Source organism: Cupressus sempervirens, chromosome 8 (assembly GCF_028749045.1).
Source record: "Cupressus sempervirens isolate cs-2001-9-10 chromosome 8, ASM2874904v1, whole genome shotgun sequence".
Lineage (NCBI taxonomy): Eukaryota > Viridiplantae > Streptophyta > Pinopsida > Cupressales > Cupressaceae > Cupressus > Cupressus sempervirens.
This window is the reverse complement of record NC_143125.1, coordinates 25,353,285-25,631,035: the sequence shown is the minus strand read 5'-3', so window position 1 is coordinate 25,631,035 and position 277,751 is coordinate 25,353,285. Positions and strand designations below refer to the sequence as shown.

Below are 277,751 nucleotides of genomic sequence, written 5' to 3'. Positions count from 1 at the left end.
TATTGAGAAGAAGTGAAGGGTGATTGCTTGATGGATTGTCAAGAAAATCTGAAATTAAGATGACAATGGAGGCCAGACAGTGAATTGATATTAGGAGCTTAATGGAGATTTGTACATACAAAGTGAATTATACTTATTAGATCAAACCTATTATTAATTTTTAACCATTGTGAATAGTATTTCAAATCCTTTAATCAAGGTTGACCTAATAATCATAAGGACTTAACAATCTATGTAAATCCTTTAACTAGGTGAAATTGTAATGGAATGTTCTAAAGTCCTCTAAAAAGACCACTCCTAAGAGGGTAATTAAATCCTTCAACAATTTATATTGTAACCTTTAACATGATTAGCTCCTAATAGGGAACACTTTAGAAGAGTGAAAATTGGTGGCATGTTGCTAGTAGTTTTTGCCCATTTGGGTTTCCACATTAAATCTTAGTGTCAAACTTGTGAGGATGTTATTATGACACTTTACTAATTAAAGTTTACATTCTGCTAGTTTTTTATTTTAGAATGGTGAACAACTAGCTAATGTTGCAAATAATTTACAGTATAGATCGAGCAATGGAATTACAAGTCTTGAAATTGTTTAAGTGTTTTTTGTTCAATTGGTACATGTGGACCTTAGATAATTGAAATAAACTTTAGATTCGAGTGACTATATCTCTAAAATTATGAATAATTTAAAGATGACATAAACTAGTGATTTCTAGTACTCTATTCCTAATTTTAAACCATATTTTTTTATCTTTTTAAAAATTTATTTAAGGCAAATTTGTCTTCTCCCCTGAAAAATGGTACATATGAAAAATCAATATTTTTAAAGAGTGAGAGTCATTTTGACAAGCATAACTTTTTTTCTAGAAATGATAATGAGGTAATTCTTTCAATGTTGGATTTGTAACATCAATATCTAGAGGATACATTTGGTTTGATTCAATTTGGTTGAAATTGTATAGTTTATGAAGTTTTGAAGTGACATCAATCATAATTCAGACATACACTCATTTTGACAAGGATAACTTAAACTCAATTTATCATAAATCAAATTTTATTTTTTCAATAGAAACCTATCTCAGTAACCTATTTCCTAGATATTTTTTCAAATTTTTTTGACCTAATTTACAATTTTCCCAAAGTGACGAAGTCAATTGATGTTCAATCGTTAATCAACCTATATGAGTTAAACTCATATTTGAAAATCTTAATGAATATAATATGTATTAAAATTATAGTCATTGGAAAGCTTGCTCTGAGTAGCACAAATTGGAATTTTTCGATTTGTAGTAGGAGACCATTTGATCTCAATTTTGAGGATCAAAACAACATTTTAAAAAAAAAATCTAAGAAAACTACAAAAAAAATTATGAAGTCATGTGTTCACGTAAACATATTAATCATATTCGTGCAAACTCATGTTTGCAAAAGAAAAGAAGCTAGAACAATCCGATGATTGAAAAATTGTTTTAATGTATTCATGTGAACCTGTAAAAACTTATGTTCAGGAAAACACATTTAAAAATATGTGATGATGTCATTTATGCATTGAGGAAAAATGTTTAAAAGTGAAGCCGAATTTTATATAGTAAATGTGAATTTTTTAAGGCAACGAAAAGTTTTTAATATTTTTAATTTTTTGATGGAAAACATGAAAGGAAGACAAAACAAACATGGAAGGAAGAGATCTCATGAAGAAAAACAAATAAATATTTAGAAAACTTTGGCATGTTATCATCAAAATAAACAAGGTATGTAATTATATATATATATATATATATATATATATATATATATATATATATATATATATATATATATATATATATATATATATATATATATATATATATATATATATATATATATATATATATATATATGGTCTTGAATTTAATTATGTATCAATCTTATTTTTTATCTAATTTCATTCATTTATAACTGTATTGCAGATAATCAACAAGGTGAAGATGAAGAAAATTTTGAAGGAGGCTCAATAGAAGTAGAAGAAGTGCATATGGGAGAAGGGTCAAGATCACTCCCTACTAAATCTCAAAAAATTAATGTTGATGAAGCTTCAAGATCACTCCCTACAAAAGTTCAAGTAATAGAAATTAGAGAAGGGTTAGAATCTTTCCCTACAGAATCTCAAACAATCAATGTTAGAGAAGGCTCAAGATTGTTCCTCATAGAAATTCAAGTAACAAAAGTCAGAGAAGGGTCAAGATCAAGTGCAAGAACTGGTATAGAGGAACTCATAAATATTTCCCAATCTATAAAGAATGTAATTTCTCATAAAAATTTAGATCATTTATTTAAAATGGATGTCGATCAAATAAGAACACTTGTTGCTACTATTCAACCCTTAAGTTTGTCTAAAAAAAAGGTCAATGTATAAGACAATAAGAGAAGTAATGACTAAATTTGATAATATTGAAATACTTGAACAAGCTAAGTTGCTTTTCTCTTTTTCTTACACAAAAGAAGTTGCAAAAGGCATTGAAATTTTTAGGTGTACACACAACATTAAATAAGAGAATATTTTCTAACATGCAAACTGATGTGATTGAAAATGTTAAACAAGGTTTGAGAAACATAGGAAAGCATTCTCGAACTAAAGATAAGTCCATGACAAGAAAAGTAATGTTGATGCCTGTTGTAAATAAGAATATAACCCAAAATATACAAATATCTTAAATTTCATCTGAAATGGGTTTTAGTAGGAAAAAAATAAGGGAATATGTTAAGAGAAGATTAATTCTGGATTACAATACTATAGAAGGCAATTGGGAAATCATGTAGAGAACCTCGTTCTGATAGAATTGATGAGGGATTTAAAAAAAAATTCATATCATTTTGGATTGATAACATTTATCCTTCATTAAATAGTGGAGATGTTATCAAGAATAGGATTGATTCTGGTCAATATGAACATCATACAAAATATTGGTTGGACACAACACATGAGTTATATGTGTCATTCTGTAGTGAACATCCTAATGTAAAAATTGGTCAAACTTTGTTTGAAAGATTGATGCCATAATTTTTGAGGTCAAAGAAAGTGTTTGAAACATGTTGTTGTGATCATATTGAGTTTGATCTCCACTATCAGGTATTTCAAAACTTTGTAGAAGATACATATGGTTTTCACGCTACTCCTCCTAGTAGGTAAAGTGACTTTATATCATCCATTTTATGTGACAAAAATAGATGATCTAGTTGGTCAAATAAATTGCATCAAAGGAATATGTGAAGCATGTGGTGAATTGGCTCTATATCCTTTGAAAATTAAAAATATTGATGTAACAAAAAGGGTAAATTGCAAAAGTTACAAGTATGTGAAGAATGAAACAAAGTTGGGGAAAGAGACAAAAAGGTTGGAATATGTTGAAGAGGAGTTACATATTGTAATATTTATGGATAGATTTAAGAATTTGATTCAACCTTATATTCGTCACACATTTTTTGCAAAGCGGCAAGCACAATAGTTTCAAACTTTGAGAGATAATTTCCCACTTGAAATGATTGTATTAGTCATTGATCTTGTAGAGAACTATTCTTTTGTTTATCAGAAAAAAATTCAATCAAATTATTTATTTTTTATGTAGGTCACTATTATGGTACATGTTTTTTATAGACATGCACTGTTAGATTTGGATGGTGTTTAGAGTACACTTGAAGTATGAGTCATTAAAAAGAAATATCACTTTTATATAAGTGATGATAAAGAAAATGACATTCACTATGTGTAACATTGCTTCAATATTTTTTAAAAAAAATTTGAAAGAAAGAGACATAAATGTTGATAAACATTATGTTTGGTCTAATGGATGTGTTGCACAATTCAAATCATCTAGACCATATTATGAATTATGTAGATATCATCATAATGAGAATATAAAACACATACGAAGTTTCTTTGAGAGTGTGCATGGAAAACGTGAACATGATGGTGTTGGAGCTTGCATCAAATGTGCTCTATGAAAGTATCAAATGAATTATAAGAAAGCTCATATAAATAATGCACATAATATTTTTGAATGGGGTAAGACATATTTTTCATCAAATGAGGTTGGGACATCATCAAGAATGAGTTGATAGGTACCATATAGTATATTTTGGGAGATATCATGTTTGGATGTTGTACATCTATTTAAATTTTATGCAATTAAGTTTTAAATTTTCTTTTTTAAGTTTTATCTTAATTTTTTGAAGTTTAAATTTAATTTGTCCATATTTTTGTAATGAACTTTTTGGTGTTAATAAAAAAAGCATGCATGGTTGCAAGAGGATATAAAATACACATTGCTACATTCGGTCATGAGTATGGATAATCGCAATTGGACATTGAAAACAAGAGAATAGTCATGTTTTTGTGACAGTTGCATTGATGAAGACTATCAAGAATGTATCAATCAAATATATGGATATACAGGTGCATAGATTTAGGTATCACTTGATGTTATCGATACATTTGATAAAGATGATGAAATTTTTTATGACAGTCCATTGATTTCTGTTGATTATAATCATATCTCTAGATTGGTAAAAGTGGGTAAGTATCATAAAAATTAATCACAACTTGTTATTGAATTAACAATGAATTGTCTTATATAATGTACATGTATCTATACTTGTTCTACAAGAGATGTCTTTGTAGTGATTTCTAAGACTAGAAATCATAAAGGTGTCAGTTATTATTTATTACGATGTACTACAGAGAGGACAAAGGTATACGATCCTAAAGAAAGTGATGAAATGTTGTTCCCCATAGGTATTATACATACATGTGCACGTACATCTATATATATATATATATATATATATATATATATATATATATATATATATATATATATATATATATATATATATATATATATATATATATATATATATATATATATATATATATATATATATATATATATATATATATATATATATATATATATATATATATATATATATATATATATATATATATATATATATATATATATATATATATATATATATATATATATATATATATATATATATATATATATATATATATATATATATATATATAATTTATATTTGTGATGCAGGTTATGTTGTGATTCTAGGAACATATTTGAAGCAAGACAAAATAGTCCAACATGGAATACACTTTGTTGATTATCAACCTGACAACAAGGTTTTACAATACAACCACCTGGTTGTTGCCACAAGGTTTTATCTACATCCAATCAAATTTAAATGTGTGCGTCACAAGTGGAGACTAGATAGTGAAGATCATAAGAAGATATTACATATTATATGTGTACGTTATGGTTGAATTGGAATTTGAGATGGTCTAATTTAATTTAAATCAAAATTTAGGAGTTAGATTAGGGTTAGAGTTAGGGTTAGGGTTAGGGTTTGAGTTTGAGTTCTAGAGCTACTGTTAGATTTAAGGTTTGGCTTAGGGTTAGGGTTAAGAATTAGAATTATAGTTCTAGGGTTAAAAATTGGGGTATAGTTAAAGTGTGGGTTAGAAAATTAGAGTTAGTGTTATTTAATTAGGGTTATAATTAGGGTTTGAGTTAGAGTTAGAGCTAGTTAGGGTTCAAGCTATCTAGTTAGAGTTAGAGTTATAAACATAATATTATAGTTAGGGCTACAAAAGTAGGGTTATATATAGCCCATTAGGGTTAGGATTAGGGATGGAATTAGAGTTAGGGTTAGGATTAGAGATAGAGTTAGGAAATTAGGATTAGGGTTAGGGTTACATTAGGGTTAGAGTTAGGGTTTGAGTTTGAGTTTGAGCTAGTTAGAGTTATGGTTTGGCTTAGGGTTAGGGTTAAGAATTAGAATTAGAGCTCTAGGATTTAAAATAGGGGTATAGTTAAAATTTGGGTTAGCAAATTAGGGTCAGTGTTATGTAGTTAGAGCTATAATTAGGGTTCAAGTTAGAGTTAGAGCTAGTTAGGGTTCGAGCTAGAGTTATAGTTAGAATTAAGATTAGAATTAGGATTATATATAGCTCATTAAGGTTAGGGTTAGGGGTGGAATTAGAGTTAGGGTTAGGGTTAGAGATAGAGTTAGAGTTAGAGCTAGTTAGGGTTCAAGCTATCTAGTTAAAGTTAAAATTATAAAATTAAGATTATAGTTAGGGTTACAAAACTAGGGTTATATATTGCCTGTTAGGGTTATGGTTGGGGGAGGAATTAGAGTTAGGGATAGGGTTAGAGATAGAGTTTGGATTAGGGTTAGGGTTAGGGTTAAATTAGGATTAGAGTTAGGGTTTGAGTTTGAGTTCTAGAGCTAGAGTTAAAGTTAGGGTTTGGCTTAGGGTTAGGGTTAAGAATTAGAATTATAGTTAGATAGGGTTAGTTTAACAGTATATAATTAAAGTTTGGATTAGCAAATTAGGGTTAGTGTTATGTAATTAGAGTTATAATTAGGGTTTGAGTTAGAGTTAAAGCAAGTTAGGGTTCAACCTAGATTAGGGCTAGAGTTAGGGTTTGAGTTAAGGTTTGAGTTTGAGTTCTAGAGCTAGAGTTAGAGTTAGGAGTTGGATTAGGGTTAGGGTTAAGAATTAGAATTATAGTTCAAGGGTTAACAATAAGGGTATAGTTAAATTTTAGGTTAGCAAATTAGGGTTAGTGTTAAATGTAATTAGAGTTATAATCAGGGTTTGAGTTTGAGTTAGATTTAGTTAGGGTTCAAGCTAAAGTTAGAGTTAGAATTAAGATTAGAATTAAGGTTACAAAACTAGAGTTATATATAGCCTATTAGGGTTAGGGTTAGGGGTGGAATTAGAGTTAGAGTTATGGTTAGAGATAGAGTTAGGATTAGGGTTAGGGTTAGGGTTAGAGATAGGGTTTGAGTTAGAGTTAGATCTAGTTAGAGTTAGGGTTTGCCTTAGGGTTAGCATTAAGAATTAGAATTAGAGTTCTAGGGTTAATAATAGGGGCATAGTTAGCAAATTAGGGTTAGTGTTATGTAATCAAAGTTATAATTAGGGTTTGAGTTACAGTTAGGGTTAGGGTTAGAATTAGAGTTAGGGTTAGGCCATTGCTTAGTTAGGGTTACAATTAGAGTTAGGGTTAAAATATGAGTTAGGATTCAAGTTAGAGTTAGAGCTAGACTTAGGGTTAGGGTAAGAGATAGAGTTATGATTAGGGTTAGGGATAGGGTTAGAATTAGGATTTGAGTTTGAGTTAGAGTTAGGGTTTGGCTTAAAGTTAGGGTTAAGATTAGAACAAGGGTTATATATAGGGTAAGGGTTAGGGATAGGCTTTTTAACTTATTATTTTATGTTTTCTAATTTTAAATACTTTTTTTTTCTAAATTTGTTTCCTAGTATTAAATTAATATTTTTCTAATATTCTAGACTAATATTTTTAAAATATTTTTCTAATATTTTCTAATATTCTAGACTAATCTTCTTTTAATATTTTCTATTTTTTTTATTTTATTTTTAAATCTAATTTTTTTCTAATAACACTAATATTTTTCTAAATTTGTTTCATAATGTTATACGATTAATTTTCTAATGTTTTTCTAATATTTTCTAATATTCTATCATAATATTTTTAAAATATTTTTCTAATATTTTCTAGCATTTTTCTAATATTTTGTAATTTTTTTCTAATATTGTCTAATATTTTTCTAATAAAAGTAATATTTTTCTAAATTTGTTTCGTAATGTTGTACTAATATTTTTCTAATATTCTAGATTAACATTTTTTTCATATTTTCTAATATTCTAGACTATTTTTTTATAATATTTTCTAATGATTTTTAATATTTTATAATGTATTTCTAATATTTTCTAATGTAGGCAAGAGCCTACAACACAATGGTAACTTGTGAGCTCCTCATGTGTGAGGTCCTAGGTTCGATCCTACTTAAACTTAACACTTAATAATAATTAATTTCAACACATAATAATAATTAATCTTGGCTTCAACCTCTTTCCAATCAAAAAATAATAATTCTAATGTATTTTCTAATTTAACACTAATTTTTTTCTAAATTTGTTTCCTAATGTTAAATTAATAATTTTCTATTATTCTAAACTAATATTTTTTTGTTAATTTCTACTATATTCCTAATATTTTTCTAATATTTTCTAATGCATTTTCTAATTTTTTTTTAATGTTCTTCTAATATTTTCTAATATTTTTTCTATTAACACTAATATATAATTAACAAATAAAAAATATAAATGAAAAATTATTATAATTAACTAACATTAATAATTAATAAAAATATTAAATTAACATAAAAATATTCTTTGAAAATATAAAAAATATTCAAAAAATCACATATAAATATACCCGAAATAGCGCAACAACCAAAATTTGGAGGAAAATGATGTAGCTCACTTAGCACTTTGATATGTTTGCTCCAATGTCCAAAACAAATCTACCACATAAAAATGAATGGTAAAAATGGAAAACAAGGAATATAAACTGTAAATCATTGTTAATGTATGTTCTCGCAAACATATATTAAGATTATGTTCATGCTAATATAACCATTTTTGTTGACATATGTTCGTATGAACATATCAATCACATATGTTTGTGTGAACATAATAGCTATGTTTGTACGAACATAGGGAATTTGACACTTGCATTTTTTAAAACATTTATCAAATTTTTTCATGCCAAAAAAGTGGCACCCACTATTATGGGATCACCCCATGATAAGGTACAACATCTCATAAGATCTCAAAAATAAAAGTACAATAAATCAAAATATGGCCATAGAACATAATCACAAGGTCAAAGGAATAGAACAATTGCATAAGAACATCTGGCAATGACATCCAACTGTCAAATCTCAATGGTATAAGAAACACTACCACTCGAGCTCGTGAAACCTAGATGGTCCACTCCCTCTATGCTAAGGAGACAATCTCAAGTGCCAAATAGATAACAATCCAAAATCATAACAAGAATCTAGGCCAAGGAATCCTGATAGCAATCTATCTCAAACATACCAAGTACACAAGTAACATCTAATCTTAGAGTTGATAAAGACACATAGGAAAAAAATATGTATGTGGGAAAGTGTCATCACATGAGCCAAATCTAAGGTTATCCTAGAAGAATCTCTAGACTTTGGCCCTTTAGTGACTCTATGTGACATCACTATCCTTTCTTACAAACAAGGCATACTAAATAAGCCTGCAGCAAAGCATCCTCTCTACTCTCATCCTAGCCTATACTAGCACTTGAGGCATGGGTGAGATAAAACACTAACTCTTGTGAATTCATTTTAACCCATTTAATGAAATTTTATCAATTATTAATACAACTTATAATAGGTTATCCATGCAACCTCTTTAGGGCTCCAGCCAAGCCATTGCAAGACACTTCTCAACATACACATAGATAACCTACCATAAGCTCATAACATCAAAATATTCACCTCGGTCCTATACAAGCAATTGGAAAGTACCAAAAGATAACTAATTGAAACCTCATAGGTTACTAATGTGTAAACTCCTTTTTATAAATCACTTATAATTTTAAGATTCACTAGGATACAAATTTAATAAAGATTGTTATTGATGTTTCTTGTGAATTGAGTAAATAATACTTAGAAATCTTAAAAATAACTAAGTAGGCAGAAATATACATTAGAAAGTACAAGAGACAAAGGATTTGATTTCAGAGTACACTAGATTCTGGCTACATCTCCGAATCTGCAAACTTGCAAGATTGATGTCATTACTGTGATGCAAAACTCATACGTCACAATGGTCTTCCATGGAGTTACAATCTACTACTCGCTTCCACACTATGATGATAAGAACTTTCTAGCAACATGTTTGTGCCTAAAACTTTCTAAGCAATAAAACTCTACAACTCGTTCTCAATGGGCTTTAAGCCTTTACAATAATGACATAAGGTCATGAAAAAAATACTCACAAGAAAATTTACTAAGTTGTTATCTCACAGAATGAGACCAATTAATTTTATAGAACATTCTCTCCCAAAATCTCCTCTATGAGAATTACAAAGACTTATCAAATCTGCTTCTTCCCAAGGACTAATTACCTTTTTACAAAGGAATATCCCCTTTTTATACAAGATAATTTCCTTATTTGGTTCAAAACCAATTAACCAAATAATATATACAAAGCCTCCAAAAATAACTATTTAACAAATTTCATCCTCATACTTACCCTTTATCATTTTTGGTTACAATTTTATTCTAAAATTAGAGGCCTATTTTTAATAATAACCTTATTTAGTTAAGGTTGGGCGGGTTAGTCATGTTTAAATAAAAAAAATCCCAAAGATATCTCATAATTGATTAGTGGCACAATGGTTACCCACCATTTTAGGAGAGTGATGGTTGGGAGTTCAACTCCCACTTACCACCTTTTAATAGCATCAAGGCAGTTGCAATGTTTTAAAATGGCAAAGTCTTATTTTAAACAAAATTATAAACCATTGGTCTAGAGTCATTCAAAGTGACGAATTTGAGTTGTGAGTTCAAACCTCCTCAATTACATTTTTCTAACTAATTGGATGGATTCTATGTCAGCATGGTAACATCATGCTAATGTCATCAGGATTACCTTTTCCACCTCAAACTTCAAATGATGATAACATTCACCTATGAACTCAGATTTGATCTAATTCAAAATGAGTCAGAAAGCTCTTGATGCGATCTTGAATTTAAAGCCCATTATTGACCACTTTTGAGATGGTCAAGTTTCATCATTTTGGTCAACCCTTGGTTCACTAGTTTGACCTAAACTTTGACCAAGCATATCTTGAGCAAATAGACTCCTTTTGACACCCTTCAAGTTGTGTCAGGAACGTTTTGTTGTGCTCTATGTATTGATGCCAATCTTGGGAGATTATGAGTGGTTAAATTTTTAGGTCTTCAAGATCCACTTGGATCATTTCTCCCCACTAAAAAAAGTTCTTAATCAAACACTAAGAGAGAGAAACACTTTCCCACTTGTCTAGTATCTGACGTTGCACAAGGTAGGAGAAATCCCAAAGGAGATGTCCTAGCCCCTAGCTATACAACCAAACAATGGAAACACAACACCAAGAGACAACTATGCAAGATCTAATCTCAAATATTAACTCTTTATTCATAAAATATGTAACACCCCACCAAGGGATCCAAAGAATTAACCTAAAGTTTCACTAAGTTTGGTAGCATTTTTTTTTTTTTTTTGAGATATGAAAGTTAAACTATTCACATAGTAACGGAAACAATAACAACATTTAACTGAAAGTGTGCATAAACATACATAACAGGTTACATTCTTTAAGGATCCCTTAACGTTGAATCACAATTAAATCAACTAATATTAATTCTATCTAATTCCATCTAACATAAAATAATAATGAAAAGTCCAACATTCTTAAATTATATTTCTGATTGTTCGATCATCCACTGTACATGCCACAGGGTATGAAAGGCTTAAAACAATATACATATGTGAAAATAAAGTACATCATCATCCTATACTATTCCATGATGCAAGTGCAATAAGGTAAATGAAACCACATGTCATACATGATGCATCATCATAGAAGATATAAACATCCATCATAAAAGATATCCATACATCACCAACATAACTAACTAAGTGCACAGTTTCTCCCAACCGTAAATAGCATCATTAGACCATCATGGGCCCTAGCCATCACTCCATGCGTAACATCCCAAATCATCGAAGAGATCATCAGTATTATCATAGTAGGACTGTCACTCCTAAATCATACTACATCATATGCAGAAAGAAATCTAACATGCAAGATAAAGCATAAGATAACATCATCTAACAGATGCAAATCATCAATATAAGGATACGTGTCCAACATCATAATCAAAGAATGCATCAGCCACAATGTCTCAGACAGATCTCATATGGTAAGAGTGAAAAAGCACTACCACCCGACCGCATGGCACCTAAATGGTCCACTCCCACCACGTTGAGGAGATAATCTCAAGTCCCAAACAGGCTAACAATCACATAGCACAAATACTCTCTAAGTCCAGGAATCCTAAAAGTATACTAACTCAAAGGTTCCAACACAAACCGACATCTAATCCCAAAGGCACACAAAGACATGTAGGAAACCTACTATGCAAGCGAGAAAGTGTCATCGCATGGATCATGCTAGAGTTACCCTTGTAGTCTCTCAATAGACCCCAGCCCCCTAGTGATCCCTATGCGGCCACTAGTATCCTCTCGTATAGACAAGGCATACTACAGAATGCAAGGTCGCAACCAAGCATTCTCTCTACTCCCATCCTAGTCTGTACTAGCACTCAAGGCATGGGCAAGAACAAAATAATTATCTTATTTGGTTCATTTAAGTCAGTATTAGGTTTAATATTTTCACTTATTAAAACAACTTACAATGAGTTACCCTGGTAGCCTCTTAGGGCCCCGGCCCCCATTGTAAGCCACTTCTCAACACTACAAGTAGATAACCTACCCTAAGCTCATGGAATCATAAATCACAAAATCAGCACAATCCTATACAAGCAACTGGAAAAATATCAAAAGATAATCCACAATAAGAGCATCAAATCTCCATGAGCAACTGAAAAGCATCCATTGATAATCATGACCATAATAGTTCTCTATTGGCAACTGAAGGTATCACTGATAATCACAATATCCATTAGTTCTCAACAAGCAACCAAAAAGTATCTCAAAGTAATACTAATCGAAGACTCCAAAATGGTTGAGTCAAAACATGTCACAACATGACATCATCAAGATCAAATTAACAATTCAAACCCATCAAGTGATTGGAAAGTAATCAAATACAACTGATTGATAACTCATAAAAGGTTACATATAACACAGCTTGCACAAGAAGACTAGAAACAATATCAATCAGTTGTCCATCACATAACCATGGTTGAGTTTAAAAGATCGAGATGAAAAGATGACATCACAATCATAACCCCTGAGCCTCTGGTAGACGTCCTATATCTGGTCAACAAACTAGTCAACCCAAAAATCCAAAACAATAAGCATAGAGAAAACACAAAATGCAAGCACATGTTTTGGTTTGCGAAAATTGTGTGATTGAATTAAGTTGGGAGGTATCAGTTTTCGTTTCCAAATTTAGATATCGAGAGGAGAAATTTGTACATTTTTACCTAACCCATGTATTTGTTTTGATGGATTAAAGTTTTTCCCCATAGCTCTTAGACTCAATTTTCTAATGGACATATTGTTTATACAAGCGTTATTTGCGAATGACCCTCGTCGAGTTCCAATAGGACATATTGTAGATTTTTAACATGAGCAATTACCAATTATTTTCATTCATATCTTTCCTTCATAATTCAAGTCAATTAAATAATTAAATTAAATCTATATTGTTAAACTATAATATTACAAAATAATTAGTTATTAAGAGAAATAATCTATTGATATAATTCATTTTCCAAATATAATATTTATTAATTATTAATAACATATACACACACACACACACACACACACACACACATACATATATATATGTTTAACTATTAATATTTAATAATAATAATATTTAAAAACATTTTTTAAAAAATCAAAATGTAAAAATTCGATTTCACAACACATTTTTTAAACTGGCATCATATATATTAAAACTTGTGTATGCACCTATCGTCATTGTTTTAAGCGATAGCGCCATAATGTGGGGTGTCATGCGGGCCTGCTAACATAGGCCTGCGACAGTACACTATTGCAGAGCCTACTGTCAGCCACTACCATATATAAAAGAGGGGTGGGGGTACGGGTTCGTCCCTCCGCGCCCCATTAAAATTTGCGAATGTTTTTTAATAAAAATTTTCTAAAACGTTTCTCCCATATGCGATTCATTTTTTCTTATAATGTTTTCGGCTGTGTTTTAATGAACAACTTTTCAACCACAATGTGTGTGTATATATGTATATGTATATGTATATGTATATGTATATGTATATGTATATGTATATGTATATGTATATGTATATGTATATGTATATGTATATGTATATGTATATGTATATGTATATGTATATGTATATATGTATATATGTATATATGTATATATATATATATGTGTGTGTGTATGTGTGTGTATATATATATACACACACACACATAGATTAATACTAAGCATTACAACATTTTTATAATAAACATGTGTGTGTGTGTGTGTGTGTGTGTGTGTGTGTGTGTGTGTGTACGCAGATTTGCATAATTTAAAAAGAGAACATAAACAGGGCTTTGTAATTCTATAAGTTAAGAATTTCTTTTTAAAATAATTGTTCTCTAAATTTGCCCATTAATCCTTCTAATGGGTTTGTCCATACACATCTAAAAACCCTAGCCCCATAGATTCCTCAGATCTACGCATGTGGGATTTTCTCATATAGAAATTTAACTACCCATGACAAAAATGCATACAACCAAGATATTCAACATATGAAAATCCTCAAAAAGCATTCAAAATACACGAAGAAGACATGAAGTGCAAGAAGAAAAATATCATATGCCAAAATCACAAGTGTCTACCTAGACACTGATGCTAAATCGCTTCTCGTCAAAAACTACAGAGCAAGCTCCTTCCTTCTCTAACGTTCTTGGGTCCTCCAAACATGCTCCCTGAGCTTCTAGGAGTGCTTGAATATAAAGAACTCTCAGGAAGCACCTAGAATGTCTCTAGAAACAACCAGAAGGTGTTGACAACTAAGCACGAGTCTTTTCCAACCTTCTAGATGAGTCACAAGGTTGTAGACACCATGTGCTTAATTTGTGCGCTAACTCCTGTGTTGTTGACATATGTGCAATCCAGAGGCAAGTTTACTCCTAGGTAGACTTATAAGTTTTATTTTATTTCTTTTATCTTTTCTATTATTATTTTTTTTTAATTTATTATTATTATTATTATTTTTTGTTTCAATTTCTTTTATTTGATTCTTTTTCTCAATTAATTCCTATTTAATTAATTACAATCAAAATATCTAAAGATCATGATATTATATTAATTTTCTCCAAAATAATTAAATTATTAATTAAATCTTTTAATTTGAGACTTAATTAATAGAAAATTCACCATAGACTTCCAAAATAAAATATGAAAACCCATCAAAGAACAATTCACATAAAATTAGTCTAAAGGGTTAAAATCATGAATTTTGTCATCTGACACATTCGAAAGGTAAAATATCTCAGATACTTGTCCTACCTGTCTAGGAAAAATGGTTTAAGGGTTTAGGATTTGGACTTGAGAATTTATCTCCCCTCTCTTACCATTGAGATAGTGCGATAAGGTACGCTCATCCTGGCAATTCAGGGAAGTCGATACCCAGTACCTGCAACCTGCATAAAAACCATGCATGTACATACAATATGTATATATATATATATATATATGCTAAGAAAAACAAGCAATGGTAGGAAGTGGTGTATCGTGTAGATCTTGACTAGTAGGTGACTATGACTCCCTTCCTTAACCACATCAGAAATGCCATACAAATAAAACAACAAACACGCACACCATACACATGCAAGTATGGGGTAAGTATCCATAAGAAAACACATGTGATAATAAACCATCTAACTAATCATCATCAATAACTAGAAATAACATAATAATCATCATGCATACATGAAATGTAGAGTCTAAATAATCACATCATATATCAACTGAATCCATAGCACAATATCTGAAAGTCTCAAAAAAATGCTACTAACCATCAACATAAAACTAGTCTAAAAGAGTTTGACCATGATAGCAACAATGTATCTAGAAACATGTAAACGAGGGTAGGCACTACAAAATATAACTGATTACATGCAATGTGTCAAGCTATAAGGCCTTCCCAGTTACAGCCAAATACAAACAACAACTACAAAATTAGTTCTAGAAGATCTAACAAGATCCACTTACAAACCCAACCTCAGCTAGCCCAGATCTACAACTAGATAAGAACACCAAGAAGAATTCACACTTGTACCCTTAGGTCCACCAAGCAATCCTCTAGTTCTCAAGTCGCAACCCTAGCTCTTCAAAATTTTCATCTCTTCTTCATTCTATTCCCCCATCGAATGAATAATGCCTAAAAGACTCCACAAGACCCCTACTTATACCCAACTAAGCCACAAGTCAGCCCAGTTCATTACAAATTAAATTAAATTCTTTACATTTAATATAAGTTGAGCCACAAGTAGGCCACAACACAAATTAAATAACCCATACATAAATTAAATGTCTTAAGTTGGCTCATAGACAACTCAACACCAAATGAAACCAAGACCATGCCAAGTGTCAACAAAAAAAAGTTGAGCACCAATAAATCCCAAGCCATGATGAGCAACCAAGAACATGCCAAGCTCTAGACCATGTCAAGCTACTAGACCATGCCAAGCAACAAAGACCATGTCGAGCTCTAGACCATGCTGAGCTCTAGACCATGCCGAGCTACCAAAGCATGCTGAGCTCCTAGAGCATGATGAGCACCAAAAATTTCCAAGCTTCCACAATAATTAACCAAATCCCTCCAAACATGCAAGATTGCAAGAACACCCAAGATTCTCCTACATCAAACACCTTAGGTTCAAAAAGATGTTCTCAGTAGCTGAAAGAACATCTTTTGGGATTCAACACATAAATCTCAAATTGGTTCTTCACATACATATCCTCCAAGTCTTCAACTTGTACACTCTTTCCCTTATTCTTCTTCTGCTTCTTCACATCCATCTTAGGTGTGCTACAGGTCTGCTTTCCACATTGATCTCCAACCTTCTCAGAATCTACCAACTTAACTCAGCTACCAATACTCAGGTTCCTCCTATTGAGCTCTTCATTTTACAAAGGAATCAAGGAAAACTTCCTTCCACCTTTCTCAATAGTAAACACATTCTTGACAAAATCATGCATAGCCCTGCAATCATACTACCAAGGTCTACCAAGCAACACATGAAAACTGTTCATATCCACAATATCACACAGCACTTGATCCTTATACTGCCCAATATGGAAATCAACAAGGCATTGCTCCCTCACTTCCAAAGCATGTTCACCTTGCAACCAACCAACCCTATAAGAATAAGGATGTCTCATTCTCTTCAAATCAAGTTTCTGAACCATCTCTTCAACAACAAGGTTATCAGTACTACCACCATCCACAATCACTTTGCAAACTTTACCACTAGACTTGCAATGAGTTCTAAAAAAAATTAGTCCTTTGACAAGAATCTAATGTCCTCTCACCAACCAATACTCGTTGAGCCAACAAACTTTCTCCCTACTTAGGCTGACTATCTTGGACTTTGACCTCATTCACAAAAACAATTGTCCTACCAATTGGACATTCAAAAGATCTATGATCTTCCTTCCCACACTTGAAACAATTACCTCAGAACCAACTTCCACCTATTCTCTTTTTTTGATCAACAGGTTTTGATTCACTTTTTGCACTCAGTTTAGCTTGTGCTAAGCTATCCTGCTTCTTCTTCCCTCTAGCATTACCTTGACCTTTCCTCTTCAACTTATCCTCTACTCTCAAAGCATATTGATAAGCATCCTCTACTGAAGAAATATTCAACATACCAACCTCATCCTGAATATTTAATCTCAAACCATTAATGTATTGAGCTACCTTTTCCTTTGACAATTCTCTGTGACCAAACCGAATAGTCAATTTGTAGAACTCTCGATAAAATCTTTCACAGACATATCCTTCTTCTTTAGATTATGTAACCTTTTAAACAATTCAAGTTCATAATCAATAGGAATGAACTTAGCCTTCAACTTAGTCACCATCAATTTCCATCTAATGATCTTCATTTCACCTTCCTCTTCTCTATCTCTTTGCAATTCTTTCCACCAAAGAGCAACATGTCCTTTCAACTTATTTTGTGTGAACCTTACTCTGAGTGGATCCTCAATATCCTCAAGCTCAAAGTACTCTTCCAATTAACCAATCCAATTAATCAAGCCTTCAGGATTCAAAGTACCTAAGAAATTTGAAACCTCCATCTTATGCTTCAACTTTAATTGAGATTTAGGTCTAGCAAACTAACCAACCCTAGTTCCAATAGGTCTCTCCACATGATTAGTTCTAGTCTCACCACTTGATTCAGAAAATTCAAAGTCTTCAATAGCTTCATAACCATCTTCAGTACCCACATGCCTAGGTACACCACCTAAACCACTCACAATTTTAGCAATCAAGTCACTCTTCATCAATGCTATCTGAGATATGAATTCTACTCTAACCTTCTCCAAGATCCTTTCTTTCATAGCATCACTATGATCATCTATTTCCCTAGGGTCCAATCTTATTGGAGACATCTTCCAAAAATTAGCAAACCCTAAGCAATAGATCCACTAATCCAAAAGATCAATCAGCCACAAGATTAACCTTCTTCAACCAAGTCTTGGTGCAAACTACCTTAGCTTCAGTGATCTATCTACACATTCAAGAACAACCTTTTCTTTGATACCATCTGACGTAGTGTAAGGCAAGGGAAATCCCAAAGGAGATATCATAGCCCCTAGCTATACGACCACATAGTAGAAACACAACACCAAGAGACAACTATGCAAGATCTTATCTCAAATTTTAACTCTTTATTCATAAAATATAACTGATTACATGCAATGTGTCAGGCTATAAGGCCTTCCTCATTATAGCCAAATACAAAAAAAACTACAAAATCAGTTCCACAAGATCCAACAAGATCCACTTACAAACCCAACCTCAGCTAGCCTAGATCCACAACTAGATAAGAACACCAAGAAGAATCCACACTTGTACCCTTAGGTCCACCAAGCAATCCTCTGGTTCTCAAGCTGCAACCCTAGCTCTTCAAAATTTTCATCTTTTCTTCATTCCATTTCCCCATCAAATGAATAATGCCTAAAAGACTCCATAAGACCCCTACTTATACCCAACTAAGCCACAAGTTAGCCCAGTTCATTACAAACAAAATTAAATTCCTTACTTTTTCACAGACAACTTGGCACCAAAAGAAACCAAGACCATGTCAAGCATTAGTAAAACAAAGCCAAGCACCTGTAAATCCCAAGCCATGTCGAGCAACCAAGACTATGCTGAGCTCTAGACCATGCTGAGCTACTAGACCATGCCAAGCAACAAAGACCATGTCAAGCTCTAGACCATGCCTAGCTGCTAGACCATGCTGAGCAACAAAGACCATGCTGAGCTCCAGACTATGTCGAGCTCCCAAAGCATGCCAAGCACTAGAAACTACCAAGCTTCCACAACAATTAACCAAATCCCTCCAAACATGTAGGATTGCAAGAAAACCCAAGACACTCCTGCATCAATATCTTTCCACCTTATTTGTGCACCCGCTTTACCAAAAGGTTGTACTATAATGATGAAAATTGCAATCACTTTGATACCCATTTACATTTTCCCAGATCTTTATGTATTCATTACCCCAACTACTATCCATGTACAACATATTAGCAACACTAACAAATACAAAGATGATAATGACAATGAGCTAACAATACTCTTAATCCTAGTAATAGGTTTCCATGACAAATCCTCATGTTGTGGCATTAATGATCCCTTCAAAGCACATGATGGTTAGGAATAGAAGAAACTACATCATTTTCATGCTTTGAATCACCTCATTTTCACACCTTTGAAGACATATGTGAATAATTTTTTCTCACATACATGAGCCTCTTCATTTTCCTAGTGTTCACCAATGGAGAATCAATTGCAATCTTCATCTTGTCCCTCTTTGGATAAAGTTCTAGATGAAGCTTCCAACAATAAGCTTCTTGATGTCGACCTTTGTTGCAATAAGAGAAAGCTATTTTCAACATCCAACCTTCCTTTCCCTTCTCTTTCTTCTAATTTGGAGATGGGTCCTAATGCATTGTCTCTTTACTAGTTGACTTGACCTTCCTGTACAAAGCCATCCTTTTCCCACACTTGGCAACACTATAGTTATTCAACCCACAAATTGTGCATGGTTTTCTAAACAATAAACTTTCTACATTACCAACTTTCTTAAAATCAAAAGAAACATTGGATTCACTAGGCTTTTTATACCTTTCATGATCACCCTTGGTGCATGCATGCTAGGAAGAATCTATGTTTGTTCTTCTCTTGGACATCTTGCATGTGTCACCACTACCTGAGGATGATGCTTCATTTCCTCTCATAGATTATTCTTGAGATGGTTCTTCTTTAAGAGAATTATTTGCATCCACTACATGGGAGAATTCTCTTTCACCATACCCTAATCTTGCATAGACAAATCAATCTTTCTCCTTCACAAGTTCAACAATGCCTTGTTCATGAATTCCAAGGCCCTTTCCTTTGTTTCCCATCTTGGTTAACAACCTCAATCCACCATTTTGAGATTGTTTATTAGAATCACTAAGAGAACAAGGAAGAGAATAAGAAGAATTAGGAGATTTAGATGAGTCTACATCTTTAGCTTCCTTTAAGAAGCCTTCTTTTTTAGACTTCTATTCCTCGTACATCTCATCAACCTTGGCTTTCATCGCCATGAATGCCTTGTAAAATTTTACATTAGAAACAAAACAAAATTGATTTTTCCTTAAGTGAAGAAATCTTGCCTCACTTTACTTGAATTTTCTCCAAGTATCTCATAAACAACAACTTGTCAAACTAGCTCTGATACCAAACTTTATCTATAAACTCCTTGTTATGAATCACTTACAATTTTAAGATTTTCTAGAATACAGATTTAATAAAGATTGTTACCGATGTTTCTTGTGAACTGAGCAAATAATACTTAGAAATGTAGAAAATGACTAAGAAGGAAAAAGCATGCATCATAAAGAACAAGAGACAAAGGATTTGATTTCAGAGTTCACTAGATTCAAGCTACGTTTGTGAATCTGCAAACTTGCAAGATCAATTCCATTACTATGATGCAAAACTCATACATCACCATGGTCTTCCATGGAGTCACAATCTACTACTCGCTTCCACACTGCAATGATAGGAACTTTCTAGCAACATGTTCATGCCTATCTCCTTTTCCACTTTTTACAATGCTAAGCAATAAAACTTTAACTCTTTCTCAGTGGGCATTAAGCCTTTACAATAACACCATAAGGTCGTGAAAAAAATACTCTCAAGAAAATTTGCTAAGTTTTTATCTCATAGTATGAGACCACTTAATTTTATAGAGCATTCTCTCCCAAAATCTCATCTACAAGAATTATTTAAATACTTATCAAATCTCCTCCTCCCTAAGGGCTAATTGCCTTACTACAAAGGAATGTCCCCTTTTTATACAAGATAATTTCCTTATTTGGTTCAAATCCAATTAACCAAATAATATTTACAAAACCTCCAAAAATAACTATTTAACAAATTTCATCCTCATACTTACCCCTTTATCATTATTGGTCATGATATTATTCTTAAAATTAGAGGTGTATTTTTAATAATAACCTTATTTAGTTAAGGTTGGGTGTGTTAGTCATGTTTAAATGAAACAAATCCCTTAAACAAATCCCACAAGTTTATCATAATTGTTTAATGGCACAAAAGTTGCTCACTATTTTAGGAGAGCAATGGTTGGGACTTCAACTCCCACCGACCACCTTTTAATAGCATCAAGGCGGTTGCAATGGTTTAAAATGGTAAAGTCTATTTTTAAATGAAATAAACCATTAGTTTAGCGGCCAAGTCGTTCAAAGTGATGAATTTGAGTCATGAGTTCAAATATCCTCAATTATCTTGTTCCAACTGATTTGATGGATTCCATGTCAGCATTATCTACCATGTTAGTATGGTGACATCATGCTGATGTCATCAGGATTACCTTTTCCACCTCAAACTTCAAATGATGATAACTTTCACCTATGAACTCTAATTTGATCCATTTAAAATGTGTCAAAAATCTCTTGATGAGATCTTCAATTTGAAACCCATTATTGACCACTTTTGAGATGATCGAAAAAAAAAATCATGATTTTGGTCAACCCTTGGTTCACTAGTTTGACCCAAACTTTGACCAAGTATATCTTGAGCAAATATACTCCTTTTTACACCCTTCAAGTTGTGTTAGGAACATTTCGTTGTGCTCTATACATTGATGCCAATCTTGGGGTATTATGAGTGGGATAAAAAATTTATGTCTTCAAGATCCACTTGGATCAGTCACACCAAGAAAAAACACAACATTTACCTCAAGCCTATATAAGAAACTGGAAAGCACTAATAAACAACTGATAAAAAATATCATCATAGAAATATGTAAATGAATCACAATGGTTGGGAATAAAAGTTTGTGACCAAATAATATACATAACATCATCATAGATTAGACACCTCCCAAGCCTCTAGTATACATACCTAAATTAGTCATAACTAGTTTTAACCCAAACCTTGAAACTAAATAAAACACATCTCATCAAGTGGTTAAGCAAGTGTAGTTACATAGCTCATTTGGTTTATTAATATAACATCTTAAAAATTTGATTCACCATAAGGTTTTCAAATTTTCATTTTCAAAAGCAATCATAGTCGATAAAGGTTTCCAAGTACACAAATATTTCAAATGATCCAATAATCCATTAAAATTCACCTTAGTACTCAAAACCATTTTCATATAAAATGAAATACTTTTACAGAATACTCAGAATTTTATTGAAATTTCCCTTAATTAAAAATTGAAATTACAATTATCAATTTTTGAATATATACATTAATAATAAACTATATAACACAATTATTATTTAAATGTTATTAAAATTTAATAATAATTATTAAATTAGTAATAATTATTATTATTAAAATTTTAATAAAATAATATCTATTAATTTATTAATAATAAAAAGTATAATTTTTAAAAGAACATAATAATTTCAAAAATTAAAACTATTCAAAGGCCCAAAGGTCAGCTGCTCACTACATCCTTGGCTAGTGTGGCAGCTTGGACTACTAAGAGTAGCCGTGGTTGCCTTCATAGCCAAGCTACGTTGAGGCAGCAAGGGAGACAGGGGAGCTCATGGCCTCTGTCTCCCATTTTTTATTAATTTTTTAAATAAAAAACAAACCCCCTATTTAATACACAATAATTTATTACTGTGGCAAGTATATATTCTTCTTTTTAAAATGAAATCCAAACAATAATTTGATGGATAGAATATTATGAAACAATCAAAATTGTGAATTTAAATCTAATTTCTCTCATAGACATTATTTTGTAATGAAGAAAAGAAAAATTCCAAATAAGGGTTTCAATTTGAATGCGATTTTTGAAACAAGATCCATAAACAAACATGAAGAAGACAAAAGAAAATTGAAGGGAATTACTGTGAAAATATCAACCTACCTCGATCTGACACTAAACTAGATGAACACTTGGAGATTGCAAGAATTCCCGTCTCTCATAATTGTTTCCAAAATTTTCTCCTCCAAACATGTGTCTGGAGAAATGAGCTCTAATCTCCTAATAAAGAATTTTCTCCTCGTAGAGTTTTGGTTTTTACAAACATGCAAAAGCCTTTTCTTTTATTATTATAATTAATTTAATTCTTTGTGCATACTTTTTACATTTTAATTATAATAAAGTTTATATAAAGTATTCTCACTTGCATTTATTAAATAATAAGATGTAATTAGAAAGTATATTTGTTAATTGAACTAATAATAATATTTAGAGTTTATTATTAGAATAAAACTTCTAAATTAATTATTATTAAATTAAATAAATATAATTACACAAAATTTGGACTTTTTATTAAATCTTTAAATTTATTCCCTCTATTTAATTATTTTCACAATTAATTAAATATAATTAAAAGTTGATTTTTCTTTATAATTTTTTTTTTAAATTAAACCATTTAATAATGTCTTTATTGATTTAATTATAACTAAAAATCACAAGAGACCCACAAACTTAAGAAGAAAACTCATTCTAAAAGACAAAGTATAAATTTGAACTCAAGGGTCAAAATCTTGAATTCACATCACTTGATAAATTTGGAAGGATACATAGCTCATATACTTATCTTATATTCTAGAACAATTGTCTTAGAGTTAGGATTTGGACTCGAGAACTATCTCCCCTCTTCACCATTGAGATACTACGATAGGGTGTGCTCATCCTGGCAATTTAGGAAAGTTGATGCTTGGTACTTGCAATCTATATAAAAGTTGAACATCTACACACACACACACACACACACACACATATAAACAAACATGCAATGGTGGGGAGTGGTACATCATGTAGATCACATCTAGTAGGTGACTACAACTCCCTCCCTCAACCACATTAGAAACATCAAACATAAAGTAAAACATACATGTAAACCATACACATGCAAGTATGGGGTAATTAACCATGAAAAATATATATAAATCATCCATCTACTATCATCATGAAACAATTGAAATTACTAAATGAACATACAAAGCATCACCATCGAAAGAAAAAATACAAACACATGAAATAACCAAGTATCAAATCTAGCTCATCAAATATATAATATAAGTATGAAACCAAGTACAACTAAATCATAACACATAAATCTAAAAGCTAGCCTAAAAGGATTTGGAAATATAACATGCAAAGTAAACTAGGGGTAGGCATTACATAATCTCTTTTTCTATCTATATTTTCTAAACAATAAATTTAAAACAAAAGTCTAAATAAAAATTGAACATTTATATTTTTTTTTCTAAAGATATATTAAAACATTTTCATAAATTTCTATAATTCTATGAATTGAGTATTTATATATTTTTTCTAATGGTTTTTCCTTCACAATTATGTATGCAACAACCTATGCTAGCTACACCAAGGTTTCCCCTAGAAACTACATCAATGTTAAGTTTAAATATGCCATCTTAGTAGAGAGGATTTCCAAATGTAGTTCTATATTTTTTGGATAATCTCCTCTCTTTTCTCAAGATAGGAGGGGATTATTAAGCCACACCATTTATTCCTCATTTCCTCATCCTAGGGGGACATAGACTTATTGATTATATTATTCTTTAATACTTTACTATTAAGGGTTTTTATAATTAACATTTTTTTAGTTGCTCCCAACCCATCTTCATGTTTTTTTAAATCCTCTTGTTCCTTTCCTTCCAAACTTCTAAGATCACAATAGAAGGGGAGATAATCCAAAGGCCTCTAAAAATGCTTCTTGGTTTAAGGATTGTCCATGTTTGGAACATGTAAAGGATATAATTAGGTATTGCTAGCATAATACCCATCCTATTAAAAAGCCAAAGTCAACACTTATAAGCATAATTACAATTAAAAAGAGTATGATTAGCATCTTCTTTAGAGTTTTCACAAAGAAGGCATTGACTAGGCCCTTTACATCCCATCCTTTTAAACTTGTCAGTAGTTAAATTTAGTTCTAAAGGGATAAACATGAGAAAGTTCCATATTTGAGAATGCATAGGGGATCCCAACAAAGAGTCTTAAGGAATTATAACTTTGGGGTGGAACTTCCTACTATAGAGATAGTTATACTCATCCTTTGGGTTAGACTACCTAGATTTGGATCTCCCAAATGAACATATCTTCTTTATGCTAGAAGAATTTTATTTTTATCTAGGATATAGATTTATGGATAGAATGTATCTTTAAAGATTACCAATGCTATTTGTATAATTACTTCACTTGGTAAGCCAGTATTGAACTTGTCCTCATTTTGTGAAAATAATTTTGGCAATCATTTTCAATGTAGTTGATTAAAGAGGAAGGGTCCATGGAGTGGGATAGAGAATATTTTGTAGTTCAAAAACTAAAATAGAGAGCATTATTTTCTTCTCAAGAACCTATACATGATGGGATGTATCTTTAATCAAGAATCTTATTATTTATGTGTAACCCATACTATATTCAAGTAAAATGCATGCCAGAGGATTGGGCAAGAGAGTTTCAAAATTATTTTCAAATTAAATCATACCCATGACTATGACCACCAAAAAAAATGGAACTTAGTTTTGAGGGCCCCACACCAACCACTCTAATCGTCAATGCTTCAAGTGTTAAGCCTAGCAAGTTCAAATTAGAAACATCACCTAAATAATATATGATATTTGTCAATATTAAACTATTCTTCCTTTTAACACAATAATAAAGTATCTCATTTTTAGAATAATAAATTTATAATTCTAAAAGAAAAATCTTTATTCTCAAAAATATAAAATATGTTTCAAAATGGTATTCAAATAAGACCTCATCAATTTTTTAACTACAAAGCAAAATCCTTCAAGCTAAGTTTATTAAATGTAGATTAAGAAAAATCAACTTTAGTTTTAAAGCATGATTAAGAAAATCATACAAATTGTATTAATATCATCCTAGTCATTCATTGAAACCATAAATTAATTGCATAAATTAACATTAAATCACAAATAAAAATTCGTGCAAAATATTGAGTCCATAGATCCTTTTTTTTTTTGTGAAATTCAATGAAACTTTTTGCATTACAATTGCATCAATATGATAAAAAATAAGAATAAAATTGGGCATCATAACATTGAGGATACTAGAAAGGGAAAATGACCAATCTATAATGTCTAAATTTGAAAATAAAATGACTCAATCAAAAGGAAAAGAAAAAGAAAAGTGGGAAAAGTATATTCAAAGGTCAACAATAAAATTTAAATAATGAAAACAACTTACCTATTCCCTAAAAATACTAAAAGACATTTAAGTATTATAATATTTAAATGTGAGACAAAAAGATAAAGAAAATTCATTGATGTCTAAAGGGGACATGCGAAGACATGTAAGGATTAATTAAATGATAAACTCAGTAAGAATAAAGTAAAAAAATAAAATGCAATAAATGACAAGAGATAAATGAAAATATAACAATAATAAAGAATAAATAAAAATAACTCAAAATAATTTAAAATTAGAAGACATACACTAGTAGCACAAACAATGACCAAGATCGAAAGTTGCAAGCACTTCCCATTTTTAGTTGTTATCTAAGGGTCTCTCCAAGATACATTGGTCTTGTTCTATGCTTTTGAATTATTTTTTATTGTCTCTTTTTTCATTCCATTTTCATAATTATTTTAATTAGTCAGTCTTGTATATTAACATTATATTTTTTTAAATTTTTTTTGGTTGAAAAACTAGTCAATTAATTTCCTTACACTTTAGAAATATGCTACTAGGGTGGGTACACCAAGATGGTGTACAATTTAATGGACACAACAAAAAAAAACTAAATATGTGAATAACCTGATTGGGTTATTCATAACCCGATCGAGTTATATGAAATTTCAAAAAGTGGCTAGGATTGGTTACCAAGCCTAGGAAATATACATAAAAAACAAAACCTGATCGGGTTTTGAAACCCCATCAGGTTTGTAGGATGAAAAATATATTCAAAACCCAATCAGATTATTGAAAACTCAATCAAGTTTTCAAGAAATGGAAATAGGCTCCACTCCTGAAGCTATAACTTTCACATCCAGACTTTGATTGACTCCAATCAAAATCTGTTGGAAAGATATTAAAGAGATATACAACATAATGCAGCTAAAATAATAGTAGGAAATCAGGATTTTATTTTCCATCCATTATAATCAATCATGGTTTAAAATAAATAGTCATTATTTTCCAAACATGGAGTGAATAGGTAGGTAAGAGTATTATCATAGTTTTTATCTTTCGATCATCTCTCTCATTCCCTCTATCTCTTTATCACACAAAAACTCACTCACTCATTAACTCACTAACTCCTAATCTCTCTCTTACTAACTCTTAACCTCTCTCATTCTCTCATTCTCACACCAAAACCTCTCTCTCTCTCTCTCTCTCTCTCTCTCTCTCTCTCTCTCTACACACACACACACATATTTCTCACTCTCTTTGTCCATTTCCAATCCCCTCTCACTCTCTCCATCCTATCTCTCTCTCTCTCTCTCTCTCTCTCTCTCTCTCTCTCTCTCTCTCTCTCTCTCTCTCTCTCTCCATCTATCTCTCTTGCTCTCTCTTATCCTATCCCCTCTCTCTCTGGCCCCTAATCCCTAACCCCCTTCTCTCTTCCTGACCTCTAATCCTTCAAATGGGATCTTCATGTAGAGAGAGAGTAGGGGATAGGAAGAAGGAGATGGGATAGTATAAGAGAGAGTGGTTAAGAGAGAGGGGGGGAGGAGGATTAGGGATTACTCAGAGAGAGAAAAAATTGAAGGGTAATAAGTTAGACACAGAGAGAGAGGTTAGGAGTTAGTTAAAGAATGTGAGAGGTTAAGAGTTAGTAAGAGAGATATCTTAGGATTTATTTAGTTAGTTTGTGAGTGTGTTTATGTGTGTTTGAGAGGGAGAGAATTAAGAATATGTTAGCCTTTGTGTTTACCTATTGATTACACATTTGAAAAATAATGAAGTTACCTATTTTAGATTATACTTAATTAAAAATGATGTAAAATAAAATTTTGATGAAATAGGATTGATTTATCTACATGATGTTGTATATCTCTTTAATATCTTTCCAATGCATTTTGAATAGAGTCATTCAGACTCCATATGTGAAAGTTATGGCCTTCAGAGTAAAGCCTACTTTTAGTTCTTCAAAACCCAATTGGGTTTTGAATAACCTGATCAGGTTATTTGAATCCTAGAAACCCAATCAGTTTATGGCTTGGTGATAGCATAGGGAAACAACCCAAAGGCTTGGGAGATTGTTTTCCATCCAAATTTTTTTTTCCTTTAGACATTTTTTCATCTTCTAAGATGAATTATCATCTTTGCCTTCATCAATTTTGCTAATGGTAAAGTGGATATCTCTAAAATTATTACCATAATATTACATGTCTTCTTAGCTTTCTAACCATATAATTTTTTCTATTTTTAGACAATATTAACAATGCCAACTTTAATTACTTTTACCAATGCCTTGACATTCCTCACAGACATATGTCTACCAATTTTATAATAAATTTTCATATGTTCTTAACCAAATTCAAAATAAATTATATATTATTGTTGTACACTTGGTTCTATATACTTTTAAAATAAAATTCCACTTTCGATTGTCCTGGTGCAAGTTACACTCAGCACACAAACAGGTACCAAAATTTCAAGATGTAGTCATTTCAATAATTTATAAAAAAATAAAATACTCATTAGAAAATTACAAAAAAATACAAAACTTATAGATATGACTCTTAAATATCAACTTACCAAAGTTTTATTCAAAATACTAAATATAAATATGTTTTGTGTTGCACATGAAAACAACTATGTTATGTTTTCTAAAAAAATTAGGAACTATTTTTCATGTGCACAAGGTTTGACCTACCTAATCTTATCCATTTTGCACAAACTTTAGTATTTTATAAACTAGATTCAAATAAATATAATTTAAATATTTTACACATACTATCATTTTGAGTGGATGAACCTCAAATATCTCCTCCAAATTCAGATTTACCTATTTTCAGAAAAAAGAGAAAAAAAAAAAAAGGTGCCCACTTATAACCCCCTTTTTTGTTCACCATCTTGGTGCACTCACCCACTATAGAAATTTAATTCTTTTGGGAGGTTTCCATGAGTATTTCTAATGTTAATTCCTATAATTAAATAAGTAAAGAGGAGGTTTCACCTTTAGAAAGAGGAATTAAATCTCACAAGTGTAAGGAGTTGAGAAACATGATATAAGTAGGGGATTATGTGGATGATGAAGCAAGATTCAAAATAATAAAAACTTTAATTGCAACTTTGTCATGATCACTAGAGAGTATAGAAATCCTTTTGCAATCACTCTTGGAGAGATCAAATAGTGACAAGCTAGATTTATATAAAGAGAAAAAGCCTCTATAGGTTCATACATGCTTTTTATGTAAGCCTCAAATCAACTTGAAGTATATTTCAACAAAAAAAAAAATTCATAAACCAAAATAACTTAGTTAGTAGACTAAAGTTAGAAAAAACATTTTTTGACTTGATATGTTAGGCTTATATTTATGATCTTAATATGAAAATGACTTTTATATAGTTTTCAAGAAATAATTTTAATATCTAAATTTTGATTGATTCTATCAAAATGTTAAAAGAAATAGAAAAATAAATTCAATGACAATTTCATAAAAAAAAGTCAAATATACATCAATAAACTATTAAAATTTGTCCAAGATATAACATTGAACAAAGATGTATAAAAGAAAAATTAATGGAACACATAGAAGGTGTCTAAATTTTTTGCGTAAGCCTATATTACATCCTAAATCAATCAAGACACATAAGAGGTGGTCTCATGTCTACTCTCTTTGATATAAATAGTTTTTCTTCCTTTTCCAAGTATAATAGATTTAATGCTAATAAAAATTATAGGATAGATCCTAGAAACCCCAAGAAGAAATCATAGCATGCAAGATCTATAATTTCAACAATCTATGAGTATCCTAGCTCATCTTAATGCACATGAACTCTCTACATTCCATATAACACCAAATTCAACATACACAATCAAACTATCATGCTTTTAGTTTAGAAAATTTATACATAGTGTACTTGTTAAGAAAATAGAAGAGCAATTAAAAAAGATGAGGTAAAAATAAAGCATACCAAAAATTTACAATGTCAATAAGGAACAAACAACAACAATGTGAGATTACATTAAGCCCTTAGATCCTTCAAAGCATGTATTAGAACTATATAGAGTGATTGTTCACGAGAAAGGTAGAACGTGGTGTACTAGTTCATGATCTTAATGGTTTAATAGTTTCCTATATAATGAGCCACCAAGCTTCACCTTCACTACTGTAGTAGCAAGCCTGATGCTTGTGTATAGCTGGTACACTATTGTTGTTCACTACCTCTTTGATACAGACAAGGTTTCCTAGTGGTTTTCATTCCCACGTGGTAAAACTAAACAGTTACTCATTTCTAGTTATCTATTATTAGTCATTCATCAACAACACATGGTAGCTTCATTTTTTTTATTGCATTCTTAGAAATAATATATGAATGTATAAAATACAAGAGTAATAGATATAGGGCACAAAAATCCAATTTGAAAGTCTAAACTAGGTGCCAACATTTGGAAGCTTCATGAAATCAAACTTTGTAATAAATGCTTCAAATACTCATGCTCAACTCTTACATATGTGATTAAAATGATATTTATGACAAGGCTAACAAGAAGTTAATCAACTGGATGTATGATTTATGACTTCATTTTCTTCACACATACATTCTCCCACTTGAAGAAAATGAAGAAGCTCTCACTTGAAAAGTAATCACCAAAAGAGAGAAAATAAAACTCACAAATATATCCCAAACATCAAATTCATTGATCACATAAAACAAGTAGGGTATTGATAATATCTCAATAGTGCTAGGATTTTTTCCAACACCCTCCAAATGAGTGTTCTCCAAGTTCTATCAATCTAAATAAACTCTAATAGGGAAACATCTTCCCTAAAAACTTTTACTAGTACTAACTCACTCATTAATATAAAATTAGAAATATTAGTATTACTTTTTGCAAGTGTATAATACACTCCTTCATTCAGGAAACCCTTAAACTCATCAAAATCTTCACTAGCTATTGTGTTCCACTTCTCTATGGCCATGAACAATGTGTCTAGAAAGATGTCATGTTCACTAGCCACTAGAGGATCTACCTTATTTTGTAAAAGACCAACAAAGGTACTATTGATTGTAACCAAAACGTATGTTCACATTCTCCCAAACATCCTCACATACTCTTTCCCTAGGCCATGCATTGCATATCCTACTATCATTGTATTCCATAACACTACAATCCTTTTAGACATTTTATCAAATAGTACACATACCATGTTTCTACCCCCAGTTTTTTTTTCACATATTGAAAAAAAAAAATTCTACAAATTGATCAAATTAAAACAAGCATTTCACCATTTCATCATGTACACCCTTACCTTGTTCCAAAGTCCCCAAATCAACACATGTTGTAAGAATGGTCAAAAGATTTTTTACATTAGGCTTCACAATAGCATTAGAATCCATGTTTGATATCTCTTATTTGCCACGTTCATATTTTTCTTTGTTGCCTTTTGTAGGCTCGACAACAATTTTCATGGTCATTTATGTGATCTCCTTAGCCTCTTCCTTCACCTCTTCTCTATAATAGTGGAAAATTCTTTGGCCTTAACCTCCTGCACTTTATTTTCTAGATAGACATCCTCATTTTCAACAATGATATCATCTTTCAGATTAGCCATGTCTTCTAGCATGCTAACCAAAGTATCTCCTATGCCTTCATCTTCTACATCATGGGGTGATATATCCTCAAACAAGTACTCATCGAAGCCCTATTAATTCTTCTTTTGCAATCACTATCACATTCCAACTTGCCAATGAACTCCTCTATAATATAATTTGTTTCAGCATCTAAGTCATTTAAAATTTCCTCCTGATGAAGAAGTCACATGAAGGAAACTCTTTAGGGGGAGAAGCAACTCCCACTTCATCACCATAGCCATAAGAAAAATTCATGAGATATTAAGCCCAATCAATAAGATTTGATACATCAATCTTCTTGGAAATTATTCACAATTCTAGAATAGCTATTGCAACCATGTTCTATTACTTGAACTACTCTCTAGCAACACTCTAGGTTTTCTCACTCTATTATTGCAAGTTAAACATGACCGATTCGCCTTTTGCCTCTGTAGGAAAAGAACACAACTAGTTCTCCTTCCATCTATGTATGATACAATCATGACTTGTTTTCCTTAATTATTCAATCTCCTTTAGTTAGACCCAACCTTCTACTCTCCTCCCTTTCTTTACAACAAATTCTCATAGCTACAAAGTTTTGGCTTTTCTAGATCTTCAATTCTTTTGCTTTGATACTAGTTGTTAAGAAAATAGTAGAGCAATAAACAGAGACGGGGTAAAAATAAAGCATAGCAAGAACATACAACACTAATAAGGAAAAAACAACAACAATTTGAGAATACACAAAAACCTTGGAAGAAACTAGTTATCTTCTATTAGTCATTCACCAACAACAATACTCTATAGCTTCATATTTTATTACATTACATTCTTACAAATGATATATGAATGTATATATACAAGAGTAATAGAAGCATGGCATCAAAAAATAATTTGAAAGGCTAAATTGGGCACCAACATCTCGAAGCTTCATGCAATCAAGCTTTGTAATAAATACTTCAACTACTCGTTGGAAACTCTTACACGAGCGGTTAACATGACATTTCAGTAGGGATAACATGACATTAGCTGACAAGATGTACAAATTATAATTGCATTTTCTTCAGTCACATATAACAGTGTTGAATATGAAGATTTATCATAAAGAACCAAGGTTTGTGGTATAGTAAATAACTCCACTATCTACTTTTGTAATTAATGTCCATTGTTAGTAATGAATTTCAAAGGAATTTATAATTATTAGACTGAATAGATTCAAGGATCCTTGTGAGTGTGCACTATTAGATAAGTCTTGAGGTTTTCATTTAGGTAATACCCATGCAAGATATCAATTGAGTATGAGAACCTCATATTCGTGTGGTGTATGAGGCAAATATCTTCTGGTCTAGAACCCTACCTCCTATACACTCAATGCATGAACTCTTTTTTTATGGAATATATGAGTGCATGGTTAATTTCTAATTTGGTGTTGAGCATCTCTATTGTCATAAATGTGACAGAAGAGAGTCTTTTAGTGTTTCAATGGCTGATACATTTTTCGCCATTCTAGACTACCATTTCCCCATTATTTGGTTAGTTCAAAACCATTGCTGAAATTCCAAAGTCTCTCTATAGTTTGAAGCAATTAATTCAAAAAAATAAAACTGTTTTCTTTTAAATTGAATAAATTAACAACATATTTTTTACCCATTTGCTAACTGAATTTTTAATCTTTTAATAATGCAATTGTAAATTAAGTGAGCTAAATTAGTTATAATTAACACTTAAGTTGCAATTTAATAGAACTCTCAACATTCCATATGCAATCAATCATTGATTTTCATCAAATTTCAATTTTTTACTTTTCACATGAATGATATTCATTTTTAAAATAGTTTTAAATTTTCAAAATATTAAATTATTTTAAATATAATTTTATAAAATTAATAAATATTTATAAAAAAAAATTAAAATACTTTTTGAGATATATTAATGTTTTAAAATAATTTAGTTATTTCACATAGTTGAACATTATGCAGTATGATATTAGGATGGAGTACCTTTGTTTCCTTTCACCTCTTTAGATGGTTTTACTTCCACCACTGACACAATTTTTCGAAACCAATATACTGTCCAACCTGAAGTTCTTTCCTCTTTATGAAAATAATTTAGAATTTCACTTTCCAATATTGAAAAATAATAATGAAGGACAACTGCAATCGAGACCAAATAAATCAGAGTGACCGTACAATATCACACACAAAATAGTATTGTTATGTGATGCAAATTATAATGTTTGACAAATATATGATGAGTATTAGTTGTTACTAGCAAATACGTTTCCACAAATTACTTCACTAAATGGTTACTCTTCATAAGAAGAATATTTGCTTGGTCTTGAATAACTTTCCAAGCAGCGTTCACATGCCGTAGTTCTGTTAATGTTCCACCAACGTTGAAACGTAAAGTATACATTCCTGATAAAACCTGACGATCCAATGGAAACAATTTCGTAAGATTTCAAATACAAATATGTATTTCTAATGTAACTAGTGGCTCAAAAGTTTAGTTTCACAATTAATACGAATATAATGTTTCTTCCTTGATCACTATTTTGGGACTCTTTTATTTTAATTTCAATTTCAATTATAGGTAGTCTTTTCTTCCTCATGGAAGAACAGACAGAAATGATGAAAAATAGAAAAATATGCATGAGATAGATTTGACAAAAGGGAAAAATAAAACGTGAAATTGAATATCTAGAATCCATAGATGCCCAATGGAAATGTGCAAACATCATCAAACAATATCAAATAAGATATTAACAAATGGAAAAATAGTTATTACCGTATGTGACAAGAATAAATGCCCACTTCCATTTACAGCATCCAACAAGCTTGAATTTAGAGTGCGGCCATTATCTGGATCATTTGCTGGAGGTAACACTCGAAAACAAACTAATGCAAATGTACGAGGCGCCAGGATCTACTCAATGTTAACAGTGTCATACATTACTAATTAGTCATTCTAACAATTGGTTCTTCTAACCACACAAATAACATATTAAAAAAAGTGATAACTTTCATTCATGTGTGTCTAACTATTGCTTTAGAAAAAATCACCTCAAACTTTTTATCCCCGGTAACAAGATTTTCAAAATTTTGAGCAAGACTAATGTGATTTCTGATATAAGCTTGCAAATTTGAAATTCCATTTAGACGCAAGACCATCCACAACTTCAAAGATCTGCAGGAAATATGAGGAAGTACTAAAAAATTTTAAGACTAAAATGGAAATACCCAAATGTACAAAATTTCTAACCCTAACAGAAATACCTTTAACGTCAAACCAATCTAAAATCATATAAAATGGCAATAAAATTAAATCTTATTTTATAACACTTTCTCTAGTGTTATTTGGATATAACACTATCCAAATAGCTTGTTTCTGGATAGTTTAGTCATACAATGGGGAAAAAACAGTGACCTGAAACGACTCCCGAGTGGTATTTGCCAATCTTTGTAATCTATCACAAGCTGAGAGTCCGATGCCTGGAAACAATACGTCAATTTGATGTCATTTTCCAACATTTTAAATTTAAATTTAAATTTCTGTTTAACATGTATCAAATGGAATTATTGAAAAAAAATTGGATAAGACAAAAATTAAGATGCAAACAAAACAACTAAAGAAACTGGATCTTCAAGACAAGTACATTTCTTCCTCTATTTATTTTATTCTATCTCGTAGAATTAGTTTTATTTTAGAACTATGAAACCATTTATTACCAATATGTGATGGCTTAATCAGTTTAATACTATTGCTAGGCTTAAATGTAATGCACAAATATAGATAGGCTCTTATGCTTTTAAATTAGTTCAATTACATTTCAAATGAAAAAAATATGTTTTGGTTTAAGTGGTAGTTAAATATTAATTATTAGTGTACAAAAATACATTCATAATGAAATAATATGTTTTGGTTTAAGTCTTACTTAAATACTCATTATTAGTGTACAAAAACACATTTATAAAGGAGTTATATCATTTCATAATTTCAATTTCACATAGTAATTGACTAAAGCATACAACTCTTATAGATAGAGTGATTAGTGTTGATGTTTGGTAGCTTCTATCGAATAAACCTATGTGTGTCTGTGTGCATGTGCTTGCACATTATATTCGAGATATAAGTTTATTATTATATAAGAAAAATTAATATAATAATTATATTATGTGATACATCAAATTTCACCGTGGAAATAAAGGACAAATTGGCCAAGATAGATGAAGACTTGAAGAATAGTGCTAGTTAGTTGACACTTGACTCGATTACCAGCACCAATCATTTCATAAAAGTCAAATTTTTGACTTATTTACAACCTAAACTACTTAGGGAAGAAGCCAAGATTAGGGCAACATTAATAGATATTCAAAGGATGATGCTTCCTCACATGGATGTAATGCAGAAACATCTTGCACAATCAAAGACATTAGTACATGATACAAATTTCTTAGTTACAAATCTCATGATGGAGTTATCAGTTGAACTTCATATTAAACTGCACATTTTGAAGGTATTGAAAGAAAATTGAGATAAAACTATGTCTCTAGTTTTGAAAGTGCGTCATCATTTCCTCAATAGTTTTTGTATAACCTTGTAAAGATATGTTTATGACATTTGTAGCAAAAACAAGGGGGAATATGTAGAGGAATATGTATAGGGGGAAACATTTATGTCTATGTAGAGGAATATGTAGAAGGGGAAACACATATGTATATGTATATATAAAGCAAATGTACAGATGAATAAAAACATTTTGAAAAAACAAAATTCATTTAGTTGTGACCGAGCCATAGTTGTTCAATTCAAATAGAGTTGTAGACCCAAGCATATGGAAAGGGGGATTTTGAGTAAATTTTGTGATGAAGAGTTGTTGGATTGATGACATAACTGCACATGATAAGTGTTTTTGTTAGTAATGCCAAAAGGGGAGATCATTGACCCTATGGAAAACAAATATTGTCAATTAGTGACAAAACACTTAACTAGTCATTTAGGAAGGTTAGCTAATACTACAACTGAGCTTTTCTTTAGACTGCATGTTTCAGTGTAGCTCAAGCAACCAAGTATCCTAGTTCCTAGTACTAAGTGAGCACCATCATATGGGATAGGCATAATAGTGTAAACTGAGTCAGCAATATAAACTGAGCTAGCATTGTTTGCCAAGTTCTTAGTGTGAACCCAACATCCAATACAAGCAATGCATTACATTGTCACCCGAGTGTGTAATATCACTCGAGCATCTAGTGTTACCCAAGTCCCAGAGTAGCACTCGAGCTCACTGAATTTCCCCAGCATTAGCATAACACCTAAGTGCATAGTGTGACCCAAGCATTAGCATTCAACCAACCAAAAGATGTATTTTATTATTGTAAAGGCACCTCTTACTTGAAACTAACTTAGAATGAAAATATCGTTTGATGGATACATAAGAAAGGTAAATTGTTTTGTCTAAAATGAAGAATCAGAACATGAGAGATAAATGTAAGCAAGTGAAGCAAATGAATATGGAATACAAGAGAAAGATAGAGCAGATTAATTAGTAGGATACCAAGCAATATAAAGGGTAGAGGAAAGACACATCTATCATAGTCAGGTGATTACAATTTTCAAAGGATCTATATTAGCAAATCAAGTTACAAACAATGATCATCCTACTAATTACATCCTAATGATTGCATTAGGTAAATCCTCTAACAAGCCGGACCTAACAGTCCTTTGTAAGATCTCTTAATAGAGTATATACTTCATTGTATTGTAAAATCCTTTCACAAGGTGAACCTAATGATGCAGCACAACTCATAGAAAATTTAATAAATTCATAACAAACCCAATATCATTTCAAACTCTGAATTGTTCATTACTAAAAACTGCTTCTACATGGATCTCTAACTCCATTAAATAACAACTCACTCCAAAAAGAGAAATCAGGAAATTTCCAAATTTGGCAAATTCTGACAATTGAAAAATATACCATTTTTGGTAACTTCTAAAAAACCTCTGAAAGCAATTTTGATGCTTCCTATATCTACCGTTTAAACCATAAAGGCAAATTGCCAACTAATCTCTGGAATTTAGAAAGAAATTTCAAAGTTATTACAAAGAAAAAAAAATTTAAAAACACCTAAGATATTTTAAAACTAAAATTCAAAAGTCAAGATGGAATTTCTAGCTCTCGAATAATAAATCAAAATGGCCCCAATAGAGCCAGCTTAGTTGGAATCCACCTCAATTATGGATTTTGAAAAAAAAAACCAAAAAAATCTAAGAAAACCCAGATCCAAGTAAAAAGTTATGATTCTCTGAACTCCCTACATACCTAATAGTCATTCATACTCCTAAGAGAGTAGATCACCAGAAGTGATCAATTGTAAGCCCTAATAGGCCAACATTATTGTTGTAGTAGTGAAGCATTGTGGGTGTCATCCCCCACCCAAATTTTACCTTCTCATTGGAGTGTTTCTTGGTTACCAAATATTGGGTCAAAGTGTTATGGTATTAATTTCTTTATTGCTTTATGTTCCATGCATGATAGTAGATTAGAAAATCAAATAAAGTAAAGAAAAAGTATTATAAGTGAAAGGTTTTAAGTGGTTCTTGATTCACCCCCCTCTCAATCACTTGTATGTCATAACATTTCCAACAATTACTTTACATTAGTCACTTGATCACGTTCTATATACAGAGTCTTTATGAGATTAAGTATACGACTGATTTGTATAATTCTTTATACACTATACTAAATTGATTATTATGCTTTCAACAAATTATATATACTATTCTGATTATTATCTACTCTTAAGCTAACCCAACTAATCTATGATGCCTTATATGTGTGGATTTACTCTATCCGACGTGTTTTTAGGATGAGGGGAGGTAATTGTAGTCACTTCTTCAATAGATCTGTAACATGATGTCACACTCCTCCTTTCTTGCCTATCACTATATGTATGTATGTATGTATGTTGTCCTGCATTTTTTCACCACTAAATGTAGATAACAGTATGAAACTTTTCAACTTAATTTCGTACTTCTTTGAGTTTAGTTCATTATTTAATTGGTTAGTATTGATCAATTAATTGACCCCAATTGATATAATGATTCTTCTTACTAAAGGTTTTCATCAAGTCTTTTTATATTTTCTATTTGTTGAGCCTATATGCTTGATTTTTTAAGCCTTCAATGTCTTTTTTCTCATTTTTGAGCATGTGTTTGTTATCTTTTGGTCTTGTGTTTTTTTTCAAGTCATTTCTTTTGATTTTCCCTTTGATTCGATCTATCTTAGGGCTTAATTGGAGTTAGCAATAAAAATATGATCATTTTAGTGCCAAAAAAGTGGACTCTCTAGGTGCAACTGCATGAATTAAAATATCATGTTATATTTTCAAGTTGACATTCACTTTTTGAAAAATATAACATAATTCACTTTATGTTATGTTTTTAAGTTACTTCATCATTTTAATTTTTCACTTAAGTAACTATAGAGCACTTTATTTTATATTTTTAAGTTAAGTTTCTCTTTAATTTTTTACTAAAGTGAATATATTAACTATATAAATTGATTTAACTTTTGTTCAAAATATCTTAGTAAATATTACCTTTTGAATGATATTAACACATTATATAATAATATATATAGGGTAAATATTATTTATGACCCATTTAAATAATATTTCTTCAAGAATTAAATTGACATGTGCTTAATTCATCACTTAAGTTGTGCATAGCATGTCTATAAACCTATTTATAGGAAAATATGTTATTGCCTCTAGAGACCATGATTTTGAGTTAAAAGGCAATTTGAGAGCACATGAAACCTATAAATACATGTGTTTTTAAAATGTGCGAAGACTCTTCAAGACTGAGACTTGCATATTCAAGTGTTTAATACATGCAATGACCCCTAGAGAGTACAAATTTGCAATAAAAACATTTTTAAAATACTTATACAGGTAAATACATACATTTTAAAATACGCAATCACCCTCCTAGAGAGAGCAACACATATTTGTGTTTTTAAAATATGAAATGAGGCTTGGAGAGTGTGTTTTTGCACTACTTGCATTGTTTTGCAATTTTAAAGCATGCAATGCATCCCAAAAGTGCAATTTGCACTTTCAACCAATGGATTTTATATGTAAATCGCATTGGAGAATCTGATTTTGCATTCAAAACTCGTGCAATCACCCTTCAAGACCCTATTTTTGCACTCCAAATCCAAAAATGTCCAAACACATGGCATGTATTACATATTTTAAATATGTAATGAGGTCTTGAGAGTGCAATTTGCACTTTCAGACATCATATGAATACATTTTAAATATATAAATGCATCCATATATCCTAATTTTGCATTTCAACACATGCATTTACATTTGGAAACCATGATTTTGCATCTTGAAGCCAAAAATGACTCAACTAAATGCATTTTTAGGGCACATTTTTGTTTAAAACACCCAAAAAATTAGGTTTTTCATTCACTTTTTTGCATTTTGGAGCCACATTTTTTCTTTCAAAACCATATTATATCATTTGGGAAAGTTGTTTTTGCATTCACAAGTCAAAAAAGACCATTATATATGCATGTTTTTGCTATGTTTTTGGAACCCATATTTTTTCATGAAAATGACATTTTTAAATTAAAAACACTCAAGAATGGCATTTCTAGCACATAAGTTTGGATCAATAGGGGTCATTTTTTAATTCCTAGAGATTCCACATGTCCTAAGTGATTAGACATGTCTTTTAATTCCTCTATCATTTCAAAATATGTTGAATTCATTGGAAATGAGTTCTCTGCCTCTATCAGATCTCAAGCATTTTAGGCTCTTTCCTATCTCATTTTCAACACTAGTCAAATACCACTTAAATAATTGAAAAGCATTAGATTTTTCTTTACAAAACATAAAAGTCATCATTTTAGAGTAGTTTTCAACAAATAGAATGAAATATTTATCTCCACAATAGCTTTGACCACCAATATATCCACATAGGTTAGTATGAACCAATTCCAAAATATCATTAGATGAATATGTCTTTCTCTTGAAACTAGATATCTTCATGTCACTTTTGAATCTTCCTTGGTCATCTATGTACGACTAATATAACATTTTATTCTTCTTCCTTCACTACTACTTTAGGAAATTCCCAAAGTAGGACTATCTACATCAACTTGTAAGATATTTTGATCAACTCATTTGATGTAGAGCTCCATCTGAGCTTAAGAAGCATTGGCTAGGGGAATTACACCTAGTTTATCTCTTAGATATTCATGAGAATCCTTAGGTAAAGATTTATTAAAAATATTAGCTATTTGTTCCTTAGTATTCACATACTTCAATGTTACTTCTTTGTCTTGAAATAGCTCTCTCAATTAATGATACTTGATAGCAATATGCTTAGTGTATGTGTGCATTATAGGATTCTTTGAAATATTGATAGAACTAAAGTTAACACAATAAATAAAAAATAGATCAGTAATCTCTTCCTTCACACCTTTCAACAATTTCTTGATCCATATGATATTTGAATAATTCACTATTGCTCCCACATATTCAGCTTCAAGTGTTGACCGAGAAATGCAGTTTTGTTTCATGCTTGTTGATGAAACTAGTCTCTTTCCCAAAAAGAAAGCTCCCCTACTTGTGCTTTTCCTATCATCAAAATTTCCTACCCAATCTCAATCAATGAATGACTTTAGTTCAAACTTATCATTCTTCTTTTAATACAATCCATAGTGTTCTATTTCTTTTAGATATATCAATGCCCTTTTCACCACCATCATGTGATTCTCCTTAGGATTTGCAAAGAATCTTGCAATTATCCCAATTACAAATGCAATATTAGGTCTTCCATGAATAATATATTATAGTTTTTCAATCATTGATCTATACAATGCCTAGTGCATATCAGTAGAATAGTCATTCTTAGATAGCTTATGTCTTGTTGCTATAGGTGTACTAACTAATCTTGAATCTTCAATTCCAAATGCTTTAAATATCTCCCTAATGTATTTGGATTGAGCAATGAAGATCCCTTGCTTCATTTGATAGACTTGTAAACCAACAAAGAATTTGATCTATCTAAACATTAACATTCCAAATTCCTTCTTCATCTCATCTACAAATGCTTTACATAGTATTTTTTCCTTTCCTCCAAATATGATACAATCATCAAAGATTTCAGATAGTAATACATCATTATTTTTACTAGTCTTCAAATATAGATTGTTGTTATTATTTGTTCTTGCAAATCTAATCTTCACCACATAGTTATGGCATGTTTCATACCAAGCTCTAGGGGATCATTTCAATCCATATAGTGTCATGTGAAGTTTACACAATATATTCTTCTTGCTAGGATCTACAAATCCTTCTGGTTGTTCTATGTATACTTCTTCTTCAAGTATCCCATTTAGAAATGCAAATTTGACATCCATCTAATATATCTTAAATCCTATATAAGAAGTGTTCTCCCTCCTTCTAGTCTTGCAAAATGGGAAAATGTCTCCCCATAGTCAATTTATTCTTCTTGCACATATCCTTTGCATACCATTCTAGCTTTGTTTCTTGTGACTTTACATTTTTCATTCAACTTGTTTCTAAATACCCACTTTGTTCCAATAACATATTTGTCATTTGGTCTAGGCACCAATGTCCATGTTTTTTTCTTTTAAATCTATTCAATTTCTTCATTCATTTCTTATATCCAATCCTTATTCTCCAAATCATCTTTTATTAATTTGGGCTCAAACTCACAAAGAAAATATGTATCACTTCTGAGTCTTTTTCTTGTCCTAACACCATACTTGTTTTTTTATCTCCAATGACTTTCCCAAGTGCTTGATGTCTTCCCACATATTTTGCTAGTACAGGTTCTTCACTTCCTTCATTAGAATATTTAGAATAATTGGGGGTAGGTGAATTAGTTATCCAAGGTCCAAATCTATCAATTGAAAAATCAAACACTTAATCAACTTTAGATCTAATCATTCCACTACTTGGTGTCTACTATAAACTTTAGCAACACCAACTAACAGTTCACTATCCTAAATTATAGAATTCTAGAATGTAAACATTAATTGGTAAAATATCATAAATACTGCCCACACAAGTTTGACACAAGGATTTAATGTGGAAACCCAATTTGAAAATAATCATTAGCAATATGCCAACAATTTTTCACTCTTCTATAAGTGAGCTCTATTAGGAGCCAACCCTATTAAATCTTACAAAACACATTGCTAAATGTGACATGTTTAGAGGATTTAATCACCCTATTAGGAGTGGCCTTATTAGAGAACTTTAGAATATTATATTATAATGTACCCTGATTAAAGGATTTATATATGACTATTAGGTCAATCTTGATTAAATGATTTCCAATGCTATTTACAATGGTTAGAAAGTAACAATAGGGATTTGATTTATCAAGTACAAATCACTTTTTAAATTCTAATCTTTGTTTGGCTCTCATACACTTATTCAATTTTTGGCCTCTATTGTCAACTTTGTCTCTGATTCGCTTGGCAACCCTTCAAGAAATCAATCTTCTTAGCTCTTCTTAGCCCTCTTCTTAGATTTGTCAATCAATAAAATCAACAACTGTTCCAACCTTAAAAGTATCTACATTTAGGCACATATACATTTTAGGTTAGGCCTTGCACTTCCTTAAATTTATGTAATTTTGACATTTTTTCATTTAATCATCACTATTGATCTTAGGGTTTACGATTAAATTCACCACATATGATGAATTTGATTGCCATTTTTTTCATCTTATTCTATTCAAGAAACTTCTCGAGAAATCCATCCCTCGGGTTATTTACCTAATCCTCTCCAAAAATTAAGACAACACTAAGTTTTGACACTCATTCATCACTAGTTTGGTCATTACTAATTTTCTTTCTTGGGATATATGTTTGTATTCAATCGATATTGATGCTCATTCAACACTAATTCTTCTCAACTTGATTTGGCACTTGTTGACACTAGCATCACTCAACTTATACTTCAAGTTCCTTAATCTTTTGTTATGTTGCTTGGTCATGCCTATGCATTCGATCTATCTTTGATCACTTCTTCAAGACTTTAGCATTATTGTCGTCTCCACTTGTAACATGATTTAAATAATCATTTTGTCTTGTCAAATTCCAATTAATCAAGTGTCCATTGTAGTTTCCTCTTCATAAGACAACATTTCCTCTAGGTTATTTTGTTATGAACAACTTCTCAAATCCTCTTCATCAATCAAATAGATATGACACTTAGATCAAGTAAATTGTTTCAGCAATAGGTTTGACATCAATGACAACATAACAATTGTTCCAGTTGTAGTTTCCAATAGGTTCATCTTGGAAAATGATTTCAAGCTTTTTTTCCCTTTTTGGTTCAAGTTCAAGTTCATGTTCTACTTTCTTGGCATTATCTTCATGATGTTCGGCTCCTTCTACATGTTCCTTGGCATGTTGTTGCTTAGCACCCATAGTCTGCTACTTGGAAACTTGTTGTTGCAACCTAGTATTTTAATTTTTTTACTAATCTAAAGATTTTATCTCTTCTACAGGTAGGGTGTAAGGAGCATCTTCATTCACATATATGAATATATTGTAGTCTTTAGCTTCTATCTTACATTCTACTTCATTATTTTTTGCATATTCATCAACTTTCACATTTGTACTTTCCATGACTTTTTTAGTGTTAGAATTCAATCACTTATAAGCTTTCCTCTTATTTGAATAAATTAGGAAGAGGCCTTCATCAATTTTAGCATCAATTTTTTCATTTCTATTATCTTTTATAGTGTAGCATTTTCTTCCAAAAAAATTGAAATACTTTACATTGGGAGAATATCCATACCATTTTTCAAAAGGTGTAACATTCGTACCTTTATTGACTTGCACTCTGCTCAAAATATAAACAATTTTACTTACAACTTCTCTCTAATACTTTTGTGATACATTTTTCTCCATCGTCAGTGTTATAGCAAAGTTCATAATTGATTTATTTCTCTGTTTAGCTATTCCATTTTGAGGAGGGGTCCTAGGTGCTGACATCTATCTTTTAATTCCTTTATTATTGTAGAATATATTGAATTCATTGGAAATGAATTCTCCACCTCTATTAGATCTCAAGCATTTCAAAATCTTTCTTGTCTCCTTTTCAACTCTGGCCAAATACCACTTAAAAAACCTAAAGATCATCATATTTTTCTTTAAGAAACATCACTAATGTCATTCTAGAGTAGTCATCAACAAATAGAATGAAATATTTATCTCCAAAATAGATTTGAACACCAATAGGTCCACATAGGTTAGTATGAACTAATTCCAAAATATCATTAGATGAATATGTCTTTCTCTTGAAACTAGATTTTTTCATTTTTGCCAATTGACATTGTCTACACATAACATTGTCAAGTTTCTTTAGTTTTGCAATCCTCTTACTCTTTTCATCTTGCTAATACTAATCAAACTATGAAAGTTTATATGATACAACCTCATGTGTCATAACTATAGATCCTCATATTATGCAAACATACGTGTCTCATCAGATAAATCTAGGTAGAACAAATTACCTCTCATTTGATAACCACTTCCAATCAGTTCTCCATCAACATCAAATATCTTGGCTTTTCTATGATGGAATTCAAACTTATATCTTGATTTGTTCAACTATGAAACATTCAACATATTATAGTTAAGACCTTCAACCCAATAAACATTGTCACACTTGATCTTATCTTTTAATTATATTGATCCTTTACCTTTCACGAGACATGGAACATCAGTGCCAAACTTAACACAACTACCCTTGTACAGTCCAATATTCTCAAATTTACTTCTATCACCAGTCATGTGATTTCAAAAAACACTATCAATTATCCACCTATCACTTATGTTCAAATAAGAGATTAAAATAATTTTCTCATCTTCATCAGAATCTTCTTTCATAACAACATAAATAACTTCTTCATCATTACTTTTAGATTCAGTATCAATTTCTTCTTCAGCAATTTAACAAGATTTCTCATCTTTGTCTTTGTAGTCCTTGTTTCTCTTGTTGTCTTGGTCATCTTTTTTTCCTTTGTACTTTCTTTCCTTTCTTTCATCCATGTCTTCTCTATCAAGACATCTTGCAACAATATGACAAACTTTGTTATATAAAAATAGATTATAGGAAGTTTACATTTGTATTTTACTTTGTCTCTTGAAAATCTTCTAGCCATCAATGATTCAAGCTCATCAACTTCATCATCATAAGAGCCAATGTCACTTTTCACATATTTTTCTTTTCATTTCTTGCAAGGACCAATTGTGATTTGAAAGAAGATTCAATAGTAGTAGGAGTATAATTTTATCAAAATTAGACATTTCAAAGGCAATAAGCCCACCAATCACACCTTCTAGAGCCAATTCATTTCTTAGTGTATGTCTTAGTTCTTGTATTGTAGAAACCCTAATAGTATAAATGGAAGTTAAAATTTCTCAATACCTTATTTATCATAGTTTCATCATCAATCTTTCCATTGGCTCTTTTGATAGCATCGCCAACTTCTTTGATTCTTGTATAGTACTGAACTATATTCTCACCTTTTGTCATTCTCATTTCATCAAACTTTCTGATTTAGCTTTCAAGACATTATCGTCTCCACCATAGATGGTCTTTAGTTTATCCCACATTTTTTTTGCATTCTTGCAATCTTTTATATCATCAAACTCAGCATAGCTTAGGGCTGGTGCAATTTCCAATATTGTCTAATTGTGTTCTTGCTTCTCTTTTAGTTCCTAAGCACTCAAAGGGACTATTGTTATCTCTGCATATGCATTGTCCAAAAAAATTATCGCAACATCACTAATTCAAGCTATATGTAACCTCATCAATCTTTTCCATGCAGGGAAATTCTCCCTGTTCAATCTGGGTACCTCTTTTTTGTGCATCTTAATCTTTAGCTTTTAAGTACTTTTAAATTTTTCTTTACAAGCATCAATGCTCTGATACCAATAATTAGAACATTTAGAATAACTAAGAGGAGGTTGGATTAGTTATTCAAGGTCCATACCAATTGAACAAATAAACACTTAAACAACTTCATATCTCAACATCCACCAGCTTGGTTTCTATAGTAACTATTAGTAACATCAGCTAGCAGTCCACTATCCTAAATATAACATACTTGCAAAATGTAAACATTAATAGTAAATCATCACATATAACATCTGCAAGTGTTTAACACTAGGATTTAACATGGAAATCCAATTTGGGAAAATTGCTAGTAACATGTCACCAATATTTTCACTCTTCTAAAGTGAACTCTATTAGGAGCCAACCTTGTTAAAGGTTACACAACACACTATTAATGTGACCTTGATAAAGGATTTAATCACTCTATTAGGAGTGGCCTTGTTAGAAGACTTTAGAACATTACATTAGAATGTCACGTTGATTAAAGGATTTACTTATGCTTGTTATGTCAACCTTCATTAAAGGATTTCAAACTAATACACTGGTTAGAAAGTTACAGTAGGTATTGATCTGTCAAGTACAACTCATTTTACAAATTCTAATTTGTTTTCCAACCCCTCAAGCAATCACTCTCCCCCTCTTCTCAAATCTCCTTAGCCTTCTACTTAGGTTTGTCAATCAACAACATCAACAAGCTTTTCCACCCCTATTAGGTCTTCCCACACACACTCACACATTCAAACTTGGTCGTTTTACTAGGAATAACTTTAAGAAACCCCCCTTTAGAAAAAAGTACAAAATTTTGGTGAATCAAACATTAGTTCAAGGGAAAAAATTAATTTATATTGGCAAATTTTTACTTTTAAGTAGGAAATTTTTAAATTTTATTGGCGATTGTTTTTCGATCATTAAAAAACTCCATAAAATCCTGGTGAGTCTTTCACTATTGATAAAAACTATGGAAAAGAGTACACATACATAGAAAACAATTATTTTATTATTATTATTATATGGAGCCTAATTATTTATCAAACTTTAAGGATAAATTTAGCACACTTTTATCATTATATTTTCCCTCCAAATTATTGAATGGTGGTTTGGGGAAAGCACCCCTATTATTTTTAACCATTGGATGATCATAAATCAATGGCCTAAATCATATTTCAACCCAAACTTTTAAAAGGATACCAAGTTTAAAAGAAAGTTCCCAAAATAAAGACATGTATCTAGGCAATTAATCTATTTCATGGAAAAGTGAGAGAAGGATAAAAAGTTTCATGAAAAGTCTTCATAATAGAGACACATGTCAAAGCTACATATTTAATCTATAGTTTAACTTAGATTTTTAACAAGTATTGGTGAATATGACCATCAATTAAGGCAAGCCTTGGAAATTGTAGGCGAAAAAATATTTAATTTACTATGTAGAAGATAAGGTTCCATTGGCGAAGTCATCACTAAAACATAAATAGTTTTATATTATTTTGGCAATTAGCCTAAGCATGGGACCCAATTTTGGTAAAGTGTAGGCGACATGGAAACCACAAAAGTACAAAAAAAAAGCCAAATATGGGGTCCTCGATGAGTGAGATTAGCCAATTGGCAAATATTAGCCACTAAAGTTATCCTTGCCTTTTGCCTCCTTAAATAGGTAATTATAATCTTTTATTGTTTATTCATCGTCATAAATCTTAGGGTTTACGATATGATTCAACACATACAATGAATTTTACCACCTTCTTGTCCATCTCCTTTTTTTCTATAAACTTTGTTCAAGTTGATGAAAGATCAACCCCATAGCTCCCAAGAATCACCTGCATGCAAACATCTATCATAGAAAGAAAGAAGCAAAAGCTACGGAAGCTGGAATTCCCAAATCCAAAGATGAGACATTCTTAATGAGAAAAAAAGACTTTGCTATTATTAAAAGTGAGTTAATGTTACAAATAGAGATCATCCTTATAAAAGGAGATCGAAACCCTAAAAAGGTCTAACCTAGGTTACATCATAATAATTAATAGAAGAATTAATTATTAGATGCCTCAAATTTAGCTTAAGAAAACTAGAGTTAATAAATGACTTAATAATTAAATCAATATGGTTTAATTAATAAAAAATTACTTTATTACTCTAACAAACTTCTCTTGCAATCAAATCTTTTGATTGTTTACCTAACCCTTTTTTGGCATTAAATGACCTAGGTCATCCATCCTTATCTTCAACACACTCTACATATTCCAAGAAGTCAACTTAGTTGGTTGGAAATCATAGTTTCTCATAAAATGTTAAAATGTTCTTCCTCATCCAACACTATATTCTGTCACTTGGCCATCATTGGGTTACTCGATTGCTACCATAATTTTGGTTCAACATATATATTGTCACTCAATCAATATCGATGCTCATTTGACACTAATTTTTCTTTATTTGTAGTGGTGCTTGGTTGAGACTAACAACACTTGACATTCATTTCAAATTCCTTAATCTTTTGCTTTGTTACTCGATCAAGCCTATTAATTCGGTCTATCTTTGATCACTTCTTCAAATCTTTAGTAGAACTATCCTCTTCTCTTGTAATATGATTAAACAATTACTTTAGCTTATGACAATATAACTAATCAAATTTCAATTTTACTTTACTTCTCACAACTCAAACTTTTTTCTATGTGCTTTTGTCATGACCAACTTCTCAAATCCTCTTCATCAATCATCTAGATATGACACAGAAATTAGATAGCAAACTATCTCACCAATAAGGTTTGACATCAATGACAATATAACAATTGTTTCAATTGTAGTTTCCAGTGGTTTTTACATCTTTAAGCCAAAATTGACTCAAATACATGTATTTTTAGGGCACAATTTTTATTTAAATGCCCAAAAAATTGGGATTTTCATTCACTTTTTTGTATTTTGGAGCCACATTTTTTCTTTTGATCCATGTTTTATCATTTGAGGAAGTTTTTCTTGCATTCACATGTCAAAAATGACCAATATATATGCATTTTTTACCATGTATTTGCAACGACCCAAACTTTTGCATGAAAATGACATATTTTTGTTTAAAAACACTCAAAAATAGCATTTTCACGCCTACATTTGGATCAATAGGGGTCATTTTTGAGTTGTAATACATGTTATTACCTTTGGAGATCATGTTTTTTCATTCCCATGAAAATAATGACTCATGCAATGGCTTTCTATGGCCACATTTTTTTTAATATAAAAATGAGTTCTTTTTAAGCATTTTGCTAAAAACGACCCATGCATGGGTGATTAAAAACCACATTTTTGGGCATATCCATAAAAAATAACTCATTGAATTGATGTAGAAGCATCCTAGGTGTAAGAGAAATCTTGCATTAACCAAAAATATTTCATTTTAGTTTTTTGAATAAGGGTTGTCTTAATGCAGACTTGTTTTTTTGTGGAGGCTTGCTACTTAGTAAATTAGTCGTATGAGCTCAAAATGTACTAGTTTCAGAGGTGGATATTTATCTTGGATATATCAAACTACTAGTTGAGGCTCCATGCCATATCAAGAGTATTCATGGATTTATTGTGGATGTTTGGTGTGTAATTTTGATATAAGAACTTCTAGTTCACTCTTGAAGGCCTAAACATTCCTAGATGAGGCCTAAAAACTTGACGGATGGGCACATGCACAAATTTGAGCTATAGATTAGAAGTTGAGGATTCTAAAAAGTGGTTATAATAGCCAATCAAAGAAAAAAATTGAAATTTATGGCCTTCTAAAGTTGGGTCGACCAAAAATTCCAAAATAAATGACAAAAATGTATTTGGCCAACTCTATATGTATTGTTAGGGTATGTCAATCCTAGGAGTTAAGTTGAGTGTCTAGAACTTTCCCACTGGCATAAAATTTCCTATTTAAGAAATTATCGTACATTGTCTAGGACAACTATGGGAGATAGATCACAACTTTGTCTTGTAGATTACTATAATAAAAGCGCCCGTGTGGGTTAGCATATTGTAATTTTGAATTTTATAATTCTACATTTGTGGCAATAATAAGAAGTCCACATTTTGTTCTTGCAAATTGTTGTTTTTTTTTTTTATGTTATGTGTTTAAGGTATTAAGGGGTACACCCTTCATCAAGTGGTATTGAGTAAGAGTTCTTGAGTGTGTAACAAATTGCCAACTATGAGGCGGTTGCACCAGGACCATAGTTTGGGCTGATCATGTAGATAGATTATTGATTATGAGGTAGTTTGCAATAGGATTTAGCTGGAAGTGCAAAAAAATCTTCCATGAAGAGAGCATGGTGGAAGAGTCATAAGTGTTAGACCTAAGGGTTTTAGATCCCTCAAGAGGCAAATGCAAGCATTGCAAGAATAAATGCATAGAGTAACGAATCTTTCCGTAGGAGATGATGAAAGTGAGGATGGAAACGAAGAAGAAGAAGAAGAAGGAAATGTTGATCAAGCGGTAGTAGATGAAGTCTTAAACTAAAGGATGAAAATCTTTTTAAGGCCATTTCCAAGATTGGAAAAAGACCTAAGTTTGACATTCCCACATTTTTGGGAAATCTTAATAGAGGAATTGATCAATTGTATCAATAAATTGGAAGAGTACTTTGAATATGAAGATATTAAAGATCTGAATAGGGTAAAGTTTGCAAAGGAAAAACTAAAAGGTCATGCAAAGATCTAGTGGTAAGAGATCTAGTTGTGAAATAGAAGAGAGAAGGAAAAAATCACCAGATGGAATTGAATGATAACTAAAATAAAGTGACAGTTTATTCCCATGGATTATGAGCTTGATTTGTTGAAGATAATGCAAGGGTTGAAGCAAGTGAGAAGATTTGTTCAAGAGTATATTGAAGAGTTCTACCAAGTTCTCATTAGAACAGGCTATGCAGAAGATGATAAGGAGAAAGTTGCCCATTATCTTAAAGGATTAAGGCCAAGCATTCAAGATGAGCTGAGTCTAGTTCGAATCACTAGTATTAAGGGGACATACCAATTTTCCTTAAGAGTTGAGGAGAAGTTGAGAAAAAATTTTGATAACAAAAATAGTGGTAGAGGTCCCGGTGGAAGATCTAGTAGATGATATTATGGAGGTCAAAATGATGTTTAGAAGAATAAGGATGAGGTTTGAAGTAGTAGTTAGAACTAGAGGGGAAATAATTTCAATCATTTCCATGACTAAAGTAATAAAGATCAAAGAGGAAGAGGAAGAGGAAGAGGGAAGGATCTAGAAAAGGAGGTTTCCATGAAAAAAAATTTCACTATAGAGAAGAATGGCATAGAGCATTTGAATTCTCTCAACAACAAGGAAGGACTGATAGAAGAACTGAATGCTAGAATAGAGTTGTGGATATCAATGAACATACAAGATCATCACATTCTGAAGATGTTGAAAGAGGAGAAGTCCTAGTTAATAGAGGAGTCCTACTGAGTGGCAAGAATGAATTTGATCAAAGGAGTGCATTTTGCACAAGGTGCAAATGTAAACATAAGTGTTGTGATGTGATCATTAATTGTGGAAGTACTAACAATATGGTATAATAAATGGTGGTCACAAAGTTGAAGCTAAATATTTAGAAACACCTGTATCCACATTGTATTACCTAGGTGTAAGATGACCACAAGGTCATGGTAAGTGAGCAATGCTCAAGGAAGCTTAAGATTGGAAGCTACCAAGATGAGATGTTGTGTGATATCATACCTATGGACATATGTCATATGTTGTTGGGTAGGTTGTGGTAGTTTGATAGGCATATTGTAGATGATGGACATAGAAATACCTACACTCTGACAAAGGATAGAGTGAAACATATGTTGAAATCATTGAAGGGGAAAGAAGAAAAGATACATTGTACTTCCAGAATATATTTTATTTGATGGGAATGAGTTTCTCTACGGTATGAAGCATGAGCATATGTGTTTTCTTGTAATCCAAAAAGATGGTAAAGAAGAAGTAGAGGAGCTACTTGTAGTAGCTATAGATTTGTTGGGAGAGTTTCCTAATATTGTGTCAGATAATGTACCTAATGCATTACCTCCAATGAGGAAGATTAGTCACCAAATGGATTTGATTCCAGGAACCAATTTTTCAAACAAGTCAATGCATAGAATGAAACCAATAGAAAGAAAAGAGTTGGACACACAAGTTCATGAATTGTTACAGAAGAGGTTGATTCGAGAGAGTTTGATTCAATGTGGTGTATTAATAGTATTAGCACCAAAGAAGAATGGAGAATGAAGAATGTGCATAGATTTGTAGGATATAAACAAGATCACAATAAAGTATAGATTTCCATTGCTAAGGATGGATGATATTATGAACTATTTGAGTGGAGCTATGTATTTTGCAAAGATAGATATGAAGAGTAGATAACATTAGATTCACATCAGAGAAGGCAATGAGTGGAAGATTGTTTTCAAGTCAAGGGAAGGACTGTATGAGTGGTTAGTCACGCCTTTTGGGCTAACCAATGCAACAAGCACTTTCATATGGCTCATGAATGAGGCACTAAAGGAGTTTCTGGGTAAGTTTGTCATTGTTTATCTAGATGATATATTGATTTTAAGTAAGACATTGGAGGAGCATTGGATGCATATTTGAAAGGTGTTTGATAAGTTGAGGGAAGAAAAGTTGGTGATAACCCCGACGAAGTGTAATTTTTTGAAGGAGTTCATGTACCTAGGATTTTTAGTCTTAGTAAAAGATTTGAAAATGGACCCAAAGAAAGTGAAGGCTATCCTTGAATGGCCTACTCCAAAAAGTGCTATAGAGGTAAGCTCTTTTCATGGACTGGCAAGTTTTTGCAAAAAAGTTCATAAGAGGTTTTAGCATTATTTGTGGACCCTTGACTAAAATAATGAGAGGGGATAGGAAATAATTTAAGTGGACTATAGGAGAAGATAAGAGTTTCAATCTATTGAAATAGAAAGTTATAGAGAAGTCTATTTTAACACTTCCATATTTTAACAAGGTTTTTCAAGTAGACTATGATGCTAGTGGTATTACAATAGGAGTTGTTTTTAGCCAAGAAGGTAGACCTATTTCTTATTTTTGTGAGAAGTTGAATGATGCCAAAAGAAAATATTTTATTTATGATCAAGAATTTTATGCTATAGTTCAGGCATTGAAGAAGTGGAGACACTATCTTCTTCCTAAGGGGTTTGTTTTGTATACTGATCATCAAGCTTTACAATATTTGAATAGTCAAGGAAAATTAAACCAAAGATATTTGAAGTGGGTTGAGTTTTTGTAGAGGTATACATTTTTTTTGAAACATAGGAGTAGAAAGTCTAATAGAGTTGTAGATGCTCTTAGTAGAAGACACCTTTTGCTGATAGAAATACAAATTGAGGTGGTTGGATTCAAGGAACTTGATAATTTTTATCTAGAGGACCTTGATTTTGGTGAAGCATGGAAGGATAGTACAAAACGTGTTACACTCAACATCATGAAGTGTTTGGATTTCATAATCCAAGATACAAAGGAAGTCAAATGTGTATTCCAAGAAGTTCAATGAGAGAGAATCTCATCGAAGAGAAGCATAGTGGAGGATTGGCTAGATACTTTGGTAGAGATAAAACCATTGATTTGGTTGTTGAGAACTATTATTGGCCACAGTTGTAACAAGATACCAAGAATTGTGTACAAACTTCTAGAGTATGTCAAATGGCGAAAGGGGTGAAGCAGAACATGGGGGTATATCACCTATTACCTGTACCAGAGAATCCATGGGAGGATATCATCATGGATTTCATTCTTGGATTAACAAGGACTTAGCAAGGGCATGATTCTATTTTTTTCATGGCTGACAAATTTTTTAAGATGACACATTTCATTCCCTACAAGAAGACTAGTGAAGTTGTTCATGTAGTAGAGTTTTTTTCAGAGAAGTGGTGAGACTACATGGTTTGCCAAAGAGTATAGTTTTTTATCATGATACCAAGTTTTTGGGCTTTTTTTGCGTACATTATGGAAGAAACTAAAGATAGATTGGAAGTTAATTTCATCACATCATCCACAAACTGATAGATAGACAAAAGTTGTGAATCATAGTTTAAGAAACTTGTTGAGATGTTTGGTTGGAGACAAACCAAAAGAATGGGATCTAATTTACCATAGATTGAATTTGCATATAATAATTATGTCAATAGGACTATTGGTAAATCACCATTCTAGATTGTATTTGGGAGTAGTCCCAGAAATTCTTCTAACAAAGGCAATCAAATAAAGGAGAAACAAGTAGTGTTGAAGAAGAAGAATTTGTTGAACATTTGAGGAATATCCATGAGGAGGTGAGGAAGCATATTATTAAGATTAATACATAGTATAAAGATAAGGAAGATGTGAGGAGGTATAAGGAATTTCAAATTGGAGATAAAGTCATGGTTCATTTGGAAAAGGAGCATTTTCCACTGGGTACATATAATAAACTAAAAATGAAAAAGTTTGGACTGTGCAAGATAGTGAAAAGTCATGATTTTAGAAATTCCTATGAAGTTGAGTTGCTTGTTGAATTGAATATTTCACTAGTATTTAACATTTGAGATTTAACAGAGTATAATGAAGGAGGTAATGGAGATGAAGTTGCAAAAGTGCAATGGAGTATTCTAGCAGACAATTTGGCTACAAAGAAGAATGAGGAGATATTGGACAATCATGTTGGCCAAAGTACAAGGAATAAAACTTATGAAGAATACCTAGTCAAATGGAAAGGGAGGCTAGTAAAAGATTAACCATGGCTAGAAAGGGAAGAGGTTAATTATCTTATTTTTCCTCTGAATGACTAATACGTGATGGGGTCACTTCTCGAATTACCCTATGTTGGTTAACAGTTTTTCTTCCTTATCTTTTTGGTTTATACCTTCACTCTTAAACTACCCAATGGCTTATAGAAGGAAAAAGTTAAAAAAATAATGGGTCAATGTACTAATCTATCAAAGACCCCTAAATTGAAAGGTACAACTCCCTTTTACATGCAAGATTTGCAATGAATTATGTTTTTCAAGTTTTAGGAGTATGCTCTTAACTAGAGAGCAGAATATGAAAATACTAGATTGCTCAACACTTTAAACAACCTAGGAAAATGAAAGATGGGGAAAAGCTCACTAAATGCAACCTATTCTAAAATGAATGCAGGATATGTAAATAAGCTTGACTAACTATAACAACGAGAGAGAGAGAGAGAGAGAGAGAGAGAGAGAGAGAGAGAGAGAGAGAATAGGGGAAGATGGAAGAATGTGTAGTCCTCAGATTACTAAGTAACTGTTGTCTTGACAATACCTGAATTGTTTGTTTCTCAACTACTCCATTAACCAATCTCCAAACCTCTTATGCAACTAACTACATTGCACATATAAACAATGACATACAACAAAGAGAACAAAAGAGATACTTATGCTGAAGAAAGTAAGAAATATAATTTGTTGAATGAAGGAACCAAAACCAAGTTCATTTAGATTCATTCAATTCTGAACAATAGCACATTCATTCCATACACTATACTAAAACTAAATGAACAACATAATTAAAATTGGACTCAGAGTTAGACACAGTAGTCCTAGGTACAAGGGTTCACCCAAAAGTAATTTTAAAGATCTTATTAACTTCTCAAAAAATTACATATATAGGCCTTCTCAAAATGGCTGGTTACACTAGATGATTTCTACATAGAGCATCTCTGAACAGAATAAACTAAAAATAGGAAAATCTTGAATCATTAGTCATTATAGAGATTGACAAAATGCCATGAATGGTTACAAAAAGAGAAGAGGGAGAATGATAAATGTTTTCAATAGCATCAAAACATCATGTCTTCTTAGGAGTAATTACTTTGGCTCTATAAACTTTCATGGCTTTGGTTACTTTGTCCAAATCTTTGACATCTAGAATGATGATGTTGTTAGCTTGAACCATCTAGTAGTCATGCATCTTAATGAATTCATTTATTCTAGTGACTCGTGACTAGAACTTCTTTGATTCTCGCCTTATGATTACTTCTACTACTGAGAGTTCCTAGATCTTTGACTTTTGGAAATTGAGGGGATCTAGAACTTTTTCAACAAATGCCAAGAACTTTGACTTCATACTCTCAAAATCCACAAGCTTACCATTTACAGACACAAAGGATTTCGTGTGTAATATCTACATATATTAAAATAATTTCACAATGACCTTTTGCAAACCTCATAAAGCTTTATATAACAAACACTAAATATTTTTTCTAGTGAAGCAAAGACTCCTTTCCCATCTTGAGGATCCCATGAGTAGTAGAAACATTAGTCTTCATGTCAATAACTTCATGCAGAAGGGTCAATTGCTCTGTCAATTTGTCTATTTCCTTTTGTATGGTGGTCTAATGATTGGAAGCTCCCTCCCTGAGCTTATGAGCATCTAACACTAAACTTCCCAAGTTTTCAATTAATGGGGGACCTTGAGCTTTCATCTGGTCTACCCATGCTAGGCCAACCTACCGAAATTTCCTTTCTTGTTGTAGCTTTAGGAGTATATTTTTGTTCTCCTCTGCATTTGGGTCAAATTAACTTGATGAAGTGCTCTTGAGTGCATACCTTATGTATTCCATCAATTCCCTATTTGAGGCCTTCAGGATTTCCTTCTCTCCTCTAAGCTCTTCCAACTTATCTTCAACTTTCTTGTTGGTAGACTTCTACATGTTCACCATGGAATCATGAACAAGGATACCAAGATCCACTATTTTGATCTAGAAGTCATCTTTGGAAAGCTCATGGAATTTGGTTTCCTTTTTGGCTCAGTGATCTCTACTAGCATATGGCTAGTTGTTGCATTAGTAGCCAATGCAATCATTGTCTTATGCTTCTTTGTATATTTGGATGGCTAAGAAGAGGTGGCTTGCATGATCAAGTCCTTTGATTGAGCTGCATCTTTATATCTCCTCTTCTTCCTATCAATGGTCTCTTCGAGCAATGACTCTATAGAGTGCACATTGATAGCCGACTATAGGGCAGTAGGATCAAATAGCTTCCTTGGTATTAGGGGAGTTTTCCTTCTCTGTGAAGTAGCAAGAAAGGTAGAAACCTTAGTGACTAAGAAGGCCAAAGTATCCTATTGCTGAGATGCATCTTGGTTTTGGTCATCCATGGGGTTGGTGACTCCATCCAAATTGATGTTTTGGATAGGGGGAAATGGCTTAGACACTAATTTCTCTTGTTCTTTCCCTTTGTCCTTGTCTCCCTTCTTCTCCCCAACTATCTCAATTTCTAGAAGAGAGCCACCTCTGTAGGTAGAATTCATTGGTACATTCTTCTCTAGAGGCTGGTTTCTGCCTTGACCAATGGACTATAATGGGCATGCAGGTGTTGAAGTAGTAGTTGTGGTGGCCGTTGTTGTAGTTGATTGGGCAACCCCAAAAAATACTCCACCTGTAGAACCAGTGTTCCCAATCCTCTTCTTCCTTGCTTGGGTCCACTCTGTTGGTGCTCAAAGTTGCATTCCCATTTTGACTGCCCATTCCAAATTTTTAGTTGCTTTGAGCCCCTATGAATGCTTTTCATGCATATGTACCTGGCTGTAGACTTTAATGCCTAATGGTGTTTTATGTTTCTAACACCCTTCGTTCAGCCTATCCATATGTTCCATGATGATAGATTGACATGGCAAAGGGGGAATTGGAAAATAATATAAAAATCCAAATGTTTGCAATGCTCAAATTTTTGAAGTTGAAAATTTTAAATAAGTTTTAAAGTTTTATATAGTATAACTATATAAACTTTTTTTAAAAATTCAATTTTAGTTGTTCTGTTTAGTCATGGAGGCCAAATTTTTAGAAGGGTCTTGAGGGGGCATTTTTCATTTAAAAAATAGAGTGTAATATATCGTTGGAACCGGGAGAGAGTGAACTTTCTATTTTTGCAATCAGTTTTTGAGCAGGTGTTAACTGGAATCAGCTATAGGAGCTTTTCTAATTTCAAGATCTTCATGGTGAAAATGTGAAATTCAATGTTATAGATGAAATTGCAAAAAAATATAAAGATTTTTCATCATTTTATGACCTCTCCAGTAGGTTTCAAGTTTACTTGATTGCTTTTAAAGCAGTTGGAGCAGTTATTGTTTTCAACAACAGTAGCAAGTTGAGTTGCCCGACAAAGCAAGAAGTTACATATTGAAATCAGATTTTGGAACCTCAGTAGAGTTTGATGATCTCTAATATTTTCTCCATGAGATATTTGCTAATTGTTTAAGTGAGATATATCAGATATTTTGTGATCATTAATGGTTTTTCAAGTGCAGGTAGATGGAGGAAGTTTAGTTTCAGCAACTCCTAAAATGAAGACATTCTCAGTGGGACAAATGTCACGTACAGAATATAGACCCAAAAAGATCTTCTTTTCCTATATATCTCCCTCTTCTACTCTTTTTTTGGGTTCCAATTTTTTGAAGATTTTGGGTGGACTGTGAGACCACAAGTTTGGTTCCAATTTCCTGGGCTGTCTTACAAGTTGTGATACAAATTTTCCCATTGTTTTCTTGTTATGAACAACACGTTGTATTCCTTTTGAAGCATAGTTATATTACACAGTCATTCTCTTTTGTGCATTTTCTGAGTTTGATGTGCAGATGTTGTATTGGTTTTCAAGGAAATTAATACAAAGAACTTCATCCTTCTTAGTTTCATTCTGATTCTCATCTCCTGCTTCTATTATTTGCAATGTTTTGTGCTTAAGGACCAAGGTCTTGAACTCAGTTGCAATCTTTTAAGGTTGTATATCAGAATAGATTTTTTGTTTGAACAAAGGTCCAAGTAAATGTTTGTTTATGTTGATAGGGTTGTTGGTTTCATTAGAAGGATTTTCATAAGCATGAGAGTTTGATGAAGACTTATGTCTGTTTGAAAGTCAAATAGATAGATCATATGCTGGAATATGTGAGCATGTTTTAGGTATCCATCTGTATGTTGAAGTTTAGTTGATGCTCAATGGATAAGGGACTGGTCAGCTTGAAGGATGCATGATATTTGTTGTTGCATACCCTGGTTATGATAAGAAATCAAATAAAAAATGAATGTCAATTTCCCATTTTCTATTTTGAAGAACTAGAATTGGAGGTCATGGCTTATTTTGTGGTTACTTTCCTTGGTTATGATTAGCTATTGTGATCAAGAGATTTACCAACAAATTGAAGAAGAATATTGACCATTTCTTCTATAAAGGGCAGTCTTGTAGTGAAGTATCAAGATAAATTAGACAAATCCCTCAGGTTTTCCCACCTTGGCTTTGCAGAGCCTAAAGTGAAGTGAGTCCTGATATGACTTTGTTAATTGGCCCAGAACTTAGATAAAGTTTTACTGAATATAGGATTTAGCTCATCCTTAGGCTTGTCATTGGTCTTTGTTCTTGGTATCAGGTTTAAATCTACCTATTATGTTCTTTTCCCCAAAAGAACTCCAACAAAATGGCGACTCCACTGGGGAGCTTGTTGAAAGATTACTATCAAAAATTTTAACAAAGTGTCAAGGTTCCTGTGTTTTTTTTCTTCTTCTGTTCTTACTTCATATTTCTCATTTTTGGGTGGCGACTCAAGTCAAGGTTTTGCATCTAGTGCTAGAAGGTTTTGTGAAAAACCCCACAATCAATGGCTGAGAAGAGGAAGAATACACGTGCCTTTACTAAGAATCATCCTAAGATACCTTTGTCAGCTGGGTTACCCCATGAGGTAGAAAGAAATCAGAATAAGAAGAGATCTGATAGTTCTGCATGGGTCCCTAGAAGTAATCTATCACCCCAATCATTATGTCATCCTATTGAAGAAAGGGAGTTTTCTTCTAACAGTACTGAATCAGAAGGGGCTGCACTCTTGGGAGAAACTTTCTTAGCCCCACCTAAAAGTTTCCAAGACAAAGGTATGTCCCCTATGGTCAATTTTCCATATAGATCAAACATAGCAAATGAGGTGGACCACATTTGGGGTTATAGAGAAAACATGGAAAGGGGTTTTAATCCTAGACAAGAGCCATATGTAGCAAATCTTATGGATTTTGACCCAATTGACTCTGAGACTGCCACTATGGATCATGAAGAATTGATTCCATAGCTTGCCCTCCTCAAAAAGAAAGTTACAAATGAGGAAACTAGGCGTATGCATCTAGAAAAGGAGAAAGAGAAAATTATTGTGAATACTATTATTGAAAGAGATAACTTGCTTAGGAGAATGGCTTCATTACAGTAACAAAATAAAAAGTTGGAGAAGAGATCTTCTAGTTTACACTCTAATATCTTTGGAGATATGGGTGCTTTAAGAACTGATATTCAAAGACAAGTACAATTGCTCAAAGAAAATCAGGACCCTATTGTTGCACAAGTTCCACCTTACAAGCCTTTAGAGACTACAGTTGAGGAGTCCCAAAGGAGAGATTTGGAAAATGGAAAACAAAAGGCAGTTGGAGTACAAATCAATGAGCCACAGCCCCCTAGTAAGTCTACTCCTTGTTCCATAAAAAAGCTGGATTTAGAGCTAGAAAAATCAAGAAAAGAGAAGGAAGACTTGGCTAAGGAACTAGAGAAGGTGGAAAATGAAGCCCAAGTTGTAGAGGCTAGGAGAAAAATCATGTTTATCAAGTCTAACTCTTCTCTAACAGTTCAATCTAGTCAACCTCCACTTGTTTTACCTTCTGCTTCTGGTGTTGGTACTCTTACAATAGGTCAAAGTGCACCACTCTTTCCCCCTTTTACAACTCCTACTGTTACTAGTCAGTTTCCCCTTCTCCATCTCCCCCATCAAACTCAGGCCCCTTTTCAAAATTAGGCTATGGGAGCAAGTTCCTCAGCTATCCCAGCTTTCCAGAGAAAACCAATTTATATGGAGAGATATAAGCAGATATCCTTTATTAGTATTCCTAGTTTTCCTCATCCTATTCCAAATGACCTCAGGGATAAAGTTACCAAATTTGCTGGAAATAATGCTGTCACTAGTGAAGAACATCTCAGAAAATTCATTGATATGCTAAATGATTATGAGGTGGAACATGAAGATATAGTGATGAAGCTTTTTGTTCACTCACTAACTGAGGATGCCAGAGATTGGTTCAGAAGACTGCCTGATGATAGTATCAACTCATGGAGCGATCTTGAGACCCTATTTAAAGAGAAATATGGTGTCAGGACAAATGCTGGTTTTATGTTGAATGATTTCAACAATATCAAGAAAAGCCCCAATGAATCAGCCTTTGATTTCAATGTCAGATTCCAAAAAGGTATGTACAAACTTTTCCAAGTAATGAGATTGAATGAAGATGTGTGTCTTACTACTTATTTTAATGCCTTTGATAGTAAGATGGCTTATGTCCTTAGAGATAAGGAACCTAAAACATTAAGAGATGCATTCACAATGGTTGTCAATATTGAGAATAATAGAAGGGCTGCAGGAAAGCTTGGAAAAAGGGATGACCCCAAGTTATTCAATTCTAGGGGAAAGAGAGATAATGAAAAACCTGTTTTAGGAAAGAAATTTGAAGATGACCAAATGGGACAGGTTTTGAGCTTGTTAAAACAACTAAATTTCCTAGCTCCCTTAGCTAACAAACCAAATATCCCAGAGAGGGCTCCTTTTAATAATAATTTTAATAGGCAACCTAGAATGCAAAATTAACCCTACACTACTCAATGGAAAGATGGAAAGCCAATTCCTAATCCTGCACAAGGGAACATAGGTAAAGGGACACCAGATCCTCTACAAAGAAATTCAATAAATATGAATAATGACATCCCTTGGTGTCATGTTTGTCAATCACCACACTCTCCAGATTTTTGTGCTGTTGCTCAGTCTTTTTGTGATGGTCAACGATTGCAGAATAATGATGACATAAACAATAAGGATCAAGAAGATATCACTTGCAATATGATCCACCTTTGTGATGGTGATGGAGAGTCGGATGTTAATGAGTCTAACCATGATATTACAAATCAAAGAATGGTGTATCACACACAGCACCAACAAGTCTTTTCTGAAAATGAAGATCAAAATGAAAATGTTATATGTAACACTTTAGCTCCTACTAATCAAATTATTTTGAAGAAGCCTTCCATTCAGGAAATTGATAGAATTACTTCAGAGCTAGTGGCACAAGTCAAGAGCACTTACAATTTGAGAAACAGGGTTATAGAAGGTATCCCTCCAAAGTCATCTGGCATCTTCATCAAGGAAAATACAAAAAAGGTTGCTCATGACAATAAGAAGATTTTCCCTAAGGTCCCAAAGATTAAAGAAAACAAAGCTAAGAGATGGGAACCAAAGAAGAGGGTCCATTTTCAAAATGAAGAGGTTGGTAAGGTAAACAAATTGGAAAGGGAAGCAAGTTCTGATCTTGTGAAGCAAAAGGTTTCATCTACTATTCAAACTCCTTCCCCCTTAGATGTCAATATGAAAAATACTGCCTATGATCCAATTGATATGGTTTCAATGCTGTCACAAATCACTATTAAGGTCCCCTTAGCAGAAATGTTTAGGATAGAGGAACATAAAAGAAAGGCTTTGTATTGGTTGGGAGGAATACAAGATAATGAAGTAAGTACACAAGCACCAGCCAATACACTGTTGATCCCAGAGATTGATAAAGAAAACGAAGAGATTGGGGTCATGTCTCAGATACCCCAAATGTATCTAGACAATTCATCAATAGCATATTTGTAGGATATTGATCCTTTTTTCTTAAGCCTAATCATAAAGGGAAGAACTTTAAAAAATTGCATGATTGACTCAAGAGCTTCAAATAATATAATGCCTTTCAAAGTTATGCAAGCCCTTGGTCTAGGAGTTGATACCAGACAAGGCAAGTGTAGAGAAATGGATGCTAGAGACGTGCCTGTCATAGGAACTATAAATGCTCTACCTTTCAGACTTGCTGCACATCCTAATGAGGAGCTAACCATGTCAGTTTTAATAGTGGATATTCCCGCCCACTATGGGATGTTGCTTTCAAGAAAGTGGAGTGTTGCAATGGGAGGAAGTATGCAGTGTGATATGTCATATGCCTTCTTCAAGATAAAAGACAAGGCCATCAAGATCAATAGAGAACCTAGAGTGACTCATATCTTTGAGGAAAGTATTGACAATGATGCAACTTGTTTCATAGACATAGATGTAAATGCATTCAGAGCTGAACTAATTATCCAAGAAGTGGAAAATTTTCCTCCTTTAATTGGGCAAGAGGTCACATTTTGTTTGGACTCTCCAAATCTTTGGAGTATGTATTTTGATGGAGCAAGTTCGAAGGAGGAATCAGGGGCTGGAATTGTTTTTGCTTCTCCTAACAAGAATACATTCAGGTATTCTTTTTCTCGACCAATAATGTTGCAGAGTATGAGGCCCTATTGCTAGGATTGAAGGTTGCAACACATCATGGAATTAAGAATATATATGTTATTGGTGATTCTGAATTAATTATTTCTCAAGTAAAGAATGTTTATGTGTCAAAAAATAAAAGACTAAAGCACATGATTGAGTCTTTTGATGCCTTTGGGATAATGTGGAAAGATAGAAGTAACAATAAGATGGCAGACCTTTTGGCAAATGTGGCTATAAAACCTGATGACAAATCATTTACTGGCGTGTCCACCATAGAAGTACAGAATAGGCCTTCAGTTCTAGACAATGTCCATAGTTGGCAAGTTTTTGAGGATGACAAAGATATTCTAAATTTTCTACTCAACGAGGATAAATATCATGGAAAGGAACTTGATTGCAGTGCATGGGTAGAAATAGTTGATGGGAAAGAAACAATTCTTGGACAAGAGATTCTACAATTGAAAAATAACAAGGTACCAAAGGGATTGGTTGTATTGGAAAGTGCTTTTGATAATCAAGATAGAATAATTTCAAATGCAAAAGGTGACAAGCCACAAGAGTTAGAAGCGATTAACTTGGGTACAACTAATTCCCCAAAAAAGGTGTAGATTGGAAAAACTTTTAACCCTGATATTAGGAGATCTTTGATTAATATATTAAGAAGATTTAGACATGTGTTTGCATGGTCCTATGATGACCTCAAAGCTTATAGGCAAGATTTTTTCCAACATTTCATACCACTTAAAGAAGATGTGAAACCTTTTAGGCAGAAGCAAAGACTTGTGAACCCCACTTTGGCCCCAAAGATGCAGGAGGAATCATTAAAACTCAGAGATGGGGGAATAATTAAACCAATTAGGCATTCTTCTTGGGTGTCTAATCTTGTACCTGTTAGGAAAAAGAATGGTGAAATCAGGCTTTGTGTTGATTTTAGGAATCTAAACATTGCATGCTTAAAAGATAATTATGGACTACCCAATATGGAGGCTATGCTCCAACAAGTCACTGGTTCAGAGTTGATGTCCATGATGGATGGTTTTTCAAGTTATAACCAGGTCTTGGTTGATGAAAAAGAACAATTTAAGACAGCCTTAACCACCTCTTAGGGAACCTATGTATATGTGAGAATGCCTTTTGGTCTCATAAATGCAGGGGCAACTTTTCAAAGAGCTATGTATGTGGCTTTCAAAGATTACATTGACAAATTTATGGTAGTTTATCAAGATGATTTGACTACATATTCAAAGAAAGTTGAGGATCATTGCAGACATCTTTAGAATATTTTTCTCAAAGCCTTAGAATATGGAGTATCTTTGAACTTGAGGAAGTGTACTTTTGGGGTCACAGAAGGCAAACTGCTAGGCCATATAGTTTCAAAAGAAGGGGTTAAGATTGATCCTGAAAGGGTAGCAGCGATTGACAAGGTCCAAAAACCAAAAAATGTTAAAGGTATATAGTCTTTCTTTGGACAGGTCAATTTTCTAAGGAGATTTGTGACTAATTTTGCTGAAGTTAGTAGACTAATCTCAAAAATACTCAAGAAGGGTGCTATAATAAATTGGGAAGGTGAACCTTCTATTGCCTTTCAAGAAATAAAAAATGCTATTAAGAATGCTCCAGTACTTAGGACCCCTAATTATGGAAAGCTCATGCACATCTTTTCTTTTGCATCTTTTCATACTATTGCAGCAGTTCTACTTCAGAAGAATGAAAATGGACATGAGCAACCTATAGCATTTTTCAGTAAGTCCCTACAGCCTATAGAATTGAAATATGATATCAGTGAGAAACAAGCATATGCTCTAGTTAAAGTTGTTAAGGATTTCAAATGTTATCTTGTAGGGGTTGTTGTTATTGCTTTTGTACCAAGTACAGCAGTAAAAGATATTTTCTCTCAACAAGAGGTATCTAGAAGAAGGTGTAGATGGATTAACAAAATTCAGGAATTCAATATAGATATCCAAATTACTAAGCTAGTAAGAGGTCAGGGATTAGCTAAGCTCATGGCACAAGAAAATTTGGATGCTAATCAAATCAATGCTCAAGATTAGGGTCTTAGCCTTAGTACATCTGACATGGAAAACTGTGATTGGTACAAAGATATATATATTACCTGCAACACATGCAGTCACCACCTCACTTAACAGAGAATGAAAAAAGAACTATAAAATTGCATTCAATTAGATATATTATTGTGAATGGTGTCTTATGGTGGAGAAATTTTGAAGGTATATTATTAAAGTGCATTGATCAGCATAATTTTGAAAAAATATTAAGAGAAATGCATTCAGGTGTATGTGGAGGACATTATATGGCAGACTACAGCCCATAAGGTTATGAGGGCAGGTTTTTGGTGGCCTAATCTGTTTAGAGATGCTCAAGTTCTGGTGAGAAAGTGTGACTCTTGTCAAAGATTTGCAGGAAAGCTAAAAAATTTAGGTAATACTCCTTTAAAATTAGTGAAGGTTCAAGTACCTTTTTAGCAATGGGGTATGGACTTTATAGGTGAGATCTCTCCCAAATCTAGTAGTGGTTTTTCCTAGATACTAGTTGCCACTGATTACTTCACAAAGTGGGTAGAGGCTATCCCCACAAGAAATACAACAAGTAAAGTTGTGGATAATTTCCTACTGAATAATGTTATTTCAAGATTTGGATGCCTTGAAAGAATTGTGACTGATAATGCTATGTGCTTTAGGTATGATGAATTCATTAAATTCTGTGAAAAATATGGCATTACTAGGTCAGTTTCTTCACCTTATCATCCACAAGGGAATGGACAAGAAGAATCTACCAATAAGAGTTTATTGAAAATCATTAAGAGGACTTTGGATGACAACAAGAAGGCTTGGGATTCAAAGTTGTAGTTTTCTATTTGGGCTGATACAATGACAGTCAAGAAGGCAATTAGTGTATCACCTTTTGACCTTGTATATGGAATTCAGGCCAGAATGCCTCAAAATAATATGATAGGTTTATATAACTTTATTCAAGTCTATGATGATGAGATCATTGATGACATGCAGCAACGAATTAATGAATTGGCTAGATTAGTAGAAACAAGGAAAGATGCCTCTGCAAGAAATATGAAATTATAGTTGCAAACAAAACATTTATATGCTAGAAGGACAATGATTAGGAAGTTACAGCCTGAAGATCTTGTTCTAATGTGGAATGCCAGAATTGAAGATAAAGGAAAACATGGTAAGTTTGACCCAATTTGGCTTGGTCCTTATTTGATTGAAAACACATGGGGAGATGATTCATATATTACCAAAGATTTATTAGACAATATTCTTGAATTGCTAGTTCATGGATAGTTCTTGAAGAGGTATTTTTCTTGAAAAAATACTTATTTTCTCCATGAACAGTAGTTTTAGGTTGATCTTTTCCTTTGTACATTTTGTATATTCTGTAAATACTCTTGTTATGTGTTTTCCTTGTTGTGTTTTGTCCCTATGCCCTCTGAAGAAGTTGTCAAGTTGAATTTTGTATGTGGTCTGCTTTACCAGAGATCTGAAATCTTTCCATGCCCGCAAGGGGCATGCATCCCCAGACAGAGCCACTATTGGTGCTCAAAGTTGCATTCCCATTTTGACTGCCCATTCCAAATTTTGAGTTGCTTTGAGCCCCTATGAATGCTTTTCATGCATATGTACTCGGCTGTAGACTTTAATGCCTAATGGTGTTTTATGTTTCTAGCACCCTTCATTCAGCCTATTCATATGTTCCATGATGATAGATTGACATTTTGAACCATTCAACGAAGTCTTGTTTTGAGTTGTGTCAATTCTGCATTTTTTGCCTGTGTCAAATAGTGACAGAGAGCCCAGTTTGCATTTGAATATCTTGTGCCCAGTTATGTTTCATGATTCGCCACTTTGAGGATGTTTAGTATGCCTACCAGAGAACCTATGTGTCAAGTTTCAAGTGTTTTTGAATCTGTTTGACTAGGTTTCAAACCTCTTAAAGTTGGTCAGTTACCCTTGTTGTAAATTGGCAATTTGTTCATATTTCTGGGTAGCCCTGTTTGATAGACCAGAACTTTTGACCAGTTGACCCAAATGACAAAATTCCTTTTGCACCATATTCTAGGGGTCAGAGACTTTGTATCTTCCAGATTTGAGCTTATGAAGAATCCGTTTGATCAGTTTTCAAACGTGATTCCATTTGCAATTTTTAAGGTTTCACTGGTATTTAGAACTGCAAATTGATTGGGAGCCCTGTTCGAGATGTCATATCTTTGTGCCCATGATTGGTGGGACCAAATGGTTTGTTCCCTTGCATTCTATACTGAAAATACTTCAAGTGTGTCAGTTTTCAAGACTTGATGAATCCTTCTGCACACTTTTCCAAGGCCTTTTTGTTTGCAAAAAACACTATTTTACTGATGTCCCTTGTCCTGCAAATCCAAGTAGCCAACTTTAGACCTTCGCCAAATTTTCTCCTTTATTCGTTATGAGCCCAAATCATAGAATCATACTCTCCTCATAACAAAGTACAAGTGCCCCAGTTTTCAAATCCTCATGTGCTTGTTTGCCTATTTTTCGGAGCTCAAACAAAGTGCAATTTCCAGTTTTTTGACATGTTTATTACAGGTAAGTTTAACAAGGCAACTTTGGAGGTTAATATCTTTTGACCCGATGTTTTCATGCAACGAGACTTTGCAGGCTTGTTCAATTTGTCAAAGAGATGATATATCCAAAGTGTCAGAGCTTTGCCAGGTGTTTGAATCAGTTTTTATAGCCAGGCAACAGGCCTCCTGGCACAAATTTCATAGTGATGCAGAACAATTATAAAATGAGTTTTGAGTGATGATTCAGCGTTCAAATGGATTCCAGTTAGTTCAAGGTGATTGATGGATCAGTTTGCATATCAGTTGTCTGGAAACGAAAAAAAATTAGTCGGACCCGCTTAGGGGTCCGATTGATTCCATCAGGCTGATAAAGATTGTGTGCAAGTTGGAGTCTTTGAAAGGATATAAATTAATAATTGTAATCGTTACAATTTTTCATCAGATCTTATTTGTTATAGGCCATAACTTTATGATCAAAGAAAGAACTGTGAGGAATGATTATCCTGTGAAAATTGTATAAGCCTATGCAAAGAATCAATCACATATCTGGTGAGCTCAAGGTGAGGCATGGAAGCCATTCAAAAAATGTGGAGGGCCATAGCCTATAATAGTTTATCATCATAGCACCCCATGTCAAAGACAAAGAATGGCTGCAGCTCACGTTTGAAAAGGCAAGACCATTTATGGCGGAGTTGCAAGGAACAGGGCACACCATTAAAGAGTAGACAGGCTCCCACGATTTTGAAGACAGAAGACATCCATTTTCAGAGCAAAGACGCCAAACTGAGAGGAGATCTATGGCTTGAAATGAGCTTACATCCACATGTTGTGGGCAGATGCAAAGTTTTCTTTCCACTCACATGGATAAAGCTACAGGAAGCAAGGAACTTCCAGCTCCATGTTCCATGCAAGCATCAGTGGAGAAACTAGATTCATAGAAAATACAAATTCCACACTAAGAAAATACATAGCAAGCTATAACGTTTTATATTGCGATTTGCATAAAAAAGATCAGACCCTCCATGCAAGAATGGAGAATGGCATCCAAAATGAAGCCGTAGGAAAAAAGGGGGGTCGTTGCAGTCAATCCAGGCAGTTCACATAGAGGGAATCCACGACATGCAGGAGTAAGGAATGACCGCAGCATGAAATGGAGACCACTTATAGGTGCTCGCAACACCACATTCTATTTATCCCACATTGGGCAACTGGTGGTAAAAAATTATGTTTATAACCCCACGTGCACAATAAAGAACGAGCTTCAAAGGCACGTCCTGCCCGCGTGGAGGGGCACATCCATTCGCCAAATTTCGCAAACTTTAAAGGAAGAAAGCTGCCACGTGGTGAGTTATCATAAGGTCGAGGGCTTGAGTCCAAAGGCCTACGATATTACGAGCCCATCGTAATATCGTGAGGCATTTTCAAATGGCTCGCGATGCGATGATATCATCGAAGGATCAAGGGGCTCAATTTGGTGGCTTGCGATGTTACAACGAGATTAGAAGGCTCATATACGATGATATGCCAAGCCTAGTCAAGAGGTCGTAAAACAAATATTTTAGCCCTTCGATGCTACAAAAATTCTCTTGCCGTATGATCGGGGAAGCCAAAATTGAAGGCTAAGATGCTATGACATGGACATTGAGTTGGGTTTAAATAATTAATTAAAATGCTTGTCTTGTCACTTGATCAGGGATTCTTAGGATGAGAGCTACGATGATAGGAAATTTTGTAATATCGTAGACTCAAAATAGTCAAAATTTCATATTTTTCAAATGGAAAAATGCATGTGGGGCCCGCCCAAATGATAATTGGCAAATCAAAAGTGGACACTTGGCACATGGCAAAGGGAGAATTGGAAAATAATATAAAAATCCAAATATTTGCAATGCTCAAAATTTTGAAGTTGAAAATTTTAAATAAGTTTTGAAGTTTTATATAGTTTAACTATATAAGCTTTTTTAAAAATTTCAATTTTAGTTGTTCTATTCAGTCATGGAGGCCAAATTTTCAGAAGGGTCTTGAGGGGGCATTTTTCATCTGAAAAATAGAGTGTAATATACTGTTGGAACCAGGAGAGAGTGAAATTTCCATTTTTGCAATCAGTTTTTGAGCAGGTATTAACTGGAATCAGCTTTAGGAGCTTTTCTGATTTCAAGATCTTCATGGTGAAAATGTGAAATTCAGTGTTATAGATGAAATTGCAAACAAATATAAAGATTTTTCATCATTCTATGACTTCTCCAGCAGGTTTCAAGTTGATTTGATTGCTTTTAAAGCAGTTGGAGTAGTTATTGTTTTCAACAACAGCAGCAAGTTGAGTTGCCCGGCAAAGCAAGAAGTGACATATTGAAATCAGATTTTGGAACCTCAGTACAGTTTGATGATCTCTAATATTTTCTCCATGAGATATTTGCTAATTGTTTAAGTGAGATATATCAGATATTTTGTGATCACTAATGGTTTTTCAAGTGTAGGTAGATGGAGGAAGTTCAGTTTCAGTAACTCCAGAAATGAAGACATTCCAATGGGACAGATGTCACGTACAGAATATAGACCCAAAAAGATCTTCTTTTCCTATATATCTCCCTCTTCTACTCTTTGTCTGGGTTCCAATTTTTTGAAGATTTTGGGTGGATTGTGAGACCACAAGTTTGGTTCTAATTTCCTGGGCTTTCTTACAAGTTGTGATACCATTTTTCCCATTGTTTTCTTGTTATGAACAACATGTTGTATTCCTTTTGAAGCATAGTTATATTACACAGTCATTCTCTTTTGTGCATTTTCTGAGTTTGATGTGCAAATTTTGTATTGGTTTTCAAGGAAATTAATACAAAGAACTTCATCCTTCTTAGTTTCATTCTGATTCTCGTCTCCTGCTTCTATTATTTGCAATGTTTTGTGCTTAAGGACCAAGGTCTTGAACTCAGTTGCAATCTTTTAAGGTTGTATATTAGAATAGATTTGTTGTTGGAACAAAGGTCCAAGAAAATGCTTGTTTATGCTGATAGGGTTGCTGGTTTCATTAGAAAGATTTTCATAAGCATGAGAGTTTGATGAAGACTTATGTCTGTTTGAAAGTCAAATAGATAGATCATATGCATGAATATGTGAGCATGTTTTAGGTATCCATCTGTATGTTGAAGTTTAGTTGATGCACAATGGATAAGGGACTGGTCAGCTTGAAGGATGCATGATATTTGTTGTTGCATACCCTGGTTATGATAAGAAATCAAATAAAAAATAAATGTCAATTTCCCATTTTATATTTTGAACAACTAGAATTGGGGGTCATGGCTTATTTTGTGGTTACTTTGCTTGGTTATGATTAGCTACTGTGATCAGGAGATTTACCAGAAAATTGAGGAAGAATATTGACTATGTCTACTATAGAGGGCAGTCTTGTAGTGAAGTATCAAGATAAATTAGACAAATCCCTTAGGTTTTCCCACCTTGGCTTTGCAGAGCCTAAAATGAAGTGAGTCCTGATATGACTCTGTCAACTGGCCCAGAACTTAGATAAAGTCTTGCTGAATATAGGATTTAGCTCATCCTTAGGCTTGTCCTTGGTCTTTGTTCTTGGTATCAGGTTTAAATCTACCTGGTATGTTCTTTTCCCTGAAAGAACTCCAATGCACTCCACCCACTTATCTTTTTTTTTATTTTATTCCCTAAATAAGATCCTCCATAGTGTCTATGATAGGACCTACACATGGGGTAGACAAAATTTGGGTGCCTTTGTTCTTCTCATAGGATGTGGAATACATGTAGGCTCCATCATCTTCAAGGTAAGAAACATCAACAAAATTGTTACAGAATTTAATCTCATTAACTGTTAGCCCCGACCAAAACTTCTCTTGGGTTTGATATTTATTGAGACACCTAGCATAGTAGTCTTCTATATCTAGAACATGCTTGCATGCATATTCCAACTTCAAGTGATCCCTAACAAAGTTAATCAGATTACATTGAGGTTTGATTACCTTATAGTCTACCAATTTGATTTTTTTCTTGAAGCTCTTCACTAAATTTTGAGCATCATATCTCGAAGCACAAGAATAGTGTCCAACCACAATACAGAAGGGAATCTTGGCTATTTTCTTTACATTAGAACACAAGGTATTCACTTTGTGCTAAAATGTTGACATGCTTCTATGAGTCATTATATCCAAGATTGCTCAAGAATGAGATCTCGAATGGTGGGTCATAGCTCTCTATTCATGGAGAGCAAGGGTTTGTAATGGAGGCCCTTAGACCTAGTTTGTGCCAATGCAAGTACACCATAAAATAAGATATTCAAAGATCAAAATATGAATGCAAATAAAGATGATGACAATGCAAAGCAATGCAAGAAAGGAAATCTATTCTATGGAAGGAAATAACAATGCAATGTTAATCTATGAAAACAAATATGACTCTAAGATAATATGAAAATGCAAGGATGAAACCTCATTATGGAAGAATGGATACAAGAGAGAATAAGACAAGAAGAGAGAAGTTGCAATGAAGCTCCAATGTCCAAACCCTAAGGCTCAAACTCCTCCAAAACTTCTCTCTAAATCTATAGCATAACAATAAAATAGCAACAAACTATATTCTCTATATTTCTCTCTATATCTTTCTCTTTATTTCTCTATGTCTCTATCTATCTTTCTCTATATCTTTCTCTATATCCTTCTCTATATATTTCTCTATGTCTCTATATATATCAAAATGAGAAGAAGAGGGATCCTTATAAAGGGAAATCTGGAGGTGGGTGGCTTCTCACAACCAATATGGGATAATAGAGTTTGATCCATGTGAGACAAAATTCCACCAATGAGGAAAGAGGAGTGTTTGAGAAGAAAGTGGAAAGAGGAAAAAGAGGAATCTCACTTAGAAATATGTGCATTCAGTGTAGAGAAAAAGAATTTATTTATTTATTTTCTTTTTTCATCACAAAGAGATATTTAAGTGGGGATTTTATTTAATTAAAAAGGAGCAAGTTCTTCTAGTTAAATAGGAAATATTTAATTAAATTAAAAGAGGGGTTTTTCTCTTAATTAATTAAACGTGGATTAATTACTAAATTAAAAGAGAGGTTTTCTTTTAATAAATAAGACTTAGGATAAAATGATCAAACCTTAGGAAATATTGAAATAATTAAATTAATTACAATTTGATCAAAGAAATTGATTTGAATTGATTTATTAAAATATTGCAATGCATTGATTCACAAAATCTAATAAATTGAGTAATGGGGGCCCATAGTCTAGGTGACCATTTTAGGGTGCATACATTTGCCCCTCTTTGATTAATGTGTGATCAATTTGGGAACACATGTAGTCAAAGAATGCAGTTGAAGTGTGAGAACGATTTGGGATCACAAAACAACAGAGATGTGTGGTTGATTCAGGAACACATTAGGATAAAGAATACAAATAAATTTTGACTTAAAAAAGCCAAAGACAAAATTGATAAAATTGAATCAAGGATTGAAGTTGATAGATATTGTTCTCTTGTGATCAAAATCAAAATGAGATAGATCAAAATCAAAATGAGATAGAGGAAAAATAAAAAATTGATAAATTTGATCAAATTGAACAAAAGATAATGTTCTTGATGTAAGATGAAAAATATAAGGATCATAGAACCAAGGTAGATCATCAAGCATATTATGCCCCAAAGGTGAATTAGAAGAAAAGAAGTGGGGTGAAAGTGAATGGAAAGTAGAAATTTGGAAAATATGGGAAGAAATAGAAAGAAAAGAAAGTATTTCATAAGAAATAGAGTGCCCCAAAATTAATCAACTATTGAAGATAGAAATTTTGATTGAGATCACGAAAGAGATAAGGAAATGAAGATCAAAATATGACCATAGGTGATTAAAAGTCCACAAGAAAGATGAAGAGAAAACCTTCTCAAACTCATAATGCAACCTTAAAATGCAAACTAACATGAAGTCTAATAATGTAAGCTACATGAAAATGCAAACATGTACTTGCAATAGAGCAATTGTAACATAGGATTTTGTGCTCATCATTCATTAGAGGATGTAAAAGAACTTATTTTCATCATTGGTCCAATAGTACCCCACCCTCATAAATCATCGAGCCTCGGAAAGACCATTGGAATGTGCCCCATAGATGCCCTCATGGATGTCAACTAATGCTTGATCAGATTCTTCCTTTTCTAAGCATCTAAGAAGTGTTCCATCGAGACCCATCCTATACAAATCTCTAGAGATAAGGGAATGGCAAGAGGCATTTTGAATAAGGTTTTTACATTTAGATTGGTTAAAGGTTTCAGGTATAATGCCATCATGAAGGTATGAATAAATGGCACTATAATGAGATCACTCACAAACAACAAAGGTATAAATAACATGATGTTGGTCTCAAATCAGTTTTGACAAGTGAGTATCTACACACTTTAGTCATTTACTTAGTTCATGTTGAATAAGTAGTACATGTCAAGCACAATATGTATATAATAGAGTATGTCGAGTCCATAGTGAGTGTCGAGCCACTCATATGCCAAGTCACTCAAAGGCCGAGCAGATAGTATATGCCAAGTAATTTAGGAGCTAAGTAAGTAGTGCATGCCGAGTGATACAGATGTCGAGTCAGAGTATAAAGAATAGTATATGCCAAGCATCAGAGACTTCAGATGCTGGGTAAGATAAAAAATTTATAGTTTTTTGTAGTGGCACAAACAACTATGTAAACCATTTCTAAGATGACTTAAATATTGAATTACGATATTTGGAGATAAAGATGAATCTTAATTTGGATTCCCAATGCATTGCATGCAACCAATCATAAAAAGGGAAGGTTTAAGTAGAAAAATGGGTGAATCATAGCCATTTATTCATACCTAACCCTAAGTCACCTAAGTCTTCTTAAGGAGGAAAAACCCTAAACTATCTATGTATTGAAGAAAAGATTGGAAGGAGCAAAGAGAGAAGTATGTATGCAAAAACAAAGCATTCATGGTGGCTATGGAGTTATGGATTGAGGTTACATTCCAGAATCAATTAAAGGAGAACAAAGGAAAGAAATATTATATAGCAGCAAGACATTGGATCAAAAAGATCTAGAAGACATCAATATAGAGGTGATTTGTCATCAGGCAATCAAGTGTTAACTACAAGATCATTGTTGAATCATTCTAGTAGGTGAATCAGTAAAATCTTTGAACAAAGTAGTCCTAGTAGGTTGTATTGAAATCCTTTAACAAAGTACTTACTTAATTGTGAGTTGAAGTCCTTTAACAAGGCACAATTCTAACAGGGTGTTGAAATTCTTTAACAAGGTAAGACCTAATAGTCTTTGTAAGCCTTTAACAGGGTAGACTTTTCATAGGGTAGATCATGTCTCATGATCAAAACAGTGTAACCTTCATTGGATACACTTTATTACTGTAGTACTAAAGATTTGTGGGTATCATCCCCACCCCAATTTTACCTTCTCATTGGAGGGTTTTTGGGTAATCATATCTAGTGTCATATGTGTTTACTTATTTTCATGATTTAGATGTACATGCTTTACATGGTATTTTATATTACCTAGAGAATGTATGAGATGGATGTGTGGTGAGTGTTTTAAGGGTCCAAGTTTAAATTATCGATTCACACCCCCCCCCCCCAAGAAGTTTACCTTTGCTATTGTAATTCCAAAAATTGGTATTAGAGCCCAGTTATCAAGAAGAGAAGCTTTGCAGCTTTGAGGAAAGATCTTGAAAATATAAGTCTACAAGTTGGGAAAGATCATTGAAAATCAGGGAATTGAAATACAACTCATTCTACATCAACTGGAGGAAGCAAGAGAAGAACAAAAGAAATCTTTGAAGAGAAGGAAGGAAATTGCTATTGAGGAAAATGAGACACAATGTAGAGAGATAGACACTACTAAGTTATTTGCTAATAGAGATTCCAATGAATTTGATACAACAATTGTAGATCTAATGGAAAAGAATAGAGCCCAGGCTGAGGAAATCAAAAATCTCAAGTTAGAGCAAGAATCACAAGCCGTACTACTATTTGAGGTGACTGAATAGAAAAATAAAGCTATAGAAGACAAAGCCATGATTGAAGATGAGAAAAGAGTTTTGAGAAATAGACTGGAAGAGAAATCATCAAAGGTAACCAAAATTTCCAACATGCAATTGGATACTCTAAGTCAAATGATGAATGCCAACTATGAATTAAATGTCAAGGACATTGAGATAACAACATTGAAACTATAGAATGAGCCATTGAAGAGTGACCTAATAAGGTAAAAGGAATTTATTGAAAGTTTCAACAAATAAAATGAAGTCATCAAATACTTTGAGCAATTATTGAGATCTTCTAGATCCAATAATGATACATATGGACTAGGATACACAAGCACTAAGGAAGGAGAATCATCCAAAAGTGGTAAAGAAAGGAACAACAAAGGTAAGAACTCTAAACCTCCTTATCATAATTGTGGTATGAAAGGACATATTGCTAACATGTGCAGGAGAAAGACTGTAAATTATAATGTCAAGCATAAGAGTATGGTTCGCTACCATAAGTGCAACAAACAAGAACATCAAGAAAATGAATGAAAAACCAAGACCATGCACACACAAAGATTTGAAGGATATTGTTATAACTATTACAGGTATGGACATAGATCTTTTGAGTGCAAATCCAAACCCATGTGGTCATCAAACAAGCAAAAAAAGGTAAGGAACAATGGAAACTCTTATAACTAGGATTATAATACAAGATATAGCTATCATTATTGTCAAGAATATGGAAATGTTCCTAAGAATTGTATAAGGACACACTTCAAAAGTGACTACAAAAGATGGTTAAGCCAAATCACATGTTTTAGCTATTTGAAGATTGGTCACATCAATTGCTACTGTCCAACAAGGTCAAAGGCACCAACTTGTGAATTTGATAAAGGCAAAGACAAGGCAGATGTTGAAAATGTTAGAGATGAAATGAACAAGACATGGAAGAAAAAGGATGGTTGCATCACATCAAATGGAGAAGGGATCCAATGGGTCAGGTGATCACACCTCATCAAATTGAGCAATCAAGAGGTCTATAGGGCTGATATTTAAAGGTTATATCATACATCAATTCCAAAAGGACTTATTACTAAAAGGACTATATAAGCATGAATAAAGATGCAAAATGTTATTCATGTTACTGTCAAGCATGAAATATTTTCTATGATTGCTAAGTGGAATGCTAGAAGATGTTGAGCTAATGGACTAGCTAGTTGATGTTGAGTTTGTAATGGTTGTCAAACAAACAAAATGATAGCTGATGTTGAGTGAGCCTAAAATTGGTTTATGCCGAGCTTATAGTTGTGTAAGAACTCAACATTTATTGAAGAACTTCAAAGGGTATTTGATTGATTTTCAACTCATTTCACATCATTTCAAAATTGAGTCAGAGCAAGGAGAGAAAAAGATGATATGGAAATCTATCAAAAGTGATTGGAGAAGATTTTGTTTGAGATTCTACATCATTTTGTCAGATCTTGCAAGGTATTTATCAAGTATCGAGTTACACTGTTTATATTTTTGTAAACCCTAGTTTCACAAAATGGCACCTAGTTCAAAGAATGTAGAGGTAAAGGAAGTTTTGAATGTTCAACTAGTTAGTAATGAGGTCAAGAAACAAATATTCAAAGCCATACCAGACATTTCATACAAACAAAACCCTTCTGATGTGTTATCCATGATACCACCGAATGTCTTAATGGTGCAACATGTTAGGAAATGCTACAACTGTAAAATTTGAAGTATAGGTGATATGGAGATCAGGAAAGCATATGAAAAACTTTATAAGAATAGTGTGTTAAGGGAAGAATACAAAATTGTAGAAAAGAAAGGGTTAACTCGTGCCCTAAACTTCCCAAATGTGTTCAAAACTGAATGGATTAGGATTATGTTAAATGCAATTCATGACAATTCGCTATGGTTGGAAAATGGACCTATCAAAGTAACCAAAAGGATAATCCATAGGGTAACACAATATCCAATCCTAGATCGGCCTAAGACTCTAAGAAGTGACTCAAAAGAAGTTATTGAGAAAAACATTGGACTTGTATGGAATAAGAGAGGAATGATAATTGATACCATTACAGATCCTTCGATAGAATTTGCAGTAAGGATTATTTTACATAAGTTTTACAAATCTAGCAGATTAAATAGTGTGCCCTATATTGCAGTAGATGTCGGTTATAAAATTTTCAAGAAGATCACACATATGATTTTATAGAATTACAACTACAACAACTAGTTGAGAACCTAAAGCAATAAGGAAGACAAAGAGTGCACAATGCAAGTTTGGTTCAATTCTGATATGCATTTTCTTTTATGTTCAAAATACTTTTCCTATGTTTGGCATTGTTGTATTGAAAACCAACAGGTCAGTGGTAGTACAGATTGGTGAGTTTATTGAATAATTGGGAGAGAATTTTGAGTCAATTATGACTAGCTATTTTGAGTACTTTAAGCAATCAATTAAGAAAAGATTGAGAATACCAGTATCATTAGTGGAAAATTATTATGGTGATGTTTTCTTTCTAGTGGATGTTGATTATACTTTTTTTCAAGTAGCAACTCCAAGGGTAAGGTGGCTAAGACCAAATGCTAGGATATGAAATCAATGTAGATGAAGCCTCTGCAACTATAATAGGATTACTGGTAGTAGTTGTTAATAAAAATGCAAAAGTATTTGGAAACTATGAAATGGATAAATCTAAAAATCACTATGTAACTGAAGAGGAGGAAGAAGAAGAGGATGAAGAGGAAGAAGACATCCAAACACAAGCACCACTTGCATTGACTCAAGGAATGGGTAAAGATTAGCCAGAGGAGGAGATAGAAGTTGTCGAAGGTGCCAATGGAGAAGAATTTGAGGAAGCACCTACACCCACTGATCAAAAGAAGAAGAAGGCCAAGGCCCAAATAGTGACAAAAGCCAAGAAGGTCACCAGGCCAAGTTAACCCAAATTGTACATCACCTACTACAAGGGCTAGTGCACATGTCACTGCACTAAAGGAAAAAGAAAAGACAAAACCTACAAAATAGGGAGGTGAAGTGCAGAAAAGACCAAGGAGAAAGTACATTGCATAAGTTGAATCTGATGAGGAGAAAATAGAATCAGATGAGAATAGCCAATTCAAAGTGGTGAGTGGAAATCTTCTATCAAACTTAGAAAATCTATGTGAAAATGTCAAGAATATTGCAGATTTGATAGGATTTACTCATGTTGATTTTGATAATCTTGGTAAAGTTGAGAAAAATCAAGTGGAGGAAGCTATATGTGCCATGATGGAAAATTTTAAGAAAATCCCACTAGAAATTGCCAACTCAATGCCTAAAAGCTTATATGAGAGAGTTGAGTAGAAATGGCACTATTGCTTGAACTTGGAAAAACAAATAAGGGACACTTCACTTGCACAAGTGATGCCTAAAATCAAAGGCACAAATTGCCAAGGCTATGAATAAATATACAATTAGGTTTGTACCTGAATATAGAGTCTTTAGCATACTACAAAACAATATTGAAGATGTAGTTAAGAATTCTGATCAGATATGGAAGATAACTTATGGACTTGCTATAGTAAAGAAAGGTGAACAAGAGCCTATTGAGGTGAAGGATGATGAAGAAGAGAATGATAATGAAGAAACTATTAAGGGAGATATAGAAATGAAAGTAGATGACAAGACAACAACTAAGGCAAAACAACAAGAAGAAGATAGTGTACAAGATACACAATTTCCTAATGTTAGCCCTCAACATGTAACTAGTGTAAATATTGAAACAATAATAGTAAAGGATGTTTCTAATGTCATAGCTCAGAACATCAATCCCCTTACAGAGGAAGATCTGAAAAAGATACTTGATTAGTCTACACTACAAGCAAAACTATGTGATAATCCTATATTGGTGAGTGTGCATGAATTGCAGAAGACAGTGATTGGTACAACAATGGAAGAGGTGAAAACACAAGAATCGCCTCCTATCACCCGTCAAGTCACTAATGTACAACCTTTGGATAAAGTAACTAAAGTTGCATCTGAAAAGGTTGATACAATTGCAAAGGACACAATGGAAACTCAAGCCACTACTAAAGAGTAGAGTCAAACAGGTTAGATAATCTTATTTGTAGCTCTAGTACAAGTACAAGGTGCATCACAAGACACTATGGAAGTCAAGGACAACTCTGAAGAGACTAAGTTGACACCAAAGGTGAAGGAGAAAGTAGCAATTCAAGCCCTAATAACATTACCAGAATCTAGCACTCCTTCCAATCACACTCTTCAAAAGTTGAGCATAGATGCAACACTATTGCAAATCTCAATACAAAGTCCAAGCTCATCAAAGGATGAAGAAGTGATACAATATGGAGATGTGTGTAATGTCCCCTTTCTAGCATTCATAGCATGATGTTGTATTTAGCCTATTTCCCCACAGTCCTGTAGGCGAACTAGGACATTAAAGGGGTTGAGAGGCCATTTGGCCTAGACAGTTTCAGTTGCAGGTCTTTTTGAGGGGTTCTGAGGCAACTTTGGGCATACTTACTATTTATAGCAAGTCATCTTGGACATGGCTGGACATTCAGTCACAGTGGTATGTCGATGGTAATTGTTTAAAATCGACAGACAGACTTATTTATCATTGATAAGATTTGTTATGCATTGATAAAACCATTTTATAAAGTTAAATTTAAATATTTAACTTTATTAATGCATAGACTATAGTTTGTGGAAAATATTTAAATTAAAAGAGTTCCCTTTATTTTTATAACACATTGGAGACATAAGGTACATAAAGGGAGTTATGTTTTATCCCACATTGAGAAAACGAAGGATTGAGCTCTTGTGAGAACACTATAAAAGAAATGGAAGAGCTTTTTTTTTGTATGCTTGGATGAAGATTAATGTTATGTTGCTGGATATCTGATTATCGGGCTTGGAGGACGGAATCCCTCTTTGCTAGCATTCTCTTCGTTGTTGGAAGACACAGTCAGGAGGATCAAGGGTGTTTTCACTTCAGGAAACACATTGGGTTTCATCTGGGGCATTTGCATAAAGAAATTTACAAGGGTTTGAGTTGCAGATCTGAAGTTAGTTATTGCTATAGTGCCGCATGAACAATATTTTGCTACAGTCGACATGAACAGTATTTTGCTACAGTACGGCATGAATAGTGTTGGTATCAAGTTTACTTATTTTTCCGGCTAATTAGAAGTTTGGAGGGCTGGCTGACTACATCTGTAAAATACTACGGCAACTAATTCCAAGTTTCTTCTGTCAAATTTTGATATTTTGCATAATAATTGTTGAATACAAGTCTGAATAGTTGTTGCAGCCTTTAAGGCAGCTGTAAGTGCACATCTACATTTAAAAATCACCCTTTATTAGCAGATTGAAAGAGTTTCCAATTTTTCCATATACTATTGAATGTGTGCCAAGTGTTTGTGAAAATGTTATGATGTGTATTATGCATTTTAATGTCACTTCATAGTTGTTTGTAAATCTACTCATTGGAAAGAAATTTATTGAGGAAATCAGCTTTATGAGTTTGCATACAAAGTGTTTGACAATATTCCTTAAGTTAAATTTCTACAAGTCAAAGTTCAAATCAGGGGAGGATATTACAATGTGAACCTTGATAAAGAGATTATGTTACCAAAATATGACTTTGACACAATAACAATTGTGTAGATAGGCATACTCCAAGAAGCACTAGCCAAAAAGAAGCATTAGGAAATGCTTAGAAGGGAGCATAGGAAGAAGTAAGTATTGTAGGATATCAAAGACATCCTTTTAGATGTATTTAGTCTACTTACTCTAGATGAGACCAAGCCACTTATTGAACAATTGACAAACATAGTGGAGAATTTTAGTGATGCAAACCTAGAAACAAAAGAAAAATTATTAGAATGGTTAGAAAAGAAATTCTGAAGCAAAGTTAATGAGAAAATATCAGGTGACATAGCACTCACACAAGTTGCATTGGCAAAAAAGGTAGAAAGTGTGAAGAAGGTACTTGAGAATATCTTCTCATTGTACGCTAAATTATGCAATCCAACACTCTTTACACAAGAGATAGGAAAGCACATTTTGAGTTTGGAAAGTCAGATTAATGCATCAGATGCAAAATTGCCTATGACACCAGCTCAAAGTGAGAAGCACTTCAAAACTTTGTTACAAACTCGGAGTCAATTAACTGCATTGTCAATAGATAAAGCCAATATAAGGGCTAAACTAATTAGCATCCAAACAACATTGACCCCACACATGGAGATTTTGCACAAGGAATTAGGCTATGCTAAAACTGTTATGAAGAAAGACCCTAATCTTTCAATATAGTCCACCTTGCTGCTAAGCTAGCTACCCAAATCAAATCTTTGGATGTAGCATGTGAAAATTGGGATGCAGCTCTCAAAATTATCCTAGATGTCCATAAATTTTTCTTGGACAAGCACATAATTAGTAGATAAGCCCATTGACATAAGTGTTAAAAAGGGGGAGAAATAAAAGAGGGAGATAGAGAGCAAAGGGGGAGATGAGAAAAGGGGGAGAATAAGAAAAGGGGAGATATATAAAATTTTGGGGATATAAAAAGAAGAATAAGAATAAGAGCAAACAGTAAGAGAAGGGACAGAGAAAAGATAGAATAAGCTAAGGGTGAGCAAGCACAAAGAGCATCAGTTGAGGCACATTTACTTAGTAGGAGTACAAAATTTTGAATACAGAACAAACCTATCAACTCAAGGGGAGTTATTAGATTTTGAGGTACAAGTTGTTACAAAATTTTGAAATTTTGAAGTTTTGTATACAAACTGAATAAGAAATATATTATGCTTGTAAGAATAAGGATAGTAATGCATGACCAAATGTTTTTGACACTCATGTCAAAGGGGAGATTGTTGATCTCAGATCGGTTTTGACAAGTGAGTGTTTAAACACGTTAGTCATTTACTTAGTTCATGTTGAATATGTAGTACATGTTGAGTAAAACATGCATATAATAGAGCATGTCGAGTCCACAATGAGTGTCAAGCCACTCATGTGCTAAGTCACTCAAGTGTCGAGCAGACAATATATGCCGAGTAATTCAAGAGCTAAGTAAGAAGTACATGCCGAGTGATACAGATGTCAAGTCAGAGTATAGAGAATAGTGTATGTTGAGCATTAGAGACTTTAGATGTCAAGTAATATAGTTTTGTTATATATGTTTGTAATGGCACAAATAGCTATGTAAACCATTTTTTAGCCGACTTAAATATTGAATTATGATATTTGGAGATAATGAAAAATCTTAATTTGGATTCCCAATGCATTGCATACAACCAATTAGAGAAAGGGAAAGTTTAAGCAAAAAAATGGATGAATCATAGCTATTGATTTATACCTAACCCTAAGTCACCTAAGTCTTCTTAAGGAGGACAAACCTTAAACTATCTATGTAGTGAAGAAACTATTGGAAGGAGTGAAAAAAGAAGTTTGTATGTGAAAACAAAGCATTCATAGTGGCTAAGGAGTCATGGACTGAGATTACATTGCAAAATTAGTTAAAGGAGAACAGAGGAAAGAAATAGTGTACAGTAGTGAGACATCTGATCAAAAAGATTTAGAAGACATCAGTGTAGAGGTGATCTGTCATCAAGAAAAAAGTGCTAGCCACAGGACATTGTTGAATCATTCTAGCAGGTGAATTAGTTAAATCTCTTAACATAGTAGTCCTAATAGGCTGTATTGAAATCCTTTAAAAGGGTACTTACTTAATTGTGAGCTGAAGTCCTTTAATAAGGCACACTTCTAACAGGGTGTTGAAATCCTTTAATAGGGTAAGACCTAACAGTCTTTGTAAGCCTTTAACAGGGTAGACCTTTCACGTGGTAGATCATGTCTCATGATCAAAACATTGCAACCTTCATTGGATACACTTTATTACTATAGTAGTGAATATTTTTCAATATCATCCCCACCCTAATTTTACCTTCTCATTGGAGGGTTTTTGGGTAATCATATTTGGTGTCATATTTTTTTTTTTTTTCATGATTTAAATGTACATGCTTTACATGGTATTTCAATTTACTTAGAGAATGTATGAGATGGATGTGTGGTGAATGTTTTAAGGGTCAAAGTTTAAACTACTGCTTCACACCCCCCCTACCCCCCACCCTCTCAAAAGTTTAACCTTCCTATTGTAATTCTAACACATGACTTTTGTGGGAATCATAGATAGGATGATGTACTCTTCCACTAGGAATTCAAATCTTGATGTACTCTAGGGATTTGTTGAAATGAGACAAATGTGAAGTAGCATCTCAAGGAATCAACCATTTGCATGTAAGGTACCAATTTCTCATTTTTTGTTAAATAATTGTCATTGACTTAGTTAATTATCAATTGTGAATCCCCATAGATGTGTAACTATGTAATTCTCCATTCTATAGCCATCTTAAGTCCATTTGTTAAAGCTTCATACTTAGCAATGTTATTTGTACTTGGAAATAATAACTTGTAAGATTTAGGAATTTTGTACCCACAAGGAGAAACAAACAAAACACCAACTCCGAAACCATTTTTCATAAAAGATCCATCAAAGAACATCTTCCATGTTCTTTTAGTCATATACATGAGGTGCTCATGTAGGAAATCAACTTGAATAGGTGCATCATCTTGTAGTGGGAAATCAGCCAATTGATCTGCTATGGCTTGCCCTTTGATTGCTTTACGCTCAATGTACTTTATGTCAAACTCTAAAAGGATCGTCATCCATCAAACTATGAGGGAAGCCTTACCTAGTAAATACTTAAGTGGATCAATTTTTTCTATGAGGTACATAGTGTGCACAAGCATATAATGTCGCAATTTTTGGAAAGAAAACACAACTATGAGGCTAGCTTTCTCAATATTGATGTAATTAACCTCATATGAAATAAGAGTACAACTAATGTCGTATATTGCTCTTTCTTTCCCATGTTCACCCTATTGAGCTAATAATGTGCCCAAGGAAGACTATGTCGCTGACATGAATAGAATAAGTGGTTTCCTTGGGATAGGAGGCATTAAAATAGGAGGATTTTCCAAGTATTTCTTGATTTGATCTATGCTCCTTTGACACTCTTCATTCCATAGATATTTGAATCCTTTATGTAAGTTCTTGTTGAAAGGTTGATCTCTATCTGCCAATTGTGAAATAAACCTCCTTATAGATTGAAGATGCACTTGAAGACTCCTTATTTGACTAATGTTTTAGGAGGTGGCATACCCTTATTCCTTTTTTTGAAATAATGAATCCTAGTAATTTTCTAGAGGTGACTCCAAATGCACACTTTTTAGGATTTGACTTTAATTGAAATTATTCCATACGATCTAGAATGACTTCTAAATCATTTAAGTGTGTATCTCTTTTCTTAGACTTGGCCAAGGTGTCATCCACATAATCTTCCATGTTTTTATGCATCACATCATGAAAAATAGTTGTCATAGCTCGTTGATAAGTGGCTCCTTCATTTTTTAATCCAAAAGGCATAATGTTCCAACAATAGCTACCTCATGCACAAGTGAATGCAATTTTTTCTTGATCTTCAAGAGCTATCTTAATCTAATTATATCTAGAAAAACCATCCATTAAGGAATAAATCTCATAACCCACAGTCATATCCACTATCATGTCTATATTAGGAAGTGGAAAATCATCCTTTGGGCATGCTTTATTAACATCTCTAAAATCTGTGCAAACTTGAATGGTTTTGTCATGTTTTCAAACTAGTACAATGTTTGATATCCATTCAGCATAGTCAATAGCTCTTAGGAATTTTGCATCAAGGAGTTTCTCTAATTTTTCCTTGACTAGGAGAGCTATGTAAGGATGCATCTTTCTCAATTTATGCTTAACTAGTTTAACACCTAGAGCTATGGATTAGTGATGCATAATAAGATTAGTGTCCAACCTTGGCATATTTGAATAAGTCCATGCAAAATTGATCTTCTTTTCTTGTAAGAACTTAGTGTAAGATTATTTTTCTTGTGATGTCAAAGACTAAGCCAAATGTACCATTTGTAGAGCTTCATTCATACCCAAATTGATTGTTTGTGTTGTTTCAATAAGGACTAAAGATCTATCTTGAAAATAACTAGGGAGACAATCAAGTACCTCATCCTCAAGCACCTCAAAGAGGTTTTCACCCTTGAATACAACCTTTCTTTTTACTTTTTTGGTTTTGACACCACCACATAGTGGTTTTCATCATCAAAACTCCTATTCTTTTTATTTTTCTTTCTTTTTTTCTTGCAACTAAAGTACTTGATGTCTAGCTCTATCATGTTGGTAGCTAGTTCATTGGTTGAAGAGACTATGGGTTTAATGGCATTCAAATAATAGGCTATTCATAATCATTTTGAAACATTAAAAGCTCAAGTTCATGATTGTGTTGGGACCAATCAATCAAATCAAGATGAATGAGGGATAAATCAATGACTAGTTCAAGGTTATGAATATGAATGATATCTTTGGTGACCAAATATTTAGAGCCTATCAAGTAACTTCCTAAACTATCCAAATCAAGATTCATTCTAACAAGCAAAGAATTGTCCAATAAGGTAACATGTGAGTTCAAATCATCTGATCCTATACGTGAATTGTCAACTAACTCAGCTTGAGAACTATATGTATGAACAACATCAATATCCATATCAACTATAGAAGGCTCTGAGAAGGAGTCCCATTTGTACTCATTGGAATCAATTTTTGAATCTCAACTAGGATGCTTACACAATGAAGGCTTGGGACACCTGGATGTGGAAGCCTCAATATCAAGGGTCACACTCTCTTGTTCTAAATTTGCAACTGTCTCATGAGATACTAGACTATCTAAATCTCCCTAAAGGAGATTAGTAGAAGGGACCCAATATTCACACATATCTTGTTGATTTTCCAAATTAGGTATGTACTCTTGTTCTTCTTCACTATCTGACTTATCAAGGGTAGGAGAAACATTATTGTTATTTTCATATCCTAGGCCAATTAGCTTCTTAGATTTGTGTCTGAAAAGACCATGATCAAGGGGTTCAGCTTTAGCATCCAATCTATTACTAAGAGGGCCATGTCTAGGATAGACCATCTTCTTGACAAAAGTATACCCTCTTCCATAAGCTTTAGGAGAGGGAGTGAAGTTCTCATTGTGCATATACTTCTCTTCTCTATAAATCCAATCTCTAATAGCCACATCTTCTTCCTCATCTTGAATAGGCACTGACGACTATAAAAGTGTGTCGAATAATGTCATAGCTAAAGAGAAATTTTTCATCTCTTGTGAAGGTTTACCATAAGACCTAGGTGAAACTAGTAATTTTGCAAGGGAGTTGAGTTGATATCCCCCCATGCCAAGGTCTATGGATTTGAACTTATCTTTACATTCAACTAAAGTTGCATCAAAAGTATCTGCTTCTCTATTGAGGGGAACATGAGTACTTGCTGAATTGAGTTAATAAAAAAAGTATTATCCCCAAGTATACAAATCTTTGTTCCATTGTAAGGAAACTTAACACATTGATGATAGGTAGATGGCACTACTTGAATATCATAAATCAATGGTCTACCAAGTAAAATATTATATGCAAGGGGTCTAGCATCAACTATTTGGAATGAAATATCTTTTCAATAGGACCGATCCTAATGGGAAGGACGGGAAACCCCTTTGAAATTATCTTTGCCTCATCATAGGTTTTGATAATAATCTTCCTTCTGGTATCAATAACTTGTTCAGAATAACCTAATGTCTTTAAAAGACTCAAAGAACAAATATTAAGCCCAGCACCCCCATCTATCAACACATGCCTAATACAGGTTCTATGGATCATGACCTCAATATGAAGGGCAAGATTGTGCAAATGGCTCAAAGATTTATCATCTTCCTTTGAAAAGGAAAGGTAATGAGGGCTAGCAATATGATTAACCATGTTCTAGAATTGATTGACATCTAAATTTTTGGGGGCATTCGCCATGCGCAAAGCATCCTCAAGGACTTTCATGTGTCTCAGAGACAAATCTAAAAGCTCAAAGATTGAAATTTGAGTGAGGGTTCTTTGCAATTGATCAACAAGATTAGAATTTGACCTAGGATTAACCACTAGTTTTGAAGGAACATACTTGGATTGCACTTGTTTTGGCTTACTTGGTTGGCTTGAACTAGGTCCTTTGACAACAAGGGGACCTTGACTTTGCATAACAGCATTGAGACTTTGGGAAGACACTTTCTTAGGTTTACTTGACTAGTTTGAATTGGATCCTCTAATGACAAAGGGACCTTGAGATGACTCTCTAGAGTGAGCACCCCTTAGCACCAAAATACGTCTTTCACCAAGGATAGGAGAGCTCAAATTTAAATCATAAACACTGAGATCTTTATCTTCCATCATGTTGACACTTTCTTCTACAACCTCAAGCATATTGACAACATCTTCTACATTTGCATATGTGTAATTGATTGCAACCTTGCCATTCTTATGTTGGGAAGCTTCCCCTTCTCATATTTGGGCAAAGGCTCTTTGAATGTTGTGTGATCAACATTGGTATTTAATCCATCTATTTCAAATTTACCATTCTCAATAAGATCTTGAACAATATGCTTGAATCTCCCACAATTTTCAATATTGTGTCCAATGCCATTGTGAAGTTTGCAATAGGCCTTCTCATACCACCACCATGGCTTAACTTCAGGTATGCGAAAATTTGTAGCATCATAAGGGCGCACAAGATTAAAGAAAGGGGCTTTGTGAATATCTCTTCATATGACTCACCCAATTGTGTAAAGTCACATTTCTCTCCTTTAGGCCTTCCTTGATATCTTGGCTTGTTACTTTGTTGATTGGCACTAGCCAAATGGAGAATAGCTTGGTCTTTAGGCTTAGAGGAATCCATAATTCCATCATTAACCACTTGTTTGTTCTTATTCCAATATGTGTTCTTTCCTTTATCCTTGTTATTGTTGTTGTTATTCTAACCAGTGTTGTTGTTGTTTCCATTTTTTTCAAAATACCTTGCTCTCTCAAAACATCCTCAATTCTAAATGTGACTTCAACCATGATATCACAAGAATCAAAAACCATCTTCTTAACTCTATACTTATCTTAGGAACAATGTTAGTAATGAGGATTTCAATCTTTCCTTTCTTAGGAATAGTCCTAGAATAGGGAGAGCACTATTGTCTCTATCTTTGCAAGAAAGTAACAAAGGATTCTCCTTGATTTTTCTTTGTGTGACATAAGTCCAATAGCAAGACAAATCGTGAAAGATTGTATGCAAAGTGATAAGGAGATAATTTTCACAGTAAGTCAAATTGTGATATTGCTATTAGGATTTAATTGTGTGATTTTTGAGTCAAACTCATTGACCCATGTTTCATGATTAGTGATTCAACATGAACCCATCTCTCATGAGAATAAATGGAACACTTAGCACTCATTGGATCTAGGTGATGCTCACAAGGGTGAAGCACCAAGACTTCTCGAGAGGTCACCCATCTCAGTACTACTCTAGCCTGAGTGCGCTTAACTACAGAATTTCCTCTATGGTTAAACCCAAAGCTTGCAACCCCATTTGCAAAACCTTCACCAAGTGTTGTGCTTTATGAATCATTCATTAGAAAGCCCCTTAAGCTCATCAATTGATAAGGAGATAATTTTCACAACAAGTCAAATTGTGATATTGCTATCAAGATTTAACTGTGTGATTTTTGAGTCAAACTCATTGACCCATGTTTCATGAGTAGTGATTCAACATGAATCCATCGCTCATGAGAATAAATGGAACACTTAGCACTCATTGGATCTAGGTGATGCTCACAAGGGTGAAGCATCGAGACTTCTCAAGAGGTCACCCATCCCAATACCACTCCAACCCAAGCGCACTTAACTACAAAATTTCCTCTATGGTTAAACCTAAAGCTTGTAACCCCATTTCCAAAACCTTCACCAACTGTTGTGCCATATGAATCATTCATTAGAAAGTCCCTTAAGCTCATCAATTGATAAGAAGATAATTTCCACAGCAAGTCCAATTGTGATATTGCTATCAGGATTTAACTGTGTGATTTTTGAAACATGGGTTAATGAGTTTGACTCAAAAATCATGACTTCTCTAAAAAAATCGCTAATTTTCACCCTAAAATAATTTTTCATGAAAAATCAAGAAAAATTTATAAAAAATCAAAAATACCTTAGAAAAATCTAAAAATTTCATTGAAGCTTCTTTGATATGTCGCCAAGCTACAAAAAAAAAATTACACCAAAACACCAAGTTGTTTGGGAGATGAGATCAAATCTTTACTATTGAAGGTTTTTTGTCTCCAAATAAATCTGCATAAGGGGGTTAGTTCCAAAAATATCTAAAACCAGCAAGTAAAGGTGGGTTAACCCATAGTAGGTGCCATAAATGTTAGAATTTTGAATAATCATGTCTGCTAAAATGTTGACACACTTCCATAAGTCATTATATTCAAGATTGCTGAAGAATGAGATCTCGAAAGGCAACTCATAGCTCTCTATTCATGGAGTGTAAGGGTTTATAATGGAGGCCCTTTGTTTGACCTAGTTTGTACCCGTGCAAGTACACCATAAAATAAGAAATTCAAAGATCAAAATATGAATGCAAATGAAGATGATGACAATGCAAAGCAATGCAAGAAATGAAATCTAATCTATGAAAAAAAATAGCAATGCAATGTTAATCTATGAAAACAAATATGACTCTAAGATAATATGAAAATGCAAGAATAAGACTCCATGATGGAAGCCATGGATGCAAGAGAGAATAAGAAAAGAAGAGAGAAGTTGCAATGAAGCCCCAATGTCCAAACCCTAAGGCTCAAACTCCTCTAAAATCACTCTCTAAACCTGTAGCATAACAATAAAATAGCAATGAACTATTTTCTCTATATTTTTCTCTATGTCTCTATCTCTTTTTCTCTATATCCTTCTCTATATCTCTATATGTTTCTCTATGTCTCTATATATATCAAAATGAGAAGGAGAGGGCCCCTTTTAAAGGAAAATATGAAGGTGGGAGGCTTCTCACAACCAATATGGGATAATAGAGTTTGATCCATGCGAGACAAAATTTCACCAATGAAAAAAGATGAGTGTTTGAGAAGAGAGTGGAAAGAGGAAAAAGAGAAATCACACTTAGAGATATGTGCATTCAAGCGTAGAGAAAAAGGATATATTTATTTATTTTTATTTAATTTATTTCCTTTTTCATCACAAAGAGATATTTAAGTGGGGATTTTATTTAATTAAAAGGGAGAAAGTTCTTTTAATTAAATAGGAAACTTTTAATTAAATTAAAATAGAGTTTTTTCTCTTAATTAATTAAATATGAATTAATTACTTAATTAAAAAAGAGGTTTTCTTTTAATTAAATAAGACTTAGGATAAAATGATCAAAACTTAAGAAATATTGAAATAATTAAATTAATTACAAATTGATTGAAGAAATTGATTTCAATTGATTTAATAAAATATTTCAATGCACTGATTCCAACCATACCTAGATCACTTAAACTTCATGCACATCAGAAAATAGAAACCCCCCATAAAAGAAATAGGTATAGATAATGCAAGGGAGATCCAAAAAACAAAGAAAGTGAGGGACTTGGGGAAGATGAGAAGCAAGTAACCTAAAGGATCCTTAGACATCACACTGGACACAAACTCATTTAAATACCAATGACTTCAATCTTTTGGGTCAGTCAAGTTGTTGTTGAGTCATGCAAAAAGGAAGAACACCTATAAGATTCCTCACTAGGTACACCAACTCAATGGATGGCAGAGGGCCACAAGAAGCCAAAAGGAATAGTTTTTCTACTCTTGGGTGTAGGTAGAGGACTGCTTTGGGCAACCTCTCATATTTCCTTATCCAACCTTTATTATGATTGAACCCAAACAATAAATTAGATATGTTAAATGACTAAGCTGATTACGAATATATGTTCATTAATTTTAGTGATAATGGTTGATCTTACGAATTAGATCTTCAATATTTGTCTAACATGATTGTAGGATCTCAACAAGCATCTATCTTGCTTTCTTTGGATAAACTAATATCTCTAACTACATTATGTTCCCTCTTTGATTGAATTTTTGATGCTAGGGAAGCATAGAATCCAAAAAGGGAACATTATAGACCACTTCACATAGTCTAGCACTAGTTCTGAATTGTAATGAACATACTTTCAGTTGCCTTATTGACCTAATTGTTGTCATTCATTAAGATGAATTTTTTATTCTCTCTTTTTATCTCTAGAATAAATTTATTTCTATTACATATGTATTGATTTATTTCTATTGCTTGTTTAATTTCTGATTGAATCCACTATACCACAGAAGATTCTATAGCAGATAACAATAAGAAACAGCAAGATTATCTACTCTCTCTTTTTTCTTTGGCTTACATGATTCCACACAAACTTGCCAATTAATTGCAACTACAAACTGAGAATACAACCTCAAATATATAATTAACAATGCCACTTGAAGTCAAAAAATAGGTTATTTGTATCCAAATTGATATGTGTTGCTTCCCTGAAAATTATACATAATAACTGACCTTATTCCTTAAATATTCTGGATCGGTACACAAAGCTTGAACCAAAGCCTTTGAGTCCTGAAACAAAGAATACAACTCAAGGCTATAAAATTTCATTCAGATAGTTTTGAAAAACAGCTAACACGAGGCCAAGAAAACCAGATGCTTTAAACAAAGTCTGTGTTTTTCAGTTTAATAATGGACAAAACATGAATTTTTTGCAACAATAATACAGCTGTATATCTAAACACAAAATAATGACCAATGGAAAATTGGATTGAAAAATCAAACCATATAAAAGCTAAAAGCAGCAAAAGGCTAGCCTACAACGTGAAGGAACACACATATAGAAGCAGAAATCTGATTTACTGGTGATGCACTTTCATTTAGTTGTCAACCCAGAGGTGTAGATTAGACAAGGAATCAAACTATGGGTAGGATTAGTTACTTTTAGGTCAAGTGCTTAATGTTGTGTATAAGAAAACATGCTGAAAATTAAATTCACGCTTGCAGAAAGGAAATTAAGCATTTTTGGAAAGGAAATATACAGTATTGGAAAATTATATTTACTTGAAAACTTCACACGCAATGGAATTGCAAGGTATGCACTTGGAATTCAAATGAAGAAATACAATTAAAAAATTGAACATACATAATTAAATTTTCATAAATGAAATTAACTACAGAGAATGATTAAATGTAGACACATACAAAAGCAAAGCTAAACTGACAGATGCGGGTCATCAATACAAGAATTCACAAGAGAGCCTCATCTAAGATGACTTGAAGATCAAATCGCTTTCAGCTAAAATTAAATTGCACCAAAGGGATTTCAATCTAATTACATGGAACAAATTGCAGCTCTACAGTTGATTGCAAATTCAAATGATGGGTTACTGTCTCTATAGATTATTGATTCAAATCTACATATCTTTTTTATATAGAAGAGAGAACGGATTTTACTAAGCTGCTAATACCCAATGGTTACAACAAAAAAAATCTCCGAAGGAATAAGAATAGGAGAAGATACAACAATATCTCCTAATTAAAGAAAATGCAAATGAAGTTTAAAAATAGGAGAATACAAATTTGTCCTCTAAAAATAATTATTCAATCCAGCAAAACCGAAATTAAGGACCATATATTCTTGCATAATGTATTTCCTGAATATGAACGTGAGATAGTAAACTTTTTTTTTTTAAAGGGTGAACCCGTGAGGCTCTGCACCCTGACTTAAACCCTACTATTGTTGAGAAATCTGAGAAGTCATGAAGGGCTATGTTAAGAGCCCCTACTGTTTGTATCATCATCAACCCAGCGATTTTATATGCAAATGATACCTTATCTTAAAATTTGATGGTTATATATAACAACCGCTTGTCATTCTAAGTTTTTTCGATTTTTTATGTTTGACATTTTGTCAAACACATATATGGCATTAGAAATCTGGTATGTTACTTGTCATATAGAGGCACGAGCTCCAATGCTTAGCATTCAACTCCACTAAATAATTAATCTTTACATTTCAACATTTAGACAAACAGCTAGTAGGCAACTTGGAGTTCACTAGAACAACATGACTACACAACAAAATTTTGATAAATAAATTTGAATGAAAACTAGTAGCAAATGCGGTCCCTAGATGAGACATTATAACAAACATATAGCAGTCTATCCAATGAAGATTTCTACACTTATGTAACTGAAAAGTGATTTCTACACTTATGAAGCTGAAAGGTAAAATGAAAGACGAGTTGCTGCTGCAACTTAATATATCAGACAATTCATTTGAGAATGCAAACCCAATCCATGCTCAATCAATATCCAAAGCTATCGTCTTATCATATACTGCCGAAAATGATCTTAGAGGAGTCTTAGCGCTGGACCTGTGAATAATCAGACAAGTGCTTGACTTCCAGACTTGTCATTGAAGATGTTGCCTTAAGTCTGTAACATACAATCTCTTATTGGCTTGAATAGAGATCTCCTTGAACAAAAAACTTCAAATTGCGTGCATACAGTTTCAGAACATCGCCATTAAACACCAATCTGAAATCTGATTTGAATCCACCAATCTCGGAAGGTATGTGTTTCTATTCGGCCATCACTAATTACAAGGGTTTTTGTTTTTAACTTCTTAAAATATACAGTCATTTCAATATCCAATTCTCATAACATGCCTCAAGTGAAAGGATAACTGTTCTGATATAGTTTTTTATGATAAATAGGTTATCTCTATTAATGTATACTATAAGAGTACATATTCGAAAAAAAAGGCCAGCGATATGAGATCACCTTGTGAGAGTCACACTGTCATAGGACATAATCACAATACAAATCCACCATTCATAAAAAAACAAATGGGCACAACCCAAAGAAAGCCGCCTAGGAAGTCAAACAAGTGCCAATTGGGGGACCGGGGAGGGGCGGGGGGGGGGGGGGGGGGGGGGGGGTCTTGATCATCCTTGGTGCCCCATATATTATTTAATGTCTCCATTTTTAGCAGGTTCGTGTAGTTGGCTTGGTCAGTTCACCATCATAACCCTCGTGAGCTGATAGTAGGATTTGAGGATCTCAGTTATGTGGTTATAGGCTTTCTAGTAGCCTACGGTGTGTTTTGGCTCCATTTGAGTTATAGTAAGTCAATTTGTAAGTTTTGATAAGCTCAATTGAGTTAAAAGAGTTGTGTGATGCTCTCTATTTTTCATTTTGAGCTTCTAGTTTGGGCTCCAAGAATCTTGGAGGGAGCGTCTATTTATAGTAAGTCACACCATTAGGTTTATTCATCATCTTTAATCATTAGGATCACTTTGGTGTTGTCAAATTTTGATTTTGATGCCTCTTTAGTTGTTTTCACAAGACAGGTGAATTATTATTATTATTCATCTAAATCCACTGAGGTTGTTAATTTTGTTAGTGTTGTTGGTTGGTCACATTAGTATCATAGCTCGTTAGAACCGAGACAAAAAGTTTTAAATCATGAGAACAAGAAATAGTGGTCTTGCGTGTCAAAAAAATAAGTTATGGTGGAAAAGGTCATTTTTGGAGCCAAAAGCAATTAATAAATTATATTAATGGCACTTAATTATATTTTAATGTTGTATAAGTGGACTTCTTTTGGGAAACTGGTGCCATTTGGAGATTATAAATATGAGGACATTTGATGAGAAGAGCATCCAATTATTTCATTATCTTATCTTTCTTTGTTGTCTTTGTGACACTCCTGAAGTTCTGAAATTTTGTGCCTTTGCTGAAGTATAAGGGTTTGGGATCTACAGCTGAAGTAATGTAGATTCAATTCTAAGATTGCTTGCCAAATTGTGCAGAGGTATAGGATTTGTCATTTCTCCTACTATATTAGCTGTTGCTAAGGAGAAGTTTAATTTTTCTTGCTGTTGGAGGTTGTTCTGGAATTTGTGAAGGGATTCATTGGAATTGTTATATCAAATTGTGTGTTGGTTAATTTGGAGTTGGTTAAGCACTAATTTATATCTATTGTTGGGTGTTATTTTCTATTTGCATTTTGTGAGCAACATTTTTCAAATCTACAGTTGCATTTGTTTGTCAAAGAATTCTTTGTTGCTGCTAGTCTTCATTTTAGAGGGTTTCAAGACATGTCTCTGTTAGTGTAGTTTTTTATTTTTCGTATTTTGCTAGATTTTTTCGACACTTTTAATAATCTTGCTTAGGTTAATAAAGCATGTCTTATTAGGTGAATGGTTGTGAGGTGTCACCTTCCTACATGTGAGCATCCATTAGCTATCTTGGAAAGATACTTTGCTATCTTTAGTCTGATAGATGGTTGCTCCTCATTGGTTGGTGTTGCCACCTCCTCCCTCTTCCTAGCCTACATAAGCATGCTACCTGGCTTGTATTTGCATCTCTTGTTTTTGCGTCCTATTAATGCTATTTTGATTTTGTATCATTTGCATTCATAGTTTAGATATTTATTTTTTGCACTAGTTTTCTAGGTTATTAATCTTATCAGATTCTAACATGGTATCGGAGCTTTTCTATGTGCAAGAGTAGATTTTAGTTTCTTTATTTGAGAGATTCGAAGGGGGCTAATAAACTTTATTGTAGTTTTTTGAAAAACAAAGTATGCTCTTCTCTTGCATCTTTGGATGATCTTGAGAATAAAATTCTTTTTGACAAAAATAGTTTTTCTCTGGGGTTTCAATCTCAAATCTGACAACCAACTTGCATATTTGAAATTTTCAATCAGTTTTGTAGGTTCCAGCATGCCATTGATGGACTTAAGAAGCTGATCCAACATTTGTATGTCATATTCTGGTTGCTGGGGTCATTTTTTGATTTTTGGAGCCGTTTTTCACTATTAAAGGCGTCTGATTTACACTACAACAACATCTTTTGTATATCAGCAAGAAAAACCCTTTCTAGATTTTGTTTGTAGCCCCAAAAAACCATCTGGGTATCTTTTAGATTTTGCATGCAAGCTATATATTTTGCAGAATCGAGCATGAAAAGCTACAACCATACCCAGTTTTCAAATGTCTCGTTCTTGCTCATACGGACTTCGATTTTGATGATTCTTGTTATGAACTTGGCTATTTTTTTGTGCTCTATCCACTAGTGGAGTTGTTTTTTGATTTTCATGCATAAACTTTTCAAAAATTGCATATTCTTAGCCGTAACTGTGCACAGTTCTCGTTTTGAAAACTTCGAAGGATCATAACTTTCTCATACGACCTCGTATCGAGGCGATTCTTTTTTTGAAAGTGCATAATTTTTCGAGTAGATCACAATGGTGCTATTTGTTTTCTTGATTATTGTGCCTAAATTTCACTTTCATCATATGCTCTTCATGAGGGTTTGTAATGCATTGAAATCAATACCACTAAGTATTTCTTTCTAGTGGTAGTTGTAAATGCACTAAAATAAAGTGCCAAATCATATTTCTTTGGGGGGGTTCTTTGGTTGAGTAAAAAGGGAGGGGGGCATTGTCGTGGTTGGGTTCTCTTCTTTTTAGCATTTCTTCTCTACATTTCTTCATCATGGATCAAACAAATATGCCCATCCTAACTCCATACAATTACTTTGAGTGAAAATCATGCATGACAATTCACTTAAGGAAAGCTAGATTAAATAGGATAACTATGGGACTTGAAACTGAACTTGCTAAAGATGAAGATAAGCCTAAGTGGTTTAACAAATGTGATGAGGCATATGAAATATTATGTTTGTCTATTTCTCCTGACTTGTTATTTCACATTGAATCTTTGAATACACCAAATGAAATATGGCTAAAGCTAGAAACACTATTTGGTACACAAGATTCAATGAGGGGTCATATGTTGGAAAATGAACTAATTAGTTTAAGTTCAGGCAATTTCAACACAATCCAGGATTTCTTCACTAAATTGAAGTCACTAAGGTTGCAGTTAAAATAATGTGAAATTGAAAAGAAAGATGAACAGCTAATTCTTAGTATTCTCTCTAAGCTGAGTTCAGAATATTTTGTGTTTGTCTCTACCTTCTATGCTACTAAGGGTGCACTTGGTACTCAATTCACCATGCCATCTTTAGATGATTTTGCTATCAATCTCACTTGAGAACAGGACAAGCTAATCCAAATGGGCACTCTTAAGTCCTCTAAGTCACATGCCTTAGCAGCCAACCAAGACACAAAAGAACAAAAAGGACAAAGTAGTAACAACAATAGTAAGGATGAGAAACAAAATAATAGTGAGGAAAAGAAGGATCAGATACCAATTGCTTCAAAAGAAACTATTGATACCTCATCCTCCAAGGGCGATAAGCCTAAGAAAGAAAAGGTTAAATGTGCCTATTGTAAATGACCCAGTCATGATGAACATAAATGTTTGAAGAAACAAATTGATCACTCGACATACATTCTTGAGAAGAATAATATTAGTGTTCCTGAGTCTATCAAACAAAGTTCTAATGAAGATTCTAACAAGGCAAAAGAAAACAACAAAGGGAAAGGAAAGGGCAAGGCTCTTGTTGCAGTTGCTTCCTCACCATCCACTTGTGTTCTTGATTCGGGTGCTTCGCACCACATGGCTTCATCTAAGGAAGAACTTGCATCCTTGGAGCCATGTACTATGCCTTCTATTTTGATGGGTGATGACACTCCTATTGAGGTGTGTGGGAGACGGTCTATTGATGTGGGGGATGGCACATTCCATGATGTTCTTTGTGTACCTTCATTATCAACCAATCTTCTATCAATATACCAGATCACTCACATAGGTTTAGGCAAGCGGGTTGAGTTCACTCCTGATTTAGTGGAGATATGTGAGTTGCATAGTGATTCTGTAGCTATAGTTGGGAGAGCAGATCATCAGTCATGACTCTATTTGTTTTCTCACTTTGTTCCTGATTCTCCTTCATCTATTTTGCTCACTCACTCTAATGATGTGAGTAAATTATGGCATGAGCGGTTTGGCCATCTTAACTTTCACTATTTGCATCAACTCAACCAACAAAGCATGGTCATAGGGTTTCCTTTGGTTCAATTCTCAAGAGGTGTGTGCCAAGGTTGCATTCTTGGTAAGCATCCTAAGGAAAAGTTTGACAAAAGTAAGGCATGGAGAGCTTCACAGTTACTAGAGTTAGTTCACAGTGATTTGGCTGGTCCATTTCAACATCCTTCTTTCAGCAGGGCTCGATATGTCCTCACATTCATTGATGACCTTTCTCGATATACATGGGTGTACTTTCTCAAGCAGAAGTCAGAGGTATTTGATCATTTTTAAGACTTCAAAAATTTTGTAGAAAAGCAATCTGGGAAAGCCATCAAGGTTTTGCGCACAGACAATGGTGGTGAGTATGTCAACCATTAGTTTGAAAGATTTTACGCTTCAGAGGGGATTGATTTACAACATTCAGTTCCATACAATCCTCAACAAAATGGTGTTGCAGAATGGAAGAATAGATCCTTGAAAGAAATGGCAAACTGTATGATTCACTCTAGATCTCTTGCACCATAGTATTGGGCAAAAGCCATTAACTGTGCTTGTTATATCCAAAACCGTGTTCCTCACCGAACCTTGAAGGGAGTTACTCCTTTTGAATCTTGGAGTGGTCGGAAACCATCAGTTAAGCACTTTTGAATTTTTGGCTCCCCTGCATGGACCCACATTCCTACAGAGAAACGTAAGGCCTTGGATCCACAAAGTAGACCTTGCATATTTGTAGGTTATCCTGATGGTGTGAAGGGTTATCAATTACTCCACCCTACTACACATGAGTTATTCATTGAGAGGAGTGTTCAGTTTGAGGAGGGATCCTCAAGCTCACTTTCTATCACTTCTCCAACTCCTTCTACCTTGACATTAGAGTCACTTGGAATACATGAAAGATCTTCTGATGAGTCAGATTCACTTGAACAGTCTTTTACCTCTACTTCTGATGCAGAAAGTGATTCAGAGAACTCACCTCCTTCCTCTCCTAGTCATCATTCAGAGGTTATTGATTCCCCTCCAGATTCTTCATCTTCTTGTCCACTTTGGGCTAGACAAACCTTGTAGTCTGCAGGTGATTGGGTTGGGGATCCATCAGACACCAGGCGAACTCATTCACAATTCCAGGATGCTCCACATGTCTTCATTACTACTGCCTCAGATCCACAGTCCTTTCATGAGGCTTTTGGTATTCTTGAGTGGGATACAACTATGCAGGAAGAGTATAGTTCCTTGATGAGGAACCACACTTGGGATGTTGTCCCTCTTCCTAAAGGAAGAAAACTTGTTCGATGTAAGTGGATCTATCGGGCAAAATTTGCAGCAGATGGGTCAGTTGATAAACACAAGGCTCGCTTGATCGCCAAAGGATTCTCCCAGGTTCCTGAGATTGACTACTCTGAGACTTTTGTGCCAGTTACCCGAATGAATTCCATTCAAATTGTTCTTGCCATTGCTACAGCTAATCGTTGGGAAGTACATTAGATGGATGTGAAGAGTGTTTTTCTTCATGGTGACCTTCATGAGGAGATCTACATGGAGCAGCCATAGGGCTTCCTTCAAGATTCTTCACTTGTGTGCCATCTTCGAAAGTCTCTCTATGGCCTCAAACAAGGTCCTCGGGCTTGGTATGCCAAGATGGACTCCTTCCTTCTATCAATTGGGTTCACTCAGTGCCATTCTGATCCTAATGTCTACATTTTGCAATAGGGTGATTCACTTCTATTTTTGGTTTTGTATGTTGATGACTTGCTGATCACAGGAAGTTCTTCACCCACCATTAAGGCTGTCAAAGTGGCTCTTCAGGACAGTTTTTTGATGACTGACTTGGGCTTGTTGCATTACTTTCTCGAGATTGAGATCCTTCAGTCTCCTTCTAGGATCACCATCACACAGTCCAAGTATGCTCTAGATTTACTCTCAAGGTTTCATATGGCTGACTGTAAGCCTGCTTCGACTCCCTTCCTTTCTGGAGTCAAACTTGAGGCTCAATGTTCTTCTCCACTTGTTGATGGCACTTTGTAAAGCCAACTTGTTGGGAGTCTCATTTATCTAACTCATAGGAGACCTGACATCTCCTATGCTATAGGCACGGTCTCTTGATTCATGCAGGAGCCCCATGAGCTGCACTGGAAAGCAACCAAGCAGATCCTTCACTACATTCAGGGTTCTCATAATTGTGGGATTCACTACATAGCAGGTATTGAGCTTGATTTGGTGGGCTATACAGATTCAGATTGGGCAAGTGATTCTGAGGATCGCAAGTCTACTTTAGGGTATAGCTTTTCACTTGGGTCAAGTCCTGTTTGTTGGTTGAGAAAAAAGCAGTCTGCTATTGCTCTATCTTCTACTGAGGCTAAGTATTGGGGGGTTGTAAATGCCGTCATTGAGGCCATTTGGCTTCAACATCTTCTCATTGAGTTTGGTATCTAGATCAGATGGCCATCAGTCATATTTTGTGACAACTAGAGTGTCATTCAAATCTCACGAAATCTGGTTCATCATCAACGGACCAAACACATAGAGGTCCACATGCACTACATCCGGGAGCTCATCCATGGTCATGTCATTGACCTTCACTATTGTCCGACTTCTGAGCAAGTTGTTGATATCTTCACCAAACCTTTCACTGAGAGCAAGTTCCTTCATTTGCGAGCTTTATTGGGAGTGCGGGATGCTTCATCTTTTGGGGGGGGTTCTTCCTCTCACTCGGAGTCCTGAGTTTTTTTGGGGGGTCTCTTTTCTCTCTCTTTTGGGAAATCTTATGTACATGGGTACCTCATCAGGCTTGACTTGTTGGGACCCATTTCTACATCCACCTAAGCTTCGCTTATGGGGGGGTGTTAGTGTAGTTTTTTATTTTTTCTATTTTGCTAAGTTTTTTTGACACTTTTAATAATCTCGCTTAGGTTAATAAAGCATGTCTTATTAGGTGAATGGTTGTGAGATGTCACCTTCCTACATGTGAACATCCATTAGCTATCTTGGGAAGATACTTTGCTATCTTTAGTCCGATAGATGGTTGCTCCTCATTGGTTGGTGTTGCCACCTCCTCCCTCTTCCTAGCCTATATAAGCATGCTACCTGGCTTGTATTTGCATCCTCTTAATGCTATTTTTCTTCCAGCATTTGCATTACTCTCTTGGAGACTAACTCTATGATGCTATTTTGATTTTGTATCATTTTCATTCATAGTTTAGATATTTATTCTTTGCACTAGTTTTCTGGGTTATTAATCTTATCAGATTCTAACAGTCTCACCTGTAAGTTCATGGATTGTAACTTCTATTTTTTTTGGGTATTGTTGATTTAAATAATAGGAGATATTTTATCAACTGGGTTGTTGGTATTTTGTAAAAATACTCAGTATCTAAGTTGATATTGAAATCTGAAAATTTTCAGCTGTATATTCTCTATGTAATATCTAAATATTTGAGTTGAAATTATTATTGCAAAATCTTTTAGTTTGCTGCTATATTGTTGTATCAAAATTGCAAAACCTCAAGAACTAAAAAAGAAGAAATCAATTATTTCACACAAATTGTTTGAGAGCCACTTGGGTTATTACACATTAGCATGACTAGGGGTCAAGTTCAAAAGGACCCACTCATCATCCTCTTTCTCCTTATCTTTATCTTCTCCTTCCTACCTCTTGGAGGGAAAAATAGGCATGGCCAGGTGAGGAAACCACTTGGAAGAAGTAGCAGTAGGCCATGCAAAACCACCTTTGGCTTCAGGTCAGCTAGAACTACTACAAGCCAAAAAGGTAGGGGCAATAATAGGGAAACCCAAGATTGAACCACAATGCATTAGAGAGGGCACGCATTTCCCTTCCCTACCTGAGGAGTAGTGAGGCGCTATTAGAAATAGGAAATACTTGGCGGGAGGGGGTGAATCAGTTACAAACTTTAGCCTAAAACTGGATATTATTAACAATTTTATAACTTGTATATGAAAGAAAACTAAGTAAGTTGAATAGTAAACATAATCATGCAATAAGAGAACTCATAACACTATATTTTATTAACTAGGGAAACCCTAGCCAAGGGAAAACCTGATGGGGATGGTACCCACAAAATGATCCACTAATCAAAATTATATTGTAAAAGATATTGACCCTGTTAAGAGTATATTACATCCGTATAGTGTTTCAGTCCTTGTTAGAGGTCTGGGCCTTGTTAGAAGCCTCAACCCTGTTAGGAGTTGATATATACAAATCCAAAATATATGCAAGATCACTACACAAACGTGCAATATACATTGTAGTTCTTTAATACACAAAGATAGATAAAAAAACCTCTTTACATTGTTGTTGATATCTTCAATATGTCTTCGTTGCTCATTACAAAATTTGCATTCCTCTGATCAGACATAAGAATTCACATATCATATAATATCATACGCACTTCTCAAAACTTCACATATAACAATATTTCCTTTATACCTTGCTAATTATAAATTATCTACCCAGCCAGCCTGCATGCCTTTATACAATTACCAAAATACAAAATTAGCATTCACTCACTTAGGGTTAACATCTAGGATTTCATCCCTAATTAGTTAAGTAATTATTTCATCAACAAAATAATTCCTTAACCAAAAATACCCATTTATCTGTTTTGCTTTGTTCTACCTGTATACTGTTACGATTGGTAATCTATGCATAACTTTATTTGTATTGTCCATACTGACTTGTGGAGTTGAACATATCATTCTAACTATCTCAGGTATCTATACCTAACTTTGTACATGTCCATGTTGTCTTTGTAAACTATGCTAATCAAAACTCTATCTGTTCTACCAAATAAGCTAAGTGATACTTAGACAATTTTCTAAGTACAACTATCATAACTCAATCTTCATGATTTTCCTTCTTCACATAGATAATATGTTGTTATAAATGAAAACATCAAATATTCTAACCTAGCCAAATTGTCAACAATCTTCCCCTTTGGCATTGATAGACACATATGGAAAAATTGCAAAGTCCTAAAGATACAATCTTCAAAATTTGGCCTTTACAAAATTATAAAAAATTATAAAAAATGTGGATGGTGACATTTAACCGTCTTTCCTTATATCTCCTAATTACACTGTAACTCCCCCTTTGATCATAATACTAACTTCTACATATACTCTCCTTTACTTATTTTTTCCTTATATGTATGTATGTATGTATATACAATTTTCCTTATCACTCCCCTTTTTACATAATTGACAAAGGTGTCAAAACTTATATACAAGTCAAAATTTTGCTACATTAACTTCAAGGTTTTTTCTAGCTGGATATTTGTGAGATGCAATCATCAAAATTCTACCTCAACATGGTGAACTCCATGTTCCATTTGTCTTTCACTGTATCTGCAATTCTCAAAATTGCACATAGAGCATAGGACGCTATATCTACTACATCTAGGACTGTGTAGGTAAACTTGTCATAAGATGCCTTTACTGCCAAGCATTCATCCAACTGTCTCTATACAAGATCACTATTCAATGCCAAGTGCTCCCTTAGCAATGAAAATTTCTTCAACTTCATCTCTTTCTGTAGCTCTAAAAGCCTAATGTCACCATTGACTCTGTTGATTCTGTTTTCAAGATCTACAATCTTGGCCGAGGGATCTTGCACTTCATTCATTAGTGCTTCAAGTTCTCTGAGTTTTCTACTCATCTCATTTGTAATTTCCCTTATTAGTGTGTGTGTGCTCCAACACACTTCCCATAGACTGCCTTCCCTTCTATCAGACAATGTCTGAATTCCTTGATCTTTCCATCAAGGTTCTTCAAATCATTTCTGATATTTTCACAATTTTTTTTGAATATATCTGCATCATGCAAATTTTGTGCCTTAACTGTTGTATATCAGATAAATTTGTAAATTCTTAATCAAAATCTTGAACAATAGCTTTTGCTCTGACCTGTGGGTCTGATTCAATCATTCTTACTGATATGGTATTCTGCAATCTATCCATTACCTCCATCAGTGTATTTTGTAGACTCTTCACTTTCCTATTCTTCTCAATTATCTTGCTAAGTGATGAGATCAATTCAGTTTGATCATTATCATCTGATCCAGTGAGAGTTGTTAAGGCTTAGGGTGTCCTAGAAGAACTAGGTACACTTGCTTTCTTCTCATCTACCTCATTTTCTTCTCCCTCTTTTCTCTTCTTCTCCTCTTCCTCCTTTCTCTTTGCTTCTCCTATCCTTTTTTCTTCTTCTTCTTTCTTTTTCTTTTCTTCTTTATTTCCTCTTCCTTTCTTTTCTTTGTTTCCTCTTCTTCCAATTTCTTTTCCTTTTCATCTTCTTCCAACTTCTTTCTCTCTTCTTCTAACTTTCTTTCCTCTTCTAGCTTTTCTTGTCAGCTGACTGGATTGTCATCAGTGTTTTTGTAGCTGATGGGATGATTGTCGGTGTTTTTGTGTTTCTGTAGCCGACGGGGTGATTGTCGTCGATGTTTCTATTTCCTATAGCTGACGGGTAAATAGTTTGTAGCAGACATAATGTTTGTGGTCAACAGACTCATTCGGGAAAGTTCGGCGGATAGTATTTATATCCTGTCTGGGATCATTGTAAAGCATCTTCCTATCATCTATCATTCATCATTGATCTTATCAAGCATAATGTAATGTTCTGGCATATGCAAATAATTTAGGAGTTTTGTTGTTCGTGTTTGTGTTTCCATTATCTGTATGCATTGATTTATTTTACCCGTACAGTAAACATTTGGCGTCGTTGCCTTATGAATCTAGAAGGTGGGAGGAATGCAGATTAATGCCAAATCAGCTTAACAATGATCAAAATAAGGCCAAGGGAAAAGATGAAATCCGTATTGCACAAGAACATTTAATTTTGGCACAGCAGGCAAAGCGCCGACGGAGATTCCAGAAGATTGCCGACAGAAACAGGACCGCGGAAGAATTGTTGGAGGAGACTCGACGACAGTTGGAGTTGGTGGAAGAAGCACAAGAGGACTTCTTGAATTGGTGTTCGCCGAGGGAAGAAAATTCAGACAGAAGAGCATCAACTCGCACGGCTCACAGTTCCAAGGGAGCACAAGCGTGGAGTGACCTCTTCGTCCAGGATAGACTTTCGCGGGAAACAACTTCAGAAGATCCTTCTTCTTCACCAAGGTTCGTAGCCGTCGAGATCGACGGTGTCAAAGAGAAAATTGCCAAAGTCACAGAGTAGACCGCCAGTGTGGGAGTGCAGACCTCTGGTGTGGGAGTGTAGACCTCCAGTGTGGGAGTTCAAACTACCAGTGTGGGAGTGTAGACTGCCAGTGTGGGAGTATAGACCTCTGGTGTGGGGGTTCAGACCGTCGGTGTGGGAGTGCAGACCGCTAGTGTGGGAGTGCAAACCTCCGGTGTGTGAGTTCAGACTACCGATGTTGGAGTAAAAAATGCCAGTGTTGCAAATGCCTATTTAACAAATTTAGTTGTGATGGCGGGACCCAAAGAAAAGCTGCCAAAGTTTGAGGGCGATGGTATAGCCGACCCCATCCGACATTATAAGACATGTGAGACGATCTGGAGGGCAAATGAAATCATAGATGCCAACGAATGGGTGAGGCAATTTTTGGCAACCCTACGAGGGGTAGCGATTGATTGGTTTACGGATGCGGATCCACAAAAGCTAAATAGCTGGGATAACATTAAAAAGGAGTTCTTGGAAGAATTTAAACTTTTGCGGGATGATAATGAAATCGTAGCAGAGATTTTCAATACCAAGCAAGGGAAGAATGAGACTATTCGCATCTACGCTAGGAGATTAAAGACTTAATAAACAAAATGGAAAGCAAGCCAGCGAATGGACTTCAAAAAAGATGGTTCATGGAAGGCCTCCGCTCGAAGTTGCAGAGGAAAATGAAAATTGTGCCACCATCATCATACGTGGATGCTTATAACAGAGCACTGGACCTCGAAAGTGAGCAGAAGACAAAGAAGAAGAAGACTGGCTCCTCTGATTCTGATGACGACGAGCCTGTCGGAGATGATAGCAGTGACGATGAAGGCAACAACAAGAAGGTTCGTGCCTTACAGAAGGATATGATCCGCATGATGAAGGAGTTTAAAAACATGCAAAAAGAGCCAAAAGATAGTGAGCTATGGTGCACGGAGTGTAAGACCGACGGTCATACTAAAGGATCGTGTCCAAAGAACCAATTTTGTGACATTTGTCAAATCATGGACCATTCGACAAAAAAGTGCTCCTTTAACATGAAAACAAGAGGATTTTCGTAGGTGTTTCTTACATAGGAGGCTTCCCTGTTGGGTAGTAGTGGAAATACCAATAGCGCGGGTACCACATCTGGAGGATACAGGAATAATAACAGAGGGCAAAATAACAACAATGCGAACAATAACAATAATAATGGGAACCGAAGCCGAACCCAGTATGATGTAAACGGACGGCTGATCATTCAATGCCAAGCATGTAATTTGTGGGGTCATTTTGCGTGGGATTGTATAGCGGAAAACACACCAAAATTACTGTGCAAATGGTGAGGACCCAGTGATCATGAAGATTCCAAGTGTCCAAAGTCTGGAGTAAACTTGATCACTATCGGCAGGGATGAAGAGGAGATTCTGGCAATTACGCGAAGGAAAGAAAAACTACCGGCAGAGGAAAAGAGAAAATCGAGGGAAGCACAGGCAAAAATTGGAAAGGCATCGTCGGCAGAGACATCTCAGTTGAAGGACATCACCGGTACCTTGGCAAGGAACTTCGTAGAACAAAACATTGTATGAAAGATCTTACAAATGGAGGTACCGGTTAAGATAAGTGACCTTCTCCTCACAATGCCCCAATTACGGATGTCCATTTTGAATCATACACCATTTTCGAAAGCAACAGAGGACACAGGAAGGGACAGTAGTGCAATGGTGGCAACAGACCTAATGCTTTTGGCACTCACGATGGGAAGGCATTCGACAATCGTAGAGATGGGGATTTTAGGAAATGTTTTGACAGACACAATTGTCGAGGGAGGGTCTGGCATGAATGTGTTACCGAAGGATACTTGGAAGAAGTTGGGAAAGCCGACGTTGTGGCCACCTGCATTCCAATTGCTCACAGTAGACCAACATGGAATCAAACCATTGGGAATCTTGAAGGCATAGCCTATAACAATTAGCACTCAGCCATTCCTGTTGGATTTTGTAGCCATTCCTGTTGGATTTATTAGTCATTCCATTAAAAAGAAAAAGATATGATGCTATTCTGGGATAGGATTGGTTGGTGCAAGCAAAAGTAAAACATGATTGGAAACAAAATACCCTATCAATGGAGCGCAGAGGCAAACAATTCACAATAGACCTATGCACACAAGTGGTCAGCAAGGAGGAAGCATCGTCAGATTCAAAAAGTGACAACAAAAGTGATGATAAAAGAAAGAAGAGAATGGAACCAGATGAAGGAGGAGTATTGAGACTTGACGGAGGATCGAACGATGACCACTTGGACTCAATGAGTGGCCTTTTCCACTGGCAGCTAGAAGACTACGAACTATTTTTGAGTTGCAATATGTTAAGGGTCAATGAAGGTGAGAAAATAGAGGAAAATGAATGTTCGAAGGAATATAGAGAAGTGGAAGAAGGAAAGGCCATTACAGCTGAAGCTGAGGGGATGAACATCCAGTCAAAGCCCAGAAAAAAGCAAGATCCCATTGTCGAGTACACGACGAACAGACCGCGCGGAAAGAAAAGGTTACACCGCAACACAAAACTACTTGAAGGGTGCCACCACCAAGGAAATAATCTAGATGCGCGACAACCATAGGCACAGTGGGCGACGGAGGTGACACAGAACAGACATAAGGCGTGGCATGACAAACTCAATAGGTTTCAGCTGAGGCAGTTGGTACTCAAGTATGACGGGCGAAATGAAATCAAGCAGGGGAAGTTCCAAGTCAGATTGGTTGGACCATACCAGATCCGAGAAGTCGGCGATAATGGAGCAATTGAATTGTCAACCTTGGACGGGGAAGAGACCCCTCAGGCAGTCAACGGGTCCAAATTGAAAACATACCACGGCCGAAAGATTTCACACTGTTCAAGAAATCGTTGCAAAATGATCTGATGATGTCATCGTCGCTGAAGAAGTCGTCGCTGAATGATCTGAGGGCTCCTTTGTCGTCGTCGTTGCAGAATGGCGACGCCTGAGGCAAAATTGAGGTACCTCTGTATTTTTTATTTTTGAAAAATAAAATTTTAAAAAAAAAATTTAAAAAAAAATTTAAAGAAAAACAAAAAAAATTGAATAAAAAAAATGAAAAATTTGGAAAAAAACAAAAAAAGAGGAAAAAAAAAGAGAGAACTCAGTAGGCCGCGGGCACCTCTCCACGGGAGAGCTCCCGCGGACACATGTCCGCAGGTAACTCTCTACGGGAGAGGCCCCGTGGGCACATGTCAACAGGTAACTCTTCGCGGGAGAGGGCCCGGAGGCACATCTCCGTGGGAGTTTGCCGTAGCCACTAACCTGTCTACGGACAGGCAGTCCATGGGCAAGCTGTCTATGGGCTTGTCTAGTCTGCGAGGTCATCTTGCTAGATCTCCATCTTAAATAATTTCATCCGCAAGCATTTTTTTTTCTTTTGCTTTTATATATACTTGCGGGTCTCAAATCTTGGGAGTTTTTCCTACTGCCGGAGTTTGTAAATATTGTTTGGCAGTGATATTTTTTCTGTGGGGCTTCCATTTTTCTGCGAGCGATCATCTGTGATCTGTCTATTATCTTCCTGCGAAGACCTTTCTTGTCCGGGGGGTGTGCCTTTTCCTGTGGAGTTCTTCATCAGGCGCCAGCAGAGTTTGTCCACATCTCTCAGCAGAGTCTTTTCGCATTTTCCCACAGACTGCCCTGCGGCTTTGCATTTTTTCTAGGCACGTTAGCTTGGCAATTTTTGGAGAAGCCCGAATTTAATGCGATTTGCAACAAGCAATTTCAAAAGGAATAGATTATTTGATTATTTTCATTGCTAGAAGAATTATTGAGCTTCTCATTGCCAAAGGAGTTGTTTCAACCAAAGATTGTTGGAGTTTTGTGTAGAAGATGGGTGTGAGGGGTTTTCTTAAAAAAAAAGAAGAAAAAAAAAAACGACGACAGATTCAAGTTGTTCGGAATGAGTAGCAGATGATGCCAAAAGGATGGGGAAGCATCAGTGGTTGTCAGAAAGAGTATAGAATCGGCAGAAAATGGCAGAAATGGTGTGTTCCATGCAATTTTCTGTGGGTTTCGGAGTGCTGCCCTAGGACCCTGCGGGCCCCGCCGGGGGCATTGCCCCTTGGACCCCCAGTCATTGCGAATATCAGTCATGGGAGTCTGACCAGTTGAGAAGAGTTGAAGTTGCTGCAGGCATGGACTTTCTGTGTACCTAAGGCACTGGGATTAGGTGTTGGCCGAGAGGCTGTCTTGGTGGATGCATAGAGAGCTCGGGAGGAGTGGGTCATCCAGAAGGCAGTACAGCAACACTTAGCTCAGTGGACCCAATGTTGGAAGCAAAGAAAGCAACCGTGAATGTATTTTGATTGTTAATTTGTCTTAGATATTTTGTTAGTTGTCAGGAGATGACTTTTCTTTTTGGGGGGGATGGTGTTAGCCGACTGGATTGTCGTCAGTGTTTCTATAACCGACGGGATGATTTTCAATGTTTTTGTGTTTTTGTAGCCGACGGGGTGATTGTCGTCGGTGTTTCTGTATCCTGTAGCTGACGGGTAAATAGTTTGTAGCGGACATAATGTTTGTGGGTGACGGACTCCTTCGAGAAGGTTCGACGGATAGTATTTATATCCCGTCTGGGATCATTGTAAAGCATCTTCCTATCATCTATCATTCATCATTGATCTTATCAAGCATAATGTAATGTTCTAGCATATGCAAATAATCTAGGAGTTTTGTTGTTCGTGTTTGTGTTTCCATTATCTATATGCATTGATTTATTTTATCCGTACGGTAAACATTTCTTTCTCTATCTTCTTTTCTTCTTCTTCTTTCCTTTTCTTATCGTCTTCTCTTTTTTTCCTTTCTTCTAGTTTCTTCCTCTTCTATGCTTCTTTCATTCTTTCTTCCTCCTCTTCCTTACTATTTTTCTCATCCTCATCCTCAGAGGTGGTGTAGCTGACCAAATAGCCAAAAATAGATTTCCCATAATCCTTAAAAGGATCTTCTTCTGTATCAAGAATAATCTTTTTATAGTCCACTTGCATGGTATTAGTACCAATAGTTACTTGTGGTGTTGTCTCCCTTATTGTAGTATCCTTTCCAAACTCTGCTACTGATATTACTGGTAGTATAGGCACTGTAGATGCTTCTAGTAATGTCATTACTTATGCTATGGGCTCAACTAATGGTGTCTTTTCTATCACCGTAGGTATTACTTCCTCTAAATCCTTGCTTGCCTATACAATGCTAGGTATGGAGGTCATAAAATTAACAATTGCTTGTTCAGTTTCCTTGTTTACCTCTTCATAATTTCCACCCATCAAAAGTATTGCTCATTTCTTATTCCTCAACAAGGGCTCAATACCCTTCATTATTCTTTCAAGGTCTTTATCATTGTTTATCTTGCACAATTTTCTCTAATTCCTTTGTCCTCATCTTCTACTCTTCTCTTTCTATTAATCAGTCTATTATACAAGTCCTTTGGTATTTGCTTCTGTATATCCTCAACCTTTTGTTTTCCAAAATCATGTGTCTAACAACTGCATTCTCTAATTGTAATCTATCCATGTTACTATATAGATCATAAAATTTGTTTAACTGTACAAAATTGTTGATATCAATAATTGCAACATTCAAGGTTTCAACCTTTGGTTTCTAAGGTCTTTTACCAGATGGCTTCTTTACCTCTTTCTTTTCCTTCTCTACTTTTCTTACCTCTATTTCTTCTTCCTATGATTCATCTAATTCAACTATATGTAGAGTTTTCCCTCCCTTTTCCTGGTCCACTTGACATTTGTTTAGTCCTTTTCTTTGAATGGGACTCTTCTTGTTCTTGCTTAACCTCAATTAACCTCGCAGACCTCCTAGTGCTAGGTAGGGTAACTACTTGAATTTTTGTAATACTAACTTCCTCTTCATCTATAGTTGTACTTGGGATACTGCTGCATAGGGTGCATTGGCTGATGGTCTTGCTATAGTGACACTTTGTGATGCTCCAACATCTACTGCTAGCGGTTTTTCTTTCAACACTTATGTTTGACCACTTGTTCGCATCTTCATAGCAATTCCCACTGCATCTTTGTATTCCTCTCTTGTCATTCTAGATTCTTTTAGCATTGCATCAATCTTTTTCTCTACTTTCTTCTTAATTTCCTTGCTATAAAGTTCACTATGAACTTCCTCAACCTTTTCCTCATAGATACCCCATCTAGGATATTCCTTATCTCTCTCAGACTCCAAGATTATCTTAACATAAACTTCAATTAATTCTTCAGTCATTTCATATCTAATAGGGTCAATGAATTTGACTCTAGCTTCAACTGATTCCATACAAGTAACATCTATTTTTACCATAAAAAAAATATCATCCTTGTACTTTTAACCCAAGATGGTGGTATTCTAAATCTATGTTTCATGGCTGATTGGAAACTTTTCATTATCCTTGTAATACCATGAGTCATTTCGTCCTTTTATTGCTTCCTATAGTATTATGTTATCATACTCATAATGTATTTATCATTGTTCCATTCATGGTTAGGCATACCTAGAAAACTTTTGATTACTTGGAAAAATAAATGTGTCAACAATCATTCAAATCTAAACTCTGTATTTTTTGTCTTTCTCAATCTGTCAATGTTCTCCAATAGTTGTTGCCTTACAATTTCACACATATTAACCTTTTCTCTCTTTATAGTCATTAGGTAAGCTGCATGGATGAATCCAACATGCACTGAGTTTAATGTAGAACCATAATTCATCTTTTAACCAATAATTTTTCTAATTAGCCTTACATTTGTTTCAGTTATCAGGTCTAGTCTCATGTTTCTGCCATCAGATTGCCTTAATGTAATTCTCGACCTGTTTCTTCATATTCTTCTCATTAATTGATTTACAACCTTCATTACTAAGACCAACACATTTGTGAATCATCTCATTATCAATCATGACTAGAATATCTCCTACCCAAAAAATGTCTTCGTGAATTTTGCTCAAAATGATTCTACTCCATTCATGGTTATGAAAGTCTGTGTAAAACATATGCTTAACTATGTTCAAACCACTCAAATCTTTGAACCCTTATTTCAAAGACAAATCACTATCGCAAACTAGGTCTAAGTCCTTGTGAACATCACTATAAACAATACTCTCGAATTTGCAATGTATATATGCTCTAATGTCCTCGACATGTAAAACATTGTGTGGAACTTGTGAAAAGGCTCCTAGGGGATCATCTTCAAAAGATACATATGGGTGCTTCTTAACCCTATATCTAGGTCTCTCACTCACATCACAAACTATAAGATTTTCCATCTTTCAAATTAATACTTCAAATAACAACTACGCACATGATAAATACCTTGTTTACACAAAACTAGGGCTTATTTCTATTTGCACTTGACAACTCTTTCAAATTCACCTTAAATTCGCTCCAAAGATCTCATTTAACTCTTACATGATCCTTAAATCACTTTCTATTCATGATTGCATTAATTGCGTAAGTACGCAACCACCAAAAGTTTTTCCTGATTACTAGGCAACTTGATTTCCTTTGCACACTCACATACGAATTCCAAAATATTTGTGCACTTAACCACGGCTTCAACACATCATGTTCTACCTCATAGTAACATCACATAACTTAACTCGCTCTCTATCATCATTTCTACTTTTCTGATGCTCGATCTCTTATAGAAAGTACCTAATTTAAGTAAGATGGATCAAATACAATTGCTGACTTCAATCTACTTCCAGATACTTCAGCTGACTATTGCTCTAACACTACATGTGAGCTGGATGAATCTTTAACTTTGACAAATACCTCTTTGAATTCTTCTACATGTTCTTTTATGCTATCATTCTGACTGTCACTATTGCTATTATTTGTTTTGGCATTCCTACTCATACTCTTTCTGAAGTTTGGATTCCTTGTATTGTTCCTCATATCCATTCTACAGAATCTTTCTATACAACCAAAGTTGTTACACAACTAGCATATTGGTGCATTCTTTCCAAATTAGGGTCCAAGCTGGTTTACAAGTGCACTGCAATATCTGGCAATATGTCCAAAGTTGTTGCACTTGTAACATACAATGTTGTTCCTTGCTCCATCGTTTCCTTTTTCAGATCTTCCTGTAGGGTTAGAACCTCTAAGCATTCGACTATTTCTATTACTATTATCAAACTTAGGTTTCTTACAATTAACCGCTCTATAACCAAAACCATAACAATTATAATAATAAAAATTAGTAACTGATTTAAATGACTTACCTGTGCAATTCCTTTTCATAAGACCAGCTTCATTACATGCATAACATCTACCTTTGTATTCATATCTCACTTCTTTAGGTGATTCATCTTGTTCATGTAGCTTAGGTTCATCAACTCGTTCAAATTGGTTGACTTGCTCAACCTCTTTAGGTGCATTATTAGATTGATTTGACTCAATCTTATTCAAATCTTTATCTTGCATAGGCTAATGAATTTTAGGATTAGGTTCCTTTGTAGCTTCAGATTTTTTAGCTGACTTTTCTCCACTAAAATATCCAAAGCCAGTCTTATCATAAGGTCTTTGAAAAGACATTTTTTCATCAATTTTTCACTACTAGAATATAACTTCTCAAGCTGTTTCTTAGACTAGGTTAACTCTCCTTTCATTATGATATTGTACTTTTTGAGTTCTACATATTGCAACTTAGTAGATTCAAGCTCAAATGAAACTTTGGTAGGGTTAGATCTCAAATCTGCATTCTCCGATTTCAAATCTAACTCAATTTTGCTATCATCTTTCCTCAGGCTCAATTTCAGATTAGTAGTCTTCAGTTCATGCTTGAAGATCTCATTTTCTTTCTTCAAGCTTGAAACTTCATCACTATCCTTGATTTGATCTTTAGGCTCTTTCTTGGATTTGAGATAATCAATCTTATCTTTCATCTTTCCAATGTAATCTTTCACATATTCATATATTTCTTTGAAAGTATCTCTTTCTTCAGTAAGAATATCAATTTGCTCAAGAGCTTCTTCTAGGTTTATTACATCCCAAAATTTTGACCTAATTTTAAACTTGTTCATAACCGTTGAATTTAACAAATTATTCTTTCATGATCATGTGAAATAGGTAGTTGATTATATACAACGTATAAACTATTAATGAAGATGGTTGTTAATCATTAATTGTTTTTAGATGATTAGCAGTTGCTTGATTTAAAATAATCATTAATATGTTTATATGAAATTATTATAGAATTGTTATTATGGCAAAAGTGTTTTTCATGGGTGATTGTAGGAGAAGATGATGACAAGGGAAGCATTTCTAAACAAGATCATCGGAATAGGATGTTTTCTTAGTTTAGTCATTATGATCGGTGTTAGAAATGGAAAAAGAAATCTGTAAATAAGCAATACCAGGAAAGAATCTAAGTGAGTAAATGCATGAAAAGATATTACCATAAAATAGGAGAGAGAAAGCTTCAAGCTCCAACACCATGAGACAAGATATTTGGAAAGGGGAAAGCAAAGAAAACCCCTTGTGACATTATGAATGAGGCATGAAAAGCCTAAGAAGAAAGAGAGAAAGAGCAAGAGAGCAATTGCTCATACAATAATTGAGAAGAGGAAGAAACCTCATTGTTAAATGAGAGAAGAGGGTCATCTCTTAAATAGAGACGAGAGAGAGGAGTTAGAATGTAACTCCCATGTCTATGAATGCCACCATTCATAAGTGTGTGAGGCCAAGTGTGAGATTCCTCTTAAGGAGGAATAATCTAAAATTAGAAATTACAATATATATTTGTCCTCACATATTCCACTAGATGACAAAATAAGATGTAGTGGAAAAAGGACAAAAAAGAAATATATTAGGATACCTTGGCTTATATCCTAATATATTACAACAATAAAGAAAGAAGTTCTAACCTTGGTTTATAAACACACCAAGGAAAGATTACAACTTCTAACACCCCCCTTTAATCTTTACTTGGGGTAATTACATCAAAGGGTATTAAACCCATAATTTTACAAAAATCTGCAACTTAATCTTCAATATGAAGTAATTTGATTGTCTTCAAGCCATATGGTACATTTGCAGATCCAAGAGAAGTACATGAGTCCTTTGAATGTGATCAAGTGGAAGCATAGACACCTCCACGAAGGTTCCTTGATGGATCACCTGAAAAACAAAGAACAACAAGACAAATATCCACAAGTAGAATGCCATCATATATGCAAATTCGAAATCCTTTTGAATAAGGATAATAAAATTCTCATACAGAAATAATGAGTAAAACATGTTACCACAAAACAATGGAGATAACCTGATATCAAGATAAATTATATGCTCAAAAAATTGTCAACAAGGACAAATTGAGTAAAAAGCTTGATCAATGCTCTCATGAAAAGAATATTATACTAATGCACAAATGACCACAGACAAAGCCAACTAATGATACGTGCATCAACATTGCATCAATCACATGGATATAGACAGTCCACTTAATGAATCATCCCACTGCAAGTTAATGGGGGCGTCCCTCCATAACATGCATGACTCATGATCTAAGCAATAATGTATGCAGATCATTATCACATTAATATAGGAAAATAACATAAAGGAGAGACATGCTGATCAAATTAGAATTATCATGATTTGTTAGGATAATCAAAAGAATAGATTATGAGGATAGAACAACATATTGCCTTCAAATTGGATCAAATCATCTGAATTTGGAGGGAAAACTCCAATAATAGCATCCTCTTCATTGAGGAGCAAAAAATGGAACAACATGGAGGGAAACTCCATAAATATCAACCTTTCAAAGTGGAACCAATAGAACCAAATGGAGGGAAACTCCATAAAGATATTATCCTATCAAAGTGGAATAGATAGGATCCAATGGAGGGAAACTCCATATAAAATGAGTGCATACCAATATAGGATGGAGGGATACTCCATGGGCCAGATAAGGAAACTATGTATCAGTTATACTGAGGGGACCTACATAGTTAACCTTGAAAAAATTGGCTCCCTATGCAACTCAAAACAAATATCATATAAATCATGTATATCAATGGTATAATACCATAAAGTGCCAACATGGGCATAGAACGATGCTATAGAAGCATAAAAGTGCAACTATGGGCACATCAAAATATCACAATGAAGGCAAATGTGTAAGATTACTCATAATCCAATTAAGTAAAATGATTTAAGGAAGATCAACTAAATATAGATATCAGGTATAAAACTCCATTGAGGGTAAACATGAGTATTAAATTCATTTTGCAAAGGTATATATTAATTTCTGAAATATTATAGTCATAAATTATATATTTATCTGGGCATATATGTGGGCCCCCATATATACTCAAATAAATATACGAAAATAGATTGGTTAAAGAAAATAATCACCTTTCCATACTTAATATTTTGGAAAGTCACAATAAAAAGTCACAATATTTACCTTGGTTCAAAAATATAACCTCAAAGTAATAAGAACATAAAGGCATGGGGCAAAAAGATCTTCCCATTTTTCTTATACTATGCCTTCAAGATGGAAAGTGATTCAAAAAGAATTTTTTTTTGAAATAAAACATTAAGAAAGATATAACTAAAAAAAACTTAGTAATTAATGATAGATGTCAGATCTGGCAGATAAGAATATACTAAAAAGAGTTAAAAAACTTTTCCAAAAAAAGTTTGAATAAAGCTTGTAATGAGTAAGAGAGATTTAAAATACAATATTGCACTTGTCTGACAATGAATGATTTCATGCCAAAAATAGGTTGACAAGAGGTAATGAGAAAAGCAAAAGATGCCTCTGTCAGAGCTCAAAAAGGAAAAAAAGAATCTTGCATGCTAAAAAAAAGGTTTTGACATGCTAAAAAGTTTTGACAGCTATAACGATATGGACAAATTTAAAAAAATGATGGCAAAGCGCAATCATCCTCCTCGTCCACTGCAAAATCTCCAATTTAAAGTATTCACTTATCTTTATTCCATTGCCGCTTGCCCAGATCACCTCCGATAACAATAACAATGCCATAGAAAGTAAAGAAACAATTCAAAATCTAAGCAATTTGAGCATTTCAGGATCTGAACCTGCATGTATTGCCACACATACAAAAACCATCGGAATAATCCACCCGCCTCCAGACATACGCAACATTGTCGATAAGCATCGTATTTCAGTTTTGCAGTGCATACCTTGTAAGGAGCGTAATTTCCATGCCATGCAACAACAATGAATTTAGGAATTCTGCTTTTGCAATTAGTGGCAGAAAATGGTTGGAAGCCATTAAAGTCTTTCAGAATTGTTAGGCACATGGTTTTTAATAATGCAAAAACCCAATAGCAAATATAAGGCACACAAAAATCTTTGCTTGTATGAAATGGGTGGTAGGACAGAGAGAGATGGTGCATGGGTTGGCTGCAGAGAGAAGAATTGGTGAGTGGCAGCAGAAAATCAAAAGATGCTTCTTTGTGTAAAGCTTGCAGAGGAGAAGGCACCTTAATTTGCACAGCTTGTGATGTCCAGAATGGTTCAAAAATTAACAGAGTTGATATTATTGAGGTCTATCAAAACAAAAAATGGAGGAGTTTGTTTTGGCAGGCTGCCATGAGCACAAAAAATAGTCAAGTGTTTGTCAATAATGGCTTCACTCACCTGGATCCGCCATGGCCAGAGAACCTCCTTTTCATTTCATTCTCTATTTAATATGAACAGATACGCTCTTTTTAGAATTAATAAGAAGCAGCATGTCAGTCTACTGATTGTGAGATCTTCTGCGGAGAAAGGAACAGGACACGGATCTTTTGTGAAATCTTTGGATGTTTTATATCCTCATGTCCCTTGCCGAATTTGTAAAGGCAGAGGCAAGTTTTCCTGTGACAAATGCGATGGGAAGGTATCCACCTTGCCTGTATATCTCTGGACAGTCCCAATGTTCCATTGCAATGGCTGGTCATTTGCATGGGCCACAGCTGCACAGGGTGGCACAAATGTATGCCTACGAAATGTAACGGCAAGTGCAATATTTGATGCCATTACAGAGCACAATGTCAACCACTTGAGTGGTGCACCCACAGTCTTAGGCATAGTTGCAACGCCTGGAAAAGGACGCTGAAACAACCTTGAAAGCAAGGAAGGAAAAAAGCGATGCTAGAGAAATGCAAAGCTTTTATCAACTACTCGAAAACGTGCAAAATATTACAAGGATAGCTTACTGCAAAAGGCCGAGTTTATGAAAAAAAAAATGGCTACCCTGGCTAAAATATGATTTGATAAAAAAACAGTATATGGAGGCAAAAGAGAAAGAAAGAGCACAGAGTTGCTAATAATGAAAATCCTTTGGCGGAAAGCCTTCCAAAGGGGGTTAGATGAAAACTAATAGAAAATAAGAAGTAACCTGTACAAATTAGAGCAAACAAAAGTTAAACGAGTTTGGCGGTAAACCAGCCAAATCCAAAAAAAATTCAATTTCTTCCATCTTAAAAAGATTAAAGAAGAAATTAGTGAAATCTCTCTCAAGAGTCTCCAAGAATCGTACCTTCATGCAAACACTCAAAACAAAGATTAAACTACTCTGATACCATGTTAGAAATGGAAAAAGAAATCTGTAAATAAGCAATACCAGGAAAGAATCTAAGTGAGTAAATGCATGAAAAGATATTACCATAAAATAGGAGAGAGAAAGCTTCAAGCTCCAACACTCTGAGACAAGATATTTGGAAAGGGGAAAGCAAAGAAAACCCCTTGTGACATTATGAATGAAGCATGAAAAGCCTAAGAAGAAAGAGAGAAAGAGCAAGAGAGCAATTGCTCATACAATAATTGAGAAGAGGAAGAAACCTCATTGTTAAATGAGAGAAGAGGGTCATCTCTTAAATAGAGACGAGAGAGAGGAGTTAGAATGTAACTCCCATGTCTATGAATGCCACCATTCATAAGTGTGTGAGGCCAAGTGTGAGATTCCTCTTAAGGAGGAATAATCTAAAATTAGAAATTACAATATATATTTGTCCTCACATATTCCACTAGATGACAAAATAAGATGTAGTGGAAAAAGGACAAAAAAGAAATATATTAGGATACCTTGGCTTATATCCTAATATATTACAACAATAAAGAAAGGAGTTCTAACCTTGGTTTATAAACACACCAAGGAAAGATTACAACTTCTAACAATCGGCAGGTATGACCTTACACTTCTTTGGAAAGGATGTGATGACTTGATCACAAGATACATTTATGGGACCCGCATAAGCTATTAAGAAAATAATCTAGGAAAAACTTAAACTATTCTAATTAAAATATAAAACATGCCTCAAGGTATTTTTAATTGATCTTTATCATATTATTATAATAAATATTTACATACCACATATAAATATAAAAATGAAATGGCACCAGTAAATTATAATAACATAATTTAATGATGTCACCCCATTGATATACTTATATGAACGTATATAAGTATATATTATAATAATAATTGAAACTATAGTCTTTCCAACTCTTCCTTCCAACCTTTTATTTTTATTTTTTCCCTTTCTTTTCTTTATCAATTTAAACATTTGGTAATTCGATATGACAAATGCTCTATAATTGGCAGAAGCCAAGAAGGCATGGCTCTCCTTTAAATTGAAGTCATGTATGAAGTCCAACACCTTTTATATATGCTCGTCTGCCTTGCCATATAAGAAAATTCAATATTTGTATCTAAATACCATCAACCTTCCATTATTACTACATTCTTTGTTCTTTTTGACATCTCCAACACTCGAATCCATATAATCCCATGAGCCGAAGTTTCATTTTATTTACTTCGAGTCTATGCATCCATTACAATAGTAATTTTGTCGTAAGAACTCGGCCCTTGAAGTAAATCTACATTGATACGTCTGCAACAAAAGAAGAGTAGATTCCAATTTAGATTGTAGGGATTCAAGCATATCAGGTCATGTTATGACATTTTAGTGTTATCTTATTACTTTCCAAAGCAATCAGTTAGGCATCTAAGATTTCATCTTTTTAGATATATTTTTCAAGATTCAATATGAGTTGTTACTTACTCAATGTCCTTATTATCAGTCCTTTTTCCTTAAACTTCCATAATGTAATTGGATACAACCTATATGTAAGTGTCTTAAAGAACATTAAAATCTAAAACGGAAATACTATCCAATGAGTAATGCTGGTCTCAAGAATATGTTTTATGTTGTTACAAATTGTGATAAAAGATAATAAGAACAGAATGCTCATAACTTTTTTAAAACACCTGGGATTCACCGGAAATGTAGCCATGAAATGGTGAAGAGGTGTAAAAAAGGCATAGTGCTCATAATCTTTCAAGCACCTACGAATCACTAGCTATGAAGCCACATATGGTGAAGAGGTGGAATGAACCTACAAGGAAATAGAAAAGAAATCATACAAGAATAACTTAAATAATGAAATACTTAATAGCTCATGCTTATCCCTATTATGAAACCCATTGTCAAGTCGAGCAGTGGTGATTGAGTCGATGAACCCATTAGAAATCCTTGGCCAAGGTAGTTTATAGGAATGTTTTCCATCTAATGATCACTTGATGTCAGTAGTGCCAATTATGTAAGCATGTACATTTCATAACTGATTGAACATTCAAAACACCAGGATGCTCAGGTGGTTGGACTGAAGAACATCCCGAGCCCAACCCTGAGGTAGGGAGGGTCATTCTAATTTAATAGGATGTGTGGGGATAAGTATGGTCCGAGGTTAGGAGGTTGAGCCTATGTCAATGCTTCTCCTCTCGCCAAAGTCGAGGCTTGCACAACCAGATAAAGATTCTCTGATGATACTTATATGTTCCTTTCATTCCTTTTTGGCTAAGCATTTACTTTATTGTTAATTTGTTGATCATAAATACAATTGTGAATAGTTAATCATTAATCTATTTATTTCAGCTAAACATGAATACAGTTATGTTAGTTAATCGTTAATCTATTTATTTCAGCTGAACATGAATACAATTGTGTATAGTTAATCGTTGATCTAGTTATTTCAATTGAATGTGATTATAGTTATTTTCTATTATTTGTTAAAAGCACTAATTGTCATGTGAAAATGATTTAGTTATCTATTTAAAAATGTTGGGAGTCTTAAGTATAAACCGTCTTTGATTTAGATATGAAATTCCATTTGTTACAAGTTAATTCATTAAACTAGTTATTTTCAGATGAACATTGATATGGTTATGGTTATTTCAGTTAATTGTTAAAAAATAGTTAATGCCATTTGAAAAGGATTTCAGTTGTATATTTATGAATGTTGGAATTTCTTTGTTTAAACCATCTTTATTTTCAATATAAAAAACTGTTTGTTACAAGGTTCTTCTATAATTGTTTCATATCCATAGGGATCTTGCTCAAGCTATGAAGCCTTGTTTGAGTAACTAATCTCTAATATCAATTGTTTGAAATAGGAAATACTAGAGGGGGGGGGGGGGGGGGGGGCGTTGAATCAATATCTTACGAACTTTAGCTCAAAATTGGATATTACTAACAATCTTATAACTTGCACATGAAAGCAAACAAACTAAGTTGAATAGTAAACATAACCATGCAATAAGAGAATTCCATAACACCATATTTTGTTAACTAGGAAAACCCTCGCCAAGGGAAAACTCCAGTGGGGACAGTACCAACAAAATGATCCACTAATCAAAGTATCTTGTGAAAAATATTGACCCTGTTAAGAGTTTATTACATGTGTATAGTCTTTCAGTCCTTGTTAGAAGCCTCAACCCTGTTGAAGGTTGATACATACAAATAAAAAATGTATTCAAGATGATCCCATTGCCCAACACTTGCAATATACAACATAGTTTTCCAATACAAAAAGATAGAACTGCTACATATCTTCAATATCCGATATTTTCTTTGCTACTCATCACAAAATTCACATTCCTTTGATTAGACATTAGAATTCGCATATCACATAATATAATACACACTTCTCAAAATTTTGCATATAACAATCTTTCCTTTATACCTTGCTAATTATAAATTATTTGCCTAGTCGACCTTCATGCCTTTATACAATTACCAAAATGCAAAATTAACTTTCATTCACTTAGGGTTAACATCTAGGATGTTGTCCCTAATTAGTTAAGTAATTATTTTGTAAACAAAATAATTACTTAACCCAAAATACCCATTTCTCTATCTTTCTTTGTTTTGCCTATATACTATCGTGACTAGTAATTTGTCCATAACTTTATTTGTACTGTCCGTGCTGACCTGCGGACTTGAACATGTCATCTTGACTGTCTCAAATATCCATACTTAACTTTCCTTGTGTCTGTGTTGCTTCTGTAAACTGTGCCGATCAAAACACTATTTGTTCTCCCAGATAAGCTAAGTGACACTTAGACAATTTTCTAAGTACAATTGTCATAAGTCAATCTTCATGAACTGCCCTCTTCACATAGATGATATGTTTCCATAAATGATAGCATCAAATATCTGAACCTAGCCAAATTGCCAACAGGGGCCAGGGACTACGGGGTTTGAGAACACTAAGCAAAGGAGTTACATCCACAATGATGGCCACAAGGTGGAGTGCGATCAACAGAAGCAAAATCTGACGGCACTATGAAAATTGCACAAGGGGCATTGTCGTAACATTGTAACAACTCCAATAGATGGGCCATCTCTAAAGAAACTTTATTGGCTTGGACCTAGATCTGAATTATTACATTATTACAAATACATGATTTAGTGTACATAGAAATATTTATATCCAAAAGGTTGTGAGTGAATAAAATAACATTTATATCCTTCCACAGTGAATAAAAAATCTCCATCTTGAAAGCATGTCATATCTGAGAAAATGTGAAGGGGATCCTAGGTAAATTACCAAGCAAAACAATGTGCCAAGAGAAAGGTTCTGTCATAAACAGTTTGAAGAAATCATGAATCTAACTCCAATATTATCGAGCTCTTCTACAAGACAAGGAAATGTGAAGTACAAAAAATGGCATTTGGTGTTAGGAACTCCCAAATGTTTGATTCTGGAACCCAAATGCAACCTTGGAAACATCAAGTTAAGTGTGCAATTGTGGGTTCCAAGGTTGTGGACCAAACACTAAGAAATTGAAGTCTCTATGCTTTTTGAGAAGACTGCAAATGTCACTGTTGTGCAAGAATGGTGAATATTATCAAATGGGGCATCATCTAGCGATAACGCATTTTGGGTTTGTATTTGGAAAGAGGAGTCCATGAATACCAGTTCAATCCTTCCACCACGACTTGATAGACTGAATGCCAATCTTATGCAACATGTGTGAAGGAAAAGTTGAGACTAGTAGGCCATAAATTTGTTGATCAAGGCAAGATAGATGAAACTGGACCTAGAGGTCATCCCATAACCAAAGGCTCATACTAGCTTTGGAGAAAAAATCCTTAGGTGTTCTAATATCATGTTTGTGAAAACAAAGAGCATTAACACTCTGGGTCTTAGCAAAAGGGATCCCTTGCAAATGAAAAAGTGGCAACCACCAAAGATTATGCAGGTTTTTTGAAAGCCCATCATGAAACCCATCTCCAACCCACTGAATCCAAGGCTTGGTAGCTTCCCAGGCTCTCCAAATGGTTTTGGCAACAAAGGTGCCCTAGATTTGAGTAAGGTCTTCCATAACTAGAAGGTTTTGAAAACCAACCCTTTCTAGGAAGGTCTATTGACTAGAAAACTTGAAGAAATGCAAAATCTGAGAAGGGTTTTCCATGCTTCATCACTAATTAAGGCTTGAATGACCCATTTAGCACAAAATTTCTCAACTTCCTCATCAGTACCTAATTCATACAATTCTGAAATGTAGCAAGGGAAATGGTAAGTCCAAATGGAATTGCCAAAAATTGAAGTGGTTATAGTTAAATTTAAATGTTCTTCTCTCACTATCCTCATCCCTCTCAAATCTATCTTAGTGAAATAGTAGGCTCCATGCTACTCATCAATAATCTCATCTATATATAGAATGAGCTACTTGTTCTTGATTTTTTTATTAAGACCCTGTAGTCAATAAACATTTGCATAGTCCCACTCTTTTTCTTTGTTAAAACCATAGCCGATGCAAATGGGCTCTTTCTAGAAATAATCTCTTGGATGTCTGGATGATAATTGCAAGTCAATATAAATATTGAAAGGGAAGTTTAAAAAAAGGGTTTATGGAAACTTCATGAGAGGATTGTAAAGGGGAATTTGATGAGGTCATTTGATATACTTTGTTTATTTGATTTCTCTCTAAAAAGATTGAGAACGCTTGATTTCATTTAAAGGAAATACAAGGACAAGAACTTTTGGAGTTTCTCGGATGTGTAGAGAAAAATGAATTCAACTTATTGGGTGCATTCATTCCACAATTCACATTGAGCTTATTGTTGTTAAGGCGACATGATTTGAAGTGGAATTTCAAACACATTGCAAGTGGAAGAACATTTTATGAGATTTTGGAGTAAGGGTTTACATATTTTGGAAGTGTTGAATAAGGGCTTTGAAGGAAAGTAATATATTTAAGAAATTATAAAGAAATGAGGTTAAAGTGTATTTAACTCATTTTAATAAAGTGACTTTATTTTGGCATTTAGAGAGCTAGAAGGTTTTAATAAATTTAATAGTGTTTTGTGGAGATAGATGCCAATCATGAAAGAGATAAGGTGAACATACAATTAATTTATAAAGTGATTTTAACTTCACTTTACTAGTATTCCCAATTGCAAGTCAATATAAATATTAAAACGGAATTTTTAAAAATGTGTTTCCAGAAACTTCATGGAGGATTATATAAGGGGATTTGATTACATCATTTGATTTTATTTCTTTCTATCAAACTTGAGAATTTTGGCTTTCATTTATAAGGAATCTGAGGACAAAAACTTTCAGAATATCTCGGTTGTGTGAGCGAAAACCCATTCAGCCTATTAGGTAGATTCATTCTAAAATTCACATTGAGCTTATTGCAGCTAAGGCAACCTGATTTGGACTGAGATTTCGAAGCCAGTGGAACTAGAATAGTATTTTATTATTGTTGGAACATGTTATGATATTTTGGCACAAGGATTTGCATATCTTGGAAGGGTTGAAAAAGTACTTTTGAAGGACAGTGATTTACATTAGAACTACTGGAGACATTTGCTTCTGTTAATGACCATTTTGGTCACCATTTGAGGCACCCATACCTTCCTCTAAACATTGGGCTTATATCCTTACTTTTGCTATGTGTGTAACCATTTTCATTTGTAATAAACTTCAAAGTTGAAGATATTACTCTGCTGTTGTAACTGTATCAAACCCATAACAGGTTTGCTTTGACACTAATAAAGTGATCTTTCTTTGAAAAACTTGTTTATGTTTTATGCATTTTAGTACTTGCGGTTTGACATCATTTGGCATTGAAAGCAAACTTAAGAAACAAAATGAGAATCCAGAAATCAGAAATCAGACCTTGCATGCAAAGTGTTTGACTGAATGTCAGATATCTAAAATTGAAAAAATCAAATCAGAAATAATAGAGGTTCTTAAAAGCATTTATCCTATGATGTCTTCCTGGGAAACATCAACATCTGTTCTAGATGGCCTTTGATGATTCTTTCCTAACGTTTGTTGGACACCTTCAATGTCCAATGAATTGATAGGATAAGTTGGACCTTGCCACCTTATTCTTATAAACAGGTTGAGCCTGCTTATTATTTGGATTGAACGATGGTTGAGTAGGCATGTGTTTCTTTGGGTGGTTGGGTAGAACTGGATGGCTGAGTGGATGGTGGTGGAATGGGTGGCAAGTATTGTTGTCGTTTCTGATGAGGATTATTATAGGTGGTGATGGATACGACGGATAAGGAGGATAATGTGGATAGGATAATAATGATGTTTTCCATGCTTGCCACTGTTTTGGAGCATGTGGATATTGTTGAGAAAAAAATCTAATTTGAGTTGAGAAAGCACTTTTCTGATTGGAGGGTATCTGATGACTACCTATCATTCCGGGAGGCATCGCCAATGGTGGCCAAGGCCTCCATTGACCCATATAATACACCAGTTCCAAGGAATGCATCCCCAAGTAACATTGTTTTTGTTTATAGTCCTCTACCAAGAGTTGATGATGTGTGGAATAGCTTTTTCTGGACTGAAGCTGCACAATTTCAAATCTATATTACAACAACTAGATACATTCCAAAGAAAAAAATCATTTATTGACAATAATTTCTTCATGGAATTATACACAAAAGAAAATACCCTCTTTTTAGCAGAAATTCTTACCCCCAATGTATCCTTATGTATGAAGCCGTTTTGTCTTGTTTTTTGCTAGTTGTGTGCTTATAAAGAATCTTCAAAATATCAGCTATGAAAAGCTATCTAAAAGTTGTAAAAAAGAATTTTCAAAAACAATCTGTATTTATAAGTTACCTAGTTATGAAATCTTGGAAGCTTATAAAGAATCTTCAAAATGACAGCTAAGGGAAAGGATGAAAACAATGTAAAATAATGTTTTAAAAACATCTATATGTTTTAAGTTAATAAATTATGAAATTTTATGACACTTAAAATCATATAAGTTACTGAAATATACATGAAATTAATAACCATTACCTTAACCCAAAGAGTCGAGCAATCAAAATTGGTGAGAAGCCATTTATGGGGATTCATATTGAAAGAGTTTGCATCCTCCAACCCATAAAGATAATGTTGATATTCAGGGCATATACAAGCACAACCAGCATAAGCAGCATCAACATGAAGCCATATGTCATGTTCCTATTACAAAAAAACAATAGTAACAAATTATGCTATAACATCAAAACATTATAAAAGAAAAAATGGAAATATGCATCCTTATACCTCAATTTTAATGTATAGCATTTCAAATTATAAATATCAAGTAAATTAATTTTGAAAATGTAATCATTATTAAGAAACAGAATTTTATTTTATTTTAAATGTTTTTGTGAGGTGATATTTGATAACTAAATATCAATAATTTCAAACTAGTACTCAGTTTCCTTGAAATTGACTATAAATGTATTCAGGAGTAAAGGGTTATTGGGTGATCTCTTTAGTAACCTTGACCTAACTATCTATGTCACTATCTAAGAAAAGAATTGAAGTTGGCTTATCTAAGCTGATTGCATTTCCCAACCTCCTAGTTGACTTAGATGCATCTAACAATACACTATCCTTTCATCAATTTACTAAAGAACTTTCATCAAGATCTAATTCACCTAAAGTCAAATTGAGTTGCATCTAAACATATATATTGTCTGGTCAACGACATACCAAACCTTGAGTTTTAAACTATCTTAACTCCCCTGTCCTAGAATAGTATAACGCTACCTACTTGACAAATGATCATCCCTAGCTACAATTGCTTTGACATGCCTTATATTGGGATCTGACTTGGCTTTGCTTTGATCATCTCTAGATTATAATTTCTATAGAAAATTAAATAGGGTTTTTGGGTTCTTTTTCACTTTTATTGGGATCCTGCAATAACTTAGGGAGCATTATTAACATAATTTCTAATTAGACATTTATAAGTTAGACAAAATCCGTATCAGATTAACAGATTTCTTAGTGAGATTCTAAAATGTATCAACCAAAAATGTAGAAAGGTAGGGTGATGTGATGAGGTGCCCAAGAAACCCCTACAGTAAACCCAAGAGTGGATAGATTATCCTGCTTGGCGTCATGTGGCCCTTTCCATACAAATGAGGTGGTATACTGAGTGTGGTGTCCAATCACTATTTTCCGCATCCTTGTGACTTCTCCATTACCTTCACCGATTGATCGTATGCATTGGTTCACCATGATAGAGGTTGTGAGGAGTATTCAAAGTAGGATGCTCAGAAAGTCCGTCCTTGGTTTTTTCTCTTTTCTCATCTTTAATAATTTTATGGGTCTTCCCTTTAGCTTTGTCATAAAGTTTTCATCATATGTTGTCTATGTGAGTTTGCCAAACCACTTCCAAAAAGTCATGCTATAGTGAGACTGAGCATAATTATTGCACTTTAAGCATTCGATACCATTATTCACTTCAGAAGAATATGAAATGGAGTTTCTTCTTTTCTGTCCAACATATTTTTGTTTCTTTTCCATTCTCTACTATGTCTCACTTATGTTCTACATTCATTTTCCTTATCACCAAAATTGTTAATCTGAAATAATAGCTTGTAAAAGGATGATAGGTTCTAGTCATATGCACCTTCCTTTGTGAGAAGGCATTTTTGAAAGTGTTCTTCTTATCCTCTTCATATGTGTTTTCGTTTGGTTTACTATATTTTCCATTATTAATTTATTACCATAGCTCATTGACTTTTCTTTGTTTGATTTCTTTGGAGGTTTTATAGCCTTTGAGCTCAACTCTTTATTGGTAGCCTCTTTGTTTTCTTCAAACTCAAGTCCAAACTTGATGGAAGGTGATCTTTGAGAGTTAAGTATTTTTTCAAACATTCCACTACTTGTTCAAACTTAATAGTTTAATTAAATTTTTCATTTGATTTCTCCAATTCCGTCTCCAAGGACCCAACTTCAAGCTCTAGTTTATCACAATCAAATTATTTTTCCTTGAACAGAGCTTTTGTTAGCCGACTGGATGGTTCCGACGGTGTTTTTGTAGCCGACAGATTGACTGTCGTTGGTGTTTTGTATTTTGTAGCCAACGGGTAAATAGTTTGTAGCGGATGTAATATTGTGGCCGACGGACTCCTTCGAGAAGGTTCGGTGGTAGTATTTATATCCCGTCCAGGAACATTGTAATGAATCATCTATTATGAAGCATAATGTAATGTTCTGGCATATTGTGAATATTATTCTGCTATTCTATTCCATTGTCTGTATGCGTTGATTTCTTTACCAGTACGGTAAACATTTGGCGCCGTTACCTTATGAATCTGGAAGGTGGGAGGAATGAAGATTAATGCCAAATCAGCTTAACAAGGATCGGAATAAGGTCAAGGGAAAGGATGGAATCCGTACTACGCAAGAGAATTTAATTCTGGCACAGCAAGTTGAACGCCAACGGAGATTTCAAAAGATTGCCGACGGAAATAGGAGTGCCGAAGAACTATTGGAGGAGACTCGGCAACGGGTGGAATTGGTGGAAGAAGCACGAGAGGAGTTCTTGAATTTGTGTTCGCCAACGGAAGAAAATTCAGACGGAAGAGCATCAACTTGCACGGCTTGCAGTGCCGAGGGAGCACGAGCGTGGAGTGACCTCTTCGTCCGGGATAGACTTCCGCGGGAAACAACTTCAGAAGATCCTTCTTCTTCACCAAAGTTCGCAACTGTCGAAACCTTCGGTGTGGGAGAGCAGTCCGCTGGTGTGGGAGAGCAGTCCACCGGTGTGGGAGTGCAGACCTCCGATGTGGGAGTTCAGACCTTCGGTGTGGGAGTGCAAACTGTCGGTGCGGGAGTGCAGACCTCTAGTGTGACAGTGCAGACCTCCAGTGTTGTGATGGCGGGACCCAAAGAAAAGCTGCCGAAGTTTGAGAGCGATGGTACAGCTGACCCTATCAGACATTGTAAGACATGTGAGATGATCTGGCGGGCAAACGGAATCACAGATGCCAATGAATGGGTCAGGCAAATTCTAGCAACCCTACGGGGTGTGGCGATTGATTGGTTTTCGAATACGGATCCAAAAAAGCTGAATACTTGGGATAACATTAAAAAGGAGTTCCTGACGAAATTTAAACTCTTGCGAGATGATAATGAAATCGTAGCGGAAATTTTTAATACCAAGCAGGGGAAGCACGAAACTGTCTGTGTCTATGCTAGGAGATTAAAAGACTTAATAAACAAAATGGAAAGCAAGCCGGCGGACGGATTGCAGAAAAGATGGTTTGTGGACGGCCTACGCTCGAAGTTGCAGAGAAAAATGAAAATTGTGCCACCGTCATCATATGTGGACGCGTATAATAGAGCACTGGACCTTGAAAGTGAGCAGAAGACAAAGAAGAAGAAAACTAGCTCCTCTGATTCAGATGACGACGAGCCTGATGGAGATGATAGTAGCAACGATGAAGGCAGCAGCAAGAAGGTTTGTGCCCTACAGAAGGATATGGTTCGCATGATGAAGGAGTTTAAAAACATGCAGAAGGAGCCAAAAGACAGTGAGCTGTGGTGCACGAAGTGTAAGACAGACGGGCATACTAAAGGATCGTGTCCAAAGAACCAATTTTGTGACATTTGTCAGATCATGGGCCATTCGACAAAAGAGCGCCCCTTTAACATGAAGACAAGAGGATCTCCGCAGGTGTTTCTCACACAGGAGGCTTCTCTGTCGGGTAGTAGCGAAAACACAAATATCGCCAGTGCTACATCCGGAGGATACAGGAATAATATTAGAGGGAAAAATAACAACAATGCAAACAATAACAATAATAATGGGAGCCGAAGTCGAACTCAGTATGATGCAAATGGATGGCCAATCATTTAATGCCGAGCGTGTAATTTGTGGGGTCATTTTGCGCGGGATTGTACAATAGCAAACACACCGAAATTATTATGCAAATGGTGTGGACCCGGCGATCACGAAGATTCCAAGTGTCCAAAGTCTGGGGTAAACTTGATCACTGTTGTCACAGATGTAGAGGAGGTTCTAGCAATTACACGAAGGCAAGCAGAGGAAAAGAGGAAATTGGGGGAAGCACAGGCGAAAATTGCAAAGGCATCATTGGCGGGGACATCTCAGTTGAAGGACATCGCGAGCACCTTGGCAAGGAACTTCACAGAACACAACATTGTACGAAAGATCTTACAAACGGAGATACCGGTCAAGATAAGTGACCTCCTTCTCACAATGCCCCAGTTACGGATGGCTATTTTGAATCATACACCATTTTCGAAAGCACTGGAGGACATAGGAAGGGATAGTAGGGAAGTAATGACAACAGACCCAATGCTGCTGGCACTCACATCCGGACGGCACCCGACGGTCGTCAAGATGGGGATTTTGGGAAATGTTTTGACAGACACAATTGTTGACGGAGGGTCTGGCATGAATGTGTTGCCGGAGGATACTTGGAAGAAGTTGGGAAAGCCGACATTGTAGCTACCTGCATTTCAGTTGCTCATGGGAAACCAACATGAAATCAAACCGTTGGGAATCTTTAAAGCACAACCGGTAACAATTGGTACACAACCATTTTTATTGGATTTTGTGGTCATTCCATTAAAAAAAAAGGATATGACGCTATTTTGGGACGGGATTGGTTGGTGCAAGCAAAAGTAAAACATGATTGGAAACGAAATACCCTATCAATGAAGCGCGGAGGCAAAAGATTCACAATTGACCTGCATACACAAATGGTCAATGAGGAGGCAGCATCGTCAAATTCAGAAAGTGATGGCGAAAGTGACGACGAAGTAAAGAGGAGAATGGAACCAGACGAAGAAGGAGTATTGAGACTTGATGGAGGATTGAATGATGACGACCTGGACTCGGTGAATGGCCTGTTCCACTGGCAGATAGAAGACTACAAACTATTTTCGAGTTGCAATATGTTAACGGTCGACGAACGTGACAAAACACAGGAAAATGAATGTCCGGAGGAATGCACAGAAGCGGAAGAAGGAAAAGTTGCCATGGCTGAAGCTGACGGGAAGAACATACAGTTTGAACACAGAAAAACAAAAGATCCCACTGTCCGGTACATGGTGAATGGACCACGCAGAAAGAAAAGGTTACCGTAGCATAAAATTAGTGGAAGGGCACCAACAGCAAAGAAATAATCCAGTTACGCAACGACCGCAAACACAGAACAGACGTAAGACATATGACGGTTGGAATGAAATCAAAGTGGAAAAGTTTAAGGCCAGATGGGTTGGACCATATCAGACTCGGAAGGTCGGCGACAATGGAGCAATCAGATTATCAACTTTGGATGGGCAGAAGGTACCTCCGGCAGTCAACGGATCCAAATTCAAAATATATGGTGCTAGGAAGACTTATTCGTTGTTGCAGAAGGGGACTCCCTTGTCGTGGCCGAATGGGCAAATTTGAGGTGCTTTGTATATTTTTTGAACAAAAAAAAAGGAAAAAAAAAAAGGAACAAAAAATAAAAATAAGCAAAAATAAAAAGCCCGCGGGCAGCAGTCTATCCGCGGGTGGTAAAGGCAAAGGCCCCGCGGATAGTCTGTCCGTGGGTAAATGAAAAACCCGCGTGCAGCAGTCTGTCTACGAGTGGTAAAGGCAAAGGCCCCATGGATAGTCTGTTCGTGGGTAAATGAAAAGCCCCGCGGGTAGCCTGTCCGTGGGCTCTAAATTTTCTAACTCCTCCGCCAGACAAACAGTAAGAGTTTTTTTCCTGCCGGTCAATTCCTTCCTCCAGCCTATCTTGTCCGCGGAAGTAGTCCTCGGGGTTGTTAAAGAAAAACAGCGAGAGTTTTCCTACCGGCGTGGTGGAGGAGAAATTGGTGCTTTTTTGCAATTACGTGTCAAGTAAATTAGAGGGATTTCAAGAGATTTGTCGATATTTCACTCTGAAGAGAAAGTAGGAACGGGTCTTCCATTTTGCCATGTCTTCGTTGAGAAGAGAAAATCGCCTCCATACATAGCGCTAATGGATTCTAAGGCAGCCATTATAGCGACTTGATTTGCGAACTAGAGCATGCCGAGCAAAAAGTCTGTTACTGCCATTAAAGATGTTGAATATTTGCTTTCAGATTTCATTTGTACGCGTTCTTGAATAGCAGAATTTGGCGTGTTGTAGAGCCGGCATTGATGGACATATTCCTTTTTGATATTTTTATAAGTAGAGGCGTCTCTATGGAGGATGCAAAAGCATAATCGGCAATCTCGAGTCGTATTACTGGAGTTTGATTAGAATAGAAATTTGAATCGCATTGCTGAAGGAAGCTAAGGGGGAGCTACCTACGTGTAAGTAGCAGGAGCTCAGAGTTTTGTGAGGAGTGGGAAAAATTACAGGAGTAAGATTCCTTCCACGGGAAGGGTATACCCAGCGTATTCTTCTGCGGGGTGGAAGTTGTTCTTGTAATGAGTGGAGGAAACTCAAAAAAAAAAAAAAAAATGATGACAGATTCAAGTTGTTTAGAATGAGTAACAGACGATGCCAAATGGAAGGGGAAGCAGCAGTGGTTACCGGAAAGAGTGTAGAATAGGCAGAAAATGACAGAAATAGTCTGTTCCGTGCATTTTTGTGTGGGCTCTAGAGTGCTAATTTGGTCTTGGCGGCGAGGGGTGCTGCCCCTCGACCTCGCCTTGTACTGTGACAGGGAGTGCACCGGGGCGCTGCCCCTGGACCTCGCAAGGGTGCTGCCCCTCGACCCTGCCAGGGGCGTTGCCCCCTGGACCCCTAGTCGTTGCGGATATCAGTCGTGGGAATCTAACCAGTTGAGAAGATTTGAAGTTGCTATAGGCACAGAGTGTTGTGTACCAGAAGCAGTGGGAGCAGGTGTTGGCTGTGAGGCTGTCTTGGTGGATGCGTAGAGAGCTCGGGAGGACCTGATCATCTAGTTGGAGGCAGTGTAGTGACACTTGGCTCAGGGTACTGAGGAATTGAAAACAAAGAAAGCAGCATGGGTGGCTATCATGGTCAGCTTGAGGAGACAGTATTGTGTTAGTAGAGACTACAAATGCAACGGGATGAATGTAAAAGTGATGTGGCGGAAGCAGATTTTTCTTGTTGCAGTTAGTTCGTTAATGTATTTTGTTTGTTAATTTGTCTTCGATATTTTGTTAGTCGTCAGGAGACAACTGTTTTTTTTGGGAGGGATGGTGTCAGCCAACTGGATGGTTCCGGCGGTGTTTCTGTAGCCGACGGATTGACTGTCGTCGGTGTTTTGTATTTTGTAGCCGACGGGTAAATAGTTTGTAGCGGATATAATATTGTGGCCAACGAACTCCTTCAGGAAGGTTCGGTGGTAGTATTTATATCCCGTCCGAGAACATTGTAATGAATCATCTATTATGAAGCATAATGTAATGTTCTGGCATATTGCGAATATTATTTTGCTATTCTATTCCATTGTTTGTATGCGTTGATTTCTTTACCAGTACGGTAAACATTTGGCACCGTTGCCTTATGAATCTGGAAGGTGGGAGGAATGAAGATTAATGCCAAATCAGCTTAACAAGGATCGGAATAAGGTCAAGGGAAAGGATGGAATCCGTACTGTGCAAGAGAATTTAATTTTGGCACAGCAAGCCGAATGCCGACGGAGATTTCAAAAGATTGCCGACTCGTAAAGAACAACTTCCAAAACAAATGTTTACAAAAACAAGTTGGGAAGTTTCTAGAGTTGAGTTCTTTTGGGAAACTTATACAAATGTTTACCGTACTGGTAAAGAAATCAATGCATATAGACAATGGAATAGAATAGCAGAATAATATTCGCAATATGCCAGATAATTACATTATGCTTCATAATAGATGATTCATTACAATGTTCCCGGACGGGATATAAATACTACCACCGAACCTTCCCGAAGGAGTCCGTCGGCCACAATATTACATCCGCTACAGACTATTTACCCGTCGGCTACAAAATACAAAACACCAACGACAGTCAATCCGTCGGCTACAGAAACACCGCCAGAACCATCCAGTCGGCTGACAGCTTTCATAACTTCCTCAATTCACTTGGCCTCTTCTAGTTAAATTTTTGGGTCTTGGGTTTTGTTATCTTTTTCTTTAGTTTCTCATTCCCTATGTATACAAAGTGAAGTTATTCCTTAAAATTTCCTTCCTCTTTTACACTTGCCTCATCACATCTACTAGCTTCTACGTTATCACTTGTATTTGGTTCTATTATATCAATACAATAATCATTGCATATAGAATGGGTTTCTTTTTCATTTATCAATCACAATAGTATTATTTACCAAGTTCCAAAAAACATGCACATAAGATGAGCATAATAACAAAATGTTTATGTGGAATCACTAATAGGAAAATCACTGCAAATTAATGCTTTTATATAATTCTTCTTTTACAATTTATGTAGGCACCAACCTACAAGAGGCACCAATTCCTAACTATGAGCACCAACCCCTAACTGTGAGTGCCAACTTCCACTTCTGAATTTGTAGCCACCAACCTTTTGAAAGCACCAACTCCCAAGAAGGAGACACCAATCTGTCCTTTAACAAGCACCAACTTCCAACATCAAAGTACCACCTTCTATGTTTCTCCTCCAACAAATGATGGGCAATTTGATCTCTTTTATATATCACTTACACAAATCTCATATTCATAATCTTCTCTTAGATCTTCTTATACATATGCACTCTATCTGCTTACGTTCTAATACTCTTAAATCGCAATGCTTCTTGCATTCTCACATGCATTATCTTTAATTTTACCATATCTACCCAATCTATTTCTCTCTATCTGTAAAATGATTTTCTTTACCTTAGCATCAACATTACACAATCCTCCTCCTGTATCTTTTGGTACACTCTTTTGTATAGCTGTTAGTATTAGGATGATTTCATTTAGTTTTCATTTACAACTTTGCTCCAAGTTTTCTATATTTCTTCTTAAAACTCTTGTTACAAAACTTCACACTTCATTGCTTTGTATTTTTTCTTTTTTTGACTTTTATTTTATTTCTTATCTTATCAATGGTTGTGTAATGTCCCCATTTATTGTCAGTCTATGCAGTTGATAGAGTTAGCTCATTATAGCGACCCTCATGAGCTGACAGGGAGTTTTGGGGGCCTCAGTTGATTACTTACTATTTTTAGTAAGTCTATTAAGGGCAGTTGCTATTTTCAACAGTGTAGTGGATGGCTTGGTAGTTGGTTGTCACCTGCAGTTCAATAGGTTAATAATTGCATGAGCTATTATTTATTTATTATTCATTGAGTTGCATTCTTATAATAATGTTTATATTATTATAATAATGACTTTAAGAGATACTTCTAAAAAACAAGTTGGGAAGTTTCTAGTGTTGAGTTCTTTTGGGAAACTTTCTCAATTTCTGAAATGGAGTTTTATGGAAACTTTTGCCAACGAATGCTTATAAATGAGAGCTCATTTCATTGGGAAGGACACGCTTGATTATATATTTGGTTTTGTGCCTTTGTGACTTTTTTTTTGAGTTCTGTTTTTCTTTGCCCTTGCTGAAGTAGAAGGGTCTGATTTGAGTGTTTGATTCTAGAGCTTCCTCTATTGTTTCTACTGTGGCTGAGGAGCTGATTGTCCATTGGTGAATTCAATGTCTTTTCATACTGTGTTTCCTGTAGCTGAGAAGACAAGTCTTGCTGAGAAGGTTTGGTACATCCAATTCTGTGCTAAGGTAAGCAGATCTGAACAATAGATTGATAGCATTAATTTGGTGAGTCTCTTGTCTGTTCATTTACTGTGCTAAGGAGTTTTTGGTTGGCTATGAGGGATTTGCAAGTTTCAAGTATACATTAGGCGCTTGAAGAAATCTGGACTTAAGCGTTGGCTTACTCTCCAATTTGGGAAGCCATTCCTTATTCATTTCGCACCACCATAACTGTGTAATCTGTGACTAGGTGGGTGGCATTGTGTTGGGTGTTTGAAGGGCTGCAGTCCTATATAAAGACAGCAAATTGATTTGTTAGTAAGCTGCAACTTCCTGTAGAGGCCTATGTCTATTCCTTGGAGGCCTGTATTGACATTTGGAGGTTTGTAAACACTCGGAAAGGCTCGTGTTGAAGAATTAAGGGTCTGTGCTTATTAGTTACAGGCCTGCGATTTACTCTTCTGCCCTGCGTTTGAGTGTTGGGGGTATGTAATGCACTATCAGGCCCCGTTCCTTGCATCATAGAGATCAGCATGGGCTATAGGAGGGTGGAAAACACAAACAAGAGCCTTGCAGCTGGAGTTTAAGGCGTTCAAAGTCTCAATATTTCATCCTAGAGCTGAACAACTTGCAAATTAATTCTGGAACAGGTTCTTTGTATGCAATCTTAATTTGAAATAAGTTCATCACAGAATTGTATTTTTTCTCTATCAACTAAGTTGGCAGAATTGAAATTGATTAGATTTTCATTGTCATTGTTAATTTGCAAAATTCCAAAGAGCGATTAATATATAGGCAGAACATTCATTTTGATTATATCAAAGAAACATTAAATTCATTTGCATTACTCTGCTGGGGGAATTTATTTGCCAAATGTTTGATTAAATGCCAAATCTTTGATTAGTAAAGGAAAATTTGAAGCTATAATTAGGCAGGGTTTTTACAGGCTGCACTTTTTAAAATTCCTCTTGGCTATTCTCACTTTAATCTTTTAATCTATTCTCTTTACTTGAAGCTTCTTGAATTCCCTTAGCAGCCAATAATTTTTATCATGATTCCCTTATTCATCATTTACTTATTTCTTACATTCTGCTCCATGTTGACACCAAATGTCAGATATTTCATACATGATATTCTCTCCAACTTGAGTCAAGTGTTTATAGCTGTATGCCTTCTCATGGAGGGGCGTGGCCTTTAGAGTTGGGTCGGCTATTAAAATAAAGATCTAACTTAATAATTATTTTACTTAATTTAATGAAGGACAATTTGGGTGCCAGTTATAAAATAGAAGTGACTTGCTTAAAAAATTTGTTCCTATTAATTTAATGGGACATTGGAGAAAGAGAAAAAGTATCTTTTAGTAAATAATGTACATCTGAAGAAGAGGTTAGAACCTCTTGAGGCACTTCGAGAATTCATTTGGACATGTTGAGTTTGGATATTGAATAGAGTTAATTCTTCCAAATTGTCCTTTAGGCATATTTTGTGTCTATTTTCGTCACCATCACCGTGCCCATTGCCACGTCCTTCACCGTTATTGTGTCCGTTGTTGTCACCGTCACCATGTCCATCATCGTCATTGTGTTCATTGTCATCACCCCCACCGTGTCTGTTATCGAGTCCATTGTCATGTCTATCACCATCGTGTCCATCACTGACGCCGCGTTTGTCCAACGTTGAGTTTGTGTCCGTCTTTGTAGTTGTGCCTGTCGATGTCATCGTGGTTATCTCTATCATCATTGTGTGTCTGTCATTGTGGTTGTGCCTATCACAGTAGCTATGTTTGTCACCATTGAGATGTTTCTCGTTATCGAGGCTTTATCCATCGTCAAGGCTTCAATTGGGATTATGTGTGCCACTGAGGTTTTATCTGCAACTAAAATTTTTTTTGCCGCCGAGGTACTCTCCATTGAGGCTTTATTTGCCAAGGCTCCCTTCGTTGACGTACTCATTTTTGGGGCTCCCTTCATCGAGATACTCTTCGTCAAGGTTCACTTCACTAAGGTACTCTTTGCTGAGGCTCCCATCATCACGACAACCTTTGCCGAGGCTCCTATCGCTGAGGTACTCACGGCCAAGCCCCCTTTCACTGACATTCTCACCACCGAGGCTCTCTTCGTTGATGTTTTGTCCGTTAGGAATATAATAGTGGTCATTGTGATTGTGCCAATAGCTAAGTTTGTGCCACTGTTGGCGTCTATGTGTATGACCATACCTAGAGAGATTTTTGAACATAATGATGTGAAAGATTTCCTCGATTTGCATCTTTGGGATCCTATTGAAGGGCACAAAAATGTTTATATTAGAGTGGCGTAGTGGAAGCCTAAAGACAATGTGGTACAGGGGAGGTTTGATGATAACTGACTCATCTTACCTGCATGCTTGGTTTGGGATCCTAGTGCTAACAACAAAACCAATGTTGAAGTGAACCCCCATAATGCTCTCTGTGTGTGATGAGAGCAAGGTTGCCAATCTATAGGAAAGCATGGATAATAATTTGGAGTCACATTAATTGAATCATGAACCTAGAGAATGGGACAAAGGTTGTTTGCAGTAACGATTGCTACCATTGATTGATCCTCCAACTATGCTCAAGGCATGTATAACTGCAATCTTTCCGTGTGAGGAACTTTCGCGCAAGAGCAACACCATTTGCCTAAGTTATGAGTTTCCATAATAGATTGATGAATATGATGACATCGATGTATTTTATGATTGGCATCTTTGGGATCCTGGCGACTTGGGACATGACAATATTTATATCAGTGGTGCAGCAAAAGTTTGATGGCAATATGGTGTTGCGGAGGAATAATGTCATTTCACTTGTCTCGCCTACGCATTTGGTTTGGGACCCTAGAGCTATTGGCCTTTCATTTGATGATGGATTTCTTGACGGCAAGCAATCTTTGGGCAGCGAGGATTTGTCATGTCCTCAAATTTTAATTCAATAATTAAATTAAATTAATTAATTAATTGGTTCCTAGAATTTAAATAATATAATAAAATGACTTTTAATTATTTACTTTAATTAATTAATATGGGCCCAAGTTAATAAAATTGGTATTTGTGGTTCCGATTGATTTAGTATATCACAGACCCATTTTTTTATTTCTGTAGGTGTTGCCGTCAGCTTTATTTGTAAATCCTCGACAATCCCTTCGGAGGGCATTTAAGCATGGCATGTAGGTAGTAGTGGGCATGTGATTTGGATTATTTTCTTTGTGTTGTGAATTCCTATTGGAGTTCTTTATTGTTCACCATTTTGGAAGTGAAAGATCTTCCCTACTGGGCTAGTTTGGTTTCGATAGGACTCTACCATTGCCCTATTCCTATTCTTTGTATTATTTTGCTTCGGGTCTAGCACATTTGGAGCACCATCATTGTCTGCTAATATATATTTACATGATTTAGATTGTCCATATTTGTGTTGATTTATGTTTTTTATTGGCGATTGTCTTAACTTGTATTAGATTTGGCATCATGGAAGGCACACACACACTCCACTATTTCCTTGGCATAAATCTATCACCATCCGTATAGACTAGCAGTCGTATGACCCACCAATAACCATCACCCCCCCAATACGCCATCACCATACCTTTTCCATATGCCAACACCTCATATTCCTTAGCCGTATGGTCATCCTTCCGCATTACCATACGACACCTAGCCATCGTCACCGTATTTTCACACTACCTCTACCATACGGACTTACACTCCACCCACGCAATCTAAATCTTTCTACTATATGGACATACCATTCCAAATTCACTATACGGACAACTTGCTATCATGTACACCACTCGTTGGTCTTGGCTACCATATGAACAAGGCAAATTCTAGCTGATTCGCCGCATGCAAGGAACTATATACATTCATGAACTAGAAATTTGAGACCGATGGGCATAGAAACATTACGGTGTTATTAGTGAAATTTCCTTCAAGCAAAGATCCCCTTCGGGCCAAGATTTCCTTCAGGTGGAGTTTGCCTCTAGACAGAGATCCCCTTTAGGATGAGATCGCCTTTAGGCCAAGTTCCCCTTCAGGACATTATAGTGGTATTAGAGAAATTGCCTTTGGGTCAAGATCCCCTTTGGAATGAGATTTCCTTTGGATCAAAATTGGCTCTAGATAGAGATCTCCTTCAAGTCGAAATCCCCTTAAGGCCAAAATTGCCTTTAGGGCACGATCGCCTTTAGGCCGAGTTCCTCTTCGGGAGATTACATGATGAGCAAAGTCATCAAGGACTATTAGTAGTTGGTAAAGAATTGTGTCTTTGGACACTTGAGCTGATTAAATTCTTTGAGAAGATGATGGACATAATGAAGTCTTTGTCATTGATGTCAAAGGGCGAGAAGTATTCATGAGAAACATCCTCTAGCACAATGGAGGAGAGAAAGTACATGATAACATTTCTTGGTAGTATGTGGGAGATGAATGGGAGAGAATTGTTCATGTATTTATTGATGTCAATGGGGAGAAAAAATAAGCTATATCAATGGGGGAGAAGTTGTGAACAACTCCTAAGAATAAGGAAGCACAGAAAGAGCAGTGTTCCCATGAGTTTCAGATTTGATTGATTAAGAGGATTTGAAAAGAAGAGAACAACAACAACAATAAAGTTTGATTTGATACTCTTGTAACTTAGATATTTTTCATTTATGTTTCCATTAATGCCAATGGGGGAGATTGTTAGCATGAATGCTGATGGTATCCCTTTGGGGGAGTATCCTAAGCATTGGACAGAAGGATAGCATGATTGACATATTGCATCAATGATTGTGTTTGTCATTGATGTCAACATCGAATTGTTTTTGTGAAGACAGACAAAGTAGTAGATAGAGAACCAAGTCGTATGGACTATACCTTGATGATGAGGTCAAGCATAGTCGAGGAAGTGTTCTACATTGTATCCTAATGTAGTGAAAAAGAGCGCGTACAAAGAGTCGAAGATATGCGAGAGTTATTCATGAATTACAAAGGACAATACACAAACAGTGTACATGACAAGCAATCTCTAATATTTGGATTGTATCTCCTAATAGGTATAGAATCTTGATGTATGAAGTTGGACATGGATAGTAGACAACTTGATGGTAATGTTAGCAAGTGCGCAAAGTCAGATGTCAAACGTGTGAAAAGATGTGAAAATTGTGAGATGATCTATGTACCCTAGGGATGTGTCCATGCCTAAAAAGCTAAGGTTTTCAAGATGGGGACGTCCCCAAGATGGGGGGACGGGTATGGGACATCCTCCCGCCGTCCCCAATTAGGCAAAAATGCAGGGGGTGTCCCTAATACTTGAGGACTTCTGGGATAAAAAAAGGAGATGTCTAAAAGTCCCCTACCGGGGATGGCCAGTCGTCCCCATTCTTTGTGAAGCTTTAAAAAAATTTAAAACAAAAAACTTTATTTTGTTTGTCCCTACTTGGTCGTCTAGTGGGCTTTGCCCCTCCTAATGCCTTAAAAGGTCAAAAAAGACCACATTGTGATTGTTTTGTCATTTGTTTAGTTTTGCCTGTGAAGTTGGAGTGTGTTACAAATGGCTGGGGTTTTCATTTTGCAAGAAGAGGTGATTTTTTTGCTTCCAAGAGCTTGAGCAGCAGTTCGCTTCATTTTTCTATATTTTGTTTTCTATGTGAAAAATTGAACTTGAACATCATGATGAAACTTTATGGAAGCCCTCTAGCCTTTAGGCATATTTAGATTTTCAGATTTTTATGATATTGTTCACTGCTTAACTTATATTTAAATATTTTTATTGAAATAATTTTGTTCACATATTGATATGCATATTGACAATTAAGTATTGAAGTTGGGTATTTTTTCCTAGATGGCATTCAAATGGTGTATATTAAGGTTCTACAATATTTAAATGACATGCTTTGTACTTAGTTTCATATGAATGACATGTATATTTGCAAATTTTAGTGTATATTTGACAATTTCCCTATATATAGCTGTCCCCGCTTGTTGTCCCCCCCGTCCGCAAAATCGCCAAAAAAAATTGTTCTCCAAGAAACTCATCTCGCTGTCCCCTACCATCCCCGTCCTGAAAACTCGGGGGAACACAGGAGCTGAAAATATTGTGTAATTGTAAAATGATTGTTTATTGTAATAAGGTCCTATCATAATTAATTGGTAAAGCCTCAAGGCTAACTTAAGGAATTATTTTAAGGATATGGTATAAAGGAAGGTTATTTTCCTTGTGAAGAAATGTGTGATATGATATGTGAAGTGTGAATTGTGCAAGTGATATGAAATGCGTGTAAGCAATCCAAGGGGTTATTTGAATGTGAGATTGGCAATCTGGTATTGAGATTAGAAGAAGATAAGTCTGGTCAAGAGGATAGAGGAGTTGAGGTTATTTTAATTTTATTATACAGAGACCAGTTGGACAATGAGTTCAGTGGTTTTGCCCCTGAAGTTGTTTGGACAGTGGGTCCTTCTTCCTTCTACAACTCCTAATAGGGTTAGAATCTCCCTATAGGGATTCAAAGTCTCCTAACAAGGACTAATATGTACTCAATGTATTTCACTAGCTCCTAACAGAGTCCATCCTCTTACAAGGAATTTTTATATTAGTACATCATTTTGTGGGTACCATCCCCCTTAGGGTTTTCCCTCTGATCAAGGGTTCTCTAGTTAACATATCTAGTGTTATTGTGTATGAGTATCTTCTTATGGTTGCTGATTACATTGCTCATATGGTTAAGGATTAATAAGGTTGACAAATGCTTTAACAACTAAATAATTGATTTACGCAACCCCCCCCCCCAGTCTCAGTTATCTTGGTGGACTTAAATTTCTAACACTCCCCTCTATGGGTTGTCATCTCTTATACACCTCCCATAGGTACTACCTCCTAGCATGCAACCTCCATCCATATAGCTAGCTCCCTCCATAAGGTCTTTGTCTTGAGTGCAACATTCTCTTTTGGTACTTCCAATGCATTCTCTAGCATTGTCCTAGGTAGGGACCCTTGTTGTATAAGTAAGAACTGAATTTCCTCTCATCTCTCCTCTACATCCTCTTGTGTTACTGCTTGTGCCTTCTGTGGTCATTGAGTACGACAAGATGCCATGCTAAAATCCTCATTTTGTGAGCTATAACTAGAAGAGGATGACACATTTTTATTGTTTCCTCCTCTTCTTCCTCCGAGTTTCCATTCTCTTCTCTCTCCTTTGTGTTGTTTGTGACTTCCTACCTATACCTCTTCCTTAAGGGTTTGAAATTTCCTGTTGTTAATTCATAGTGGGTTTATATGGTTCAACTTGGTTGGCAAGAACAAAAGTATGCCAATGCTCAAGCACAAGCTGTGTGCAAAGTGCCTCAAAAAAAGGGCGACGATATGGTGTGGCATATGAATGTCCTATGTTTGAGTTGCAAAGAATTGCTCAATCTGGTAAGACAAGCATTATCTCCTACTGTATGCTCTTCCATTATTCAGCCCATTAATTAGCCTTACTATCCATATGGCAATATCAAATGCTCTACTCTTGCATGTGAGTTTTCTCTTCAGTGAGTCCATTATGCACCTCCACTTTGGATAGGTTATGATGGATTTTTCCAATCTTCTATTATTCCTACTACTTCACAAGTTATCCCATTGTTTCTCTATGAGGTTCTCTCTACATATGAATTCCAAAAATTGTTTTTTATCCTCAGGAAGCATTTTTAAGAGGTTTTGGTTGCCAATTTCCTATATTTGGCACCCCAAATACCCTTCTGAACTCCTTGGTTGAGTAAAATACTATCATTGTTTAATCAAAGTGTTTTTTGTGCACTTGAATGTGCTTCTTTCATAGCCGTGAACCATGGTGCACAATAATTGTTCAAAATCTCCAAGGTTGACAATAGGCATAAAAATAATTTTATCTACCTCAACATTTTATAGCGAAGCTTTCAAGGGGTGATCTTTTGGAGTGTTTTCCTACCATGCTTTGCATTCACTCCCTATAACACTCTCAAACATGATATTTTCTACTTTAATATGCTCATCATTGTCTTTCTGCACTTTTCCCTTCTTTTTTCTTGAATTTGTCATTAGTGATTGTGATTGTAACAGTTTTTTATTTAGGGCTACAGCTTTATATTGGATATCATAACTATCATTTCTAAGGTTACCATGGCTACCTTTCACCATAATGTGCAAATCATGTAAGTCCTTGTGCAACTCATGTATTTTGTATTGCAAATCATATATCCTTCATATTAGCAAAGCCGTGTAATAGTGCACCTACATGTCTTCACTAATGTTGTTTGAAGATAGGGCCGAACATTGATGGTTTTGTCATATGAATTATATGGACAAGAATATGGTTGCCTTTAATGTCCCCTTTTTAGCATGATCATGATAGTGGATGGATTTATCCAATTACTAGGTTCTCGTAGGCTAATATAAGTGATTAGAGGACCTTGTTTAGGTTTATGGTGTCGTTTGTTGGAACTTCTATTTCTAGTGAGTCAACGGATGGTTATGATAAGCTCAAATGACTTAGAAACTTCAAGGAGTTGAATGATGCTCCATTTTTTTATTTTTCACTTTTGGTTTGGGCTCCTAGAATCTTGGAGGGAGCATCTATTTTTAGTCAGTTAGGCCATTAGGTTCATTCATCATTTTTCTTCACCAGGATCACTCATGTGTTAGACTTTGACTTTGTTGCTTCTTCAGTCATTTTTACAAGACAAGTGAATTATGATTCTAATTTAATTAAATACATTGATGTTTCTATCTTTGTTGGTATTGTATATTGGTCACCTTAGTGTCATAGCTCATTGGAATAGGGTTGAAAAGTTTTAAATCTTGGGCACATGAAACTAGAGTAATGTAAATCATCCTGATTCAGGCGATTCAGTGATCCAACTCAAGCTGAGTGATTCATGGCAAGCCGGTGAATTTGCTCACCAATTTTTGGGTCAATAATTGCCAAAATTGCCAAAAATCTCAATTTATCAAAAATCGCTAAAACTTGCCTTGAATCGACACGAGAAATCAGCCACGGCTAGCATAAGTTTGTCACTCAAAAACATAAAAAATTAAACACTTTTTAAATATTTTATTCTGTCTTTCTTCTTTTTTGTAACCCTAAAGGGCTTTCTAATTGTTTAGTATGAGAAGAAGAGAGGAAAAGTGAGAGAGGAGAAGAGAAAAGAGAAACCATAGAGTTGCAAAAAACAAGAAAGAAGAGGATCAAGGAGATCAAGAATTAGTTTGGGGAGGCTGTAATATTGCATTGGGAGCTTAAGGAGCCAATAGCTACACTCCTCAACTCATTTGCAAGAGGTAAGTGTTGATTTTTTTTGTATTTTAGTGTATTTTTCATTCTTTTGTCATTTTTTAAAAGTTTTCATTTATAAATCTTGATTGTCTTTTAGTTTCTACATGTTTTTTTTACTAAATTGCAAGGTGCAATCTTGCAAACCCTATAATGTTTATATAACAAATTGCAAACATCTATTTGATTTTACGTTGTACAATTTGCTCAAAAATAATGTAGGGTTTGCTATTTCTTTTTAGTTTAAGCTTCTAATGGATTTTTCTTATTGCAGTAGCCTTAGCTTTCATTTTCCATAATGCCTAAAAAGGATGAGACTTGGATCTATACTGAAAAATTTCCTGGAAGATCAATATATCAAACAAAATGTTTCTTTTGTAAAGAAATAAACTCGGGTGGCATCTATAGATTCAAATATCACATTACAGGCATACATGGACATGATATTACACCATGCACTAAACAAACCACTGAGGCAAAAAGAAAATGTTATATGGCATTAGACGCGTTGTTGCAAGAGAAGTTAAATAAGAAAAGACAACTTGAATAGTTAGGTGCAATTGGCTCCAATGTGCCCTAACCCACATCGGCATCTGCATCCGTAGGTTGCGTTGGAGAGGATTCTTCTAGGCCTCGCTTTCGTCCTAGTGCTAGTGCTAGTGCTACTACTAGTCCTAGTACTAGTGCTTTTCCTAGTGCTTGTCCTAGTGCTAGTCGTTCTTATACTGAGCTTGGGTCTATTGTATTTCAGCATAGAGTGCGGAAGTCCAGTTTAGATAGTTACTTTGTGCCACGCACTACTCCTAGCTCACAACCCTCGCTTGAGAGTATGGGTAGTTTGAACAAGGAGATACATGATGCTTCCAGGAAAAAAATTTGCAAGTTTTGATACTTTTGCAACATTCCATTTATTGCAGTGAGGTAATTATTTCTTTCTTATTTCTCTTTTTTAATTATTTAATATTTCTATTTCTGTAATCATAGATTCATATTTGATATTACATAATTATTTGTTATCTAAATTTCTAAGCATAATCTATTTGTGATAGGACTCCTTATTGGCAAAGCATGATAGATGTCGTAACTATTTGTGGTTTGGACTTTATAGCCCTTACTGAGGCTGAGTTGAGTGGCTACCTCTTAGATGAAATGGTAGAGGACATGAAGTTTAAGCTAGCCAACCATTGAAAGGAATGGACCATATAGGGTTGCACCATCATGACTGATAGTTGAACAAATAGGAGGGGAAAAACAATCCTCAATTTTTTTGTTTCCTGTGGAGGTAATTGATCATTCTACTTTTCTACATGCTAATTTATGTTTTGATTTGTTGACTGCTAATTTGTTGATGGTCCATGAATCATAATCATAATAATTAAATGTTTTTCTCTATTTCAATTTTGTAGGATGTACCATGTTCATAAAATCTATTGATGCTTCCTCTCAAGTCAGAATTGCCACATACTTGTGTGAGGTTATTGAGGAAGTTATAGCAGAGGTGGGGGGAAGAACATGTGATGGAGGTGGTGAGAGATAATGCAGCAAGTTATGTTGCTACACGTAAAATTTTAAGTTTTAAATTTAACTTATCAAATTTTGAACTTTTCTAATTCTAAGTTTCTTAACATGTGTAAAATTCTAATTAATTTAAAAATTGTTACAAACAAACTATTGATGGAGAGGCACCCCCCAATATTTTGGACTCCTTATGTTGCACATTGCCTTGACCTCATGTTGGAGGACATTGGTAAGATTGAGTGGGTCAAATCATGTGTTGTGATGTCCCTATCTTTTTAGCTTCTCAATGGAGTTCTTAGCCTTTCATTCTTTGAAGGCTAAGTGGAGAAATAAGGTGAAATAATTAAATTAATTTCTTATAAAGTCATTAAATAATTTAAAAATTAAAAGATGACTTTATATTTAATTAATTTAATTAAAAGGTGACTAAAATAAATATTAAATCATAAGTCACTAAAATAATATTATATTATATAGAAAAGGGAATGTTCTAGAAGCACAACTAATTATTGTTGGAAAGGAGGAAGCTTTTAGAAAAGTGCAATAAAATAATATTTTATGTTCTTCTAGAAGGGGTGAAGGAATAGAATAAATAGAGGAGAGAGCCTCATTGTAGGGCATCCAAATTTGATATTGACATTTGCTTGTGCACTTGTGGAGCCAAGGGTTTCTGTAGGATATTTCAGTCATTGAGAAAGATAATTCTCTTTGATTGAAAACTTTGAGGCTGTGAAACTATTAGTTGATATTGTTGCATTTGCTGGAGGTGATATTTCAGTCATCTCATTGAAGCTTATTGAGTTTTTGCAGCAATTCATGAAGAAGATACACTTCAAATTTAAGGGTCATTCGATGCCCTCATTTTATCTGCACTTTAGAAGGATTTAAGCAGCCAATTTGGAGGCATATTATTAAGTTTATACCAATCTGCTATAGTGCAATCACTACAAGAATCGTGAATAGTGTTACCGCTATAGTGCATCAGTTTCAAAGCTACCTACCAATCTCAAGTTCGCTTCATTTTATCTTCATGTTTATGCATTATCTTAAAATAAATCTATATGGTTTTGTATGGACAGTCTAGTTAGATTGTTGAAGGCATTGTAACCTGATTTTATATCAAAAATTTTATATCAGAAAAATATCAATTTTGAAGTTTGAAATATAATGTTAGTTTGCATGCCAACTGTTTGACATAATGTCACTTGGCTGTAAGTGTTAATTTGCATTGAATAGATGTCATATAGTGCATCAAGGAAAAAAAAAAAAAAAAAGTTGCATTTCATGTTAGGTGTAGACTAAGTGAAAGAGAAGTCTTTTTTCAGTCATCCTATTATATTAGAAGTCATCTTTCTTATTCTGAAAACAAACTGAAAATAAAATCAGTCATATATCCCTTTGCTGTACAAGTGTTTGACAAAATTTCTAAAAGCAAATAAAACAAGTTTCAATCAGATTTGGGTAGGGGTATTACATGTGTTGAAAGGGAAAAAAGTATATGCAAGTTTATATATAATCATGCATTTGTCCTCGCCACAATGAGGAAATACATGGGAAATAGGGAGTTAGCTCATTTGGGCATCACAAGGTTTGCCTCAAATTTCATCACACTAAAGTCGAAGAATTGAGGCACATGATTGTTGGAGAGGAGTTTGTTTCTTCTTCCTATGCTAAGACCACTACGGGTATAGATGTGGGGAATATTCTCTTTGATGAGGATGGTTTTTGGGCACCTACTCAAGAAATAATCAAGGTGATTTTTTTTACAATTTAACATTTAGTATTGTTATTTATTATTTAATGATTTAGCTTTATAATTTATTTTTGACTCAAATATTTTTTTTGCATTATATGCAGATCAATGAGGCCCTTGTATCTCTTCTATAAACTATTGATGGAGAGAAACCTTCTATAGGCTACATATATGCGGGCATGGATTGGGCCAAGGAGGCCATTAGAGCCTAGTATGCAAGAGTGTCAAAGAAGTATGGTCCCATTTGGGACATTATTGATTACATATGCATCTAGCTCTCTCTCTCTCTCTCTCTCTCTCTCTCTCTCCATATATATATATATATATAGGTACCACCCTAGACAAATTATCAAGGCATGGGGACATAATATTATACACACACACACACACACATATAAAAAAATATTATATGATGCAAAGATTACAGAGAATGGTATATATTTCCTTAAGTTCCAACTTGGGCGTTGTCACCCTTAGCAGCATTTTCTTTTTAAAAATTTGAATTCAAATATTCTTGTAACTACAAGTCAAGCACCTTTCTTAAAACTGCAGCATGGGGACTATATTTTCCATCCCCACGGTAAAGAGAGCTCTCTCTTCCTCACATGTTCTCCTCCTTCTCATATCTCTCTTCATTTTCCTTGTTCTCTATTTACATCTGCGGATATCACAGAAATTCACATCCGAGCTGCTTGTGTGGAGCTGTAGATTTCACGGTGATTGATCCGCACCAACACCTTGTCTATATCTTCTTCTTCTATAACCAGGTTATGTATCTCCCATCACGTCGGTGGCATTGTGGATGATGCAATATCGATTAAACAAGTAATTGCCATCATGTTATCTACATTATATGAAATGCATCTGCAGTTATGAAAGATTCTTTTCCTTTTAAATGCAGTATTGATAATGAGTACTGAGTTTGATTAACTTTGAGAGGCTACAGCTTGATCTTTTTTTTCACACCTTTCTTGGGATCAGTTGCTTACTTAAGCATTGATTGCTATAAGATTGGGGCAAGCAATGGCCAGCTGATGGAATTATAAAATGTTTTATGATGCACAAACTGCATTGTAATATCCTCTATTTCTCTCTTTTTGATATGTACCGGTTGTGTATGTTTCAACATATTACCACAACCAATCTTCTGATTTGAAAGAATCTTATGACAATCAGTAGTCTCCAAGGAAGCACCCAGTGCTGAATAGAGCCAAATATATACTTGGGTGAAGAGGAGAGGAAATGCTGCAAGAGAAAGGGAAAGAAAACAATAAATCAGAGTTTAAAACATTGATAAATTTATAAAGGAGAAACGTACAAGTGCAAGTCATCTCATGGTTGTCCACAAAATAATCAGTTGTAGAGTTGAGCAGTAGTGATCAGGTTGTCTAATATGCACCTAAATCCTTGGCTAAGGTAGTATAGAGGCATGTTTTCCATAAATGATCATTAGAGGTCAAGAGTGCTAGTTGACAGAAGAGAGGCTGACGGAGGTATCCCTCAGCCTTGTCTACTACTTAGCCGAGACTGTAACACCACTATGCTTAGGATGGCAGGCCTATGGTACCTCAGTCTATCCCAAGGTAGGGAGGACCTTTCTCGTATGAGATTGTGTGGGGATATGTTAAGGTCGACAGTTGGGAGGTTAAGCCTATGCCAATGCTTTTTCTCTTTTCCAGATGTTGAGGCTTGTATAACACCCATCAGTTAACTCAATTAGCTCAACATATATTATAAATATTTTACTTGCAAGTACCTTTATATTACTTAAAATGTATAGTCATAGATGTGAATAAAATGAATATAGTTTTCTCTTGTTGAAATCATAGAATTCAGTTTAGAAAGTTAATTTAGTTATCTTCATATGAAATGGTTATAATCGTTGTTTAAATTTTGAGATATGGTTATGATATATTGTTTCTCAACTACTTCACATCATTCTATTATGATATTCGGTTATAAATCCTAGAATGCATTCTTATTTTCCAGCTTAGTAAAAATTATATGTTACATGCGGTATCAGAGTGTTGGGTTCAACTCTGAACCTTGGGCTCATCACTCATCAAGATTAGTAACATTGAAAATTCAAATTTAATTGTAGCAGGATGTATATAAGGAAGACTCCATGAAAGAGAACTTGGCATCCCATATTCTTTTATTTGATAAAGAACATGCCAAAGTATGATTATTCCTATTGCTCCGTACCCTAGGATGATGGAACCTTAGCTCAAGCCATGCAACGAATGAAGAACAAAAGATTCAGATGGACTCGTGCCAGGATGGCAATACTAAGGGACAAACTTATCAAAACATGGAATGCCCAACAGACTGATCCTCTCATGATTTTTAATAAAACCTGGATAGTGTATGTCGTCGGTAGAAATTGTGTATCGGCCGACGGGTTCCTTCGGGAAAGTTCTTTTTCTTTGTATCGGCCGACGGGTTCCTTCGGGAAAGTTCTTTGTATCGGCCGACGGGTTCCTTCGGGAAAGTTCTTGTTATGTAGCCGACGGTGAACAGTTTGTAACGGGTATAATGTACTTAGCCGACGGATACCTTCGAGAAGGTTCGTCGGAAAGTATTTATAACCCCTTCGGGAAGCATTGTAATTATCTTATCCTTATCATTTGAGAAAAGCATAATGTACTGTTGGCATATGCGAATAATAAGACAGATCTGCGCCTCCGGACTGACCAGGTGTATGAGTTGCGTCGTCAACTACACTCTTCTGGGACTCCTCCTTCTCTCTAGTATTTCTTCTCTTCTTCAGTATGGATTGTCTCGTAATTTTGCTAGTCGTCAGGAGACGACTTTTCTTTTTGGGGGGGATGATGTCGTCGGTAGAAATTGTGTATCGGCCGACGGGTTCCTTCGGGAAAGTTCTTTTTCTTTGTATCGGCCGACGGGTTCCTTCGGGAAAGTTCTTTGTATCGGCCGACGGGTTCCTTCGGGAAAGTTCTTGTTATGTAGCCGACGGTGAACAGTTTGTAACGGGTATAATGTACTTAGCCGACGGATACCTTCGGGAAGGTTCGTCGGAAAGTATTTATAACCCCTTCGGGAAGCATTGTAATTATCTTATCCTTATCATTTGAGAAAAGCATAATGTACTGTTGGCATATGCGAATAATAATAGAAGTTCTGCTATTTGTTGTTCGGTGTTCGTATCGATTTCCTATGTGTGTTGCTTAATAAATCCCTACGGTAAACAGTGTAGGATCAACACAAAATTGAAACTGAACAAAAGATTAAGGAATAGAATATCTAACCATTAATTAGTATTTCTTTGTAGTATTCTCAGAACAGGATATTTTTGTAAATAAAAATTGTTACAAATGTAACTAGGAAATTGATGAAATCAATAAAATGAGCAATTATTAATACCTTATTTTCTTGTACTTTCTTTGAGAAACACATTAATTATGAATAGGAAATTGATTGTAGAAAACTTAAACATATTTTAGGAACATTAAAAATGGGAAACATGAATAGTAATAGGAATGCGGTAGATAATGAAGTAACCAATGAAGTCAACCCACATATTCCCTCGGATATGTTGTTTCATGTTTTGCAAGACATGCAAATGAAACTGGAAACCATGGAAAATAAAATGAAAGAATAGGCAGCTCAGATTGGGCAACGTCAAGAGAAGATGCAATCCTCGCCCCCACCTAGAATTGAATATGAAAATTCTAGCCACAATGAACAGAACACCCGAGTCTCACCTACACAAACTGAGAAACAAAAGAAACTTGAAATAGTTAGCGACTTGTCCTTTGATATTAAAATGATCAAACCACCCAAATTTTTTGGCTCTAAATAAAGAAAGGATGTAGATGCATGGTTAACTGAGATGGCTTAGTGCTTTGAAATTAGGAGCTTTTATAAAACATTGAAGGCAGTATGGGGAATATACCACCTCTCAAGTGAACTAGCCACTTAGTGGGGAAACACCAAGATAGAAATTAACATTAAAACAACTAAGGTTACCTAGGAAAAATTTCTATCCATTTTCAAAAACCATTGGTCAGCCCAAACTTTCTAGAATAAAAATTTGTTAGACTTTTAGAATCTTAGACAAGGGGATATGATTGTACATAAGTATTGGGAGAAATTCACTTGGTTGCTGAAATGTGTACCATCGGATCAACAAGACAAGAACCTAAAGGTTAGGAAATTCATTATGGGGTTGAACAATAGGATCTGAGGAGCAATAGATGTCCTCATCCCCTGAACAATGGAACAAGCCCTCGAGAGAGAAATCAGACAGGAATACAAGATAAAGAGGGATGACTCTATCTGGGATAACAAAAGGAAAACCAATTAGAACACCAAAGGGTCAGATTCAGGATCCCATAAAAAGCATTTTAAAAATTTGAAACATAGTAAAATGGAGCCAAGAGAAAATGGAGGTAGGGAGTTCAAGAGTGATGCAGAGTGCTAGGGACAGCAACTTAAATGCCCTTGTATCTGTCTTCCAGCAATAGTCCTTGTCTCAACTCGTAGTCTTTAAGTCTTTCAAGGAACCAACAAGAGGCCAATACCCTTACACTTCCGCGATGGTACTACCACAAAGAACTTTGGTTCTTTAAGATGCTGTCCCCAATGTTCTCTACTTCAATGTTTAAAGGTCCCTAGAAGGATTCTAGGTGTCTCACTCTTAACAAAATTCTATAACCATTAACTCTACCCTAAGGAAATTAGACTCACAATTAACTAAGATAAATTTGAATGCTGCACACACAACTCTTCCTTATAACCACCACTGAGACAGACTTATCATACATGTACTCCCAAAGGTTGACACAATCCTTAAAGATCCCAAGTGACTGACTAACTTCACATTGTTTAAGACTTGCTTTGTTGAATTTTTTTTTTGAAAAAAAAAAAAAAACCTTTAACACAAACCCAAACTTCTTACTATCCACTTTGAACCAATCAGCCACTGTTGACTGTGACAGTCATTAAAACTATGCTTCACTGTTTTTGAAACATTCCAAGACATTGATCAGAGATGAGGAAATGCTTATTGATCTTCAAAACATTATCCCGATCTGACTATGAACTCACAGATAGTATCATCCTTCTCACTGTCATCTAATAGGCAATATTGTGTTGACAATCCTATCAATCAAAGACTATTAATTTGACCGGACAGAAAATGAAGATTCAATGGTTTCTTTGAATACTTGCCAATCTTCCAGCATCAACATTAAATGCTTACTCCAGCACGATGAGAATGTCCAATACATATGCAGTCCTAGTAGGCCTATCTAGGCTTGATTGTAAAGAAACATTAACAAAGATGGGTACATAAGAAAAATGAAGATGTTGGAGTACCTTATAGTTGTCTCATGCTTTGCTCTGCCTGATTTGATTGAGACATTGCATACATTTCGGTTTGCGAGTTCATTTTACACAATTCCTAGGCCAAACAACCCGACTGTTTGCTCTAGGGCACGGATTTAATCATGGTAAAACGTTTCCTTGAGTCTCTCCTTTTAGAAACATAAAAAGGACTCATCATACAATACAACTCCAAATTTTCGAGCAGATTGGCCAGTTATTTTGGTAGAAAAACGTCCATTTGTTCAAAACCCTGGAGAAGGAGGGTTTTAGACCCTGTCAGAGAAAGATGTTGATTACTTGCTCCAATCAGCACCAAATTTCTTCAGACTTGAAGCATTTGAAAGAGACTTAGAGCTCTATCTGTTCATGTGCTTCTTGGAGCCGTGCCAATCCGTACAGATACGGAATAATAGTCTGAAACAAAAATAGAGAGAAACCAGAGAATTTTTATTAATATCAAAACAAAACCTGTACAGAATGATAGAACTCTGCCTTGTGATAGGTTCATAGATGCATTTAAAGACTTCCTGCCTGATCCAACTGCCTTGGATCGCAGGAATCAGTTGAACTACCCGACTAGTTGCCATTTTGCAACAATGAACAACTTTTTGCAAAGTTGACAAATGTTGCATTACAAAAATTTTGCAACAAGACTGCATGTTTAAGCAACTTATTTAAGAAAAGTGCTTTATTTGACCAAAATTAAGACTAACTCCTAGCCTACACTCCTACAATGTAAATGTGTAAAACCTAAGGCCTAGATGCCACTTGGCATGAACCTAAGCCTAAGGGTCCTATAGGTGAAAAACCATTGGTTTATAAAACAGCAAGTGGTCTAACACCTTTACAATTGGACCGAAATGACCAAACATGACCTAAAATTATCTTAATGACCAATGAAGCAAAAAAAATATTATTTTGATGACCCCTTGACACAAGGGTGCCTTGCACCAAAGAGTAATCCAAGAGGAAGTAGTAAAGAAAATGAGAAGGGACCGCCCATAGGATGTTACACCTGTGTCATTACACAAACAAATGCCCTAATAAGTCAAATACAAATCAGCTGCCACGATGCTCATTATCTCCACAACACATTGTCTACCAGTAGAGGATTCACACAGCACTGGACAATTGACAAGCAAAACAATAATTGAGGCCAAAAGAAACCTCAAGTAAGACCTACAAAAACCCTATTTCTATATTAATTGATATAGGAGCAAAAAAATGTTTTATATCCCTAAAGCTACTAACTAGATTCCCTAGAAGAACCAGTTTTATGGATAATCCATGGACTATCTTGTATGCAAATCAGTCAAGGGCTAAGGTTGAGCAGTGCATGTTTGAGGCTTGGATTGACTTTCTGAATTTTTTGACAAAATTAAATCTATATGTAGCGCCTCTGGGGTCCTATGATAGTATCTTGGGTATAAATTGGCTTAGTGAACATAAGGCGAAGGTCAATTGTCTTGATAAGAAAGTAGATTGTTTGGATGATCAAGGAAAACCTTTAACTATCAAAGATGTTATCCATAAGGTCAAAATCCATCAGATATTAGCCATGCAACTTAAAAGATGTAGAAGGAAGGGCTGTGAAATTTTTGCAATATAAGTTGAAGACTTGGGAGAACCTATAGATACTACTTATGGTAGCGACAATATCTTTGAAGATGGAGAAATTAGAGAAAAATTTAAGGAACCCTTTGAGAAAAGGTACCCATATGTCAAGAAGTTTCAAGATATGTTTCTTGGTGAACTTCTTGGAGTACCTTCATCAAGAGTTTATGATTTCACCATAGACTTGGCATCTGGGTCAGAATCTATATCCAGAGCTCCTTACCGAATGAACAATACCGAATTGATGGAGCTACAAGTATAGTTACATGAATTGTTAGATAAGAAACTTATGTAACCTAGTGTCTCACCTTGGGGAGCACCAGTACTGTTTATCAAGAAAAAGGATGGGACCATGAGAATGTGTATTGATGATAGGATGCTTAATAAGGTTAGTATTAAGAATAGGTACTTGCTCCCCAGAATCGATGACTTATTTAACCAAATGAGTGGTGCAACCGTATTCTCTGAGATAGACTTAAGGTTGGGATATCATTAGCTTCGCATTAAAGACAAAGACATTCACAAGACTTCCCTTAGCACTAGATATAGACATTATGAATTCACTGTACTACCTTTTGGATTAACCAACACTCTGACCTCTTTCATGAACCTTATGAATAGCATTTTCAAGATTGCTTGGATAAATTTGTGTTGGTGTTTATTGATGACATTCTCATATATTCAACAATTTAAGATGAACACCAAAGACGCTTAGAGATAGTTTTGAAGAGGTTGCGAGAACATAAACTATATGGAAAACTATCCAAATGTTTATTTTGTTAGAAAGAGATCCACTGCTTAGGACACATTATATCAGCTCAAGGGATAGCTGTAGACCCTATTAAGATCAAGGCAATTAGTGAATGGACCATACCTAGGAAAGTGATATAGGTCAGTAGTTTCATGGGTTTAGCAGGATTTTAGAGGAAATTTGCCAAAGATTTTTCTAGGATAGCTTACACTATCACCTCACTTCAAAGAAAAGGGAAGAAGTTCACATGGATCGACAAGTGTCAGGGGGCTTTTGAATACTTGAAGGAGAAGTTAACTACCACCCCAATACTTAAAGTACTAGACCCCCAAGAATAATTTGTGGTTATAACGGATGCATCCAGTAAAGGCTTAGGGGGTGTACTGATGCAGGAAGATCAAGTTATTGCTTATGAATCTAGGAAAATAAAAAATTATCAACAAAATTACTCGCCACAAGACTTGTAGTTAGCCACCATTGTTCATGCCCTCTAGATGTAGAGGCACTATTTGATAGGAAAAAACCCTTTGAACTCCAATCAGATCACCACAGCCTAAAAGACATATTTACTTAGTCTAACATCAATGCCCGAAAAAGGAAATGGCTGGGATTTCTAGCAGATTACGATTTTGAAATCAAATACATTAAGGATAAGAAAAACAGGGTAGTAGATGCTTTAAGTCAGAGAAGACATGTGTCAACTATGGAACTACGCATTGCCACTTAAGTAGAACTTGATTTCATTTTTTCTTGTTGGAAAGTTCATCAAGGGCGATGAAACACAAGGGGAGGGGGTATGTTACATCCCAAATTTTTGATCTTTTAAAAATCATGTCATAGCCGTTGTATTGGTTAGTTAGATACTCCTAATATCATGATCTTGTGAAATGGAAGTTATGTTTACTGAATTGATTCATTGGAAAATGAATTGTTAGTTGATTTCTGTTGTTTTGGCAGAAATGAATACTTATATTTTAATATGAAGATTTGTAGTGGATAGCCATTATGAAAGTTATTAGTTATTTTATTTTATTGATATTTCAATTTAAATGGAGGAACACGTTATTATTGTGGAAAAATGCATTTTGGTTATAGGAGCAGACAAAGCGGGGGAAGCATTGATAAACAGGATTCAAGGAGTGGGGCACCAAATTTAGTCCATCTTCACATTATCAGGTATGGGCTCTAAACTACCTTGATGAAGGATTTAATGACTAGGCAACAGAGTACACCTTGGACAATCATGAGCTACTTGGTTAACTTTATAACAAGAGAAATATAAACCTTTAATAACTTGGAAGAACTATTACCTTGTTTCATTGCTAAGACTTTGTTTGAGCTCACCATTATAGTTTTCTTATATATATATATATATATATATATCTAATGCCACCATGATACTCTAATAACGTCTAAGAATTGTGCTTATATGTATATATAGGTACATGAGAACGTAACTAGAGAGAATATAATGAAAAAATAAATAAATTATGTTTACTCTCAAATTACATATGCATGTAGATATATATATATATACATATACATATATATATATATATATATATATACATATACATATATATATATATATATATATATATATATATATATATATATATAAACATTATATCATGCAAAGATTATGGAGAACGATATATATTTCCTTAAGTTCGAACTTGGGCATTGCCACCCTCAATGGCATTTTCTTTTTAAAAATTTGAATTCAAATTCTTGTGACTACAAGTCGAGCACCTTTCTAAACCGCAATAGGGGGACTCTATTTTCCATCCCCACTGTAGAGAGAGCTCTATCTTCCTCATGCGTTTTCCTCCTTCTTCTCATGCTTCTCTTCACTCTCCTTGATATTTGTTTACATCTGAGCATATCACATAAATTCACATCCGAGCTGCTCGTGTGGAGCTGTAGATTTCATACTGATTGATCTGCACCAACACTTGTTCTATATCTTCTTCTTCTATAACCAGATTATGTATTCTCCCATCATGTTGTTAGCATTGTGGATGATGCAATATTGATTAAGCACATAATTTCCATCATGTTATCTGCATTATGTGGAATGCATTTGCGTTCAAGAAAGATTCTTTTCCTTTTAAATGCAGTATTTATAATGAGTATTGAGTTTGAATTAACTTTGGGAGGCTACCGCCTAATCTTTTCTTTCACACCTTTCTTGGGATGGAATGCTTACTTAAGCATTGACTGCTATAAGATTGGGGCAAGGAATGCACAACAGATGGAATTATATTATATTTTATGATGTGCAAACTGCTTTGAAATATCTTCTATGTCTTTCTTTTTGATATGTACTAGTTATGTATGTTTCAACATATTACCACAAACAATCTTCTGATTTGACATAATCTCATGATAATCAGCAGTCTCCTAGGAAGCCCCCAAGGTCGAATAGAGCCAAATATATACATGGGTGAAGAGGAGAGGAAATCACACAAGGGAAATAAAACAATAAATCAGAATTTTAAACATTGATAAATTTAAAAAGGAGAAATGTTTAAGTCAAGGTCAGCTCATGGTTGTCCATGATGTAATCAGTTGTCAAGTCGAGTGGTGGTAATCGGGTTGTCTACTAGCCATGTAAATCCTTGGCCAAGGTAGTATAGAGGCACGCTTTCCATAAATGATCAATAGAGGTCGAGAGTACTAGCTGACAGAAGAGAGGCTGACAAAGGTATTCCTCAGCCTTGTCTACTACTTAGCCGACACTCTAACACCAGAATGCTCAGGATGGTAGGACTATGGTGCCCCAATCTATCCTAGGCTAGAGAGGGCCTTTCTCTTATGAGATTGTGTGGAGATATGTTAAGGTCCGCGGTTTGGAGGTTAAGCCTATGTCAATGTTTTTGCTCTTTGCTAGATGTTGAGGCTTGTACAACACCCATCGGTTAATTTAGTTAGCTCAGTATGTATTCTAAATCTTTTTCTTGCAAGTACCTTTATATTACTGAAAATGTATAGTCGTAGATGTGAATGAAATGAATGTATTTTTTTCTTGTTGAAATCATATAATTCAGTTTAGAAGGTTAATTTAGTTATCTTCATATGAAATGGTTATAATTGTTGTTTAAATTTTGAGATATGGTTATGATGCATTGTTTCTCAACTGCTTCATGTCATTCTGTTATGATATTCATTCATAAATCCTAGAATGCGTTCTTATTTCCAACTGAGTAAAAATGGTATGTTATACATCGATCCTTAGTATTTTATTTTTATTATCACTACTTTATATTTTCAACTTACTAACTTCATCTTCATCGATCATTGCCATCTAATATTGTTGACCTCCATGTATTCCCTCCAAGCTATTCGATACTCTATTCCACAAAGGTCTTCGCACTAATTATTTGTCTTATCCACATATATTTGTTTTTCACCTTATTGGGTGCTCTAAAATAATACTATTCCGTAACTTGTGCACTTCATATCTGATAAGAAACTGTACATTGCCATGGATATAAAACTCCATTCGAATCCTTTTGTTTACCAATGACTTCTGGCACCATCAATCTTTGCATTGAATCTGCTCTCGAGATGAGCCCTTGCTGCATTGAAGCTTTTGTCACATTTCTAGAAATAGACATCATCACGTTTGGATTGAAGATAACTTATTGCATATGTTTGCTCCACTATTTGATCAATTTATAAATCATTTATAATGATTCAAATTGGAGTTTTATAGATGACACACATAATTGCTGAAGCATCCATGTGTATTTTCTCATCTTTTAACTCATATGTTTTCTTAGTTTTAAACCCCATGAACTTGCTATATCCATTGCACAAATTCCTTATGAACTTTATTTTAATGTATTGCCACTTGGGATATATTTTTCATTTGACTTCATCATTTACTGTTTGAAGCCTGACATGCTTGTATTGGATGATCCTTCTCTTATGGTAGCTGCTGATCACTTTTATTAATCACCATTCACCATTTTTGTGGCTGCTTACATGTTCTGATAAACAGTTTGTACCTTACAATTTACTATACAAATGTGTTGTTCTTTGTCAATGATATGGTCTTCTGGCTGTAGCTTAACACCTCTCACATATGCTCTTAATATAATGAAATATTTCCTTTGAGATCATAACAATTGTAGTGTCTTTGCATGTATATCACTAAGATGGTGACTGCAAACATATTAACTGGTTTCCTTTTTCAGACTTATTAACTGATTGCTATCAATATCTGTTAATAACTTATTTGTTATTCTTATTAGTGTAACTGCTCTTTTTTAATTAACAAATAAAGCTTCTCATGCTTCATCATCATTGCCATTTCATATTCTCATCTTGTTATCATTTCATTGTTCTTCTTTAATAATACTTTTATCTTTGTATACCTTTGACATTGATTGTGTTCTCACTTGCAGTTTATCTCATTCTCATGAAACCTTTCGACATCAATGACAATACTTTCATCATTGGGATCCTAAAGTTATCCCGAAGGTTCTATCCCCCTGTTGTCAGGGGTGCAGTATGCCCCTAATCAATTAGGGACATAATACACCCCTGATGGGCCAATTAGGGCCATAGTGCACCCCTGATTGGGCCCTATTTTCAGTCCTTTGTTCGGGTTCTAGGTCCAGATACCTTGGAGGTGTTAATTCCTAGGCAGGCCAACCTGTGGGAGTTTGTCAATTCTGAGATCTATGTAAACCCTTCCATTTCCTCCATTTGAGAGATATCAATCCATGAAATTTACATCCAAGCACTCCTACTCAAGCATTCATTCAAGCAGTCCTCCATTGAAGATCATGGATTCAAGTATTTAAGCAATTTAAGGAGTTTATGTTCAAGATCTTCTTCAATCCTTTCAAGGTTCTTTGTGGCATCTTCTACATCTATTCATCTTCATCGTCTTGATCCAAATCAATTGGTGAAGCAAGCACATTGCGTTTGATTCAAGAGATCTGACTATTGTAAGGTGAATTCGTATATTTGCTTTACATTTCATGTTATTTCAGTGATTTCAATTCAAGGTTAATTCCTAAACTGAGGTTTGACCAAGGAAACCCCCCATCAATAACAAAATCCCTTTGCAGGTTGCAGATATCGAATTGATGAATAGGTTGTAGATCTGAGTACCCTTTTTGCCTTCTTCAAAATTGCAAAATCAAAATAAACATCGCACACATTCTATGAGGGCTGACCAGGCTGCCCTTGATGCATCAACAATGACCGAGCTACCCCTAATCATCTAGTTCGCCCCTGATAGATCACCAAACGATTTATGGGTTTTGTCCATTGTGTAGTTTTAGAGCAAGATTTGATGATTTCTATTCATTCTGATGAGCACAAGAAGCATAAAAATAGGTTCTAAAGTTGTATTCTCTACCTTCTTTGTCATTTCAGCATATCTACTTACATCTAGTTCTAGCCTATCATATCATCGATGGTTTTTAAGGACTTAATTATCTTTCCCCGTATTCTTCCTAGCCCTAGTTTGCATTAGTGCTACTTACTTGTTTGGTTAGCACTAATCTTTCTAGACTTAGTTCTTTAGAATTGGGATTGAAAAGGCTTGTTTCTTTGATCTCCGTTTCTCTATTATGCAAGTGTATTGGTTATGTGATGAACTTAGGCTCCATATCCTTGATTCACATTTCCACCGCTACAGTAGCAATTCAACAATGTTGCATAATATAAATAAATATTATAACATTAATGCAATGGATAACACGATAAATGGTAGAATGACATCTCTATTCATAGAACGATAATTCCTAACATTAACCACCCATGGATTGTCCTTAACTCCACACAAATAGTGCTCAACTATCGACAATTGACACCATTTTGAGACAATTTTATTACATTTGCCATTAACTAACAAAGACACTATTGATGGCATAATTGCCCCCTATAGTGTCCCTAGTGTTTTCTTAATATGTTTTTTGGTCAAATTTAAGGGATTTGCATTCATTTTTTATGCTTTTCAAGCCATATTTGGGGGGTTTTCATCTTGATTTTCATATTCTACAAATACTTATCAAAAAAATTTCAACAGATTCAAAGAAAATGATAGGTAATGATTTTCCATTTTCACTGTGTATTCATGTTCATGGCACAAGAGTTATTCAAATTTGATTGAAAGCACAAACAAATTTCTTCTCAATGAATCCCTTCCAATTTGCATTCAACACATCCTCAATACATATTCCACCATTTCCAGCATAGTGCGAAAAAATTAGAATTTCTCATCCATCTGCAGCCATTACATGTATTGTTAGATGCATACCTACACATTGAGAAATCAGAAATTCCCTTTCATTTCCATGAAATAAAAAATGCATCAATATTTGAAAAACTTTCATACATGTATCTTACAAAATTCAACATTTTTCATGCCCACCATGAACAATGATATAATGGTCTTCCCAAATTAAGATTTCTAGTCTTTATTGCAAGAATTACTACATGCAGCCTTTCAGGAAATTTAATGTGTGGTAAGTCCTATCATGCCCCCACACTTTGAATCAGGGATTTCCATACCCTTTGCATATTTCAATATGTCATTCTACATGCAATGCTAAATGCAATCATGTCCAAAATATCTTTACTTGTTCCCTCGTCAAAGTCAGTGGGACCTGTTATTTGTATTGTTACATTTAATCAAAAGCGTAACTACCCAAAATAAAGATACATACTTCATCCAAAATTGAAGATTTTTACACCCACTGCATGTTTGTTACATGTAGTCAAATGTGCAATGACATCTAAAATCTCCTACAATATCCAAAGTTTACCCCTTTTCAAAGGCAATTCCAAGTGCAATTAAAGATTTCTGGCCTGTTTGTAAAGTGAACTACATATGCAACTACACATGCAATCCTAAGTGCAGTTGTGTCCAAAGACCCTAACTTCACTTAAGGTTTCATGTTTTTCCCATGTAGTAGGAACTGTTTTATCCAACTGCATAAACAATTACAAGTTGAACTACACTTGCGCTTTCATCTGCAATCTACCCCAAATTCCCAAAAATGCGACCATGGCCTACAAAATGCAATGTTTTGGTCTTTTCACCTCAGTGTTATAGGTATTCATCCAAAGTCAGAAGAGCCAACCATCTCGCATGAGAAAAAGATGAAACTCAAGTTTCATAAATATTAGAATGCTTTCAAGACTGATTCTGGGTAGATGGTAGCAAGACTGATAAGACAATTTGTGTACAGTTTTCCAGTCATGGGTGATAACAAAAATCAACGATTTGTTGATACCACTAAATGCTGAAGTCAAAGTGTTATTTTCTGCAGATGTTTCCACCCATGTACAAATTTGAAGATTTCCAACACTTGGCAATCTGGTGACAGGAGACCTCTATGATAGAGATTGATGTAATAGGAGTTGTGTCTTGTCAGACATTTTATTTTTGTCATGCATTTAGTTTTGACAAGTTACACGTAAAACATAAAATTGCATTTACATATGTAATGTCACATGTAAAGAAAAAAATTGCAATTACACATCTCATTACATGTAATCACATTACACAGAACTGTAATGTTGAATAAGTCAACCCTATGTAGTTAGTTTTCCTTTTTTTTTCTCATAGCCTCTCTCCTATAAATACAAGAGGGCTTATTGTAAACAATCATCTTTATGCATTGCAAGAAAACTCTGGTGAAATTGTGCTAGTTCAAACTTTGCTTTAATTTGTGCAAGTTGATTTTTGAGTAAATAAAAAAGTGAGCATTTTCAGTCTTTGAGTTGAGGAGACTTGTGGAATCATGTGTACTATAATAAGGAGAGTCTTAAATCTGATTTTGTATAGACTTTGTGCTATAAATTGTCACTTTTAGTTAGTTAAGAGTGAATGCATACACTTTGAGTTGTGGTTCATAGTGATGCTAGATGTAGAAAACAAATTTCATATGTTCAAGTCTTTGTGCTTATCATATTGCTGCTTTATAGTTTAAAACCCTTTCAGGACAGTATATAAATCTGTGAGCTTATATATATTCCTTAGTCTATAGACAACTAGTGCACTTAGCAATTAAACTTTAATTTTGAGTTTATTAGTATTATTGCTCCAACTAGGTGAAATTCTAAAAGGTCATCAGTTTATAGAGAGTGTATTTGTGAAAGTCAAATACTTTCTGAAGAAAGAGGAAGTGATATGTCAAATACTCCATTTTAGATTAAATTTGAGTTTCTTGTTAAGTTTTAGTTGAATTAGTAGCAATAATAAGGGTACCTTCCCTAAGTTGAAAGGAGAAATTATTTAGAATACACACTGTCTCAATATCAGATTTTGTAAGTACGTATCAATGGCTTCTGACAAAAAAATTAGCCAGTAGGTCATATCCTTTATTTCTGGTTGTACCCTTTAATTTTTTCTGTACTACCAAGGGATGGTTTTACTTTGTCTTGGTTTGGCATGGACTCCTAGAAGCTGGTTGATTGGGATTTTATTTCTATGTACTGCAGTTTGCAAGCACTGTTGTTGTTTTTTACTTCATGCTATCACACTGTGAGGACTTCATGATGGACACCTAGGGTTTTTGAGTGAGATAATTGCTAGTTATGACAGTTGCAGACCTTTATTTACCTATCAACAAATGGGTGTGTTGGTTTTACATATGTAATGTATTTTTGTGAACTTGGTTGTTGTTTTTGCAAAACAATTGTAACTAGAAATCAATTCTGGAATTATAAGCAACATTATTTTCAAATATTGTTCATTTTCTGAACTGTTATAAGTCTTGAAATATTATCTTTTTGTATGTACTATCAGTGTGATTGATTATATTGTGAAAAACAATTTGAAACTAAATTTAAAAACTAAAACAAAGGAGGCAAACAATGCTATGTATTACAGATACTGTGTTCAAAATATATTTTGATGGAACACCATGGGGTAACCCAAGCCAAGCTGGGGCAAGTAGACACTGTAGAGGTTGTAGGTGTCACCTGGCTTGGGTTATAATATTTTTGATATGTATAAGATTATCAATAATCCAGTGAATTTAAGAACTCTCTATTACAGCTGTATGTACATAAAATACAAAATATTGTGCCATGTAGGGTGAGTGGTGTGATGAGAACTCTCTCCCTAGTTGTAGGCAAATGCCATCTTGATTTTCACTGATAAAACTTGGCTACACATTTGCAAGTATGAACTGTATAACTATGCATGGATACAATGATATATTTTTCTAAATGTAAACAATGAAGATTCTAATTTTCGTTCTTTTCTGAACTTTATATGAGAGGGTATAACTTTGCATTCATTAATTGTACAATTTAATAAATGAATATTAATTGCATTTCATAACCATACCCAAGTGGAAACAAGAAAAATTATTTTTCATTTTGTAGCATCATAGTTTGTGTGTATTGATGGGAAGAAATTACCCTTGCTAGTTTTCCAAGTTTGAACAAAGGATCCACAGCTGTTGATGATGTCGTCCCGATCTGAAACATCAAACACCCCATTTTCTATAAATTGACCCACAAGTAGGCATTAGTGAAACAAGTAATCAATGATATCCAAAAAAATTAGTTGATAGTTAGAAAACATGTAGATCATGTAATTTGTGCTTCAAGAATCCATATATTAAGTTTAACAGTATCCGCAATGATTTCTCATAAAAATTAAAAAATCACTGTTTCTAGCCACACATTGTGGTTTGTCATTCCTCCTAAACCACAATGTGTGATCTGAAATATAGGTTCTTACCGGTTTGCAGTTTGAAATTTTGATTTAAAAAAATAAATAATCCGTAATTGTTCTAGAAGTTGTATTTCTTAGCATTGGTTTCCCTATAGTGTTTGAACTTTAAATGATAAGGAAATAAGCTCCTCATGATTATAATCAAATGGACATAATCTTTTAAACTTAAAGTGGACTTGTGGAAGCAGAAAAAAGAAAACAAATCTTCACATAAAAGGCCATGCATGTTACATACCGTTGCACATAAAAAAAGTGGATGCAAACCATCACTTATGTCTGCCTCTATGTATTTGCGAGCAATGTCAGGAGACAGGGCATATTTAGTAGAAGAATCTGTTGCTAACACTCTAACATTCTTTTGATATATTCCTGCAATCTGCAATGTGGCACAAAAGAACATAAAAATTAGAATTAGAAAATCAAATTCATAACCCCATCTGCCTCTTATGAAAAATAAGTGAGCCAGATTCTAAACAGATTTTTTACTGCAATGTACTAGTGAAGATCAAAAGCTTTTCTAAAGTGGTCAGCTGAACTCAGGACATCAGAAGTGACTTAGAAAACACACAGATGGCCATAAATGACTTAGATACTTACTGTTTAATTTTGTCTTCACGTTTAATTGAATTTAACTTGAACTTGCCCAAGTGAAAACAAGATGTAATGCAAAAGCACCTTTCCACAAATGAACGAATGGCAAACATAGCTACAAGAGCTGTACACCATAATATGTTTCTGTTTGTACAAGTTTATGCCATTATCATTATAAGTTTATTAGGTGTAAGTTGTATGTCTTATAAACAGAGCTCTGTGACCTGACTTCAGGAAGTGATCATGGAAAGAAACAAAGAAAACAATAAATTATTGTTAACACCTGTGAGGCTAAAGATAGTCTATGGGACAAACAACTTCACATCCTGATTTCTGCATTTTCAGACCTTTTCTTGTGCAACTTGATGATGGGTGTCCCCAACTACCGAACTGTGTACTTGTTGAATAAATTGAACCAAGAGTTAGTTGTCAATATAGTAGCATAATTACCTCTTCTGCCCATGAAGGCATCACACTCTAAAATGAAATGTTTTTTTGTTTCCACTTTTTCAGAAGTGCAGGAAATTCATTCTTTCTTCCCAAGATGCTTTTGGTCTTTTCCAACGTCCAATTTCACAATAAAGTTGATGAGAGTTGGTCCTTAACCAAGGAATGAGAATTATGGCTCTCCAAGAGATATTGACACCTATCAATGATGACTACAAGTGGGATCAAACTCTGAACTATAATACTCTTTATTTCTCATTAAACCTTTATCCCAAGAGCACTTGTGGAATTTATTAATAACAAAAGGTTTTATTTCTTTACTATTTGTGGGGCATGAGTTCAAGTAAATATCCCATTTATTAAACCATTTGTTGTTTTGTCAAATCCAAGTCTTCTTTCTTTTGCACAAAATGTCACTGAAGATGACCTTAGTGTTGGAAGCATGAATACTGATGATATTCCTATGGGGGAGTATTGTAGAAACATGATTAGATCATTATCATGATGATATGTTACATTCATGACTGTGTTTGTCATTGATGTCAACATAGCAGTTTTCTATGATATCTAACAAAAGAACAGCGGAAAGATCAAGTTGGTACGGATAGACAGTTGAGCATTTTCACTAAGCGAGTTTAAAGGGAGATCATACTATGTTTCTAGTATACGTAGCTAACCTCGGAAGCATAAGATATTAAGTTTGGAAGAAGTTATGCAAGTTTTGGTGAAGATTGTTCTAAGATAGAGTTTGCAGAAGCATGTTCTGGTAAACTTGTTATATCTCTTAGCAGAATTGTTATTCTAAGAAGCCGAAGTCAAAGATCTGAGAAGACATGTTGGAGATAACGTGACCAAGCTCGCTCGTCATAATGGTACGTGTACGTAAGTTATTTAAGTTGCAAGGCAGAAGATTAATGTTATTGCTAAGTATAACATGTTCTTAGTGTGGTCTTATAATAATTAATTGAGAAAGTGTAATAGTCGACTCAGGGAATTGTTTTATGGATTTGATATAAAGGAAGGACATTTTCCTTTATTATATATGATGAATATGTGAGATGTACGAATGATTGTAAGCAACACAAAGAGTGGAATGTGAAGTTGAGAAGAGTAAAGGCGAAGGAAACTTCATTGCTGAGTTTTTATTGTGTGATCCAAAGTTGGATACTTGGATCCGAGGTTTTTGACCTAGTCTACAAGGTCTGACAGTGATTGGTCTAGTCGACATGACAGAGAAAAGAAGTTAAAGTACAGTACATACAATTATTCTACAAGGAATAGTTGAGAGATCAGTTGGACTGTGAGTTCGGTGATCTTGGCCCAAAAGCTGTTTGGATAGTGGGTCCTTTTGTCTTCTACAACTCCTAATAGGGTTGGAATCTTCTAACAAGGATTCAAAGTCTCCTAAAAGGGACTCATATGTACTAAATGTTGTAATAGACTCCTAATAGGTTCCATCATCTAATATGGAATATTTATATTAGTGCATCATCTTGTGGGCATCATTCTCACCGAAGTTTTCCCTCTGATCAAGGGTTTCCCTAGTTAACATATCTGGAGTAATTGTGTATGTACATCTTTGTGTGGTTGTTGTTTACTTTGTTGAATGGTTAAATTTATTTAAGGTGGATAAATGTTTTAGTCATTGGATAATTGATTCAAACCCCCTAGTTATCTTGGTGGACTATTGTTTCTAACAATTGGTATCAAAGCATCAAGTTCTTGAAGATAAAGTTTAACAACTTTGGGAGATCCATGGAAAACATATTCAGAAAAGGTAGTCTAAAGTTTGATAGAACAAATTATGATAGTTGGAAGGAAAAGATGAAGACACATCTACTATTATGGGTCCAGGATATTGGATCTTGACAAAATTAGAAAAGACAGTCATTGCTGAGAAAGATTTGGAAACTCATACCGAGGAAGAAAGGGAACTCTTCATGTGTGACATGAGATCTAGAGAAGCACTATTGTCTACACTTCTTGGAATTGAGTACAACCAGGTAAAGTCACTTGTTACTTCTCATATGATTTGGAAAGCTTTGGAAAATAGTTTTGAAGGTGATGAACATTCTAAGAACTTGAGGTTACAAAGTTGGATTTGGGCATTTCAAGATGCTAGGATGATGAAAGATGAATCTATAAGAACATTTGTAGGCAGAATATCAAAAATTATTTTAGGTATTAGATCTCAAGGAGGAACCAAGCAAGATGATGAGGTGATGTGGAAGATATTGAAGAGCTTAACGCCACCATTTAAGTCAGCAGTTCAAATGATATAGTTACTGATCTCTTGTACCAAAGATTTCACAAAGGAGACATTATTTGGAAGACTTGAAATAGTTGAGAATGAGCTTAGACAGTTTGAGGAATTGACTAGAATAGAAACAGCTTTCCATGCCTTAAATATTCAACCTATTTTATCAAGGAGCATAAGTGCTAGAGGAGACTTTGCTAGCAGCAGTAGAACTAATAAGGATAGAAAGATTGAAGGAGTAGCCCTTCTAGTAAGAAGAGAGAAAGATGGTAAGAAAATCTTTAAATGTTGGACTTGTAAGGAATTTGGGCATTATGCATCTAAGTGTCCAAAAAAAAAGAAAAAGTATAGAGGTAATTTCAAACCTAGAAGAGATAGAGTCTGTATGCAAATGAGAAAGATGACTATGATGAACAAGCAGTAAGTGCTAGAGATGATGAAATTGGATTTGTAGCTATTAAAGAAGAAAGTCCAAAGAAAATGGCTTTGGTATCATAGGTTAAAAATAAATCTAATTGGATAATTGACAGTGGTTGTTCACATCATATGGCTAGTGATATGAACAAGTTTGTTGACTTCAAAAGTCACGAAGGAGGCATTGTTAGAGTTGGAAACAATGCAACATGCCAAGTTAAAGGTATTGGATCTATAACTCTAGATTGCAAGATTAACATTGAGGATGTATATTTTGTTGATGGTTTGAAGAACAATCTTTTGAGTGTTGGACAACTAGTGGATAAAGGTCATCAATTGCAGTTCACAAAGAAGACATGCATGATCAGAGACAAAGATGGAAAGGTAATTGGAATAGGAACTAGATCTAGAGGTAATGTATTTTAGTTGATCCTACTTAAATAACATGTTTGGTTGCAAAGGGGGATAATAGTTGGTTATGGCATAAGAGATTCTGTCATATAAACTTTGACAGTATTGTTAAGACTAGTAATATGTTTGCAGATAGAGATTTGCCTAAGATTGTAAAGCCTGCAAACGCAATTTGCAAGGAGTGTGTTTTGGCAAAGCATAACATGACTTCTTTTCCCGACAAGAATTTTACTAGAATCTGAAGCACAAACCCACTAGTTCAAGGTTCAAAGTTTCAAATCCAGGTTCAATTTCAGAATTCAAAAGTTCAAAGTTCCATGATTTAGTCAAGCTCAAAGATATAGTTTGGATTCAACAGAGTCAAATCTAGTGACATCAATGTAGTAGTTAGATGAAGGGTTTCTCAATTTGGATCATTGGATCATCAACATTCTATCCTGTGTACTCACATCATTAGTATTAATAGAATTTTAGTGTTGGTATTAATATATAAAGTGTCGAGTTGGAGCATACGAAGGAAAAAGAAAAGAAGTTCTTGATGTATTGTCCTCCGCGTTTAAAGCAGCCATTGTGTTATTGAAAAGGGGTAAAAAGAAAGAACTCCAGATATGGGGAATTCTATGTATAACAAGACCATAGTCTCTCGACATTATAACCATGAGCACATTTATTTGATAGGATTGAAGTATATGCAATTACCTATCTAATGTTCATGGTACTATAATGAATGAGCACTTATATGCTATTCCCCTCAATACAATAAGACTCATGCTTATAGTGCATTGTGAAGCCTTCAAGGACCCCATTCAATCCCATTAAAAGATCATTTCCTTTTGACTGATAGGAATGATCTAGAATGTATAGCCTATGCCTAAAGTGTAAGTTGTTCTACTCATTGGAGTATTGTTGTCACAAACATTGCTCCCTAATTGATCTTAATTATAAAGGAGATGTTAGTTGTTAAGGAAAGGTTCAAGCCCATGAAGCACATACGACATGCAATGAAATTTCAAATAACTCTGTAAATGGGGTGAATGGTCACAAATTTTAATAGGATTATTGAGGATTCAAAGATGCAAGCACAGAAAATGAATCCAAGTTCAAGAAATGACTAATGTGTCACATATTTCACCTGCCTAATCTTGCATGTGCCGAAACCCAAAGTAAACAAATATTTGTCATTGGCTTGAATGGTTCGAGAGCCTAAAGCTCGAATGCCCTAATCATTCAGTCACTAGACGTCAACCCCTATAGACAGAAATAGATGCACAGAGCATGGAATCCATATTGGGTTGTTCCAAAATGAGTTAGAGGTTTGCATGGAGGATACGTACTAAATGTTTGATAGAATGCTCGAAGCTAATTCACAATCTATGCTCATGATCAGATGCGAAGGGATGAGCTTTAGATTATCGGGTTATCTTGATAACTATGTCATTAAAATGATAAAACTTCCGAAAAGATTTATGGGAATACATGGGTGCCAATAATAATTGGAAGTAGTGCAGGCCTACCCAAACCATCATTGGCTTTGAGAAACGATCCAGTCTAATGTCATCCTGGGCAGAAGCATGTAGAAAGTCAATGGTTTTATGGGCGTAACACTATCCATGTAGATGATTTTCAAAGTGCTTGGTGTTGGTAGCACACACACCATTTAGACTCATGATAGAGTCAAAGCAGATGTAAACCATTGAAAGGGATCAGTTGCAAATGGTTTGCTATAATGCCGATTAGACCAAAGACATTGAATTTAGTTTCAAAGTAAACCTATCCCATGTGTATGAGGGAATCTATAGTAACCTGCGGTTACATCCAAGAATGTGCAGAGCTATGGGAAAAGCCGATTTGTCCAAGATGCTCGAGAACATGCTCAAAATTCACCCTATTCGTGCTCTCTTACTGTAAAGAAGGAAAATGGAAACATAGCTCCTCATCAATCTCTGAATCATATTAGTTCTATCAAGGCACAAACCCCAATATTTAACGTGGTTTCTCATGATGATAATAGTGTGGAGGCCCAAGCAATGAATGTTTGATAAAATGCGAATTCAAAAGGCATACCTCAGACTGCTTTAGCCCAAGGTATTGGGTGCTTTAATATGTCAAAAGGTAAAAAATGATATGAATTGATATATCCAAATTAACATTGGATTACATGAACTCGATGCATAGTCTTCTGCAATGAATTCATAGCAAGGAGAAAGCATTATTTTTTCAATTGGCAGAGGGGCTACATGTTCACAAAACCAATACATAATAACATCCCTTGCAAGTGTTATGTTTTATGTGACCCATGCAAGAAGTCCTCGGAGTTCCCAGATGGATATTTCTCATCATGCATATAATAGACGTGATAAAAAATAAGAGAAAATCAAATCCTAATGAGCCATGAAGTTGAGTATAGAGGAGTAAGATAATAAGCCACAGAAGAAATTTGAATATGTTGGATTCAACTCAAGCGCTTTAGTTTGATACAATTATGACCCTCATTCATATATTCAAGTCGTGCCATATATAAAGAGAGTCAAATGGTGACTTGTTAATTTGTCGATGTCTTTACCAAGAGATATACTTGACATACCTTTCGTACAGAAAAAGTAATGTCTCCGTTTTTGGCCAGTCTGTGCGGTTGATAGAGTTAGCTCATCATAGCGATCCTCGTAAGCTTACAGGGCATTTTGGGGGTCTTAGTTATGGATTTACTATTTTTAGTAAGTTTATTTTTAGTAGTTGCTATTTTTGGCAGTGTAGTGGGTGGCTTGGTAGTTGGTCATCACCTGTAGTTAATCAGATTATAATTGCATGAGCTCTAATTTATTTATTATTCATTGAGTTGCATTATTATAATAATGTTTATATTATTATAGTAATGACTTTAAGTGATATTTCCAAAAAAGTAAGTTGGAAAATTTCTAGTGTTGAGTTCTTTTGAAAAACTTCTATGTTTTCTAAACTGGAGTTTTATGAAAACTTTTGCCAACGAAAGCTTATAAATGAAAGCTCATTTCATTGGAAAAGATAATCTTGATTATACATTTGATTTTGTGCCTTTGTGGCTTTTTCTTGGGTTCTTAACTCTATGCCCTTGTTGTTGTATAAGGATTGGAAATTCTTAGAATTGCACTTGCAATTTAGTTGTTGAGGTATAGCTAAGATTGCCTAACTTGTCTACTATTTATCACTGTAGCTGAGAAGCATTTTCATTCCACTAGTGAAGTATAGTGGATTAGTCATTTTCTCCAACTATATTCACTGTGGCTACGAAGACTAATCTTCTAAAGAATCAATTTGTATTATGATGCGTATTGGCAATCGATTGATTAAGTTTTAAGGAATTTGGTGACTGTTGTTTTCACCATTGAGGTTTTGTGTTTTAGATACCCATCAGCTTGACATCAAGGCTATGGGGTTTAATCGAATTGTTGGAGATATATGTGCCAGGCGAAATTGTATCAGATGAAACTTTGAAATTAATAGCCTACCATTGGTGAAATTGGAATTGGAGAGTATTTGATTGGTTGCCAGCTACAATTGTAATTCTGGAAACCACGTGTGGCAATTGGTTACAGTTTGATCAACACATAACATCACCATCATGTGGGCATCGGCACACGACTAGCAAGGATATGGCATTCACATTCAGCAATTCCCATGAGCATTCAATGATATTTGATCGACTTCAGACATCCAACATTTTGCTTGTTAGTTTTCTCTAGAGTTGGAATTGCCTACTTAGCATTGAACGATTGGAGCTTAGGAATTACGTTTGAAGTTGGAGGTTGCTAACATTGTGTTTGCAGCCACCATTGATGCATTCTTTGGCTGCAATTGGTTACATCAATCAAGTTCTTTGATAATAAAACTCATAGAAATCAGATTGTGAATTTGACCAAAAATCTTGTCTTTGCTTAATCAATAAATTCAAAGTAATATTTGGAGTTGTTTTAATCCTTAATGTTTCTTGCACCATTTATATAATCTGAAAATAAAAAAAAGAATATATTTTAAAAACAAAAGAAAGAAATTCATCCACTGGCAGACAAAGATTAGCAAAAGTGAACATAAGGTTCTTATAGTGGTATTAGAGTGGTTTCTTGCCAGCCTATAGCAATTGGGCTCAGTTTTTATTCTGTTCGGTGCTAACTTTGAAGATTTTCAGATCTAATTACTAGAGTGACCAACACTTTAATTTCTCCAGCTATGGATAGACATAGGACTAGCAGTTCTAGAAATCAATGGAGTAATGAGGAAGTTAGCGTAAAAATGAATGCTTTATAGGAGAGCATGGAGAAAATTAAGCTTTATCAATAGAGGCTGGTAGAGAGCTTGTCGGATCCAACAAGAGTTCAGAGGGTAGTGAGGTATATGCTTTCCACCTTTACAACACCGACATTGAGGTTGTAAGGAAGGAAGCTTGAGTTTTCCCGACTGGTGTCCATGATGCTGATGTTCCTTCATTTAGTACGACACTTGCTATTCCTACCCATAGTATTGATGATGGACTAGTTTCATAGGGACATGTGGATGTGCCCATGATAGTTAGCAGCACCAAGCTTCAGTATTGAGGCTCCCAAAGTAGTCACTACGGTTAGTTCAAAGGCAGTTGGTGATGTACTTGTCATTGACTTTTCAGACTCATCGGAGGAGGGAGTTGTTATTAGCAACTTATAGGTCAGCTACTATATTGTTGCTCTAGTATACAAGGCAGTTGCTTCCTTAGGTGGGACCAAGGCACTTATGGAGTCACTCAACTATGATGTTGGTGATCTAAGTGTTACAATGAGTCGGGAGATGTGGATGTAGATGGTATGGACACATCTGATGATACTATGAGCTACACCGGGTATGATATCCCTTATCAGATATTGGGTGATGACTTCAAGGAGGTTTTTGATGAGTCCCAAGATCGATGTTTACATGATTTTACATTTGAGGTGGAAGCTGAGACATGCGAGGAGATTGATATTGCTAGGGATTCCATTTCTTTGGATGAGGAGTTGTGCGAGGATGATGGCACACATATGAGTGGTCTTATGGTGGGTAGTTCTAATTTAGTTTCCTATCATAGTGCAGTTAGTGGGACAGAGAGATTGCATAGGAGTCAAAGTTTATAGAGACATCATGTGACTAGTCAGCTAAAGGTGAGTGATAGTGACATTTCTTTAGCTCTAGGGCATCATGATGTTGTTCGTTAGATGTTAGCTACATCTAGTTGGGGTGCTCCTATGCTCCTATGTTTGATGAGTGTAGTAATATTGCTCTTTCTCTAGCAGAGGTTCATGCGCTTTGAGAGGTTGTCGGGATCTTGAAGCATAATTACTCATAGCTAGTTGCTAACATTGTGTTTGGAGCCACCATTGATGCATTATGTGGCTGTGATTGGTTATAGCAATCAGGTTCTTTGATAATAAAACTCATGGAAATTAGATTGTGAATTTGACCAAAAATCTTCTCTTTTCTTAATCAATAAATTCAAAGTATTAGCTGGAGTATTTTTAATCCTTAATGTTTCTTGCATCATTTATATAATCTGAAGATATAAAAAGGAATATATTTCAAAACAAAAGAAAGAAAATTCATCCACTGATAGACAAAGATTAGCAGAAGTGAACATAGGGTTCTTATAGAAAAGATTAAGAAAAGGACGACATCTGGATGATTATATCCTTGAATAATTTATAAATAAATCCACTAAGATATATGCGTATTTTCCTTCATCGGAAGGAAGATATTAGTTATTATTCTTATAATTTTAGTGTTCATGAAACATTTAACCAGTTAGGGTAAAAACAGATATATTCCCAAGAATCAGTTAATAAAATAGGTAAAAGTCATCTAAAAGCAAGGAGGATATATAGGCGACAAAACATTGAATGAGCGGTCCTTCTTATTTTCTTCCCAAAAGTCTTGTGGCGATAGAAGAGGGGAGAATGTTTTGGTAATAGGGGATGGGAAATTAGTCTTTATTTTCTCAACTTTGATTGGAACTTTAGAGACAAATTAATCATATGGTTTTCTTGTTATGTGTTCATAATAAAGATAAGTTCATATTTGTTAGGTCTTGTGGTCTGAAGATGTACTTCTTGGGTTGGAACTGATCATGTGATCATTCCTTCTGTTGTCTTGCATTTTGTCATCACAAAATATTGATAATAACATCAAAAATTTTCAAGCTAATTTTGCATTTCTCTAAGCTTGAATTTGATATTCAATTGCTTAATGTTGATTGATTGATCCATTTCAATTTTTATATCAAATTGTTTTACTGAAGGCCTTTGTCAAATCTTTTTCATTTTGCTTTCTATCGAGCTTTTGCTTATTTTTGAAGCCTTCACGGTTCATTCTTTTCTTTTGAATTTGCATTTGCTTATTTTTAGTCCTTTGGTTTTTCTCATGTCATGCTTTTCGATTTCCCCCTTGATTTGGTCTAACCTAGAGGTCAATTGAGGTTGTTTATCAAGAGTTATGCCCGTTTTAGTGTCTCAAAAGTGGACATTTTAGGTGCAACAACACAAATTAAAAATATGATGTTATATTTTCAATTTGACATTCACTTTTTGAAAAATATAATATTATACTTTTTGTTATATTTTTAAGTTACTTTTAGTTTAAATTTATAACTTAAAGTGACTAGAGTGCACTTTATGTTATAATTTTAAGTTGAGATACTTTTCAATTTTTCACTTAAAGTAATTATATAACTATATAGTTACATTTTAAATTTTTGGTTTAAAAAATCAAATACTTATTTAAATGTCACTTTAAAATGATGTTTGTATGTTATATTGAATAATATGATAAATGAATATTGTTTTTGACCCATTTGGTGACATTTTTATAATTTTAAGTGAATTGCATGACTAAAAGGCTTCAAAAGTGGACTTTTTATATGCAATTGCATGTAAAAACTATAAAAATTGGAGACTTTTCATGCCATTGCATATAAAATTCACTTTGGAGGAAACTTTTCATGTCATTACATCAAAAAGTGCCTCAAAAGTGGACCTTTCTAATGCTATGAAAAGTCAAGTTTTTATGCCTAAGCATCTAAAAGGTGAGATATACTTTAAAATATGCAAGTGACCTCAAAAGGTCCAATTTTACTCATATGCATATTTTAAAACATGTTATGCACTCCAAAAAGTGCAATTTCACTTGAAGGCATATTTTAAAATGTGTAAGTGACCTTAAAAGGTCCGATTTTGGAAGAAGACATTTTAAAATGTGTTGTGTCCATTGCAAAGACTGATTTTGAGAAAAAAATATGCACTTGCTCCCCAAGAATCCGATTTTGGCCATAACTCATGATTTTCTTTATGGATTTGCACGAAATCTCTTGCATTCAAGGCCTTCTTGCTTATTGATGAATTTGATTGCATCAAATATGGTTTTAACAAGCTGAAACTCAATTTTGAAAGCCCAAATCTAGGGCACGTTTTTGTAGAAAACTCCAAAAAGCTTCATTTTTTATCAACTTTTTTGCATGAAGATGAATTGATTTGCTCTTTTTGAGTGATTACATTGCATATTGATTCACATTTTGGTGTTTAAACACCAAAATGTTTTACTTGGAGATTCATGGTAAAATACATTTTTTCTAAAACCGTCCCATGAGCTTTCATTTTTAAAAATGTTGGCATATGAAGAGTTTTTAGGGCATGTTTTGGCATCTTGCAACAATTTCTCCTTGTTTTCTGCCCTCTTCCATTTCAATTTGCAAGGTTGGAAAAGATCTCACCATTTTTGAAGAATTTTTCAAATATAAGAGCATCTTTTTTGTTCATAGCTGGCACTTAATCTTCATGTATGTGGACTTCTTCCTTCTTGTAATTTAATTCGTGCTTATCTTGCTGATTTTATGCATGAAATTATTAGATGGTTGCCATTTGTGAAGATCTTTGCCATGGAAAGTACATTTTTCTTTTAAATATGAAGTTTTCATTCATTTTCATGTTTTTGGTTTTTTCTCAAGTCCAAATTTCGAATTTGAGCCTTGAAGTGCTTTGCATCTTGGCATGTTTGAGTTATTTTCGAAGGTACATTGTTTCTTTTGTTTTTAGTGTTTTGTGCTTGTTTGTTGGTTTTCTTCCATTTGGAGAAGTTACAAGGTTTTTTTCCAAAAACTTGCTTTTGCTTCATGTCATGCGAAAGCATCGTCATCTTTCATATTCCATTTCAATTTCCATGTCATTTTCGCTTCCCATGTACTTTGACTTCTCCTTTTCCCCAAAAGTGACTATAAAACTCATTTTCTCACCTCCATTTTTCATTCCATCTCTTTATATGCATTTGCACTTACATGAATAAATACATATTTCTGCCTCATTCCATGCTTTACATCTTGGCTTTCATTCGCATGTACATGTAAAGTGTATCCTTTACTCGCATTTGCATCTCATTTCACCTTCCACCTCCCGTTACATGTTGCATTTACATGTACTCATTTTTCATATAATAAAGCCTTGAAAACGCTAAGCCACTTTTGAAATCAGAAACTTTCACTTTCCACGCATTTTCATGCATTTCACCTTTACACATTTTCATTCCATTCCATTTTCCATTTTCACACTTTCATATCATTTCATTCCACATTCCATTCATTTCATTTCACTTTCCATTCTATTGCATATGCATATGCCTTCTCTTTGAAGTCACTTTGTTGGACTTGTGAAGTCTTCAATCCTTTTTCGAATCTTCACTACTGATCCGGAATTCACTTGGATAGAAATTTCTTCTAATGATGTATTTATGTTTTGAGATTTTTGTGTTGCAGCACAAGCACAAGACATGTCCTGGCCATCCAAATCCAAAAGCAAAATGAAATATCAATTTGATAAAGAATTCGCTCATGCAGTTCCTTCTTCGGTCACATCTGTTTTGGATAACGTGTTGGACATAAAAATTGATCATGTAGACGTGGCTGATTTTCTACAAAAAATTGAAGCTCCGGCTAGTCATGAAATGAAGTGCATTAAGAGAAGCAACATTCACTTGGTGTCTACTTTTCCTATGGCAGCCATAAAACCTGACTTCGTTTCTGGATTGCATGGTGTTTTACTCCCAAGACAAGAACTATTAAAGATGCTAACAACAAGGTTATCATTAGCCTTGATCCTGAGTTTATAGAACAAATCTTCAAAGTTTTGCATAAATCAGAATGTGTTGAGTTGACTGAAGAATCATCATTGGCTTGTTGGAATGAGCAAAAGAGTAATTATCAGAAGTATGTCAACCTTTATTGGTTAGAAAATAAAAGAAGTAATTTTTTTAGATGGCCAAAGACTATTCATCGGTCAAATTTCAAACAAGAGTACAAGGATCTCATCATTCTTCTCAGCTAGATTTGTGGCCTTAAAGATTCTTCTGATTTTGAGCTATGGATGTATAAGTTTATGTTTCAAATTATGGAGAATAAAGAACATATCTTTTGGGAAGAACTTATTAGTACTACACTTTGCCAGTAGATATGCAATGTGGGAACATCAGTGCCTTTCTATATGAATTCTTATCTAGTTTACATTGCTGCTTCCATGGGGTCTTTTTCTGTTTTTTCTACCAAAGGAGATCATTTTCAAGTTCCTATTTGGGATTACTATGACCAAATCACTTTGGCAAATAGTAAATTTCACTATAAAAGAGTCCAAGATGCCTTCTTCAGACATTTCAGGTGCTTTTTTGATAAGCAGTTGTCCATCAAGAGAGTATCTAATACAGCATGAGAGAAGGTGAACTAGTATAGTTGTATTTTTCTATAGTTTCGCACTTTGACATACTTGGGAGTTGGATATTTCAAGGGAGAGTCGTATACCTTACCTAGGTATGCTACAGATCGAATCATTCTGATGGAGCTAACGAGACAACTCATGGACGTGCAGAGTGATCAGCATGCTTCACATAGGCTTGGATTTAGCATTACCTCAGCTAAGCGTTTGGCTATTTGCAATTATTCAATTGTTTCTATGCCTAAAGCAAAGAATATGGAAGCAGAATTACAATTGATTACATTGAAAAAGTTCAAGGCTAGGTTTGATTTTGATTATCGAGAAATGAATTCTTAGATAAAAAGAGCCTATATTCATGTTCATTGCATTGAGGACATTTGGATTAATATGAGAACAGAACTTGACATCATGAAGATGGATTATTGTAGATTAACCTTGTAGAAAATAATTGATCTTAATATGTTGGAAACCCCTTCAGATTTTCAAGTTGAAGATGATGGCAACATCGTTGATCCAGAATTTCATCAAGCTAGCTTTGATAGAAGTGCCCTTTTCCTATTCAATTGCAACAAAAAGAAGGTACATCTATCATGGACAGGTCTCAATCCATCATAGTAAACACTAACAAATGGTTGAAAAGTAAAGGCCTTAAAAGATTAACTCCTAAGATGAATCTAGATTGTGGAATTTTTGTTCCTCATGGTAGGAATTCACAATTGGAGATTATAGGGAAAGATGGTGCCTCATCTTTAAATGCCAAGAGTTCCCTCAAATATAAATTGAAGGGCGGAAAAGGAACAAAATCATCTCAAGTTCTTGAGCCAATTCAAGAATCAACAACAAAATTAGAAGAAGAATTGGAAACAGAATCTGATAAGGGAGATTCAGATGAAGAAGGAGAAATCATGACCATATCTCCTCCAAAGCCTGCACAAGCCTGTACATCTTCTATACATGAAGAACCCTTTTTGCAAGAGGTTGATGATGATGTAGATTCATTTTCTACTATTTTCACTCCTTCCATTCTAGTCTCAGAGGTTAACATCATGGCTCTTCCTATTTCATCCGCTGCTCCTCATGTTCCTGCAAATGAATAATATGATCACTTAGCAAATGTGTTTGAAGATTTTATGGCTCTTACCAATGGTCAAGTTTGTCAACTTGATACATCATTGATAGGATTTGAACTTTTCATGACAGAGTCTTCTCAACATTGTCCTATGCCTTCAGCAGTACAAACTGAATCCTACTCAGTCACTACAGATATACAATCAAGATCAATACCAATGATCTCCACTGTACCTGTTTCTACAAAAGAAAGTTTTAGCGCACCTGCATGGTTGAGTAAAATAACAACAAAGAGAAGAAAAGTGGTTGTTCCTCCTGACAATCTTCCTGTGAAAAAAAACCAAATCCAAATTTTTGAAAGATAAGATTGTTTCTAGAATTTTGGTAGATTCTGACAAAACCAAATTTATTGAGATTGCTAAGCCTTTGGTAGATAAACCCGTTGAGGAACTTACTTGTTTTGACTACAAGTTTACAAAGGTTGAAGTTGGAAAGCAATCATGTTTAGGTTGTTTACAAGATGCTCAATATGCATTGACAAATGTATCAAAAAGCAACCATGAGCTTTGGAAAAAGAAAAATCAGTTAAAATAGGAGATCTCTCATTTGAATGAGGTTATCCAGAAACAATCTTCTCAGAATGTTGTTGTTATGTCTCAAACATCTAAAGAGAAAAGGTTGATTGAATCTGCCAAGTCTTGGATACAGGAAATTATTTTTAAAGGAGTTTGAGCCATCACAGAGACATTTGTAGTTCTTAGGCATGTCAAAGAGATGAACGAAATGGAACGTAATTTAATTTCCTCTTTGACTCAAGAAGCAGATAATATAAAAGAAATCCTTGATGATTGGAATGAAATAATAAAATTTGATTTGGATGCTATGATCTCATGTGACATTCTTTCGTCATGTGAAATGTTCTTTAGATTTCAGGACTCATTGGTTACAAGGAGGAGACATTAAGAAAGTTGATCACAAAATTGCAGGTGGCCTTTGAAGATTGTCAAGCAATTGAAACAAGTCTTACTTGTGGTTTGGAATAGATGGGATGCCGTGTTACTGATGATTTTGGTAATCTTTTGGCAGCAGAGAGAGAAAATTCAAAATATACAATCAGGATCAATGCTGATGTAGATTCTAAAGATTTTGGTTCACACACGATGAACAAGTTCATTTTGTATAAATCTTTGACAAAACACTTATTAGATACCAAAGCAACAAATTTCAAAGTTGTGCAATTAGCATATGAGAATGCAGTGAAAGTTGAAGCCATATTGAAGACTATGGAGATTGCTAATCTTCCCACAGTGCGTGACATCATTGTCAAATTCAAGGCACTAAGAAACAATCTCTAAGATTGTTGTTTAGTTTTTATTTCATGTTAATAGTTGTTTAGAATGCATTACATGAAAAAGTGTAATTATATGTAATGCGAGTTGCATGTATGTAAAAGGATGTAATGCGAGTTGAATGTGCAGTTGCATGTAACCCTTTATTTTATGTAGTTAGACTAGGTCAAAGTTGGTTGAGTTGCTCCCACTTTTTCATCCACCTTTTTCTCAACCTCTTTGCCTATATAAAAGAGTGCCCCCTCATTGTAAAATCATCATTATCTTTATGCAAGAGAGCTCTGGAGAAATTGTGCCAACATAACTTTGTTTGTGTGAGCACTATTTTAAAAGAAAGTGAATACAAAGGAGCATTTGAGACTTAACTTTGATTAAGTGAGATTGTTGTTTGTGTGAATTGTAAATTTTGTCTATAATTCGTTGAAATTGTCCTTGATTCATATTGTCTTGCATTATTGGTAATTGTTCTCATGAATTGAATAGAAAAGAGTTGAGAAGAAATTAAAGCCAGAGCTTTGACCAAGAGCAATTGTGAAAATGTATAGCTAAAAACTTTGTCTGTAGCTTACATTTTCTTCTTAATTCGCAAAATAGTTAAGTATTCTTACTTTTAGGAGTCCTTGTGCCCTAATTGTAAATCTTTTTTCATATAAAAGTACAACCGGACTAAGAGCCAAATCGGTACATTTTAGCTAGTCTTTGAGTTAGTAAAAGTTTATTGGTATCACTATTTCTAGCATTTGATAGAAGTGCAGTTAGAGATTCACCTTGCCCATTATTCAATCTACGAGTAAGTGGATCCTTTCTTGAAAGTTAAGAAGAAAGGATATTAGTAACACCCTGTTCATAAAATCTCTCGACTTCTTACTTACCTTGAGTTGATCCAAAGAACGATGAGAAGGGGGAGCCCTCCCTTTAAAGTAGGAGAGACTTTATCTCACACGCTATGGCTGGTCATCCTATTTTGCAACTGGGTTTTACCCAAAACTATCGGTTGCAAAATATCCACCCAACACCTTCCATATTTTGAATACAGATTTGCATTGTCATTTGCAGTTTGCAAAATAAAATAATATATTTTCTCATCATCCTCTATGATGCAAAGGGTCAAACAGGTAGTCTTGTGGCCATTTGTTTACTTTCATCTCTATTTAAGTTGGTGAATCTTGACATTCATTCCATGTTTATGGATGAATGTTGAAAAGATTTTGTGTTTTTAGGTTAATAACATAATTTGATATTCAATTCATTATAAATCTTTCTAGGAGGGAGTTGTACCTCACAATTTAGAGGAGAGTTATTATTTAATGATATCTCAGCCAATTGATAGTACATTTTGTTATTTTTCTAGGCATTTAGAGTCAATATATTTCATTATTGTTGAAGGACAAATTTGTTTACTAACAGTTATTACAATTTTCATTTTGAAGAAACAACCCATCATAAAAGAAACATGAACTACAAAATTAAAATGATATCTTCAAAATATGTACAAAAACACAATTTTACTATGAAGAGAATCTCTTGTGAATTTGAGTCAATTTTAGATTTTGAACTCTCCCAATACCATCAAAGTGCTCCAACGTCATCATGCTGGCAATTTGCTTTAGCTCAATTTGTTGAGGTCGTTGTCTCTCAAGCCCCAGCCTCGCTCTGGAATGCTCCTGTTTCTGAGTCAGGAACCTATCAAAGTTCAAATGATCTTTAATAGCCTATTATAAAGTTGTTAAAAATATAAGAGGAGTAACTGAGAGGGGAGGGGTGAATCAGTTACCACTAAAATAAATCCCAAATCCCTTAGATGTCAACACTGAATATAAACTTTACTAAAACATTGTTGCTCGGCAAACACACAAGCACTTGATGAATATTGATAATATCTTGTAACTTGGTAATTACTAAAATAACAACTGTAACTCGGTAAATGCTTAACATGCAAATCTTATGATATTATCTATGATTAACCTTACGTAACTTAGTTGCATACACATAAAACTAATAGCATGAACACAAGTGACATCAAGATTTAACGTGAAAACCCAATTTGGGAAAAACCACCAATTGTAATGAGTTACTAATTTTCACTCTTCTAAAGTGAGCCCTGTTAGGAGCCAACCTTTTTAAAAGTTACAAAGCACACTGTTAGGTGTGACCTTGTTAGAGGATTTAATCACCTTGTTAGGAGTGGCCTTGTTAGAGGTCTTTAGACACTTCAATCTAGAAATGCCATCTTGTTAGAAGATTTACAAAAAGTTGTTAAGCCAACTCTATTAAGAGATTTAGATCACTTCTATAGTGATTAGAGAGTAACAATGAGATGACCTGATAATTGATACAATTGAATTGCTGATTACAGATTTCAATTCTAGCTTGTATACTTGATCCTTTCTGATCGAATGTATCTTTGTAGCTCCATGAGGATATTCTTCTTATCCTTGTAATTCACTTCCTCTAAACATCTTCTATTCTTCCATACACTTCCAGACATTCAATTCTCAACTTGACCTTATACTTATACCTTATGCATTGTCAAGTCAGCTTGAATACATCTTAGAATAATTATTAGCTAGAATCAACAAAAAAATCCATTAAGCTCAATATACAAAAACAAGAAAATCCTTCATTAGTCGACCCTGTTTGGAAGACACTAACTCAGAAATGATTTTCCTGTGTTAACCAAGTGCACTTGGTCAATAGTGCATCTTCATAAACTTTCTTTGGTAACCAAGTGAGCTCGGTTAACACTAGTTCCACTGTCTTTTCTTTCATTAATCCAGTGAGCTCGATTAACACTCAACTTATACGAACTTTTCTTTTCTATCATCAAAGTTCTTGCACAATCCATGATGGATCTGTTCCTTCTTTCAGCTATACCATTTTGTTGAGGTGTACCAAGGGTTGATACTTGTCTATTGGTTCTTCTTTCAATGCAGAATTTATTGAATTCATTAGAGATGAATTCACCACCTCTATCTGACTTCAAACACTTCAGCTTCTTTCCAGTTTCCTTTTCTACTCTTGCTAGATACCATTTTAACTTTTGAAAAACTTCTAACTTATTTTTTAGATACATTACAATCATCATTCTAGAATAATCATCAACAAAAAGAACAAAATACTTATCTCCGTTGTAGCTCTCTATTCCAATAGGTCTACATAAGTCTATATGAACCAGCTCCAAGACTTCTTCAGAATGATAATTTTTTCTTTTGAAACTTGTCTTGCCCATCATACCAATTTGACAATTTTTGCATAGGCTCATATCAGGTTTCCTCAAGCTAGGAATAACTCTCACTCTTTTGTTTTGGGTTATCTTGATCACATTAACAAAGTTCACATGACATAACCTTTTATGCCATAACCAAATTTCTGTAGGAGTTGAGAATCCGACTCGATAATGCGCCAAGATCACCTGTAATGCAAATAGCTTGTTGAAGAGAAACCTAGGAAGCAAGGAGCTTGAAGCAAAAAACCGCACAAGAATAATTCACAGTAGAAAATTAGAATAGCTATGTGAAAATGGAATGAATTTACAATGAGTGAGAGACCGATTATAAAGGCCTCATGAAGCTTGTAGAACAAGCTGGAATGAGGTAGAAGATAGGGTTGACAACTAAGCACACATCCACAAAAGGTGAAAAGGATAAGTATGCTAAAGGGAACAAACTCCCGTGTTGTCAACAACTAACCTCAACTACATGCATTAACCTAAGTAAGCTTAAGCAATAGAATAAATAATTAACAATTAATTAATTATTTACTCTAACACCCCCCCTTAAGTGCAACTTAGGGGAATGCCTTAAGCTCACAAAACAAAGGAAAAATGGCCAAATGGGTCCCAGCAACGAGGCCATTTTAGGTATCCAAGTACAATGCAACTAAATGCAACCTCTGAAAAATGGGGAAAGAGAGAAAACCCCATGGGAAATACTCTCCCCCAAAAAGAGGTAAAAAACATGCTGAAAAAACATGAAGTGAAGGAAGGAAGGCCTCAACCAATCCCCCCAAGGACAACTTCCGTAACCCCAAGCATTGACCGTAGCTGAAGAAAGCGTGGCGATGCAAAAGGCTTAGTGAAGATGTCTGCAACCTGACCGATAGTAGGAATGTACTCCAATACAATAACACCATCTTGGATCAACTAATGGATAAAATGCATATGCAACTCAATGTGCTTGGTACGCTGATGTTCCACTGGGTTGCGTAAAATGTGGATGGCACTCTGATTATCGCACCACAAAACAGTGGGACGATCAGGAGGAAAGCCAAACTCAGTCATCAACTGAAAATGCATATGCAACTCAATGTGCTTGGTACACTGATGTTCCACTGGGTTGCGTAAAATGTGGATGGCACTCTGATTATTGCACCACAAAACAGTGGGACGATCAGGAGGAAAGCCAAACTCAGTCATCAATTGAAAAAGCCATAAAGCCTCCTGACTAGCAAGAATTGTGGCCCTGTACTTAGCCTCTGTAGATGAAAGTGCTTGAGCATGCTGCTCCTTGCATGACCATGTGATGGGACCGGAGCCAAGGCAAAACACAAAGCAAGAAGTAGACTTTCGATCATCAACATCACCGGCCCAATCTGAGTCAGTGTAGCCAACAATGTGTGGAGTCCCTGTAGTGTAGTGAATGCCATACATGAGTGTGCCCTATATGTAGTGTAGAATATGCCTGGCAACTTGCCAATGACTCTCATGAGGGTCCTAAGAAAATCGAGAGACTAGGCCAACCGCAAAAGATAGATTAGGGTAGGTGTGTGTCAGGTACAATAGGCTGCCAACCTACTACCGATACAAAGTAGCATCCACTGAAGGTGAAGAGTAGGAGGTAGACAAAGTAACACCTGACTGAAATGGTGTAAGAGCATCCTTACAATCAAGCATGTGGAAGTGACGAAGCATGTCAAGAGCATACTTCTACTGAGACAAAAAAATGCCAGTAGGAGACTGATGAATCTGAAGACCAAGAAAGTACTGCAACAAACCAAGATCAGTCATCTCGAACTAGTCCATTAGTGCACACTTAACATCCTAGAGCATGGATGACAAACTACCTATAAGGATAAGATCATCAACATACAAAACAAGAATTAGAATGTCATCACCAAGACGCTGAATGTACACTATGGGATCGGAATAGCAGCGAGTGAAGCCTATAGACAGCAGAAATGAGTCCATCTTCTCATACCAAGCCCTAGGGACTTATTTGAGACCATATAATGAACATTGAAGCCTACAAACCAAGGTGGGATCCTACACAAAACCTGGAGGCTGCTCCATATAAATCTCCTCTGTGATATCACCATGCAGGAAGGCACTCTTCACATCCATCTGATAAACTAACCATCCCTGTGAAGCTGCGAGGGATAAGACAAGGCGGATAGAATTCATCTTGGAAACAGGGGCAAATGTCTCAGAGTAATCAACACCCTCGACTTGCGAAAAAACCTTCCCAAAAAGACGAGCCTTATACTTATCAATGGAACCATTAGCAGCATACTTAGTGCGCTAAATCCACTTACAATGCACTAGTTTTCTCCCCTTAGGAAGAGAACAAAGATCCCATGTGTGGTTCTTCATCAAAGAAGAATATTCCTCCCCCATTGCACTATCCCATTCTAAATATCCTGTCACCTCCGCAAATGTTTGAGGATCAGTAATAACAGCATGACTGAGTAGACTGGAACCTGCAATGTGAGAACGGGTGCAACAGGATGTGGATGGGTCACCAGCTAGAGATCTTGCAGCCTCAACAGTAGCTAGAGCCCATTTAGGCATCTGGGGAGGATCCTGTGGTGGAGGTATATCGGGATCACCATGGCCATCATCCTCATCATCCGTGAAACAAAGTGGAGATGAAGAGGGAGTAGTGGGAGCTAGAGGAGGTGCTAGAGATGAGGAATGAACTGCAGGAGGGCTCTCATCAAATTGGACATCCCGTCGAAATAGGACCTCTCTGGAATTAGGATCAAATAACCTGTAAGCCTTTACGTCCTCATAGTAGCCAAAAAAATTCAGTGGTCAACTCTTCGATTTCATTGCTTTCCTCTAAGCATCAGGTACAAATGCATATGCTGTACTCCCAAAAACTCTGAATGATGACACATTAGGCTTAACATGGGACCAAGCTTCCTCAGGAGTCGTATGTCGAAGTGCCTTATGAGGCATCCGATTCTGAATGTAGTTGGCACAATTGACTGCCTCTGCCCAAAAACATGAATCCATGGACCTAAACTGAATCATACAATTTGCCATCTCCCGAAGGGTTCTGTTCTTTCTCTCGGCGACACAATTCTGTTGAGGAGTGTAGGGCATTGAAAGCTGATGGTGAAGTCCATGCTCAAAACAAAAATCTCTAAAAGCTTGGTTCACATACTCCCCCCCATTATCCGTGCATATGTGCCAAATAGAAAGCCCAAACTGCTTCTCTACAAATGCCTTAAAAACGCAGAAGGAATCGAAGGCATCAAACTTGTACTTAAGAAAGTACACCCATGTGCGTCTGGAGAAGTCATCAATGAATGTAAGCACATATCTAGCACCCGAAAAAGAAGGAGTAGGAAATGACATGAGGTCACTATGAATCAACTCCAAAGGTGCTAAAGCATGAGTGGCTCGTCCATGTGGAAAAGAATCCCTATGTTGCTTGCCAAGTGCACATCCTTGACAAACACCATCTGGACAAGAAATTTGGGGAAGCCCAAGAACAAGTGCCTGTGTGCTCATCTGTTGAAGATATCTGTAATTGATATGCCCAAAACATTCATGCCAAAGTTTGCTTACTAAATCTGCATGTGCAACTAAGCATGAACCTATGTTATCAGAAGACTCAAATCCATCAAATCTGTAGAGGCGTGATGCAGAGTCAACACTCCCAGTGGCCACGATCATCTCCAGATCATGCAAGTCCCAAATAACCACATCATGTGGTGAGAACTCGACTGTCTTCCCAGAGCCAGAGTGGCAAATCTAATAGATAGACAGAAGGTTCATCAAAATATCAGGAACACAAAGTACATCCTATAGAGAGCCCTCGGCCAAGGCAACAGTGCCAGAACCCAAAACTGAAAGTTGTGAAGAGTTCCCAACTGCAATCTGTGTGGTGGTGCAAGGAGCAAGTGAAGTGAGCAACTTAGGAGTGTTTGTTAAGTGGTGGGAAGCCCCGGAATCAAGAATCCATAAAGGCGCTGAACTTGTAGCTCATGCAGAAAGAGCATGACCTTTCCCTGTAGGTGCAGATGAAGATTGAGGAGCTGAAATGTGATGCTCCTTCATTGCTTCCTCTAAAGCCTCTAATCGTTTTCAACACCTACAAACTGAATGTCCATCTTTCCCACAAAAGCTGCAGTTCTCACTCGATTTCTTCTTGGTCTTGGAGGTAGACTCACCCAGCTTTGAAGAATCTTTACCCTTGGAAGGGTTTGCTGGAGAATTAGCTGGAGGCTTAGGATCAGATTTTGATGTGTCCTTAGAATTTTGAGCAACCAAGGCTTGGCTAGAAGAACTAGAGCCATCGACCTGTTGGATCTTTACCTATTCCCTAGTCAACCTGTAACAAAATGTCTCAAATGTAGGCATCCTATGTCAGTCTCCAAGGGCATCCATTGTGAAGTAGAAAGTAGAAGAAAAAACTTGATACTGCCCCTTTAGCTTTGAAAGTATCAAAAATATGCACTCATCATCAGTTTTGTTTTTCCCACACCCCTGTAAGATTGCACGTAGGGATTTGAACTTCATCAAAAAGTCCTAGATGGTGGGAAAGTTGCTTGGTGACAAAGAAGTCAATTCTGCATCCAACTGAAGTGCTCGGAACTCATTCACCTATCCAAACAAAGTCTGAAATTTCTGCCAATAAGCTCCTAGAGTAGTCAAACCATCGAAGTGAAATAGTAGACTGTCTAAAATGTTGAGTGCAATTAGTCCCATAGCTTCATCCATTTTGTTCCTGTGCTGTAGAACCTCAAAAGGTCGCATAAGAGCAGGCTGATTCGCATCCAGACAAGACCATAGACCTCTTGACATGAGAAGTCAGTCATTTGTGCTTTCCAACTGTGGTAGTTGTGTGGCGTGAGACGGGTCACAAATGGATCCGCCATTGAGAGAAAGAATAAGACGGAAGTAGAAGGGTCTTAACTGAAGTAAATTATAGAAACGAAAGACATCCCTCCACAAATGTATAAGAATATCTCCCAAATACCACAAAAACAACTATAGAAAGCAAAAAATTGGAAAAGAACCTAGATTTGTTGATGCAGAATAGGAGGAAACAGAAGTCTCTACTTTGACGCCAAAAATGGGAGCTCAAACGAACTCAAAATCTTACAAAACCAGCACCAATGTCTCCGTCTCTGAGTTAGCTTTTGGACGCTTCTTTTGGATTAGAAAAAGACCTCCGTATGCTCAAGTTATAGCCAAAAAACTAACTGCTACTCCAAAAATTCACCTTGCTGGAAAATTACAGACATTGGCTTAAATTTGACGCCCGCACAATCGTCAGAAGATCGTCGTCAGGATGATGATGTCAATTGTCGAAATGATGATGTCAGCAGATAGAAAGATGATGTCAGCTGATGGAAAGGTGACGTCAGCAAGCTTGCCGAAAAAAGTGACGTATGCAGTCGAAAAGGTGATGTCAGCAATGTATGGGTGCTAAAAAATGATGTAAGGCACCCAAGAAATGATGTCAGCGAATGGAGCTGTCGCAGGGCGACGGAATGGCAAAATCCACCAGTGGCGGTGATGCCCGGGAGGAAAACCTAGCGACACCGCTGGCGGTGGTTGCTCCGGAGCGTTCGGTAGGTAGTGCTCAGCTGTAGTGGCACCGAAGCGATCTGCGAGTGGCGGTCAACTGCAGTGGTGCCAGAGCGGTTTGTCGGGGGCACTGCTGTGGGATCCGTCGGTGGAGGGCAGAGCGGATAGGCAAAAGGTGGCCGCTGGGTGGCACTTTGGCGCTACTGCGATGGCGCCCCTCTTTTTATTTTTTTAAATTTTTTTCGCTCTGTTCGTCCATATGACTACCTAGGAGGCCAAAAAAAAATTCCAAAAAAATGCTTGAAGCCAAAAACGAAAAGTTTTATAAGAATCTTAGCTGTAAAAAGCATTCTGGATCCAATGCCAGCGTTCGTTTGGGCTGAAAATGCTCCAAAAATTTTCTCTACCCCTGATTTGAAAAAAAATTGCACAAACAAACTAGGGTTTGTGACTCCAAATTAAGGCTTCAAAAATCCTTCGAACAAGAAGCATCAGGAAGGCTCTGATACCATGTAGGAGTTGAGAATCCGACTCCAATAATGCGCCAAGATCACCTGCAATGCAAATAGCTTGCTGAAGAGAAACCTAGGAAGTAAAGAGCTTGAAGCAAAATACCGCACAAGAATAATCCACAATAGGAAATTAGAATTGCTATGTGAAAATGAAATGAATTTACAATGAGTGAGAGACTGATTATAAAGGCCTCATGGAAGCTTGTAGAACAAGCTAGAATGAGGTAGAAGATAGGGTTGACAACTAAGTACACATCCACAAAAGGTGGAAAGGATAAGTATGCTAAAGGGAACAAACTTCCGTGTTGTCAACAACTAACCTCAACTACATGCATTAACTTAAGTAAGCTTAAGCAATAGAATAAATAATTAACAATTAATTAATTATTTACTCTAACAATTTCTTCTACTTGAGCAATGAATCATGAACTTTCACTGAGATCTAGGTAGAATAGATTATCTTTGGTTTGTTTACCAGACCCAACTAGATTTCCTTTTCCATCCAATGGCTAGGCCTTCCCATTCATGAATTCTACCTTGAATCCAATGTTATTAAACTATATCACACTCAATATATTATGCTTTAGTCCTTCAACCCAATAAGCATTATCACATCTAAGTTCATTTGTTAGTGAGATACAACCTTTTCCTTTTATGTAACATGGTTCATTGTTTCCAAATCTCACACTTTCACCATCATAATGTTCCATATGTTCAAAGTTTGTTTTGTGATCAATCATATGATGTGAGCAACCACTATCAATAATCAATGGATCATTTTTGCTAACATAAGAGATAAGTGCCATTTTACCTCCTTCATCATCAAATTCATCTTTTATAGCAATATAGACCATTTCATCATCTTTACTAATATCTAAATCTGTAGCCATAAAACAAGATTTCTTACCTTTGTCCTTGTAGTCCTTGAAGTTCTTGGAATCCTTCTTGCCTTTGCATTTGATGTGCATCTTTTCATCTTTGTCTTCTCTATTTGGACATCTTGTAGCAATGTGTCCAACTTCTTCACAAGAGAAATAGATAAAAAAAATTTTACCTTTGTACTTTCCTTTGCCTTTGGGATACCTTCTTGCAAGTAATGCTTCAATGGCTTCAAGATCACTATCAAAACTATCTTCCTCTTCACTTTCAGATTGTTTGCTTTTGGACTTTTTAGCTTTCTTCATGAGTGATAACCTGGCTTTAAATGCAAACTCAAGATTGCTAGAGCTAAGAGTATAACTATCATAGTTATCTAGCTCAAATGTAGTCAATCTTCCAACTAGAGCATCCAAATTTATCTTTTTATTTGGATCACATCTCATCTCTTGAATAGTAGACACTCTGATTGCATAGATAGGAAGAAGGGTTCTGATTACCTTGCTTACCACTGTCATATCTTCAATTGTCCCTCTAGAGGCTTTGATAGCACTAACACTACCTTTGATTCTCTTAACATATTTTGCATTGTTTTCATCATCTCTCATCTCCATCTGATCAAACTACCCTCTTAAATTTTCTGCCTTGGCTCTTTTCACATTATCATCACCTCCATAGATATTCTTCAGTTTGGTCCACATGTCATGAACAATAGCACATCCTTTGACTTCATCAAATTCAACATAGTTAAGAGTTGATGCAATGTCAATCATCATGATATTATGATTTTTCTTTTCAACAATCTATTCCACAATCAATGTTCTAGTAGGAACCTTGTAAGCATTTTTCAGATATTTCAAACTTGGATCACTAATGGTTGACAAGTAAAACTTCATAAGTTCTTGCCATGCCTCGTAGTTATCTTCGTTCAACTTGGGAATCTCTCTTCTATAAGACATCCTGATCTTTAGCTTAGGTCCTTGAAAACTTCTCTGCAAGCACCAAGAAGCTCTAATACCAATTGTTGGAAATATAAGAGGAGTAACTAAGAGGGTAGGGGTGAATCAGTTACCACTAAAATAAACCCTAGATCCCTAAGATGTCAAGACAAAATATAAACTTCACTAAAATACTGTTTCTCAACAAACACACAGGCACTCAGTCAATACTGATAATATGTTGTAACTCAGTAATTACTGAAATAACAATTGTAACTTGGTAAATGCTTAACATGCAAATCTTATGATATTATTTGTGATTAACCTTACTTAACTTAGTTGCATACACATAAAAGAAATAGCATGAACACAAGTGACACCAAGATTTAACGTGAAAATCCGATTTGGAAAAAACCACCAATTGCAACTAGTTACTGGTTTTCACTCTTCTAAAGTGAGCCCTATTGGACACACTATTAAGTGTGACCCTGTTAGAGGATTAATCATCCTATTAGGAGTGGCCTTGTTAGAGGTCATTAGACACTTCAATCTAGAAATGTCACCTTGTTAGAGGATTTACAAATAGCCCTAATCCAACTTTTTAAAGAGATTTAGATCACTTCTACAATGGTTAGAGAGTAACAATGAGATGATATGATTATTGATGCAACTAAATTGCTGATTATAGATCTCAATTCTAGCTTGTATACTTGATCCTTCCTGCTTGAATGTATCTTTGCAGCCACACAAGGACATTCTTCTTATCCTTCTAACTCACTTCATCTAAGCATCTTCTATTCTTCCATACACTTCCAGACATTCAATCCTCAACTTGACCTATACTTATACCTTATGCATTGTCAAGTTTGCTTGAATACATCATAGAATGATCAATATTCATCACCTTAGTTGGCTAGAACCAACAAACAAATCCATTAAGCTCAATATGCAAAAACAAGAAAATCCTTTGTTAGCCAACCGTGCTCAGTAGACACTAACTTAGAAATGATTTTCTTATGTTAACTAGTGAACTCGGTTAACATTGCATCTTCATAAACCTTCTTTGGTAATCGAGTGAGCTCAATTAACACTCAACTTCTGCGAAGCTCTCTTTGACGCCCAAGTGAACTTGGTAGACATTGTCTTTTGAACTAGGCAAACACTAGAATTCTCAGCAGACACAAGAAACTGTCTTCATTACCCAAGTCAGCTCGACATACACCGACTAGCAAAGATATAACATTTTGTATAACATCAAAGACAATACACAATTAATCAATTATTTTCAACAAAAGCATCCCGCTCCATAAGTGCCCCAACATTTTATCAGCAAAAGGAGTGGTCTCAAACTCAATACTGACCATATCCACCTCAGGTCTCGAAAATGCGGGCCTCTGTTGCTTATCATGAGTGTCAATATGTATGTTAGCTTTGTCAGCTAGTCCAACATCAACTCGAGCCCAATCTACATCTCTGTACCTAACACCATCTCGGGTTCTATCCTCAACTCGAGATCTATAAGAACCAACAAAAATATCTCGAGTTCTATCCTCGACTCGAGATCTATAAGAACCAACAGAAATATCTCGGGTTTTATCCTCGACTCGAGATCTATAAGAACCAATAGAAATATCTTGAGCTCTCTCCCTACTCCGTCCTCGAGGAAATGCTATCTATTGTAGAGTATTAGACAATTGCTGTAGTACACCTGTCATCTACTATTGCCTAGCTGCAATATTTCTAAATGCCTGCAGGGCATCTCTATCAACCTCAACATCTATGGGTCGTAGTCCAGTGCCACTAGAACCACTCGGACTACCAACTAAACCAAACTGAATCTTAGGCTCTCCTTCTTTGGGAGGAGAATTATGTCCTCTTCGTGAATAGTGCATACCCAACACAAATCTCCTATCGTCATCCATGGTAGAAAATAATGGATCACATATTGGCCACTAACAACTTATTTGGAGCCCAATTCCTACAGACTGGCAAGAAACTGCTCTGATACCACTGTAAAAACCCCAACCTAACCCAAACCATTATATTGATGCACAAATTGATATTTTGTATGTTTGGTGGATGATTTTCTGATTTTTAATAAAATATATTCCACTGTAAAGAACCAAGCTAGCTACAAATCTGCACATCTTATCGTTTTGCAATTCTTTCAATGTTCTCTAATTTTTGTATGTATTATTTCTTTGTAAATATAAATAACAACTCCAAGTAATTTTAAAATGTGTAAAAACCCTCACTTGGCTATTACTTGAACAACTCTGATTTTACCAACTTTTCTCACACATTAGAATTTTGATATTTTGTCGAACACTTGACAACCCAACTCTCCAGTGAAGTAAATGAAAATGCATTTATATTTAATGCTCTTTGATCTACGCACCTTCCCTATTGTTTGTGCTTGATACCTTATTTTTCTATGATGGATTTATATAAATTTCTGTGTCTTTTCCATATCATATAAAAATACTGAAACAATAGTGAACTAGAGCTGTGCAAAGCAATCATTTTTCTCATTGAAACTTAACACCAAAATTTACTTTAAAATTCACAACCTATGAACTTGGAAGAATAAGATTTTTTTTATATTAATAGTAACAGAATGTCATCAATAGAAAATTCGTTTATTTGTGAAACCTGGTACTTGATTCTGCAATCCACATTGGCAGACTGAATGCCAACTTTTCCCAGAAATTCTATAGCAGGCTTGGTAAATTAAATCGCAGACTTAAGGAATCGAATGCTGATCTTCATAGGTGAATCACAATCCCAAATAGGAGATCACAGGTCCAAGTAACTTGAATGCAGGCCTTTCAAAACACACCTGCGACTGATATTCAGGTCTCCACACTAAGAATTATGAATTGCAGGTCCAAGACAAGATACCGCCCAGCTTCTAAAGAGATGAATTGGCTTAGGAATCGCCAATAATGCAAATAACAACATAAATGCTGCCTTCTAGATGTAAATCAGTAACCAATAATGCCCAGTTCGAGCCCTCCAAATGCAACAAAAAGTTGATAATAATTCCTTCAATGAACTCACACCACAGATCCACAAACTCACTTCCAGAAAAACAATTTCCTTAGTCACAGACAACATAGTAGGAGAAGAAGGAAAATTGTTATACAACAACAAAAATTTGCTATAGAAATTCTTAGAATGACCTTTATACTTCAGCAAGGGCACACAATTCAGAAAACTCAGAGAAAGCCACAAAGGCAATAAAAACAAATAAATATTCAAGCGAGCTTTTTCCCATGAAATGAGCTCTCATTTATAATCTTTTGTTGGCCCAAATTTTCCAAAAAGACTCCACTTTAGAAATTGTGGAAGTTTCCCAAAAGAACTCAAAACTAGAAACTTTCTAACACACTTTTTAGAAATATCACTTAATGTCATTATTATAATAATATAAACATTATTATAATAATTCAACTTAATAATAAATAAGAGCTCATGCAATTATTAACTTAATTTACCACAAGTCACTACCTGCTGTCGAAGCCACCCACTGCACTACCAAAATTAACAACTATAAAAAATAGACCCACTAAAAATAATAATTCTACAGCTGGGACCCCCAAAGCACCCTGTTAGCTCATGAGGGTCGCTATGATGAGCTAACTCCATCAACTGCGTAGACATGCCAAAAACGGGGACATTACAAAATGGACAAAATAGATAATCCGATTGAAATTGAAGATATACTTTACACTCTGTCTTTGACAAACATTTATTAGAATAACAATTAATTTATTGACACCTAATTTTAATTTGCTGAACATTGGCCAACATCACCACATGAAACTATCATCCTTCAATGTGCCAATTCAATCCCAATATGCAAAGTGCAGCTGATGAAACTAGTTATACTATATAAATGTAGGTCACTAACTTCAAACTGGCCCACCAGCAACAGAATTCACCCAGCCAGATATTAGATGTGTTTCTAGGCTAGCCAAAGCCCCTCAAATTCCCAAACAAAACTTCCAATCTACCCTGCAATTTTTACAAGAAGTAATTGCAGATGGTTAAGAGATAGTAGTCTAGCCTTAAGATGAATGCAAAATGAAGTTTGGATGCCCAAAGTCCCCTGCTGGAAGCTAACAGTCCTCACACCTAATTCGATCACAATTATTGCAATCTCCAGGTAGTAAAAGACTCAAACAAATTCTATCTCAAATCAGACAACCTCCATCTATTCAATTCTCCAAGATATAGCAAGAGACAGTAGGAGAATTCATGCATCTACTATACCTTAGCAACAAATTACAATACTTCTCAGAACGATTCTCATAAAACTTCTCATAAACTCTTAGCTGAATAATCATTAAGAAATATATTTTCAAGATTATTCTTCTTAGCTACGGTAAAAACAATAGGAGATGTTGGCCAATTATATACTTTAGTGCAATTGCCAAGAACTTCTCAGACTCAACCGTTATACTTCAGCAAGGGCAACAAAATATCAGAACCTAGAAAAGGCCACAAAGGTAAAAAAAGGAAATATATATCCAAACATGCCTTTCTGAATGCAATGGGCTCTCATTTATAATCATTCATTGGCCAAAGTTTCCTAAATAACTCTACCTTAGAAATTGTGGAAGTTTCCCGAAAGAGCTCAACTTTAGAAACTTTCAAACACACTTTTTAGAAATATCTCTTAATGTCATTATTATAATAATATAAATATTATTATAATAATACAGCTCAATGATTAATAAATAAATAAGAGCTCATGAAATTATCAACTTTATTAACTGCAGGTGACAACCAACTGCTAAAGCCACCCACTGCACTGCCAAAAATAGCAACTACCAATAATAGACTTACTAAAATAGTAAGTTCACAACTAAGACCCCCAAAACACCCTGTTAGCTCACGAGGGTCGCTATGATGAGCTAATTCCATCAACTTTATAGACCTGCCCAAAACAGAGACATTACAAGAAGCATGAGAAGAGTATCATTAGAGAGAAAACGTGCACACAAAAGGTGAAGGCAGAAAATTCAATTCGAAGAAGAACCCATAGCTAAGTATCTTTTTTGTTAGGTCATTGGGTTAGGATTCTTAGCCTTGGTCTCCTTTGGTTATCACAGGTTGGTTGTCATTCTTATCCTTGTTCTAATTAAAAGAATTAACAATTCTAGAATAGTGAAAGTTCATTGACATCTTCCATTGTCAATTTAATGGAACAAACTTTTCAATCCCTCCATTTAACATTTATTCGATTGTATATACATAACGTAAATGTATACATATATAATATATAGATAAATGTGTACATTGTATGCCAGTTGTCATAAAGTGTATATATGTGATTGATTTAACCCATACATAGACCCGTAGATAGAATAAGAAATTATGTTATGATTTATGACAGTTGGGCAATAAGTGCTTGAGCAGTCATGTGAAGTATATTATGATGATTTAAAAACTAACCTTTGGAGAAATTCATATTTAATATATGACATTAGCTTCTTGTTGGAAATCTTTTTCTTTCCTATTGGCGGAGGTAAATCCTTCCCCTCCCAAGTGACAAAGAGTTTTCCTTATGCATGACAAGAGAAGAGATTACTTTTATTGATCAGGGGCATTCTACGGAAAACATTGTCTCTTTTCCTACCGATTTGGGATTTGGGAATGAAGATCTATGATAATTTTTAATGAAGTATGTTTCTACGTGGTATGTAGTTTAAGAAGAGTAAGATTCCCAATTTCTGGTGATTGGGGTGACTGGGTCATCTTTGAACACTGCTGCAATTATGCACAATCCTTTCATTCATATAACACTTTCCTCGATGAAGTCTCAGTATTGATCATGCTGTTCATAGCTAATGTATCATGTTTGGTCATATCGAATGGGTCTATTTTCCAAAGCATACAATCTTCTAGATCTTATCTATAAACATATATATCTTTGATTTCGAAAGGAAAAACATTGTCGTGTTTTCAGTAAGGAGCATATAGGTTCCTTCTCTTTCATTAGGAATATACATCTAATAGTGAAATCAAAAGATTACATTATTTACATGCATTTGGAAAGAAAGGGATTATGTGCAAGCACATTCAACTGTTGTGCTCATATAGAATAAAATTACATCTTTATGGATCTAGCAGAAAGTTCTTGTTCACTGTGCATTAGGAATCAGTATTGTCATCTAGTTCAAAGAACTTAGCTCAAAATATTTAATCGATGTTATTTCTCATTTTTTTGCTACATCAGAATATTTTACAATAGAAAATTTGAATAATTAATTCAATTCATAAATGGAAGTTTCTTTATGCATTAGACCACAAATGAATTCTTGAATCTATCATCTGGAACACCATTGGAAATAATTACAGTTAATCTTGCGTTACTATTATCAATGATTATCTGGTTTAGTCCACCCTGAAGGAAACATGAGCTACAGAATAAATATCATCTCCAAATTGTGTAACGAACATTATTTTATTGTGAAGAGGAATTCTTGTGAAAATTTGAATCAATTTTCTGGAATTTAAGAACAGACCAGAATCAGTAAACACATTTAATCTACCCTCTGAACAAATCTTAATCATCAAGATCAGTAATTCTATTCATAAGAACATGAACAAACAAAGGATTGAAAATTGACCTTTCCCTTTATAGTTGCCAATCTTGGTGCATCTGTATGGATTTGATGGTAATGGACCTAGGTTGGGGTGTAATGCTTAACTGTCAATTTGTCATAGAAAGATGTCAAGGAATGCTTGTCATCCAGGCTGTACTAAGAAGTTTGCCAAACTTGATCTTAAGCTAGTTTCATAGAAAAAGGGTTGAATAGGTACTCCATAGGGGATTAGGAATGTGTTTACATGGCCTTGGTCAGCAAGACCTTGTATTTCCATATAGGACAACATGCCATTAAGGTTGGGGAAGATTAAATGAGTCGCGTATACTCTTACATGAGTGTGGTGGTGATGTTAATAGAACAAAGTATAGTGCTTGCAATAATAAAACTTTGGCCAAGGTGATGCTTTCTATAGGTCGATAACCATCTGTCACCTGAACTAGTAGGGCGCTATCTAGCTAGAAAGTTCATTCATGTAGGAAAGTAATTCTATAGGGTGCATGACTGGCTGAGACAAATGTGGCTTGGTTGGCATGAAAGAATAGATCTCATTTTTTCACCTCTCATATAGGGGTGGGCCACTTCCAAAAAGAATTTTTGCGGGAGACTTGGGAGGTAAAGCCTCTAATGATACTCTTCCTCTCCTAGATTTTATCAGGAGCACTTGTAGAAGAGAGAACAAGAGCAATTCATCAAGCTTGTCAAGTTATATTGTTTCATGCATTACTTGTTAATTCAATTAATGAATTCTTTCATTTGACAAAACTATTGATGAATTGTTTGTTAGATTTTCTTTCACATGAAGGTAGTCAATCAAGTAGTAATATCTTTTATCTGTAGTTACTTAGAAACCTTTCAGATATTCATGTTCATATGAAATGGAAAGTATTTCCTTATTGCTATTAAAGATTAAAAGTAGAAATTGTATTTCCCTTGTGTTATCATCATGTATATCCCCAGTGATAATGGAATCACTGGTTCTCTTGAATATGTCATTACTCCTAGCATCATAAACTCTATCATTAATTGTTCAATCTTTATAGCCCTTTAAGTAGATTCTTGTGCCTCTTTTCTTGTAAATGCTCTATATATCTGCCTTGTAGACATGATGGCATGGTCTCTACCTGAAAGCAATTGCAAGTAATCTGTTTTTATCATATCAAGTACCTATCTAAGTGCTTACAAACTTGATTTTGAGAGTTTATTATCAGTGCAGAGGCCCATTTCGTCCCTCATCAAAGTGAACTATCCAGATGAGGTATTCAATTGGTTTGTCTAGGATATCAAAAAGAACCAAAATATTTGCAGCTTCTTCCACCATTGAGCACTCACGCTGCAACAATCCTGTCTTGGTATTATTAAAGTTTGAGACTTGGCTAGTGGTAGTTTTGTCAAACATTTGGTATGAAATCCTGATAATACATTCTAATGTTGCTGTAAATAATTCGACTCCAGATTGCATAACAATATAGCTACAAAACTTGTATACTATCTGATAATATCAGAGAATGACCTTACAGCATTTTATTAAACTCCAGATCACAGAAAATTCCATACAATGTTTAACTTTCAAAAATAGTACTGAAACACTTTACTGAATGATTTCTTTAATCTCTATCTACTTTTGAATCTCAAACGTAGACAAGAACAATAGTAGAACCTGTGAGTTGCAGAGGCTTGCGGGCTGTATTGCTCAACTTCAGCGTGCTTCTCCTAGTCTCCCTCAGAAATTGTCAACGCCAAATATTCTACTGTCAGTACTGATTTCTTTCAACTGTCACCGACACCCAATACTCCTCTATTTACCCGACTATTAGATTTTGCCTGGGCGTGAATGCCTGGAACATGGTCTTCCTGGCGTGATGCTGCTCCAGTTATTTGTGGCCATGGGTGAGAGGGGATGACGCCCGTGTAGCGATAACATGACACACTGATTCATGTTTGGACTGCTACCATGATTTCCTGCTTGCAGAATCACTATGATTTCATTACTGACACTGCTGGAGTATATACGTTTAGTGTAGTGCTCATGCAGAATAAGTCTGTGACACCATCCAACTATTCTCACTAACCCCGTACTCTACTACTTGTTTTGATGCTAGTAATTACTGACAAGTGTTTTAACTGATGCCAAAGGGAAATGTACTCACGTAAAGTTGATCCTTCCTGCTGCGGTATGAATGAATCCACTGCCTGCCGACCAACCCTATATCATAACAACTGATATTCTGAGCATTCAACACCCTGTACCCTGTGTGTTGTCTAAGACTCCAATTTCATTTCAGATTTCTAGATCTCCAATAGAAACTTTTAGGATTTGTAGATAAAATCATATATTCGTGGTGGTAATTCCAATACAAAGGCTTTCTTTTATAACCTCGAAGCAAGGAGAGATACAAACAACTTGTTACTTAGCAATGCGGGATAAAAGGCTATTTCGTCTTTTATTCACTTAAGTTATTTTGTCCTAAAGTGACTTTAAACAATAAAGTACTTAATATTTCAACTCAATAAAATAAAGTGACTTTAACCTTAGAATATCCCATTAAAATCTCCTCAACTAAAATCAAAACTCCTGTGACTGGCTGGCACCTAAAACCAAATACTGTTAGCCTATCCAAATGGAAAGATAAGCCAACTAGGCGCCAAAATAGCTAGCGCGGAGAAGGGGACATTACACATGCTCAAGAGCTGCTCCAAGAGTTGTAATGTTCTGGAAATCAAATGTAGTCCCCATAAAAGCCTTTTCCTCTTTGCTACAAGTTACACTTCCTTATGAATCTCTCTACCCCACTTTCAAGAGTTCAAACCCTTGATGTGTTTTACCTTGATTATTGCTAATGAGATATAAAGTTTCCTCTTCCATAGCTGATTTACAATAGGCATCATGCTCGTATATCACATCTTCTGATGAAACAATCTCTTAGATGCAATCAGAACTTCACTTACTAACTCTCCCACACAAAGTTCATCAACAACTCATGTTACCTATTGGTTCTCCACAAATGTTGTATATAAATGTTGCATCTTAAGATGATGCTATAGAAGATGGGTTTTCCAATTGAGCTTAAAAAGAATGTAAAAAAATTAATTCTAAACCGAGTTTGCCCTAATTTTCTACTTCTCAAAGTGCCGCTAGGCTAGTCTCTAAAGTTTCCTTAGTGTTCAAGAGCTCAAAGATAAGGGTGTCTACTTATTCTTCCTTCTTCCTCAAGGCCTCTAAATAAACCTCTAAAAGACTGAGGAGATTATCACAATCTAAAAGATGTAGATAATTTGTTTTCATTTGTTTTCATCCCTTTATTGATCATGTGCAAATATGAAAATTCATCTTTTAATCCCTGCTGTCTATTCTCTAATTGAACCTTCCAAAGGTGCTTCTCAATCATCCCATATGTGTCATCAATGTGTGTTACAGTTGCAACAATTTTATCTTTGGTGACATTCAATTGACTCTCCGTAATATGTGAGCTAACAAATATATGAGAAAAATCAGATACATGTGATTACTGTCCTTGAAGAACTTGTCTATCTTCTATGCTACCTTCTCTATAGACTTTCTGATTCAGAAATAGGACAGTATTAGTTCCAAATACAAACATCACCATCAACATTGTCATCAGCGAACACTTAGACTTTATTGTTTCCTTTACCCATCATCCTTATGAGCGTAAGTTATTCCTTTATTAAGCTAATCAATGTTGATCTCTAGATTGTTCATATAAAAACTTGAGCAACTTCTTTTTCTGGTTAAATGAGATTGCAGTCTATGATCATCACTTCACGGATCTGGAATATATGAAATGTATGAGGATTAATTTTCATTCTCTTTGTAATCAAAAATGATTTTCTCATCCAATATTTCTTTGCTAATTTTCCAGAAATCTGTTCCACATTTCATTATGAGAGAAGATATTCTATTGAATGCTTTCTTTCACCTGCCCCTCTTTACTCAAGTGAGACTTAAGATTACCTTCACATTGAGTGAACACATTTCAGACCAATGTTTGTGTAAATGGAGAAATTTGCATGCTCTTGTTTCCAAACAGCCCATAACACAGATACGGTAGATAGGAGAAAGTTTCACTTTCATTAAAGGACTTCATGGTTACAAAGAGTAACATGATTTTTCACTAACCAATTCTTCTAACTACCTAATGATCTAAATTAAGAATTTGGACTACAATACCTGGTGTAGAACCTGTGGTATTGTGATTAGTTGAAATGGTAGAAAAACAACAATAGATTTCAGCAAGCCAAAAAGTGATCCATTTAATTCAAAAATAGAGTTTATACAAACTTTGATAGATCTCAAGGGTCACCACTATCCCTAGGAAATGAAAATGAAAAGTCCACAAGTTATTTAATTACAAAATAAACTCTAAAAACTACAAAAACTACAGAAACCTATATTAAAAATTGCATCTACTTGTAAAAATCATAACTTTCTACTCATAGCTTGAAATTACGAAGCGTCAGATTTTCTGGAAAGATCTTCAAAAGTTTTCCATGCTAAAACATAGAAAATAGATTTCAGTATTATTTCCATTTCTACTTGTGCCAACATCCTCTGCATCTTCCTGGACTGTGTTCTAATCACCTAATAATGGAAAACAATTTAATATGAATAATTAATACAGTGTTAAATAACCAATATTAGTAAACATAACAATAGGCATTTCATGATGGCTACAAGTACTTCAGAGATTCCCGTTTCATATCATGCTCACTTGGATATATTTATGTAGTCTTTTACTTAATAATTTTTTTTTGTTGTGTTTGATTGCAAGGTTTGAAGGAAGTGCATCCATTGGCAGAATTTTCTGGTAATCAAACCATGCTCAAAATACACCCTACAGGAAACAAATCATGCTAAACTTTGTGGGTGCAGCCTTCTTACCAATTGAACTCTAACCTCATAGGCTCTATGCTGAAATTTGAAGCTAGAAGTTGTTATTGAATGTTCTTTCTTGGGACTCTGAATTTTTGTAACTTCTAAAGATGATTATTCATAATAGTTAAAAAGTTTTTAAAATCATAGTCACCATGACAATACAAAAAGACTGATGATGTATGCTATAATAAGTGCTACATGTGCATGTTAAGGCTAAAATTTGCACCCTGTTAAACTAAACAAGTTTAACAACCTTGCCTGACATGGGATTCATTTTTGCATGTGAGAAATGCGTAACTAGAAATGAAACCTTCGAATTCTAAGCCAATTCCTATTGGATAATCATTGATAACTACACAAAACTAACTTGAACTTATGGGAAAAGGGATAGAAGTTACTGAAATGAACCTAAGATTTTAAACTCTAAACTAGAGAACCAAGTGATATACTGAAATATGATATGAAAGGTCAAATACTAGTAACTAAGAAAGATTACTAAACTATCTGAGTGAATACATAACATTTCTATATAGGCTTGCATAAATATTTTGTAGAAAAGTCTGAAAAATGAAATAGAATAAGGAGGAAAACAAATGCCTCTCTTATAAGCTTCACCTTTTAAAACATGAACTACAACCTACAAACAAACATACTTTTCTGTAACTAGGTGTTTGGGTGAGACAAAACAACATAGAAAAAATGACAATTCACTAGATTTCTTTATCAAATCACCTGAAAATACACACAAAATGGCAAAAAGAAAAGAAGGCTCAAAAATAGATTCATATAGCATAAACTCAGTTGCTATCACTTGTATTTGATTTTTCAAAATGAGTTAGAAATATCTGCACCAAAATGCTAAGGAAAAGAATGTCTCATAAGCCTCCTCTGCATAATCAAAACTGAACCCAAAGTGAGTCCAAAACTTCACTAAATACAAACACAACCCTTGGGTCGGATGCCAAAAAATAGCCTCAAAAAGAGGACCTAACAACCCATGAAATAAGATTTCACCTTGGAAAAAGGTCCACTAAGCCATAAAGAGACTTATGACTCACTAAAACTTCCCTCAAAAGACTCAAATTGTCAATAAATGACTTCAAACTGCCAAGACAAGGTCACAATTCGACCCACAGTCTTGAAATGACTCAAAAAGCCTCCATATATACTCTCCATGACTATAAATGATAATACCAAGTCTTTCAATACAACCTCCGTCATAACTCTTAAGACTCAGTATTTTAAAACATGTCATATTGACTCACTAGTCCTAAGACCAATTCAAATTTTTCTCTTTCCCTCTTATTTGCATTTAGGAAATAACAAAAATATTAAAATGACTTATAAATAAATGTCATCTAATAGTTATGTTTTACAATATTGAACCTATGTAAATAAAATATAAACCTAAAAACAATTAAAACTCCCCTTCCCAAAACCCACGGCATATGTATTACATTTCATAAAATAAAAACCTCAAAAAAAAAAATGCTCCAACATCTGTGGATTTCAAAATTTATGAAAAGGGAGAAAGGGCATAGTTTATTTCCTTGCAAAACCCTAAACTCCTCTCATTTTACATATCGTATTTGTTGGAAAACTTGGAGAAGAAGTGCAGCCAGGGTTTGAAGAGCCGCCATTATTTTGTGACGCATTGCTACACTACCATTTTGCTTTCCTATTGCTGCCATTCTATGACTGGATTTCATAGTTTTTTTGCATTTCTATTTGAAGCCATGACTAGAAGCTGCCATATTTGAAGGTAATGTAGTCATTTGATTTACAGGGCACATTTTATTTGAGCCACCATTATTTTAAGAGTTTTGCTCTGCTAGTTTCAAGGAGAAATATGTGATTGCAAATTATGACTGGTTTTATTAGACGCCACCCTTTGGTTTTTTCCTTTCTCACCATTATTGCCATGATTAATGAGGTCATTTTTCATATGTTGTCTTGATTTATCCTCACAGCCAGAGGTTAAGAGATGTGCATCTACATCTAACAGGAACAACTGGGTCTTCAAGCTGCCATATGGTTTTGTTGCCATGATTTATGAAGTAGTATTACTGTTATTTGCAGTCGCCATGATTGAGTTTTGAGCAATCAAAATAGAAAATCTCTGTGGTCTTATAGCCACCATACCTAGATTTCCTATTTGATTCATTTTTCTATAGATGCAAGGATTTTTGTTGTGAGTTTCGGTTCTGTTGAGCACATTCATTTTGCTCTGTGATTTTGCGATTTTCTGAAAAATACATATCGCTGCTGTTGTAATATGCTTCTTTTGATTGACAGTGTTGACATGGGTTAGTGTATTTTGGGTTTCCTTTGATATACACGACTATAGATGAGGCTCCTGTCTGGAATACTTTCTTATGCCCACAATTTGAACTATTGATGACTACTATAATTTTGGCTGCCATGGACTTTACTTCTATTCTGAAACACCATTTTTGATATCTTTGCTATGGCACTGAAAGCCGTTGTTACATTATTTTCTAGTCTTTCCTTCGCTTTCATAATTCAACAGGAATGTTGTTATTCATGAAAAATGGTTCACTACAAGGTTTTATCCTCTATTGTCCTTTTGCGGTGATTTACTCCCTTGTTCTCTGATAAGAGTTTGCTGCTGAAAGATCACTATATTTACTTCATATTTCTGTATTGTACTTTGGCAATGAGGATTCCTTTACCTCTTTCTTTTATGTAGCTATAAAGTAGTCTTCGAGATATACAAAATGTGAAAAGCATTGGTTCCATTATTTTCATGCTACCTGTTTTATTGAATGAATTAACTTTAAACAGTTTGCAATAAGCCACCTTTGTGTATTTTGAGGTTCAGGATAGATGCATCAACACTTCAGCTCTTATTTTGCTTTCCTTGTAAACAGTTATGTTTTTTCATGAAAAGAACCTCTTCTAATGCTCTTCAATATGACCGCCCATTATTCAACACTCAAGATACAGCTTCTCCATTTTAAAACTATGTAAAAATCTTGATTTCGATACTTAGAACATTCATTGCCTTCTGAATAGTTAAAACTATACATTTTGCTATGCACTTATAGCTGTAGCATTACTCCTCTCTTGTTAATAAAGCACCTTCTAAAGTATTTGCTGACACTGTCTTGTGTGGATTTTAATACTGGAAACTATTAAGACCCTATTGTAGCACGTTCACTTGAAAACATATGTTCTAGAACTACCTCAATACTGGAATTTGCTTTTCTGATTTCCCTCAAGTACTGCTACTGTTATATTTTCTGTAAGGATTCAAAGTCATGGCAACTTGTCCCTTAAACAATTAGCTGATTTTTTTTGTAATCTACAAGATGATAATAAAAGATTTCATGTATGGTAGATGTTTACCGTATTGGTAAAGAAATCAACGCATACAGACAATGGAACAAAATGGCAAAATTATATTCGCATATGCCAGAACATACATTATGCTTGATAAGATTCGCAATAGTAGATGATAGATGATTTACAATGATCCCAGATGGGATATAAATACTACTGCCAAACCTTCCCGAAGGAGTACATCGGCCACAACATTACATCCGCTACAAACTATTTACCCGTCGGCTACAAAATACAAAACACCGATGACAATCATTTCGTCGGCTACAGAAACACCGCCGGGACCATCCAGTCGGCTGACACCATCCCCCCCAAAAAGAAAAGTTGTCTCCTAACGACTGACAAAATATCTGAGACAAATTAACAAACAAAATACATTAATGGACTAATTACAACAAGATAAATCTGCTTCTGACACATCACTGACATCTTCGTCCCATGCCTGTAGCCTCTGCTAACATAACACTGCCTCCTTGATGAAGCTAACCTTGATAGCCACTTGTGCTGCTTTCTCTGCTTCCAACACTGGGTCCACTGAGGTAAGTGTCGCTGCACTGCCTTCAACTGGATGATTAGCTCCTCCCGAGCTCTCTACGTATCTACCAAGATAGCCTCCCAGCCAACACCTACTCCTAGTGCCTCGGTACACAAACAGTCCATGCCTGCAGCAACTTCAACTCTTCTCAACTGGTCAGACTCCCACGACTGATATCCGCAACAACTGGGGGTCCAGGGGGCAACGCCCCCGACGGGGTCGAGGGGCAGCGCCCTGGACCAAATTAGCACTTCGCAACCCACATAGAAATGCACAGAATACACCATTTCTGTCATTTTCTGTCGATTCTGCACTCTTTCTAGCAACCACGGATGCGTCCCCTTTCCTTTGGCATCATCTGCAACTCATTCTGAACAATTTGAATTTGTCGTCATTTTTTTTTTTGGCTAATAAAAAAAAAATGCTCACACCCATCTTCTACACAAACTCAAATAAATGAGAAACAGAACTCCAACAAACCTCCGGTGAAATGTCTCCTCCAACAATGAAAACCAATACACAGACAAGCCTTTCTCCACCGAAAATATCAAATTGAATTGCTCATCAAAATCCATCCTCAAACGCTCTCAGGCTGCCGCTTCAATCTTGATCAATGTGGTAGTTCCTGGGACTGGCCTCGAAGCTTGGAGCGAGCGGTTACTTCCTTGCATCTGACGGAACAATAACGGTAGGGCTCTTGCAGAACCCTGTCATATGTTACGTAGGAATTCCCCTATCCCTTTGATAATCGTGACTGCGGTCTCTAGTTCAAGAACCCAACCCTTGTGCTATTCGTGATATATGTTTGCACTAGAAAGCAGTCGGCTGAAGAAGAAGATGCAAGCAATTCATGTTGAACTCGGTGGAAGCAATTCAAAGAACACCAAGTGGTGGAGATCTGAGTCCGCCGTCACCTCATATCCATCATGCCAAGTCGACCATTGCACAACGGATGTCACTGCTGGTAAGGATTATCACCGAAGGCACAAAGTATGCAAGGAAACCCTGCTGCACGCCTGCAAAAAAGAGTTATAAGCCCACGGAAGAGAGTTTGCAACGGATGGAGGACAAACCCGCGGAGAAGAAAGGAAAAAAAAAAAAAGGGTCTCCGCGGAAAGAAGTCTATGGGGACATCAAGCGAAAAGAAGCCCGCAAGGACAATGCCCGCGGGACATCTTTCCCGCGGAGCACAGTCTGCGGGGACAATGCCCGTGAGACATCCTGCCCACGGAGCATAGTTCACAGGACAAGTGTCCGCGGGGACAATGCCCGCGGGATAGGTGTCCGCAGGGACAATGCTCGAGGGACAGGTGTCCATGAAACATCCTGCCCACGGAGCACAGTCCATGGCGAGAGCCCGCGGACAGCCCGCGGAGTCCCCTTCTGCGACAACAATAGAGTCTTTCTAGCACCATATATTTTGAATTTGGATCCGTTGACTGCCGGAGGTACTTTCTGCCCGTCCAAAGTTGATAATCTAATCGCTCCATTGTCGCTGACCTTCCGAATTTGATATGGTCCAACCCATCTGGCCTTAAACTTTTCCACTTTGATTTCATTCCGATCGTCGTACGCCTTATGTCTATTCTGTGCCACCTCCGTCACCCATTGTGCCTGCGATCGTCACGCAACTGGATTATTTTTTTGCTGTCAGTGCCCTTCCACTAATTTTATGCTGTGGTGTAACCTTTTCTTTCCACGCGGTCCATTCACCATGTACTGGACAGTGGGATCTTTCATTTTTCTCTGTTCAGACTGTATGGCAGCTTTTCCTTCTTCCGCTTCCCTACATTCCTCCGGACATTCATTTTCCTGTGCTTTGTCATGTTCATCGACCGTTAACATATTGCAACTCGAAAACAGTTCATAGTCTTCTATCTGCCAGTGGAACAGGCCATTCACCAAGTCCAGGTCGTCGTTATTCGATCCTCCGTCAAGTCTCAATACTCCTTTGTCTGGTTCCATTCTCGTCTTTCCTTCGTCATCACTTTCTGAATCTGACAATGTTGCCTCCTCACCAACTATTTGTGTATGTAGGTCAATTGTGAATCTTTTCCCTTCGCGCTTCATTGATAGGGTATTTCGTTTCCAATCATGTTTGACTTTTTCTTGGACCAACCAATCCCATCCCAGAATAGCATCATATCCTTTTCTTTTTAATGGAATGACCACAAAATCCAATAAAAATGGTTGCATACCAATTGTTACCAATTGTGCTTTCAAGATTCCCAACGGTTTGATTCCATGTTGGTTTTCCATGAGCAACTGAAATGCAGGTGGCCACAATGTCGTCTTTCCCAACTTCTTCCAAATATCCTCCAGCAACACATTCATGCTGGACCCTCCGTCGACAATTGTGTCTGTCAAAACATTTCCCAAAATCCCCATCTCGACGACTGTCAGGTGTCGTCCGGATGTGAGTGCCAGCAGCATTGGGTCTGTTGTCATCACTTCCCTACTATCCCTTCTTGTGTCCTCCGGTGCTTTCAGAAACGATGTATGATTCAGAATGGCCGTCCGTAACTAGGGCATTGTGAGAAGGAGTTCACTTATCTTGACCGGTATCTCCGTTTGTAAGATCTGTCGTACAACGTTTTGTTCTGTGAAGTTCCTTGCCAAGGTGCCGGTGATGTCCTTCAACTGAGATGTCCCCGCCGATGATGCCTTTGCAATTTTCGCCTACGCTTCTCCCACTTTTCTATTTTCCTCCGCTTGCCTCCGTATAATTGCCAGAACCTCCTCTACATCCGTGCCAATAGTGATCAAGTTTACTCTAGCCTTTGGACACTTGGAATCTTCATGATCACTGGGTCCGCACCATCTGCATAATAATTTCGGTGTGTTTGCCGCTGTACAATCCCGCGCAAAATGACCCCACAAATTACATGCTCGGCATTGAACAATCGACCGTCCATTTACATCATACTGAGTTCGACTTCGACTCCCATTATTATTGTTATTATTTGTATTGTTGTTATTTTGCCCTCTGCTATTATTCTTGTATCCCCCGGATGTAGCACCGGCAGTATTCATGTTTCCGCTACTACTCGACAGGGAAGCCTCCTATGTGAGAAACACTTGTGGAGATCCTCTTGTCTTCATGTTAAAGGGGCACTCCTTTGTCGAATGGCCCATGATCTGACAAATGTCACAGAATTGGTTCTTTGGACACGATCCTTTAGTATGCCCGTCTGTCTTACACTCCGTGCACCATAGCTCACTTCCTTTTGTCTCCTTCTGCATGTTTTTAAACTCCTTCATCATGCGAACCATATCCTTCTATAGGGCACGAACCTTCTTGCTGCTGCCTTCGTCGTCACTACTATCATCCCCGTCAGGCTCGTCGTCATCTGAATCAGACGAGCTAGTTTTCTTCTTCTTTGTCTTCTGCTCACTTTCAAGGTCCATTGCTCTGTTATACGCGTCCACATATGATGACGGTGGCACAATTTTCATTTTCCTCCGCAACTTCGAGCGTAGGCCATCCACAAACCATCTTTTCTGCAATCCGTCCACCGGCTTGCTTTCCATTTTGTTTATTAAGTCTTTTAATCTCCTAGTGTAGACGCGGACAGTTTCGTGCTTCCCCTGTTTGGTATTGAAAATCTTTGCTACGATTTCATTATCATCTCACAAGAGTTTAAATTCTGCCAGGAACTCCTTTTTAATGTTATCCTAGGTATCCAGCTTTTGTGGATCTGTATCTGAAAACCAATCAATCGCCACACCCCGTAGGGTTGCCGAAAATTTTCTGACCCATTCGTTGGCATCTGTGATTCCATTTGCCCGCCAGATCGTCTCACATGTCTTACAATGTCAGATGGGGTCGGCTGTACCATTGCCCTCAAACTTCGGCAGCTTTTCTTTGGGCCCCGCCATAACACTGGAGGTCTGCACTCCCACACTGGAGGTCTGCACTCCTACACCGGCGGTCGGCACTCCCACACCGGTGGTTGGCACTCCCACACCGACAGTCTGAACTCCGACACCGAGGGTCTGCACTCCCATAGTAGTAGTCTGAACTCCCGCATCGGCGGTCTGCACTCCCGCACTGGAGGTGTCGACAGCTGCGAACCTTGGTGAAGAACAAGGATCCTCTGAAGTTGTCTCCCGCGGAAGTCTATTCCGGACGAAGAGGTCACTCCACGCTCGTGCTCCTTCGGCACTGCGAGCCGTGCGAGTTGATGCTCTTTTGTCTGAGTTTTCCTCCCTCGGCGAACACAATTTCAAGAACTCCTCCTGTGCTTCTTCCACCAATTCCACCCGCTGCCGAGTCTCCTCCAACAATTGTTCCACGCTCCGATTTCCATCGGCAATCTTTTGAAATCTCCGTCGGCGTTTGGCTTGCTATGCCAGAATTAAATTCTCTTGCGCAGTACGGGTTCCATCTTTTTCCTTGACCTTATTCCAATTTTTGTTAAGCTGATTTGACATTAATCTTCATTCCTCTCACCTTCCAGATTCATAAGGCAACAGCGCCAAATGTTTACCGTACTGGTAAAGAAATCAACGCATACAGACAATGGAACAGAATGGCAGAATTATATTCGCATATACCAAAACATACATTATGCTTGATAAGATTCGCAATAGTAGATGATAGATGATTTACAATGATCCCAGATGGGATATAAATACTACCGCCAAACCTTCCCAAAATAGTCCGTCGGCCACAACATTACATCCGCTACAAACTATTTACCCGTCGGCTACAAAATACAAAACACCGACGACAATCATTCCGTCGGCTACAAAAACACCATCGGGACCATCCAGTCGGCTAACAGTAGACACATGGCCATTTCATATTATGCTTTTTTGCTGTTGTATCCTGTGCTTGCACATTATCGTCACATTCTCTGTCCTATTAATGAAATCTATTTATAAGGTTCGAGCACGGCCTCATGACACTTATAAACAAACCTCTTGAAATCAATAACATAAATCTTCTCAGCATCAAGTGTTACAATATCAGGAGCTAAAAGGTTTCAAATATCAAATTGTCCCTTTAATATCTCATGCTGATTCAAAACACACTGCAACTAGTTTTATTATAAAAGGTTTCAATGTTAAGAATAACACGTCCTTTTAATATAATATATTAAGCTTGATGCTTCTTTGATATAGATTCAGAACCGGGTAAAGATAGCATATATGTGGGAGTAATCAGTTGTAGGTTTTCAGTCATTGTTTAGATCTTTCAAGATCTAACCCTACTCTTTTCTTATACAGGGAAATGAAGACCGGAACTTGGCAGATGAGAAGCTGGAACAAAAGAAACATCAAGGATCATTTAACTAGTCAAAAGCTGAAAAGGCTATGACTAGTTACCTCTAATTTTAAATTTACATATGTGCTATTTTATTTTTTATTATGAATGTATATGAAAAGCAGCAATTAAACTCATGGCTTGTGTGAGATCTTTTACTTTCAACATTTCAATTCATTTCGTTCTTTTGTAAATATTAGTTGTATATTCAAAAAATAAATAATACAAGGACGTTTCTATTCCTTTGTAAATATCAAATGAAAAGTGTTTTTTTCAGCAACTTTAAGTATAAATTTGATTTTCAGAACTGAATTTTAACATAAGTTAAAATTAAGTAATAATGCAATAAGGGCATTGTAGAGAAAGAAACATTTTATCATGGAGTTCCTAGCATACAATGACATCCTTTCCAAATAAATGGATATCTTACAAACAAACAATCAATGTACTCTATTTGTAGAAGCATGGCTAGACAAAACAACAAACCTTGTGATCAAAATACATTGTCTAAGAAGAGATCTGTAGAAGAGGCTAGAAATAAAATAGGAAGTGTGCTACTTAGGTGGTCCCATAGGCTTCTTTGGCCTTATGGACATGTTGATGTGAGTTCTTTTCCACTACAACATGCAGCATCCAATACTAAATGCTTGAAGGGGAAACACCAAACACTCAACCCTCTCTTGATATAAGGTCATCTCTCATGCTAAGCTTGCAAAGTAAGACCATGCAAAGACTACAAGGTTCCTTCTTAATCATGGACTTCACTCAATTTTATGATGTGATATGCTGGTTATCACAAAGGGACTTACTCTATTCATTCAATGGATATCAACTTTTGCACCTCTAAAGATTTGACTCTACAATGTGCAATGAAGATATATCTAACCTTTCCACTTCGAATCCAACTTAAACTTCTAACCTCTATTTCTACTTCTACTTCTACTATGAATGCAAGGAATCATGGATAACTTGGACTCTACTAGATGTAATCTCACTAGAGGCTCCACCCACCTAGTGCAAGCTTCTAAGAATACACAACTGATTTTCACATAAACATCCTCTCTCCAATCCCATCATCTAGATAACCAAAGATTGAACATCAATTGAAGTTAAATTTTTTCATTGGCTTACCATGCAAGGTACCCTTACCATTGGCAAGAGGCTAGTGGCCTGGATTTTTTCAAGTCAAACAAATAATCATCCACAACAACTTCCATTCAACTAAACTACTTCACCATTAAAAGAGATCTACTCAAAGTGAAAGATTGGGGAAACCATGCAACACTCCAAAGCAATAACAAGTAATCCACTGTGAAGAACCAACAATGAATTATCCATTACTTTGAAAGAATCATAGCAACAATTTGATCAAGTATCTCCCTTAGCTATCCTACTCTACTCTAGCTCTCTAGTCTTTCCTCCTAGATCTAATCTAATCTCTCCTCTAAACTCTAAAACTCATCCCTTACAAATAAGAAGGCCTTGGCCTTTTATAGTAATTCCCTTACAACAAAAGGCCAGGATCGTTTCAAGATCAAGGGTTGAGGTTTCTTCCCACAAACCCTAATTAGGGTTTCTAAATTTATAACCAATTATATGAAGGCACCGATTCATGGGCCAATACAAAACTTAAAATGATTTTGATAGCCAATGAAAATGGGACACTTGGCATGTTGTGATCGATTATGGTTATAACTGAAATTTTTTGATTGGAGGAGACAAACAATTACCACTTCACCATCATTATCATGTTCTTGGAGTCTTGGCCTATAGAGCATCCCTAGCATTTGGGATTCCCTCCATCCTTCAAAGTCTCCTCAATGAATTGACTTGATCACTTGAATCTTTGTGAACTCATGAACTTGATCTTTCTTGATTCTCCTTGAATATGTCCTCATATAGATGAATCCTTTTGTGCTTTCCTAAATCTTCTCTTGATTTTAATTTTAATTTTTGGTTTGATATATTGACCATGAAACCTTCCTCCTCACTTGAGTCCTCGGGATTGAGCCATCTTCTTGCAATATGCACTTGAAGTTTTGAGCCCTTGATCATCACCTTGCCCTTTAGCTTCTCCTTCTTGAATTCACCTTGCAAAACAAAGGAGAAGAGAATTAAGCTTGTAAAAAAATCTGAAAATAAAATCACATCAACAAAATTCATCCCAATTTAAAACCAAACATCTTGCAAAGTAGAGGCAAATTTTAATCTCATCACAATCCAAAATGATTTATTATTATTATTTTTATTTTGTATTTCTAATTTGTGTCACTTTCTCTCTAATTTTTTTTTTTTTTTGAGGAGAGGTAGGATGGTTTTGGTGATTAATAAATGATGGTAGTTGGCTGGGAAAATTTTAGAAGATGCGAAATTTCCACCAAGTGGAAAATTCCGAAGTTGCAAAATTTGCACAGGACATGGTGTTCCTAAAATTCCTCATTTGAAAGCTCCCTGGTGATTCCTTGTTCTACTCTTGACCATGATGTTGCCTTCATGCCATAAACCAATTTTCTAATACCTTAGAGCATAGTTGGAAAAAACAAAATTATAATGCCAAAATCGTGCTATATCGCGGGTCAGATGGGCTGCCAATTAAAAAACAGTAGATATCGGTGACGTGTTGTTCATAATATCGCTGCATTTTTTTCTAGAAAATCTCGCAAAATATCGTGGATTTGGCTGTTAAACTTCAGCAAATGGAAACACAAACATGTTTTATTTCTGTTGACGACAGTGACTACATAGACCGAAGACTTCCCTGGTTGACGCCATTGATTTATGCAGACTGGGAATCGCACGAGACGACATTACTTCCTTTGGCATTAAGGATTTCAAATATTAATATATAGTCTTTAATAGTTTTTTTTCATTGACATTATAAATGAGGGAATTTAGATTTTTTATATAATTGTATTTGTGAAAGTTATGTTTAATTCGTTTTTGTTAATGAATGATTTTATAAATTATGGTAAAATTAGAAATTCTTTTTAGTTTTTTTATTATAAAGCTTGTGTTTAGTTTTTTAAATTATTTTAGAACTTTTATACTAGTATTGCTGAAGAGTTTTATAATAAATTTTACAAAGACTTTTCTTTTACCAATAGACTAACAATATACATTTTTTTGAATTGTCTAACACATAAATTCATATAGTTAGCTCTTATTTGAAATATATTTACATGAATATTTAATATATTTTCATAAAATAAATATCTGTATATAAAATTAAAATATATTTATATTTAAATTTAAAATGTAAATAATAAGTAGCTAACATTAGGACTACGAGTATTAATTTCCTAAGTTCCACTTGCTATGTATTTAAGTTAAACAATAATTAACCATATGGTGGATATCTCAAATTATTATATATTCTACAAATTTGGTGTGTGTATGTATGCATTTTAAATAATATTTTAAGAAATTTAATATTTTCAAATGTTCGATAACAGTATCGATTTATTGCTGAATTTTCCCTGAGATTTTTCCGATTCTGAGTTTTCCAAAAATATTGGGCCAGCCAAGATATTGCCGATACCGAGTTTTTAAGCTATGCCTTAGAGGATAGCAAACTTGGGAGACTCAATGTGTAAAAATTTCAGAAGATGCGAAATTTCCATTGAAGTGGAAAATATTTTCTATCAACTTCTTGCTCTCATCATTCTAAAATTTCAATGCTTGAGTTGCCACCAAATAGAAGGCCCGAGTATTAAGATTTTTGGAATAAATAAGGTGGGGGGGGTGGGGGAGATTTCAGAAGATTGGATATTTTCACGAAAGGGGAGATTTCAAGAGATCCAAAATTTTCACCAAAGGGGAGATTTTGGAAGATCCAAAATTTTCACCAAAGGGGAGATTTTGGAAGATCCAAAATTTCCACAAAAGGGGAGATTGTAGAAGATCCAAAATTTCCACCAAAGGGGAGATTTTGGAAGATCCGGAGTTTCTACCAAAGGGGAGATTTCGGAAGAAATAAAATTTCCACCAAAGAGGAGATTTGGGAAGATTCAAAATTTTGACCAAGACTTGATTCTCTCACAAACTTTGTCCCCTTCTCCAAAATAAAAACCCATCCCTCTCGAACAAAAAAAAATCACTTTTTACTTGGATTTAGACTACAACAATTCCCCTAACTGGCATCAAAATGCTTGTACAAGCTTGAAACCAAAATCGCCTACTACTGAGCCAAAATCGCCCAAACCATCCTAGACTTAAAGACTTGAAAAAAATGTTGTCAACCAAAACTGCCTAAGACAACTACTCCTACTTGCTAAAACAAAAAGAGGGGGTCCCCATTTGCAATGGGGCGATGGTGTGAACACCAAAAAAATAGGACATTATTAAAATATTTCATTGATTCATTCTTCTATATATTCAAAAAAGAGAAATGGAACTAGCTTCTTCATCAATTACTCAAATGTTTAAATTAGGATAGTTGGTTCAGATGTTATTAGATTAATTTTTCGTCCATTAGTGCATAAAGGTTTACTTGAAGAAAATGCTCTCAGCAAGGTCTATAAGTTCTCACTCTACAAGCTTTTTCAATCGAGGAGTGTGTTTGATCAGATACATATACGACCAGCTTGCTAACTGATTCTACACCAATTCTCTTTAAAACTTTGTCTCGTGCAGCTAAGAGTGACACCAATACTGCTTCACTTGCTGAGCCTTGAATAACACCGCCTCCCTTACCTGCAAAATGTAATTTCTCTTTAGTATAAATGAAAGAAGGGCTTAAGTTTTAACCAATAAACCTAAAGAATTGTAAGAGACAGATCTTTCATCTAGAACAATGCAATCAATCTGTCAACTAGCAGTTTTATGTTTCTTGTACATCCATATTTTTAAAAGTGTTAACCTTCATTGAAAATTTAGATGTGCCATCCATTAAAATTTTGAAATAAGTATAATTACAAGTTTATGGATTAAAAAGTAACATAAAAAACAACAAGAGGAATGCAGATACCACTTTCGGGAATAATAAGGATCTGATTCATACATATATCAGTTGTCTTAATCTATGTATGTAAAGTTTCATGTGAGTTGGTCCTTATAGGTCACATTTTCTAGTCAAAGCTTTTATTTTTTAAGTTTCTAGAGCTTTATTGAAATTTGTTCAGTTTCATCACAGAAGACTGTATAAGTGCACCATAATTATCTTTGTCATTACAACCAGTTCAAAAATCAAACTAGGCTTTGAAATAGTGTCTCTTAGACTATAAAGGATCTATGGGAAAAATACAAACTCATTCCACGAGCATTTCTGCACCTCCACAAAATTGTGTTGAACTTCTGATGTTCTAGAACACTGTAATGTTCCCCATCTTTTAGACCCTCAATGAAGTTCTTAGTTTTTCATTCTCTAAAGGCTAAGTGGAGAAATAAGGAGAAATAAATTAAATTAAAGACAATAAATAAATAAACCTAAAGGTGAATTTATATTTAATTAATATTATTTTCTAGAAGCACAACTAATTATTGTATTGGAAAGGGGGAAGCTTCTAGAGAGTGCATTTTCTAGAAGCACAACTAATTATTGTATTTGAAAGGGGGAAGTTTCTAGAGAGTGCAATTAAATAATATTTTATTTCTTTCTAGAAGGGTGAAGGAAAAGAATAAATAGAGGCGAGAGCTTCATTGTTAGGTATCCAATTATTGTCAATTGTATTTGATATTAACTTGGGAGAAGAAACTAAGGGTTTCTGATTTCAATGAGCTATTGGAGAGCATCAATTCTTTAGTGTTGCAACCATTTGAGGTGGTGAAATATCCACTGAATTTGGCATTCATGAGAGTTTCATTCTGGAGTTCTATTTGTGCTTAAATTGGAGAATACATTTATTGCTGGCTACTACAGTGTCACACTATAGTATTTATGCTTGATTCCAATTGCAACTTTCATCTCCATCTGTGGGCATCACTATTATCAGGTTCCTCTTGCAACTATTAGTAGTTTGCATTGTAATCTTAGCCATATAGTTTTGCTGCTGTATGTGATAACTCAGTATCAAATTTGGCATTGCTATAGTCATTATTGTAAGTCCATTTGTCTTGGCAAATTCATAGTAGCATTGTACATGGGAATGAATTCAAATAAGGAGATATATTTTGCATACCATTTGTTTGACGAAATGTCCATCTAATAGTATATATGATCAGCATAATAGTTGTATGCCAATTGTTCGTCAAAATGTCAGTTGGTTGTAGGTATGCATTGCATATCTAGTTTCCATGTATATGCATTGAAAATACCAAAAAGAACTACACTTGTGTATTAGTTCATTGCAAGAGGTATTGTAATATCATTTGCGAACATTCTAAATTTCTTAGCATTATTCAAACTATATCAAATAATCTAAAACACAAAAAAATCAAAAAAGAGAAAGGCATCATACAAGTGTTTGACAATATTCCTTGAGCTAAAATCAGTTAGTTTGGGCAAGGGATATTACAGTGGTATCAGAGCTTGCTTGCAAAGTATTTGATGAAATGTCAAACAACTAAACTAAAAAAGAATTTGGCGTTTAACAAATAATAACCGGTTAGGGTTATTACAGTGGTATCAGAGCAGTTTCCTGCCATTCTGTGGGGTAGGAAATTTATATTATTTTTAGATTTTTTGTTGCATTTGGAGTGACCAGCACTCTAGCATTTTCTAGCCATAGATAGGAGGATTGACAATTCTAGAAGTCACTGGAGTAATGATGAAGTTAGCGTGAAGATGAATTCTTTGTAGGAGAGTATGAAGAGACTTAAGCTTCATCAATAGAGATTGATAGAGAGCTTGTCGGATACAGAAATAATTGGAAGGGCAATGAGGTATATGGTTTTCACCTTTGGAAGTCCAACATCGAGGTTGCAGGGAAGGAAGCTTGGGTTTTCCCAATAGGAGTCCCTGATGCAAATTTACTTAGTATGACACCTGCTAGTCCTATCTAGAGTGTTGATGATGGACTTAGTGGCATCGAGCTTCAAAAAGTTAAGGCTCCTAGAGTTGTTGTTATAGTTAGTGCGGAGGTAGTTGATGTAGTTGTTACCACTGATCCTTTTGATTCTCTCAAGGATAGGACTATTATTGGAGATTTATATGTGAGATGTCATGGTTTTGCTATAGTGCAGGAGGCAGTTGCTTCCTCAAGTGGGACAGAGGCATGTATAGAGTCACTCAGCTATGATGTTGGTGATGTGGGTGTTTTAGCAGAGTCAGTAGATGTGGGTTTATGTTCTAGTATTACTAATTCGTAGCCTAGTGCTGAGTCATGTATGCAAAGTCAGGAGTCCGCAGTTAAGACTTTGTCAAGAGATCTCGATGCAGATAGTATGGACACATCTGATGATCCATTTGATGGTGCTATGAGATGTACTGGGTATGACATCCCTTGTCAGATATTGGGTGACAACTCCAAGGAGGTTTAGGATGAGTCCCAGGATCAATGCCTACAGGATCTTACTATTGAGTTGGAAGCTGAGATAGGTGAGGAGATTGATACGGCAAGGGCTTTCATTTCTTTGGATGAGGAGTTGGTTAAGGTATATGGTAGTTGTATGTTAGATGCAGAATTGTGCGAGGAAGATAGCACCCATATGAGTGATCTTGTGGTGGAGAGTTTTGATTCAGTTTCCTATCTCAGTGCAGTTAGTGAGATAGAGAGCTTGCATAGGAATTATAGAGGCATCATGTGACTTGTCAGCTAAAGGTGAGTGATAGTAACATTTCTTTAGCTCTTGAGCATTATGATGCTATCCATCAGATGTTAGGTACATCTGGTTGGGGTGCTCCTATGTTTGATGAGCATGGTGATAGTACTCTTTCTCTAGCAAAGGTTCATGTACTTTGAGAGGTTATTAGGATCTTGAAGCATAGTTACTCTCAGTTAGTTGCTGACAGGGATTACCTTCTAGAGTGGGGTGACACCTGCTATTAATGTTGTTAGGGAAAGAGGAGGTGCCTGAGCTCACCCGGGAGCTTGAGGTGACTGTGGATTCTCTTCAGTATACTTAGTTGGCTCTTCGGGAGTAACAGTCATAGTTGGATAAGGTTACCATGGAGTTAGAATGGGTACAGTCGGCACTAGCCCTAGACCTCATTCAATTACATATTGTGGTTGGTGGTGAGTTTGCTTCTATAGTTGAGGATGAGGGATGTGATGATGTAGTGAACACATTTGTCTAGGATATGAGTGTAGTATGTATAGAGGAGGTGAGAGCATTAGTGGAGATGGGCTCTCATGGTGATTTGCTTCCTTCTATTGGAAGTGAATCTATTTCTTCTTTCCATACGGCTAGTAGCATTGGATAGTTGGCATTGTTACATTTTCAGAGGGATCAGTTGTGGATTGCGGGGGAGTAGATTGATGCTTCCACATATAATTTCTACCATATTGAGTCATTCATGGAGTATTTGCTTGAGAGCTTGGATTTGCAAGAGGTTTTATATAGTATATCTGAGCGTACTCTCATTCGAGGCTATCACGCTATACGATGATTGGTGAGGAAGATTTTAGAGACATTGGCTGCAATGCTTCCCAATAGGGATTTTGTGGTTGGGTTTTCTGAGAGGGTTGCCCACGATCCTACCCAACCAATAGTTTGGAGTCAGAGATTGGAGCCATCTTTTGATTCCCAGTTTGATGATGATGAGCCCTTGACGAAGATTGAGATTTTTTATCAGCATTACACTGTGAGAAGTGCTCATCACTTTCCTTTCAACCCACAGGTAGAGGGCTTGGTTTTCAGAGTTATGGATGGTGATAGAAGGCTTGGAATTCACTATACTTGTAGAGGGTGTACTTCTCCACCAAGGGATGGAGATTCTGAGATACAGGGTATTGGAAAATAGTTGGATGTGCTAGTGAATGAGATAAATAAAAATCACAAATGGATGACCCAATTGATTTTGAATCCAAGATTTGAGTAGAGCATGATATCGCTTTTTCAAAGAATGAAATGTGATAATACAATTGCGACTTCAAATTTGCAAGGCATTTCTTATGAAACACTACATGAGTTGGGCACAATTGAGGTGGAATGTGATGAGAATTTATGTCAGGTTAAGTCAGACAATGCAGTTGTTTGCATGAGTTTCCTGGATTATGTATTTGATGGCGATACAACAATAGTGGGAGTAGGAGCATGTGAGGATACTATCAAATCAGCAGCCACTTCTGTGTCAATTGAACCATCCAACGAGGAGTTTAGCAGTATGCATGCAGTTGTAGATGTGTGCTCTGATGATAGTACACTTGTTATTGCTAATGTGGTGAGTGATATAGTGACAGAGTTGTATTATACTGTCGATCAACAAAGTGTTTATGTTCACTTCATGGACACTATGTTCAACATGGATGCAATATTATCTTATGATAATTTGATATTTGAGGTTGATGTTGATCACTCACCTGAATGGATTTGGGCTCAGTTTTTGCCATCTGTAAAGATTTGTGTTGTGGCAGTTGGTAATGTTCCTATGTCTACATATTTTAACGTGGCTACACCAATTGTTGATACAGTTGGCATGAGTGCATATGGTTCTCATGTAGCTTCGTCTCTTCAAGGGATCGTTGATCAAGATTCCAATCCAGTATATAGTATATGGGTGGGGACTAGGATGAAGATATTTCTTGTGGGGTTTTGCTCTGGTGATATTCTAACTCCTACATCATTAGCACAAGTTTTGAGTTATATATTGCAAATTATGTTGTTGGTCCTGATGATGTTAGTGGTATGCAATTGGCTCAATGTTGACAAGGGTGTCACATACTACTTCATTTGAGATCTAGGTGGAGGTTGGAGTTCATTGTGTTGCTAGATTACTTGAGGACAAGCAATTTCAGGGAGGGCGGACTGTAATGTTCCCCATCTTTTAGACCCTCAATAGAGTTCTTAGCTTTTCATTCTTCAAAGGCTAAGTGGAGAAATAAATTAAATTAGAGTCAATAAATAAATAAATCTAAAGGTTTCTTTATATTTAATTAATTTAATTTGCTAGAAGCACAACTAATTATTGTATTGGAAAGGGGGAAGCTTCTAGAGAGTACAATTAAATAATATTTTATTTCCTTCTAGAATGGTGAAGGAAAAAAATAAATAGAGGCAAGAGCTTCATTGTTAGGTATCCAATTATTGTCAATTCCATTTGATATAAACTTGGGAGAACAAACTAAGGGTTTCTAATTTCAGTTAGCCATCGGAGAGCGTCAATTCTTCAATGTTGCAACCATTTGAGGTGGTGAAATATCCATTGAATTCGGCATTCAGGAGAGCTTCACTCTAGAGTTCTATTTGTGCTTAAATTGGAGAATACATTTATTGCTGACTATTACAGTGTCGTGCTACATTATTTATGCTTGATTCCGATTGCAACTTTCATCTCCATCCCTAGGCATCACTATTATCAGGTTCCTCTTGCAACTATTAGTAGTTTGCATTGTAATCTTAGCCATATAATTTTGCTGTTGTAAGTGATAACTCAGTATCAAATTTGGCATTGTTGTAGTGATTATTGTAAGTCCATTTGTCTTGGGAAATTCATAGCAGCATTGTAGATAGGAATGAATTCAAATAAGGAGATATATGTTGCGTACCATTTGTTTGACAAAATGTCTATCTAATAGCATATATGATCAACATAATAATTGTATGCCAATTGTTTGTCAAAATGTCAATCGACTCTAGGTATACATTCCATATCTAGTTTTCATGTATATGCATTGAAAATACCAAAAAGAACTGCACTTACATATTAGTTCATTGTAAGAGGTATTGTAATATCATTTGCAAACATTCTAAATTTCTTAGCATCCTTCAAACTATATCAAACAATCTAAAACACAAAAAAATCAGAAAAGAGAAAGGCAGCATACAAGTGTTTGACAATATTCCTTCAGCTAAATTCAGTCAGTTTGAGCAAGGGATATTACAGTGGCATCAGAGCTTGTTTGCAAAGTGTTTGACAAAAACTCAAACAACTAAATTAGAGAAGAATTTGGTGTTTGACAAGTTATAACTAGTTAGGGTTATTACAAACACTCTTAATATGAAGACCTTTTTCATTATTACCTCTAACTTACTAACAAAGTTCATTAAAATTAGTTATTTTCATCTTAATGGTAAAATACAAAAAGATGTGTAGACAAAAAAAATATTAATGCCCTATTGAGGACTTCTTCCCTATCTTCTCATATATGTGAGAATGCAACATCATATGCCTTTCATTGTCAATTTTTCCATTTCTTCTAGAGAAAGCATAAGTACCCATCTTAATTTTATTATTCTATCTCCTTTTCCAATGTCTAAAAAGGTTTTGGTAATCCGTTTAAGAAAAATATTGTGATCAACTTTTTTCTCTCTAGTTCATATTCTTAAGATCATCGTCTTATGATATTGTGAATGCCAAAGTTACTATGAGTTGCAGACTAACACAATGCAAATCTAGAATGTGAAAATGTTATAGTGTCCAATAAACGGCTCTAAAGTATTTACTTAGATTAGTTGTTTGTATTCTCATTCTATTTCTTTCTCTCATTTCCATTCTAAGTGTTGAATGAGGTTATCAAAAATCAAATAAAGAGTTGTCTTCTAGAAGGTTATCCTATAAAGTACATCCCATATTCATACGATTCCCATGTTGTTGTACATGCAATTGCAGATTTCAACACCAACAATTTTGGAATGTCAAATGGGATGCAAGTTAAAATAACTTAATCTACACCTCATTTTATTGAATCTTTGTTTTACATATTGTGTTTTCAGAGATAAAATAAAAAAATATCAATTCATAGGAGCATGGATCTTCTACCCAATGACTATGTTCATAACTCCACTTGCATAAGAACTTGAATTTTCGTTCATGTATGTAAGTATATATATCATCTCTGGACCTCAAATCTAAGTGCATCTCAATATATTTGTAAGAAATTTTACACTTGCATCTTGGAGCTGTAGCAAACAATTGAAACAAGAGCAATGATGTTAGATTCTTAAGCAAGAATTGAAAGCATTGCCTCCCTTCTAAAGATGGCTTTGTTTCTTTCTCAAATCACATCGAAGATGTTGAAAATCTGCCCAACATGCATAATAATATTACTCGAAATACATTTGATTGTATCCTCTTTTGAGAAAAACACATGAACAATTTAGAACTTTGCAACCTACTTCAGTTTCAACTTGGGATCAACTTGTTGACCTTCTCTTCAATCACTTTGTGAAACTTGCTCCTTTGGCATTTCATGGCAATCAAGAAGCTTCCTATGAAAAGCATGCATGATTTTAAAACAGCTTGGAAGAGATTTTCGGTCAATGTCTGGCGAACCCTATGTTTTGCCTGTTTACTTCCTAGAAGCTTTAAATTCTAAAATTTCAATTATGATTCAGGATCTAGAAGATCAAACCTTCCCAGGTCATATGGTTTAGCTATTGAGGTCAAGAAAAACCTCATCGCTACTGGAGAATTTCCTCTTATTTAAATGCAACCTTTGTTTTCTCTAGAAAATAACTCTTTTGAAAAAGTCCACAATAATCAGGTATTTAGCATTGAGGAACTGAAAATGCAATTTATCAGATGGTCTACAGCCGCTAGGGTTTGAACATTATAAAGGTGTTTGGATGCCAACTCATTGAGCTGCATGTTGGACAATGCGGGTTGGTATGGAGATGTAAATAGTGAGTTTTCAGAGGTGTTTTGGAATGTTTGGCAAGCTGTCCTTGTACAAGAAGCGTGCAACCAGCTGCAACGGTCTGCTTTTTAGTTTTTTTGAATGTTTTCTAACAAAGTGATAATCTTTTGGCTTGAGGGCTGTCCGGCAGTTCTTAGCAGTTTGGAAGGTGTTGTGTGAAGATTTTAGACATCACTGCCTTGGCTTTGTTTCTCAGATTGCTACAGAATTCATATCTTGCCTTGTAGCCTTGATAGCAATCGTATTATTTGCAAAGACTGATTTCCTGATCTGAGCAGTTAGTGGGCCTTTTCATCTGTTTTGGGATCTTTTGGATGTCATTAGCACCTTTGGACACACATAGCTTTTTAGAACTGTCCAAATCATAGGAAGTCCAAGCCGAGTGACCTTAGTGAAGTCCTAGGGGTGTGGGACTCTCCAAGAACTCTCTCTAGGGGAGGCTTACTACAAACTAGTATTTTGCTGAGTCCTATCATGCATTGCCGATTGTTTGCCAAGTCCTGCATCAAGTCACCCTTGCCAAGTCCAAGTCACATTTCTAGGCTTTCAAGAGTTGGTTCCTATGATGTGAAGTTGCAAACATTGTTGTTAGTTATTATTCGAACTCAAAAATCTATAACAGGCCTCTTAATTCCTCTTTTACCTTCAGTCTGAGGTTCTATCATTTCTAAAGCAGTTCATTATGAATTTGGATCTTGATTACTGGAGAACCTGCATATTATTCACCCTTCTCAATGTTGCTTGATTGTTGGACATGAATCAGAGGTAAACAATCTATTTTGTGTTTGAAGTTAATACCAGGTCTGCGATATTGTTTTGAAATCTGTTTGTAATGTTTTGAGCACATCTCTTGAAGTAGAAAAGAAGACTTATTCTAAGTAGTTTTTATCCTTTATATTTGATGCAAATATATAATGTTTTATGCTTGTAACTTGTAAGAATACAATCTGATGAAAAAATCAGAAAATTATCTTTATTGAACATATATTTGCAAATACATACTTTCAAAATTCAATCAGTGTGGGATATTTCAGTGGTTCAGAGCTTAATGGTCTGCCATCCTGCGTAGTTTGTGAGCAGTATATAAATGGGAGAATTGAGTACTTTTACAAAGGATGTTTCGGAGCTGATAGGAGGACTCTTCAGAGTTCAAACATATGAGTGACCCTACCATTAAGGGGTATGGTAAAACAATGTTGAAATGCAAGCATAATGGAGAATTTGCAAACAAAACATTAGAGCCTAAAGCAAATAAAAATGGTTCTTCCAAAGAAAAATTCCAGAAGGGGGAAAGAATGAGTTAAGGAAGCAAAATCTTTGGTTCTCCTACAAAAGGGGCTGGGAATATAATCATTTGACTGCAGGAAAATGGTCAGAAGATTTACTATCTACTGCTAGGAACCTTTTGACATCATTTCAAGAGGTCCACAAGGATATACATAAATTGAATACACGTTTATTGCAGCAGAAGAATCAATTATTTACAAAAGCTGAACTTGAGGACAAAGTCAATTCATTGTGTTTATAGGAATGCATCATAAAAGATGAGAACACTGTTGAGGGAGATAGGTTGTGATGGACTGAGGTCTGAAGAGCAGAAATCAATTAATATTTCAGGTAATGATTGCAGGGGTTTCTTGGTAGTAAACTTGGAGGTTATGCTCAACAAAATTAGTGAAATGAAGGTTTCCATTTGTCATTTTGTGTGTGCTTATAACAGTGCCCCATCCTAACTTCATTAGGAATGCATTCCATCATCAAATGTGGCATTTGAATGTGATGGGTGCAAGAAAACAATAGAGTCTAAGTGTGCTTTGATACAAAATGATGATGATGATGACAATGCTTGTGTATTTGGAACTAATGCTGTCATAGTTCCAAATCATCAAGTGTGTAGAGTAGGTGGCACAGAAGATAGTCAAGTTCTTCAAGGACAATCAACTACTTCATCCTATAAATCTGATTTTTCTCCTATGCATATTAGCTCGCATTATTCGGAGAGACAACTAGAAGTCATTGAAGATAATATTTTTGCACCTGTAACACGCTTTCATGACACATATGGGAAGACTAAAAAGTTCCTTTGGGAGGTAAAATTAGAGAAGAGACAAAAGGGACTTGAAGAGGAGTTTTTATTTGCAGGTGATCAAGGATGGGATGAAATTAATGAAATCAGATTATCGACAACTTTCAGATCGAGATCATCTCCTTGATCTTATAGAGATTTATTCAAAGGCATTAAGGAAGAATGAACAAGAAGTAGATGTCCTTACCTTTAAGCTCTTGGGCACTAAGGACAGCCTAGAGACTGCCCAAGTGGCACTACATGAAGTAGAAAATAGGTAGATGAGCTTTCTTTAGAATTGATTTTTTTCACATTCTTCTTCAGATCAATCAGGTAATCCTCCTATCTTTTATTACATCATTGACTAAGATGCAACATTCTGATACAAAAAATGTGGAGGATCATTAGGTGATAAGAGTAGTGATGAAATTCATGTGGGAGAGTTAGTATATAAAGATTCTGATTGCATCCATGATATTGTTTCCTTAACAAATGTGTCATGTGAGCATGATGGTGGTTGTAAATTGGACATGAAGGAGAAATCTTCATATCTTATTAATAATGATGGGGAAGAATGTCAAGAGTTGGAAACTTGAAGGTGGAGTAGATGGATTCACATGGAAGTGCAACTTGCAGCCATGAGGCAGAAGATTTGATAAGGATACATTTGATATTTGGTAGGTTCACCTCTTGGAGAAAATCTTGAGGTGAGCACTTGGCAGAGGAAGAAGCTGCATAAACCTTAGTTAATTTTTATATTGTAGATAAATCCATTGAATACCTCATTTGATTAGTTCATTTTGATGATGGGAAGTGGTCCTAGGTATGGAATTTTAGAATCAAGTTCTCAAACACTTAGATGGGCACTTGAACTGATAAAATTAGATTACTCACAATTTCTTGCAGCAATGTTACCTAAGGACACGTTCCTGGTACTTTTTTCAGGCATTCCCATCCCCAAAACTTCCAAAGGACAAGGAACACTTAAGGAACTCCAACATTGACTTCTAGAGAACATTTGACTTTGACTCTCACTATAACACAAAGTTGGAATATGAATTTTGCTAATTCTATTATTATAAGGTTCTAAGTACATGCTTTATTAATGTTTTCATATGAATAGTTTAAATTTATGTAGATATTTTAAATTTATCTATTGTTGTATAGCTATCCCATTTGTTGTCCTCTAGCCGTCTCCAGAATAGGCAACTTGTCACAAAACTTGTCTCTATTGTACTCATCCTAGAACTCTGGAGTAGCCTTGACTTTTAGGTAGAGATTCTTCCATCTTGTTTGCAAGGAAGTTATATAGAGAATTTTCAAAGGAAATAGACAAAAGAAGCTACTTCAAGGGCTATAAAGATTGAACAAATTGATGATGGAGTTTATATATGAAACATATGAGGGCAGCAATGGTTTCATTATCATGGGGAGGTGCACATGATAATAACATAAGGGCAGAGCTGGTTGAAATTTATACAACTGGACTTAGTAGGTAGATTATCCATGATGATGCAATCTTTTCACTCCAAGCTCTACATTGTAATAACCCTGGTAGGCTCACACTATGGATTATATGAAGAACATCCTACTCACTGAAATTAATCTTGCAATTTTGCAATTCCTTTAGAATATAATACAATTCATAGTATGTAGTTTGCAAAAATGCCAATGTATAGCAAATGTAGAAATCATAGATAAGAGTTTCTAGCAAATAACTCAAATCAGAAATTTATTATTAATTCCCACTTACATATCAGTGACATACACGAGGCAAATATACTTGGGATTGTATATTCTAATGACTTACAAGATTGAATAATTTCTTATCATCATTTTGGAGTGCTAACATATAATGCAGGTCTTTCTGGCAAGGAGGTAGTCACCACCAACTTCGGCAACATGAAAATTTGTAATTAGAGGAAGGAATCTACCAAAGCTTTTTAACATATGTATGCCTTGTGTCTGCATCGTGTCTTCATGCATCAATGTGTATACTTTGTGTTTGCACCATGTCTTCATACACTAATTATATATTTTTTCTGCATGCTTTATGTTTTCATATATCCTAGTATATGCTTCTTAGTAAGTGCCAAGAATTAGGGACATTCTCAGTGAGTGTCAGAAAGTAAGGACATGCTTAAGGAATATCAAGCATCATGAACATTCTTAGCGAGTGCTAGAGATTCAAGGTGTTCTTAGTGAATGCCAAGGACATTCTTAGTAAGCAATGCTGCTTGTGGCAAAGAAAATTCTTTAAGAATGTCACCATTAGTAGTAGAGGATATTTTTGGAGTTTTCCGCTTTATTGGCAAAGAGCCTTTTTGGAGATTCTATGTCTAAGAGACTTTTTCATTGGAGACATTATCCAAAGTGTTACAACACATTAAGATAAGTTTCTTCTTTAAAATCAATCTTAGTATTTAAATCAAATCTTGCAATCTTTAAATTTATATTTATAATGATTTAATCCCAAAGTTGGAACTGTTTTTATAGGACTATAGTGAGGTGCATCGACAAGATCAAAAGGGAAAAATATGAGAGTGCTTGAGGATAAGCAATTTGTGGAAGGGCGGACTGTCATGTCCCTATATTTATAAGATCTAACAATGAATAAATAAATAATAGAATAAATAATAATAAATTATGATATAATTTATTATTATATATTATAAATATAATAGAAAAATAAAATAAATTAATAATTAATTGGACAGAGAATTGAAGACGGGAAGAAGTACCTGCAAACCAGAGTAGCAGCGTGAGCCCGAGTCATCTTTGTTTTAGAAAGAATAGACATGATGTAGAAGACAACATAGTTCCAAGTCATCCAAGCACACAACAAGATTCTTTCACAAACCAACAAACTTGAAAAAAGAGGAGTGCGGTCTATAATCGGGAGAAGAAAATAAATATAATACAAATAAATCAGAAAAGTAGTAGGGTCCTCCGCAAGTTTAATAGTCACGTCACCACATAATGAATTGCACGGGTCATGCCTTTCCAAGGAGGATCGAGCCATTGCACATCTGGAGGGTCTAATAGCGATAGAAATATTCGGAAATATTATCTCCGACAAAGAACGCAGGTATGCAATCACCGTTTTGAAGAGAGCAGATGTCAACCCAGGAGATTGAACGATAGTGACGAGGAACTCTAATAAATCCAGAGAGAAAAAATTAACTCACACCAAGTCATTGAGTGAGGATTAGCAAATTCCGCGAAGGAGGAAATATAAAGGACTTTAAATGTTGGGATTGCTAGTGGGCTGAATGATCAGAACTTCACTCTCTCTCATATCTGGATCTATACATCGAACAGGCATAAGGGATTACCCCTTTGCAATCTTGTACACCTTTTCTTCTTTGTTTTCATTCACAATTGTAAGATATAATAAGCCATAACAACAATAAATTTAAGTATAGTAAAATGGTAATAGCAGTATGCAATAAGCAGAAAGGATAATAGATCAAAGGCAATAATCAACTCTACATAGTTCTACTTATTTAGAAGAACTACCTATTTGACATATAATTCGTCACAATCATTAAAAGGCCTCACAGAGTAGGGATCAACAGTTTAGAATCAGGAACATATTCCATATCAGTTGTAGAATTACAGTTCCAAATCAAAATACCATCATACTATTATAAGCAATACTACCAGTTCATCACTATATCAGACTAACATTTCAGAGCAATCAAATATTCATAAAAGAATTAGGAATTGAGTGTAAGTCATAGGCAAAAGGAAATCTTTTATTAGTAGTTAGTCCCAAAACACTTGTGATTATATTGGGGACATTACAACTCCTTCTTGGGAAGCGAGAAAATCAATGAATCTTGCCCCTCATCTGAAGGATTTGGCTACATGCACGAAGAAGGCAACATGTGCACTCATGATATTGAAAGATCAACCAAGATCTAGAGGACCCGGATGTCTATTGATTTTCCAGCAGAAGATGTCTTAAACATCCTCATTAGCCAGTTCATGCCTACCAAGATTCTAGGCCTTCAGGGTTTCATTTCATCTGGTTAAGGAAGTGTTCTCCTTCCAGAGATAGTTGGTCTCTGCTCATTTGCAAGCTATCTCTTCGTAAGGGAAAATGGAGGTCAAAAAATGAAGGTGATTCTCAGAAATTGGTTCAACTAGAGTAATGTGAAGGATGCCAAATTTGTCTCTAGTAGGACCAAACTTCATGCGTACATGTCCCTATGGAGGATGGGATCAGTTTTCTCACAACCAGTAAATAGATTCAAATGAAGGTGCACTCTTTTTCCTTCTTGTAAAATTTGTACATACGCTGTTTACCGCATAGATTAATTATGGCACACAGATAATGAACACAAACAGAAAAACTCCTTAGATTATTTGCATATGCCAGAACATTACATTATGCTTCATAAGATAAGATGAATGATTTACAATGATCCCAGATGGGGCATAAATACTTTCCGCCGAACCTTCCAGAAGAGGTCCGTCGGCTACAAAACAATCCTAATCTGCCTGTCGGCTACAAAATCTTTACCGACGACAACACCCTGTCTACAAAATACACAATCTGCCGACTACATCATCCCCCCCAAAAGAAGAAAGTCGTCTCCGGACAACAATTACAAAAATACAATTACAACATATCCAAGATAGATTAACAAAACAGAATACACTAATTGGTCTCCAAAATGTGTTGCACCTTCAGCCTTTGTGAACACCATAATGCCTCCTTAAACAAGCTAACCTTGATAGCCACCCGTGCCGCTTTCTCAGCTTTCAACTACTGGGTACCCTAAGTCAAGTGTCGCTGCACTGCCTTCAACTGGATGATCAACTCCTCCCGAGCTCTCTATGCATCCACCAAGACAACCTCACCCACTCCAAGTGCCTCTGGTACACAAACACTCCATGCCTGCAGCAGCTCCAGGTCTCATCAACTGGTCACACTTCCCACGACTACATGGAACACACCATTTTTGTCATTTTTTGCCGATTTCACACTCTTTCTGGCAATCACTGATACTTCCCCTTCCCTGTGACAATATCTGATACTCATTCCACACTGCTTGAATCTGTCGACATTTTTTTTGTTTTTTTTTTGTTGGTAAAACCCCTCACACCCATCCTCTACACGCTTTTCCGCCGGAAAAGAGATACAAAACTCAAACAATCTCTCCTCCGCCAATGAGAAATCGAACTCCAACAATCTTTCGCTAAAACATCTCCTTCGGCAATGAGAAACAATACACAACAACAAGCCTTTTTCCACTGGAAATATCAAACTGAATTGAAACAATCAGAGAAATTTCTCCTATGGAAATGAGAACCATAGCTCCGAGAGTGATCAAAATAATCTCCTTCAGTGGTGTCATCCACGGGAGTCTACACATGCGGCACTCCAAGGAAATACACCGAAATACTGCCTAGGTCTGCAGTAAGAACAAACGCGGAGAAGAAATCCGGCTTGAAAAGCCACCGCCAAAACCACGGTCGAAGAAGGACAAATGTTTTTTCGTGCAGGAAGAGGGTGGGCCTACCGGGGTTCAAGTGCCGCTGCAGCGATTTGTTCTATGGGAGAGGATAAGCCTTCGCGATATTAAAAAACTCCGCGGGAATGGGTCTGGCGATGAAAGGATGCCGACAGTCTTCCAAAAGTCTTCCGCGGGGAAAAAATTTCAAAGGCTCCGTGGGAGACCTCCTGCAAACAACTGTCCGCGAGATAGTTTGCCTGCAGGACACAGTCCGTGGACAGATGCCTGCGGAACTTTCTCTCATGTCTTTTTTTAATTTTGTTTTTTTTAACAATTAAAAAATTGCAGCACCTTAATTTTGCGTCGAGGCATTTCCGTTCTGCAACAACGACAAGAGAATCATCTGATCATTTTGCGATGGTGACGACGAGGGCATCTTCCTGGCACAGTAGGATCCGTTGACTGTGTGAGGTACATCTTGCCCATCCAACGTCCCCAACTTTATCACTCGATTATCGTCGACCTCCCGGATCTGATATGGTCTAACCCATCTTGCCTTAAACCTTTCCTGTTTGATTTCATTCTAACCATCGTACTTGAGTACCAACTACCCCAGCTGAAACCTGTTGAGTTTGTCATGCCATGCCTTATGTCTGTTCTATGTTACCTCCGTCACCCACTGTGCCTGCGGTCGTCGCGCATCTAGCTTATTTCCTTGCTATCGGCACCCTTCAAGTAATTTTATGGTGTGGTACATTCTTTTCTTCCTGTGCGGTTCGTTCACCGTGTACTGGACAGTGGAATTTTTCTTTTTTCTGGGTTTGTATTGTATGTCCTTCCCTTCTTTAGCCGTAACCTCCTTTGCATCATCTGCTTCTCTGTATTCCTTCAGACACTCATTTTCCTCTTTTTTCTCACCTTCGTTGACCCTTAGCATATTACAACTCGAAAAGAGTTCGTAGTCTTCTATTTGCCAGTGGTAAAGGCCATTCACCGAGTCTAGGTCGTCGTCATTCGATCCTCCTCCTAGTGTCAATATTCCTTCTTCATCCGGTTCCATTCTCCTCTTTCCTTCGTTGTCACTTTCGCCTTCACCTTCTGAATCTGATGATGCTATCTCCTCACCTACCATTTGTGTGTGCAGGTCAATTATGAATCTTTTGCCTCCGCGTTCCATTGATAGGGTATTTCATTTCCAATCATGTTTTACTTTTGCTTACACCAACTAAGTTCGTCCTAGGATAGCATTGTATCCTTTTCTTTTCAATAGAATGACCACGAAGTCCAATAAAAATGGTTGTGTTCCAATAGTTACCGGTTGCGCCCTTAAGGTTCCCAACGGTTTGATCCTGTGCTAGTCTACTGTGAGCAACTGGAATGTAGGTGGCCAGAATGTCAACTTTCCCAACTTCTTCTAGGTTTCCTTTGGTAAGACATTTATGCCAGACCTTCCGTCGACTACTGTGTCTGTGAGAACATGTCCAAGGATCCCCATCTCGACAACTGCTAGATGTCGTCTGGATGTGAGGGCTAGCAACATTGAGTCTTCTCCACCAGCGGCAATTTCTTTCCCTCTACTTGGTTCTTCTGGTAACTTGGCAGTTGGCGCGATATTTGTGATTGCCAATCGGAGCTGAGGCATTGTGAGTAATAGATCGCCAATTTTGACAGGTACCTCCATTTGTAAAATCTGTCGTACGATGTTTTGTTCCGCAGCGTTCCTTGCCGAGGTGCCGGTGGTGTCTTTCAGCTGCGAGGTCTCCGCCTTAGATGCCTTTTCAATCTCTGCCCGTGCTTCCCCAAATTTCTTCTTTTCTTCCGCTAGGTCCTAGTACTCTTTTTCTTGCCTCCACGTAATTGCTAGAACCTCTTCTTCATCCGTCTAGACAGTGATCAGATTCACTCCAGACTTCGGACACTTGGCATCTTCATGATTGCCGAGTCCGCACCATCTGCATAATAATTTTGGTGTGTTCGCCATTGTACAGTCCCGTGCAAAATGACCCCACAAATTACATGTTCGATATTGAACAATCGGCCGTCCATTTGCATCATACTGGATTCGACTTCCATTGCCATTACTATTATTATTGTTCGCATTGTTGTTTTGCCCTCTGCTATTATTCTTGTATCCTCCTGACGTGGCACCTGCATTATTGGTGTTTCCACTACTGCCTGATGGGGACACCTCTTGTGTAAGAAGTACCTATGGAGATCCTCTGGTCTTCATGTTAAAGGAACATTCCTTTGTCGAATGGCCCATGATCTGCCAAATATTGCAAAATTGGTTCTTTGGACAGGATCCTTTAGTATGACCGTCGGTCTTACACTCCGTGCACCACAACTCACTGCCCTTTGTCTCCTTCTGCATATTTTTAAACTCCTTCATCATGCAGATCATGTCCTTCTGTAGGGCGCGAACTTTCTTGCTACTACCTTCATTGTCGTTGCTATCTTCTCCGGAAGGCTCGTCGTCATCGGAATCAGACGAGCTAGTCTTCTTCTTCTTCTTTGTCTTTTGCTCACTTTCAAGGTTCAATGCTCTCTTATAAGCTTCTATGTATGACGACGGTGGCACAATTTTCATTTTCTTTCTCAATTCCGAGCATAGGCCTTCCACGAACCATCTTTTCTGAAGTTCGTCTGCTTGCTTATTTTTCATTTTATTTATCAAATCTTTTAATTTTCTGGCATAAACGCAGACAATTTCATTCTTTCCTTACTTGGTATTGAAGATCTCGCCAACAATTTCATTATCGTCACACAACAGTTGAAATTCGGCCAGAAACTCCTTTTTGATGTTATTCCAACTGTCTAGCTTCTGCAGATCCATACTAGTAAACCAGTCAATTGCCACGCCTCGTAGGGTGGCCAAAAATTGCCTCATCCAGTCGTCTTCATCAGTTATGCCATTTTCCCTCCAGATCGTTTCACATGTTTTGTAGTGTCGAATGGAATCGACCGTACCATCGCCATCGAACTTTGGCAGTTTTTCTTTTGGTCCCGCCATCATGATTGGTTTTTGTAAACAAGCGTTGCTCGGTCCTGCAACATTGGCGCTGTGCACTCCCACACCATGGCTTTGCACTCCCACATCGATGATCTGTAATCCCACACCGGCGGACTGCACTCCCACATCGGCGATCTGCACTCCCACACCGACGAACTATTCTCCCACACTGGTGGACTGCACTCCCACACCGGCGGTGTGCACTCCCACATCGGTAAACTCAACAGCTACGAACCTTGGTGAAGAAGGGTCTTTTGAAGTTGTCTCCCATGGAAGTGTATCTCGGACGAAGAGTTCACTCCACTTTCTGCTCCGTCAGCACTTTGAGCCGTGCGAGTCGATGCTCTTCCATTTGGATTCTCTTCCCTTGGCGAACACGAATTCAAAAACTCCTCTAGTGCTTCTTCCACAAATTCCACCCGCTATCAAGTTTCCTCCAATAATTCTTCTGTGCTACAGTTTCCGTCGGCAATCTTTTGGAATCTCTTTTGGCATTCGGCTTGCTGTGCCAGAATTAAATTCTCTTGCGCAATATGGATTCCATCTTTTCCCTTGGCCTTATTTCAATCCTTGTTAAGCTGATTTGGCATTAATCTTCATTCCTCCCACCTTCCAGGTTCATAGGGCAACGGCACCAAATGTTTATTGCATAGATTAATTATGGCACACAGATAATGAACACAAACAACAAAACTCCTTAGATTATTTGCATATGCCAGAACATTACATTATGCTTCATAAGATAAGATGAATGATTTACAATGATCCTAGATGGGGCATAAATATTTTTTGCCGAACCTTCCAGAAGAGGTCCGTCGGCTACAAAAAAATCCTAATCTACCCATCGGCTACAAAATCTTTACCGACGACAACACCCTGTCAGCTACAAAATACACAATCTACCGACTACATATGCCTTTTTCTTATGTTCCCTTTAGTTTGTATCCCATGCTTTGTTGCCTTTCTCTTTAGTTGTCCTTCTCGTTTTGATTGTATGCCCAATGGATAAGAAATTTTCCCTTCAAATTTTGGGTTCTCTTCGTCCTTTCAGTCCTCATCCCCATTTAGAGCTAATGTTGTCAGTTTTGCACCCGCCATTTTGAAACTTCACATTTGCAACTCCTAAAGTCGCTTGGTCAGTGCCCTCTCCCGAAATCACAATCATAAATCTCACCCCATTGTCAATTGCATGAAACTCACAAGCTACGACCAAGTTTTCCAGGTTTTGATGTTCTTGTGACCCGACGACATAGTCACCCAATGGCCCACTTGCATGAAAGGATTTAAACAGAGAAATAAAATAGACACAATAAGAAAAATACGCAACACCAGATTTATCCTGGTTCACTATAATAGTGGCTACATCCAGACTACAAAGTATTGGATTAATATGTAAAAAGATAAATACAAATGAATAGGAGCAACATATAAAAAGGCTCCAATAATATTACATATGAAAGGTCTCAAGAAATCAAGAGACACGCTTTTTGGAGGGAAGAAATAAGTGACCGTTGGCCTTCACCATATCAACAAACTCCCACCTGAGGGACAAGCAATGCTGCAACTGATCACCCAATACCCTGCTCAAAGAATGATCTATCTTTTCTTCACAAGCCCAAGAGAAGTTCTAGCACATTCAAACTTCTCTTTGGTGACAACCTTCATGAATATATCAGCCGGATTGATCTTGGTGTCAATCTTGACAACTTTCAGCTTGCCCTCTTCGACTGCATGACGAACAAAGTGAGCATGAGCGTCAACGTGCTTGGAGTGACGTTGTGATGAATGATTATGTGCCATGAAGATCGCACTACGACTGTCACAAAATAGATTATATTCACTTTGATGAACTTTCAAGTCACCAAGTAACTGCTGAAGCCAAATCATTTCCCTTGCACCTTCGGAAAGAGCTAAGTATTCAACCTCAGGTGAAGAAAGAGCAATGCAATGTTGCAACCGTGAAGCCCAACTAATCGCAACTCCAACAAACGTGAAGGTATAACCAGTGGTAGACCTTCATTTATCCAAGTCTCCGGCAAGATCAGAATCAGTGTAACCTTGTAGCTGAACTTTGTTTCTGCCAAAACATAAGACATAATCTGAAGTGCCTTTTAGATATCTTAGTATCCATTTGAGAGCTTCCCAATTAGCTTTTCCGAGATTGCTCATGAACCTGCTCACAACTCCCACTGCATGAGCAATGTCGGGGTGAGTAGAAACTATAGCATACATAATGCTACCAATGGCTGATTTGTAGGGAATTTTTTGCATAAATTCTTTTTCTTCTTGTGTTTTAGGACATAATTCAGAACTTAATCGAAAGTGACCAGCAAGAGGAATAGGAGTTACTTTTGATTCAGCCATGCCAAATCTTTCAATAACTTTGTCAATGTATTGTTTTTGAGACAAAGTGATTTCTCTCTTTTTCCTATCCCTTGTGATTGTCATGCCAAGAATCTTTTTGGCCGCCCCCAAGTCTTTCATTGCAAATTTGCTTGCCAATTTTTGCTTCAACTCATTAACTATTCTTTTGTTTAAGCTAGCTACTAACATGTCATCAACATAAAGAAGAAGGATGAAAAACTCACCACTCGGAAGTTTCTTGAATTAGACACATGGGTCTGATTCACATCTTGTGAAAGTATGCTCAGCCATGAAGCGATCCAATTTTACATACCACTGTCTTGGGGCTTGTTTGAGGCCATACAAGCTCCGATTCAATCTGCAATAAAGATGTTCATGTCCCTTCTTTACGAACCCTTGAGGTTGCTCCATGTAAAGTTCCTCTTCTACATCACCATGTAGGAATGCGGTTTTCACATCAAGTAGTTCTAACTCAAGATCCCACGCTGCTGCTAATCCCAGAACAGTTCAGATAGTTGTCATCTTGACAACAGGTGAGAAGATTTCATTGAAATCTATCCCTTTTTCTTGATCAAATCCCTTTACCACCAATCCGGCTTTGAAGCATTTGTTTCCTTCCGCTTCCTCTTTCACACGATATACCCACTTGTTCTTGAGTGGTTTTCGATTTGGCGGAAGAGAGAACAAATCCCAGGTTCGATTCTTGAGTAAAGAATCCATTTCTTCACGCATCACAGCTTGCCATTTTTCACTATTTACATCTTTAAGTGCAGCATTATAAGTTGTTGGCTCAGAAAATTTTGAAATCAAAATTGAAGGCTCTGCCTCTTCAGCAAATAACAATTCATAATCTGAGAGTTTAGCCGGCATTCTCCTTTCTCTAGTGGATCTTCGCATTTGGGGTTCTCTGTTCTCTAGTTGAACCAATTCAAATGGAGAAACAGTTACTCTAGTTCGATGGTTTAAATTTTGTATGCCCTCTCTAATGCTAGAGAATAGATTAGTATAAGATTCATTCACATGACTTTGGCCATTGATTGGATTTGTGGGCTTTGAATTTCCTTTAACATCCCTGTTGGACGTCCCAGTCTCACCAATAAAATCCCTTGAAAAAATTTGCATATTCTGTGTCTGGAGCGATCTCACAGTGTTATGGGAGCAAGTGTTACCAATGTTTGTTAACTGCTCGTTCAAAGACTCAGAGTTAGTTGTTTGCAGTCCAGTGTGTTGAGTGTGCACGCCATTGAGGGGAGTTTTGACCACCTGCGATCAATTTGTACACCCTGTGAAACAACTCTAACACACTACATATGGAGTTCTTCACCCTGCGCATTAACCTATGTTACCTGCGTATGCGGAATACCATTTCTAACCAGCGGATTAGCTTGGCGTGCGACTTTCATTCTTTCAGGCGAATTGACTTTAGTATGTCGAATATCATTTACAACCTACAGATTACTTGGACCCTGCGGATTGCGTGCAAGATGTGAAACAGCTCTAACACCCTGCACGTTGAGGTCCTACGGATGAGTATTGAAGTTGGAAATGTATTCCCTGCCAACGCTATACTGTGGGTTGATATCGTCATCGTTGTCCATACTATGCCGTGCATAATCACCTGCATCGAATATCATATCTGTAGAGTATTTTGTTGACTCTAGATGTTTGCAAGTGGATTGTTGATTAAGTGACTGTTTTCCTTTGTTTCCCTTAAAGACAAAGTCTTCTTGGCTACCGTGGGTGGATTGCTCAGTCCCACGTGTATCCTCCAGTGATCTGCCATTTCTTCTAGTGTGTTCTATTTCACTGTCCTGAGGTTGTGAAGATATAGGCCGAGCATTTGATTTATTCATGTTAGTAAACCATTCTGAGTTTATACTTTCATTGTCTTAATTTCCCGAATTGAAGAGGGAATCTTCTGCCTCAATATGCCATGTATCCTCTGAGGAAGAGACAGGGGCAGGAGCAAGAACTGATGTAGGAGAGAGATTGTTGGTGGGATATAGCAACTGGGTATTGCCATGCTGAGAGTGTGTGTCATTACTCATCATATCGAGTAAAGGAATGAATTCTTTGTTAGGAGTCTCGTTTTTAGAATGAGGAAATACCTTCTCATTAAAGACAACATCTTTGCTCCTAATGATCTTCTTTTCAGTTAAACTCCAAAGCCTGAAGCCAAACTAATCCTCTCCATATCCAATGAATATGCAAGGCTCGAATTCACGATCCAACTTGCTTCTCTTTTCTTTGGGCACATGTGCAAAAGCCTGACAACCAAAAACTTTAAGATGAGAGTAAGAAATTCTTCTACCTTGCCATTCCTCTTCCAGAATTCCGAAGTTCAACCTTGAAGAAGGACTCCAATTAATGAGATATATAGCTGTATTACATGCGTCAGCCCAAAATTCTTTTCTCAATCCTGCATTTGAAAGCATACACCGAGCTTTCTCCATTATTGTCCTATTGAGTCTTTCTACTGCCCCATTTTCTTGAGGGGTGTAGGGTACAACTTTCACCCTACGAATACCATTATCTGCACAATAATTGTCGAACTCCAGAAAACAAAACTCACCTCCATTATCCGTTTTTAAACATTTGATCTTATAGCCCCTTTGGTTTTCAACAAGAGCTTTGAAAACTTTAAACTTAGAAAAAACTTCAGATTTATTTGCCATCATATATATCCATACTTTCCTAGTACAATCATCAAGGAAAGTAACAAAAAATTTTGCACCTCCTAAAGAGCTTACCTCAACCGGACCAAAGACATCCAAGTGTACAAGTTCCAATGGTTTTTCCTTGAGATTATGTCCATCTTTCAAGAAGCTGACCCGCTTTTGCTTTTTGTAAAGGCAATGTTCACAAAATTCCAAATTTGCTGATTGGAGACCCATTAGTTGATCCCTTTTGAGCATTATCTCAAGGCCCTTTTTGCTCATGTGGCCTAATCTTTGATGCCAAAGTGCTGCATCGCTGCCCATTGTCATAGCAGCCCCTATTTCAGTAGGCTTCTCAAGAAGATAAAGATTACCAACTTTTCTCGAACCCTTGGTAACTTTCCAAGTATTCGGATGTAAGGTTGGATAATATCCTTGTGCAAAGAGCTTACTAACGAAAATCAGATTTCGCTTTAATTTGGGAACATGGCAAACATCTTTTAACAACAATTGCCCTCCATCTTCCAACAGTAACAAAATGTCACCTTTGCCAACTATTTCGCAGGATTTGTTGTCTCCAAGAAATACCTCTCCAAATTGACCTTCATGGTAGTTTGTGAAACAATCCATACATGAAGTAGCATGGAAAGAAGATCCAGAATCTATCACCCAAGAATCTGATTTTGTGTCACTTGTAGAAAGAACTAAAGCACTTTCATCTTTCTCATAGGCTGTATTTGCTTCCATGTTTCTCACATTTTCTTGTGCTTTCTTGTAAGCCCGACAATTTCTCTTTATGTGGCTAGGCTTACCACAAAACCAGCATTCTCCATTCCTACCTCTTGACCTTGAACGATTGGGTGACTTTGATCTTCGCTGATTGTAATTATTATTTCCTCTATGATGGCTTCTTCCTCTTCTCTTAGTGCTGACCATAGTGAGAGCATCACCGGATGAGGAGTCTTTGTTACTCCTCCTCATGTCTTCACTTAATAAAGTGGCAACAACTTCGTCGTAGGCCAGCTTTGACTTCGTAGAGTTTGAAGTACTTACAGCTGTAACTACGGGATCCCAACTGTCAGGTAAAGAACATAACAAGATGATGGCTTTGGCTTCGTCATCTTGAGTCATACCAACCAAGCTTGCTTGACATAGTGGGGTATTCAAATCATTTATATGATTGGACATCGCAGTCCCTTCCTTCATTTTTAGTTTGTAGAGTTTCTTCATAATGAAGATTTTGTTTGCAGCCGATGCCGTTTGATACATATTCTGAAGTTTGTCCCAAACTTCTTTCGTTGAATTCTCATTTGAGACATTGAACAAGATGTTTTTTGCTAGAGAGAGAAGAATGGATGCCATCGCCTTCTCATCCATCTTTTTCCAATCTTCATCAGACATTGTAGACGGTTTCTTAGACTTTCCTTCGATTTCGAGAGCCAAGTCTTGCTTAACCAGCAAGGAGCGCATCTGCACTTTCCACAGGCTGTAATTCTTGCTTGTAAATTTCTCTATGTTCATATCCTCCATCTTTTCAGAAAAATTCAACACCGATTTCCCAATCTGCACACCTTGTGCTCTGATACCAATTGAAAGGATTTAAACAGAAAAATAAAATAGACGCAATAAGAAAAATACGCAACATTAGATTTATCCTGGTTCACCACAATAGTGGCTGCGTCTAGACTGCAGAGTATTGGATTAATATGTAAAAAAATAAATACAAATGAACAAAAGCAACATATAAAAAGGCTCCAATAATATTACATATGAAAGGTCTCAAGAAATCAAGAGACACGCTTATTGGAGGGAAGAAACAAGTGACCGTTGGCCTTCACCATATCAACATTGCACAAGTTATTAACTCCCAACTTAAGCTTTGAAGCTTTAGGAAGTAAGCGCCTTCCTGATGGAAAATTTTTCAAGGTGCAGTCATTATGATGTTACTTTTGCATTAATGAGATAATCCTAACATAATCTGTCAAATGAAACATACTTTTTAGACATAGTGAAAAATAAGTCTTTTGATGAGGTAGCGAAGTACAAAATCTTAAGTTCTCACCAACTTCATTAATAAGCTAATTGAAACTATTATATATTTACTCCTTGGTCATCTTATTCTCTAGAGATCATCTTGCAAGCTTCATCAACTCCACATTCTCTCTTGCCGAGATGGCAATTCCTCTTCTAGAAGGATATAATAATGAAGGGCCTGCTTCAACAAGATCTTACGGAAGTAAAAATGGAGCAATTTGATATTCTCTCCAGCGTGTTCACTACTGCCTGGGACTTGAGAAATAGCCATGCTCATTAGTAAAGTGACATTTACGCATTGGAGTGAGAAAGGGACCATGCAGATTTTCGCTTCATCCTGGACGAAGTGGAAGAAGACAGAGCCCTATACTTCATGATAGACCTCCTCAATCTACTACATGTGAACATGGAAGAAGGCGAAGAGGTGGGAGATGAAGAAGCCATGAAAGTGGACCCAGAAGGAATCTAGGGCATTACATTTCTTGAAAACAGAATCCGAACAGTTTCTTTTTGTAATCGTTGCTTTTTGTGAATGAAGGAGAAAAAAATAATATGAAGAAAGACAGAATTATGGGCATTTATTTGTTACATAAAAGACTGTTCTTATCTATTTTTCATATGAATCCTTACCCAGATTTTGTGCTGCCATTCTCTAGGCCTCTGTTTCTATGTTTTTTTGTGAAATATTCTCAGATAATATTCAAGTTTATATGTTATGTTATTTTTGAATAACATCCATGAACACCATGAGGTTTATTTTCTTTTTTTTGTAGTATGAGATGCTTTATGTAAATGAAATTTGTTTCATTTATATTAATTATTTGTTTTCATTGATAGTATAGCTTATTTGTTTTACATGCAAGATCATTGCATTCCTTCACTTTCTGGTTAAAAACATCCAGATTCTCAATCATTGTATATCTTACATGAGGGAGCTGGACATCTAAAATTTAGAGAAGGATTTGGTGTAATTGGGTCTCCCATCTGACTATTGTGAGCATTTTGATACATGTTTGGATTTGTTGAGTCATTTCAATATTTGAAATTAAGATAACAAAACATTCACCAACAATCTGATTAAAAAAAAAATCAATAATTTTTCAAAAGGTCCGTTGAGTTAAATAATGTATTATTTAGAACCAAATTTATGTAATTTTCCACCAAAGAGAGCCCAACGAGAAATTCAAATTATTTTGGAAGGAAACCTTGTGAAAGCACTATAAAAGGAGCTCTTTAAGAACTAATTCAGCATGGAAGATTTGGATTCATTTTTCTTCTCAACCAATGGGCATTGCAAGTTGATTGGTTCTAGTGTTCTAGTGACAACCCCACTATAGTCTCCAAATTTGTGAAGTCTCCTTCAAGGAAGAATTTGTATACGGAGCTTCATCAATGGTCTATTGAGGAGGGTCAACCATGAGGAATCACCACTACAGAATAATTATTGCAAAACTATCTATAACTATTGCATGGAATATTCTTCACTGTGCCATTTCAAAGAAATACTTCAAAATACAGCAATAAGCCATTTGTAGCTGGTCTATGGATCAAGTGCGAGAATCATACATTGATCCTTATCACAACAACAATGCCCCACCCTTGGTCCCTATTTACAATAAGGAATTTTGAACAATATGCATGCCCTTAAACAACAATGGTGCAGGAGCACCATAGGTTTTTACTTCAAGCCCTAGTTCATTTTTGTGCTTGTAGTCGAGGAGTGGATCACGTGGAATCAATGTTGTATCGAATAATTTTGCGAGAAATTCAATTCCCATTCTTCCGATATTCTCAAGATCGCAGCCGGTTAGACAATATAGTTTCTTAACCGTGTGAAGTAGCGAGAAAGCTTAGAATGGAGGTTAGCACATGATCGCAACCTAAAATGACCAACAACTAATGAGATGCACAAAGATGTGAAATAGTTAAAATGAAAGATTAGTGCATGATCGTAACTTGAAATGTCTAACCACAATAGAAGCTAGCGGAGTCATGAAGGAAGGAAAGTCAGTAGATCGCAATGTTGCAACTGCATGAGGATAAGTCAATGAAACCGTAAGTAGCGATGAGAAGCAAAGAGACCGTTTTGCATCATAGCAAGCAAAAAGTGTTAAGTTTGACTAAGAGTAATGAAGCAGTGATCAAAGAGCAAGGAGATAGTTCACAACCTCACAATCCATAATGGTTAAGTCTTGTAAACGATAGCAAAGATGCGCTCAAGGGTTTTGCAGCATCGCAAGGGTTAGCAAGTAGTTAATGAAGATAGCTATGAAGCCGTGCTCAGGACCTTTTCACAAGGTTGCAACTTAAGTGGACCGCCAGAGTTGAAGCATTCACAAGATCGCAAGAATCAACTGACAGTTAAGGGAAGTAGTTGCGAAGATGCATCAAGCCTATTTTCGCACGATCACAAGGTGAAGTAAGTAGTCAGGGAGAAGTGATGCGAAGTCACGACCAGTGTTCGTAGCATTGCAACAATGAAGCAGACAGTTAGGGGATAAGCCGCGAAGGTGCGAAAATGTGAAGAAGACAGCTAGGCACAACATCGCAACTTGGAACGCAATCAAAGGAGAAAGAGGTGCGATGGAGAGAGGAAGACTTGTTCACAACATTGCAGCTGGGAAAAAATCAAAAGAGAAAGAGAAATACGTGGAGAAGGAAATTGGACATGTCAGCCAAGAAGCAGTTACAAACAAAAAAAAGGAGTTGCAGAGTCAAAGAAGGTGGTTGAATGCCAAATCTTGATGATTTGCTAAACTGAGTGGAGGTAGAGATATAAGAAGTTAAATGTTCTCGGATGGTAGGGGAAGTAGGAAGAAGATTTAGAAGTAGAATTAGAATTGTAGAAGCTAGCAGAGAGTAAAATTCTAGAAGAGGGAAGCTTTGAATATAATGTAATTTTCTGAATTCAATAAGAGCAGTTTTAGTGTGTTAAGCATTTTCAATCTGTAATTTACCTTCTACTAGTAGGACTTGGTAGAGTAGAATTGTGTTCTATAGGAGTAGCTTAATAAATGGATTCTTCTTGATCTTTATGTTCAGTCAAATGGACTATTGGAGTCAAGGAGAATCCTCTGCACATATGTTCTTTCCTTTCCTATTTGTGTGTGTGGTGGAGCTAGCTCTGAGTTCAAGCAAGGCCTAGGCGAGCAAGATGTGTCTCGGTTAGGAAACTTGTAGAGAGAGGAGAAGAGGGTAGAGAGAGCATGATTGATCTTTGTCAGTCATGAAAAGAAGTGGTGGTTTGATAGTCTTTTTGGTAGGTAGGAAGCCTTGAGAAGGGGGAAGAGATTAGTTCCTCTAGTACTAGGGTCAGTTAGCAACCCTACGGGCTCAAGAGGGAGTCTAAGGAGTTCTAAAAGAGAGTAGAACTCAGGGTGGAAGGTGACCACCCCACCAAACAAACACTTAGAAAAAAATTAAGCCTGAAAAAAGTTAGTACGCTTGATTATTTAGCACTTTTAACTTATAAATCAAAATCAAATACATTGTTTAATCCAACTGGATATCTATTGCAAGCCAATTGAAAGGAATAGTATAAAAAAAGATCACCAATTAAGATCTGAAGAGGTAGATCAAAGGACTCAAAAATAAATAGAATTCTTTAGCACATCATTATGTTGGGATATGAAGCCCAACAGTCACATTGACTGTTCAGCTTCTGTGACTATTCATTGGTGGTCATTGTGAGTGTATAGAAAGATGTATTCCCTCATGTATTGTATCTGATTGGATGTTGGTTTAAAATAATAGTTCCCTGCTCGAATGTGAACGTAGCCACAAGTTGTGGTGAACCACAATAAATCTGTGTTCTTTATTTTGTCTTCTTTGTTTATGTTTACTCCATTTCTTTGCTCACTTTAAATTAACAGTTGGTACCAAAGCCTGGTGAGGTTGAGTAGAGATGGAGAAAGAAGATGATGATGCTGATTTTATCATTGAAGAATTTCTTGAAAATTTGGATTCCGCTGAAGAGGAAGATGCTGAAGCAAGAAAGGCTGAAGTTAAGGCTGAAGAGGACAATGCTGAAGAAAGAGAGGATGAAGTTGATGCTTGTATAATTGAGGACAATTACCAAGAAAGATGCATGAGGGTGAAGGAAGAGAATTTCCTACTCACTGGCACACATTTTTGTATGCAATATAAGTTGAAGGTTTTGTGTCACATAATGAATATCGTAAAAGAAAACTTTGTAAAATAGTGAGAGTTTTTTGAAGAAATTCTGTTATAGGAAGAAGAGAATGATGGGAAGAGCCTTATAGAGGACCTTTATCTTGCAAAAATGTATGACTTTTTGATAGAGAAGTTTCCTCTTGGTGAAAAGAAATCACAAGAGGATTCTGAATGCAACTGAAGATCTGAGGAGCACGGGGATTATGGAGCTTGAGGTTGAAGAGAGCCTCAAGCTCAAGGCTGCATATGATTCTGAAGCCTTTGGCATGTCAAAGAATAAGGACTCTGATGATTTATTGTTATAGATTGCAGCAATAGAAGTGGAATGGAATGCATTAACTGCAGTTTTACCTATGCAAGAAGGTAAAGTGGAAAAAGAAGAAGAGAGAAAGGAAAATTCAAATGTTGAAAAAGCAGCAGCAGTCTGGCATAAGACTGAGACGTTTGGGCTTCCAAGTAGTTATGTTCTTGACAATGAGAAGAACAATACCTCACATATTATTCCTCATATGACACACACTGTTGTGGACTAAATTATGATTTATGAAAGTGGTGAAGTGGATTGTTTTGATCCTAGAATTCAAAACTACACTCGACATTCAAATACTGATAGGGATACTTCTACAAACTTTGGTGAATAGGGAAATTTCCAGTCTGCAGTCAATTCTACTCCAGAGAGTGGCACGGTCACTAGCATTAATTCCAGCTTAAATGACATGGTAAGTGAGCTGGATCAGTGTTCCAATTTTAATTTAGATTTTATTACAACAGATAACGGTGGACAGTATCCACATTGCCCAATATAGTCTGAGGTCTATACAACACCGCGACTTGCTGACAAAGTACGAGTATTGGATCGTACGTGGGTACACTCAGGAAAAACTCCTCATACACAAGTTTGTAATGAAAACCAAAAAAAGTGCATTCTTGGTGTGAGAGACTTCCCCAATAGTTTTGGTGGTAGTTTTGATGCCACAGACAATGGTTTGAATATAGAGCAAAAATGCTAGGTGAACATGGAACTCCAGATAGATATCACCTCTGCATCCCCAATTTATGAGCATATACGAGTTTTTGGACATGATGTTATTGGCAAGGTGTTTTGTTTCCAAGAAGGTAGGTTTGAAAATGGTGAGAGTAAGAAACCTGTAGAGACTTCACTGTTTGGATGGTTGAAGATGAAAGGTCACGAAATTCTGTTCATGTTAAATGCCATTGATGAGTATGCAGTGAGATTGCTGAAGGAATACAATGGAATGAAATTGGTCTTTGCACTTGCAAGAAATGACAATGCTGACTGTGAATTTGGGAGTGAGTTTGCACCTATAAAACTGGAACAAAGATATTCCTCTGATAGATTTTATCAAGTTTACTGTTTGATAAAATGTGGAGAAGACTTATCTGAAGCATCCTGGAACAAAGTCTAGCGACCTTGAGATTTTCTCAAGGTTTCAATGCTCTCTGAGATTCCAAATAAGGAGTAGGGAATGCTATTGTTCTTGGCTATGTCAGTTGGACTTTATGGTGGAGATTGTTGTGTTATGAAGCCAACAGTCGCATTGACTGATCAGCTTCTGTGACTATTCATTGATGGTCATTGTAAGTGTATAAATAAATGTATTCAATCATGTTTTGTATCTGATTAAGCCGAGAGGCTTTCTACAGTGGCAACAATCTTCAATGTAAACATTTTTCATTTTGAAAAAAATTTGATGTTCATTTACATGTCAGAAAAATAAAATAGAAATAGACTAAATATAGTTCTAATTAAAATTGTGAAAATTACAGAGAGGAAATGGAAGTAAAAATGAGGCAGATCAAGAGTTTCAAATCATTTCCTCGCCTCTTAGGCTCACATAACTATGCGATGATGAAAATTATGGGATTATGAAAATAGACGCCTCAAGAAGGATATCTCTTGACTTATTTTATATATATATATATAGTGAAAAATCAACTATTGCAGTCACTGATTATTAATCTCCTATCGTAAACGATTATTAAACTGCTGAAAATAAATTTCTAGCTAATATTGAAAAATAACACAACTGCAACTTCACTTATATAATACGGAAATAAATGAACACAATATTTTCGGACAAATTGTCCGTGGAAAAACCCCTAAGGGAAAACTAGTTCTACAGATGAGGAATTATATTAAACTTCAACAAATTAAAAGATACAAAATTCCTTGCCTCTCACTGGCAGAACTCCAACAACCTCCTAATTTCTCCCACTGATATTCTCCACTGCTATCCCCATGCTAACACTACGCCCTTGCTAACACTGCAAGACAATTTACTATCATTGCAAAATGCTTCTCCAAATGACCCAATGACCCCTTTTTATACTACCCTATTGGAAAAACCAATGACCGAGATTAAATCAAACCAACGGCTGAGATTAAGACAACTCGACAGCCAATAATAGAATTGGTTGCAAGGTGTCCAAAAGGGAATCACTAAAATTAGTAAATAATTATCCTTGCAATAACCATTTACTAATTCTCAGCAAGTGGACAAACAGCTGTCCAAACTACCCATAACTAATGCTGCTATACATAGATAAGGACGAACATCTGTCCAAGCTACCCATAAATACTACTGCTAGTTTCGGGTCAAAAATAACAGCTATCCAACTAACAATAATTAACACTCCCTCTTAGCGAGGAAGCTGTTCTGCATGACACCCATCTTATCTCTGAAAAAAATAAATTTGGCCTTTCCCAAAGCCTTCGTCAGAATGTCTGCTACTTGCTCATCTGCAGGTATGTATTGTAGTCGAACAATACCTCGTTGTACACAATCCTTGATGAAGTGATATCTGATATCTATATGTTTAGACCTATCATGAAACACTAGATTCTCAGACAACTTGATGCAACTCTGATTGTCACGATGTATCACAATAGTCTCAACCTTCTGACCAAACAAGGCTACTAACAACTTTCGAAGCCATATAGCTTCACATGTCGCCATGTTAGCTGCTATGTATTTTGCTTCTGCTGAACTTAGAGCCATAGACTTCTACTTCCTGCTGAACCAAGATACAACTCTTGACCCCAAATTGAAACAACACCCTGAAGTGCTCCTTTTGTCCGTTGTACTTCCTGCCCAATCTGCATCAGTATAACCCATCAACTTGATACCTTCACCTCGGACATATTTGATCCCATACTCAACTGTACCACACAAGTAACGCAATATATGTTTGGCCGCTATCCAATGCATTCTCTTTGGTTCAACCATGAACTGACTAAGAGAGTTTACTGCAAATGCTATATCTGGTCTAGTGTTGACCAAATACATAAGCAAACCAATCAACTGTCTATATAAAGTGGGATCTACATCCTTCTCCTTAGTTGTATCTACCTTCCTCCAATTCGTGATCATGGGTGTAGACATGGCTTTGCAATCCTCCATCCCAAATCTCTTCAAGATTTCAATGCAATATTTCCCTTGACCAAGGAAAATTTCTCCAATAGTCTGTCACAACTCCATGCCTAGAAAGTAGTGCATAAGTCCCAAATCCTTCATCTCGAACTCTTCTGCAAGGTTCCTCTTGCAGTCCACTATGAGCCCTAGTGAACCTGTAAGAAATAGGTCATCCACATAAAGACCAAGAATGAGAATCTCACCCCCAACCATCAAGTAGTAGAGGTTAGAATCTGCTTCACTCTTCACAAAGCCCATTTTCTGCAAGTATGTATCAATCCGCTCATACCATGCTCTAGGAGCTTGCTTGAGTCCGTACAATGCTTTCTTTAATCTGCACACGTGGGTCTCTTTGCTGTGTGCTACAAAGCCTTCTGGTTGTTCTATGTATACCTCCTCCTGCAACTCAACATTAAGGAATGCTGTCTTGACATCCATTTTATGGATCTGCCATCCCATCTGTGCTGCAAGTGAGATTACAGCTCGTATAGAAGTATACCTGGCAATTGGAGCAAATGTCTCCTCATAGTCTATTCCCTCCTTCTGAGAGAACCCCTTTGCCGCGAACCTTGCCTTGTATTTCTCGATGCTACCATCTGCAACGTGCTTTATCTTATAGATCCAACGTGATCCAACTATTGCCCTATCTGTTGGTCTAGGCACTACCTCCCACGCATCATTCTGCATTATTGAGGAATATTCCTCAACCATAGCATCTCGCCATACCTGATGTTCTGCAGCTTCCTAATAGCTAGAAGGCTCACTATCTACCAACTGACTAACTAATGCCACATAGTCATTGAACTTGGCTGGTTGTCTCCGTTGTCTAGTACTCTTCCTAGGAGCTCCCACAAACTCCTGAGTATCCCTTTGTGTATCTGGAACCTCATGGTTCTTGTTGCCAACTATAGAGGATGAAATGTCAACATCTAAATCCTCTAGATGCATTCCCTGTTGCACCTGTTGCTCCATACTTTGTGAATCTTCACTACTTGAGTCTACACTTGTACTGGTAACCGTACTTGAGCTTTGTTGCCCTTAACTTGGTTTTGGAGCTTCTGTTGGCTGCTCACTCTGATCATCTACTAGCAAATCTCTGGATCTCCTGAATGCCTTGTCCTCTATGAACTTGACATCCTGTTTGACAATAATTCTTTTAGTCCCTGGAATGAAAATCCTATATGCCTTTGAGGTCTCACTGTACCCAACAAAGTACCACCTCTCTGCAGTCTGATCTAACTTTGTAAGTGTATCTCCAAGAATATGGCAATATGCCAAACTCTCGAATATCTTGTAGTGACCAACATTTGGCTTCTTCCCTGTGAAAGCCTCCTCTGGTGTCATCTTCCCTATCACCTTGTGTGGAAGTCTATTCTGAATGTAGACTGTTGTATTACACGCCTCTGCCCATAAGTAATGGGGCATGTCCTGGTCATGTAGCATAGCTCTTGCTGCCTCTGATTTAGAATGGTTCTTCCTCTCAGCAACTCCATTCTGCTGTGGATTGTAAGGAACAGTCCATTCTCTCTTGATTCCTTCTCTGGTACAGAACTCCTGGAAGACATTTCCTTTATACTCGCCTCCATTGTCTGACCGAAGAACCTTTATCTTCCTTCCTGTCAAATTCTCCACAAGAGCCTTGAACTCTTGGAATCGACTAAAAACCTCATGCTTAGTCTTCAAGAAGTATATCCAGGTCTTTCTAGAGAAATCATCAATAAAAGTAACATAGTACTCATATCCTCTAAGAGATTTTATTGGCATCGGTCCACAAACATCTGAATGTACTAGATCAAAAACACCCTTAGATCTGGTGTCACTCTTTGGAAAAGATGCTTCCGCAAACTTCCCCAACACACATCCCTTACATACATCGTCATGTTTTGTGCTCACCTCTGGAACACCTGTCACCATCTCACGAAGCAATCTAAGTACTCCATGATGAATATGACCTATCCTCCTATGCCATAGCTCTCCAAGATCTCTAGGATTACTATTGCTCATGAGTGCCTTAGGAGTATCAAAGTGCAATCTATAAAGGTGACCACTCCTAACTCCAATAGCTATGGGTGATTTCCAATCCTTGTGCTTAATCAACACATTTGTCCCTCTAAAGAGTACATTATACCCCCTATCCTGAAGAACAGATACAGAAATCAAATTCATATCTAAGCCTGACACATACAACACATCATGAAGTGGAATTATTTTTTCATTCTCCCTCTGAAACTGAACAATCCCTTTCCCAACTAGGTTGAGTTTGGACAAGTTACCCATAGAAATTTGGATGTTGGTGTCCTCCTCCTTGTAACTGGAGAAGTACTCTCTAACTCCTGTCATATGAAATGACGCTCCACTATCTATATACCAAACACATTGTGAGGTTGAGCTAACCATACAAGCTATGAGTGCAAACTCACCTTCCATTCTACTAGAGAGTTCTTCTGCACTTGTTGAAGCTGTCACCTGCTTCTTACTCTTCTTCCTCTTTGGGCAATCACTGACACAGTGGCCAAACTCATGACATCCAAAGCACTTGACCTTAGAAAGGTCCTCCTTCTCACTTTGTGAATTCTATCCTTTACTAGATCCCTTCTTTGCTTTCCCTTTACCTGCTAGGGCAATGTTCTCTTGTTCAACCTCTTTTTTCTGACTGTTGTTGGCCCCGTTGACAAGACTCAGTTTAAACTCCTCTTGAGTGAAATCAGTCCATAGTCGATCCCAACTCGGTAAAGTATCTCGTCCATTGACAACTTGAACAAAGACACTCCATTGTTTAGTAAACCCATTTAGGGCTATTCTTACTAACTCGTCATCACTAGGGCTATCTCCAACAGCTGCTAACTCATCCTTGACAAGTCTAAGCCTGGTGAGGTAACTTGTGACATCTTCTCCCTGGTTCATCTGGGTATTCTTTAGCTTCTCTCTGAGAATCAACTTCCTGTTGGTGGTAGCATTCTAGTACAAATTCAGAATGGCATCCCACATCTTCTTCACTGTATCTAGCTCTGAGATATGTGGAACAATATGATCCTTGACACCATCAAGGATTATCCTCCTCGCCTTGGCATCTTCCTTCTTGTATGTTGCAAGCTGTGTAGCATCTGTAGGTACAGCTAAACCAGTGGTAGCATAATCTTTGATACCATTCTCTTCCAACAATAGAAAAAGTCGAGCCTTCCAGACACCAAAATTCGAGGCACCATCCAATCTATCCTGATCTCTCAAACCAGTTGAAGCCATCTCAAGGGATTAAAGCAATAATAAATCTACAAAGATCAAAATTTCTTTCCTAGGGAAAAACTCTTCTACCCTTAACAACGCTCTGATACTATGTGAAAAATCAACTATTGTAGTCACTGATTATTAATCTCCTATCGTAAACGATTATTAAACTGCTGAAACCAAATTTTTAGCTAATATTGTAAAATAACACAACTGCAACTTCACTTATATAATACGGAAAGAAATGAACAACACAATGAACACAATATTTTCAGACAAATTGTCCCTGGAAAAACTCCTAAGGGAAAACTAGTTCTACAAATGAAAAATTATATTAAACTTTAGCAAATCAAGAGATACAAAATTCTTTGCCTCTCACTAGCAGAACTCCGACAACCTCCTAATTTCTCCCGTTGATATTCCCCATTGCTATCCCCACGCTAACACTGCGCCCTTGCTAACACTGCAAGACAATTTGCTATCACTGCAAAATGCTTCTCTAAAACTTATTTCTCCAAATGACCCAATGACCCTTTTTTATACTACCCTATTGGAAAAACTGACGACCGAGTGTAAATCAAACCAACGGCTGAGATTAAAACAACTCAACAGCCAATAATAGAATTGGTTGCAAGGTGTCCAAAAGGGAATCACTAAAATTAGTAAATAATTATCCTTGCAATAACCATTTACTAATTCTCGGCAAGTGGACAAACAACTGTCCAAACTACCCATAACTAATGCTGCTATACATAAATAAGGACGAACATCTGTCCAAGCTACCCATAAATACTACTGCTATTTCCGGGTAAGAAATAACAGCTGTCCAACTAACAATAATTAACACACACACATATATAAGCTAATTAGATAATAGTTTAATATTATAGTTCCCTACTCAAAAGTGTAGACGTAGCCGCACAATAAATCTGTATATTTTTATTTTGTCTTCTGTGTTTATATTTACTCAAATTCTTTGTTCATTTCAAAGGATAGCGGTGAGCTTGTCTATGTTCAAAGCTGCGAATGAGGTAATCGATGATTTCAATGCGAATTAGGAACAATCGCCTGCAAACAAATCTCATGCGAACACAACACAGTTTTATGATCAAACAATCATTCGGAGTGGTTTTCTGTCTGTAAGAAGGCAAGATTTTATAGAGGCAATCAAATGAATCTCGGACGTCATATCCTAATCGCCACTAAACAAGCTAAGGAATGGCAAAAGTGTTTCGGGCTTCATATAGAGATTAACGTGGATTCTTCTGTATAAATGACGGAACCAGAATTGGTATCAACTTGATCAAAGACAAGAACTAATTCATCATAAAGTCAGTGAATACAATGCCTTGGTATCAACTTGATCAAAGACAAGAACTAATTCATCATAAAGTCAGTGAATTACAATGCATCAGTTTTGGGGACTGTCAAAAATTTCAAGGCAGAAGGTTGAAACATAATTGAAAGAAAATAATGCAAATTAAATTTTAAAATTGCAACCTTTTAATCTATAATATTTATTCAATTATATGAATAAATATTTTAAATTTTCAAGATCTTAATATCAAAATATTAAAACAACACATACTATGTACTTCTGTTTACATTTTGTTGAACGTAACAGTAGCTCCCAAGTCATGACAAACAATCAGAATATTAACAGCATGCAACTCTAGTAGCTCTATATTAAAACCGTTTCCATATTTATTATTGTTGGCTATCATAAGTCTCTTATACCCTATGATCTTTTATAATCTCATAGATTTTATTCAAAAAAAATTTCATTCATTGATTTACTTCACTATTTCAGAAATATCAAAGCAATCTATCATTATAGAGGAGTTGGAAAGTATAAGAGAATGTATTCGATATAAATAAAGGAAGTCAAAAAGAAATAGAAAATATTTTTCACTAAGAAAAGAGCACAGCAAGATACTATCAACTAACTGAAAACAAGTCGTACCTGAAGAAGACAGGAAAGATTTGGGCAGGTTGAGCATTTTGGCAAGCCAATCAAGTACAATGGTTTCAAGTTCTGTGGCAGCAGGCGAAGTAATCCAGCTAAAACTCACTGTTCCAAACCCACTGCTCAACATTTCTCCAAGAAAAGATGCCGTGCTACCACTTGAACCGAAATATGCATAAAAATTTGGACTGCACCAATGTGTCAATCCAGGCATTATCTTCTCTTCCACATCTGCAACAATTAAATTGAAAAACAAAATTAATACACAAGTGCCCAGATCCCATCTAGTGATTATGCTGTTTTATGCTGTAACATTAATATTTTAAATGCTTTGTAATTCTTAGATTCTTATTCCAATATAAAAAAATCTACCTAAATTTGAAAAACAAAATCAATACATACGTCCATTATCAATCTAAATGTGTATTGCAAATAGATATAGTCATCAGCCGAGTTCATGAATCTATAGGGTTTGTTGAGTTTATTTTCCATTTATTCTTTGTTCATTTGGCTTTTCGACTCTTAACTTTAAGAAATCGAAAGAATAAAAAGTAAAAGTCTATTTAGAAATTATAATTTTTTATTAGACAAAATGTTATCTTTAGCGATATTTATAGCCTACATCTATTCCTCGTACACAAATATTGGGCATTATTAGGAATAATCTGAAATGACCATTTTCCATTGTATGCTTAAAAGATTTCACAACATATATTGTTACTACTTGGTAAAAGTTTTTAAACAAATTAGCTACAAGGGTATCTTTAAGTAGGTATTAGGGGTATTTTCAAATGATTATTTTTCAATCCTTGAGTGTATAATAGATATCACAACATGCATCATTCCTACTTAAATGTAAGAACAATAACTATAAGCCATAAAGTAAAAACAAGAAAATTGTCCACATCTGATTTACTATTCAATATTTGTAGATCTATGAAATAGCTATAAGATTTAGGTAAATTAATCTCTTGTAAGCATTGTAAGAAAGTATCCTACAGATGAAGGTAAAAAAAAAAATGTATCTTTTTAAAGTTGTACATTTGTATGAAAGGAATTGAATATTTTTCAAATTTTTATAATATTGAAGAATGTATTCTTATATAATTATATGAAAGTTAAATTAGGATAATATAGTAAAAAGCTGATAAAACAATATATTTTATTTTATATTGTTTATATATAATGAATGTAATAGTTTGAAATAATCAAGAAGATATTTTCTTGAAATATTTATCAAACACTCAGTGTGATAAATATATACAATAAAGAAAGAAAAGAAAAGAAAAAGAAAATAAATTATTTTTACATTTATACAATTAAAAAAAAAATATAAACATAGGAAATTACATGAATGCATATTTCTCCACTCAACTGTGCAAATTAATTTGTATCAATGTTTGACTCAATAATCTATCATCAAGATGTAAGAGAACTGTATTATATAATAATAATAAAAGAAGAGATAAAATTAAAATATTAGATTTCCACAATGCATTAAGAATGTTGCTGTAATTTCTAGATTAGATTGTGTGAAATTTTTTATATCAATCTTTCCAGTCACACTCTGTGATCATCATCATGATGCAAGAGAGTAGTAGGAGAGAAAGATGATAGATCATAGAATGTGATGAGAAATCTTGATGTATAAATATCCTACACAATTAAATTCAGAAACTACAACAAGAAATAAAATTATTTTCCCACTTAACTATGAAATATATGTAAAACTAAATAATATACATAAATCTTTTAAATATATTTTATCAAAATTTCTTCAACACAACCTCAAACCAATTACATTCAGTAGTATTTCAATTCTTTTTCTCCTGAAGTAAAATCAGTAGCAATTGATAGCAATTATATTTTACCAGCAAGAAGGCTTCCAAATGAATCTGGATGTTGTGGAGCAGAATCAGGGACAAGCGATTGCAAGTAACCAGGCTGCATGTAAGTTTCAGTTCCACAGGTTAAGAATAATATGTTATTAGAAAAAATATTAAATTCTTAGTAAAAGAAAGTTTTTTTTGGAAAACTTCCAAGCCACAGAAACAATAAAAGTACAAATTATGTGATACAAAGAATATGAAAAATCTGCTTAAGCTAACATTTCGTTACACCATTCATTTGTAAAATCCGGTTATTAGCTTTGAAACATAGATCTATAATAGTTCGTACCTGCACTTGGCTGAGAACTGGGAAGTTTTCTATGTTATGATAGTAGTCTGCAATGAAGTCCACCATAGTGTGAGCATGCTTTCTAAACTCCTCCACATCTAATGGCTTCCTTAGATATATCTCCTTACTTGTTCCATTGCACTCTCCTTCCTTGCCATTCATCTTAGCACCTCTCAATAACTCCTCGCTATTCATCTGCAGACTAAATTTAGAAAAATGCCATTCTGTTACGTTCATTGAACCAAATAGAAACATAAATGAACACACATTCTTATGACAGTGTGGTTTGTAAGAAAATAAAATGCCAACATCTTCTTACATTATGAAAAGAAAAGAACTCAAGGAACATATAAAAGAAATGGTAGGAACGTAATTAGAGTGGTTTGTAAGAAAATAAAACACCAACATGCTTCTTACATTATGAAAAGAGAAAAGATCTCAAGGAACAGATGAAAGAAAGGGCAGGGAACTTAATGATATAATGGTTTCTAACTGTTTCTAAGTAAATAAAATACCAATCATGCTTCTTACTCTATGAACAGAGGCAAGAACTCAAGGAACATATGGAACATATGAAAGAAATGGCAGGGAACGCAAAGCCATAAGTGGTACTGTGCACTTAGTGTCACGTCAACGTACATTGTGTGTATTTAGGAGGGAGGCATTTTCTATGTGGATTGAACCACCTGATTAACCAGATCAATTGCAATGAATTTAAACTAGCTGTCTGTTAGATAAGGGCTGACGAGTTTAAATTGTTTATTCTTTCCACCTAATTCTTTCAATATTATTTTTAAAATTAGATCATATGCATGTACGCTTTGCTTCACCCCTGTTTTGATCATTTCTTTTACTACCTCTCTTCTCATGTGCCTAAAATAATATTACCTTGAGAGTTTTCTTTATTTATGAGGGAGTCAGCATCATTCACTTTGATGGGTCGGCAGAGGTACACAAAAATAAAATACAAAATGCAATGTGGTGCAGCACAATATTTGAATACTTTTTTTTTAATTGACAAAAATGGATACATGGCACTCCTTTTAATAGGCAAATTTACAATACTCTAGAAATATCTGACATTTGCCGACAAGACAATTATCTACAGAATTCTGGAAACTACTACAGCCGACACAATCTAAACCTAAACCTAAAATTCTAGAAACATTTAATGACGGATATGATTAAATAGATTTTAGGAGTAGAAATTAATATTTCTAACACTACCCCCTAATTTCTACTATCAACTATTACAAACTTCTTTAATATTTACAACTCTCATAGCCTCCTTCAAAATTTCAAACTGTACTTGTGGTAAGGCCTTGGTGAAGATATCTACAAGATGCTCCTCTGATTTGCAATTCTATAGATAAATTTCTTTGTTATTGACCAACTCTCTAATGAAGTGATACCTTGTGTCAATATGTTTTGTCCTCTTGTGAAACACATGGTTCTTTGAAAGTGCAATAGCAGACTTGTTATCACAATAGATTGTAGTAGGTCCATCTTGAGCTTGCATTAAATATTTTAAAATCCTTCACATCCATACTGTTTGACAATGTTGTTGTTGTTTCTACTACATACTCTGCTTCTGTTGATGAGAGAGTTACTACAAGTTTCTCCTTTGATGCTTAGGCTACAACACCTATCCCAAGATGAAATGCATATCCAGATGTGCTCCTTCTATCCTCAGTATTCCCTGCAAAATCACTATTTGTACATCCAATTAACTAAAAATTATCTGAAGTATAATACAAAATGCCATGATTCATAGTTCCTACAATATATCTCAAAATCATTTTTTATGCCTGCCAATGTGAGTTCTTAGGTGATTCCACGAATCTAGAGATTAAACTACTCCATACATAATATTTGGTCTAGTAGTAGTGAGATACATCAAACTACCAACCAATCTTCTAAATATAGTTGAGTCAAAACCTTTCTCAGTATCTTCTCTGTTTAGTTTGGTGCCTACTACCACAAGTGTAGAAACTAAACTACAATTTATCAATCTAAATGTCTTTAGAACATCTTTTTCACATTTACTTTGACAAATGAAGATTCCCTTGTCATTTTGAGTAACTTCAATGCCAAGAAAATATTTCATCAATCTTAGATTTGTCATTTCAAATTCCCTTTTCATTGTTGATTTAAACATGTCAATAGATAAATCGCCTATGAAGATCAAATCATCAACATATAAACAAACAATCAAAATTTGACCTTGTTCATCAATCTTGGTATATAATGTAGGTTTACTAGTGCTTCTCTTGAATCCATTTTTCCATCATACATGAATCTATTCTATTGTACTAGGCTCTTGGAGCTTGCTTCAATCTATAGAGTGCCTTCTTCAACTTATAAACTTTGTCTTCATGTCCTCTTATTTCATATCCTGGTGGTTGTTGCACATAGACTTCTTTATCCAAATATCCATTCAAAAATGCTGATTTGACATCCATTTGGTGAACCATCCATTTGTTTTGAGCTACAATAGCTAATACTATTCTACCAATATCAAGTCTTGCTATAAGTGTAAATGTCTCATTATAGTCAACCCCATGTTCTTGTGAAAATCTCTTAGCAACGAACCTTGTCTTATATTTGTCTACATCTCCATTAGCTTTAAACTTAGTTTTATAAACTCATTTTACACCAATGCAATCTTTGTTCTTAGGAAAATCAACTAATTCCCACGTATCATTTCTCTCAATTGATTCTATTTCATCATTCATTGCATTAATCCAATGTTCTTCCTTAATTGCATCTTCAAAATATATAGGATCTTTAGTAAATAAAACAAAATTTTATTGTAAATCTATTTTACTTCCTTGATCATAAATCTCACTCAAGCTTCTAGTTTGCTTGCTTGATCTCAATTGTGCAAGTATAGGGTTTGAATTATTACTTACTTTTGAATTTAGAGATTCTCCATGCTCAACTTTATTTTCTAAGTGATTTCCTTGTGGACTTTGTGATGGAGTTCCTTCTCATCATATGGTATTGTTGCAGCACCTGTAACATTTGTATCTATATTTCCACCTCAAGATTCATCCTCTTTAAATACAACATCCCTACTCACAATGACTTTTCTGGTGATAGGATTAAACAACCTATATGTCTTAGATTGCTCATGATAGCCAACAAAAATGCATTTCTCACTCTTATCATCTAACTTACTTATAGTTTCTTTAGGAACATGTGCATATGCAATACAACCAAATAATTTGAGATGAGAAACACTATGAATCTTACCACCCCATGCTTGTTGTGGAACCATGTCCCTCACAATCTTTGTTGGACTCCTTTTCAAAATATAAACAACCCAAGAAATTACCTCAGCCCAATACTCATTAGGAAGATTCTTACCTTTCAACATGCTCCTTGCCATCTCCATTATTGTCCTATTCTTTCTCTTTGCAATACCATTTTGTTGTGGTGTGTAACTGGTAGTAAATTTCTTTTTGATTCCATGATACCTACAATAATCTAAAAACTCATTTGACTTATACTCTCCTCCTTTATCATATCTCAATACCTAGATAGGTAAACCACTTTGTTTCTCAATATAAGCCCTAAATTATTTAATTTTGCCAAAAAATTTAAATTTTTATTTAAGAAAGCAAAATCTCATATGTCTTTCTACTAAAGTCATCAATAAATGTTAAGAAATAAATGCTCCCCCCTAATCATGGCATTTTCATTAGACCACATGTATCTGAATGCACAATTTCTAAAGGTACCCTTGCTCCATATGACATCCCTTTTAGAAAACTCTCTCTATGATGTTTGGCCAAAATACAACTTTCACATGGACTTAATGATGCTTCAATTGGGGGTAAGCCTCTTACCATTTCCTTTCTTTGCAATAAAGATAATCCTTTGAGATTAAGATAACCATACCTCAAGTGCCATATCCATATTTGATCTTGACTTGTTGCTTTGAAACTTGGTGCAACTTCATCAGTCATATTGCTCTTCATCTGAAGTGGAAACATTCTGTTATTTGTCATTTTTACCCTTGCAATCACGATGTTACTAGGAGGCATATTAAATATAGTGCACATTTTTTTCTCAAAAATAACTCTTTAACCTTTTTGACTAAGCTACCCCACACTTATAAGATTATGTTTCAAACCAAGTACAAAGGATACATCAGAAATAGATTTCTTACCATGCTTTGTTATAACATTGATTGTGTCTTTTCCACTCACTTCCACTATCTCATTATTTCCCAACTTCACTTCTGATTTAATTGATCTATCCAAACTTTCAAAAAACTCTTTATTGCCTATCATATGATTGCAGCAACCACTATCTAAAAACCAAAAATCATTTGTGCTCTCTTGAGCTACATTGCAAGCAATGAACAATGTCTCAGAATTATTCTCAGAAAAATTTACATTTTGCTTACTCATATCAACTTGTTTTTTCTGACACTCATTTGCAAAATGTCCAAACTTCTTGTAGTAATAACCTTGAATATTTGATTTATCATACCTTTGTGATGTCGAGTTGTTATAGCTTCCCCTTGAATAGGAGTATTGATTTCTTCTTCCTCCTGAATCTAGACTCCTTTCTTCTTTTTGAAAATTATTTCTGCCTCTTCCTCTTCCTTTAAATCCAGTATTTCCTCTTCCTTTAAATCCAGTATTTCCTCTTCCTTTGCCTCTGCCAAATTTTATTTGTGTTTTAAATGCATTCTCCAATGAAGTGTTATTATGCTTGTTCAATCTGTCTTCATGATTATATAAAAATCCAAATAGCTCATCTATAGATAATGTTGTTAAATCCTTAGATTCTTCAATTGCAACCACAAGATTATCAAATTTAACAGACAAACTTCTTAAAATCTTCTCTATAAGCTTTTGATTAGTAAGTTCATTACCATTCATCCTTATTTGATTAACAACATTCATGACATAATTTGAAAACTACTCTATAGAATCAGAATCCTTCAAATGTTTGTAAATTCTCAAATTCTCTTCTAAGTGCTTGCAATTTCACAATCTTTACCTTACTTGTACCTTGATATGCAGTCTCAAGAATATCCCAAGCTTTCTTGGTTGTAACAACTAGCTTAATTTTTCTAAGAACTAAATCATCCAGAGCTTGTCCAATAATCTGCAAAGCTTTTTTTACTCTTCTGCCTATTTTCATCAATCTTTTTTTTTTATTAGCATCTAAAGTAGACTCATCTACAGGTTCAGCATAACCATTTAAGATTATATCTAATAACTTATAAGAATCAAATATAAGCTTCATTCTAAAAGCCCAATCATCATAATTCTTTCCAAAAAACATTGGAATTGAAACCTAAAAACTCCCTGAAGCCATGCCTGATAGAAACTTATAAACAAAATTCACACATATAAAAAACCCTAAATAGGGCAATAAGAAACTTACAAATCTCACAATAACTTTCTATCCCCTTTCTCTGCTGTAATATCCTTATGCACAATCCTTCAAACTTTGCTTCTTAACCAAGCTCTGATACCACTTTGATGGGTGGGTAGAGGCACACAAAAATAAAATACAAAACACAATGTGTTGTGGCACAATATTTGATTACTTTTTTTTTATTGACAAAAATGGATACATGGCACTCCCTTTTATACGCAAGTTTACAATACTCTAGAAATATCTGACATTTTCCTACAAGACAATTATCTACAGAGTTCTGGAAACTACTATAGCTGACACAACCTAAACCTAAAATTCTAGCAACATTTAATGATGGATATGATTAAATAGACTTTAGGAGTAGAAATTAATATTTCTAACACACTTTTCCTTAGCATTGATTTTCATTTATTTTCTATCGCTGCAATATGTTTCTTGAGCTCTTCATTTTGGATATTCTGTTTCATGCTTGTTAGAGCTCGTAGTAAATTAGCCTTCACATGTTTGTTTGTTTATTTATTGAAGAAATACAAGAATACAAATAGATATAAATGTAGACAGTAAGAGTTGTCAATGGAAAAATTTGGAAAGACACAAACATCTGCCAAGCCTACTCTCTACAACTACATAGAAAATATAATATACAACTATGACAATTCCTCTTAGCAATACACTTTTATGTAGCTGTATGTACATCAAGAAACTTATCCTATACAATCAAATTTTTGTTGTTCTGCGGAGGTCACTTCACAATAATTGATCATGACATGTCATAGTTTAAACTTTAACATTTGTTGGAACTACCTGGAATAAAATGCATCATGTCTATAAATATGCAAAAGCTTGAATTTGATTTGGTCAAGCTGATTGTTGATTTCACATGATCACTTGAACCCTACAGTTGTGAGCCAAAAAAAAAGTCTAAAAGATGATTTTAGTGTAAAACTTTTGAATTTCTCCTTTAAGATAAACCTCATGGTTAGAAAAGACATTCAAACATCTACTTTTCCATATATTGAGTAAAATAAATTGCCTCTAGCAGAATCAACCACTATGTTATTTTTAAGATTGAGGCCTAAAACAACTTCTTTCCACCATAGGGCATGACCAAAAATAGTTGGAATACATCTAAAAATACAGTTACATTTTCTCTTTGTCAAAGTAAAATCCCATAAAATATGTTTCTAACTCTCATTTTGATGATGAGAGAAAGGGTATTTATTTGGTTGAATCCTCATACATCTCAATCTATCATTGACTAGCAGTTTGAAATGTAAAATTTATGAAGCCAAAACTTGGCCATTGACCTCAAAGAGTGTCAAATCTAGTCACTTAACATCTTGTAATTTTTTTCCTCAACTTTACACTTCCCTTTCTGATTTAGTCTCGAATTAAGTGATAGAGAAGGAAAAAAACATAAATACACCTTTTTCAAAGGAAATTGGAAGAAATGGGCCACCACCAATCTTCAAAGAAATTGCATTCCAAAGATGTACAAATCTTCATAGTAAGCTCAATAGGAAGAAGAGATTGGACAAAAATTAATAAACTCCTTCAGCCTACTATTTAAGCCAAATGTATTCTTAATAGTTTCCCAAGTTTCCCACTCAAGGGAATCAAAGCCCCACAAATCTCTAAACTGACACACTCCTTTCTTAAAGAGATTATAAGCATGTTTGTGAAAAGAAATAGCAAGTAACTCATCTTGATATTGAACCAATCGATTCCACCAAATTGAGGAATCACCAAAGGTAAAACCATGTTGAAGGGAAAAGTTCCTCCACCTTAAGCAACTGCAAACTTGTTGTCATACTTTTCAAATAGACCATAGGGGAGAAGAGGCTTGATATGGAATGAAGGGGCCATTTAATTTTGTCCACCCACTTAACATTTTTCCATTTATTCTTGACTGAGGCTTGGGCAATATAAAATCACACCATATCCTTCCAAGGCTCCTTTCCCTTGACTACTTTGATGATCCACTTGGCTAAAAGACACAACCCTTGATTTTGAGGGTCCAAAAGACCTAATTTTCCTTTAGACTTATGTTGAATGTAGTAGAGCCAAGAAGTACTCCTGAAACTTGTATTACCATTCCATCTAGACTATAAAAAATGGCGAACAAGCTTGGTTTAAGATCATTCTAACTCTTCTTTGAGGGCAACTAGCAAGAGGAATAATAAACATGTGAAGCCAAAAAATATGATTCAACAATTGAATTTTACTAGCAAAAGACAAATTCCTATTTTTCCAAGTGCATAATTATCTTGACTTCATTAAGAAACCATTTCTACATCTTAGAAAGTGAGATTCCCAAACCAAATGAGATTCCCAAATAGTGAGAAATATGACTTTTATTTGTCTCCATTCCTTAGGGATCCAACAAGGTCATTATGTATAAGGAGAAATTCATTCTTTTGATATGAAATCTTTGAACCAAAAAAAAAGCTATTAAGGTTGAGAGCATACAAGGCACTAATCTCCTCAAAATTTTAGAGGAACAACATAATTTCATAAGTGAATATATCACAACCAGATTTCTAGGAGTGGAAATCCCTTTAATCATATTTAACTATTGATACTTCTCCAACAAATAACCAAGAGCGTCAATGACTAAGGCATAAATAAAAGGAGACAAGGGGTAACCTTGTCTTATTGAGCATTGCAAAGGAAAATGCCTAAGCATCTATTTATTAATAATCAATTTAGCATTAGCATCTACAAATAACATTTCAACATGCTTGTAAAACTTTGGACCAAAACCTAGCCATTTCAACATTTTCATAATGAAGTTCCAACACATGTGATCACAAGCCTTATCAAAATCTAGCTTTACAAGTAAGGTATGTTGACCTAATTATTGTGCCCATTCAATAGATTCCCAAGAAAGGATAAGATTATCAAGGATAAATCTCCCCCAAAGAAAACCAATTTGTGCTAGTCTTACAATATTCTTTGGAATCAGTTTGATCCTTAAAGCTAATGCATTAGCAATAATCTTGTAGGAAGTATTAAGCAAGGTAATAAGATGCCACCCAACAATGGTGTCTTCATTCTTCCCTTTGAGAATGAGTTTTATAATTCCCTTATTAATATCAAGACCTAAAGACCCCACCTCCAAGGCTTCTAAATAGACTAAATAAAATACATCCTTGAGATATCGCCACATGGTTTGCTAAAATTCCACCAATAACCCATCAATTTTGGAGCTTTTGTTGAATGACATCGAGAAAACAACATATTCAAGCTCATCAATAGAGAGAGTATGTTTTAAGAGAAGATTGTAATCCTTATCCAACTTCTTAGGAATATGCACCTTAACAATGTCTTCCAAAACTGGTTGGACATCTTGCCAATCAGCATCCTCTTTAAATTAAGTTTCATTATAAGTCTGAAACAACTCTTTAATCTTTTCTAGTTTAGTATGTTGAACACCCTGCTCATCTTGGATAACTCCAATGGACTCTTTTCTATGTTTGTAATTGAGTAGTTGAAAAATAATTAGATCCCATATTGTCTTCCTTGGCCCAATGCAAATATACCCTAATTTTAGCTCCTTCACCCCTATAATTATCTAATTTATGAATTTGGGCTTGCAAAAAGGCGATTGAAGCTTGTAAATTAAAATATGTAAGGTTGTTGTCTTAGACTAGTCCCCCAAGATAATTGAGAGGGGGGGAGGGGGTGGTGAATCAGTTATCCAATTAAAACAATTATCAACCTTAATTAATCTTAACCATTCAATCAAAGTAAACAACAACCATAACAAGATGCACATGCACAATTACACTAGATTTGTTAACTTGGGAAACCATTGATTAGAAAACCCCAGTGAGAGTGATTGCTACAAAGATATATATAAATATAAATATATATATATATATATATATATATATATATATATATATATATATATATATATATATATATATATTCCTTGTTAGAGGATGGACCTTGTTAGGAGTCTATAAATACATTCAGTACATAAGAGTCCTTGTTAGGAGATTCCAACCCTATTAGGAGTTGTAAAAGATAGAAGGGCCCACTATCTAAACAACTTTTGGGGAAAGACCATTGAACTCACTGTCCAACTGATCTCTCAACTATTCCTTGCAGAATAAGTGTTCGTGCCATGCTTTAACCTCTTTCCTCTATCTTGTCAACTAGACCAATCACTATTAGACCTTGTAGACCATGTCACAAACCTCATGTCCAAATATCAAACCTCGACAACAAAGTTCTCTTCAACTTCACCCTATTCTACTTATCCTTGCATATCTACTTGTTTATCTTTTGTTCTACTCTTCGTGCTCCTTGAAATTATTCATACATTCATACATAACAAAGGAAAATGTCCTTCCTTTATACCAAATCCATAAAAAAATTTCTTAAGTTAGCTATTACACCTTCTCAATTAATTAAATTATAGGATCTCATTAAGAACACATTATACTTAGCAATAACATTAATCTATCACCGTGTAACTTGAATAACTTTTTGTACGTGTAATATCATGATGAGTGATCTTAGCCACATCATCTCCAACATGTCTTCTACACACCTTTAACCTTTCTTCTCAAAATGAAAAATTTGGTAAGAGGTATAACAAGTTTATTAGAACATGCTTCTGTAAACTCTATCTCAGAACAATCATCACCAAAACTTGCATAACTTCTTCTAGACTTAATATCCTATGCTTTCAAGGTTAGCTACATGTACTAGAAACTTAGTAGTATCTCTTTTTAACCTCTCTTAGTGAAAGTAATCAATGATCTATTCATACCAACGTAATCTTTCCATTGTTCTTTTGTCAGATACCACAGAAAAATGCTATGTTGACATAAATGACAAACATAGTCATGAATGTAACATATCATCATGATAGTCTAATCATGTTTCTATAATACTCCCCCATAGAATTATCATTAGCATTCATGATTCCAACAATCTCCCCCTTTGGCATTGATGACAATATAGATGAAAACATCTAGTTCCAAGAATACAAACATTAAAGACTACTATCCTTTCTTTTCAAATCCTCTTCATCAATCATTCTCCCCCATTGATAAACCTCAATGTTCTCTATATCAATTGTAATCTATCCTTTCAATGTACTCTATATCAAACTTTTTTTCATGATGTAATCTCTCTCCCATTGACATCAATGTCAAAGGTTTCAGCAACCATTTATCACTGCAACAACTATCTCTAACTTGCTCAAGTGTCCAAAGACGCTATTCAAAATAACATCTATCAAGAGTCCTAGATGATTCTATCCATCACAAATACTCCCCCATATAGGAAGCATCAACATTCAATCTAGACAACAATAGTGCTTTGTAACATTGGACTGATTCACTCTTACATCATCTACTCTAATGTAGGTAGGGGCATAACCCCTACCATACCTCACAAATACTCAAAAGTCTCTTTGGGAAGAGGCTTGGTGAAAATATCTACAATTTACTCTTTGGTGATTACATACTCCAATTTGATTTTGTTTTCTACAACTTTCTCTCTCAACATGTGATATTTGATAGAAATGTGCTTAGTCTTAGAATGCAACACTAGATTATTAGACATATTCACTATGCTTGTGTTATCACAATGTATAACAATAGGTTCATTGAATTCTATCATTATATCCTTCAGTATTTGTTTCATCTAAACAACTTGATTACAATTGTTTGTTGCTGCAACATATTCTACCTCTGTTGTACTTTGTGAAGTATAGTCCTGCTTCTTGCTTAACCAAGAAACCAATCTTTCTTCAATAAAGAAGGCTCCACCACTGACCAGTGCTCTTCCTGTCATCCATACTACTTGCCCAATCAATATTAGTATAAGCATATAAAGTGAAATAATTAGATCTGTCATACCATAATCTGAACTTTGGTGTTCCCTTCAGATATCTAAATATCCTTTTAACTGTTGCATAATGCGCTTCTCTAGGATTAGCTTAAAATCTTGCAACAATTCCAACTACATTTTCTATATCTAGCCTTGTGTGAGTCAGATATTGCAATCCTCCAATCATAGATGTATACTTCTTCTACTCAACAGTAGGTGTCTTATCCTTTGTAGATAACTTGTGTCTAATTACCAAAGGTGTTCCAACTAGTTTACATGTTTCCAAACTAAACATTTTCAATGGATCTTTCAAATACTTAGTCTAAGAAATAAATATTCATTCTTTATCCTACACAATTTGTCATCTTAAGAAGTATTTCATCTCTCCTATCATACTCATTTCAAATTACTTCTTCATTTCTTCTGCAAACTTGTGACTTTCATTAGTATTTCCTCCAAATATGATATCATCAACAGATATTACCAAAATCATCAACTCATCACCTTTTTTTTTTCTAGTATAGATTACTATCTGCCATACCTTAGCTAAATCCAAGCTTTTTCAAATGCTTGTCCAACCTTGCATACCAAGTTTTGGGTGCTTGTTTTAAGCCATACAATGCTTTCTTCAATCTACATACCATGTCCTTATCATCTATTAAAGGATAACTTTCATGTTGTTCTATGTATACCTCTTCTTCAAGTTCTCCATTCAAAAATGTTGACTTGACATCCATTTGATACACTTTGAATTTTTTATGTGTTGCATAGGCTAAGAATAACCTTACTACTTCTATTCTTGCCACAGGAACATAGGTTTCATCATAGTCTGTTCCTTCTCACTCTAAGTAACCTTTACATACCAATCTTTCTTTGTTCCTTACAAATTCACTTGTTCATTCATCTTGTTCTTGAATACCCATTTTATTCCTATCACATTTTGTCTGCTAGTCTGGGGACCAATTCCCATGTCTCATTCTTCACCATCTGATCCAATTCTTCTTTCGTAACTTGCTTCCAATAGTCATCTTTACATGCCTCATCTACATTCTTTGGTTCTACTTGAGATATCAGACATAATTCTTCATTAATTCTACTTCTTGTCATCACACCTTTTTCTCTCCTATCGATGATCTGCTCAGGTGGATGATTCTTTGTCATATTTTTACCAGAAGTAGGAGATGTTATCTCAATCTTAGCTCAATTTTAGGTTCTAAAATTTGTTCCTATGTTTTCTCTCCTTCATTTTGCAAATCATTGTTAGTCTCAAAGAATACTTCATCATTCTATCTATCAATTCTAGAACTATTCTCTTCTTCATCATCATCAATAATAGTTACCAAATCTATCTCTTCTACTACTTCCTCTTTCTTGACCAATTTAGGCTCATTAACACAATCATTCAAGAATCTTTCCATACTTGCTATAAATTCTTCATCTTCATTAGAAAGTGAATTCTTTCTAGTTTTCCTTACTCTCTTAGGGCATGTAGATGAAAAATGACCAAAATCATTACATGTCCAACAAGCAAAAACTTCCATACCTTCTTTCTCTCTTTTCATAAGTAGATCAACATATTCCTTGATCTTCATGTCTTGATCAGATCTTGATCTATCTTTACTTGTGCCTCTATCTAGAAACTCGGTGCTTAATTCTGTACACAATTCTCTCTTACCAAGAAGCTCCATCTTCTAGGTGTCAAAATTTCCTCCATCAGACTCACGACTATCTTTTTTGACATAACTTTCCATTGATCTCCCAAAGTTGTTAAGCTTATCCTTCAAGGACCTAATGCTCTGATACCAATTGTTAGAAATAATAGTCCACCAAGATAACTAAGAGGGGGTGGGAGGTGAATCAATTATCTAATTAAAACAATTATCAACCTTAATTAATCTTAACCATTCAATCAAGTAAACAACAACCATAACAAGATGAACATACACAATTACACCATATTTGTTAACTAGGGAAACCCTTGATCAGAGGGAAAACCCTAGTGCAAATGATGCCCATAAAGATATACTAATATATATATTCCTTGTTAGAGGATGAACCCTATTGGGAGTCTATAAACATATTCAATACATAAGAGTCATTGTTAGGAGACTTTGAATCCCTATTAGAAGATTTCAATCCTATTAGGAGTTGTGTCAGTTCCCTATTAGACGTTTTAGAAGACAAAAGGACCCAGTGTCCAAATAGCTTATAGGGCAAGACCACTAGACTCACTATCCAACTAATCTCTCAACCATTCCTTGCAATATAATTATTTGTACTATGCTTTAACCTATTTCCTCTATCTTGTCAACTAGACCAATCATTGTCAGACCTTGTAGACTAGGTCATAAACCTTGGATCCAAATATCAAACCTCAAATCTCACAATAAAACCTTGGCAATGAAGTTCTCTCCAACTTCTCTCTATTCTGCTTATCCTTGCATATTAACTTATTTCTCTTTTGTTCTACTCTTTGTGCTTCTTACAATCATTCATGCATTCATAAATAACAAAGGAAAATTTCCTTCCTTTATACCGAATCCATAAAACAATTACCTAAGTCAGCTATTACACCTTGTCAATTAATTATTATAGGACCTCATTAAGAACACATTATACTTAGTGATAACATTAATCTATCACCTTGTAACTTGAATAACTTTCCATATGTGTAATATCATGACAAGCAAGCTTAGCCATGTCATCTCCAATATGTCTTCTACACACCTTTACCCTTGCTTCTCAAAATAAGAAATATGCTAAGAGATATGATAATTTTACTAGAACATGCTTATGTAAACTCTATCTTAGAACAATCATCACCAAAACTTGCATAACTTCTTCCAAACTTATTATCTTATGCTTTCGAAGTTAGCTACATATACTAGACACTTATTATTATCTCCCTTTAATCTTGCTTAGTGAAAGTACTCAACAATGTATTCATATCAACTTGATTTTTCTGCTATTCTTCTATCAGATACCATAAAAAATTGCTATATTGACATCAATGACAAACACAGTCATGAATGTAACATATCATCATGATAATGATCTAATCATGTTTCTACAATACTTCCCCATAGAAGTATCATCACCATTCATGCTTCCGACATGTTATTCAATAATTTTATGTCATGTTCAAGCTTTCCTTTAAGATATTTTTCTTTATGTTTTCATTTCCATGTCATTATCCTTCCGAAGGCATGAAGGAACTTTGCACATTTTTTAATAGAATTGTTCCACCAAACCCTTTGAGATTCCCCTTCATTAGGCCTAGGGATAGAGTTCCAAATCCCTACCAGGGTGGCTACACAAGAAGGATTTTTTAGATGGGAAGTATTAAGCTTGTATGATAATTTTGAGTCTTCTTTATTCCTATCAATGCCTATGACTGAACAAATAATAGGATAGTGGTTTGAGAGGGTACAAGTATAATCTACTTTAACACAAATGCTAGCACTATCTTGAACAATAGGAAGATTTTGAGTGATGTGAAATCTATTCAATTTGAGGCTTTCTCTCCTCCTCATCCCTACAATTTGATTAGGTGAGACAGTTATTATCATGGGAAAGTTCATTTTTATCACGATCAAGCCTCATCACTTGTTTGGGATGTTGTGATGTAATTTTAGAATTTGGTATTATATCCTTTGTTGTTATTTTGACTCCAAAGATGTCATTCATTTCATTATCTTTTTCTAGATGTAGGGGAAGAGATCTAGTAGCCGTCGAGGGGTCCAATAAGTATCATTATAGATCTCCTACAATTAAGGTTTTTAAAAAGCCTAAAAATGATAACATGTGTACTTATAGAAAATGAAACATGTACTAATAGTTGATCATTTTTTAGCTTTAGATTTGTTCCTAATTGGTCCATTTGTAAAAAAATGTACAATTTTTTTGGTGGGGGTGAACATAACAATTTCTGAGAGAATGTTTGAAATTAGACTTTTAAACTACTTCACAGTCTTTGATACCTACAAAGAGCTCTGTGAATGCAAAAATACCTAAACCTTAACTTCAAGCTCTTCAATCACCTATAGAGGTTCATCGAAAAAATTGGCAAAATTTGATGTACAAATTAAGAGTTCTAGGCGTGCAAAGTTAGCTTGAGTGGCTTCTAGGTCTCTTCCCCTATGTGGTTGGATTGCATGTTTATTACTTTCAACTTTCTTTTGTACAAATGAATTGGTTTCTCCTCAAAATTTCAAAATGTTCACAAGAGCCATCTTTTCATTGAAGTTTGTTGTTTTCCTTTGGAATATTAATTGCTAGATGTATGTGGTTGGATTGCGTGTTTATTACTTACAACTTCCTATTTATGAATAAGTCAATTTCTCCTTATAAATTCTAACTTTTCACAAGCTCTCTTTTCATTTAAGTTTTTTGTTTTCCTTTGGAATACTAAGAAATATAATTTAGTAAATTATGTTTAATAAACTTTTGAAATAGAATTGTTTCATATATATAGTCAATCATTCTTAATTTGTTATAAATGATTATAGATTTTTTTTTTACTAAGTTATTGTTGATATTTAGCAAGTTTTTTGTTATTATTGTTTAAATATTAACTTAAGAACTTTCTAAATAAATAAATAAACTATGTTTTTATAGGTAATTAGTTCACAAAAATTCTAATAATTTCATTTAGTAATTCTAAAATTGTTACTTGGATACCAAAGTGTTCATTATGAACTTAGTAAGTTGAGGTTTACTCTCATTTAGTTAAGAACTTTGGTGAGTATGAATATATAGATATAGAAATCAGGTTCGCTAAT

General features: G+C 35.3%; 1 protein-coding gene across 2 annotated transcripts; it reads right to left on the bottom strand.

Annotated features, from left to right (window-relative positions):
* Positions 1 to 34,273: 34,273 nt before the first annotated feature.
* On the bottom strand, positions 34,274 to 262,174 carry LOC149541391 (tyrosine decarboxylase 2-like). 2 transcript variants are annotated; one of them, XM_089796668.1, is made up of 13 exons: positions 262,135 to 262,174; positions 261,718 to 261,919; positions 261,411 to 261,483; positions 259,537 to 259,770; positions 221,001 to 221,164; positions 168,687 to 168,827; positions 168,133 to 168,192; positions 128,832 to 128,996; positions 93,629 to 93,685; positions 35,606 to 35,670; positions 35,242 to 35,365; positions 34,967 to 35,104; positions 34,274 to 34,606 (listed from the first exon to the last, which is right to left on the bottom strand). In XM_089796668.1, exons 2-13 carry the CDS (start codon positions 261,910 to 261,912, stop codon positions 34,469 to 34,471), a joined length of 1,554 nt encoding a protein of 517 aa, XP_089652794.1. In that variant the 5' UTR covers positions 261,913 to 261,919; positions 262,135 to 262,174; the 3' UTR covers positions 34,274 to 34,468. The 2 variants fall into 2 exon arrangements, with proteins under 2 accessions (XP_089652794.1, XP_089652795.1); XM_089796669.1 differs by lacking the exons at positions 261,411 to 261,483; positions 261,718 to 261,919; positions 262,135 to 262,174 and adding an exon at positions 259,942 to 260,066 and having other exon boundaries at positions 34,323 to 34,606.
* Between the last annotated feature and the right edge of the window lie 15,577 nt (positions 262,175 to 277,751).

Excerpts from the sequence above, each read along its gene's own strand:
- LOC149541391 (XM_089796668.1), bottom strand. The coding sequence starts at position 261,912 with ATGAATAGCGAGGAGTTATTGAGAGGTGCTAAGATGAATGGCAAGGAA. Across the intron at positions 35,366-35,605 it reads CCACTCGGGAGTCGTTTCAG|ATCTTTGAAGTTGTGGATGG; the intron begins GTCACTGTTTTT and ends TATTTCCTGCAG. Across the intron at positions 34,607-34,966 it reads ATTTATTCTTGTCACATACG|GTTTTATCAGGAATGTATAC; the intron begins GTAATAACTATT and ends TTGGATCGTCAG.